The 216,382-nt window shown below is 52.3% G+C and overlaps 2 protein-coding genes and 1 long non-coding RNA gene across 3 annotated transcripts; 2 read left to right on the top strand and 1 right to left on the bottom strand.

Annotated features, from left to right (window-relative positions):
- The first annotated feature begins 16,441 nt into the window (after nt 1-16,441).
- On the top strand, nt 16,442-39,808 carry DERL1 (derlin 1). Its single transcript, XM_028533935.2, has 8 exons — nt 16,442-16,801; nt 26,847-26,958; nt 30,150-30,214; nt 31,246-31,272; nt 32,033-32,128; nt 33,511-33,563; nt 35,112-35,222; nt 38,039-39,808. The coding sequence occupies exons 1-8, from the start codon at nt 16,649-16,651 to the stop codon at nt 38,175-38,177; spliced, it is 756 nt and encodes a 251-aa protein (XP_028389736.1). The 5' UTR covers nt 16,442-16,648; the 3' UTR covers nt 38,178-39,808.
- Nucleotides 39,809-65,180: 25,372 nt separating this feature from the next.
- ZHX2 (zinc fingers and homeoboxes 2) lies at nt 65,181-198,857 on the bottom strand. Its single transcript, XM_028533953.2, has 4 exons — nt 198,338-198,857; nt 126,925-126,995; nt 75,460-78,231; nt 65,181-66,460 (listed from the first exon to the last, which is right to left on the bottom strand). Exon 3 carries the CDS (start codon nt 77,990-77,992, stop codon nt 75,464-75,466), a length of 2,529 nt encoding a protein of 842 aa, XP_028389754.1. The 5' UTR covers nt 77,993-78,231; nt 126,925-126,995; nt 198,338-198,857; the 3' UTR covers nt 65,181-66,460; nt 75,460-75,463.
- A 143-nt stretch (nt 198,858-199,000) lies between these two features.
- Nucleotides 199,001-209,076, top strand: LOC118501782. The gene is made up of 2 exons (XR_004904436.1): nt 199,001-200,138; nt 208,479-209,076. It is a non-coding gene; the product is annotated as an uncharacterized LOC118501782 (long non-coding RNA).
- The last annotated feature ends 7,306 nt before the right edge of the window (nt 209,077-216,382 follow it).

Below are 216,382 nucleotides of genomic sequence, written 5' to 3'. Positions count from 1 at the left end.
ATTCTGTAACTACCTATTTGTACTTTTTAATCCCCTCAGCTCTTCACCTGTTTCCCCATACCCCCTTCCCTCTGGCAACCATCAAAACACTCTCTGTATCCATGATTCTGTCTCTGTTCTTGTTTGCTTAGTTTGTTTTTTAGATTCATTGTTGACAGATATGTATTTGTTGCCATTTAATAGTTGATAGTTTTGATTTTTTTTCCTTAAATAAGTCCCTTTAACACTTCATATAATAATGGTTTGGTGATGATAAACTCCTTTAGTTTTTTTTTGTCTGGGAAGCTCTTTATTTGCCCTTCAATTCTAAATGATAGCTTTGCTGGGTGGAACAATCTTCCCTGTGGGCCCCTGCTTTTCATGACTAATATTTCTTGCCAATCCCTCCTAGCCTGCAAAGTTTGTTTAGAGAAATCAGCTGACAGTCTTATGGGAACTCCCAGGTAGGTAACTAACTGCTTTTCTCCTGCTGTTTCTAACATTCTCTCTTTATCTTTAACCTTTAGTATTTTAATTACAATGTGTCTTAGAATGGGCCTCTTTGTATCCATCTTATTTGGGACTCTCTGTTCTTCCTGATTTGCATGTCTATTTCCTTTGCTAAATTAGGGAAGTTTTCTTACACTGTTTTTTTTTTTAAATAAATTTCTAATTTCTTGTTCTTTTTCTTCATCTTCTACCATCTCTGTGATGTGAATGTTGGGATGCTTGAAATTGTCCCAGAGGCTGCTTATACTACCCTTATTTTGGGGGGATTCTTTTTTCTTCTTGTTGTTCTGACTGGTTGTGTTTGTTTCCTTGTGTGCCAAATCATTGCTTCTTTGATTCTTGGCTTCATCCACTCTACTGTTGTTTCTCTGTAAATTGTACTTTATTTCAACTAGTTTATCCTTCATTTCTGACTGGAGTTTTTTTATACTGTTGACATCCTCACTAAGTTCCCTGTGCATCCTTATAACCAGTGTTTTGAACTCTGCATTTGATAGGTTGCCTATCTCCATTTTGTTTAGTTCTTTTCCTGGAGTTTTGATTTGTTCTTTCATTTGGGCCATGTTTCTTTGTCTCCTCATTTTGGCAGCCTCCCTGGGTTTGTTTCTATGTATTATGTAGACCTGCTATGATGCCCTGTCTTGGTGATGTGGCCTAATGTGGTAGGTATGTCCTGTAGGGTCCAGTGGCACAGCCTCCTCTACTACCCAAGCTGGGTGCTCAAGGTGCGCCCTTCATGTGGGCTGAGTACACCCTCCTTTTGTAATTGAGCCTTGACTGCTGTTGGCAGGTTACTGGGAGGATTTACCCAGGCCAGTCAGCTGTAAGTACTGGCTGTGACCACTGACCACTAACCTCCACCCTCCGTGGAGGATCAGCTGTGCAGAGGCAGGGTGGTGGTGCTCTGATGTGGTCTGTAGTGGTCCACTAGGTGTGCAGGCTCTGGGGTTTCCCAAGTGGTACAGGCCAAGGTCAGCCTGCACCTGTGTTTTGCTGGGGGCCACCCTGCCTGAGCTATAAAACAGTGTGAGATGGCTCCTACTTGTGCTGGGTTTAGAGACTCCCAGGAGAAGCCAAGATGTGAATCTAGACTGGTTGCTGCTAGTGTTGAGCCTGTGGCCCCTTAGCAAGAGGTATAGGGTATGGGGGTTGAGGGCTCACTGAGGCTGGTTGTTGCTTATTGGAGAGGATTTAGAAAGTTGTGAAGTATGAGCCAGACCAGCCATTCATATGAAAAAGCAGCTTGGGTAGGCCCGTAAGTTGGGTGGGATGGAGTCTCGGGGGATCTCCAGGGTGGGGCAAACAGTGTTAGCCAGGTTGATGGAGTCTCGGATATGGCACCCACCTGCCTGCTCTGTGGTTCTGTGGGAGAGGTTCAGAAAAGGGACAATGCCCCACCTTTCAGTCTGGGAGAAGGCTGTCCCCCAGCTCTTGCCTTGATGCCAGACTCTTCAGTTCCTCCCTTTATGCCACAGGTGCCTTTTCAAGCTGCTACCCCAGTGCTGGAGCTCAGAGGGAGTGAGTCTGAGTAGGTGAGTCTGTGTGTGGGTCCTTTAAGAGAAACTGCTTGGGACTCCAGAAGTTTCTTTCACCGATCCAATCCCTGTTGGTTTTTGCAGCCAGAAGCTATGAGGGCTTATCTTGCTGGCACTAGAACCTTGGGACGGGTGACCTGGTGTGGGGTTGGGACTCCTCACTCCCAAGATATCCCTCCTGAATTTTTATCCACCACACTCGGACGTGGGACCAGCCTGTTCTGCTTCTCTGCCCCTCCTGCCAGTCTGGATGGATATGTTTTCCTTAATTCCGTAGTTGTCAGACTTCCATTCAACTCGATTTCTGATGGTTCTGAGTGATGGTTGTTCTATATTTTAGTTGCAATTTTGATGTGGTTGTGTGAAGATACAAGCTGTGTTTGCCTATACTGCCGTCTTGACTGGAAGTCTCGCCCTCACTCCTTTTTTGTAAGAATTCCCTAAGCACTTCAATAATGCTTACTGGGTATCAAACACCTTTCTAAGTGCTCTACCAGTATTAACTCATTTAGTTCATTTACTCTTCAGAGCAAACCGACAATGTTGGTGGTACTATCATTTCCATCCTCAGTGGTCTGTGAGGTCATGTATTGGTTTCCTGCAGCTGCAGTAATAAATCACCACAAGCCTGGTGGCTGAGAAAACAAGAAATGTATTCTCTCACAGTTCTGGAGGCCGGACTCTGAAGGTGCTGGCAGGGCCTCTTCTGCCAAAGGCTCCGGGGAAATTCCATTCCTTGCCTCTTCCAGCTTCTGATGGCTGCCGGCTTTCCTGGCCTGTGAGCACACCGCTCCGTTCTTTGCTTCCATCTTCACGTCACCTTCTTTTTTTCCTCTTCTCTCTCAAACTTCCTTTCACTTCTCTGTCTTTGTTGTTAGGGACCATCCTCATTTCAAGATCCCTAACTTAGTTACACCAGCAAATACCTTTCTTTCAAATAAAGTAACATTCATAGGTTCTGGGGATTAGGTCAGGAGGATATATTTTGGGGGCCCACCATTCAATTCGGTACAGGGAGGTACTTCTATTATCCCCATTTTGCAGACGAGGAAAATGAGCTAGTAGGGGAGCTGGGATCACGTCTTTAGTCTTTTCATTCCTGGCTCATGTGCGTTTCTACAATAGAAAGTGGCTTTTCACAAAACTCCATGATATTTGAAAAGCTCAAACTGTACCAGAAAAGCAAAACTCACACAAAATTTACAAATGCAGATTTTATAACGTTTTATGTTACCAAGGGGTAGCTCTGACAGACCCGACGACTTTCAATAATCCACTGCAGAGGAGACCACAGCCTACATTGTACTAAGTGGATTTCAGGCAGCAACGAACTGTGCGTGTGAATATAAGCATTATCATTCAGGAAACTTAGGGCGTTAAGCTTATGGGGGCACCTAACTTGAAACCTAGGTTACTTCCCACATTTCTACCTTGACACAAGTAACCAAACAATGTTGTTGTTGTTTTTTTTTTTTAAAAAAAAACAGTAATAAAGACAAATCTGCTGAATGATTTCCTTAACCACTCTGGTTTAACCTGCCTGCAGCTCAGTTTGTGCGGCTCTCACAGCCCATGTGACTGTCTTATTCAATTTCATATATTTGATAAGGAGGTTTCCACATTGCAGCTTGCCTGGACCCCCACTTCACACTTATCTTTGGATTTAATTGGGCCAAATCTCGAGGGCAGGCTGGCAACTGAAGAGACGTGTACCCCACACTGCCAACCACCTTCTCGTTATAATCTTCCAATTTATATAACTCAAACTGGTTTACCAGTTTTTTCTGAATTGTTATTCAGGTAATAACTGATGCATCCTGTGTGTGTATTTTTTTCAACTTTATTTAGGTATAATTGACACAAAATAGCTGCACATACTTAAATTGTACAACAATTTTTGACATAAACATGCCCCTGGGAAACCATCATTATAATAACAAAAATCTCCATCACCCCCAAAAGTTTCCTCCTGTATCTTTGCAATCTCTTCTTATCCCTACCCCACCCTGCCCAGAGGCAGCCACTGATCTGCTTTCTGTTTCTTAGATTAGTTAGCGTTTTCTAGAAATTTATATAGATGGGTCCTGAACTATGCACTCTTTAATTTGGTCTGGCATTTCACTCGGCATAGTTATTTTGAGAGTCACCTATGTTATTGGACATACCAGTTCATATTCTTTCTATTGCTGAGCAGTTTTCCATGGTATTGATATAGCACAATTAATTTACCCATTCATCTGCTGACGAACATGGGGACTGTTTGTAGTTTTGGGCTATTACGAAGGAAGCTGTTAGGAGCGTTCCTGTGCAAGTCCTTGTATGAACATATGTTTTCATTTCTCTCGGGTACATCCTTAGAAGTGGAACAGCTAGGGCATCTGGTAGGTGTGGATTTAACTTTGAAAGAAACTGTTGAATGTTTTCAAAGTGGGTGCGCCACTGTACATGCCACCAGCAGTCTGGGAGAGTCCCAGGTGCTCTGCAACCATGATGAGTCTCTGCACAATAACGACGGCCATTCTAGAAGAGGGGTCGTACCTCGTGGTGATGCTAAGGTGCGTTTCTAGTGACAAATCATGTTCAGCATATTTTAGGTGATTCTCTGCTTTTTGCATTTATGCTTTGTAAAATATCCAGTCAAATTTTTGGCCCAATTTTTAAGTGGGCTATTTTCTTATTATTGAATTTTGAGAGTTCTTTATATATTCTGAATACAAGCCCTTTATCATATATTATATATGCTGTGCAAATATTTTCTCCCAGTCTGTGACTCATTTCTTCATTCTCTTACCAGCATCCTTGAATGAGCAGAAGATATTAAGGTTGATGAAGAACAAGTTGTCATTGTTTCCTTTAATGGACGGTGTCTTTGGTGTCATATCTAAGTAACCTTTAGCCTAATCCAAGGTCGCAAAGATTTCCTCCTTTGTTTCTTTGTACGTGTTTCGAACACATTCACAGAGGAATGGGAAGCTGTGTGTGTCCGAGAGACATGGGGGGCTCTGCTTCGCAAAGTCCTGTCTCCTTGCCCTGTCACCCCTGAAGGGTGCCTTCCTTCTTGTGGCAACAATATACAGTCTGGAGAGCGAAGAAGCACTTCTGTTTTGTGGACTGTGTCAGAGGGAATCCAGTGGACATGTGGGTTGCTCAATATCCGTCAATACCCTTTCTGTTTGGGGAAGATCCCAAAGTATTTGGAAGGCAAAGGGTGGTTATTCTCTTTCCCAGTTCCTTGGCAACCAGTTTGATAAAGCACCTGAAAACTAGGCCAGTCCAGGGATTGGCAAGCAAATTAAACTAGTGCAATGACCAAAAACAACGAAAAAAATGTAAATATTAACTCCAATCTCTCAAAGAGCATTAAGTGGAAAGCTATTAATAACCTGTAGCAAACTTCTTTAAAAAGCCATTCCCACCTAATTCATTCAGGTTAGACTAAGTTATGTCACAATAAGTCACAACTCCCAAACCTCAACGACAGCTCCGTAAGACAACTCCTTATGGCTGGGTGTTTAGTTCATCTTAGTCTCTAGGGGACCCAGACAGATGGAGTAGCCACTATTTCAAAAGTTTCTGGTTGCTGTGCCAGGTGGACGTGGTCTTTCTGGGAAATGCTCCCAGCTCACCACTTACTGGTCATACTATTAACTCGGGGGGGGGGGGGGGGGGGCCTGACTCAGCCAAACCAATCAGAGCTCTTTCCTGGGATTTTTAAATGTGAGACCAAGGAGGGCAAATTTCTGTCCCTGTCTGGTAGCAAAGGTTGGGAACTGCGGGAAGCAGTAGCTCCAACTTAGTGCTGAGGGCTGCTCTGAGAAAGAGCAGCCGAAACTGAGAAAAGGAGGGGAAAAAAAAAGAGAATATTCCAGCAGCATTTATGTCCCTTGTTCTGATTGTCCCAGAAGCTTATCTGGCCTCCTGTCCTTCCTGTTCTCTGGTTATATGAGCTAAAGCATTGCCTTTTATTTCCAAACAGAGGGAATTGGAAGAAAGAAGGACTCGGGGAAAGCTTTAAGAGGTGGTGATACATGAGCTGAGTCTGGAAGGATAAACAGGGGTTACACATCAGAGGAAAGTTAGGGAATGGTGGGGGTTGTGAAACAGCATGGAAACTTCTAGAAACTGGTGGTGTGCCGTGTGCAGGATGCACAAGGAGTCATTATCATGTGAAGTGCTGAGTACCTAGAGAACCTCAGTGGTAACAACATTATCATTACTACACAGGTGAACAGCAAAAGAACCAGAGGAACATATTAAAAGTCAGAGTACAAAAGATCAGGTCTGCCTTTCCAAGGAGTTTGTACCTTATCCTGAAAGGTTCTAGGGAAATTCGAGGTTTCTAGACACATCCTTCTGACTACAGTAGACAGAGCTTGAGGTCTGAAGCAGAAAGAGGGTGGCAGCTGTTCCACTCGAGGCAGAAAGAGATGAAGGGTTTGGACAACCCTCCATCCACACAGGCAACTGTCAGAAGACCGGGGCATGCTGACATACCGTGTAGGAAAGCTGACACTGCCCAGGACAGAGTTCTGTTCCATCAGTGACATCAAAGTGGGTGTTGCGCTGCTGACTGATGGAACTCAAGCACCGTTTTCCATTTCCAAGGCCAGCTGGACGACTCAGCTATTTGGTCTGGTAAGCAGGGGCTAGGAGGCAGAAGCCATCACAGGTGAGCTGTGGCAGTGCACCTCCCCCACCCTTCCAATAGGGGTCAGGGCAGAAGAGGAAACTCTAAGGGATGTGATCCCAGTGGCTTAACTAAATATTCACACCTAGATGTTCTCATAACACATGCCTGGAGCCAACCATGGGTAGTGTTTCGTGTGTAATAATAATGATTTGGCACCTACAGCTGAAACGGTGCAGTGTCAAAGGAGGGGGGAAATGCGATGTTCAACCTGACAGGCAGTAAGACCGTTCCCACCTACAATCAGAAAGTGCTGACATAGGTTAGGGTTTCTAAAAGGTCTCTCCCAGACTAAAGGAAGGAGCGGATCGGAGGGTGAAGCTCTACGTGTCACGGCAGAATGGGAAGTGGCTGCGAGTTTCCAATCTTGACAGCCTTTCCACGTGGCCGGGAGAGGAGGTGGGTGTGGGACTCTTGGCTTCTACCACATCCAAAGCTGTCCTGGAGAAGCAAGGACTACCTAGCGCCACCTCTGCCTTAGCCACAATTTCGTAATATCCCATCTTATGAGTATGGCATCATGTTATAATTCCTCTATTGTAGGCAGTTGGATTTTTAAAAATGATTCGCAAACTTGATGCCTGGGAAATTAATATCTAAGTGTGCTATTGTAGGCGCTAGCTTGCTCAAGAAGTTTCTATCAGGAGAGTTAGACCTTCAAAATTATGCTCTGTAGGGAGTGCCTTTTCCCAAAGGCCTTCCTGGGCAGAGAGCTGTGGAGTCAGAGGATGCTGGGAACATGTCCCACAGGACTGAGTAATTAGCCCGATCACAGGCTCCTAATAACATATGTGGGCTGACGAGCTATCAACCAAGCAGGAAAGGATGCTGGTAAGCCATGAGCAAATGCCTCTGATCCCTGTAAGGGAGGAAGGCAGACTGATTGAGCTAAGCATTTATTGTCCACTAAAATATTCCCGGGCAGCGTGGCATCTTTCCTGCAGGGTCCGCCCAGGGCAGCGTGTGGAGAGAGGCCACTGAGCTGGGTGAGGAGGACCAGCAGGGAACCAGCACCAAATGGTCCCCTTCTCCACTGAACTTCATCACATCTCAACAGACTCTTCAGTCCCTTCTGACTTCTCTGTGGCCTTACCCAGCAGTCAAAACCATCTTTCCCAAGCATGTTATTAAAAAAAAAAAGACTTTCAAAAGCAGTTTTAGGTCCACAAACAAAATTAAGAGAAAGGCATATATATATTTCCCACCTTTCCCCTGTCTCCCGACATGCACAGCCTTCGCCATGACCAACATCCCCAGCCAGAGTGGGACCTCAGTAACAACTGATGAACCTGCATGGACATCGTTATAACCCAGAGCTGACAGCTGACGTTAGGATGCACTCTTGATGCAGGACATCCGATGGGTTTGGACAAAAGTCTAATGACATGTGTCCGTCACTATAGTATCATAGATAGGGTATTTTCACTGCTCTTTAGCTTTCTAAATACTCTGCCCTATGCTTATTCATCCCTCCCCTGCTCTCCCTTTCCCAAGTATTTTTGTCGTTTTTATTTTATAGATGGCTTTGAAGAGTACTACCAGCCACTCTCCAGATACTGTATGCACAATAGATTGTCTGTTTCACCTACAGGCCTCAGAAGTGTGTTGTCCCTGTTAGTGAACCGGGGCCCCAGAAACTTGTTCCACCTGCTGAACCCATCAGAGAACTCTGTGTGAGGAAGTAGGGGTGAGTGTGAGTGAGGGGGTGGGGTGGCTGATGGAGCCAGCACTGAGTGGCCGCCTGTGCAAGGCACGTGTGAGCTGCTTTTCACTTTGTTACTACAGGTTGTTCTTTGGTCTCATCTGCTCTTGTTTTTAATACCCTATTCTTTTTCTTTTTAGAGAGAGGTGAAGGGAAGGAGAGAGCGAGAGGGAGAGAAACATCAATGTGTGGTTGCCTCTCACGTGGCGGGCACTGGGGACCTGGCCTGCAACCCAGGCATGTGCCCTGACTGGGAATAGAACTGGCGACACTTTAGTTCACAGCCTGCATGCAATCCACTGAGCTATACCAGCCAGGGCTGTTTTTAATACTTTAGAATGCCCATTTGAACTCTGCATTAAGTTAAAATCTCTAATGTGAGTACTGTGAATGCCAAGACCCAATTTCAAATTTTCTGCCCTGTTCCCCCCATAACTACATGACATGTGTTAGATCTTGTACATTGATTAATGGTTTGGAAAAGATAGACAGTATAATGCAAAGACATGGGACCCCGAGTGCCTCAGTTCACTGGCTTTACTGCTTATTAGTACTAACACCCTGGGCAAGGTATTTAACTTCTGTGTGCCTTGATTTCTTCTTCTGTAAAATCAGTATAATAATAGTACTGACCTCATGGATTTGTAAAGAGCTTAGAATAGCACCTGGTACACAGAATTCCTCAGTGACTGCCAGCCATTTTATGGCTATTGTTTAAGCCCTTCTAAGGACAGTACCAGTGATGTGCTGGTAAATTTAACAACGGGCTCTCTGGACAAAAAAAAAAACACCCTGATTTGACAATGAGATATCCCCTTATGCCTGTGAGAATGGCCATCATCACAAAGACAAGCGATAACAAATGCTGGTGTGGATGTGCAGAAAAAGGAACCCCTGCGCACAGCTGGTGGCATTGTCAGTTGGTGCAGCCACTGCAGAAAGCAGTATGGAGTTTCCTCAAAAATTAAGAATAGAACTATGATATGATCCCATAATTCCACTTCTGGGAATACACCCAAAGGAAATTAAAACATGAACTTGAAAAGATACCTGCACCCCAGGATCACAGCAGCAGTATTTACAATAGCCAAGACGTGGAAACAATCTTTGTCCATTGATGGATGACTAGATGAGGAAGTTGGGGTCTACATATACAAGAGAACAGTATTCAGCCATTAAGAAACAAGGAAATCCCACCATTTGCTACAACATGGCTGGACCTTAAAATCATTATGCTAGGTGAAATCAATCAGGTAGAGAAAGACAAGTACTGTACGATCTCACTTATTTGTGGAATCTAAAAAGCCCCTTCAAAAACCCCCACCAAACTCACTGAAAAAGAGACCAGGTTTGTGGTTACCAGAGATGGTGGGCATGGGGGAGAAGTGGAGGAAAGTGGTCAAAAGGTACAAACTCCCAGTTACAGGATAAATAAGTACTGGGGATGTAATGTACAGCGTGATGGCATAGTTAACACTGCTGTGCAATATAGAGAAAAGCTGAGGACTTCCAGCCAAGATGGAGGCACAGGTAGACACACTGTGCCTCCTCGTACAACCAAAAGGACAACAACAAATTGAAAACTAAAAAACAACCAGAACTGACCGAAAAATCAAACTGTATGGAAGTCTGACAACCAAGAAGTTAAAGAAGAAACATTCATTCAGACCAGTAGGAGGGGCAGAGAGGGGCGGCCGGGTGGAGAGGACTCACAGCAGGGTGGCGGCTGGAGGAGCGGGCAGTCCCACATTTGAGTGCAGATAAGCCAGGAGGAACAACTAAAGAGCAAGATAGACCCAGCAACCCAGGGTTCCAGTGCAGGGAAATAAAGCCTCAAAACCTCTGAATGAAAAAAACCTGTGGGGGTTGTGGTGGCAGGGGAAACTCCTGGCCTCACAGGAGAGTTCGTTGGAGAGACCCACAGGATCCCAGAATGTACAGAAACCCACCCACCCAGGAATTGGCACCAGAAGGGCAAGTTGCTTGTCGGTAGCAGGGGAAGTGACTGAAAGCCAGTAGAAAGCTGAGGAAACAGCACTGTTCCCTCTCGGACCCCTCCCCCACATCCAGCACCACAAAGCCACAACTTGAGTTGCCCCGCCCTGGTGAATAGTTGTTTGCTTAGTTTGTTCTAGAACAAACTAAGAACTAGAACACGTAAGGCTCTGCGCCTTACTACAAACAGATGCACGGAGATAAAAAAAAATGGCCCAAATGAAAGAACAGATCAAGGCCCCAGAAAAAATACAAATAAGCAATAAAGAGGTAACCAATCAGGTGTACAGTTCAAAACACTGGTAATCAGGATGCTCACAGAAATGGTTGAGTATGGTTGCAAAATAGAGGGAGAGGTAAAGGCTATGAAAAGTGAAATAAAGGAAAATGTACAGGTAAAGAACGGTGGTGGGAAGGAAACCAGGACTCAAATCAATGGTGTGGATCAGAAGGAAGAAATAAACATTCAACCAGAACAGAATGAAGCAATAAGAATTCAAAAACAATGAGGAGAGGCTGAGGAATCTTCTGGACAACTTTAAATGTTCCAATATCCGAATCATAGGGAGAAGAGGAAGAGCAAGAAATTGAAAACTTATTTGAAAACATAATGAAGGAGAACTTCCCCAATCTGGCAAAGGAACTAGACATGCAAGTCCAGGAAGCTCAGAGAGTCCCAAAGAAGTTGGACCCAAGGAAGCACACACCAAGGTAGATCATAATTACATTACCCAAGATTAAAGGTAAGGACACAATCTTAAAAGCAGCAAGAGAAAAGGAGAGAGTTACCTACAAAGGAGTTCCCATAAGACTATCAGCTGATTTCTCAAAAGAAACCTTGCAGGCAAAAAGGGGCTGGAAAGAACTATTCAAAGTCATGAAAGGCAAGGACCTACATCCAAGACTACTCTATCCAGCAAAGCTATCATTTAGAATGGAAGGGCACATGAAGTACTTCCCAGTTAAGGTCAAGTTAAAGGAGTTCATCATCACCAAGCCCTTATTATATGACATGTTAAAGGGACTTATGTAAGAAAAACATAAAAAATATGAACAGTAAAATGACAACAAACTCACAACTATCAACCACTGAACCTAAAACAAAAACAAAAACAAAAACAAACTAAGCAAACAACTAGAACAAGAACAGAATCACAGAAATGGTGACCACATGGAGGGTTATCAGCAGGGAGTCCGGCGAGGGGGAAAGTGTGCAGGGAATAAGTAGCATAAATGGTAGGTACAAAACAGATAGGGGGAGGTTAAGAATGGTATAGGAAATGTAGAAGCCAAAGAACTTATATGTACGACCCATGGACACAAACTAAGAGGTGGAGGGGAATATGGGTGGGAGGGGGTGTGCAGGGTGGAAGGGAAAAAAGGGGGGAATGGGACAACTGTAATAGCATAATCAGTAAAACATATATTTTAAAAATAAAAAAGCTGCTAAGAGAGTTGATCCTAGGAATTCTTATCACTAGGAAGTAATTTCTTTTTATTATATCTAAATCAGATGATGGATGTTAATTCAACCTATAGTGGTAATAATCATTTCACACCCATACAGGGTGTGGCAAAAGTAAGTTTACAATTGTTCTTCTGGAAAATAATGCAATCATTAATAAATAGTAATACAAGAATAAACTGTTTTGTGTGCTCACCACTGTAACCTACTTTTGCCCCATCTGTCCATATAACTCAACCCATCGTGCTGCACAACTTACACTCACATAGTGATGCATACCAATTATTTCTCAATAAAGCTAGAGAAGTTATTTGGAAAACCTGGCAAAAGAAAAAAGACCTGGTGTGTAGCATCTGGCAATTTCTGTGGTGTAAAAACTCCTGCCGTGGCCAGTTTCAAGCTCCCGATACGATGGCATTGAATGCAGTTGTAAAGAAGTGAGTGATAGTACACCACTACACAGTACGCCCGCTGTATAGATACACTAGACAAACACAACCTCAGGACCACAGATGGGGGTAAAACGTAGCACTGTAATTAAGATATGATGTGTCTTGATTTTTTTGCTACCTTGAAAAATATCATTTATTTGAATATAAGGTTACATAATTGAATTTTTCAATTTGGCTGCGGGTCATAACTGAGTCACAACATTTCTGCAAACTTAACAGCTGGCTCTTGTGAGCTAACATGAGCCAGCTTCCACACTGCACTGCTTCTGAGTCACTGTCATCAACGCCGGCACGTGGCATTTCGGAGGAGACCACCGCATTCTTCATCTTGGTTACTTAGACTTAGGATGGCAACAAACCTTGCCCAGTGCATTTCTCCCATTTGGTTTTTCCTTTAAAATAAACTGGTAATAAGCTGTTTCCTGAGAGTGATGGGCACAGGCCTCATGCCTTTGCAATGGCTCAGGGCCCTGGTTACTGTGTCTCCCTCCACATGTGAAGGCCTTTCTGAGAGTTTTGCCTGTGCCTTAATTCTACTGTGATGTCTGCACCATGAGTGGTGATGTAGGTTCAAGGCCAACTGATGCGTCCTTTATTTAACTACAAAATTCTAACTCTGACATAAGCTTGAACAGGTTTGTTTTTTTTTTTGAAATGGAGAAGGAAGGCATTTCAGATCCTTGCAGGCCTTCCTCAAGGTCTATGTTGAATGACTATCATTTATTATTATTCTGATTATAAGTGTAAACTATGAATTGATGAATATAAATTATGAATAGCAATAATGGCTTGAATTGTTATTCTGATGATTTTGGATTTTAGATGTTAGTTTAGAAAAGTTTGATATTATTTTTTTTCCAAATACTTCCTACCTAATCTGGTCCAGCCAGTCTGGTTCGCTCATATATGAAACATGGAGTGCTTCCTGTGTGCTGGTCCTTTATGTGGGTCAGTGGGATAAAACTAGCGCCTATGAGATGCTTTGGAGTTTCTGAAGTTCATCACAGAAGCGCTGCAGAGTGGTTCAAAGATGGTCTCAGGCCAGGGAGACCTGGATTTGAATCACCACTTACAGATAATTGATCTTGGATAAATCAGTTAATCTCTGTTTCATAGTTTCCATAAAAGTAGCACCTAGTAATGGGGTTGTTAGTGTGCACGTTAAATGAGATGATGCATGAAAATCACAAGCACAGAGCTTAGCAAACAGCAGGGTCTCAATTTAAACAATCGATCAGTCCATCAACCCATCAAACAGCCTATTGTAGGCAGCAGGTAATACTACTGTCCCATTGGGATGAGTCAGCTAAGAGGTTAATGATTTGCCCACGGTCACACGATCAGCAAAGGGCAGAGGCAGGACTGACATCAAGACTGATTCCTTTACGGCGTGTAGAAGGCTGACTTTATTTCGTATACACACAAGCACGCATGCACATGCATTCACACGTATGCACAGGCACCTACCCACATCAGAATAACAAGTGGGAAACGCTTTGCATGAGTGTAGTAACCCTCTTGCTCCCCCAGCCCAGAATGCCAACATTTCTGCTGGGCCTGACAGAGACAAATTGTTGTTCTTGCCATAGTTGATCTGCAAGATGGTGCTAACAAAACTGTCTAGTAGTTAAACACAAGGATTAATTACATCTTTTCAATGTGCTTTGGATTTCCTGAAGAAACATGCCATGTACGTGGCAGGCATCCCAGCAGGGTGGCGATCCTATGTGACTGTTAACGACAGAATGGCATTGAGGCACCAGCCCCCAGTCTGTTAGCATCACTCAGCGGCTTGGTGCTAAGCTCAGCGCTAGGCAATACTGTGCTCATAATTGCTGGCCTTTCCCCAGTTTTTTAAAGTCATTTTTTAAAAGGAGAAACAATAGGGGATATACTTCAGTTATAGCAGGAAAGACATAGTTAAGGTCATCTTTCCTACTTCCCAATCTTCCTAAAGTGTATGACAATGAACCCGTTCCTTTCTGAACAAATCTTTCTACATATTTTTAAAATGAATTTTTTTGCCCTGGCTGGTGTGGCTCAGTGCACTGAGCACTGATCCGCAAATCAAAGGGTCACTGGCTTGATTCCTGGTCAGGGCACGTGCCCGGGTTGTGGGCCAGGTCCCCAGGAGGGGGCACATAAGAGACAACCACACATTGATGTTTCTCTCCCTCTCTTTTCCCCTCCCTTCTGCTCTCTTTAAAAATAAATAAATAAATATTTTTTAAAAGTTAATTTTTAAACACATAGGACATATATTTGGGGCAACATTTAAAAGGTAGAAAAGGACTTGCTATGAAACGTCTTTTTCCCACTCTGTCTCCCCAGCCTGAGTTTCCCTTCCCAGAGGTGACCGCTGTTTCAAGCAAACACTGTGTGTGTATTTGTGGATGTGTCTTCTGTGCAACACAACCGTGTAATGGCATAGTGTGCACATGCACTATCACTCTTCTACTCTTAATGCTCTATGTTATTAGAGACTGTTCCATTTTGGAGTATACAAAGTTGTTTTTTCCTAAAAAGTTTGCATAGTATTTAATTACATGGATAATTCGTAGTTTGTAACTGGTTTCTTGACAGATATTCAGCTGTTTCCAATCTTTTATCTCAAAAAATGAAGCAATGACTAGCCTTGCAATATAAAAATAAGCTAGAGTCTATCTAAAGCTTAAATTCCTAGAAATAAACTTAAATATTGCCAAACTGCTTGCCAGAAAGGCTGTACCCATTCATATTCTTATCAATAATTCATGAGAGTGCCTATTCCCCCACATCTCTGCATTTTCCCCTAGAATTTAGCCTGGTATCATTGCTTGATGTTAATTAACTCTTTTACACACACAGCCCTGCTTTGCTTTCGGCCTGTCAAAGCAAGGTTAACTTCTACCAAAAAACTCCACTGAGCCTCGTAATCCAATAACGGCCCTCTTCTCTCTTATTTGGTGAGAAGGTACAGGTCCCTCACGTGCAATCCCCTTGGCTGTAGCAAGAGAATAAATCTAAGTGGCCTACTGTGTATTCCTCATGGTCTTTATTGCATGGCTTAATCAATCTTAAACTGTAGGACCTACATATGAAAAGTTCTATTCTCTATCTTTTTTGATTCTTCCAAAAAAGAGATGGGTTCTCATCTACCTGTATTTTAAGTCCTATCTGATGAACCAGATCAGTGATTTTCAACCTTTCTCATCTCATGGCACACATAAACTAATTGTTAAAATTCTGCGGCACACCAAAAAATGTATTTTTTGTTGATGTGACAAAAAATAGGTATAATTTTGACTCATTCACACCAGACGGCTATTGTTGTGTTGGCTGTTGTCATTTTTTTTTTTCAGTTGAAAGTAGAGAAAAGAGGCCAGTGCCCCTAAATTGGTATTGCATGTTTTTAAAATTCTTGTGGCATATTGGTAGAAAGTCAAACTAGATCAATAGTCAAGATAATTTCTTCTTTCACTTCCTTCCACATTCCAGTCTAGTTGGAGTGGCTCTTTTCTCTACAAGGGTAACTCTCCAGATCTTTGCCCGCGGGGCTAGTTCATCTCCTCTGAAAAGTTCCCCAGATCATTCTCAGTTAAGGTAGCTAATCTCTCTCCACGTTCCCCCTCTGCCACCCTGTCACTTTACCCCATCATCCTACTTTATTTCCCACATTTTTCTGACTCTCTAAAATTATCTTACTCAATCGTTTATTATCTTTCTAACCTTATTAGACTGTAAGCTCCAGGAGCGAAGGTAACCACGACAGCTTTGAGAGCTGCAGCGCCTCCGGTGTCTAGAATCCCACTCGGAACCTAGTAAACCCTCAACAGACATTTGTGGAATGAATGAACAAATAATAAGGAATGATGTGCTTTATTAACCTTCTTCCCCATTAAACACTGTTCAAGTGGACCTACTTAAAGTTCCGCGAATTAGGAGGAGGGCGGTCAGCCTCACCATTGGCTGGAGTGTTAGCCGTTGCTCCTGGCAACTACTGTTGTCCACCAGCGGTGTCACCACCCCGCCTGGCCCGGCCCCTCAAAGCCCCGTCCCCGACCGTCGAACTTCCGCTCAGTTGTAAAAACAGTGCTAGCCCTTTAAGCGGCGGGACTTCTGGTCAACGTCCTCCTCCGCTGCCGGAAGAGGAAGTTTCGCCTCCGAACGCTCCCTCGCTGGTCCGAATTCGGTGGCGCCACGTCCGCCGGTCTCCGCCTTCTGCACCGCGACCTGGGCTGCTTCCGCCTCGACACCTTCCACTCACGGAGACGGCCGCGTCGTGAAGGGGCTGGGACGGGGAGTCGGGCGGCTGTGCGCATCCTGGCCAGCTAAGAGGCGAAGATGTCGGACATCGGGGACTGGTTCAGGAGTATCCCAGCCATCACGCGCTATTGGTTCGCCGCCACCGTCGCGGTGCCCTTGGTCGGTAAACTCGGTCTCATTAGCCCGGCCTACTTCGTCCTCTGGCCCGAAGCCTTTCTCTACCGATTCCAGGTACTGGCCAGCGACCGGGGGAGTAGAGACTACAGGTCCCAGGCGGGTCCGCGGCGGCGGAGCGTAGACCGGCAGGTGGCGAGCGCGCTGTGCCTCGTGGGAGTTGTAGTGCCACCGCTCCAGCGGTTTAGGGAGGGGTCCTGTGGTCCGGGGGCGGGGTGGTGGCCCAGGGGTCTGGGGCGAGGGGCTGGAAGGCTCAGGGCGTGGAGGCTTCGGTTTGGTCCAGCGAGGGGACTGATTTCGTCCTTCTCTGAAGATGGTGCTCCCCGCTCTCTGCAGTCCGAGAAGGAGGCAGTGGGAAGGGAGCTCCGTGAGAGTTGTCGGACTGTTGGACGCGGGTGGTGAGCAGCCAGGGTTTGCCTGGAGCAGGTGCCCTCTGACCTTTCTCGGCCACGTGGGTGGCCTGTGACTGTCAACTTACCCAATATCCAGCTGAGTTCCTTTTATGTTAATGAGTTTTTTTTTCCCCGCCTGTAGGAGTGATTCGAGGTCAGAGGTGCGAAGAGGGAGTTGATCTTCATTTCCATGCTTTGAAGACCTAGTATCTGGCATGTAGTGTTTGAATATGCAAAGGAAGGGGTAAAGAGTTAATTGCTCCGGAAATGGAAGGCCTTGTTATATTTCCTAAGCATCAAGGAAACAGTCCAGTGTAACATTGCTGACAGGAGAATATTAGTTTCCTGGAGGTTGTCTTCATTCACTGGATTCTGTGACTTAAGTCTTTAATAAGAGGTCAGATACTAAGATCTGATATTAATTTCAAGATGTCACGTGGCCTGTGGATAGTATTCTCTTGTGGCCCCCTCTTTACCAACTATTTGTTAATCTCCTCTGCTGGTTCCTCATCTTCGTGACCTTTAGACATTGTCATGAGCCCCAAGGACCAGCTAATGGACCTCTTCTCTACACTCCCCAAGTGTAGGTGATCTCACTTGGCTTCATGGCTTTAAGTACTTCTTATAAACCGAAGACTTTCAGATACGAATATACCTATGTGATCTGTCCCCTGATTTCCAGAGTTGTACATCCAGCCACCTATTTGAAATTGTCACTTGGGTGACAGACAGGTATCTCAAACTTAGTAACTTAGTGTGTCCCAAACCGTAAGCCCTTTCCCGCTTTGCCCTAGAAGTAAGTGGGAACACCATCATTACAGGAGCTCAGGCTGGCAGCCACGGAGTCATCCTTGATTTCCCTTTCTCCTAGGCCTGCAAACTGTCAGCAGATTCTGTTTACTTCAGATGTATTACCAGAATGCGGTCCCTTTTCATTCTCTACTGCAAGCCATTACCATCCCAGCCTGTTCCTTTCCATCTTTTCTGTAGACACCTGGAGTGATCCTTCTAAAACATAAATCAAGTCCTGTCAGTCCTCTGCCCAGAACCCTGCAGCGTCTTCTCAGCTTGATGAGTAAAATTAAGTCCTTTTAGTGGCCAGCGCTGCCCTGCTGCCTCTGACCTCATCTCTTATTGCTGTCCGTCTTGCACATTAGGCTCCATAATGGAGTCCTAGCTGATCCTCAGCAGTTACCTGCATCTCTCCCTGGAGCTCTCTGCACATGTTGTTTCTCTGCCTGAGAGAGAGAACCTCATGGCTTACCTCCTTAGTGCCTTCAGGTCTTTGCCCAGATACCACCTTATTTGGAAAGTCCTTATTGACTGCCCAGCATAAAGTAGTGCTCCTCCTTTACGTTGTCTCACTTACCCTTAAGATTTTTTGCTGCATATCACCACTTGGTATTTGTTAGTCCCCTTCTTACCAGAAAATAAGGCCTCATTAGAGCCAGAGCTTTGTCTTGCACCAGTGTCTTTGTTACCTGGAAGAGTACCTGACACAGAGCAGGCACTTGTGTGTGGGTTGAGTCATGACAGTTATTGGGCCCTGGAGGTACAGTAGTGAATAAGACAGAAGAAGTTCCGCCTCCCATGAAGAAAATGGGAGAGGCATGCGCTAGAGAATGACTTAAGGGGCGGATCATTTGTTAGAGTGCCCCAGAAGAGACTCAAGATATCTGAACTGCAGTCTGAATGATAGGGCTCAGCTTTGGGAGGATCTGGCTCTGGGGACAGTCTTCCAGGAAGGAGTAATGGGAAGCTTAGAGGCAGACAGTAGGAACCGGAAAAAGACTGGATAAGTACAGGGTCATCTGTAGGGGTGAGGATTGGAGACGAGGACCGAGACAGCCAGGGGTGAGTGCAGTACAGTGAGGGAGGAGAGGTGCGGTGGGGCTAGATCACGGGGCTGTGTGGCTTCGAAGACACCTGGAAGGCTTTGGAACCTTGGAAGAAAAGACTGATGAGATTACCTTGACTATATACTCTGTGGGACAGACTTGGTGTGTGGTGTGGGGAGAGGGAAGAATCAAGTTAGGATGTAAGAGAGACGCCGTTTGGGCCTCGGATGGCTGTGGAGATAGGAGTGGGTAGGTTTGGGCGTTGGAGTGGGCAAGACTGCCCCTGAATGGGTACGGAGGGTGCGTGGGTGCAGGGAGCAGGACTCAAAGATGACCCTGTTTTCACAGTGCGTGGTGGAGCCCTGCGCTGAGATGGGAAGTGTTTAGGGAGCCTTAGGTTTGGGGATGGGGGAAGGGATGGGTGAGAGTTATGCTCTGAATCACTTGAAAAGACTAAAACACTCCTCCCTTTGCAACTACAGGTCTGTGTGAGGTCAGATTTTCTTTCTGTATTTCAACCAAAACAATGTGTCACAACAGGTCGAACGGAGAAGGTGTGAGAATCTGGCTGTCTTCCATGAAGGCAGACGCGAAGGAGAGTTGTGAAAGTGTGAAACGTCACTCACTCACTAATTTTACTTTTCAGAAAACTAGTTTTCATTTAAAAATCTATTTATATTAATGTGTAATGGATTTATTGTTATTATCTTAAATAAAAACTTATTTTTCCCCTCAGTGGTAAAAAAGAAAGTTATGTTTTGTTTATGTAAGGTCTAGAGATGCTTTTTGGGCACTCAAGTAGAGAGAGAAGTTAGGTAGGCAGTTGGCTGTTGGAGTATGATTTGGGTTTGCAGCCAGAATTGCATACCGTTTCTACCTTAGTTGCTTTGGCAAATACTTGTTGACTGAGTGGACGTGGGGCCCTTCACGCCAGGTGGCCTGTGGGTGCTGCGAAGCTGCCAGTCATTTTGTGGGAAAACCTGGTCAAAACTGGCTCTTAGACGCTCCTTGCAAAATCTTGCTCCCTTGTCTAGTCCGTCAGTAAAATGAAACTTTTCTAACAGACCCCAGGTGTATAATGTTAAAGGTGGCGGATGGATTAGAAAGAGTCGTCATTCGTGTCATCCCTGTCATGATTCCCTCACCTTCCTCGCCTTGCTTCCCGGGGGCTTATTATCCTGAGATGGGGGCAGGCAGAAGGCAGGACAGTGCGCTGGCCGCCCAGGTGTGGAAGGCCCTATCTTTACACCTTCTCTCTGCGGCTGTGACTCCTACCCATTGTGGACAAGTTTAGCTTTCAGGTCCCGCCAGAGAGACTTGTTTGCAAATGAAGCTGCTGAAGGAAAAACTGCCTCTGAGAGGCCGAGGTGTGAGGACAAACAGCATGTGGCATGCTTCCTGCCGCAGGCTCATCCTTTCTGCAGAAGCTGGATCTTCCACAGCTGAAGCAAAGCTGGGGTGATTGACCTAGATTTGTGGATTTATGTTGCAAGTGACAAACATTTTTTCCCCTCCTCATCTGTGTGTCCTCTGAGTGCTTGTTGGTTTGGAGCTCCGAAGTTTAAAATGTCACTTCCTTCCTTTGGATAGGCGGAAACACGTGGGCGTGTCGTCCACTCTTCCTAGTCCCCCACGCTTCACCCCCTTCATCCCCGTTAGCAAACAGTTCACTGCGGGAGGTGTCTTCATATTGGTCCCTGATTACCTAGAAGAGAGGTGGCGATTCCCTGCTGCTCTAGTGGTTCCTGGGATTACGTCTCCCGTGGCTTTGTCCACAGCGGCGGCTTATCTCTTTGGACAAAATAACAGCAGCCCCTTCCATCGGAATTGTGCTTCCCCATATGTGTTACCTCCTTGCGCTCCCACGGCCGCCCTGGTGTCCGTGTTACCCCAGTTCACACACGGGTTTCTGCTTCCCTGCGTGGCAGATCTCACCTCTCATTTGACTCCTTTGCCAAATACCTACCAAAACACCTAGGCAAGCATTTAACATTGTTGAGAGTGATATCTTCCCAACCAGTAACAGGAAAATGTTTTTCCTTTTCTGTGAGTGGAAAGGCTATGGGATTTCAAGTAGTCGACTCATGGCTTTGGGGCCTGGCGTAGCTCCTCCCTGGTCGTGCACCCTTAGGCAAGCCGCTTACCCCTTCTGAGCCTCAATTTCTTAGTTACTGAGTACATGTGTATAATAAGCACCCAGATCAAGAAACAGAACATTACTTAAAAATGGGTGTAATTTACTGCCATATTAACTCTGTTCTGATGGTTCACTCTGGTGTAACTCCATTGATTTTAAGATACTGCATCGATGTAATACAGCTTCGGGCGGGGGGAGGAGCGTGGAATTGACAATCAGTAAATATATTGATAGTAAGATACATCCTGATTTTAGAAACACAAAAATGCTATGTTGAAATTGAGGAAATATATTATGTACTTTATTCTTCTATTATATAAAAAAGATAGAAAAATATTTGTAAAACCCGAGTAAATAGTCTGGTAAACAATTTATTCAGAAATAATGCCATTTTTATTTAATACCCCACAATAATTCCTGTTATTACTGCCTTCTCTCTGTGAGCAGTAAGAGTCTAATTTTTATTTGTAATTGAAGTTGAAATGTAACTGCTGGATTATTATCTTTTTTTTTCCCCCTTAAAAGTAACCTGACTTGAAATGGGAAGCTATGCACTCTCAAGTTGTTTCTTAAATTGTTTCCAAGAATAATAAGACACAGCACCAGCCAAACCTGTGATTAGGCTGGTGCTTATATTTGCCAAGCTTTTGCTTATGTTATTACACTTAACCTGTGACAGCAGGCCTTAAGAGTGCCCCGGGGAAGAGAGACATGTGCACACATAACCAAAAGGAGAAAAACTGGGTCTGTTCATTTCTCCCGCTCAGCCCCGTGAGCGGAGAAGTAACCCCAAGGTTTGGGTTAGCACCTGACTGGCATGTGTCTTGGTATGTGGGACCGCTTGCAAATCTCCCCTCAGCAGTCCTGTGTCCATGAGACGGCTCGGCTGTGGCTCATAGATAAGGTTGCCCCTTACAGCATAGCTTCGTTTTTCAACTTTCTGTTGCGTTACAGTGTACAAGCAGGAAAGCAGATGTGTTACATATTTATAGCTGGTTAAATTTTCAAGAACTGAAAATATGTATTTAACCAGCACCCAGATTAAGAAACAGAACATGACCAGCACCCCAAAATGTACTTGCTGCTGCCTTCTGGCCACCACCTCCTCCGAGGGTGACTGCTTTCTTGACTTTTAATACCATCGGTGGTTTTTGCCATTTTTTTTAACATGGGATAAGTGAAATTATACAGTATGTATTCTTTTGTGTCTACTCTGTTTTCTTCTGCAAGCTTATACCTTTGTTTTTCTTGCAGTGCGGTGGTTACAGCTTCCAGTACAGTGTTCTGTAGAAGGAAGGTAGCACACTTCCTTGTTCTGTTTCCGACCTCAGCATTTGAAATGTCCCTGATTTTATTTATTTACTTATTGAGGCAGCATTGGTTTATAACATTGTATAAGTTTCAGGTGTGCAATATTATGATTCGGCATCTGCATATAGCACAGTAACTATCCTCCTAACAGAACATTCGAGAGTTGCCCGTGTGTTTGCTTGTGGCTGGAGATCGCCGTCCCCACGTTGTTCCATTGTGGGAACAGACCGCCATTTATTTACGCATTCTACCGGCGTTGGCCCTCTTGGGTAGGTTCTGGCTTTGGCTAGAATGAATAGTGTTGCTGGGAACATTCTGGTACATGTCTTGGTAAACATAGGTATGCATTTCTGTTGAGTAGAATTGATGGCTTCTGGTAGCTCTTTCAAAGTCTTCGACTGAGATGGAGTGCCTTTCATTTGTTTTTCTTGCACACCTAGTGTGTCCCCCCCAAAAGGTCACAGTTTGCTAACATCAGCATTTGGCACACGGGTGCCCTTCTTTCTTGCTTGGTGACCCATGCAGACTTTGACTCTAAGTCAACCAATCCTTATTGTTTCAGAAAAATCTTTCTTTTTGGTAGTTAAAAAAAGAAAAACCCGCTCTAGATTCTGGATGGCATGTGTGATTATTTCAGTAGCAGATTGTTTGGGAGACTTTAGTTCAAGGATTGTTGAACTAAACATTCTCTCAGCAGAAGTTGTTGGACTAAACTAAAGAACAGTGTCTTCTGTTTTTGAAGGTCTTTGTGCCAGTGATGAACATCTGGGCTTCTTGCCCTTGTTAAGTGAGGAACTGTGGGTGGGTGACCTCAGCTGTAACGAGGGGCCAGCTTTCCTTTGTCAAAGAGCTGGGTGACTATGGTTCTGGCCTGGGGATCACCCTGGGGTTAAAACGAGATGCCCCCGGAAGCTTCCGGCTACCAGCCACGCAGACCTCTGTCTGCAAGTCCCGGGCTCTTGGTGCTGCACCTGGCTGCCTCTACAGGGATTGGTGAAGGCTTTTCCAGGGCTGAAAACATCCCTCCCCCACCCCCAGCCCTGAAAGTAAGGCCTTTCCCCCATCATAACTGTTTACATATTGATTAGAGGAAAGGAGGGTTACTCTCCATCGGGACTTCAGAAATACTGTATTACACTGTGTCCTTCTGAAGAGACAAACTCTCTCCCTGTCTTTTCAAATTACAATTTTAAACTAATACAAACATAATAACACTTTTAGATCAATGAGAGCTAGTATAACTCAAGGGTAAGCTTAATGAACAGGGAACAGAAGTGAGGTGTTTTGACAGACACTGATTTCCAAAGAACAGGTGCGCGCAGTGGCTAAAAATAGTGCCGTGTTGTCAGTGTTGGTGAAAAATGTAGTCAGAAAAAACCGAGGTTTTTTTCTTTCTAAAATTGGGCCTCTAGTAACTTACAGGACTATGGGGGTAGTTTAAAATGTGTGTTTGTAAAAACCAGGCGGGTGTGCAACTCCTAAAAGATTGTAACAGCCATACAGCCACACAAACATTTTTTCTACAAAGCACCTTTTAAATGCTCTTTCCTACTTCCAGCCTTTTACAACATCTGAGCGACAAGGACGGATGGCGGGAGTCACAGGGCAGATGGCAGTGGCGTCTTAAGGCCCCGTGGCTGCTTAGGAGCCAAGGCCAGGGCTTGCTGGCTTCTGGTCTTTGTTCGCAAGGCTTGTCGAAGGCAGGAAGACTCTGGGTTATGGAAGTGCAGCAGGACTGAAGTGTCCACTAGCTGTCATTTACCTCGTGATAGTGAGGTCGCTTGTGAGAGGCGTTGTAACAATGGGGTTTAGTACCCCATTGTCTCCAGAGTCGGGTGGAACAGAGCTCCGGCGCCGGCAGTTCCTTACCAGCCATTCCCTAACCTTTTCTCGTCCTGCTCCCCCTTCTGTAGAGTCCACCTCCTGAGTCAGTGCATGAACAGAATGGCACGCTAGTGAAAAAAAAAACAAACAACCATTAGTCAAAGTAGGGCAAATATTAGCATATTATCCCCTTTTGCAGATGGCGATTGACACTCAGCGATGAGATCTTGTAAGCTGAGACTTTAATCTAGGCCTTCTCAAATTATTTCTGGTGCTTTTTCCATTAGGCTCTACTGTTTCTATGATAAAATTGTGAATACACCAAAATGAATGCTAATTTTTTTTTTCTGGTTTAATACACAGTTCTTGCCAAGTCACTGTTTGGGCATGTGAAGTGCATTTTCCTCCACGGGGAGTTAAGCTCTGAGGGTTCTACTACTTGGAGAATTTATCTCGCCAGCTCTGTGTCTGGCCCAGCCCGTCCCATCACTGCTGTCTTCTGTTCCAGCCACACCCAGATTGTTGGCGACACCCCCCCTGCACTTACTGTGCTCTTGCCATCCTTCGGGACTTCGTACTCCTTGTCCCAGGACCACACTTCCCCGCCCTCGTGCCCACTCTCGCTTCCTTGGGCAGCCTCCCCACTGCCGAGGACTCCTTGGGCCGTGGCTGTGTCTTGTGTGCGGTGCAGTGAGACACGCAGCGCTCAGGCCGAAAGCCAGCATTATGCTGGCATTTCCAAAAGCCTGGGAAAGCCGTCCACTTCCACCACTGTTATTCACCATGTTCTGGAGGTGCTTGCCAGTGAGTTAGACAAGCATGGGATTAGGTGCACAGTTTTATTTACAGACAAGAGTTCTGTCCTTGGAAAGCCTGGACAATGATGTAGTTCCGCTCTGGTGGTGAGTGTGAGCAGGGGTAGAGAGCAGCAGCTCCGTGGTGAGCTGTAGATGCTGCGCAAGACTTCTTCCTGGCTGGTCCTGCAGCAGTATCCCGCTGATACAATAATAAAGATGCTGGTTCTGGTTCACTTGGAAAAATAAAACACTGAGACTAGCCAGGAAAATTGTGACAAATGTAGGAGAAAAACCGGAAGGGGATTATTTAATTATGTAAGTTTACCAAGTATGAAAACATCATAAGACTAGAAATTAAAATAGGTGGGTATTGGTATAGCAGTTCAGTTCTAAACAGAATGATCCAAAAATACACCTTAACATGAGAAGGAATAAATATGTGATAAAGGTACTTTTTCAAATACATGGAGAAAAGATGGGTTACTCTGTACACAGCATTGGGAAAACTGAGTGACCATCGAGAAAATAAGCTGGATCTCTTCCTTACTCCTTAGGTAAACCACGAATGTGCTAAAATGAAACTGTGAGCTCTTTTATCCATCCTCTTAGAGTGGAGAAGTATCTTGTAAGCATGATACATTTGCCAAATTAAATTAAACTGTTACATGGCAAAATATTATAAAAATATAAGCTAATGACAGTCCAGAAAATGTTTGCTACAGTGAGAAAGGGAAATTTCCATAATATATAAAAATACGCAAATCTAGCAGAAAAATGAAGAAAGGAAATAAGTTTTAAAAACATGATTGGTGAATATGAAATACACTAACTGGTGAGGGTGTTGAGAGAAGACAAGCATTAATCTACATTTTAGGAAGAAGTATAAATTGGCCGAACATTTTTGTAGTCATTTGGCAAAATCTACCAAAATTAAATGCAGATGTCTGATCTGGCAGAATGACTCAGAGGAATTTATCTTATGTGTGTATGTACAAAGAAGATGTTCAAGAGTATTCACTGTAGCATTGTAACAGTTTAAGCGAAGTTTAGATATCCACATAAGAGGAATGCTATGATGGCAATAAACATATTTTTCAAGGGACTGAAACAAATATGGAACAGTGTGTTATAAAGGAGGAAGAAAGGGGATGAATAATAGTAATACATACTATTATCTCTTGAAAGTAATACAAGAAACTGACCCGTTGTTGCTGTGACGGGAACTGGGAGACTGCGGACCAGGCGAGAGGCTTACTTTTCAGCGTAGAACTTCCTGTTATTAATTTTTTTGGGTGGAGGGCTGTATTGTAGAGTCAAGTGTCTGCATTGCCTAAAAAGCACAGTGACTGGGGGGCAGTCTTCTTTTACTTCACCTTTTGAGTATGGCATTTTTGACAAGATTTGTCACCCAAGTAGTGTTATTGTTTTTCTGAGTAGAGATAATGCTGTACTGTTGGAAATGTCTTTGCAATTTCTTTTTCACAGGCTTACCCGTGTGCTTGATCACAGTAAAGACTAACCACATACTTCTTCGGTATTGATTTTTTTTCAACTTGCTTAGAAATATCCGTCGCTTACTTTATGCTGTGGTTTTATTCCAGTTAATCTGCATACTGATGTGATTGTAACTGGTATTGAACTTCTTCCCTTCAGTTGTTTTCTTGAGTGGGATTGGTGGTGTCCCCTCAGTAGTTCTCATCATTGGAGAGAATGTTTTGCAAGAGTTAATTTTGTGTAGTTCAAAGAAAAAAAATCAAGCAGGCTTAGAGAAACTAACGGCCGTGTTTATTTTGATCTGGACAGATTTGGAGACCAGTCACTGCTGCCTTTTTCTTCCCTGTGGGTCCAGGAACGGGATTTCTTTATTTGGTCAATTTGTATTTCTTGTATCAGTATTCTACACGACTCGAAACAGGTACGTTACCCAACGTTGTTTTCAGTATTGTTTCTGTTTAATTCACTAACCCGTATGTTTACTCGGATTTTGAGAGCAGTTAGCGTGTGTAAAGAAATGGCGTTATGACAGTAAGTACTCTTCTGGGCACTTAGAATGTCTGGTTTTTAACCCTCACGGCATCAGCATGAGGTGTGAGTAGCAGTGTCCCCATTTCATAGGTAGAAAAAAACGCCAGCAAGACCAGGGGGTTACAGATCTTGCCCATGTCCTCAGTGGCTGTGCTGTTCGCCTTTCACTGAGTGTGACGACGTCTCACTCATTTCTGTCACACAGCAGTCCTTGTCCTTTGGTGCACAGTCAGGCTGAAGTGTACATGTCTCCTAGACTGGGGCTGAAAAACACTACCTTATGCCATTAAAAACCTGGACTTATTCTCTGTAATTGAGTCACTGAACATTAAAATATACTTGTATAGCCAAGGTTTAGTAATATGACAGTTTATCAGATATGACTTCCTCTATGATGTTATGGATAAGCTTTCTTATAAAAATCTCTTCTTACAAGGTTTCTTACTGATTGTTATTTATTTCCTACAGTATCTTGCTGGCTGTACTGAGTTGCTTATCCTGAAAAGCAGAAAATTGATACTGCTGTGTCAAAATGTGAACATAATGATTTTGAAAAGGCTGGTTGATTTCAGACTTTGTAAACCTGCTGGCCTTAGCTCGTGATAGAGAACTGTGAACCACCCTTAAATCTGTCAATTTGCCCATTGCAAATCAGCCTCCCAACTGCAGGGAATGAGAAGAATGGGCATTTATGTGTCAAATATAATCTTTCCTTAAATTGGCATTTGCTACTAGGTGCTTCTTTAAAAGACAGAAACCGTTCCATTAATACAAAGTGTCAGGCCGTAGACTGTTACTCCTGGGAGGGACCTAGCCCATTGTCTTAGTTTGACAGAGGAAATAGACGGAAGGAAAGTGAACTTGGCTGAGCTGAGACTCACAACAGGACTCTTAGCGCCACATCAAGGGTTCGGTCCTGAAATCCACCAGAATAGATGGTCTTCATGCTCTCTTGTCCCACTGGGACCGGTGATGATACCAACTTGCGTGGTATTCTGCCCTGTGATATAATTTGAGAATTAAGTTGTTGGAATAATGTTTTGTTTAGTTTGTTTTTTAATATTAGTAATAAACGCTAGATTAAGTGTAGATGACCCATAACGAGTTCTTAAAACTTTTATTATGGAAAAATTTGAAACATTTATAAAAATAGGTTAATTTTCTATTGAGTAAGAATCATATAACATGAAACTCCCTGTTTCAACCATTTGGGAATGTGTAATTCTGGGTATTTCTTATAAACAGAATCACAGAATCCATGGTCTTTGAAACTGGGACTGCCTGCTTTCACTCACCGTGGTGTTTTCAAGGTTCTTCTGTGTAGCGTATGTTAGCACTTCTTTCTGTGCCAAACGCGATTCCATTGTGTGGAATTACCACTTACGTTTCTCTTTGGCTCTTCATTGTTTGGCTGTTACGGGTAATGCTGCCGTGGACATTTGTAGAGGGAGGAACTTTCAAGATCTTCCCATTTCAATGAGATTTTGTAGACGAGGAGACACTGGTCTGGAGAGGTGGTGACAGGTCCCATGGCGGCGAGAGCACAGCTGGGGCTGGAGCTGTCCCCAGTCCCTGCCCCTGTCCCACCGCACGGCCTCCAGGTAGTGCCCGACAGAAGGGTCGCCACACGCACGCTCCCCTGCCTGGCCGAATTAAGTAGACAGCACTGTTGGCTTATTTACATTTTTGATTTCAGCCGAGGACTGCAATTCGAGGCCAGTTAATTTGTAAATTCCCAGTTGCAAACTTGCCAAATAATAAAGTACTGTAGTTTATGTGATTACAGTATTTTAAATATTCAATCTAAAGAATCCTTAGAAATCACAAAAGCAAAACCACATCAAAAAGAAGCAAAACTATCATTAAAATTCAGAAGCATTTGTTAGAATTCCAGCTCTGACTCATCAGAGGGTTCCCCTACCATCAAGCATCCTTCACGCTGTGGCTGACGTGTGCCTTTCGGGTAGCAGGGGAGAAGTGAGGGGAAAAGGAGAGACGTCTGCTGGAAATCTGTTTAGTTTTGTTTTTTTTTTTTAGATCGATGTTTTTGACTGCCGTTCTGACACTTGTCAGGGTTGTTTCAGTGGGAAGGGAGCGCAGGTAATGCCTGAGCCCGAGTGACCTCGCAGCCACAGGTTCCCTCTCTCGGCCTCTTCTCTAGGCGTCCAGCCCAAGGCACGAGGACTCTCCCTTAGAGGGGAGAGCTGGGCCCGTGGTGGTTTGTCTGCCTGGTGGTAAGACAGAGCCTGGCGTATAGTGCACTGAAGTGACGAGAACACTAAACCAGTTATTAGACTCACGCTGCTTTGGACAAGCCACGTGGCTGTGCTCACGTAACTTTATTTCCTCGTCTGTAACAAGGGGCCTGGTCTTTGCCGTCTTCCACCCAGATGTAGTGTGAAGGTTAAGGGTCAGAGGCTTTGGAGAGTTTTGGCTGGTCCCCCTCCCTGCCCCCGCGGTTTTTCCTTGCTGGAATGGAAGCTGCCGGCCGGTGGAGACAGAGTCTTCTCTGTCAGCTCAGTGCTGGACTAAGTGGGGGAGAATGAGAGAGAGAGGGGGAGTGTATGTGTGTGTGGGGGGGTAATAACGGGGAGGAGCTCCCAGCATCCTTCTGCTGCAGGAGCTGCAGTGGTCAGTCAGCCAGCCAGATGGGGCCCCTCCCCTGCCTGGGGGAGCTCACAGTCGAATGGAGGGAGAAGGGCTGACCTTGCAATCACAGACGTGTCACTGGGTCCTGACGAGGGCCGTGCAGGAAAGGCCGGCAGGCCGTGGTGGCATCTCAGAGCTGTGGGCCGGAGTCCTCCCTGGGGCCTCGCTCAGCTGGCGGCATCAGAGTGCTCCGCGCACTGGGGGCGGTCGGGCGGACACGGCTGGGCCCTCCTGGGCGGCTGCAGGTCAGGGCTCTGTGGAGACGCGAATTTAGATATTTTAAAAAAATTTACTCTTGTTTGAGAGGCGTGATCTCACAATATTCTCATTTGGTTTCCACTATAATTTTTTAAGTATTTCTGTACATAGAGGTGGTTCTTTTGTCCTGAAATTCTGAATTGTGACATTTATTTGGCTTATTTTTGTTCCTAGGTGCTTTCGATGGGAGGCCAGCAGACTATTTATTCATGCTCCTCTTCAACTGGATTTGCATCGTGGTATCCTTCAGTCTGTTATTTTGGGCCACCATGAAACCAGTATTTTTTTTTCCCCTAGGTTTGGGGAAACAGTATTCTGTACAGCACTTCAGATGACAGTGCTTGCTTCTTTGTTTACTACCGTTGATAACGAAGCACTCAGTTCTCTTAAACGCTGCAGTCGGTCACACGGCCCCTGAGCGGCGTGTTCTCCTGCTGTCCCCTCTGTGGGGCTTCCCCATGTTTGGTCGAGTTTTACTGCTTTCCCCCCCTCTCGTCCCCAGTCCTCTGTGGTCTCATGTGTGACAGCTTGTCAGCTGTAGCACAGACAGGTTCCAGGCCGCAGACAGCTTTTGAAATCTGTGGTCCTGAACAGAAAATGAATTTACCACCAGCATCCTTTTCCGACCTCATTGCTGTCCTGGTCTTGGGGTCCTAGGTGGGAAAGCAGTCCCTCCGTAAGTGCCTGGCCCCGGGAAAGGACAGGGCCCGTGTCTCTGCTGTGTTTCAGCCGCGGTTGTCAGCGGCCCTTCAGCGGCTGCCCCTCACAGATGGCGAGAGCCACAGAAGGGACTTGGTGGCTCAGGTCCTTGCTTCGGGGCTTAGCTCCCACTGACACACGGCCCAGAGCCAGAAAACGTGGCACTGTGGATTCCTTTCTCCTCCTTTAAGGGAAGAAAAAAAGTGTTTTGGGCTTGAGCCACACTGTGGGTCCCTGGCCCTGTAGAAGCATCATTTGTTTCGGAGGGCACGGGCATCTGCTTGCTCTGGCCGAAGGGGAGAGGCTGGGATGCAGAGGCCGGGCCAGGAGGGAGGACCCAGGTGACCGCACTGAGTAGGTGCCGAAGCAGGTGCCCTGCCCTCCCCCTGTCACCGTAGAGGCTGATGGGATAGTCACGATGAAGATTAGCAGACGCCCTTGCGCGCTGGGACGATTTAAGCACCTGGACGGTAGAACGTTCAGTGGGTTCCTTCAGAACACTGGTAGGACTCGAACTCTCACTGGGCGAGGAGTCCCTTGTTTCTGTCTGATCTTTAACTGGCAAACCCAGATCACCGGCTTGGCAATGGACATGCAGGTGAGCTGGAACTGCCCGTTTGTCCTTCCGTGTGTTTCTCATGTGTAATTAGGGGCCTTTGACGGAAGTTCAAGTTGCGTTAACTGTGGGGTTAATTATGTGGTGTTTTGAAATGATAGCATTATAGGCGTTTTATTTTGAACACCTTACGTGAGTCAGTGAAACCATTACTTTTCTTGCTCAGTTCTGGTTCCTTTATCATGTTTGCATGTTGAGAACAATGGTTGTTCAGTACTTTCTGTGCATGAATGTGGACATACAGTTTTTTTTAGATTTATTTATTTATTTATTTTTAGAGAGGGAAGGGAGGGAGAAAGAAAGAGAGAGAAACATCAATGTGCGGTTGCTGGGGGCCGTGGCCTGCAACCCAGGCATGTGCCCTGACTGGGAATCGAACCTGCGACACTTTGGTTTGCAGCCCGCACTCAATCCACTGAGCTACACCAGCCAGGGTGACATACATTTTTTAAAAATTGAGAATATACAGTAAGTAAAGCTTTATGCCTACTTTTTTCAAATAACAGAACTTGATATTCATGAATATCTAAATGGCATAATTGTGTTTTATTATAGGATTTTGTAGTATATGTACACTGATTTATTAGAAGGATCAACTTATAATTCTAGTGAGTGAGTTGAATTTCTTTTTGCTTTGAGTGGCTGTGTGAGAGGAGAGGTAAGAAAAAAGCGGTAGACTCGTACTGAGCCTCTGTGTGCGGGTCTCGGGAGCCTTGCCCTCACCTGTCGACTTCCTTTGCAGCTGCTGATGATCCCTCTGATCATGTCAGTGCTTTATGTCTGGGCCCAGCTGAACAGAGACATGATTGTGTCGTTTTGGTTCGGAACACGATTTAAGGTACTTTAACCTAGTTGGGAAAATTTTCATTTGTCTGTGGAAATGCCTCTTCAGCCCAGAGATGTACTTTCTGACTCGTCCAGAAGAGGTCAGTGCAGAGCAGTATACCAAAGGCAAGCCCCTTCTCTCCTTCTGCATTTCCTCAGCCAACCCAGAGGCCTGTGCTGAGGATCGCTGCTCACTCCCTTTGTGCCTCGGGAGGGGCCCGTGTCCCCGAGTGATCTCACGCAGGGGTGTGTATGGTGGAGAGAAGGAAGGGAAGATACTCACGGGAAACCCTCCCTTGTAAAATCCATTCTTATCACTCCCCGTTACATATTTTATACTTTAGCCAGAACATTATGTTGGGTTTTTTTTGCCTGCACTTCTTTTGTGCCTTCTCTCACAATTTCCCACCTGCAACATTTTTTTAATATTCCTCTTCATGCAAATCCTACACATTCTTAATTTGAGTTGGAACTGAACATACATGTTTCCCGAGTCACCTGTCTGGAGTTAGTCATGTCTTTCAGCCCCTGCAGTATTTTGTGTTCCTTTTGCAGTATTTCTCACATTCTGCCTTCAAGTTTTTATGTGCACACCTTTCCTTACTAGTTTGTGAAGTTCCTCGTAACTCCCTGAACTCTTCCTTCGTATGATGTCTTGAACCTGTAAGGTGCTCAGATTCAGTTCATCTGGAGAGCTGTCTTGTCTGGGAGAGAATTAGTTCAAGATATCAGTGTGTAAAGAGATAAAAATTCAAGTAATCTTGTGAAATGTATAAAAGGAGAACCTAAAAAGATGGGGTACTTTAAATTACTGGTAGCAGTGTGCTGGTTGGAGTCTTAATGTGATTCTATTATGGACCATATTTTTTTTTAATTATTTTTAATTTATTTATTTTTAGAGAGGGGAAGGGAGGGAGAAAGAGAGGGAGAGAAACACCAATGTGTGTTTGCCTCTCACATGCCCGCTACTGGGGACCTGGCCTGCAACCCAGGCTTGTACCCTGACTGGGGATTGAACCTGTGACCCTGTGGTTCACAGGCCGGCACTCAATTCACTGAGCCACACCCACTAGGTCTGGGCCAGGTTTTTAATAGCGTAGGACACTCACCTATTTTTTGGAGTTCTTTATTAATATTACTTCAGCAGGATAGGTGTTGCGTTTGAAACTGTCAGCACAGACCTCTCTGTCTCTCTGGTTCCTGATGTGTGAAGAGGTACAATTTTAGGTAGAAGTTGTAAGTACAGTAGGAATGATGCTGTGGTGATCTGAGAAACTCCTGGTGTGACTTTCCGAAGGGTTTACAAAGCCTCTGCCAGTACCTCCCTACCCCTTCCTGCCCCTCTGCAGGCACCCCCTTTGGCGCGGTGCTCACGTGTGTGTCTGTCTTTTCCAGGCCTGTTACCTGCCTTGGGTCATCCTCGGGTTCAACTATATCATCGGAGGCTCGTGAGTGACATCAGATTACTTATTTATTTTTCGAGAGGCAACAAGCATTTATTCAAGAGAAAAAAAGCTCTTTGGGAAGCACGGATTTAGGCAGAAACCCAAAGAGTGTTCCCTGTTCGATTTATTTAATTGGAAACTAATCCTTGGACTACTTCCATTCATATTTATTTTTTCTCTAATTTTTATGAAATGCTAAAGAATCTCAACATTGAGGCATCGAAACCTTATACTTGCAAAATAATTTCATTTTGTTGTAATTGATTGAATTGCAGGCTTGCAATCCATTTTAGCATTGAATGATTGTCTTTTTGTTGTTAGCTCCTTATTACAGTAGACTTCCATGTGTGTGTTTTTGAGTAAGTATTCATTTCTGGATTCCTTCCAGACGGAGCACACATAGACCTAATTTGTGTCTGAGCTGACTCCTGTAAGAACCGAGCACACAATAACTATGCTATTTAGCTTTAAGGCCTTGGAAGCTGCTCACCAGTCACAGAAATGCAGACTCCCAGATGGGAAGTAGTTTCGTAAGTGGTTGGATAGGACGGAAGTTTCGACTATCAGGGTAACATTTCTAGTCTGGAATTAGCACGAAGACGTAGGAGAACCCTGAATGCATCCAGTCAGAATTCTAAGAGGGGGTTACCAACATGCAGCTATTTTGAGAACCCCCCGTTTCTTACACTACACAATATTTTCAATGTTTAAAGGATTTTAATGGTACTAATTCTTAGCACGTCTGGTCCTGACTTCCACTGCATATTGCCAGGGAGAAGTGAATGAATCCAGCGCGCAGACTCTGTTCAGAGCAGAGCCCGTTCTGAGCTGGGCGAGGCCGCCTGCCCCCCGGGAGGGCAGCGTCTCGCATGGGTTGGTTTGTCCCTGGCAGCAGTCACGTTGCAGTGAAGACAAGAAGGAAGGACATGTAATAGGAGGAGTGGGTGCATAAAACCTTGAAATGGCCTCTGTGTGAGCCGTGGGAGAACTGAAGAAGGTCACTGCTTATTTTAGGATTACTAGGTGACCTTGAGATCACCTTTCTGAAGTGATCTCCCTCCGTGATGTCTTACCCGAGGACACAGGAGGTGGCGGGGGGGGGGGGGGGGCTCCCTGGCGCCAGGAACAGGGAGCAAGCCTTTGGGGCCCTCCGCTCCTTGCTCCCCAGCTTCTCCCTTGCTGGCCTGCATTCCCGGCCCACGTTTCGTAAATACATTATTCATGCCTGGGAGCATTCAGAAGTTTGCAGCTTCCCCAACTCTTAAGGCAGGAAGTAGCAAGAACAATATTTTGAGGTTGGGCTGGGGCTCGAAAGGCATGGCAGAGGGGCAGCCAGCTGGCCTTGAGGGGCACCGTGGTCCAGCAGGACGCTTTCCCTTCTCCCTCGGGCACATTTGCCGCTCAGGCCACAGAAGGGCGCATCGTGCAGCTGCCACCGGCCCGCAGGGGCCAGAAACAGTCCCCCAAGAAGGACCTCCTCCCCGCTCGTAGTTAACATGTGCTGCCCTCCGCTGCGTGGGTGTCTGAGAACTGACGCGGCTCTGTTTGCAGGGTGATCAACGAGCTCATCGGAAATCTGGTCGGACATCTCTATTTCTTCCTCATGTTCAGATACCCCATGGACTTGGGAGGAAGAAATTTTCTGTCCACACCTCAGTTTCTGTGAGTGTTTTTTCTCCTTCTCCCCGTGAACACTCGTGTTACCACCCGTGTCCTCGTGTATGCTGGTGAGAAACTGCACGAGGGTAGGGTTTACCTCTCTCCCCTAAGAAACGGGAGCCATCAGACAAGTCGCCCTGGCTGCAGAGTCGCAGGAAGTGGGGGACGGAAGCCCCACAGAACCTGGTCAGGGGCCCTGAGGCCCGACCCAGGCATCACAGGGAGGCGGGGGGCAGGACAGCTGTGCGCAGCCCCGTGTGCGTGGCAGTGGGCCAGGACAGCAGGGCTGTCGGAGTCACCCGAGAGTTCGGGCGAGGACAGTTAAGAGGGATGAGTTAGCTTGTTGGCCAGCCACGGAAGACACTCTTCTGTGAGAGATCAGACTGTTTGTGGGACGTTTCAGGGTTAAAGTGAGACTTGAGGTCTATGTAGTCCTCCGCTTTCGGGGTTACTCAGGTGAGGCGGCTGAGGGCGCAGCTTTGCTTCCCAGACAGACCTGGGTTGGAGTCCCGTTCCCTCATGCAGCAGGTTGGATGTCGGGAAACTCACTTACCAAAGCCTCCAGGCGTCCGTTTGTGAGTCAGTGGGTCGGGGCGGCCCCAGCTCACGGGATCGCAGGAGGTCAGGCGCACTGTTGGCGGCACAGCAGTGGGCGCTCCGCAAACACAAGCTCCTGGCCCGTCCCTGCGGTTGGGGCTGCGGGCGGGAGAGCGACGAGCCAGCAGCGATGCTGACACGCTTCAGCACGTGAGGAGTAAGTAGTGTGGCCATTCTGCCCCCAAAGCAGAAGGCTGTGTGGGAGAGGGGACCAGGGGACTCGCCGGCTGGGTGTCACAGCCCCCCCCCCGGCAGTCACACCTACTGGGCGCATATCTCCCGCTGGGGTATGCAGTAATCGTTTGCATTTAACAGCCTAAAAGCACACCATACCCTTTCACATCTCGCTTGTTTTAATGTTTTACAGTTTGTCATTCTTCCGAGCCGTCCATGAGGGCAGTGAAACTCATGTAGGCCTCCCACCCCCGAACCCTCACCCCTTTTCTAGGTTAGGGCTAGGTTTTCGAAATGATTTTATTATGAAATATAATATACATACAGAGAAATACACTGTTGATGTGGAATTTTTTCTTCCTCTAAGAGCATAAAAAGAAACCTGTTTCTCTTCTGAGTCTCGAGTTGCCTCCAGGCTAAAAAAGCAAATGACCAATCTTCTTTCTAATTGTTAAAGGACACACAGTGACAGCAGGCTTGGATTTCTGATCCAGTGCTATCGAGTCAGATGGCAGATGCACCCGTTCAAACAGAAAGAAAGCTTGGTGCTCTGGGGAGCAGCCAGCAGTGATGATACGTCAAATGGCCATATCCCGCCGTGACGGCTGGGAGGCAGTTCTCGATTGTGGGCAGCAAAGTGCGGGAGGTTCCGGTGGCAAAACCAGCAGCGCGCCGGAGCCTGCCTGCCTGCCTTGTGGGCTCTCGCTGTCGGTGGAAGCCCTTCTGTTACATTTTGCATAAAGATCAGATGACAAAATGTAGCTCCTCGCAAAAACAGTAACTGCTTTGAAATTACCATAAATTTTTGTTGATTATGTATAATTGGGTGTCTTTTTATACTAATTACTTGCATTTAATTTCGCTCTCTGTTTAATCAGTGGCGATGGCTTCCATATTGTCTCACAGGAAGAACCAAAGCAAGACAGCCCGGCGCTGCCTCTTCCAGTGTTCTGTCTGCCTGTGTCCTCCGGGGCGTGGCACACGGAACGTCACGGGTGTCTGGGAGGCAGCGCTGGGAAACACGTCTTGACTTAAGGCTGGAGCGGTGTCTGTTCGAAGGGGAAGGTGTGAATTAGCGAATTCTGAGGTGCATCACTGTTCTGCATTGTGTCTAGAAAGGCAGACGGATCCTCTGCCCTGCTCCACGCAGCTATTTTCCTGCTCGGAGGGGAGGGGCATGGAGGTGCAGGGGTGATGCGCACCAGTGCCGACGGCTGGCACTCAAGCCCCGGTCCGTTTAGAGGAGCTTTACTCAGCCTTGCCTCAGTTTCCCCCTTTGTGAAGAGGAATAAATTTAAACATAGTCTCAGTTTACTAGGAGTCCTGGGAGGGAAACAGTTGGAAAACCTGAGAAGCTGGACGTGGATTTCAGTTTTCTCAGCTGTTCCGTGACCCCTAAAGTACGAGACTGGGAGGTGGGAGACCAGCAAGCCGTCCTGGGCTTCGCCTTCCCGCCATCTGCGAGAGGGAGGGAATGAGGTCAGTCGGAGGGCAGATGGTGAACAAACTTCAGAAAATGCACCCACAACTCCAAGACGCAAACCCGCCTTCTCCAGCTGCCCAGGGCACGCTGCAGGGCCCAGATGCTTGCTTGCATGGTGGCGCCGCCATGGGGGCTCAGACACACGGGCTGCACAGTGTCCTTTGAAAGGGGCTTTTTTAGTACCCTTTGACCCATATGTAGCTATATCAAAACACCTATATATATATAGGTGTTTTCTGGTGGTCAGGCTTGTGGAATAATATTTTTCACATTCTGCATGAATTACTTTCATAATCGGAAAAAAGATTTAGAGTGTGAATTTAGCTGAAAACGTCATAAACTGGAGACACCTAAAAGGTGAGCGCTGTCCGTGGCCAGGGGGTTGAGCCAAGTGCTGAGAAGGCAGGCTGCCCCCCGCACACTGTGCCCGGCCTTCCTCGGGCCGCAGACGAATGTAACTCAGTGTGCCAGACCGGGGGCGCGGGAAAGGGGGATGTGCTCATGGTCTCGCTGTGCGGCAGTGACCTTGTTGTCCTCTCTCCCTCTGTCCCCTGCTCTGCTCCAGGTACCGCTGGCTCCCCAGCCGGAGAGGAGGGGTGTCGGGGTTCGGCGTGCCCCCTGCGAGCGTGCGGCGAGCTGCCGATCAGAACGGCGGAGGCGGCAGACACCACTGGGGACAGGGGTTTCGGCTTGGGGACCAGTGAAGGAACGGCCTCTGGCCCGCCCACCAGCCACTCTGCTCGATGAACCCCCCCCACCAGTGCCGGGTGTGCGTAACACCCGACTTCCAGCAGACGCTGGTGGACCCGACCCACACTGAATGTAGCCTTTCAGTACAAGACACCACTTTCTAATGCTGAAGGAAAATATAAGTGTTCCTCACGTTTCCCGACTCTCAGTCAAGTCCTTACTGCTACGAAGAACAAATGTCGACTGCGCGGATTTCAGAAGGGACTCTGCTTCTGGGCGTCCCCTCCCCCCTTCCCACCCGAATACTGGGTTTCGGTAGGTGGTCGTCTGCTCTCACCAGCCTGGGCCTCTAGGGTTGGGCCCCCAAGTCTTTGTCTGAGGCGCTCTTACCTCCTCCTCGCACTCACCCCTCCCTCCTACTCTCTTCCACCCTCCAGACTTGCAGCTCGAGGAGGTTGCCCGTAAACTGGTTCTGCCTGTGACAAGCTCTCGTATTTATTGACTGTTGCCAAGGCTGGGTCACAGAAAACTTGCTCAAACCTCCCTGCCCTCCGGTGGCAGAACTGTGACGGTAGGGAAGAAGACCCGGAGCAGCAGGCCAAGAGCTTTTTCTCGGCTTCTGCCACCGCTGTGACCCGGCTTCCGTTGCACCCACTTGCCACCCCTTCAGGAGTTTTTATTTACGGAAGCTCCTCCAGGCCAGCAGGGGCCGCAGACCCGTGTTGACTCGGCGAGCAGGCTGTGGCGAGGCACTTTTTGTCCCGAGTGAAGGGCTCACAACTGTAGTGGAGTTGCATCTTCCCCAGGTTTAAACTGGTGGGCATAACCCCCTTGCAGCCCGTGTGTGAGGCATACCGGCTGGGCGTGTGCCCAGAATGTAGCTGGATTGTGCTGCGCCAGAAAGTTCCAAGTCACGCTCGCCACGGCCAGAGGCTGTCTCTGCAAGGCCCCGGGCACTGGTTCCGCTTCACTCTCGTCCTGGGTGTGTGTGTAGTGGGCAGAGGGGCAGGGAGAACCTTGCACCCTATTTAAATCGTCATTTTTTGCCCCCCCTCCTTTAATGGCCAAATACTTCAGTTAATTGTGAGGAGGGTGCAGTTCCTCCGTACAAAGATCCTATTTTAAGAGCTCGTATAAGCACATCTAGGTGAGTCTCCCAGCTTTGGGTTGTAATGGCTTTAGAATCATTGTGTTTGAGAGGATCACTTTGAGTCATGAAGGTGCAGTAGACCAGCATAAATGCCCACAACTCCTTTCTCACAGGTGGGCTGTTCCCCGAGATCCAGGCTTGTTGCGGAATTACAGCCTCTCATTGGATGTTTCTATTCCGAAAGCAAACTGCTAGGGGCAGCGTTGCGAGGCTGCCGTACCTAGTCAGCTAACAAGGCTTTGAACCTTTCGGTGAAGCCCCTTTCCGGGAGCGGTGTGCACTAACAGGATCGCTGTTCTTCGCCCCGCCCCGCCCCTCGTGGTGTGTGTTGTCCCAGGGCGCGGGGGTTTGAACACAGCTCCTCCTTTTTAATAAAGTTTGTGCGTACTTCTCCGTGTTTAATTTATATGGCAAAATAGGAGGTGGGAAGACCCTGGGCCCTACCTGTCATACGTTCTGTTGCCGACCTGTGGCCACAATAAAATGTACTTGTACGTGTCCCCGTTCTGGTGCCTGTGCGCTCATTGTGCAGGGGCGGACCCTCGTCGTGGTCGTCGTGGGATCCCGCGGTGAGTGCGCTGGGGCCTCCTCCTGGCCCTCTGAGCAGCGCGACGCAGCCGCCCAAGCGCAGGGCTTTTCTGCGGGTTGTTACAGGATCCTTCAGTGCAAGGCAAATGTCCATTACACTCTTCTTCTTAAACATATTTGGGAAGCTGGTTATTTTATTAATCTTGTCTGGATTACCTGTCTCTTGGGAATAATGTTAGCTAAGCAAGCTATTTGAGATTTGATTTGGCAAGGCAGGACGTGACAGTGGATTCTCTTTATGAATAAAAAAAATCCTTATTTTGTATAGAGAAATTTTCTTTTTGTAACTAATCATTTTTATTGGTAAACATTGTAAATTAAAATGTACAACGTGACGCTTGTCTGTCAGAAGTTTCTGAATCTCTTCCCACCCTCCACCCCACCCCCGAGATGCTGTATCATCTCTGTAACCAGGTTCCCTCTGAGGTGCTGTATCGTTTCTGTAACCAGTCGTCTCTTGGGCAGCGTTCAGGAGATCCTGGCATTCGTTGCCGCTGTGGCGACAGCATTACTTCTGTTCACTGCTGGCGTGTACCTGCAGGACTCAGTGCTGGAGGCAGAGCTGCTGGGTGTTACGCTAAAGAAGCAGGGTGCTTCGGAGCCCGGGGAGGCGGCTGCGGAGAGCAGGAGCTGCAGGAGCTGCAGGGCAGGGGACGAGTTTGGAGTGGGCTGCTGCGGTGCAGGCGTGAGGCTGGCCCGAACTGGGGCAGCGGACAGGGGGCTGGGGTTAGACTGGAGAGACCTCCGTGAGAGAACTGCTGGGACTTTGTGAGGGGGAGGAGGGGCTGTGAGCAGGGGTTCCCATTGGACATCAGGACTCGATGAGATCTTCCCATAGAAACACGACCAGTTACTGCTATTTATAGGGATTGTTGGTGCAGCATATTATAAATAATTGGGTGCTGGTGGACCAGCTGGGAAACCTAGTCACTGTGTGTGTGTCTGTGGAAAAATACATCATGAACGCTAAACTTACGAATTTGAAAAAGAACTTCTAGCACACGCTCTCGTCCTGAATTGGGGGCAGCTTTGCAGAAGGCCCCGGCGGAAGCGAAACAATTCTGATTCCTGTTCACGCCGCCTCTGTCCTTCAGGCCCCTCCCGGCTTAAACAGCGTTTCATCAGGGAGAGGCCTTTACCGATGTGTGATGTGTGGGTGGGGCAGGGCGTCCCCCACATGGTCCGGTGGCACCCTGACCTCTGGTTTGTGACACTGCACCTACAGTTGTCTGTTGAGTGTGTGTCCTGTGGTCTTCCAGCACCATGAATACCATGGCAATGCCTTACCTCCTGTGGTTGTAGTCCCCGTGCATGGCACCGTGCTGCCCCAGGCAGGTGTCTGTCCCTTGCACTCGGCTGAAATGGGGACTGGGGAAGGGGCTGGGGAGGCATTTGGCCAGTTTAGGGAGAGAGCTAATAGCCTAGCCTCCCAGGATCCTTAAACGATTTTATGTTCCTTCAGGGGAATCATAGTCTCCCGAAATAAGCTACTAGAAGAGATTGGAAGTACTGGAATGGATTAAACACTGAGATACTTTAAAAAGAAAAAAGCTAAGCAGCTTCTATCTGCAGTGTATAATTGTCCGCCGCATGGGTGTGAGTGCTGGGGGTGTTTTGGGCAAAGGAGATGCTGAACAGGCTGAAGGCAGGCACGAACGTTGGGGAAGAGTAACGGAAGGAGTGAACGCAGCCTTTTCTCCCCTGGGCAGTTCCTCTGTGGCCTCTACAAGTGCATATGCATCGAGAAATGAGAAACCCTCGTCACGTCGCTGTCATCCAAGCCAGAATGCCCCACGGGGAGTGCGGAAGTGGATGTAGGTGCGAGGCTTAAGGATCACTTAGGAACTGTCTACTAAGCTTGATTTGTCGCTTGAAGCCTTAAGCTGACCCAGATGAATTTGATCCTTCTCGCTTCCCTGCCAGTGTGTTGGCCTTCTCCTGAGGGCTTGTGCTGATATGGCGCGTGTCCCTGTCAATTAAGGGCACTCACGGATAGCTTAAGGGAAACTATGGATTTCGATGGAAACTGTCCCAATAAAGGAGCAGTAAACCTGGCTCTTAGGGGTGAGATGCGTCTGCCCCCAGGGTAGGCCCCTGCCCCCTGGAGGTGCCCAGACCTCTTACGGAAGGAGAAGGACTTGAACTTTCCCGATCCCTTCCATCCATGGGGTCCTTTGATTGCTAGTACCAACAAGGATTCTGGTTAACTTCAGCCAAAGGGATTTTATTAGAAGGATACCAAACACCCCACAGATCCCGGGGGCCTGTCTGCTGAGGAGCCTCACGTGGGAAGGGTCCCCTGGATTCCAGCGGCAGCGGGAGCTGATCCTACCCTGGCTGCTGGGCTACAGCAGTCCCGCCTCCGTGCTCACGCCTTCCCCTTAGGACTCCATGCCTGGGGCTTCCTGGCCCAGCTCGGACTTGGTGCTTTACCTTGGCTACGACTTCAGGGAAAAACATTTGACTGACAGTCCCATTAAAACTACTTGTGATGGAGCCCTGGCTGGCGTAGCTCAGTGGATTGAGCTCGGACTGCGAACCAAAGCATCGTAGGTTCGATTCCCAGTCAGGGCACATGCCTGGGTTGCAGGCCATGGTTCCCAGCAACCACACACTAATGTTTCTCTCTCTCCCTCCTTTCCCTCTCTAAAAATAAATAAATAAAATCTTAAAAAAAAACTACTTGTGATGGGGGAGAAATCATTTTCCAGAAGCCAATCAAAATGCTCTTCCTCCCTAAGAAGCAGGAAGTAGATGCTGAGCACCTGTGACGTCCACCTGGCCCAGTGGCAGCGCAGGCTCATCTCTCGGGGGAGGGGGCGCCTCCTGGAGAGCCTCCGGTTTCGCCTCACTCTTGCCCAGGGTCCACACTGTTTCCTCCCGTCTCCACCCTCAAGCTCATCTGCAGAGCAGGAGAAAGCAGCAGATTCTGCTGAAGATTTGGGGGGAAGAGGGGGGAGAGGTCGGCCCGGAACAACATCACAGGGAAAGGGACTCCCCGCACTTGGAAGCAGGGGCCACATCTGTTCACCGTCCTGTCCCCAGTACCTTGCGCAGAGCTGTGCTTGCACAGATGCTCATTGAAGGAGGGAGTCCATCTCATAGCCTACATTCTCCAGTGGTCAACCGGCTTTCCCTGGCTTTCTCTCCATCTTTTCCCCACGTGGCTTTTCTGTCCCCCCGATGTCTTGGTCGTTGCAGCTGTGGCTGTAAAACACCGCACTCGGCAAAATGGAAGTCAGTCAGACCTGCCCACCTTAGAAGGGACCCTCAAAGGTAGTCACCAAACACAAAGCACGACCGGACCAGGGAAGCAGGGCAGTTCCGCTAAAAAATAAGTTTGTTTCATCGTGGTTATGTCAAGCATGATTTCAAATGCTCGATTATTACGTACTCTGCAAAATTCTGTTCTCTCTATGGTGGGTTGAATGGTGGCCCCTGAAAGGTAAGTTCATGTGCCAGTTCCCGGAATCCATGAAGGTGGCCTTGTTTGGAAAAAGGGTCTTTGCAGAAGTGACTACGTTCAGGACCTTGAGATGAGGAGACCATTCTGGATTACCTGGGTGGGCTCTAAGTCCATTGACAGGTGTCCCGTAGGGGCACACGGGGATATTTGACAGACAAGACGAGAAGACACAGATTCGGGAGAAGTGGCGATGTGAATGCGGAATCAGAGGTTGGAGCGATGTGGCCACGGACGAGGAGCCAGAGGATGCCTGATGCCAACAGGAGCCGGAAGGGGCAAGGAGTGGAACCTCCCCTCAGCCCTTTGGCGGAGGCGTGGTCTGGCTGACACCTTGATTTTGGACTTCTGGTCTCCAGAACTGAGAGAAAAAATTTCTATCGTTTTAGGCCATCAAGTTTGTGGTGGTTTCCTGAGCAGCCGTAGGAAAGTAACACACCCCCTAAAGTACTGTAATAACCTCCCCACCGTTTTCTCTTGATTTCTTAAACGCAACGAGCTCTTTCTGCTTCTCACACCCGGAACACTCTCAGCTCTATCTCTGGCCTAGTGAGGGGCATTGGTAAACCTATTTCTTCCCTTCAGGCGAGCCAATCACACTCTGCCCACAGCAGAAAGACAGGTTGAGCACCACTGACCCACCAGCTAAAATAACACAGATGTGTCTCTCCTTTAATTCCTGGAAGGGCCGACCACCAGCCTTCTCTCTGCATCCCAGTTCCCTGTCTACAGTTGGAGACCACTGTCACTGGCAACAAATGGCAAGAAATGGAGTTTAGGATCTCTTACTCATATATAAGCTCAAATATCCTCTAGGCTAGGGGATCCCTAAAGGATTATCTGGATCAGAGACTTTCAAGTGATTCTGAGGTATGGAACTCTGCTCTAATGAAATCGTGATACATAAAAGACAAGAGCGAAAGTAACCTAAAATTGGTGAGGAAGAGAGGGGCCACACCTAGGGGTGTCTTCCCCCACCACCAGTTCAGTTCCTTTTGGCCCCTATTAAAAAAAATCCCTTGAAGTTACCCTGACATGTTGTTAAAAATGATTTTTCTAAGCTGGCCTCCCTTCTGGGCTATTGCTGCAGAAGGCAGCACCTTTCCTAGTCTTTGTTGGTTTTTTAGGGGAACGATAAATCACTCTCCTCTTTTCCTCCTCAGGTTGGAACCAACTGAGAGAGAACCACAGTTATGAGATAAAAATGTTAGCTTTATCACTGAGATGGGCTGGATCGGAGGGTAGGCTGCGGGGGTGAAGTTGTGTGGCCGTCCTGATGTGGCACCCCAGAGTCTGAGGCCCCCCTGGTCACTGCACGGGGAGGCAAGGGCAGCGTGAAGTTCACAGCTATGAGCGTACCATGGGGAAGATCGAGAGGGCGGCTTCCAGGGCCCTGACTGGCTTCTCAAGGGCTGAGCTTCATTCCTTCATCTATTCACCAGGCGTATGTCTTCCCCGTGGGAGAAAAGTTAAGAGAGCTTCTAGTTTACTTTTCCTTCCTGGGAAATTCCCTCTCTTCTATGGGAAGGCAAGGGGTAAGGAAACATTTCTCCCTAAGAAGGCATTTTTCTCTAAGAGTGTTTACTTCCAGTCCCACGTTCTGCTTGGAGACCCAGGACCCAGATGGCTTCTTGTAGGAGGGCATATTGTGTATTCGTCAATAGTCAGGTTAGGCATTAGCCATAACAAACAATTCCCCCAAGCCCATTGCGTGTCGTAACAGATACAGTTCTTGTTCAAATCACAGCCCAACAGGATTGTGGGTAGGCAGGTGGGAGAGGGAGGCGAGGAGGGGGGCATGGGGATTGAGGGGGGCTCTGCTTCATGCACTTATTCAGGGACTCGGTCTCCTTTCATTCAGTGCAGCCATTTCAAACTGCACTCTGGTGGCGTGGGAAGAATGATCAGCCACTTCTTTATCTCCCAAGACCTCAGCGTCCTCCACGGAGTTCTTTGCAGGTGGTGAACAGGTTGAGGAAGAGCAAATGCAGGGTTCTGCAGGAGCCCCCAGAGGCCAGGCTGCAAGAACCTATGGCATGTCAGCCAACATCCTATTGGCTGACACTCTGTCACGTGGTCCCAACTAACCACAAGGGATGCTGAGAAACTCGGACCTGTCTTCCCGACAGCACAGCACGGGAGGAGCGTTAATTGAAGCTGAGAGGATGCAAAGCATTGTCCCAGCTTAGTGTCACATTCACCTAAGCACAACCCCGCCAACCAAAGCCGCTTTACACTTTTCCTTTCAGAAGTCCGAAGAGCAGGTCCACTGCAATGCTGCTGCTTTAAAAAAAAAATAAGTCTTACTGTATTCTGCACATTCAGAAAATCGCATGCATTCTAAGTGTACAGCTTGATGAGTTTTTATGGTGGAACACACCTCTGTAACTAGCACACTGATCAGAATACGACATCCCCAGATCCCCGGAAGCCCCCGTGAACCCTTGCCAGTCAGCAGGCCCCCCACAGGAGCCCCTGTCCTGACTCGTAACCGGGTAGATCAGTTTTGCCTGGTTTGGAATATCCTGTCAATGGAATCGCACCATATGTATGGAGCCATATGTGCCTGGCTTCTCTTATTTAACATTTCACTTGTGAGTCATTCATATTGTGCATAATTGCAGTGCTCTTGTCCTTTTTGCTGTAGCGTGTCGCACTGTACGAATACAGCACGATTTATTTGTCCACGGCACTGCGGATGGGTGGTTCGGGGTACACCGAGCAGCGCCACCGTGGTCGTTCTGGGGCACGTCTTTGGGTGAGTTTACGGACATGTGCCTGTTGGGTAGGTAGGTAAGCGGGAATTGCTGGACCACAGAGGATGTGCATTTTCAGCTGTCGGAGTCCCCTCGATCCGAGATGTTGCTGCCAAGGGCTTCAATCACCTGCGGTCAACTGTGGCCAGAAAATATTAAATGGAAATTTCCAGAAATAAAGAATTCATAAGTTAATCGCGCATCTTTCCGAGTGGGGCAATGGAATCTCTTGTCCTCCCGGTCCGTCCGCCTCCGGATCCGAATCATCCCTTTGCCCGCCGTCTCCACACTGTGTGTGCTTCCCGCCGGTAGCTGTCTTGGTTATCAACATTGTTATAATCGTTCTATTTAATTACCTGTTACTGTTATTAATCTCTTCCTGTGCTTACTGTATAAATTAAACATCATAGGGATGTATGTATAGAAAAAAGCAATAATTACAGGGTTTGGTTTCAGGCACCCACCGGGGGTCTGGGGAGGCCCCCCCCACCCCGGGTCCGGGGGGACTATTGCAGCAGTTTTTCAGTGTCTGCACCAGTGATTTGCACCCCCCTGTGGTGGGGTGCACGAGGGTGCCACCCCCTGGTTGTCCTTCCACTTCGTCCCTCACACCTGAGCTGGGAGCCCCTGACTCCCCACCCCCAGGAAAACCGCTCCCCAACCCCAGTGTTTTGAATGTCAACGTTTCTCCCCCTTCCCTTTTACTTCCTCATCTCTCATTGGGTTCCCTTCAGCCCATTGTCCCTAGGGTGCCTCCCCCACACGTGGGAACAGGTCCGGCTCCAAGAGAAGGAAGTGGACGCGGTGTGGGGGAGGGGCTGGGTAGGCAAAGAACATTTCTATGGAGATCGGGGAGGGGGAAAGCTGGGAGCAGTCACTCATTAATAATTTTTGTATGTGTCACACAGAGAAAAGCCTCAACTATCGTTAAGATGAACTGCCTGCAGGGGTGGGGGGGCTCTTTTTAATATTCCCATCCACGTGGTCTATGATGGGGGAGTCAGGTGCTAAAGTGAGGAAACAGATTCCCCCACGCCCCTTCCCCAGCCCCTTAGGGAAGGGGTGGGAGGGTGAGGGGGACACGGGGGTATGGGGCTTGCGGAAGCGGTGTTGAGCAGGGGCAGCTGGACCCTAATCGTGACCCTTGCGCTGGGGAGCTGGAGGCTCCTGCCAAAAGGTCACTAGTCACAGCTCTGACCTCACCTGTGGCCCCCCGCCCCGCCCCATGAGGAGCACTTACTTGGGTGGGAGTGGGGGGTGCTGAGGCCTGAGAGCGGCTGAGCATCAGCTCCCTGGGGAAATGCATTATCCTCCATCAACATTACCAGGCCCCACTCACACTAAGTGGCCTCTTGTGATTAGGAACGGCCCTCGAAAAGAAAAACACCGTCTTTCAGCATCTTGAGCGCGTGCGTTGGACAATGGCTTTCTTGACAGCAGTGGGGAGTCAGGAGGGGAGATTGCGGCTCAGGGCCCTGGTGCATGTGTGTGTGTGTGCACGCGCGTGTGTGTGCTTGTGTGTTGAGGGTGCAGGCCTGGCCTCAGGGCCCGAGGAACAGAAACAACTGGTGGAGTTACAGGTCTGGCCTTAAAGGCGGGAGAGAAACTCTGTCCAGGCTTTGGGGTGATTCTGATAGGGCGCCCCTCCCAGGGCAGGAACAGGGACCTCCAGGGGTGAGGAGGACAGCGGGGGGCTGGATTCCCTCCGGCACTTCAGAGGGACGCAGGCAGGACACACCCGGAGCTCCAGAACTAGGAGGAAGGCATCCGGCTCCCACCGTGGAAGAAGACTGCCGTGGGACCCCAGTCAGGGAGTGTGCTAAACCATTCCGCTCACTGCGGCAGTGTTAGCCCCGCCCCCTGCCCCGACCCCGCCCCCCAATCTCGAACTCATAATCCTCACAGTTACCTTCTGATGGCATTGCTGCCCCCATGCTGCGAATGAGGACGCTGGGGCTCCCAGGGAGCCTGGGTCACCCCTCACCGATTGGAGGCAGAGCCAAGGCCCTACCTTCTGTTCATCGTCAGCGTGGCCTGGGGAGTCCGGCAGACCTGGGCCGGGCTAACACTGCCCTTGACCAGCCCTGTGACCTCGCGCCAGTCACTAAACCTCCATGAGCTTCAGCTCCCTTAACTCCATCCAGGGAAGGGGGAAACCCGCCCACCGCATCAGGTGGGCGTGAGAACCCAGTGAGCTAATGTTTGGGAAGCAGTCGGTGTGAAGAGTGTGCACGGAGAATGTTCATTCACCTGCCGTCTTCTTTCCTGCAGGTCGGCCACCAGTCTGACCCTGGCAGCAGTCCAGTGAGGTTGGTGCCGTCCTTACAGGGGCGGCGGGACCCAGGCACTCCGCCACGTCCCGGCCGGCCGGCACAGTGCAGCAGCTGCGATGTCACTCAGGGCGCGCCTGCCCCCAGGGCGGTGTGGGTCACAAGGGACGCTGTGGGCCCAGGGAGTCGCCCTCAATTCTGCCTTTAGAAACAATTCTACTTGCTTTAAATCCCATCAGTGAACTTTTTAAAAAATCACCTTTTTTCCCTATAAAAACCCACATGGGCGCTGTTCTGCCTCTCCTGATAAGACTGTTGACCCCTGCAGTGCGCATGGAAGACGCGGGTGAGAACAAACCTAGACTAGAAACGGCCCAGTGTCCACCACCAACCAACAGCATGGGTCACCTGTGGTTCATGGAGGCCGTGGAATACTATACAGCTAGGAACAGGAACAAAGCCCTGCCATAGATAGGAACACTGGTGAATCTCAGAAACATAACGCCCAGTGAAAGACACAAGGCACAAAAAAGGTGCATATTGTCTGATTCCACTTACATAAAATTCAAGAACAGTTACAATGAATCTGTGGCACTAGAAGTCAGGTTAGTGGTCACATTTAGAGAGGGCGAAGTTCCCGAGGGCCATGGGGGTGCACCTGAGGGTGATATCCCGCTTCCTTATTCCTGTGGGCGGTGGTTCACTCGGTAAAAATGAATCGAGCTGTACCCTTGTGATGTGTACGGTTTTTGGCAGGACCTCACGCTTTAGGGTTTCTGTTTGTTTTGAGAGGTTCCTGGGGAACCGAGAGAATCATTGGAAAGGCTGGAGCAGCAGGCTCGAGGCTGAGCGCCAGGCAGTGACGTTGATAACTCTGCGCAGGATGGGCCCCACGAGGGAACGGCCACCACCGAGCATGCGCTGTAACAGTGGCACCGCCGTGGCCGCTTCTGCCCCGGGAACTTGATCTACGCCCAGACTCCGGCTCCAGGGGGCGCTCTGCCTGGGCGCCGCTGCCGCCTCCCAGAACAGGCCTGTGGCCCGGTGCCTGCGCCCTCACGTCGCCGGCCTCTGTGCCATACCTCCTGCCGGCGTCCTGGCTCTTTTCGAGTGAGTGGATACTCGTTCCCAGCTGCAAGGGATGCTGGCAAAGTGCGATCATAACTTCTATTTTGAGGTGGAAGGCAGGAACCCCTCCACTGCACGGGGACTGCCGACTGGTGTGGGGCAACCCCAAAACACAACCAGTCTCCGCGGTGCCGGTGGCTCTAACAGGGGCCTTTGGGGGCCGTCACCTTGTTCTAGCGGCCCTAAAGGTGTACAGATGTCGCCTGTTGGCGTTCAGTTCGATGCGTGCTGTTTCATATGTTTTCCTGTACCACCATGCCGGAGGAACTCTGTTTTTCCAAGTCCTTTGCCAGCCGGGTTCCAGTGCATTTTTGCCAATGAAAGGCACCTGTGTGAGCTCAGAAGGCGGGGAGAAGGTAGAGGTGGTTTTTCCTGTGCAGCGGCGTCACGGTGCCTGGGCTCGTGAGTTCGGAGCGATGCTGCGTTTCCCCGTGTGCACCTGCAGCCCTGCCCCCACGCGTCACGAGCTCTGGGTAATCGCCCGACTCCTGTTTCCCCGGTGCACGTGCACCCGTGCCCACGGGCGCCCGGGGCTCAGACACGTGTAGGAGGGCTGGGGGAGAATCGAGCCTGTGCTATCACACTGAGGAGGAGGAGGAAGATCAGGAAGCCCCCAAGGGTCCCTTGTGGAGTGGTTAATGTGCCCCTGAGGGGTCCAGGGAGCCATTGCTCACCCGGCTCTCAGGCTGACAGGGTCTGCGGGCCCCACTGGGGGACGCGGGAGGCCCAGGACGTGCACGGAAAAGCAAAGGAACTGGCCAACTGTGCCGAACTGGAGTTAGACACACCTGGGCCAATCCTCCCTCAGGCACCTCCCAGTGGGCATCTCAGGAGCCCACCTAGCCAACCTGGGCCTTGGGTTCCCTATCTGTGAAGTGGACAGAGTCATCCCTGCCCCCGAGGATGGCGGGCAAGTTAAATAGAATCGTGCATGGGAAAGCGCTTTGCAATAGAAGAGGGAGGTTTTCATGTACAGGGGGCACTCTCGTACCCAAACAAGGACCCTTCAGCTGAGGAACACGCTTGGCTTTCTCATTCTGCTGACGGTGCCTTTGGCACATCCAGGTGTGATGCTGTGCTGGGCGCTGGGGACACAGAGATGAGACAGCCTTGGACTTTAGCCCCAGCAACTGGCGACCACAGTTCAGCGTGAGCCGTGCATGGAAGGGCTGAGTTGAGGATGCTACGGGAACTCCTCTAGGCCGAGGGGCAGAATCCCAAGAAACTTCCAGAAGCAGGGATTTCTAAGCTGAGACCTGAAAGAGGCACAGGGGTTAACCAGATGAAGGGGCAGGGTTAGAGAGAGGGTCTCAGGTAGAGGGGACAGCATGTGCAAAGGTCTGGGGGCAAGGGGAATGTAGGCCAAAGGTGAGCAGTGGGGAGTGATGGGCTGGGGGGCGAGGGAGACTGATCGGGTCCTCCAAGGGGTCTGGATTTGGCCGGCACATTCTCTGCCCCAGGAGAGGCACTGCCGGCCCTGGGCCCAGCTCTAGGCTGATTTATAAGCTCCCAGTGCCAAGTGTGGCCGCATCACCTGTTTTGAAACCCGAAGCAAGGCTCTGGGGTGAACGCTCTCTGTGCCTTTGTCCAGCATTAGCCTGAGCTGAGGGGAGAGGCTGCCTCTGGGGCCCTGCGGACTCTGGCCCCCGCCCCGCCCCGCCCCCCACAGCGGGCAGGAGGAAGGTCGCAGGAATAGAAGCTGCTCCTGCCAGGGCCTTCCCCACCTCTTCTCGCCTCCCGTCCCTGCTCCCGTCAGAACTGGATACCCTCTGTCTTCTCCATGAGTCCAGCCAGGCAGCAACGGCCCCCTCCAGACAGGCAGGCTTTGTACGGAGACCAGGGCAGGCTCACGCTGCTGTCTCCATGGGACACCGAAGTTGTTTTCCCCTTGGGGAGCGCAAGTCCCGTCAGCTGTGTAAGGAGAGGCAGGTGGAAGTGAAGCAGAAGAGACAACAGCTAAGAAGAGAAAAAGCTAAGCTCGTATGGCTCACTTCTGCCAAACCCTGTCCCCTCCAACCTACGTCTCTTCTTGTAGTTTATCATTATTTGTCTCAGAATCAGCTCAGAGGGCACCTCCTCCAGGAAGCCCACCGCATCCCTGTTCTGAATGGATGTCCCTCCACCATTCTCCCAGTTCTCTGTGTACGTGTCCAGTTGCAGGTGGTGTTGACCTGGCCGCCTTCCGCATTAGACAAGCTCCTTCGGTTCAACAGAAGCGAATTGGACATGGTCCTGAGTGTGCGAGGTTCTCGGTGGGCAGCAGGTCCTGGAGCGGGCCCATGGTCTGCTGGGGGCACTGACCAGCTAAGTGGACCCTTCTTCGGGCTGCCAGCAATCACTGGGTTCTAGTTGTACTCTGCTGGTTTTTGTTTTTGTTTTTTAGGCCCTAGAGGTGGCAATAGCTTCGCACTGCTGCTAGTCTTAGGTGCCTTGCTTATTCCCGTCACCCTGTCCGCATGTCCAAGAAGTTCCCTGGATAAGGTCCCTGCAGGGGAACCACCTGTGGTGAGTCACATTTGCTTGTGGGCTCTGGACTGCTGGAGCCACACCGGGTCCGCAGCATTGCTGTCTAAGTCAGCCCTTGCCCACCTCCAACCCAGCCGCCGCCTTCCCGCCTTGCACCCTGGGAAACCGGGGCTCAGGTGAGCTCAGTGACTCGCCCAGAACCACAGAACGGGGATCTTCTGGCCTCTGAGTCTGTGTTCTCCCTCCCCGGTGACGCTCATCGGAGTGAGGTTTCCATCTCCTTCCCTGTCTCTAGTCTGAGTGGCTCCTAGACCTTTCCATCCTTCATATCTTTCCTTTCTGGCATCTTGGGACAGGATATTCGTCTGTCTAGGCTCTAACTTTTATGTCTAGAAAATGTCAATGTGTTTCCCCGGAGTCTTAAGTCATCCGTGTGGACAATAACTGGTGTGAGTCGTTAGTTTAAATCCAGCTTTCACACTTGGTCCACTCTCAGCACAGGCTGGTGGGGGGGGGGGATGGGGGATGGGGTGGGGGAGGGAGCAGCTAGGAGCTTTATTCCTGCTGCAGAGACAAGACACAGATCAGGAAAAACAACCTGTAGTCTAGCGCCACTGTCTCCAACTCAGGCCTTAATCACTCAGGTTTGGCTTTGACCTTGGAAGCCAAAAGCCTCTCCCTCATTTATCCTAAGGAAATACTCAGACACATGGGAGAAGGCTGAACAAAGATTGTAGTGGTAAAAAAAAAAGTGGAAAGAACCTGCATGTCCGTCAGCCAGGGATTGGTGAAATTAATCAGGGCCCCACACTGGAAATGACTCATTTGCCTATCCACTGAAACTGATCTGCATTCGTTGACATGGAAACAATGTCCAGAGCAAGTTGTGAAATGAAAGGAGCTGGTTATAAAACAGTGCACATGGTGGGATGCAGTTTTGTAAAAAATAATCTCGATTTCTATCGCTGAAGCTGCATATCCCACCTGGCAATCCTACAGGCTCCAACCCTGAGGCTTGTCCACTCCTCCCTGATTCCCCAAATACCTGCAAGGCCTGTCCCCCCAGCCCTCCCAGGGAGCTCCTATTCCTCCTCCAAGGTGTTCCAAATGCAACCTCTGGTCGCTTCTCCCTGGGCTCTGCCCGGAAACACTTTGCTCCCCACTGTGGTAGCTCCCTTTGGGGGCCACTGGAGTCGCTCACCTAGTTTCCTGTCTTCCTCTTTGGTGGTTGGGTTCAATGCGGGGACATCAGAGCTCGGTCGCTAGTACACGCTCTGCATGTGTTTGTTGAAATACAAGAATGAGTGAATGAACCAAGACAGGATGCTGGAGGGAAGGGTCAAGATGATTTAGTGTCTTTCACATTCATGCTTTGGCCAGGGTCCTGCTGATGCTGCATGTGATGTTAGAGGCAGGAGAAATTGGCACCAAGACCCCGAATTGCTAAGATGTGGACCACGCCTCTGTAATCCCCCATGGAAATGTTTCTCTGTTAAAAACATGTTTCTGAGCCCACACTGACACTACAGAACGCATGCAGAGTGCTAGGGGGGAGAAGGGGCAGCCCTTCCTTTCAGTAGGGTGCCAACTAACACACGTAGGAGGAAAGAGAGCTGGACAGTCGCCATTTTGCAGCCATCACGGTCTTTGCCGATTCGAGCAATAATCGTCCGTGGATGACAAAACCATCAGGGGAGGTGTGGTCGGAGAGCAGGGCAGGGAGGTTACACAGCCTGGAAGTATCTGCCAGATTACGAACTGTTTGCAGGGGGAGACCAAGTGCCTTTACCGCGGGGAAGCCTGGCAGACGCCCTCCACCAGTGATCAGCAGCAACACCACCAATGACGGGACAAGCCAGCAGCCCAGGAGTTGCGCCCGGGAGGCTGCCCCGTCGCCTGCAGTCTTCCACGCTGGATTCCCCTAGCACTCGAGAAGCGAATCACGAGGACACAACCGGACACGTGCAGCAGGGCAGTGAGCCTGCAGGCTCTTAAAGGGTGTCGGTGTTGCGAGAGACAAAGGCAGGCCGAGGCACTGGTCCAGGCTGAAAGCGAGCAAAGGAGCGAGGCCAGTAGCAGCACACTGCGGTCCAGGCTCAGGAAACGGAGCCGGCAGAAAGGGCAGTCGGGGACAGAGCAATGCGAAGGTGGAGTGGGGGTTGGGCGTGAGACGTGTCGTACTGGGGTAATGACGGCTTCCTGACTTGGGTCACTGCTCCGTGGTTACGTTAGAACACTGCCCTATGGGACGTTTGTGTTAGGAAAAATTTTAAATGTACAGAAGAATGGGGAGAATAGTATGATAAGCATGTGTATACTCGTTACTTAGGTTTAACGATGGTTAATTTGCCACCCTTTGTTTCCTGAAATAGTTTAAACATTCAAAAGGAAATTATATATACCTCATGACATTTTGCCACTTGAATATGCATGTTTACAAAAGAAGGATTTTTTTTGCATAACCCCAGTATTATTAAGTATTTAATGGTTAATAATAATTTCCTAATATTATCTAATATTGACTCACATTCACATTTTCCCATTTGCCTCTAAATGCCTCTTTAAAGTTTGTCTGTTCAAACCAGGACCCAATCAAGACTATGTATCGCCCTGGCTGGTGTGGCTCAGTGTATTGAGTGCTGGCCTTCAAATGGAAAGGTCACCGGTTCGATTCCCAGTCAGGGCACAAGCCTGGGTCGAGAGCCAGGTCCCCAGTGTAGTAGGCAACCGATTGCTGTATCTCTTGTATATTGAAGTGTCTTTCCCTCTCTTTCTCCCTCCCTTCCCCTCTCTCTAAAAATAAATAAATAAAAATATCTAAAAAAAAAGACTGTCTCATGCTTGGTTGTTATATAAGAAAAGTCTTAAATTTTTGTTTTAGCTCCTTGTTTTCTTTATCTCCTTTTACTCCGTTCCTCCCTTCTTTCCCTCCTTCCTTCCTCCTTTCTTCCCACAATATCGATCAAGGGCCTTACGATGTGGTAGGCTTCGGGGATACGAAGATGAATAAGGTAAGCTCCTTGCCTTAGGCTTCTCACAGCCTAATGAAGAAGGAGCAGCCATGTGACTAGATAATTATACAGCTGTGTGAGAGCCTGCCCAAGATAGACGCCGGCTACTCCACAACTCTTTGTAACATCCATCAAATGATGGGAATAAGAAAAGGAAAAAAAATTGATTTAGGGAGACAATTGGGAAAAAAAAAACAATTAAATAAAGGATTACAGGGATGTGGATTTCACATTCCCTTGGTCTCCTAATCCTTCATTCTTATGAGTCCACAGGAGTTGGTCATTAAAATCATTTGATGGCCCAGTTGTTTCAAGTCTATTTTTACTTCTCATCACAGCTCCTTGAAAGGCTCTATCCCACCCATGGGTTCTGTTCCCAGTCAGCCTTCCATGACCGCAACACGGAAGCCAGAGTCCTTGCAAGGAAGACAGTCCCCTCCTTGGCCTGGGCGTGGATGGATGGTCCCCACGGGTTGTCACCCTCAGGGCCCGTATCCCATGTACTGGCCCGTTGTGAGTGTGCGCGTGCCCATGTGCTCTTTTCGGCGTTGTGATGGGTCCCGAGCCACACGATGTGAGGCGTTGTGGTTTTTAAAAGCAGGGGTTTTGGTCTCAGAGAAACCTGGGTTCAAATCCTGCCTCTGACACTCGCTGGTTTGTGGCTTTGGGCAGATTCCTGAATCCAGTGTTGAAGAAATCTCCTGCAGTCCGAAGCTGACTCCTCTGATGTGGAAAATGTGCCACGTCCCTGTCCCGACACAGAGCATCAGCCACGTCACGCCCCATCACGCCCCGTGGGAGGTCCTGCCTTCTCGTGGGCCTGGCCATTCTCTCACAATACACTGAGCTGCCTCCCAAGGCAGCCGGGAGCACCACGTGAAGCTTCTGGAACACACATGGGCTGAAAAGTCCCTTACAGAGAAATTCGTCCTGCGAAGGCCAACCCAGCCCGCAGCCGGGTGCCCAGGCCAGGGCCTGCAAGGTCCGTCCACCTCTGCAGGGTGCTTGGGAGACTGCGTCCAGGCAAAGGGCAAGAGCTGCCGGTTGGGTGACCCCAAACAAAGGTCCTCTGTTTCTCTAACAAATGCCATTGAGACGGTGGCCGGGCTGAGCAGAGACCCAGAGAGACACGTTCCGGGTCTGGAGGAATATTTCTGAGCAGCCTGTGTTTTTCAGTTTTCCACGCTACCGTTTCTGCTCTTTAATTAAATGCTGTTTATGGGCACATACGCTTCAGAGCCCCTCTGGGAGCTCGCTGACAGTGTTCGCTGGGAGGCTCTCTTTCGCGCTATCCCTGCAGCTTTCTTCAGCTCGCTGCTGTCCCGAAAACTCGCCCCGCGCCTCCAGCTGCGGGGAGGGGCCTGGGGGATTTTGCAGGGCGTTGGCCCAGGCTCCTCCGATGAAAGACTCTCAGCGTTGGAAGGACAGTGGGTGGCCCTCTGGTCTAAACCTCCCCATTTTTTTGAAGGAAGAAACTGAAACTCACAGAGGGGAGGTGACTTACCCAGGGTCCTGCCACCCGTCAGGGCTAAAGCAGGGGCCAGCATTAGGGCCCCCGAGTCCTGGGGTGGCCTTGCCGTGGAGAGTCTGTGTCACTGTGGAAAGTCACTTGTCCCGTGCGGCTGGACGGTGTTTCTGTCCATTCAGGGCTCAGAAGAAATCCTGCCAGATGGAGAATGGATGAGCGAATGTGAACACAAGTGTGTCCGTGGGAAATGGGTAGGGAGTCCCAGCCTATGGAGAGCAGGATGGGGGGAGGGTGCCGGGTCTGATTTTTCAGGTTCGTTTCCCACGTGCTGAGCCAACGTGCTTGTGTGCCCTGCAGGAGCTGCGACCCTTGTGGTCCGGCCCTAGAACCAGTCGTAGAACAGAGTCCAGATAAGCCAGAACGTGATGAAAAGGGAACTTCATTTGTTCTCATCTTCCTGGAAGGACAGTGCACAGACTTGCACGTACACCCCGCAGCAGTGTGCCTCCTGGGCTCTTTTTCTCGTCATTCACTTTTTTTATCCTCACCCAAGGACATTTTTTCATTGCTTTTAGAGAGAGAGAGAGAAACATTGATGGAGAGAGAAGCATCAACGGGTTGCCTCCTGTATGCGCCAGGACTGGGGATCGAACACACGACCTAGGTATGTGCCCTGACTGGGAATTGAACCTGAAACCTTTTGGTTGTAGCATGATGTTCCGGCCAACTGAGCCACAGCGGCCAGGGCTCCCCATTCTTTAGTACATAGATCAATGTGACCTTTTCTCTTAAATGTTTCTGTTTCTCCTTCGACTCCCCTCCCGTTCTCTCTGCTGACTCCAGACTCCGCATCAGAAATGTCAAGGAATTGGTCCCTCGGGGAGGTGGGGGAGAAAGGAGAATTAGGCTGTCAGTTTGAGGCTCTCTTAGGCAGGTTGGACAAAGGGAAGACGTTAGTAAAATTTAATTGATTTTATCCCATCATGGGTATTTTCCCACCAATGATTTTTTCCAACTACCTCACTACCATCCCTAGTGTAATTACACTCCTGATATTGCTAGTGCATCAGTGCAGGCTTATTCGTGTGACACGTGGTCGCATGCGTGCTTGCCTCGTCCCAAGCCTGGGAGAGCATACAAAGGTAGAGAAGACCCGGACCCTGGCTGCAAGGAGACCACAGGCTTATACGGCAGACAGACAAAGAGACGATGGTAACACGGTGTGCCCGGAATTATGACGGAAACAGGCAGAAAGGGGTTGAGGAGCTGGAAGGGGTCAGGAGAGGATTTTTGGAGGACAGGCGTGATATTTATCTGGGACTTGTATGAGTCAGAGGAGTGTGCAATGAAGAAGAAAGAGGACATTTCGGAGGTGGCAGCAGGTGCGGAGGCACCAGCAAGAGAGAACCCGGAGAGAGGGGGTGGGGTGGGGGACGCAGGGGCTCCGAGGCTGGGACACACAGGCGGGGCAGGAGCCCACAGGGCCTCGGGGGCTTGGGTCTTGTTCTGTGGGCCGTGGGAGCCACTGACAGGCGGACGAGAGGCGGGATCAGACCTGGGTGGCAGAGAAGACACTGTAACTGCAGCCTGGGGAACCGACGGGGCAGGTGGGGCGACACTGGGCGGGAGACCAGTTAGGAGGCTGTGCAGGGCAATGACGAGAGGAGCTACGGGGTGGGGCAGGGGTCATCTGCAGAGATACTTGGACACTAGAAGTGAGAGGGCTTGGTGTTTGATTAAAACCTAGGGATGAATGATGTGTGAAAAGTGCCCCCCACTCCACCCCCCTCCAGATTTCTGGTTTGGGCAATTGGATGCTGTTACTGTCATTCACCAAGACAGGAAATGTAGGGGGGACAGGTTCTGGGGGGGAAATATAACCTTAAATTTGGGCTCTGTGTGTGTCCTTTAAATCAGATTTCCCTGTAACTCAGGATTTAACTTTTTCTACTTGGCTTCTAGTTTCTATGAGCACACTAAATATATAGTTATACTGTTTTATTGAGGTATTACTTACCTACCACACGATTCACTCATTGAAGTGTGCAGTTCAGTGGTTTCGTGTATTCTTGGAGTCGTGTGACCATCCCCACAACCCGTCCCAGAGCACTGTCACTGCCCCACAAAGAAGTGCCTGTCTCTTAGCCCTGAGCCTCAAACCTTCCCACCCCCGCCCTGCCCCCGCCACCGTCCCCCCGCCCTTGACTCTGTGGGTTTGTTAGTTCTGGACACTTCATACCAATAGAATCACAGTCAATGTATTTTAAAATATAACCGAATCTGCCTTTGCCTTTTCCTCTGTCATCAGTTCTGCAGATGTGCTTGGCAGTGGGGTGACAGGATGGGTCTGATCACGACTCTTTCATTTCCAAGTGACAGGAACACACCTCACACTAACTTGAGCAAAACGGGGATTTGCTGGCTCACGTGACTGGGAGACATGGGGTGGACCTAACTTCAGGGTTGACTGGGTCTAGACACTCAAGTGATGTCAACAGGTTTCTCCCTCTCTGTGCTCTCTCCCTCTTTGTCTCCCCCCCACCCTTCAATTTCTATATACCCCTTGGATCACTCACTGAGATCAGAGATAATGATTGGCTAGGCCCGGGTCACGTGACTGCCCGTGTCCAGAAGGGTGTGCCGGTGCCACACTGACATTCTGTAGTCAGGGAGCAGGGAAAGAGGGTCCGCAGAAGACTTACAGGAGAGGGTGTCAGTGTTGCTAAAGAGAGGGGAGAGGGACGCTGGGTGCATGAAAACAACTGATGTTCAGCACATTTTCTGACCTAGACCAGCATCGAACAAAGAGGGGATTAAACAATGAAACTCCCGTGTGATGAGCACCAGATAAAGGCTGTTGATGGAGTTGCACAAGTTCAGAGCAGCAGGGCCCCCTGTGAGCGAGCCAGCTGGGGTGTGCGTGCCTTCCTCGTGTGTGACCCCGATCTCCGCGATGGGAACCCGGTCCGAGGTGAAAGATCTTGAATGTATTTTGCTTCACTTTACATCTGTTTCATATAATCTTTTATTTGTTTTGAGAAATCCCAAACCGCGTTTTGATTTCCCATCCTACAAGCAAATACCATAATTCTTTGGCCGTTTTTCAGGTTCTTTCCAAGTAGATAATCATTTCTGTGTTGTTTGTTTTTTTCATGACTGACTTTTAATTAGGGTGACGGGCTGTTTTTCAAACTGCTGTTCAAAACCTACAGTTTCTTCTTTTGTTACACGTTGCAGATTGCGTGTTGGGTTCCTGCTGCTTCACGCCCTGACATTGTGTTAAACTCCGTCATTTCTGCTTCCCGTGCCTTCCTCTGATGCATCCACTTGGCTGAGTCCTACTCATCCTCCAAAACACAGATCGGGTTTCCTTGGGGAGGGAACAGATGCCGCCTAACTTATTTCTGTGCCCAGCCATTAGCACGGGGGAAAGGAACACGGGTGTGAGTGAGGGGATTCGCATCTCCCCAGCCTAAGGTCAGTGCATGGGTTTTGTGTCCATCAGGAGAACATTTGACTGCAAGCGTCAGACAAATCCAATGAGTTTGACAAACACAGGTGTCCTTTTCTCACATTTCAAGAGGTTTGAAAACTTTCAGATGTGGCGCAGATGAAGGGGCTGAGTGAAGCCATCAGGGATGACGTCTGAAGACCCCCAGAGCACACAAGGCAAGAAGGAGCAAGGAGAGCGGGCCCAGCTCTGTGCAGTGGTCTCCTGGGTTATGGCTCCTGAGCCGCCCCGGCTGCCCGGGAAGTCAACGTCCTCCTCTGGGGCTGGGACAGGCGCCTGGCTCTGTTTGGAAGGAAGAATGAGGGGATGGATATGAGCTGGGTGACCAATGGCACCGACCACATAATTCAGGTCATGTTCCAAGGTTAACAGATTCACCTTGGGGGAGCTCTGTGTTAAGACTCGTCCAAGCCCAGCAGGCGAAGGCCCTTTGGAGTGTTAATGTCTGCTGTGGCCGTGGCTGTGGCTGTGGTGTGCTTGGTGTGCCCTTTGGGTCCAGGGCATAGGCTGACCTGTGTGCTGGACCAGCTGCTTTCCCCGCCACCCTTACCCCAGCCGCTCAGCGTACGGGGAGGCAGATTCTGAGGGACTGGATCACCAGATCTCTCCACTCTGACTTCTGGTTGGGTTTGGCCCTTGGGAGGTGGTGACAGAAAGGCTGAGGGAGGAAGGGGACCGATGTCAGGATATCGACTCCCTGACTCCCTCCCTTCCACATTGACATGGTTTACTGAAGCCCTGTCTCTTCCTGTGGCCCAGTCTGGACATCTCTCCTCTTGCGGGCTCCGGTGGTAACTGCCCTGTTCTTCCCCCTTCACACTGTGGATTTCCCAGACTCTGTCCACACCTTGTAAACTGTTCTTTTGAATACACTGCCCCTACATCACCCAGTTCGAGTGTCCTGTCTCCTTCCTGCATGGATCCAGACGGAGGCAGTCTGTAGGGCTTTGGGCGCTTGTTCTGGGTGAAGGTGTTGGAGTTATCGATGGACACCTTTGTCTCCCTCTTCCTCAAAGTCAAGGGCCATGTGCCTCCTCCACTTGACAGGATGGCTGACTTGCAACACGCATCCTGGGATGTGATCAGAAGTCTTCTTTATTCACTTTGATCAATCAGCGCCCCCACCGCTCCCCAGGCAATGATGGCGCAGGGGGCAGCTGCTTGGGCTTGCAGGTAGCTCCAGCTGTGAGGCGCTTCGGAGGGGAGCCTCCAGGAATCAGCAGGAGGGAACGCACCGTGCTCCCGGTTCTCTCCAGAAAGCATGGCGGCAGGCCAGTGAGAACGGTCCTTTCTAGAGCTGTTGACTGGCAGGGCCTGTGCACCAGCTGGCTGGGAAGGACAAGGGCAGCCACACGGGTGCCCCACGTGCTCCCCATCCCGTTCCTGCCTCGGCCTTCCCGCCGCCCAGGGCGTTGGAGTCTACTCTCCGAAAACAGGCTCCGGGGTGTATTATTAGATCCCCACCTCCCTCCCTCTTCCTCCCACCCCCAACCCCACGGGGTGCTGGCGGAGGGGGTGGGGGAGCGGCCCTTGAATGCCTTCAGAGCAGGGTTTCTTAAACTTGAATGAAAGTGTGAATCACCGGGGGATGGTGTCAAATTGCAGGCTCTGATTCAACAGGTCGGCATGGGGGCGGAGAGTCTGCGTTTCTAACAAGCTCCCTGGTGATGCTGGCGCGGCTGGTCCGGGGAACGCCCGCTGGGTAGAAAGGGCTCAGAGATGAGCCTCCAGTTGGTAGCCACCAGCCACATGTGGCTATTTACACTTATTGTCGTTCCTTTGGTTTTTGTCTCATAATCTCATCAATCCATCAGAACTGAGTTCCCAGTGAGAGAAGCCCCATTCGAAAGGTCGATAGCTTGGGTAAAAAGAGAACTAGGTGGGTTTTCATAAAGCTGGAAAGGAGATGACAGGGTGCAGGGACTCAAAGGAGTTTGCCATCGTCGTTGTCACCACCACCACCAGGACCGTCGTCAGTCACGCCTTCCTCCTTTCCTTGCCCCTTTGCCTCTCTTCTTGAAAATTTTGTCCTCATTCTCTCTACCTACAGACTCGTCGGCAGGTGACTCCAGGCTAAAATGATCACCCTCGCTATCTAAGTGGAACAGGGAGCTCTCCCTGCCAGCGTCTGTTTCTGCACCGCGCTGCACCCGGGTCCGTGACAGGGGGCCGAGTGCCAGGGCTCGCTTGCTCTGTGGGAGGGGTTAGGACCCTGTCATGGGCAACCCCCAGAATCAGATGAGCGCAGGGGGAGACACGTGTACCCGAAAGGAAGAGGTGGTGATGCAAGGAGGAACGGGGCGGACAAAACTAGTGATGTTCCCTCCGCCCCACTGCTGTCTTCCGCCCCACTAAGAATCCCATCCAGCTGCTCCCCTTTAAGAACCTCTCTCCTGGTTTCTGCCACCCCTTGATCGTTCCCCATGGAGAAAAGATAGCTTGACATATTTTGCTAGGTGGTTGCAAGAGTACAACTGTAGCCCTGGCTGGCGTAGCTCAGTGGATTGAGTGCGGGCTGTGAACCAAAGTGTTGCAGGTTCAATTCCCAGTCAGGGCACATGCCTGGGTTGCAGGCCATGACCCCCAGCAATCGCACATTGATGTTTCTCTCTCTATCTCCCTCCCTTCCCTCTCTAAAAAAAAATAAAAATAAAAAAAAATAAAAAAATAAAACCTTTAAAAAAAAGAGTTCAACTGTCCTCCTTGTGTATTTTCACTGCGACCAGTTATGAAGGCTTCTCTTTGGTACAGAAATTAAAATCAAAAGACAGGACGATGTCCTGGCCAGGTTTCCCCTTTGCTTTCTTCAGGTGTTTGGTAGCACACCGCACACGGCCTTGCTTGAAGAGTTTATTTCAGTAGCTGGACACTACCAGGTGGGACATAGCAGGAGGGGAAGGCCGCTGCCTGCCAAGGACGAGACAACACAGGTGGGGGCAGGTCTGTGGAAGGTCCTTGCTGGCTACGCAGAGAGGAAAGGCAGGGTAGTCAGGGACCAGGAGATGAGTCAGTTTCAGCCACTTTTTGCTTTTTTTTAAATAAGAAAAGTACAGGTTAGATTTTTTTTTGGATGGTGGGGGGGCTGGGGAGAGTTTGAGGGTCAAGTAGTGACAAGGAGAGGCTGGACTGCATGTGGCAAAGTCTCCAAAGCCAGAGGCACAGGGGTTGGGCATGTCACGTCCCAGACCTGCATCCAGCTCCCTCCCGTCTGCCCACCTCTCACCAGCATCCCATCTGGGCAAGGAGGGGCACAGTCGTTGCCTGGCCAGGGGCCTGTCCCCAGTCAGAGCAGGGGGTGGGGGCAAGGACTGGGGGTGGAGCACCTCTGAGTGCTGGGCACTTTGCACTCACGACCTCAGTTACTGCTCACAGTGGACCTGTGGGGAAGGCCTGCCTGAGCAGGTCACAGATGAGGAACTAAGGCTCCGACCACGTTGAGTAAATCTTACACGATCACCCAGCTCCTCAGCCAGAGAGCTGGGACTCAAACTCAGGTTTGTCTGATTACAGAGCTGGCATTCTTCATCCATCTATCCATCACCCATCTGCCAATCCACTCACCCGTCATCCATCCATCCATCCATCCATCACTCATCTACCCACCCACCCATTCATTCAAAAAATACTTAGGGAGCATCTACCATGGGCCCAGCACTGTGCTAGGCACAGAGGATGTGGGAAAGGGAGTAAGACAGACACAGTCCTTGCTCTCATGGATCTTGCAATGTAGTGGGATGTAAAAGACAGTCAACGCATAGATATAACGTGTTGTAAAAAGCGAGATGGAGGAATATAAAGTAGGGTCAGAGGCCAGCATGCCAGGCCGGGAGGGCCCGGGCTAGGGTAAGGTGAGTGAGGCGCCTGGGATGCAGGACTGAAGGAGGTGCCCGCTCTCAGGGCCTGGCAAGTGCAGGGGTGGCACTCGCATGACCCTGGCTCCTTAAATTTTGCACCTTTAGCTGCCTTGCTGGCTTTAATCTCATCCTGGTCCTACAGATAAGAAGTCTCGGAGGGCAGGTGGCATTTGAACAGAGACACGAGGTGCTCTTGCAGTGGTCCTACAGCACGAGTGTGTTATCTGCAGGATGAGCTTTGGGGTGGGTGGGGGCACTGGGCAGAATCCACTGAACAGAAGGCATCCTTGCATCCCGAGTTTGCCATAGACGGGGGTGAGGGGGTGGGGTGGGGAATGCAGGGGACCAAGGGATGGAGAATGAGGAAGCGGTGAAGGAGGTCTGGGGGAAGACATTAGTGGGCAAGTATCTCCAAGGCAACTGGAGCCCACGGCAGCGTCAGGCAGGGGTTTGTTCTCAGCTAAGGACCAGAGCTCTCCCACGATACGGCTGCACTTGATCTCAACACTGAGGGCATCTTCCTGAGAAGCCCGGCCTCTTCTGCATCCCCGATGTTTCAGTGTCTCCTGTATTTGGGGGTAGGGGAGGGAAGAGAGGTCCTTTGTCTGAAGGGGTCCTTTTTCTTTCATATCTGAAGAATATGCTTATGCTTGCTTTCTACATGTGCTTAGTTTAAATGAACTGGCCAGAAGCCTGTAAATCCCTGGAAAAATGAAACCAGAGGTTCTCAAAGTGGGGTGCCCGTGCCAGCAGCCTCGCCCATGAACTTGTGAGCAGGGCACTTCCTTGGGCCCCACCCCGGGGTGCTGCATCGGAAATGGTAACCAGCCCCCAAGGGATGCTGGTGCCCGTGCAGGTTTGGAGGCCACTGGTCTCGATGCGTGCCACCCAGGAGCAGGGAGGGTCCCCGGGAACCCCACCTGGGCGGAGACACAAGACACGGCCTTCTTGGAGGGATGGCAGTCACCGGCCACCGGCAGCCCAGGGAGGGAAGCGAGCTGCCTGAGGTCACCTACGGAGCTGCCTGCGGAGAGCGACGGGGGTGCTAGGCATGGCCCACAGGTCCCACCCCCGCCTGGACACTCCTCTCCGCAATACTTTATAAACCTTGTTGTAAAGACCCTGGAGAAGCCGGGGCCTATCGCTTACTTCTTCGTGTCCAAGATGTATGACAGTGATGCCCACGTGGACATTCACAGTGTTTTTAAAGTCCACACCTGCGATGTCCAGCCTCCCCAAGGTGGACGATGAGAAATGTGGTCGTGATGGATTTGGAACGGGAGGTGGCTGGGTTGGAACCCTCTTGCCGTGCCTCGGGAGCGGGACAGAAATGAAGGACCAAGAGCAGAGGAAAAGGTTATAAAAATGTTTAGTCTTTGCTTTATTGAGTTACAACAAATGATCAACAAGTTAGAAAAATTGCTTCTTTCCAAACTCCCTAGCCTTTTATTTGTGCAGTGTAGTCAAATTGGGGTGGTGGGGGGGGGGCGCTGCAAACCGAGTTCATCTTGCAACATTTACACCAGATACGTCTCCTGCTTTCTCCTCTTTAAAAGTTAGGACTAACGGGAGAAAAAAGTGCACTCAGGAATCTAAAATTGGCCCAAAACAAACACACCACCAACCAAAAAAAAAAAATCAGTTCATGGTGAGGCTTCAAGCTGAAATCTTGTCAAATACCACACTGAAAAACGGCAGTTAGGGACAGAAACAAAACCCAAAGCGGTCCGTCCTCGTACCATCTGGACAGGAAGGTCCCTTTCCGTAGTAATTTCATGAAAGTAAAGCTAATGCTCACAGACGGGACAGCCCTTTCTGTGGGAACCCAAAAGGGTGCTTGAAAAGGACAGCCGCCTGCCCCCCCACCCCCCACCGGTCTCCCAGCGCTGGCTGGGCCCAAGCTCTCACTGAGAGGCCGAGCCGTGCAGAAACCTGCAAGAGGCCGTGCAGAAAGCCTTGTGCCTGGCTGCACGGGAAGTCCAAAGGCGGCTGGGGGAAGAGGAGAAAATGGATTTGATTCGGAAGATCTGCCATCTGTAAACTCCCTCCAAGTGGAGGCTGCCAGCTTCTCCCCGAGAAATCTCCTGCATTTCAAACTGCCTTTAAAAATGAATTCTCCCTACCTAAAATCCAGTAGATACAATGGCACTAATGCTAACGTTACCCCCTCCCCCAAAATTATTAAAATAAAAAGGAAAAAGAAAAGGAAGAAAGAAAAAAAGCACGCGTGATCAGCCCTCCCTCCTGGAAAAAAAACAAAAAACAAACCTTCCGATGGTAGTGTTGGAGATGGAAATTGCGCTTGATTAAAAAGGTAGCAAAATCCCCCCATGGTACAAATTGGTTCCAGTAGCGCGAGAGGCGGGGGACAGGGCAGAGGAGCAAAGTATTTACAAGGAACCGTTGAAAACGCAGTAGTAGGACTTTGGCACAACCAACAATTCCCACCCATCCTCTGGGAGGCGCCTGTGAGAGTCGCTGGGTTCCCGCCCAGGCAGGGACGGGCCAGCGGAGTAGTTCTGCTTGGAGCCTCTGGCCAGGTGGCCCCCCGCAGGCCTGGGAGGGAAGTTCTCTTCTTGCTTCAAAGATGGAGCGTCCCCTTCGGTCATCAGAGCTGTCCTGACCGACCTCCCTAGAAGATGACACAAAACCAGAGAGACAAGGCATCAGGAGGATGGCGGAAGGTGGCGGGGATGGCCTGTTCCTGGCGCTGTGTTCCAGCCTTGAGGCTGTGCACACGTGGCTTACTCTGTCTAGGGCATTGTTTCGCTTCTGTAAATTGTGGAAGATAGCATGATAGCATCCATCTCATTGAGTTGTTTTGATTAAACAAGTTCATATAGGCACCAGCATTTGGAATAGTGCCTGGTACATGGTATGATATTGATGCTTTCATTGTTTTTGTTAGATGGAGCCTTTTCCAAATATGGTAGGACATGTAATGATAACCACAACAAGGTGGGACATTTTCAGTGTATTTTTAATTTAATGTTCATGTCCAGCCCTCAGTGGCGTTGGTATTACTAATATTCCCATTTTGTAAGTGAGGAAGTGAGCACAGAGAGGCTAAAGAACTGGTCCAAGGTCACACAGTCAGTGAGCGGGCGGAGCCAGGATCCAACCCCAGGCAATCTCCGGAGCCTGTGCTCTGAATAAATGAACAGGGTTTGCCAGGAGTCAGTAAGGAGAAATGTTTCCTTATTATCTACATTGAAGTGATGAAAATAGCCCCGGGACTTTGTTATGAGTTGAATTCTCTACCCCCTAAAATGCATGTTGAAGTCGTAACCCTCAGCACCCTAGAGCCTACCTTGGCCAGCCCCACACTCAACCCGAGTCCTACACACACAGCCTCTCCTTGCACAGCCTGCCCTTGTCTTCTCTGAAGGCAGGGCTGGCAGTCCTGTGCACAGGCACACGCCCGCCTGGGTGGGTCCACGGGACACCGCCAGCCCTCTCTTGTGTCCCCAAGCAAGAGGCCTTCCCTGGCTAACAGGGTCTTTCACCGCCTCTGGAAAGGAGGCTGCTTCTGTTAGATGACCGCCCAAACAGTTCTCAGGGCCCCCCAAAATAAGGCCCAGGGCAGACAGACAGCTACTGTTCTTCCTCCCCCGCGACCGGGAAGCCGGATCCAGGGCGAGCTGTGCCCCGAGGTCAGTTAAGCTCCCCGGGCGTCACTGCTGTGATTCACACCTGAGGGGCTGCTGGGAGGATTACAGACGAGTTGTGCAAAGCGGGCAGGTGCTCCGGAAATGTTGCTTCATTTTTCCTCCAGGAGGGCCAGGTGCAAAATGAGGGCCTGGGGTGTATAGGCAAACTCCCGTGCGTGCGTGCACGGGTGAGAGTAAACACATTTTCTCCCTCTCTCATAAATGAAACTGGATGCTTTCTCTCCAAGCCATTAGCAAAAACTCTCACTTTTTAAGGTAAACCTCAACATTAAGGTGGTTCTGTCTCTGGTAATGAATATTTCTGAGCCCCTGTGTAATTCCTTAAGGAGGCGAACATGCATCAGCCTCCAACCATAAGCATTAATAAAGAAAAAGTGCTAAGCCAAGCCTTCAAAAAAAATCACAAGACTAGAGAGGTGACTTGGAGAATGGGGGACAGAGCCCCTCTTTTTTTTTTTGCTTTGCAGAGACCCCTGGTGTCTGTGGAAGCAGGCTGGCACCGCAGGGTGTGGAGCCTCCTTGGGCCTTTCCCAGGTGCGCGACTGCCACAGGGCCCAGGCAGGGGGCCGGTGGCGGGCAGTGCTCTCATGGTGAGTCGGGGAGACCCCGCTCTGCCCGGAGCAGAGGGCGAGGAGAGGAGGAGGCAGGGCTGGTTTTCCATCTGGGCCCAGTCGGAGGGCAGCCCATCCCAGCTTGCAGGCCACTTCTCCCACAAAGGCCTTGCCCAGGCTCTGTCAGTTCTCTCTGTTGAGTGTCCCTGGGCTGGGCCTTCCCCAGCACAACTGTCCTCAAACTGCCTGCTGAACCGTACATTTCACGAGGTCTGTGAGGACTCAGACACGACTGCAGTGAACTCTGTGGACCCCAGCCACCCACTCCCCGCACTGTGTCCGGCCCACTCAGGACAAGTTCACATTTTAAGCTTTTTTTTTTTTTTTAGTATCACTGAAATTTTGACTATGTGGCCTCTTGCTAATCTCCTGGGAGCGGGCCTGGAATCCTACCCCTCGGGCACAGACATTGGCCACTGCAGACTCTAAGCACCGGGTCTGAGCTTCGGGAGGAAGCTGCAAGGTCCTTGGCCCCTGTCCCGACAGGCACTGCTCAGATGTCTCCGCCACACAGATACCTGCCTCTCCCCGAACACCCCCGGCGAAGCAAACACACTGCCTCCCATGCTGTCCCTGGCCATCTCAGGGACAGTGCGGAATGTTAAAAGCACCATCTAATTCTTTAGCAAAATCTGCTTCTCTCTCACTGTATCTGGGGGGAACACGAAACTGTTAGAATCCCTTCCCCTCGTGATGGCTTTGTTTCTCTTTCTCTTTCATTTCCCCTGCAGGGATCTCCAAAGCCCTCTGCACTCGGAGAGAATAACACTGTATTCCAAGAGAAAGGGAGACAAGCGCTGTGAGAGTGATTTATTATCTTATAAAAGTCAAGTCGCCTTTCATAAGAGGGGGCAGGGTCTGATTTTAATAAGAGTTGAGATAAGGGAAATGCGGCCGCCTGGGGAGGGATGAAGCAATCTCCCGGCGAACAGGGAGAAGCCGGCACCACCCAGAACCGACCCGCACCAGGCGCGGGCCGACTCCGGCCCATCTGGCAGGAGCGCTTTCCCTGCAGCGGCTGGGGAGCCTCAGGGTTGGGGAAATCGCTGAGCCTCATCAGCCAGGTAAGTCTCCCCCAGGCTGCTCTCGGGGAGTCTCAACATAGAAGGAACCAGAGGGGCTGCTGGCCCCTCCTGCCCCCTTTCCATCACAGAGTATGAGCCAGGGCCTTCAACAGAATTCGAGCAAGCGGGGTCACACCTGAAAGTCACTAGGCAGACTCCCGAGGGGGTGACACGTGCGAGCCCGAATCCCAGCTGCACCGACTCCCAGCTCCACGAGCTCAGACGCATCACCTCGCTGTGCCTCATTCTCATCACCTGTAAACCGAAGGGAATCGTGCTGGCTTCGGGGAAGTGTGAACACCTGTGAGGTGCCCGAGCGGTGCCTGGCACGTAAGTGCTCAGCAACGTTACCCCTCGTCGCTGCTCTAGGACCCCCACCCACCTGAGAGGCCATTCAGTCTGAGCTCATACAAGTGGGGCCCCAACCCCAAAAGTCAGCTTTGAAAGGCCGGAAGTGTTTGGCCAAATTCTCGTCCACACAGAGAAGAGTGTGCAGCTTCAGAGTCGGTGTCCACTGAGCAGGTGCCGGTGCTAATGCTGGTCCCTGTGCAGGGCTTCACTTACCTTATCTCACTTAATCCCGACAACGGCAGACAGCCGTGTTAGTAAGCGTTCTGGGCTGAATTACGGCTCTCACTCCCTTGCGAAGCCCTAATCCCCAAGGACTGCATTTGGAGATGGCGCCTTTAAGGGGGTAATTAAGGTTAAATGAGGTCATTGGGTGGGGCCCTGACACAGTAGGGCTGGCGTCCTTATAAGAGGTTGTGCATGCAGAGAAAAGCCCACGTGAGGACACAGAGGAAAGGGTGCTGTCTTCAAGCTAAGGAGAGAGGTCTCACCGGCAACCAACCGTGCTGGCACCTTGACCTTGAACTTTCAGCCCCCAGAACCCTGAGAAAATACATGTCTGTTGTTTACGCCACGCAGTCTGTGGTGTTCTGTTATGGCAGTCCCCGTTGACTAATACAGCAAGTATGAAGGTTGTAGGAACTTACACAAGTATAAAATAAAATGTCTAGGCAGGTGGTGGTCTAGAATTTTCCACCCTCCACCCTCCACTGACCACTGGAGCAGAAAGGTGTAAAAGCCCGGGCATCTGCAAGATGCCTTTCCTTCTGCTCCTTCCTAGACTGTCCCACGGGACCACCTGCACAGAATCACACACAGTCTTTCCTGGTGAGTCAGAGGAGTCCCCGGAGAAAATCCGATTACATGCGAGTCCACCTGACACTCTGGCTGTTGTCCCTGCACCTCTGTGACAGTGGGAACACAGGCGAGTCAAAGCCACAAAAGTCCCCCGATGTGTTCCATTCCCTCTGGCCTCAGGGCCTTCAGAGTATGTTATTCCTGCTGCCTGGAATGTTCTGGCCCCTTCTCGCCTTCCCCAACTTCTGTGTAACCCTTTATATTTCACGTCATCCAGAACCCACTCAGAGAGGCCTTCTCTGACCCCTTCTATCAGCTTAAATTTCTTTCTTCTATATTCTGCCAGCACCACGAACCCTTCCTCCAAAACACTGGACAGCGTGGCAACGTTTGCTTTTTGTTTGATGGAAGGTTGATTAAAGCCTTGTTCCCCATTACGGAGTGGGCTCTGTGGGGGCAGGGCGTGCGGGCGCACTGCCTTCCAGAGCCGGGCACACTGGGCAGCATGCAAATACCTGCTGGGTGAGTGAGCCAAGGCACTCATCACTAACGTCACTGAACTAGCTCCTACCTCTCCTCGGGGCCTGCATCCTTCCTCTGAGAAACGAGGGGCGTAGCTTTCGAGATTCTTAAGTTGCTTCAAGCTCCCCAAAGCACAGTGAGAATTCCTGGTGTGAGAAGCTCCAGCATATTAGGTAAGTGGAAGTGACAGCAGTTAACTCTCCATTGGGCACCCGGACAGTGAGGCTGCTCTGGAGTCCCTGAAAAGCATCGCCCAGGAAATATCCAGTGACCCAGTCCCCAACAGGTGCTTCCCTCAAGCTGCCCCTACACTCAGAGAGCAAAGGGTCCCGAACTCCTCTCCTCTGACTGCTGTCATCTAATGTGGCCAATGAGTGACGGAAAAAAATGAGAAGCAAAAGGATGGAAATATCAGACCCTGCATAACCGGGAGCCAACTCTCTTTGTTAATTCTTAGGTTGGTTCCATAAGTTGTTACTGAGCATCTGCTTGGGGTTGGGCCCTGGGGATTCAGAACTTAATGGAATATGGTCCCTGCCTTCAAGGGTTGTGGGGGAGAGACAGGGAAACAGATGATTAGAATATTTTTATCCACCCACTCATGCATCCAGCCACCCATCCGCTATCCATTCATGCGTCCATCCATTCGGATCTCTGTATTCGGACCGTGGATCCGAACAGTGTGGATGCACACGTATCCTGGGTCCTGAACTGTAGCCGGGGTGCAACACTTGGCGGCCGTGAGTCTTTTGAGCCAGGTGGACTGTGGAAAATATTTTTTCCTGACATTTCACAAAACGTATCTCTTCCCCAAAGCCACCCCTGATTATCAGGAGATGAATTTGTTGGAAATCAGGAGGCGGCAACACAGTGAATGCATGGTTGTGCATTGCTCGCCACTGCCACACAGAGCTAAGAAAGGACCAAGTCCCGTTGGCTCAGCCGGGGGGTTTGGGTGGCGTCGCTATTGGAGCGTCAGTGGGCTGTGGTGGCCGGGCCAGGCGCTGGCCTGACCAACGAGAGGATGGCCTCCCGGCGCCACCGGCTGCTGGCCGAGGGACCCAGGGCAGGCATCTCTGAGCCCCCGGTTCTGTGAAATGAGCCGGGCCCACCTCCTAGGACTGCCTTGACGCTTAAATGATTTCATCAATGTGCTCAGAAGAACCCTGAGCATGCAGCGCACACAAAGGAACAGAAACCTTTAGTAGAGTTGCAGTCGAGCTGCAATATTCCATCTGGCCAAACAGCAAGGCATATGTGTCTGAAAAGGTCTTGTTCAAGTGTTCTGACTCGTGTTTTAGGAAAGGAGACGTTTATTTTTCAGCTCCTTCCCAGGATAAGTCTCTCAATGGATGGCTCAATAATCGTCTGGACCCAGAGACGGAGTCAAGGCAACCTGATTCCAGGCTTGGGAAGGATTCCTCATCTCTGTGTCTACCTTCAGGGCAGAGGGGGGCCTGGACCGAGTTGCAAAGCAAAGTGTCAGCCAGAGGAGCTGACCGGGGACACGCGTAACTCCTGCAGAGGAGACCGCCCTGGAGTCAGCTCTCGGCCGGCCGCTCGCCCAGGTTCCTAGTCTCTCGCGTGTGAGCCTCACGCAGCAGCTCTCCTGAAGTCAACCCGTGCGCTGTCTTCAGGGCCATTACATGCGTAACAACCGAACTCAATGGCAGGTTCCTAAACAAACATGTATTTACAGAAAGGCATCACTGAATACTTATACATTTCACAAGACCCACATGTTTGGTTCATACACGCTGTGAAGAAATTTGGAAAGTTTTTTTTCCCCCCGAGTTGAAAGGCCCAGGAGGCCACCACCAGGGCAGCCCCTCCCTGAACGCAATGGTACCTCCGAAACATCAGGAGGCCTGGGAGGGACAAGAGGTGTCCCAGGTGTTGAGTGGGTCCTAGCATCTTGTTCAGGAATATTCTGCAGCACACACCAGGAGCATTTATGAAAAATAAACATCAAAAATGGTTTCTGAGTGTTTCCCAGTTCTTCTCGGAGACAGCAAGTTCCTGTATCTCTGAGTTATCTAATGTTAACTCAAAAGTCATTTCCAAAAACCCTAGGTATGCCTCCATCCCCTGCCACTGCGGGGAGGGCACCCAGAAATGGGAAATACCGGTACACGTGAGAAAGGAAGAGGCAGAGATGACAGCGGGAAGCATGAGGCTCTGGGGTGGGACCAAGTTTTACCTGGCTGGGGGCATGCAGGTAAGTTCTTTGGCTTCTGACTCTCAGTTTCTGGGTTTATGAAGGTATAAGGAGCTTATCTCCCAGGCTGAGGGAATTGGACAAGACCCCCCTGTGGCCAGAGGACCTAGCTCAGCCTCTGCTACTCAGGAGGCTCTGCTCCACCCTCCTCCCTTTCTTCCCAAAGCTTCTCCCTATGGCTCCATCTTCAGCTCCCCCGGGCCTCAGGTGAGGGTCAGGCACAGTGTCAGCTGGCCCAGACGGGCATTTTCAACCCAGATGGGTGGTGGTAGCTGGGAGAGAAGGGGTGGGGACAGGTGGCTGCAAGGGCCTCTGGGGAGCTGCCACCCACAGACAACCTCCCACTTAGTGAAGGGCATTGGGAAGCCCCACCTGAGCTCACTCCGGGTTACAGGGACACTTAGCATCCTTATACTCAAGCTCAGCAAGTACGGTTAGTTCAGAATTGCTTTTGCCAGCTGTGGGACCATTGGGGTTCCTCATAGTTTGCCTTTCCTCATTATTAACTCAATCCTCACACTTGACTTTCCGTCTACGCCAAACCCCTTTCTGTTTCTCAATGGCACCATTCTTTTTCTTGTCTCTGGACCTTTGCCTTGTCTATTCCTTCCCCTTGAACCACTCTTTCCCCTGTCTGTGTACTTAGCTAACTCCATCCCATCTGCTAGCCCCTGAGTCAGATGTCCCTTCCTCCAGGAAGCCTTCCCTGACCCCCAGCCTGGGTGCCCCTCCTGGATGCTCTCACACACAGCTGTCCATGTCTCTCTCACAGCCCAGATCACCCTGGCTAGTATAAGGGGGACCGATTGCCTCTGTCCTTGGCCTGACGGGGCCCCTTGTGAACGAGGACTGTGTCATCGGCCTTCTTCGTCACGTGCTCTCCAATGCCTAGCACAGCGAGGGGCACGCAGTAGCTGCTGGGGATGCATTTGCCGAATCGGACTGAACCCTGTTGCCTAAAGCAATCACGTCGAGTTGTGTCCTATACCAGAAAAGGCCAAGGGCAGAAGACAGGGAAAGCTAGGAGCTTTCGGGCAGATTCTGATTGGACAAAAAAATACTTCTCCTTTATTTCATGAGAGAGAGAAAGGCTGGACTGGCAGGGTTTTACCAGAGAGTGGCCAGAGGGAGGACGGCACCAAGGTGGCCCGACAGAGGTGGGGAGTTGGTGCCGTTGGTGACGCCAGGAGCCTATCCCTCTCTTCCTGTCATGGCCCCACCCCTCTGGGCTGCATCCTCCCCAAAAATGCATTACTACTTCCTCCCGAAAAGTCGGAGGAGGAAGACTTGAAGTCATTCTGTGATTGGCTGCTTATTAAACTACCCTTTTCATAGCTGATGGAACTGGCTAAAACCAGGTTTCGAGAAGACTTGATTTTTTTGCCAGGCGCCTCATTTTATTACTGAATACATGAATGAGCGAGTCACACGGCCATGAACAAAGAGGCACGGTGATTTCCAGGGCCCCCTTTGGGACCCTACCCACCATCCTGGAAGCCCTTACCCTTTATGTGACTATTTAGAAGATGACACCGGGTGGTGGGGAGGGGCTTCTGCTGCCTTTTAAGTGACCCGTGGCGGAGCCAACCCAGGCAGACTGTAAATCGTGAATGTTCCTTCTAGGCCCACGTGGCCCTTGGAATATTTGAGCTTTGGCCAAGGTGGACCTTTGCCCCCTGAACCCCACCCCCAGCTCCGACTCCTTTCCGAGCTCACCACCCAGCAAGCCGCGGTGCTCAGGCCCGGATCTGCACAGGCCTCTTGGGAAGCACAAACACCAAGGGCTTGGGTGGCAAGTCCCATTATGTGGATGACATGGCCATTAGTCACCATGGTAACCTCCCTGCCCAGGGCTTTGTGGCTCCACAGGCCTCATTTACACCAGTCTCTTCCAGACCGAAGGGGTTGGGGGCCCAACCGGCACAGCGAGGAGCTCCTGCTCACCACACCTACACAAACACCGGCCTGCCTTCCAGGTTAGTAGGAACGACCCCGCATCGCCAGCCAGTAACCTTAGACACTTACTCTTCAAAAGTCCAAAAAGAAAAGAAGAGGAAAAGATAAAAAAAAAGAAAGAAAATAGAAAAGACACATCCTTTCCATCTTTTTGCTTCTTACAGCAGCGAACACAAAACAGGTGGTTACAACTGCAACCGGACTTTCGACCGAACAGGCGCCCAAGGGTGTGTCCAGGCAGGCCACCCGCCACCGTTCCGTCACCCACCCACACAGCCTTTCAAGTGCCATGAAACCTACCAGCCCCTGTTTTTCTTCCTTAAAAAAACCCCATCATCTTTGTCAGCGTCTCTGTCTTGTAAAAACTCTACTGACTCGAGCAACAGAAGGAAAGAAACCCAGCCTCCTCCCCTGGAACCCCCGGGGGAAACAGGTGCCATTACCTGCCTAGGCCCGGCCGGCCTCCGCGGGGACGCCGTCGGAGTCCGAGTCGGCCGGCTCCGTGGCGCCTTCGGGGGCAGTCTGACCCCAGCCGTCCGACCGGTCGGAGATGGCGTCCTCCTCTCCCACCGTCACCTCCACCCAGTCCACAACGCCCGACTCCTCGTTCTCGTCGCTGCCCTGGCCGTCCCGGCTGCTGCCCTCCGACCTGTCTGAGGTGGCCTCCGAGGGCTTTGCAGGCAAACCGTCTTTTGCTGGCTCGCTGCTGCCCACTTTCGCCCTGGGCACCAGCTTCTCCAAGTCCTCTTCGCGGAGCTTTTTGGGGTCCGTGTGGTACTGCGGCCCCACCTCGCTCCCGTTCTTTGGGCTCTCGGTGACGGTGACGACCACGGCTTTCGCCGCCTTCCTCGACAGGATGTCGTAGCCATGGTCCTCCGCTACCTGCTGCTGCTGGTACTGCTCCAGCCACTTCAAGGTCCCCGTTTTCAGCAAGCATCTGTTCTCCTTGAACCAACGCACAATTTCAGTCCGGACCAGGCCGGTCTTGGCTGCTAACTGGTCGTACTCCTGGGGCGTAGGCCACTGGGTTCTTGCAAACGTGCTCCTCAGGAGATGCACCTGTTCTTGACTTGTTGCGATTGCTGGTGAAGGGCTGGGCAGGGAGCTGACCAACTGGGCACCGGAGAGCTGGTCAAGGCGAGACAGAGCACCGTTGGGGGCCAGCACATCCTGGCCTTTTTTCACGGACCCCATGGAATCCAAGACCGCTTGTTCCATGCTGTCCCGAAGCTTCCGCCGCTCCGAGAACCAGGAGTCGACCTCCCTCCTGCTCAGCTTCGTCTCCACCCTTAGCCGATCGAGTTCCGCTTGCGTCGGGAAAGAGCTTTTCAAAAAGCTGTCTTCCAGGATTTTAACCTGACCCTGTGTTTTCTCTTTGTACTTCTGCGGGGCAAAGTCTGGGTAGGCGTGGTACGTGCGACCACCGTGTCGGGAGGCCGAGATGGCCAGCTGGTCTTTGGCAATGGATTCGCTGGTGATGTGGACGATGCCCCTTTGACACCGATACCGGTGGTCACTGAACCACTTCTTGATCTCGCTCCTGGCAAGGCCGGTCAACTCGATGAGCCGGTAGACCTCAGCATCATCCGGGAACTGGCTCTTGAGAAAGCTCGCCTTGAGATGGGCTATCTGCTCCTTTGACTTCTTGCGTTCGCTGGCCGGAGTCAGCACCGGGCTGGACAGCTTGGGTGGGGGCTCTGGCACCTGAGCGATGTGTGGGCGCTTGGGCTCGGGGGCAGCTTGGGGAGTCACTAAAGGTCTCTTCTGGCCGTGGTTGGTCACCCCGGCCACGGCAAGAGTGATAGGGGAGCAAGACACGGTCGCTGGCCCGCTGGTCACCTGCGTCAGCACCAGGTTGGTCTGGCCGAGGATCTGACACGGCACAGCTGTTTGCAGGATGGGCTGCGGGATCTTGGCGGGGGCCAGCTGGGTGGGCAGCACAGTGATTGTCGGGGGGACTGTCTGGATGGTGCCGTTGAACATCTTCTTCCGGGCCTCCTCCACCTCCTCCGGGGACCAGCTGATCCCGTGCTTCAAACGCTGGGTGGCGAACCAGATTCTGATGTGCTCTTCGGGGTGTTTGGAGGCGGCCGTCAGCCAGGACAGCTCCGCCTGGGTCGGGTAAGGGAACTTGTTGAAGGAGTTGATCATGGTGGCGTTCGTGTCCAGCGCGGAGTTGTATTTGGTAGTATTCAGCGGGACGGGGACCTTGGGGACAAGGTTGATATTTGGTGGGAGCTGGACAGAAGGCATGACGTGCCCCAACTCCTGCAGCAGCTCCACGCCTCCGAGTCTGGAGAGGATCTCGGCTGCGTCTGTCACCAGGCGGGCGGTCCCCTCCACGTGGTTCTCGGGGGCAGCCTCCTCGGGCTTCTTGGGCACCTTCTTGGCATCGGCTTTCGGTTTCCCTGGCCTCATGATGGGAGTCTTACTCACCGAGATCCCAGGGTCAGCGTCACTGCCTCCAGGGCCGCTGGTGGTGATGGACACGATGTGGTTGGTGGCCTCGATGGACTGTTCCAGGACAGTTTGGTTATTGCGCTTGATCAGCTTCAGCTTGAAGTTGGTCTCCCCGGGATGGAACTTGGAGTTGTGGTCGGACAGGGAGTCGTACTTTTTGGTGGTGAAGTTGCACTCGGCACACACGTAGAGGGGGTTCAGGATCACGTTGGGGTGCTGCATGTCCACGTGCTCCGTGAACTCGTTCAGGTTCTGCGTGGAGTAGGGGCAGTATTTGCACTCGTAACCGCCTTGGAGCTTTTTGGAAGGGTTCTCCCCTGTCGATTTCACCTCTATCACTTCGTTTTCTTTGGAAGCGTTTTCAGGTTCTGCTGCCCAATTACCCTTGGCCGTTTCAGGCTGGGGCGTGCCGATCCCTTTCTCTTTGGCCCTGTCTCCTTCCTCGGGCACGTCTTGTTCTAGCACTTGGGATGTCCGCACCATGCATGGGGTGGTAGACTTTCGTTTGCTCGCCATGCCGCCCGTCTGTGTGTGATGGCTTATTTTGGGGTGGGGATGGGGGCGGGGCACGTAGGGGAGAGGCCGTGAAATTTTTTGGAACAAATAAGGTCAAAGAAAGGCTCTTGGCTTTATTCCCCCTCCAGTGACTTTGGCTTCCCTTCAATGCTGAAGTCTAGTGTTTGAGTTTCCAGAATGATCTCAGCACAGAAAACTGTAACTGCTCCAACCATTAAACACGAGACGCAGCATCGTATCTGTGGGACAAGAACAAAGATGGGGTCAGTGTTTATTTACAAGGCGAAAGAAACGAGCATTTCTTTCTTAAAAAAAAAATAATTTGAGCTCTTCACATGAATTTCCTTCTTTCTTTTTTTTAAATCCTCACCTGAGGAAATATTTGGTGATTTTAGAGAAAGAAGAGGGGGATGGAGAGGGGGGAGGGGGGAGAGAGAGAGAGAGGGGGTACATTGCTCAGTTGCTTCCTGTACGCACACTGACCAGCAATTGAAACTGGAACCTAGGCATGTGCCCTGACCGGGGATCAAACCCACAACCTTTCGGTGCATGGGACGATGCTCCAAGCACCTGAACTGTCTGGCCAAGGCAACTGGCATTTCTCTCTGAGTTGCAGTCATGACCCACCACAACTGGCACCCAGAGCGTAAACACCCAGGTGGCTCCCCGTGGGCGCACATGAAAATGACAGATCACATCCTCACGTTCTTCTCTTCCCTTCCCTGGGGAGGGGAGTGGGAACGGGCCCAGAGCAAACAGAGGAGGCTGCGGCCCACTTGCTCACATGTAGAGACAAATGCCCACGGAAAAGCGACACAAGTGCTGAGGTCTCCTGGAGCGGTGGGCGGAGTGGTGGGGGGAAAGCCGCAGGTGAGAGGCGGCGGGGCTCTCAAGCAGCTCTAACCGCCGGCACATCAGAAGCAAGACACTTCCCTGGGGCCGGCCAGTGGCATGTGTATGGGCATCAGAAAGCAGGTACGAATTTTTGTCTCTTGTCATAAAATCGAAATCACTATAGGTGCTCCAGAAAATGCAGTGAAGTATAAAGAAGAAAAAAGTCACCCCAATATTATAGTTTCTTCATTTCACTTGAGAGGTTCCCCATTCCTATAAATACGGAGCAAAATAATGATATAAAAATGGCTGCATGACACGACATTGTAGAGACACACCATACAGAATGCATTTAGCCACTCAACTTTTGCTGGACATTTATTTCCAATTTTTGGCTCTTAACAAAACTGCAATCGACACTCCGAGTCCTTACTTCTATCGCTACTTTTGGACGAATGCTTAGAAACGGAAGCACCGGGTCGAAGAGGATCGCTGTGTTACGTTCTCGCGACTCAGAAGGCAGAGTCTGTGTACCAGTGGGCCTTCTCCCCGGCAGCGAGTGCGTGGCCAGCTTCCCACTCAACCTACGTGAACTGTTACCATGAAAAAGCCTTGCTGATGACGCAGGTTAACACTGTCTTCATATGCTTTTGTCCTTTTTCTTTTTTAAAGATTGTATTTTCTTGATTATGCTATTACAGTTGTCCTGATTTTTCTCCCTTTGCCCTCCTCCACTCAGCACCCCTCCACTCCCTCAGGCAATCCCCACACCCTTGTTCATGTCCATGGGTCATGCGTAGAAGTTCTCTGGCTCCTCCATCTCCTGTACTGTACTTCACACCCCCTGGCTATTCTGCAACTACCTGTTTGTACTTCTTACTCCCCTGTTTTGTCCTTTCTCTTGATTGCTATTAAGGGTGACCGGTTTTCAAAGACTTACTTTCCATTTGTATTCTCTCTTTGTGAATTGTCTGTTTATGCCATTTTTACAGTGTGAAGCTCAGTGTTTTTATTATTAATTTGTCAGGCTTCTCTCTATAGTAGGAATATCAGTACTTTATTGGTTGCAAAACTTTCCCAGTCTATCATTTTACCTTTTAGTTTTTTATATGGTGCTTTTCATGTTTTACATGTGAAATTTTAAATTTTAAGGTAGTGGATTTATCAACCTTTTATGGTTTCTTTCATCATAATTTCATATACAGAAAGTAATTCCCTGCCTTGATAGCCAAGACATTATTATTTTGTGTTTTCTTGAGAGCATTTTAGCTTTATTTTTTACATTTAACTCGTCTGGAGTTGAATTGATCTCGCATTACGCTGTAAGATATACCTGTAGCTATGTTCTTAAAAGTTACCAATGAGCCCTGGCTGGCATAGCTCAGTGGATTGAGCACGGGCTTTGAACCAAAGTGTCGCAGGTTCGATTCCCAGTCAGGGTACATGCCTGGGTTGCAGGCCATGACCCTCAGCAACCACACATTGATGTTTCTCTCCCTCTTTCTCCCTCCCTTCCCTCTCTAAAAATAAATAAATAAAATCTTTTTTAAAAAGTTACCAATGGTGCCATGAGCCTGTAGTATGCATCTTTTCTCATGAATTTTTGAAACTATCACATTACATTACATTTGTAAATATACTGGGGTGTTTCTGGGGCACTGTCCATGCTGCTGGTCTAGCTGTTGCAGCTGTTATGCTTCACGAACTTTTCGTAGATTAGAGCATGCTTTAGTCTGTAGTGGAGTGAGGTCCTTGTCACTCCTCTTTTGCAAAACAGTTCTGGACTCCTTTGATCAACTATTCACATAAATCAATTCTCATGAATCAGAACCACGTGCAAAATCAAATAGAATTTTGGTTGTGATTGCATTAAACAAGTACTAATTTGGGAGCCTGGGTACAGTTTGTTTATTAGGGGGCAGGAGAGGTTAACGGAACCCAAGCTGGGGAGCCGAGGGGCGGGGCCACACTGAGCACCCAAATGCGTGGGCTGATGCAGCGTGGGGCTTTCATTGTGTGGCTAGAGGAGGAGGGGGAAGCATTTTGAAAGAAAGCCAACTGGCATCCGGGGCAGGGGAATGGAGGAGGTGGCGTATCTCCTCCTGCTCCCTCTCTTTGCCTGGGGTTTCGGTCCCACTGGCAGGAGTGTTCAAGGCAGGAAGTGAGGACTCAGTTTCACGAGCTACTCTGGGGGACTCGGGGCCCACAGCCATCCGCTCAGGGGCTTGTGGCTGGAACAAAGCGGGGGGGAGGATATTTACTGACTTGTTTGTCTCTCCCTCTAGAACCGTGCTCCCGATACGATATGGCAGCCGCATGTGGCTCTCTAAATTTAAATTAACTTTTAAAAACCCACATTCTCAGTCATACTAGTCACATTTCAAATGCTCAAGAGCTGCATGTGGCTGGCGGCTCCGGTTTTAAATAGTGTAGGGCGTTGCTATCGAGGGGTGCTTTACTGAACGGTGCTGTTCTAGAATAGAAACTCCACAAGCCCAGAGACCTCTCTGGGTTTCCCCAGAGCCCACAACAGCACCTGGCACACAGCACGCTTTCCACGAACACCGGCTGCATAGTGCAGCGAGCCCAAGAGTGCTGCCTGGTGGAGGCAGTAGCTGTGACACAGAGGGATGAAGCACTGACACACCTCGTCTGGGTGCTCAGGGATGTGTGTGCACGTGTGCACGCATGCATGTGCATGTTTGTATGTGCTGGGTCGTGTATGAGTGGAGGAACTCTCTAAGGGGAAAGAGCCCCACAGCAGAACGGGACTAAATTTGTACCCAGTAGCCAAGAAGCTTGGGCATTTGAATTCTAGCGTTTTAAAGAGAGGGAGCAAAGGGAGACTTTTCTCCTGTAGAACAAAGACATTAATCAGGCAGAAGTGGATGCAGGGGAGAAGAGACCTTTCTTACAGAGCTCCCCTTATCTAGAATGATTTAGATCTGTAGATAAGTAAGGCTGAGAAATGAGCCAAATCGAGGTGAGACATCTTAAAAGCTTCCCAGTGTTCCCCAAACTGCGGCTCAGAATAAACAGTATCTTCTAAAATTTAATTGGCAACCGGGAATCCAAACCACAGCTGACTGAAAAGCAGGAATCACAAAGAGAGGAAAGAGACAAAGGGGGGAGGGCTCCGGAGACGCTGAGCCTTTGAAGAATCATCCCTGGGTGTCCCACTGGGGGGCTGCGAGAGCCACTGCCCTGGGGGGGACGAGTCCTGGCGGACAAGGGGCCGCCGAGAGAGCGGTGCCTGTCTTTTTGGGAGTCTGCGAGCCACCGGCGAGGTCAGGGTCAGCACCACGAGGTCCGTGCTCACCCGTGTGAAGGCTACAATGTTTCTGGCAAAGTCTGCAGGTTCAGCGTACGCTGGTCAAAGTTGGCAAAATAAAAGAAAAATGAATGGCCAGATGAATGAATGAATGAATAAAATGCATGCTAAACTCCGACGCAGCCCCTTCTGTGCCGTGTGGTGAGTGTCGCAACAGACCAGCTCTGGGCGCTGGGTCTCACCCTGGGCCAGCTTGCCAGTGGGTCTGAACTGGGCACAGGCGCATCCTGGACCAACCTGCTAGCACTCCCCTTAAAGGACTTCAGCATATGAATTTTTTGGGGGGACACAATTCAGCCCATAATGGCTGTACCACCTAAATACTCTCCGATAGCACAAACATGACTTATGCACACTGTCAACAGATACTGACTGAGCCCCTGCGAATGCTAGACACGGTTCTAGGTGCTGGGGATAAGGCGTGAACAGACAGGAATCTCTGCTCTTGCAGAGCTCAAGTTCATGAGGACGACAATCAGAAGCAGTACAGTCGGGAGACACCATGGAGAGAAATCAAGCAGGAAGAGCATATGTGGGTGTGCAGGGGGGACCTGTAACCTTCAGCATGGAGCCTGGGGACCCCCCACCCTGAGAGAAGGGGGCAGTGAGCCTTTGGATGAGCACAGACAAGGAGGGAGAGTTGATGAAACACGGAGGGGCTGGCTAACGGCTTGACAGGGAAAGAAACATCCTTCTCAGAAATAAAACGGCCGTGACGGTGCTGAACTTCACTGAAATTCTCCATACTTGGTTGACGAGTCCGCAGAACAACCATGCAAAGCCACTGTTTTAGCCTCAATTTACAGAAGAAAAGGACCCAGGCCAGGGAGGTGCCGCGCCTTGCCCAGAGTCACACAGCTAGTCTGCGGCAGAGCTGGGATTTGGACAAAGTCTGATCACACTCTCGGCACACCCCACGGCCACGGCTGGGTAAGCAGGCCTCCCACGGTGGGGCAGGATCCCACCAGGCAGAGAGAGAAAGGCAGAGAGACTCCAATCACAGTGCTCCCAGGCAGCGGAGGTAGCAAGAGCAGGAGCCATCAGAGGAATGAGGAGGCCTGGGGGTGGGGGCAGGGCGTGAGGGAGGAGCTGGGAGGAGGCTGACTCTCCGGCTGGGCCAGAACGTGAGGGGTCTGGAAAGCCACACTAAGAAGCTGGGATTTCATTCTGCCGGCAACAAAGGCCCTTCAGGCCCTGTCACGCGAGCAGCAGGGTCCCGGAGCTGGCATGGGGGAGGCGGGAAGAGAAGGCACACCAGTGAGGGAAGGAGTCCCCAAACCCGGCAGGTGAACAATCATCGCAACTAACGCCAAGTTACACAGTCAGGGCCCGGGCTGCCAGGAGACACTCTTCTCTCCAGCCTCCCAATGTGTCCTTTAAGTAGACACTGAGGGTTCTTCACGGAACACCTGGAACTTTCTCACATGCAGTTGGGCCTTCCTTCCCCACCAAGGAATGGCTGGAGGCTTTGGGTTTAAAGGTGGCCAAACCATCCTTTTTGCCATTTTCCCAAAGATGACAGCTCACATTCACTGAAGGCTTAGTACATACAAAGTACTAAGAGTTTCACTTCTCAAAAACCCTGTGCAGAGACTGGGGCTCAGAGAGGTTAACGAGCTGGGCCAAGGTCACACAGCCTGGGGCCATGCAGCTGGGCTACAAGCCTACTTGCAGACCCGTTCGTTGCCTGGGGATCTTGTTAAAACACAGGCGCTCACTCAGTAAGTCTGCGTTTCCAACAAGCTCCCAGGCGAGGACAGGACGGCACTGCAAAGGTGGAGCGTACTGGAGTCTCTCCGCGCCTCCCCAAGTAAGCGCTTCCCACGGTCACGCCCTTGGCCTTCCCCATCCCCGCCCTCATTTCCAGAGGCAGGGTGGTAGCATTTCCTGACCTTTCCCTACAAGTGGCCTGTGGCCCTCGGCAGGGGGGCAGGGGATAGGAAGCATGGGTCAGACCAGACCCTGGACACCCTTCTCATGGTGGTGGCTGAAGTGCACCCTGGCTGTCAGAGGAGGGAATGTCTTAGGGCTGGACTGCCCTAGGCAGGTATCTGGGGAATGAGACAACGGAAATTCCCCGAGGCCAGCGGGTCTTCAGCCTGGGGGGGGGCTCAGAGGTCAGAGCAGGTGGCAGACCCTAGGCCCTGGGGGCTGCTGGGGCTGCGTCTTGCCTGCCATAGGCGAGCGCAGGTGAGGTTCTTGGAAGTCACACCTTCCACAGCTTCGGGCTTTGGGGGAAGCGGGCACTTCCCATTTCAGAGCCCGTTCCGGGGCTGTCAGAGGGAATAACAGGGCTCTCCCGGCGCTTTCAAAGGAGGCATGTTGTCGAGACATCAAAGCCGAAAAGGACGCTTTTAGCTTTGCTGGGTCTTCTGACAGGGCTGTTAACAGATTCCACCTCAGTTTATCCAGGGGCGATTCTGCGTGTGTGTGTGTGTGTGTGTGTGTGTGTGTGTGTGAGACTGTTCCTTTGTGCTTTAACATCACAACGCATCACCACGCTCCCGGCCCCTAGGAAGGAATTCTGACCGCTGGGGGCTGGGCTGGAGAAAGGAACTGGATGCAGGGGTCCTGGGCTTCACTCTCAGCTCCTGGCCAGGCAGCTTTCTCTTCCTCTGTCTCTGTCCTCACCTCCGTTTTCTCATCTGTTAAATGGGAATTTCTTCTGAAAGGTCATTGGTTACCCTGAGTTAATTCCTGACTTGTACTGATTTCTCCCCAGCCTCCTTGAAATCTAAACGTGAATTTCAGGGTGGGCCTACAGTGTGTGTGGCTCCCTAGCCCCCAGATGCCACCTGGGGGGCTCAGCCACTACACCCACTCCTGAGCCCCAGCCCACACTCATGTAACCCAAACGCCACGGATCTGAATTCCTAACAAGCAGCCACGTGGTCTGGTGGCCTCGGCAAGAGGACACCACTTGGCTGCTCCTGATTCAGAAGGGGTGGGCCCAGGGCACCTCCGTGCCACAAAGATGGGAGGTATTCCCAGCTGGCATTCCACAATGACGCTGAAACTAGAAACGGCTGGTGTGGCTCAGTGGACTGAGTGCCAGCCTGAGAACTGAAGGGTCGCCGGTTCAATTCCCAGTCAGGGCACATGCCAGGGTTGCGGGCCGGGTCCCCAGTTGGGGTGGGGGGGTGTGAGGGGCAACCTATGTTTCTCTCACACATCAATGTTTCTTTCCATCTCTTTCTCCCTCCCTTCTGCTCTCTCTGAAAATAAATAAAATCTTTTAAAAAAGAAACAAGTGACGAGCTCAAGCTCCCCGTAGTCCCAAGGGCTGTGACGAGTCAGAGGATGACGCAGGAAGGGGGAGAACTGCACGAAATCCTGACGGCGGAAGAGAAGGGAGCAGGGGGCCCCAGGTGCTGGGTAATGAGCCGCCTTCAGCAGCAGCAGGGGCCGTAGCAGCGGAGCTGGTGGTCGGGGGAGGCGAGCTTTAAGAGCCCAGTTCCTGTTACCTGTGCCTGTGCTTAGCGTTTACTGCTCAGTTGCTCAGACAGACAATTAAAAAAAAAAATAAAAGCAGGGGCTTGCTGATCCGGTGATGTGGAGGCAGGAGCGTGCAGTACTAGGATGCCGTTTACATGCACAATCTTCATTATTCCCACAAGACCAACAGATGGCCCTGAGCTCCATTTCACAGGTGAGGAAACTGAGGCTTGGAGCGGCGAAGTGGGCTGCCGAGGGGGCGGGGCCCAGGGTTCCTGCCTCCGCACCACTGCCTGGTCCCTGTGACACGCAGCTGGTAATTGTTGTTAATTCCATTTCCCGACGCGGAGTCCATAAATTAGATTTCTCACAAGTTCTGAGGGGCTGCCCCCCTCTGGGAGTATTCAAAGGAGTAAGATTTTAATTGAATTATGTTGTCTTTTCTCCAAACTGCTGTTCTTCAGACGCTCTCCTATCAGGTAGAAGAAAGCTTGTGTGGTCTCCTCCAGTTGAAAGCAGTTCAGCAGCTGGAATGACATTGTCGTGGCTGCTCCATGTAGCCCACTGCATCAGTGTCACCGTGCATTCTGATGGCACAGGGCTCTGAGAGGAGGCTGGTGTCCTGGGAGTGGCAACCCGAGAGGCCACTCAGTGCTGGGGGCGGAGAACGTCGGCTCTGCCTGAGAAGGCAGACCTTCGGCCCGTGTGAACCTGGAGCCGGACTTGACTCACTTCCTCGGGCGTGATGAATTCCGAAGCCCCGTCTCTCCTGAGCCCTTCAGGAGGTGAGGACACGGCCTCCGGCGGCCTCGAGGCCCCTCAGCACTCACCATCCGTGCCCAGCTGCTCTGTGAAAGGGGCACAGGCTGCAGGCAGGCCTCCCTGGTTGGAATCCTTCTCCGGCCACGGCCAGCATGCCTGTCTCCCAGGCCCCAAGTCACAGGTGATCCGGGAGCACCCAGCGCGGCATTGCCATTCCCCACGGCCGCCTCAGTGCCTGCAGCTGTGAAATGGGGGGGGGGGGACGACTCTCCCCCTGCAGGACTGGGCTCTGTGAGCACCTTTAACACCGGTTCCCTAGGAGGATGACCTTAGTCAGTGAGCTCGTATTTGTGACGAGGAACTCGGCGAAGTGCGGTTCAGATGGACCGCTCTGCACCCTCCTCCTCCTCCTAAGTCTGCCCTCTGATCATCCCTACCTTTGCCCCCACGGCCCCTGGAGAAGCTGCTGCACATGTACATCGGCCCGTCTCACCCGAGCCACGCTGCTTTGCGATTTGTTCATTCACCTTTTGTACAGGCCCACTGAGATTTCTGTGGCACCCGAGAGCCCCGTCCTGGTGAGTGTTCTACGCCCTTTGCTCTGTGCTCGTCACCGGGAGTCTTACATTTAACACAAGAACCAAGCTCATCACCTGCCTCCCAAACTGGGCCTTTCTGTAATTTTCTTCGTTCCAAACAAAAGCACCACAGTGCACCTAGTCACTCAGGCTGAAACCCGGACCCCGCCTGCCCCTCCACTCTCCCCCCACCCCACGGAGTATGCTGCACCGGCTCCTCCTGACACTGCTCCTGTGATGTCTCATAACTCTTCATCCACTGCTCAGGGCTGAGTCCTCCACAGGGTTTCCCTCAGCAGCTGCAATTACTCCCTGCATTGTGGCTCGGCCGCTGGGCTTTGCCTGTTTGTGGGAGGCAGCGCCTGTACAGCAACCTTTCCTTCCTCCACTTATTTCTAGAGCCCGCTCTTGGCCCATGTGGACCACCCAACAGCGGGTGTGTGACTTGGTCATGACCACTCAGGACCTCATGTCCCCCACCCATCAACAGTGAGTGGAAGGCATGGACTCAAGACCCAAGGGGAGCAGTCAGAGCCACTGCCGCCCATTCTGGAGCTTCTGCTGGAACCCCTGGGAGGAAAATGTGCTCCTTTTCCAGTGGAGCTGCTGACGAGAGTGGATGTAAGTGCAGACACCCAACCAGCCCTTGTGCCACATCGAGGGAGAGCATACTCAGTAGCTGAGCTGAAAGCTGAGCTGAGAGAGGCGGAGAGTGAGTCCTGACAACATCCCACTGAACACTGCTAGGCCAATGCCCTGGCTGGCATAGCTCAGTGGATTGAGCGTGGGCTGCGAACCTAAGGGTCGCTGGTTCGATTCCTAGTGTAGGGCACATGCCTGGGTTGCGGGCCAGGTCCCCAGTAGGGGATGTGCAAGAAGCAACCACACATTGATGTTTCTCTCCCTCTCTTTCTCCCTTCCCCTCTCTAAAAAGAAATAAAATATTAAAAACAATATTTCAGTAGCCCCTCTGCCTGTGGCAGGTGGGTGAAGTTCCTCTCAGAGGCAGGCTGTCCTGGCTTGGAGTGATGGGTTTTGCTGGGTGGCTGTCTACCCCCAGTGCCATGGTGAAATCACAGTGTTTTGAGCTGAAGTGGCCCATGAGAGGCCAGTGAAGCAGAGTGGGCAAGTCCACTAGCTTTGGGATTAGAACAGAGCTTGAGGCTCCATCCAGCATCTACTGGCTGTACCACACTGGCAAGCTGCTTCGGCTCGTCTCGGTGTGGTTTCTGTACCTACAACACCAGAGGGAATGCCTACCTCCTAGGGTTATTGGAATGCTGCAAACGATGTAATGCTTGTAAAGACCCCATCAGAACACCAGGTACCTGCCAAGGCTCAACCTAGGGTGGCAGTGCTGGTGACGACGCAAGTGCAGCCTCACTCTGATGCCTTCTAAAGCAGAAGCTGGTCTTGCAGAGATTGTGACAAAGGCCACGTGAAACTGGTTCCCTGCGGGGGCTCGAGGGAGCTCAGGACTCTCGATCAGCCAGCACAGCCGGGAAATGGTCATGACGGGTGTCTGCGTGGGTTTCCAACCACAAATCTGTCACATTGTAACTAACATCTTCACTAACTCTCTTTCTCTGAGCAATAATCTTAAAAAAAAAAGCAACAAGATTAAGACATATTTTGAACCACAGTGGCTTCCTTATTTTTGCAGTTAATTATCATTTTCTCCAAGGCAAAGCATCCTTTCTTATTCTGGGTAAAAAGAATCCTGAGAGCCGTCACCACACACAGACCCCCCGCCCCCTCCCCTCTGCACACAGAAAAAAACAGGGCTGGGAGAAGAGCAAATGTGTTTCTGAAAGTGGAAAAAAAAGAAATCTTGCTGAGACAGAAAGGGAAAAAAAATGAACTCTGGTTTTCTGTGTCACATACATAAATAAATAAGGTGTTATCAGATGTTTAAGATGGGCCTACTCTGATTTACAAGCCATCAAATTCTGCTATCAAAACATTTGGAGAGGCGGCGAGACTGGAGGGATTTATCGTATCGACAAGTCCCGCGTAACCTTTCCCTTTCGTTCCCTGGGCGACGCACACAAGCTTCATCTTTCCCGAACCCGGAGCTGAGAGAGCCTTCTCTATTCCCCGGGGCCCGGCCGGCCGGTGCTGGGCCAGACGGGGCTCTGCAGCAGTCGCTGCTTCTGTGTGTCGGCTCCCGCTCTCCCTTCTGTCCCCCACCTTCCCTCCGGCCCATCCTTTGCTTTCCCAAACCCACAGCTGCCTCTTGAACCCCTTTTATCTCTGCTTCGAAGAGACTTGCCTCCACCTCAAAGCCTGGGATGAAGGCGAAGGGTTTATGTGTCCTGTCTGGTACGATGTCCTCCACGGAGCCCTTCATCCACGCCAGTTCCGTCCCAGACAAAAACACAGACGTTTAAACTGCAACCAGGGGCCGTGTGTCTCATCTCCATGCACAGGACCCGGGGGGTAGCAGGCGGGATAATGAACCGCTAGGATATCCAGGTCCTAATCTCTGGAACCTGTGTGAGTGACCTTAGGTGGCTAGAGGGAATTGGATGATGGGATTAAGGATCTTGAGATGGATTATCCAGGTGGGATGTGATATAATCACAGGTGTCCTTAAAAGCAGCAGGCAGATTACTGACTACATTCCCTGTGCTGTACTTGGCATCCCCGGGACTGTTTTGTATCTACCAATTTGCACTTCTTAATCCCTCCACCTCTTTCACCTGGTTCCCCAGCCCCTCCCCTCTGGCAACCAGCAGCCCGCTGTCTGTGTCTGTGAGTCTGCTTCAGTTTTGTTTGTTCGTTTATTCACTCTTTAGATTCCACGTGTAAGTGAAATCAGATGGTGCCGGGTGGGCACTGGAAATATCGGGGGGAACACTCTGTAAAGTGTATATGACTGTCTAACTACTACTACGCTGTACACCTGAAACTGATACAAAATCATGTGAATGTAAACTGCGATTGAAAAATGAAGTTTAAAGTTCTTTGAAACAAGAGGCAGGCGGAGGGAGATCGGGCTCCAGACGAGGAGGGGGTGATGTGGGGATGGAAGCAGAGATTGGAGTGACGTGCTCGGAAGACGGGAGAAGGCTCTGCAAACCAGGGGACACAGGGGGCTGCTGGGAGCTGCAGCAGGCCGGGAGACGGACCGTCCCCTGGGCCTTCCACGGGGACTGTGGCCACAGCGACACCCATGGCCTCCTGGGAGGCCCCCCGAGACCAGCGGGAGGAAAGATGATGCGTTGGGCCTGGTTCAGAGACGGTCCGCACGACGCACACACACGGCCCGGGGAAGTGAGCGACCGCCACGGAGTGCCGCAAGGGGCCACGGGATTCTGAGGTCTCCCTTTCCCTGTGGCCCTGAAGCCGCTGGCTTGATCGGACGGCAGAGTGACCTTTTGAAGACTCAGTGTCCGCAGCCACGGGAAACGAAAACAATTCCCATTTCCACGGAGCTGGCGAACTAGTGCCGGACATAGCCTTTATTTAAGAAACCAACCCTGGCTGGCGTAGCTCAGTGGATTGAGCACAGGCTGCGAACCAAAGCATTGCAGGTTCGATTCCCAGTCAGGGCACATGCCTGGGTTGCAGGCCACGGCCCCCAGCAACCGCACATTGATGTTTCTCTCTCTCTCTCTTTCTCCCTCCATTCCCTCTCTAAAAATAAATAAATAAAATCTAAAAAAAAGAAAAAAAAGAAATCACACAAATGACTGGCCACTGACAAACCGACAGCAGCCGGACAGCCTGACTCTGTTAGGGAAGGCACTTCTCCAGGGCAGGGGCAGGGACCGTCACCCTCAGCTCTACACTGGTGTCGGCAGGGGCGCTCTTAAATACCCCCGTGCCCAGGCCTTACCCTGTGCCGGTTAAGCCAGACTCTCTGGGGGTGGGGTCCAGGCATCGGCACTTTTTCAGCTCAATCCCAATGTGCAGCCCAGTTTGATGGGCGCTGGCCTCAGGCCAGCCACTTCCCAGGGGCCCGGGAGCACGGGTGACAGTCCATGCCACACGGGCTGAGGTGGGGGTTACGCTCATTCTGCTTCCCTGCTGGGTGGGGTCTAAATCTGGGCTGTGCTCCCACTTGAGCCATGGTCAGGAAGAACTGCTTATGCTACTTGTGTTCTCTGCTCCATCCCGCTCCCCTGTCCCAGGCCTTGCTCCTGTGTCCCCTGCCTGTACTGTCGCAAGGGCCTGCAGGCTACCTCCCATACGCGGCCACTGGGCTCTCTGGGCACCGTCCAAACGGCTGCCTTGTGTTCTGCCTGAAAGATGGACCTCGGACGGAGCACCACTCCCTGGCTAAACCCTGCCCTGGCTCCCTAGTGCTCCCCACATCTTGTCCAAATCCCTCCGTGTCATCCTCAAGCCCTGCTGATACTGTCTAAGCTTCTGACCCACCCCGAGGTGCACCGGCTGTTTCTAACCTGCCCTGCGCACTGCCCCCCCGCCCCTCTCCAGGCCTCGTCCACACAGTTCTCTGGAACGGCTCGCTCTCTCTCTCTTTAAAATCTTCCTTTTGAACTCAGCCTGTCTTCCGAAACCTGCTCAAATCCCTTCTCTCACAAGAATCTGGCCGATTCCTCTGCCGGACGGTTTGCTCCCTCCCCCACTCTCAAAGAACACACCGAGAACTTTCCACAGGACCGTCAGAGTCACCCGTCTGGGTGTCTTTAGGGTCAGGGGCTCGTTCTGGGCCAGGACCCTGTCCTCCTCACCTCTAGGTCTCCCACTGCTCTCTCTGGGCCTGCTCAGCTGGTGCTGGATGGACATGCACTCCATCCACGAACACCGATCCCACCCAGTTCTTTATCCCCCAGCCGCGCATTGCCTCAGTGTCTCGTGTACCTCGCTGCAGACAGGCCCACTGAGAACCTCAGCTGGCAATTATTTGATTTCAAGGAGGACAACAAATTAGCGCTCTCTCTAGGAGTTCCTGTAACAGCTGACAGCGCAGCAAGTTACATAGTCTCCCTTGTATCTTTCTTACTGTCAGGATGTCGCTGACTCAACTTCCAAGCAGGACCAGAGGTCTGTTAATACCCCTGTATTGTTAGCAGCAGGAGCACCCACAGCCAGAACCACTCAGAGACCCCCAGCTGCCCAGCCACTCAGGATCAACTACAGGATATGGGGCCTGGGGGCGCTTCTGCTTTCTCTGTCTGGGCCCCTGGCTGTTCATTGATTAGTTGACTGGTTCATTCATTCGTCCATCCATCCATCCATCCATCCATCCAGTAACAAATGTACCAAGGGCATATAATCGGTCCCTGGTACATTCTGGGCACTGGGAATACTGCCCTCTGGAGCTTTTACTTTGGAGGACTGGTTATGACCCCTAGAGACAGACAGAAAGAGACTGGATGTGAAAGGACATGGGGTCAGGCACTGGCCCAAGTCTGTCTTTGCTCACCACCTGTTGTGGGTTGAACTGTGTCCCCCCAAGAAGATATACTGAAGTGCTAACACCCAGCACTTCAGAATGTGAGCGTAAGTGGAAACGGGATCTTTAGCAGGTACTCGAGTTAAAATGTGGTCATTAGGGTGAGCCCTCATCCAACATGACTGATGTCCTTAGAGAAGGGGAAATCTGGACGCAGAGACAGGCACATACAGAGGGACGATGGCCTGAAGAGATACAGGGAGAGGACAGCCACCCGGCAGAGCCAAGGAGTGCCCGAGGCTCCCAGAGCCAGCAGACAGGTGTGGACAGCATCCTGAGAAGGAGCAGGGCCCTGCCCAGCAGGATTCGGGCTTCTGGCCCCCAGAACTGAGAGACCACACATTTCTGTCACTGAAGCCGTCCAGTGGGTGCTCTGTGGTGGCAGCTGGAGGAAGTGAACACACCACCCAGTGCGGGGCCCTCTCCTCTCCACAGCCCTGGCCTGGGAGGGTGGCCTGGCCGATCCTGCCCGTCCGGGAAATCTGGACTTGTCTTTCACCGGGGAAGAGCACAGTGACTTGGAACAGGAATGCCTCAGGTCAGCAGACCTGGTGTGTGAGCACGTGGTGTTGACACTCAAGGGAGACGGGCGGCTGGTTGGCTGAGGAGTCTGTCCGAGGGCGGGACGGGAGCACGTACAATTAGGGGCCATCCCGACATCCTGGCTCAATCGAACTCTTCGAGCCGCCAGCTGCTCTGAAACACATGCCGTCGGAACTCCATGTTCACCCACGGTCAGTGACGTCGGTCCTGCCACTTGGTTCTGCTCTCAGGCTCCACCGTCAGCTTTTCGGACCATCCTTTTGGGGCAAGCAGGCAGGCGGGGGCCGTGGTGTGGGGGTGGGCAGTGTGCCAGATTAAAAATGGCCACAGATTCTTTGAGTCTTGTCCCATGAAGAGGTAGGGTCCATGCCCTCATGCTCACCCCCCTTGATTAAAGCCAGGCTTCCTGGGTGACTGCTCTGACCGGCAGAATGTGGCGGAAGCGACGCTACGACAGCTCTGGGCCCAGGCCTATTGGAGTACATGCACACTCTCTCTGCTTCCCTCCCCCGGGAGCCCTGGGCCGCCAGGGGGGAAGTCTGCCCACCCAAGGCTGCCACGCTGCGAGGAAGCCCGAGCTGCCCACCCAGAGAGAGATGCTCAGCCGCCCCCCTGCTGGTCCAGTCCCATTGCTTTGAGTCACCTCCACAGGGGACCCCAGAGGATCACGGAGCAGAGGCAAGCCCTAACTGCCACACACTGTCTCAACTTCCACTCGTAGAATTGAGAATTAGAGTCAATGTCTGTTGGAAAGGCCTAAGTTCGGGTGTTGTTTTTAGGCAGTAAGCGTTAACCAGACCAAAGGCAGACCCAAGGCATCAACCGAGAGTGTGAGAAGACGCTCTACATCTGGACTTCAAGACTGACACGTAACCTTAAGCATGAGTGAAGGGTGCTGAGGTCGAGGTGGCATCCGCCCCTGATGGGGCCACCTGGCTGGTTCTGTCAGCAGGATGGCAGACATAGGCTGAACTGCCCCCTCTACAGCCCCTGATTGCCCCTGGGGCAGGTAGAAAAACACACGACCAGAGGGCAAGAGAATCTCTTTCTCCTACACAACACTACTGCTGATCGCTCCGTGCTGGCCGCCGGGCCAGGTGCCTCCCAAAACCCTGGGAGGCGGTGTTCCACACACGCAGGGACTGCAGCTCAGAGGCTGACCAATGTGCTCGAGGACCAGAGCTCGTCCAAGCAGAGCTGGGGTTCGAACCTGGGCTCCCCAGGCCTGGCTTTTGAAGGAAACCAAAGGCCTCAAAGTTGGGGTGACCCTGACACAGGAACTGGGGGGAACGGGAACAGGAGGAAGGCCTGTAAAAGGTATATATAAACTGTAGTCTAGTTATGCAAAGGTCTCCCTTGGATGGCTGCCTTGTCATCCACTTGGTCAACAGGGAAGGCTCCAGACACCGACCTGGGAATCCCACACGGCCTCGCAGAGTTCTGTGCGAGCAACCGCGACGAGCACGCTCCACGGAGCTCTGTGGGACTGACAGACGGACGGACGCCGTGTGAGCCCTGACGTCTGCTGATCCTGTAAGCGGGTATATTTAGTGGTGGAACAGTTTTCCTTCCAGTTTCGTAACACTTAAAAAAAAAATCCTGCTTGTCCTATTTTTTTCTTTTTTCCCTTTCCTTTCTTTCTTCTTTTTTTTTTTTCCATGAACTTGCAAGCGAGGTTGCATTCTTTCCATAGCAACGCACTAGGAGACTGCCTCTGCTTTGCTGGGAGAAGTCTAAGCAGGACTACCCAGGAGGAGGGAGAAGAGAATTCGGGGACCGGGGGCGGGGGAGATGCACTGACACCGCAGCACCCCGCAGGAGGGACGGAGGGTGAGGACGGGGCGGAGAACCAGCCCGAAGGCTGGGCGGGCCCTGTGGCCCCCACCTTCCCACACACTCTTTCTTCCTCACAAGGGCCCTGGGTGAACATGCTTCCCCCCATTTCCTCGAGGAGACTCTGGGTCTGAACCCACAAATCCAGTGGGTGCCGCGTCTGCTGGCACAGAGCTGGAGGCACACGGCCGCGTCACAGACTGTGTGCGGTGTGGCACGGTCTCGTGTGCCCACGTGGGGCTCGGCCACTCTGGCCTGAAGGCCAGGCAGCCAGCACCTCCTATCAAGGGTGACGAGCACTGAGCAGATCCATCCTGCCCTTGTGCTTTCCAGCGTGACCTTCCACCTCTCATTTCCATTCTCCCAGAGCGCGTGGGAGGGAGAGGGCCTGCAGCCAATAAAGAATAATCCTTTCAGAGAACGCAGGACATGGGAACATCCTCACGGAACGTTAACTAAAAGAAGGAGGTTACAACACACCATATGATTCCATTGATCTGATGTCTAGAAAGGCAGAGTTGGACAAAAACCAGTGGATTGCAGAGGCTGGGGGTGGAGGTAACAACCTTCAGAGCACAAGAGAATTTTGGGGGTGACAGAATTGTTCTACATCTTGATGTTGTTGGTGGGTATTCAACTACGTGGGTTCATCGCAAGTCACAGAGCTGGGCCTGGGGGAGGTGGCCCTACCACGGGGACGGCCAGAGCGAGCTGCCGGCCACACATGGAGGCCGAGGGGGGTGGAAGGCGAGGGTTCCCCCCTTCCCTGCCTGCTAGCACCCACCCACACCCCAGGTGGCTTAGGCTCTTTCACAGATTCTGGGGCCATCAGCTGGGCTGGGGGTGTCAGAGAGGGAGGAGTTTGCTCCCACGAGAACAGCGAGGGTTGTCGGGGGACAAAAGACCTTAGTCGGACTGCAGCTTTATTCTTGCCCTGCCCGTTCAGTCACAACTCCGTGAATGAGCCCACTCCCTCGGTCTCCAGCTCCGCTCCCGTTCTTGGATTTAGCTCCCGCTCTCCTCTCTCTCTGTGAAAACTGTGCTCAAAACACACAATTTCTTGAGGGCTGCTACCCCCAGGCAGTGTGCTCGGATCTGCTCCCGTCCTTGGGGCCCTCGGCAGGCGGTCTCCCTGCTGCCCAACTGAAGTGACCCAGGCGGGCAGGCCGCCGTTCCTGGCCTGGGAACGGCGGGATTCCTGTGTCTCAGGGTTCCCGTCTGTAAAATGGGGGTGAGCGTGGTTCTCATTCCACAGGAGTGCGAGGACTCGATGTGGTTAACAAGGGGCACCTGGAATGGGGAGGGCCTGAGTCAAGGTGAGTCAAGGTGAGTCAAGGTGAGCCAAGGTGAGTTGAGGGCCTGAGCACTCAGGCTGGACATCAGTTCTGCCGCCACAACCTGGATGAGTCCAGACGAGAGGAGCAGAGTCCTGAGGGCTCTAAAGGCGAAAGAAAGCGGGGGTGGGGGGTGGTGTAGGTCATCTCCAACAAGGGGGCCCCGAAAGCCTTCAGGGGAGAGGTGCGCTCCCCATGGGGCCTTCACGCTCTCACGTGGGGAGGAATCCCAGTGGCTTCCCTGGGTGGAGGCTGCGCTGTGACTGACAGCTCCGTCTGCTCTGGGCCAGGGCGGGGAAGTGACTCTGTGTGTGTGTGTGTGTGTGTGTGTGTGTGCGCGCGTGCGCCTCCTGGGCCCAGGTCAGGCTTGTGTTAGGATTCAGACATGTCAAGGCGCATTTGGAATTCTGGCAGGACAGACCTGCCAATAATTTTCTTAATTCTAGGGCCTACGGGGTGGACTGGGAAGTCATGTACTCAGGGGGGGCACACACCCTGCCTGCAGAACACCGTCTTGTCGCCTGGTGCCTGGCCTTCATCGGATCATCCTTTGCTCGGGTTCCAAGGATCCACGTCTAATTCCAAGAGGAGAGGACACATACCAGCTGACAGAGTTGTTGCAACAAAAATCTCTGCAAGAAGCAGAATGCTGGGGCCTTGTGGTGGAATGCGCATCTGTGTGTGTGTGCTGGGGTGCTAGAGGGTCTCCTCACTGCAGCAGGGTCCACTGTGGGCTTGACTGGCAGGGGAGGGGATGCTCTGGGGGCTCGGGGGCTCTGGCAGAGCACAGTATAGGTGCTGTGTGGTCTCAGACGGGCAAGGACAGGATGCCCACTCTGGGAAGGGCGAGTGGATTCACGGCATCTCCTTAGGGCTAAGAACACCCACGGCATTCCCTGAGCACTCCCGGAAACAGGTAGAGGCCTGGAGATGATCAGGGGCTGGAGCCCATACCACCCTGGGTGGGGACAAAGCCCTAGGCGTAGTGACCCAAAGGCGAGCCCAAGGCTGGGAGCCCTGAGCAATGCAGGTCACAGTTGTCATGCTGCACGGGAAGAGTGCTCCAAGTGCAGACACAAGGGGGTCAGCTGCCTGGTGTTGTCGGGGCAGAGGGGCTGGAAGGCTTCATGGGGACAAGAGTTGAGCAGGGGGAGCTGTGGGCGAGGGTCTGGAAGAGGAGAGCCATCCGGGACAAGAGGAGAAAGAAGCAGGAGTGGACTACAGAGGCACGAAAGGGAACATGGGGCCAGGGAATGGCGTGGATGTGGGGTGGATGGAGGTCAGGAGACGAGTGTGGGAGATGAGGTGGGGTGGGGCGGGGAGGGGGACAGGCAGACAGGGAGGAGCGGGGTTCCTGGGAGCAAGGGCTCTGCGTGGTCCAGCACCGCAGCCCCCACCTAGCACGCCGGGGAACTCCACAGGGGGCAGTTAAATGACAGGAGGGAGCGGCGGAAGGAATTGGGACTCAGGAGAGGGTTCGAGGCTTCCCTTTCTTCACTGAGAACAAGGAGCGAAGGACAGCCCTTTTGGCCTTTTAAAGGAAAGGGAGCCTGAAAAGCAAGATCATGAGCACACAGAGCCGAGAACGAAGGGTGTGCGTGAACACGTGCACACAAAAGCAGAAGCGTGCGAGGTGTGTCACCTCCTCAGCCCTGGGCCTCAAAGAAGCACCTTGAGGTTTGAAAGAAAAGAAACAGAGAGAAGAAAGGCACCCACGCCCCTCTGCGCTGGATCGGGGTGGAAGCACAAAGCAAATCACCTGAGCCCCCTCGCGCTCCCGTCCCAGCCCCCACGGCTCAAAGGGACGGGGCTGGAGGATGCACCAGCCAGGCCGCCCTGCCCAGCAGGGATGCAGCTGCGAACCAGCCTCCCTTCCTTGTTCTCGCCTTGTTGCCTGTCTGCGGAGCCTTGCTGAGAAGGAGGAAAACGGGGCCAAAGCTGAGATGAAAGAGCCTGTCATCTCATAAAAGAGCCAGGCGGTGCTCTGAAGGGCTCAGAGGAGCCAGCACCTGCCGTGTGCACTTCAAGGTTTGAAATCCACCAAGGCAGGAGACCCTCCGCCCTTCCCCACCGGTGCCCTGCCCCGGTGCGGGATGCCCCCGGGGGGCCGGAGTCTGCTGGCCCCACAGAGGGGCTGCCTGCCTGAGGAGGAGCGAGAGTTGAATCTCTGGAGAGGCCCAGAATGCCAAAACCTGTATTTAGGAGAGCGGGAGACTTAAAGATCCACCCCCCCTTTCCTTGCACAACGCAGGGTTCATTTCGCTTTCTTTGGTCTGCGGACCACTTTGTGATGATGGGGAGAAGCAGCCCCCCACCACCAGCAGACCTTTTCTTGTTGCTGTCGCAACATGAGACTCCACCGGAGCTGAGGAAACGGCGGCGAGACTGCTCTGGCCCAGACACTAATGAAGGCTTTTCTGCTTTTATTTGCTCTCCCGAGAAATTCCGCAGCCCTGCTAGAACCCAAGGCCTGGACGGGGTCCTATTAATCACTCAGATCCGGGAGAAGAAGGTTTTCTTGCAGACGAATTTCCCCCATCTCCGGGAGAGGACGTGTAAGGCCAAGAAAGCAAAAAGCGGAGAGAGAGAGAGAGAGATGGACGATGTTCCAAGTGCACTCCCCCAATGGTCAGTGCAGGGCCTCTAACACATTTCTCACCATCGATTTTCTATTTTGCACAAACAGAACCAGGAGGAGCACTTGGGGAGATCTCCAGGTCGGAGGAGAAGAGAACACGCTGTCCTTTCGGGCTGTAAGACGCCACGACGGTGGGAGAGGCCGTGGGAAGCGGAGCCGAGTGGGAAGAAAAAGCTGCAGATGAAGTTCGGGGGCATTCAGGTGATGCTCTGCCATGTTCGCAGGGTGGCGGCTCTCGGGCACCCGCTGCGCCTGCCTGCTGCCACTCTCACCCACGGGGAGAAAGCCCTGGAAGGGAAATTGGGAGACTCGAGTGCTCTGTCTGGCCCCGTTCCTAGCAGCTGTCATTGCATTGTCTCTGCGGCCTGGGGACTGGAGCGCTGAGCTCTGGGCGTGCAGCGCCAGCCCTCGAGGGCTCCAGACACGGACAGCTCTTCCGAGGAAGGTGGAGGCACGGCCTCACGCAGTCGGCAGGCGTGGGTGCAGCAGAAGGTGCGCTGCCATGGTTGTGAGGAGCCAGACGCCACGGTCTGGGCCCAGCTCTAGGTCTGGGGAAGGCAAAGGAGAAGGCAAGATGTTCCCCTCCGGGAAAAGCATAAAATATGTATCGCAGCAGGAATAATCTTAAGAGAGACGTGCCACCCCGAAGCAGTTTCTCTGGGAATAACTGAACTGCAGCCTCTGAATGTCAGGAAAATCCGAGACAGAGATGAGGAAGCTCAGATTAAAAAAAAAGCAGTAAGACAGAAAACCCCCTTTCTGGGAGCTGGCCGAAGCATCTGAATTAACCTGTAAGATGTATTAGTGAGCCATCTGCTGTGTTAAGAATCAGTTGCAAGTTTTAATTAGTTGGGGCCTTTTCTTTTCTTCGTTTTTGATAAGCGGCAAATCTTGGAAGCAGCGGAATGCCTGGTGACGGACCTGAAAGGGCAGGTCTCCGGAGCCAGGGGCAGGGCGAGCATTTTGCTCCGGCAGAAGGTTATAATGAGCTTGAAACTAGGCCAGGGCTGAGCCAGGGCCTGCAGGTGTGGCCGAGAAATAACCAGTGGGGCCCTTGGGCCTGTCAGGTGCAGGCTAATGCCATCTGTTCTGGCTGCTGCCCGCTCGGCCCCAGTCTCTCCCCACGTCACCACTTGGGGTTACGGTGACCCCGGCTTGTGGGATTCGAGCCTGCAGGACTCTTCTGTCCCGCTTGGCTCACACTGCCAACTGTGGCCAAGGCAGCCTGGCAGAGAGCTGGCTGCCAGGATCAGGCAGAGGATGAGAGCAGCAGCTCCCTGCTCCATGTGCTGGTGCTGAGCACTATGCTAGGGGCTTGGGATATGACAATGAACAACCCTTGGATCCCTGGGAAGGGGCAGATAAGAACACAGGCAGACATGAGGCAATGGATTCAGTTCTATGAATTAAGGGAGCGTAAAGAACTCTAGACAACCAGAGAATAGCATGTGTGGGGTCCATGGGGTGGAGATCAGGAAAGGCTTGCCCCAGGACTCAGCTGTGCTCCTTTAGACCACAGTTATAGGATGGGTTCACCCACTGACTTGGTAGAGCTTGCTGGGCTCTATGCACACATCGTTTTGTTCTATCAGTAATTGATAGCATCACAAAATCTCTTTGTTATAAGAGAAGCAGCTTAGGAGGTGGCTAGCTCAGGATGGAGCCCTGAGTGACTTGAAGAGCACGCCCTGTGGTCAGGGAGCAAGTCCAGGCCGGAAGGACACCACGTTCACTCCGCTGCGGATGCTGCCCCGTGCTCTCACTCAGTCCCCTGGGGCCCCTGGGGGTAGGGCTGCTCCGGACGCAAGGCCTCTGCCTCTGCTCTCCGTCACGAGGGGCAAGACGAGGAGCAAGACGAGGAGCAACACGATGGCTGGAGAACGTCCTCAACTGCTCCATTCCCAGGCGGTCAGAGGGAGCCTCACATCGCCGACAAATGGGCCAGGCTCAGCCCAGGCTGAGGCCCGTGAGGAATTCTCCCCCTCAGGACACGCCTGGCTCTGAGGCAGGCGGGCTCACAGAGGCATGGTCTTTTGGGGCCCAGGAGACGCACAGAGGGTGCAGTGGTTAGGCTGAGGGGCCGGCAGAAGTGGGTTCGAATCTGGGCTCCTGCCATGCAGACACTCGTACATGAATGTTCGTAGCAACACTTTTTGTAACAGTCACAAAGTGGAAGTGCCTGTCAACCGATGCATAGATAAACAAAATATGGTTTATCCGTACTGCAGGATCCTACTTGGCACAAGGGGAACACTGACAGGCGACCGTGTGTACGAGCCTTGACAACCTTCTGCAGAGTGACATAAGCCAGTCACGGAGGACGGCACACTGTGTGCCTTCGTTCACACGCAGCATCTGGAGGAGGCGCGTGTACAGAGACGGAAAGTAGGTGAGGGGTGGCCCCGAGCTGGGGGAGCAGGGGGTCGTAGGGGCTGGGGAGGGGACAGAAGCTGGCACAAAGTTTCTTCTGAGGTGACAGAAAAGGTCCCGAAGTCATGGTGACGGTGGCACAGCTCTGTAAACACATGGACTGTTTACTAAAAACCATGGACTGTTACACTTCAATGTGTGAATGATATGGCACATGAGAATCATTCAATAGAGCTAATATGTTCACAAAATTTGGGTTTCCATCTCTTTTTGGCTCATTCTAGACTCTAAGGTTCACAAGGGCGAGGACTCCCCCTTTGTTTCACCCACTGTTGTCTTCTGAGAACCTGGCACATAGTAGGTGCTTTCACATTTGGCAATGAATGAACATGTGGCCTTGGGCGAGCCCTGTAGACCCTCTAAGCCTCAGTTTCTACATCTGCACAATGGACACAAGGAGGCCTTCTGTAAAGGGCCACTGACACTCAGGAGACAAGGCCTGGGGGCCCTGGGCAGACTGGGGCGCACAGCAGGGCCGAGGAAAGGGTAGCCTGGATTTGTGGCTCAGTGCCACCTGCCAGGCTCTGCAAGGGGGAGACTGGCCACCTACCTGACCTCCCATCACATGTCCGTTTCTAGCACCCAGTGGCCACGCTGTCACATGCAGCTGCCTCCACGATGCCACGAGCCGGCCGTTAGGAGAGGCCCTGGGAGGGCAGGCTCACAGCTCCCCGGTGCCGAGGGCCCAGACCAGCAGGGTGCCTGTGCACACATCAGGCTGGATTTTCCATTTCTGCCTGGAGATGTGTCTGACAGCCCCTCCCAGACCATGCCTGCCGCTGGGGGTCAGGGCCGACGCCAGCTCTGAGGCCACGCTGCACGCTGGCAGTCCACACGGAAAGGGCACAGTCTTTTCAAAACAGCTGCCTGAGAGTCAAGGCTGGGACTGCTGGAGCGCATGCCGTCATCCTGTGAGTGTGAGTGTGTATGTGTGTGTTACTGTGAGGGACAGGGAGAGGTGGAGGGGGTGCTGGCCTGCTGGTCCCTGCCACTCCGTGCACACACACCGGCCTCCTCGCCCCCCACTCTTGACCTTGGCAAAGCCCCTTTCCTCCTTCGGCTCCCAGAGACCCCACCCAGCTGCCCCACAGTTGACTGGATGGGGCCCCCTGGTTTACAGATGTTTCTGACCAAGGTTCACAGCAGCCAACACATTTTATGCAGCGATCCTGGGTGCACGTAGACCTACGTATAAAAACAGAGTGGACAAAATAATACTCTCCCTCACTACGCAGGGTGTTTTGTAACACCTTCTACTGTTTTCCATTTCATTTCAAAAACACTTGCTGTCCTGGCCTACCAACAGAGACCGACCACCATGGGGCTGGGACTGTGCTCGGAGGGGTCCTGTGCCTGGGCCTCGGTGCTGTGCGGCCGCCGTCCTGAAATCCCAGATGATTTTACCTTTCAGTTCATACTTTGTGAGTGAGGTAGGATGGGACACCTGGCCCCACTCCCTGGGGTCCGAGTCACCCACTTGTAGCCCCCAACCCGTGAGGGCTGCTGTCCCCTTGCCCCCACCCTGGGGGACTGGGCTGTGGCTCAGGGAGGGTCCCGGCCATGTGGCGTGTCAGAGGTGCCCTCGAGGTCTGCCACCTCCCTCAGGAAGATCCCCATGCCCGAGGGAGCATGAGGTTAAGTGGCAAACAGAACACACTGTGATGGCAGAGAGACTGCAGAAGAAAGGAGAAAGTGTTTTCCTAACGAGGGGCCCTGCATTTTCATGCCACCCCGGGGCCCACGGATCACACAGCCGGCCCAGCCTACCGCCCCGATGCATCGTGGCCAGCGGCTCGGAAAGCACTGTGCTGGACGCCGCCCTGGCAGAACGTGGCAGCTGACCACGGCACAAGCTTTAATCAGACGGCCTGGAGTTCAGACTCCGGTTCTGCGGCAACCTGGCCGTGGGGCATCGGGCGAGTCACCTGACTGCTGTGTCCCCGTCAGCAACACCGGGGTAACACAGGGCCGACCTGCAGAGTTGGGGCGGGGACTGACTCAGATACGGCGATGGGCCAACGGCAGGGCTCTGAATGTCAGAAAGCCGTCATCATTGTTTCTAGATCCCTCCAGTCTTTGGCCTAGCTCTGATTTTCCCACTTTGAGTTCCGTCTCTCAGGAGGGGATTCCTGAGCTGGGTTTTGAGGAGTGTGCAGGAGTTTGCCTGGTGAACGAGGAAGGGAAGGAGGAGGACTAGGTGGGCAGGCAGCCGGGCAGAGGCGCAGCGGTGTGGGGTGTCCTTACAAGGGCCATGGGATCTGACCAGTTTTGAGAGTGTGCATGACTTGGGAGTGGGGGAGGTGAGCTGCTGGGGAGGGGGGCCAGGCAACCTGGACTTAACCAGCAGCCCATGAAGGCAGGCGGAGGTTCAAGCAGGTGAAAAACATGATGTTTTCAAGGATCATCCTGGCGGCAGGTGGGAGATGGACAGGAGCCGGTAAAACAGGAGGCCCTGGAAGAGTCTGGAAGGGAGACTAGGGGTCCTGCATGACAGAGTGACCGTGGAGACGGAACGCTGAGTGGATGGGTCACCCAGGAGCCTGGCATGAACACAGGGGGTGAGCATTAGTGTCACAGCCTGGGCCCTTCCGGGTTGCTGCCCCTGGCAAGTGGAGACGAGGAAGCACAGGACCGGGAGAGGCGGGAGGAGGGTTATCTGGCCTGATGCAGCCCTGGAGGCCCATGGGTCAGAGTGAGGTGCTTAGTCTATTTTTAGAAACTGCCAGGGATGCCAAGTCTTTAAGTTAACCTAAAGAGCAATGAGTATTCACAAGGTTATCCTGTTTTTTTTTTTTAAACCAAACCTAACTCCTTTTGGCCTAAATCAGATAAACTTTATTTTAGCCACAAAGCAGGTGAGTTCTAAACCCCATTGGCTCAGCTTTAGAGAACCCGGCGGAAAAAATCTTGAAATTACAGAACAAGTTAGAACTAAGCGACATCTATGGAAGACAGGAAGCCACAGAGGAAAACGGAAAAGGTGATTGATCCCCTGGCCCTGGGGGAAGGCGAGTTCCCAGCTGCCCAGAGAGTCCAGGTTGGCCTGGGAAGCTGCCCGGGTCAGACCAGCGGCCAAACATCTCCTTTGGAAGCCAACGCCAAGAACCACCTTCTTTCTGGAAGGTACAAGACTTCTCTGTGGTTTCCTGCTTCGTAGTTACCCCCTGGCCACAGCCCCAAAATTAACTTTGCAGCAGAAGTGTCTGCAGCTTGGATGCCAGGTGCACGAGGGACACAGATACTTCTTCCAGTTTCAGGTCAGATTAATGGGAGACGGTGGTCACCAGGGTCCCCCCGGCAGACAGGGCTTTACGGTTGACACGATGCTCTCACACTCATTTGCATGGTGCTCACCTGCCTTCTCATTTGTTGTTTGTGTCCGCAGCAGCCCTGCCAGACAGAGGGGGTGAGGCTTACCGTCCCAGTTTCACTCACGTCTAACCTGTGACCCTCCATGAACTAAATTATAGGGTCACAGGGCAGGTAGGTAGGTGGGTCTCCTGTCTTTTGCAGCTGTCTTCCCATTAGGTTGTTATCTCAGCGAACCCCTGAACTGTGTGGAGGTCATCCGTTTGGGAGAGGCAGTAACAGGCACTGGAGGTAGTTAACGGACCCCCACCCCCACACTTCTGGAATGCTCGTCACGTGCCTTCTGCTGGGCTCTCCGCTGGGGGCGGTACTGGGGCACTTTATACACATTTGATCTCACTAAATCCTCACAACAGCCTTACAAGGCAGGTGTCATTAGCCCTTTTCTTTCTGACATTATCATCGTTCATTTTTATTGCGGTATTTGCTTTATTTTTAAAGTTAAATTTATGGGGGTGATACTGGTTGGTATGATAAATGCTGTATCAGAGAATCGTACATTGGAAACCGAAATACTTGTATGAACCAATGTTATCATAGTCACCTCCTAGATGGGGAGGTGTCCTCCGACCTGCCTCAGTGGCTTGGGCGTCCTGATGAAGGCCAGGGCAGGGCTGACTCCGTGTTGGTCGGGCGCCTCCCAGTCTCCCAATGCTCCTGGGAAGTTTCCCATTTTGAGGAAAGAGGCCCGGAGGTGTTTAAGCAAGTTGATGATGGGCCTCTGGGATGGGGGGGTATGTCTTTAGGCTCTATGTCCCCTTTATGTTGAAAGCATTTATAATTTTTTTTAAATTTTACAAGCAACATGATGACATTTACGAAAATCTAAAGGGTACAGGGGTGTTCAAAGCGTCTCCCGCCTTTGCTTCTCTAGTTCCAGTCCTCGGGAGTCACTGCCTTCAGCAGTTGGACGCATATCCTTTCCCCTGCACAAACACACCCACACGTGGAGTTACTGTTCCCATGAAGAGATTATACCAGATGCATTATTCAGTGTCTTGAGCTTTTCGCTGAACCATGTGTCGCAGTTACCATTCCGAATCCGCGTACAAGGAGGGATCCTCACTTATCCCCTTGTACAGATGTCGCTGTCTGAATGTAGCATAAACCTTGTCTCCAGTTTCTCGTCGGCTCTGCACCAACACAACTGTACGTGTACCAGATGTGTGAGATGTAAGTGCTCGGTGACAGCTGATTCCAAGCCTTCTTACACAGCTTGATTCCACTGAGGGCTTCCATGCAAATCCTGTTGCAACTGCATGCTCATTGCAAAGAGCTGCGTTAACTCCACTTCAGTCTCCTGATTTCCAGGAAAACTGGTGATTTTCATGGCCCAGGTATGGTCACCTAACCCAAGACTGAGCTTGGCTTTAGATGGACAGTAAGTAGTATCTGCTTCAAACTTTTCCCAATTTTTCTGTCCCATTCCCTAATGGAGGCTCAGCTCGTGCAGGAAACCTAGTGGTATATAGAGTAAGGTCGTTCAGGCCGTGTTTTAGGTTTCCAGGAGAAGCCGTGGTGTTGAAGCCTGACGTAGAGAAAGGAGGAGGCAGCGCAGGCGAACACTTTGGTTCTAGCAAAAATCACTTCATTTGACTTGTCCCCACAACAAGAGGTTGAGCATGTAAACAGTAGCGTGTGTCTTCAGACCACTTCTCCACCCTGGAGGGAAACCAAGTCACCTCTCTCTCCCTCTCCCTCTCCCTCTCTGAGGATCCTTGAGACTCAGACTAGCTCCCTCTGCAAGATGGCTCAGTGTTGCTTCTCGTGGTGCTTTTCCTTCCCGATGGGCAGCGAAGGAGAAGATGGTGTTGTGTTCTCCCTCTCTTCCTGAGGTCCCGAATTCCTCCTCTGCCATTTTCTTCTTGTCTAGAGAATGTCCTTTAGCAACTCTTTAGGGGTAGGTCTGCTGGTAACAACTTCTCTTAGGTTTCATTGATCTGAGGATGTCTTCATTTCCCTTTCATTCCTAAAGGAGAGTATCTATCTTTTTTTTTTTTTTTTTGGCTGGATGTAGGATTCGGGTTGACAGTTCTTTTGGGGTCCTCGCCTGACTCCTTCTATGCCTGCCGAGGGCAAGGGCCTCACCTTACTCATTTTCTGTCCTCACCAGCTACTGCAATGCCCGGCGGACTGCAAGCCCGTGACACATGTTAGGTTCGTTGAATTCACCTGGAAGGCAGTTTATGAGCTGCCTGAGCTGTCCAGTGACATCCTGACTCCATGAAGTCCCTTAGCAGGTGGTCCAGCATAGGTTTATGCCAAGCTACTCATTCAGTTTCACGCACAACATGTCTATTAAAGGGCCAGAGAACTACGAATAGTTTCTTTTTAAAAAAAAATCCTGATCTGAGGATATGTTTATTTATTGATTTTAGAGGGAGGAAGGGGGGGAGGGGGAGAGAGAGAAAGAAAGAAGTAAAAGAGCAACATTGATTGGCTGCCTGCCCTACATGCCCGGGACCAGGGGTCGAACTTGCAGCCTTTTGGTGTATGGGATGATAATCCAACCAGCTGAGCCATCCAGTGGGGCTGAATAATTTCTTTTAAAAATATTACACTTATTGGGGTGACACTGATTCATAAAATTATATAGGTTTTGACTAATTTCTACTGAAGCACGTTTTTCACATCTGGGCACCTGAGTTTTTACATAAACTAGCTCCAGTAGTGGAAGGTGAGCAAGTCCCTTCGGACCACGTTTTCTGAATCCAGTGATGACTGCAAAGGCTCATCAGAGTATAATTAAGTGACCTGTTTGACCCAGTGGTTCTCAACGGTGGATGGTTTTGCCCCTAGGGGACACCTGGCGATGCCTGCAGACATTTTCGGGTGTCACAACAGTGGGGACACGGGTGTGCCGCCAGCACCTAGTGGGTGGAGGCCAGCGATGCTGCTGTACGTCCTACAATGTGAGGGGAACCCACCCCCACAGACAGTCAGCCAGCCCTGAATGTCGGCCGTGCCAAGGGGGAGAAATCCTGGTCAGCTGAGCGGGCCCCGCAGGGGCACGTACAAGTGGTTTTCCTGAGGAAGCGTCGCTAGGCAATTAAATTAGGTTTATGAGGTTTTACTCCCAGCGAGCAGGCACAGATCACTGGCGGGAAAACGAACGTGAGCATCCTGTGCTGGAGCAGAGCCGTGTCTGTTTGGGAGCTCGTCCCCAGACGTGGGGCTTTGAGAAGTAAGGTCTTAAGACCTAGCACCAACCCACCTGGGTGTAGCTTATTAAAAATGCAAATTCCACAGCCTTACCTGAAACCCACTGACTTAGACTCTCATGGGGAGAGCAGGAGGGAACTCCATTTGACGGCACCCCAAAGCGATTTGGAGGTACACTGGTGTTTTTTATTCCGTTATTCCAGAAGCAGGGGAGGTAAGTGTGGGGTGGGGGTGTGGGTGGGGGAGGAGCTCAGGTGGAAGGACCATGTGCGTGGCAGCGTTTAAAATGCCCACGTGCTTGTCTGCTTCCTCCAGCTTCAGCCACTTGTACCACAAATCACCGTCATGGGTTATGCCCAAGGCCCGGGGTGTCAAATGCATTTTCACCAGGGGCCACCTCAGCCTCGAGGCTGCCTTCAAAGGGCTGAGTGTAATTTCAACTCCTTAACAGTTAACGAGTAGTTACATTTACACAATCCTAAAATTATTCTGGCCCTTTGAAGGTAACCTTGAGGCTGATGTGGCCTCCGGTGACAATGCGTTTGACATTCCTACCCTAGACAAATACCACCATACTATTCTTTTCCTAATTAAAAAAAAATCATTTTGTAAATTCCAGCACAACTTCAGGCAATAATACCCATCACAGAGTTGATCAGCTAGTCATATCTTTTCCTAACACCATGAAAATAAACAGTACAGGGGGTGGGCACAAGTAGGTGAGTAATAATGATAAATACTATAATAGTAAATACATAATAATACAAGAATAAACGGGTTCACGCACTCACAACGACAAGCCTCCTTTTGCCCACCCCGTGTGTGCCCACACTGGTTCGGGCTGGCATGGGAGGTGCCGTTCACGCAGGAGGCGGCGAGTCCTGGCGGAGCGCTCACAGTCCCCCGGGAGAATGCCAGCCGCAGTGCTGCACGCGCTGTAAGGTGCACACATGCAGGGCTCATCATTTGGAAGCTCACTGCCTCCTTTTGGGGATGGATGGCAATCCCCGATGCTTCCTGGAGGAGGAAGAATAGAGCAGGGACAGGCTCATGCACCTGACCATGACAGGGTGGCCTCGTGGACGGCCACCAATGCCCCCTTAGGAGCCTTTGCCACAACCATCTTAAACCCAGCATCCGGACAAGACAAGGGATCAGTGCATTCTGAATGTCACGGCGGCACCGTAACTGGAACCCACGCGTGTGAGGAGCAGAAGTCGCTCCAACCACAGACTGTTTCCTGTGAGCACCCTCCTGCTCCCAGAGGCCCCTGGTTTTTAGGCGCGGGGCGGACAGGCAGAGAAGCACGAGACGCTGAAGGCGGCAAAAATCTCACCTCTCTGCTGGGAGTCAGAGCCATCACCACCTGCAGTTTGTTTTCCCGTCTGTGTCCTTCCCCAGAAAGCCTACCTCTGACGTCAGTCTCACCAGGACCCTGCGCCCAGCCCGCCTGGCCACAAACGCGGCGAACAAAGCAGGGGCGGGAACTGCACGTGTGCCCTGCCAGCTAACACCACCTTATTTTTGTCTTTCCCTCCAATTTGCATGCAGCTGCCTGCATAATTGCCACCTCAGGTGACACCTCTCCGTATTAGCTGTTTCCTACTTGAAACACATCGATGTTCCGGGTAAGGCAGGAGCTTGGGAAGTGGGGGGGGTGTGACTGAGGAACTGGGTGAAGAGGAGGTTCAGACAGACATTTGCAGACTCAGGCTAAACAAACGCAGTGAAAAATCCCTATGACAGCACTTCTCTTTGGGGTGAAGGTGGGGGACTCATGGGGGTGTCCCTGAGCGAGGAAACTGAAACTCAGGGGCGAGCAACGTCCCCAAGGTGACACAGCTGTGCAGTGACTGAGCACCGCGTGCATGTGGGCAGGCGCCCCCTGACTGTGCCTTCTCGGGGCTTGGTTTTTAGGAAGCTTCTCTCTCCGCGCAGGTGTAAGCCGTCCCTGTTCCGCTCTAACTGGAGGGACCATGCAAGGGCATGAGCTTCTACGGTTCCTGAGCATTTATTGAACGATGGCGACGAGCCAAGCAGATCCCACATGTTGAAGACAAAACTCCCGCTCTCCAGAGCAGAAACAGAGAAGGAGAGCAGATAAGACACCCATCAGGGAGGGGAAATGCTCTCAGTGCTAGGAGAGAGGATGGTGACAGGGTCTCTGGAGCAGTGATCGAGGGCTGTAGCTCTGGGGAGGGAGGAACAAATACTGTATGAGTACACTCAGCCCTGAGGACACTTGGAATTCCACGGAGGTGTGGATGAGCACTGGGACTCAGCCTGCGCTTTGGGCCCAGGAGGGACTCGGTACAGATCTACTGAGTGGATGCTCTGTGGCTGTGGACCGAACCCTGGACTCAGGACTTGGGTGAAATAGTGGGAGGATCCAGAGCACGCATATCGAACAAGCCTGTGCACATCCACCCCCGGCAGCTGGAAGGACGAGGCAAGGAGGGGAGCCGGTTCCTTGGAGCTGAGGCAGGAGCACCAAGGTGCGGAGGAGGGGGAGCAGACGTGGGGCTACCTGTCTGGGTGTGCATCCTCACCTGGCCCCTTTCCAGCAGAGTGACCTCGCAGGTGACTCAGCCTCTCTGCCTCTCAATTGCCTTCTCCGTGGAATTACTACGATGTGTCTGCCTCACAGGATTCTGTGAAGTTTAGGGAGTTAATACAGGTGAATGCTTAACACGGTGCTGGGCACACAGAGAGGCTACATAAGTAGCACCTGCTGTTATTTCTGTGGGTGGGACAAACTGGGATCTCCTGGCTCTGCCTGGAGTAGAAACAAAACAAGAGTACCCTTCAGTGTGAAGCTCCTGACGTGTGAGGGTAAAGAGGGAAAGAAACCTCAGAAGCAGGTGGACCAGGCTTAGTGCTGCCTCTGATGCTGGAATTTGCGCCTGCAAACTTCACTCTTTTTCATTTTGAAAATACAGAGTTGATTAGGTACCTGTTAGTGTTTAGATCTTTTTTTGAAAGTTAACAACATCATTGGTATCACAGGAACAGCGACAGTTTCCCCCTGACAGGCTATCACCACCTCCACATGCCCCTGAGGCTTTATCTACGGCTTCCTCACCCCTAATTCCCACCCCCTCCCAACCCCAGGATTACCCGAAGGGTAAGAATCCTGATCACCCGGAGGGTAAGAGTCTTGGAATGAAAAAGGCCCCGCTGGGTCATTGCCCAGCTGCGTCCCCTTGGGCAAGCCACTTCCCCTCTCTGAGGTCCGGCTTCCTCATCTGTGAGGTGGGTGTTTGGTGAAAACGGGGGCAAAGTCCAAGGAGCACCTGGAAAGGTGAGTCACATGCACGGAGACACGGAGCAAACGGCGGTGGCGTGTTTGCACGGCGCAGACGAGCCGGGAGCTCCAGCCCTCTGATTCCCCTCCGAGGTCCTGAGAGGTGTGCTTCCCTCGAGAAGGCTGAGGGCTGTCACTTCTTCCCGTTAGCCTGGGGTTCCAGGTCAAGCAAAAACTAGGTGAGGCCTCCAATAAGCCAAAAGGTGGCCTTGTAGTGACCCGGGCCACCCCATCTGCAAGGAGAACCAAGCTGTCCTTTTCACACCGGACGGCGTCACGCTGCCCCGAGTCTAGACGTGGGGCTGAGAGGGGCAGCCACACCATGGAGGAGCGGCTGAAAGAAAAGCCACACTGGTTCTTGGCCAGAGGAACAGGAAGATCACGCCCCGTCTGAGGCCACATCCTGGGACCCGGACCTGGTCTCCAGCTCCCCTGTCCCTTTAACAATCTACTTCGCTAAACGGAGATGAAATTGCTCCACTAAGTTTCCAAACACCACATTTAAAACAAAACAAAACAAACAGACAGAACAAAGACTTCCCTGTCTGAGGGATACAAATTCAAAACCAAATAGGGGGACACAGTGTTTTCCAGAAACAATTAGACTTGATTTTCAGACCGACCAATGTAATCATCAGCGAAGTCTTGGAGTCTCAAGGCTCCGTTGAGTCCTTAAGGGGAAGAACAGAGCAGTGGGGCCCATCGTACCCAGAAAAAGATCACTTAATTCTCGTGACAACCCTCTGAGGTGGGTAGGTACTATTCTTACTCCCACCAGGCAGGGGACACAACTGAGGCACAGGGTGGTCAGGAACCTGCTGAAGGTCCCCTAACTAGTAAGCGGGGAGCTGGAATCTCAGCCTTAGTCGGGACCACTGGGCTGCACCACCGCTCATGACCCAGCAGGGATTCCAGGAGGAGGAGGAGCCTGGCTTCCGTTCCACAGGCTCCTACGCCACCCCGGGGCCGATCAGGGCACCAGGGACTCAGATTAGCTCAGGACATCCTGGTTTTTAAAGCGTGTTCCCGTTTCCCGGTGGCTTGGAAGTTTATCTAACTGTACGTGTCACATTTATCCCCACTTGTAGCCATGGAAACCAAGGCTCACAGGGCTTCAGCATCTTCTCTGAGGTCACACCCATGGTCCCCTAGTTCCCAGGCTCTGCCCTCTCCTCGCTGACCTGTGACCGAGTCTGAACAAAACCGGGTGAGGGCAGCAGGGGGTGGGGGGAAGCCTTGGACATCGACAAAGCTGTCTCCGTGCCTGGTTCTGTGCTCAGACCCAGGGAGGCAGCCAGGGCAGTGGAGCAGGGGCAGCTTCCGAGCCAGACTGGTGGCTCTGTGACCTTGGCCCTGTGGCTTCCTGCCTCTGAGCCTTGGTGTCTTGGTCTATATAATGGTGTCAGCTACGGTGCCTCCCACAGGGCATGTCCTCAAGAAGTGTTTGAATGGCACCACGTTGAGTGACAATCTCAACCGAGACACAGACAGGAGATTCAGAGAGCCACTTTTCTGTCCTTTCCAGAAGATCTCAGTGTGGCCTCTGAATTCTCCTGTTGTTTTTCAATCACCAGAACTGATCCCCTCACCCCTCTCCCCACAGTGATTGCCAAAGAACTGTATTAAGTTGCAACAATGTTGCCATGTGCCCCCGTTGTGCCCTCCCTTTCTTTAAAGGGGATGCTAGTCACACAGGTGGTGGCAAATTGAAGAGCCAATAGTAATCACATCTCGGGGAGGTATGAGCACTCAAGGGCATTTGCAATTAAATTAGGGGGAGAAAAGCGGAAGAACCACCGAGCAGGAGCTACCTGCTGCAGCGGGGGCTGCTGCTCAGCCCAGGAAGAGGAGGGTGTGGCTGCTGAGGCCATCCAGCAAGGCTGCCTTTTTGCTCCCCCGGCTCCAGTGTTGCCCATGGGCTCCAGTGTTGCCCATGGACGGATGGTTGCTATCAGCCCTTTCACAGCTGGAATTCACAAACAAATCTGTACTCTCACCCTGTGGCAGTTTTCTGTTCTCTCTGTTGTTCCCTTGTCCTAACGAGTTTCGATACCCAGACTCCTGTCATGGATAAGAACCAGATGGGGTTTCACCAGCTACACTCGGGACACTATGTTACTGCCACCGGGGAAAGCAGTGAGTGATGTCCCCGATCTTCCAGGCACCCACAGTCTAGGGACCAGGCAGTTTCGATCCTGTGTGACCAGGGCTCCGGCCAGGATAAGCACAGTGAGGAAGAGCATTTGTCTTGGACCATCAGAACCATCTTTTACAACCTCCCGTCAGATCTCAGGAAGATCCCGGGGCCTCTCACCTGCCAAGCCAGACTCTTCCCAAAGAATAAGCTTTATTAAGAGTTTCAGCCGGCTCATTCTTAATTTTTCTCCCTCCGGCAATCAGGGATTCATCAGCCCGCAGTTCACGAGGAGGATTACTATTATTGATGTCGAGAGCACAGCTGGGCACACGGCGTCTTGGCTGGAGCTCCCTGCAGACGGGAGGGGGCCAGGCAAAGGGCAGGGGTGGGAGTAAGGGTTTATCCTGCCCCACCCTGGGAAGCGCCCTGGAGGAGGCAGATGCAGGAGGGAGGCAGAAACGCCCACCGGACCAGATCCAAAGCCCCCGTCTCTTCTCCCCCGACTGACTCTAGAACCTTCCTATAGCTCCTTGTTGTGCCTTTTGTTTTTTAAAGGTACAGTTTTTATTAAAAGGGATGAGCTCCTCTCCAAAAGCTCTTTGACTCCCTGCCCCCTTCTGTGGTTTCGTCTTGCATAGAATGGGCACCGACAGACCTAGAGCATGGGATTCCTGTGAGGATTTAACAAGATAGTGACCACAAACACCTGTGACACAGGGCTACGTGTCATTAGCGTTTTTCTGAGCATCAGTTCTGTTTTCTGTGCCATGCACGTAGTATCTCATTTAATCCCTACAGAAACCGTATGAAGTTTTTTTGTTCATTTACTTATTCATTCTAAAAAAACCCCCATTTATTGAGCACCGACTGTCTGCCAACAGTATGCAACATGCTGGGGCTCCAGCCATGAACAGACCAGTGCCCTGCTGACAAGGAACTCACGTTCTAGTAGCTACTGTTCCAGAATTTTACAGACCAAGACACTGAGGCTCAGAGACATGCAGCCACTTGGCCAAGGTCACGTAGCCCCCTGCCTGGCTCTACAGCCAGTCCCGGGTCCTTGGGTGGGTTTCTCTGTTAGTGGGTGACGGATGGGGCTCCAGATTCTAAGATGGATAAAAAAGCGACAGTGCAGGATTAGGAAAGTGGCTAAAGAAAAAGAAGTACCACCTCCCCTTCCATGCACGGCGTCCCCTCCTAAGGGGTGTGCATGTGCCAGGCGGGGCAGCTGGATCTTCGTTTCGTGGTTTGGTTCAGGGTGACCCGGTCGACGCCCTCGGGAAACCGGGTGCCACAGGGCGGCCTGTTCCAGCACCTTCCCAGGAGGCCAGTGGCCGCTGCTGCGCTCCTGGGCTCCGTGTGCAGCAGGTCGGACTGCAGGACTGGAGGCCGCAGGGGTTTGGGGCTGCTCGGCCACATCCAAGCACCGGATGGCTGCCGCCCGGTCCTCAGAGTCTCTTTGGAAAGGAACACCCACCCCTGAAGATGGGGGGCGCAGGCTCTCTCGCTGCCAGCTCGGAACCTTCCGCACAAGTGTGGGGGAGAGGAGCTGTCCGGGACCAACCAGGGTGGGGGGCTGGTTTCAAATGCATCTCCCAGGTTGGCCGGAGCCCAAGGGAAACACCGGCCAGCCTGGGCTGCCACCACACACCGTCCCGTGAGGAGCCCTGGTGGGCAAGCTGGCGGAGGGTGGCCATGCCCACGGGAAGAGATGCAGACACAACGTGGGGGTGCAGGGGGTGGGGGATGCTGGGACAACCTCGGCTGGCCCCGCCGCCAGCTCCAGGGAACGTGGCTCCTCGCCGTCTTCCCCCGTCTCCCTCTGACACTTCACTTTCCCCTCCATCTCTCTTTCTCCTTCATGTGTGTGTTTGTGCATTTTCACTTTCTGATGCTTTTTCCCTTTTGTTTCCCTCTACCCACGCTCACCAGTCACCCCGTCTCTCTCGTCTGTGGCACACACGTGCACTCTCACCCAGACGTGCACGACGGCAGAGCACGGCGTCGGGCACCTGGGCCCTGCAGTCGGTCAGATCTGGTCAAACGGCTCTGGTGCCCGTGAGTGCACCTCTCTGAGTCCCCATGTCCTCGCTTATAAAGTGAAGATGAAAACTGGGGCCTCCCTCCTAGGGTAGCGGTGGGGACTGAGCATGTACGGCCCGATGCGTTACCTGCTTGGACCTGAGCAGCCGCTCTTTCAGTGAGAGCTGCTCTGTCCTTCCGGTCCTGTTACGTCCTCGCCAACGACAAGGACGGCGACAACTGTTTATCCCGTGTCGGCCTCTTTGGAAGTGCTCAGTAAGTGCCACCATTAGGATAATCACAACAATTTTGTTAATTATGTTATATCGCATTATTTAACTTTAAGGAAATTCAGACTAATTTTTAGGGCAGTTTTAGGTTCACGGAAAAAATTCACAATGGGGGGGCCCCCCCCGTGAACCCTCCCTTGGGACAGCTGACGAGCTAGTACGGATACGGCCAGACCAGGCATCACCCAGAGTCAGCCGACATGACGGTGCATTCCTTGTGCCACACACGCACTGGGTTCTGACACACGTGCAATGACGTGGACCTGCATTACAGTGTCACACGGAACAGTGTCACTGCCCTACACCCCCATGTACCTACTCGCCCTCTTCATCCTCTGCCTCTGTCTCTCTTCCCAGGCCCTGGGGACCACCCATCTTTGCCTGTCTCTGTCGTGTGCCTTCAGCAGAATACGACAGGGCTGCAGCCAAACTGCATGTAAACGTCTCAGATTGGGCTCCTTCTCTTATCAATGTGCATTTAAGGTTCCCCCAAGTCTCTGCCTGGCTCGACAGCTCTTTCTTTCATGGCTGAATAACGCTCCATTGCACGGGTGCAGCACGGTTCCTTTATGCATTCACCTCTCGAAGGGCATCTTGGCTGTTTCCAATTTCTGGCACACACTGCTTAACTTTTAATGGCATTTTTGTGCATTTTTAATGAAAAAAAAATCCCCCCTGAACCGGCAGCCTTTCAGAAACGCTGATGTAAGCATGTGTGCGCACAGCTCTTTGCCGACGCCTCCCAACAGGCAAAGCGAGGAGCTCCTGGTCGGGTGCAGCCCGCGGAGGGGCCCGCCCAGCCAGGCGGCCGCTGCTCCAGCAGGTGGGGTTTTGCAACAGGCCCACGACGGGCTAGCCATGTCCCCCGATGCTGGATGCTTATGAGGTTTTAAATCAGGGATTCTCAACCTTGCCACAGCTGACGTTCTGGGCCAAGCTAACTCTTTGCTCAGGGCGGTTGTCGTGTGCAATGTCGAAGGTTTAGCCACCTGCTAAAATCCTTCCCCCACGACATGCCAGTAGCTACCCGGCCTCAAACTGTGATAAACCAAAAATGTCCCCAGACACGGCCAAAAGTTCTCTGGGGGCCCAGCCTGCCACTCACCCCTCCTGCTGTTGAGAACCACTTGTTTTAAATGTCTTGTTAACATCAATGCTGTTATGATGGGAACTTTGAAAGTCACCCCAAATTGCAACACAAAGCTGCACCGCCTAGGAGGGTTCTTGCGTTACGAGGCATCCCAGGGTCCCCCTGAACTGCACTCTTTTTGGGTGTGTTTGCAGCCAGCAAACATGCCACTGCTGTGCACTCTGACCTCTGCGTGGTTCCTCTGGAGATGACAGATTCAACATCTCAGTGACCCGAAGCTTCCAAGGACTTGCCAAATACCGCCCTGCCAGGGGAGACAGGCCTGTCCCTGGACTGTAGCCCAGTGACTCCTCATGAGTCAGAAAGGCCTCACCAGGGACAGGCAGCAATGCTCCTTCTGCTCACCCCAGTTTACCCATCAGCCACCCCCGCTGGCTCTGCCTCCAAAACCCACCCCAAATCTGGCCACTGCTCACCACTGTTCTGACCCTGGCCTAGGCTGCTGTTGCCTCGCACCTGCTTGGGTATTTGGTCTCCAGCCACCTGGTTTCTACACTATGTCAGGCCAATATTTTTTTTTAAAAAAATCTAAATCCGATCACGTCACTCCCAGCTCCAACGGCTCCTGTTTCTGTTCTGCACTTGGCAATGTTGCCACCACTCTGACGACGATGGTCCCACCCCCACCCCTGAGGAGGGGTCCTTAAGTAAGTGGACCTTTGAAGAATCAGAAGTGGGACATGGGAGGGTCCGGAAGGAGCAGGTGCCGGGCCCAGGGTAGGTGCCCCTGGACCTACAGAACTTACCGGGCCCACGGGGCCGCCGGAGCCCGCTTCCACCACCCGCTCCCGACCGCACCACTTTCTCAGTCCCCGAGTGCCCTCCGCCGGGGCCAGGCAGCGGCTATCATTACACCCTCGAGGAGGGGCTGCCGCTGCTCTGTCCCCAGCACCCCCCTGTCTAGTCCTTGGGGTCTCTGGCTTCTCCTGTGGCCGCCCAGAGGGACCAGGTTAGCACCCTGAGCATGGAGCAGAGTCAGTGCCTGGGGACTGGGACCCTGAGCGACAGGAGGGGAAAGGCCCCGACAAAGAAACCCCCGCACTCCTCCTACCCTCGCGGGTTCTCTGAGACGTGCCCGATCAGACCTGTCAGACCTGCTGTCGAGCCGGCTTTGAAAGGGCAGGTGTGCCCCCCCAACACGACTGATGCACCGGAGAGCGAGCTGGGTGTGCAGTGAACGTTGCATTTGCGCATGCCCAGTGTCCCCCGTGAGAAACAGCAGGCGAAGGCCGACGACTTTATCCAGCTGAACTGAATGGCACAGCCAGGCCCCAAATGCACACCTGCTCCCGCCTGAAATGGGGGCCGGCTACCTCAGTTTACCTGTGTTAGGAGCCATACCTGTCCACACCTGGCGTTAACAACCTTCGTCCAATTTCACCCCCTTTCACAGTAACTGCCCCCGCAAGCTGCAGTCCCTGCGGCAGCCGGCTCCTCTGGGTGCGCTACCGTATTGGTTGTAGTTCCGGCGTCCTTCTAAACCGCGCGTGAAACTATGCTCCTGCTCTCCTTGGGTTATTTTTTTTTTTTAATGTGACAGGACAAAGTGTTTGTGTGTTGTGTCCCTAAGCCTCATTTCCCTCCAAGCTCCGCGACGATCAGCGTGCAGTTTTGCAGGACGCGGTAGATCTGGGGGACACGCGGCCTTACTGCAGAGCCGACCGCATTGCACAGGGTGCAGGACTTGGAGCCCCCGGCTGGGGCTCCGCACAAAGCGCGCAGCAGCGAACGGCGCGCTCGTAGCCCTGTCTTCTCTGCCTCACTCGTCCCCCTCCGCCTTGCTGCCTCCTGGGACAGCACCTCTGCCCCTGTCCCCACCCTGTCCCCTCACAAAACAGCCTGCCTTTTCCAGGGAACCCAGATGGAGATAGGACGCCAAATGCGACACCGGAGGGTGGACCCAGGCTGGCTGGGCCTGAGCGGGAGGTCGCCGGCGGCGTGGCAAGAGCCCCGTGGAGAGAGCTGTGCCGGGAACGAGGCTGGAGAGGCGGTCACTGTTAAGATTTGGGCGGCCGGGGAAAGGAGTCTGGCCATCCACTCACTTGCAGGGAGAAGCTGTTGCACGATCCCAGTCCCTGGGAGTGATGTGATGTGATTTGGTTTGCATTTTTAAAAGCCAACGGGCGGAGGAGGAAAGGCTGAAGGGCGAGCAGGGAGGCTGTGGCGGGGAGACAGCTCGGGTCCGGGTGAACAAGGATGACCTGGGTTTGCAGGGGCAGGGGGGGTGCCCAGTGGGCCTCAGGAAGCGGCAGAGTGTCCCCTCCTCCCTGTGCATCCGGGAGGGGAGGGAAGGGAGAAGAAACTCTGGGGGACCCAAGGTCCAGTTCTGCGTGTTCCATTGTTTTGCAACTTGGGGCGGAGTCACTATTTTTTTTAGAGAGAGAAGAAGAAAGAATGTTTTAGAACATGAATGGAGATTCCTGAGGGCGGAGGCTGGGGCTGGGAGCCACAGCGGCTGCAAAGGTGCAGAGCTCCCAGCGGGCTTCGGGGCTACGCACAAACACAGGGGTGCGTGTGGGCGTGCGGGCGCCCCTGTGTGTGTTTGAAGAAGGATGCGAGGGAAGGTTACTGTTTCCATTCACTCCTTCAGGGAACAATAACCACAACACGGTGAGCTGCACTGCGATGCCTGTCTGAGCTGCACTGCGATGCCTGTCTGTCTGAAACGCGGCCAAAGAGAGGAAAGATGAATCACATGGGGAAGGCTGCTGTCCCAGGGGCAGAGGAAGACGACACGCCAGCAATCTGAGTCTGATTACAAACTGCTAAAGTCAGGATTTCCAGTTAGGGGCTAGGCTCTCACAGCCCTCTCTTTGGAGAGGGCATGGGAGCAGGGAGGGAGATTGATTTACGTTAATTAAACCCGGGGCTTAAATGAAGTGTTCGCGCATACAAACTGTATCCTTTTTGCATGGTTAATGCCAGCCTGCATTCACAGCTCTACCCGGTTTGCTGGCTGGAAGTTCTGGGGAAGTGGCAGGGCGGTTTCCTTAGATATATGAAGGCGGGTGCTTCTCTGGTCGTGAGAATTGGGGTGCGGTAGAACAGGTGACTCGGGGGAAGAGACAGAGCTCCTCCCCAAGGAGAGTCAGGCTCCCTGGAGAAGCAGCAGGGGTTTGGATCTGGAGGTCAGGGAGGCAGGCTTCTAGTCTCCACGGGCCTCTTGCCAGCAGTGGGACCTTGGGCACGTCACCGAACCCATCCGTGTTTTCATCACATGACACGCTTTTGTGGTTCCACCCCCCGGAGGCCCTGATCAAGATTTTGTCCACAAACTACATTTACCAGTCAACTTCGTTTCCGTTTAGGATTCATCAGAATAAGCGCAGTAATGGCCATAGTACTACTTATCATGTGCTTCCTAGGTCTGTTTTCGGCTCAGCAAGTTCTCCTTAACGTCTGTCGTCAGTAGCTTCTAAGGACGTGTAATGAAACCCACTTGACCACAGGCTGATTGACGTGAACAGGTGTTAAGTTCCTGCAGCATCTCATCAACGTTGTAACAAAGTGTCGCGGGAAAAGGTGCTGCATGAGGATTCTAAGCACGTGACACAGATGAACTATCGAAACCCCCAACGACCCTAAGAGGCAAACACTATTATCCCCATTTTACAGAGGACCGAAGGTTGAAGACAAAGAAACAGTTTTACCTAGTCAGTGTCACACGCGCGAGATCTCTTGCCTTCTCTTCTCTAACACAGGCACACGTGTCCCTGTCTAACCACCCTCCAGGAGGCGAAAGGCTCTGACCTCAGGGTGCCGAGAAGGCTTCACAGACACACGATGTGGGGGATGAGGGCGAAGGGGCCCGAGTACTCAAGCCTGAACCCTTTCAGCAACATCCCCGTGCCCAGCAAATGAGTGGCGGGGGCTGCCTCATTTGAATGCAAGACATCTGTTCCGATATAGGTCATGCGGTGTCTTTAAGTGTTAAACCTGAGACGATGCCCCTGCCTTCTCAGTCACGGGGCCAGTGACCTCCTCAAGCTTTCCAGAGGCCAGGAGAGGGGAAGGGACATACCCAAGGCTGCATGTCTGCAAGGGGCAGAATCGGGATTTCAACAGTCTTTAGAGTACGTGCAGCCCTGGGGCTGAGCTGGAGAGGGGTGGTGGTTGTGAGGGGTGGGGCTGCCTTGAAGGAGGTCACTGAAGCTCGCTGGGCCTCAGTCTCCTCATCTGTGAATTGGGAATAAAGCCAATCCTTATTGTGATGGGACATATCAAGTACAAAATAAACTCAAGGTATTGGGCTACTATGAAAACAAATGATGTGGAATTTAAAAAAAAACCCTTATGACAAGCCTTTCTCACGTCTGACCTACGTTTCTAGGCAGACTGCCTTTAGGGCAAGCCTTGGGTCTGCGGGGGTGGGGGGGGCGCACGGTACCCTGGAGCTCCCAGGGCTGTGCTGCCCCTGCTCTGTGGGGAAGCAGCTTGGGGCCAGCACAGCATCCAAACCCAGCACTATCAGGAGTGCGCCAGGTCCCTGTTCCTCCAGTGATGGGTTCTGCGTGTCACTGCAGACACCCTGGGTCGGGGATCCGGGTGATGCTGAAGACACAGAGGCCAACTCCAAGCCCACCTCGTGGCTCCTGGACCAGAGGAAATTATGTGACTTTTCTAAGTTTGTCTGAGAATTCCTACTCTGAGATGACTGGATGGGTTTATCCAGTGGATTTCGGGAGACATGTTACTGATTGTAGTAACAGTCCTAATACCGTAATCCTCCTTCTGTCCAAGCTCCTTGACACGTGACCTTATAGAGCCCTCCCCCTGGGGCTCTGGCCACATGACTTGCTTTGGCCAATTGGATGTCTGTTAGCAGAGGGGCTGCAAGCCAGGTCTCGGGAAAGCACTGACCCTCGCTCCTCCAGCGTGCATGAGAACATGCCTCGGCAGGACTCGGGAGGGCTGAGGGACATGCGGAGCTCTGTCACCTCACTTCTGCCATCCCAACTGAAGTCATCTTAGATCAGCCAGCAGCTGGCGGACCACAGAGATAAGGCAAGATCAGGAAGCCACTATCCTGACCCTCGGCTGACCTTAGGTTCATGCTCGAACCCAACCCAGACAGGCTGAATGCTATAGACTGTGAACTAGATACACACTTGTTAGCCAGTGAGGTGGGTGGCGGTTTGTTAGGAAGCACTGTTGTGGCAATGAATGGCTGATGCCCATATATATTAAGAAATGTAACTACACTGTGGCTTTGATTATAATTAACATTGCTACACAAGTCGAACCTTCCTTTCTCTGCCTCTTCCTTTGCTTTTGGAGGTACTGGCGCAAAATATTTTCATTCTCCGTATACACACACACTTGACACAGACATTTGCATGCCATTCCAATTAAACCCCGCGCAAGGAAATGAGAAAGTCTGAAAGCTTTGCTCTCCCCATGATGTCTCACTTATTCCAATCCACGCGTCTTAAATAAAAATCCAAGGCACATTTTCAATAAACAGGCCATATTTGTTTAAGATAAACTCCCACTCAATGCCAAGAACCTGCCTTTTGAACAGTCCACCAGACGGCGGTCCCCTTCCAAGTGTAGCTTCCCCAGACTCCTCAGGTCCTCCTACTTAGCATTGCTGCTCCGGCTTCAAATCCCGTCCTATGTCCATGGGGGGCTGAGAGCCCCTGAAGGCGCCCTCGGCCGCCTCGCCTGGACCGCTCTGCCCGGAGCCCGCCCGTGCACCCTCCCACAGCATCATCGTGTGTGTGTGTGCCCCTTGCACCTTGTGTTTGTTAGGAGGCCACCGCAGACAGACTGGATTCCGGTCCCCCTCCCTAGCCTCACGACCCTGGGCAAGGTCCCCAGTCCCTCTGGGCCCCGGTCTCCTCATCTGAGAGGTGCGGACAGTGACCGTGAGAGCCTTGCAGGGTTGCCTGTGAAGACAAAAGGAGACCGCGGAACTCCACCGCTCGGCAAAGGAAGCCCATAATAGATGTCAGCTATTGTTAAAATTGTATGCACGGTACCATGGGAACCTAGAATCTTGGATAGCAATTATTTAAGAATTACCATGTGTTCACTCTTTGGAGTATTTTAATAACTGTTTTAGTGCTGGTTTATACGTTTACTTCATTTTTTTGAACTTCTTGATAACAGTTAGGCTGGCATATAGGTAGTGTTGTTGTCTCCAATTTATTGATGAGAGAACGGAGGCACAGAGAGGTTAAGTGACTTCCCCAAGGGCACACAGCTAACAGATGACCATGGGAGCCCTCTCCCCACTCTATCAGAGTTAGCCATCCATCTCTCCCACCGGGGATCTGGACCGTAATGAATTTGTGCCTTCCCAGTGCTTAGCACGCAGTCAGACCACCACAGTGGTGGAGACTGCCACAGAACATTCTGTGCCCCGCTGGTGTTTTCTCCCTGACATCGATCCCCTTGAGGCAGGGGACTGGGTGCCCGGTCCCTGCACCTGCTTGTTCCTGATCCAGCCACGTGGGACCAGATGGCGCCTGGAAGAGGAAGTGAGCTCCTCCTCACACTGGCACACACGTGCTCCGGGCTCTCTACACGCCGCCTCACCATCCAGCTTGATTCCAGACCCCGGGAGCAAACAAGGCTTTCAGCCGCCTCGGGCGAGCAGCGGGGAAGTTAGTGGATTGGTGTATAGAGCAGCGTTTCATAATGCTATCGCGCCACCCTGCTCCTCGTGGAGCCGTGGTCGTAGTGACATTCAGCATTAAAGAAGTGACGACCCTCAACTGCAGCACGTAGCGCAGGCCCAGCGTCCGGTGGGCCCCGCCCCCCAAGAGCACGTGCACGCCCGGCGAAGGTGGCACTCAGGGCCGGGGGGGGGGGACGGACTGCGGGCTTCGTGCGGAATGTCCTTGCTGACCCTTGGTAGCGTGGCTGCTCTTCTGCTCGCCTGTCGGGAGCACAGTTTTCATTAAATATTAAGGAGCTGTTTGTTAAAATAATGTCGTCATGGTAACGGGGGGGTGGGGGAGGAATGCTGAAATAGCCTGGTGCGGCCTGAATTGCAGCATATTAATCAAGTGTTGGGTGCTATTTAATGAGCTGCCCTGTGGCATTACATTCGGGGGACCCAGGCGCAAGGGATTCGTCCCGATGTCACTGTCAAGAGTGAGGGCGCTCACAAGTTCCTGCTGTTGTGTTGGCTAAATGGACAGACGGATGGATGAATGCCGGAACCAAAATTTTAGATGGTCACGACTCAGAGCTGTTTCTGACAGCTCTTCCATTTTTTATTTTCCCTTTTATGGTGGAAAAACATTTTTTTTTTCTCCAGAGAACTGGGGAGAAAAGAGGTCAGGAAAGTAACCGGGGGGAAGACATAGCCAAAGATATCTTTGCTTAAAAGCGGAGGCAATGGCCACAGCAGGGAGGCAAAGGAGCCGAGTGTGGAGTGGGACAGCCGGGGCTCAGGGCCCAGCGCCAGCTCCTCTCACTGTGTGGTCACGCACCAGTGACCCGGTGCCCCAGCTGCTCGGGTTTCTCTTCACGTCCGAGGGCTGGGAACGGCGCACGCTTCACGGGGCTGTTTGAGGGGATTGAGGAGCTGAAGCTCTTGCCACCGTGCTTGACAGAGCAAATGCTCAGTGAGTGATGCCCAGCACCTCTACTCCTTCTGTCATGGCTGCTGCTGCCACAACTGTCGTGAGAGCCACCACTCAGGGTGGGGGGGTCCCTGCAGTGCTCTCAAGTGCTCCCCCAGAGTGGCCGACCCAGGTCTGGTGACCCCTCAGCTGGTGTTCTTCCTAAAGTTGGCCAACTTTTTCCGGAAAGGCCCAGACAGTAAATGCTCCAGGCTTGGCAAGTCATACGCACTCTCTGTCACATATTGTTCTCTATTCTTTTTTTTTAAACAACTCTTTAAAAATATGAAACCATTCTTAGTTCACAGGCTGCTCAGAGATAGGCATAATTGGCAGGTTCCTGCCATCTGTCTTATGAGGAAAGAGAAGACAAAAGAAAAGCAAAGTAAAAGGCGATGTGACATGATGTATGGGTTTTTGTCCCACTCAGAGCAGGTTGACACTACACATAAAAAAAGAAAAGCTGGGTCCAGGAATTTGTTTGACTAAAGCAATTCTGAGAAAAAGAAGAACGGGACTGGAGGTCTCACGCTTTCTAACGTCAAACTATACTACAAAGCTATGGTTATCAAAACAGCATGGTACTGGCAGAAAAACAGACACACAGGCCAGCGGGACAGAAGAGAGCTCAGAGTGAACCACACCTCCGTGGACGACTGTTTTACAGCGAAGGAGCCAAGAATGTACAATGGAGAAAGGGGAGTCTCTTCAACAAGTGTTGGGAAAACGGACAGCCATATGCAACAGAACAAACCTAGACCTCTATTTTACACCATATAATAAAATTAACTCAGGATAAATTAAAAGAAGACATGAATGTAAGACCTGAAGAAAGCAAAACACAGAAGAGCCCTGGCTGGTGGGGCTCAGCCAGCTGGAGTATGGCACTTCCTGCCACATAAAGCTGACCCAGGGCCAAGCAGCTTGACTTGTATGAACTCACCGAACCCTCACAGCCACCTGATGCGTCAGGTGTTATCACGATCCCCATTTTACAGGCAGGAGACTGACGCACAGAGTGGTCGGCAACTTGCCCAAGGCCCCACGGCCAGTGGAAGAGAGACGGGATTGGAACCTGGGCAGTTGACCTCCAGGGACCCTGCTCTTAACACAAACATCACCTCCCCAAGCTGCCTCCTCATCACTTTCCCTCTCAGCTACTGGACAGTCACTTACTGCGCACCTACTGTGTGCCAGGTCCTGTGAACCAAGGACAAAGTCTCTGTCTTCAAAGCCCAGCACCTGCTTGAAGACTCGGAAGCACCAGGGCACGACTCAAACTCACGGCTCCGCAGCCCTGCCCTCCCCTCCTGCTGTCCCCACCCACGCCCCCCCCCACTCCCCGCGCTCAGGACTCTGCAGAAAGTCCAGCCTGTGTTGACGACTGTCCAGCTCCATTCTCACCCAGGCTGTCAGTCTCTTCAAGAGAAACACCGTCTCTGGCCTCCGAGGCTGCAGGGGCCGCCTGCAGGGGCCCTTGGCAAACATTTACCGCTGACCTGACCCGGGGAAGAAGACCCAGGGACAGAGCACACAGGAAGCTGTGTGGCGGCTCATTATCCAGACCCTCCCGTTTGCCACGGGTGTCCCTCCTGTGCAATCTCCCCAGCAGGGCCTGGGGTGCAGTTCTTCTCAGGCTTGGCGGCCCCAGGTCTTGGTGACTTGTCCCACCAAAGGGCCCCACCTTCCCTGGGGAAGCCGCGCTCACTGCCCTCCCACAGCGCCCCCCACGCCTTTCTCCTGTCTGCGTGGTCTGGGCCCTGGGCCAGATCTCTCGATGGCGCGACAAGCTGGTAAATCTCTCGGGGGTCCTGGTACGAGAGAGCTTCCCAGAGGCTCTGGTCAAAACCCCCATCGTGCTTGGAGAGCCGCCCGCCCCATCACAGACACAGGTGTTTGGAATCACACCTGTGCCAGGCGCAGCTGTCAGGCGTTAGCTCAGCAACACCTGACCAGTGAATGGCACATCTTAGAAGGAACCCGAGCATCCTTCCAGCCGGCAGCCTCGGAGCGGTTACTCGCAGAACCCGCCACCCAAACCGGGTGGCGCCGAGAGCCTGTGTGCGCGAGCTCAGAAGCGTGCCTCCTTCACGCACCCTAAGCCCTCTCCCTCACCTGACCGCCCCTCGAGGTTTCTGGATTACCACGGAACAGAGTCTGTGGAAACACTGCTCTACTCAGAACCACTCCCCACCTCAACATCCCTCATCGACGCTTCTCCAGCCTGCGCTTGCATTCTGCCAGCAACAGGGAACTCACTACTCGCACTGGACACCTGTTTCACCTCTGCCTACCTCCTTTGGGGGGGGGGCGGGTTTCCTCAGGTTAAGTCAATAGCTGTTCACTGGCCTCCTGTCGGCAACAGCCTCGAAACACGCGACGGCAGCTTTCTCCCCTCTCTTCAGTCCTGTCTCCTCCAGGCCGTGGCTTACAAATTGGCATGAGCCAGGCAGTGCCCTTGCCATGCTAAGACTGTCTTCCACGCCCTGGTTAGGCATTCCCTGGAAACCAAGCACATGCCCTTTGGACGGTGGCTCTGGGCTGCCATGCTCTCAGGGCAGGCGGGACAGCCCAGCCACCTGCAGGCTCGGCGTGCCTCTGGGGAGGGGCTGGCAGGGACCCGGTCGCTGCAGAGGATGCACGCCTGGACTCTCCGCACGGCGCCGCGTCCAGGTGCCTCGGGACGGAAGCAGTCTCCGAACGGCCCCCGCCCCTCCCGTTCGTCTTTCCCTTCGTGACACCCCCCGAGGCCCCCCGGCCCGCCACGGGCACCTCACTCACCCGTCCCGTATCGCTTACATCCTGGGACTCTTTTCACACTTGGACTCCGCGGCCAGTCAGTGCGTCAAGACCTACAAAGAAGAGAAACTCAATATGAAAAGCAGGGCAGAGCCACTGGGTGTCCACTCTCCCGTCTGGCCGGACGGTGGCATTGTGGGGGGGGGGGGCGGGCAGGGCTGGGATGGAGACTGGGACCATAAAGGAAAAGGAAATGGTGAGGACGGAGCTGCTCATTAAACCGACCTCAAAAATCTCTGGGCTCTGTGGCGATTCTGGGAGAGGAAGACGACCCTCGCCCTGGGTGAGTCAGCAGCTTGTGGAGAGGCAGGCCTTTTCGCAGGCAGAGCGGAACTCCCAGCAAGGCCCGCCGGGCCGGGGGGGCTGGGAGGCTGGGGGGCCGGGGGAAGGTGTCCCGACCCCCACTGGGAGTCTCCTCCAGCTCCGTCTGCTGTCTCTCCCTAACAGTGGAGGGCCCTCTGGGGCTGCATGTGGAGGAGGGGGAGGAGGAAGCCCAGCGCACAGCCCGCGAGTCCAGAAGACACCGTGGGCCTTAAAACCCAAGTCCTGAGTGCATATTTATGTCCCAGGAGACTCCTGCCAGGCGGACCCCGTGTGCTTTGAAAATTCCCCCGGAGAGCGGCAGCCGGAGGAACAACGAGACGTGTGCCCAGCTCGGAGGATGCTTTTCCTTTGAGACGAGTCGAGGCCTGAGCCTCGGAGGTTTCCCCGAGGCAGGGGCCCGCCTGTGGCGCACGTGTGCTCACAGAGCAGGTGCTGGGGAGGGGCGGGCAGCCCGGCCCTCCTTCAGGGGAAGCTTGTTTTTTCCTGTTTCCCTGAGAATTCGGAGGTGAGCAGAGCCTTCCTGATTCGTCTGTCCGTTTGGTGGAGATGGGGAGGGGGCGGCATCACCTGAAGGGCAACGGTTCCTGTTGGCTAACCTTCCCTTCGCCAGGCGCTTCCCATCTGATCTGTATTCCTGCGGTGCAGGGGTGAACTCACACCACCCAGGAGCTTGCTGGGAAGGCAGGGACTCGGGCCCCACCTAGGCCCGCGGAACCGAAACCTGCTTTTTACAAGCTCCTCAGGTGATTCCTGGGCACATTCAAGTCTGCAAAGTGCTCGTGTGTATGCTCTTAATCACGGACGGTGGGAGGTCAGTCTCTCGTCACAGCCCATTCTCGGGGGGCCCAGGGGAGGACACGGGCGGAGAGAAGCCAGGACTTGGCCACTGTGGCTGTAGAGCTGGGCAGACGTAGAGTCGATTCAAACCCACGTCCACGGGATGCCCAAGCTGGTGCCCCTCTGACGGCACCGTCTTGGGGAAGGAGGATGAGAGGGTGGAGGGGTAGGCAGGGCTGAGCTGGGGGCAGGTGATGTGGGAAGGGCACTCAGCCAGGGACGGGAGGGGGGGATGGTGATCTCAGGTGCACTGGAGGCTGCTCAGAGAGGGGGGTGGGTTCCCCTCCTCCTTGGCTGTGGTCAAAGGCCAGCCAACCCCCTCCAGACACACATTCTGGGCCCCTTTCCTGCAGGGAAATTCAAGCTTCTGCATCGCATCCCAGGGATAAATTGACCTTGACTCCCTCAAGTTTAGCGCTCTCGCCCACTGCCCTCAGAACTAACCGCACAGCGGGAGAAGGGCCCCAGGCGGCAGGCGAACCTGGATAGTCCAGGCACTGCCATGACAACACCCTGCAAAACCCTGCAGAGTTTTTACTGTAGAAAGAACTTTTCCTCCACTAGCTAATCGGCTCCTTCAAAGAACTTGGGGAGTGTCACTAGCGCTATTTTGCCATTGAGAAAACCGAGGCACAGAGAGGTTAAGTGGTTTTCCTGTGGTCACACAGCGTTGGAGCAAGCCTGGGTGGGGGTCTGCTGACTCCAAGTCTAGAGGTGTGAACATCGCTGCCGCTGATGGGCTGATGGGGAGAGAGATCCCACCACATCGTCCGCCTACAGGCTCTTACTCTACATTCTCACTGGTGAGTTTGCAGAACTGACTCCTAGGCCAAGGGGAGAGCGGTCCTCAGCCCCCAATGGGGGGGAGTGTGACCGGCACCTTCCTCGAGCTAAACCGGCCAGTCGGCATTCCTGGTGTGTCTGTGAAACTTGGATTTGAACGTACATTGTTTGTTCGATGGCACTCGCTTCCACGAAGCAGAAGAGTGCATATAAGGTGACTAGGGGACGGATGTCAATGACATGTGGGGGTCACACTGGTCCATCGGAGATGTTCCCACCACAGTAATGTTTTGCATCACCAAGTGACAGCAGCTGGATGGAACACGCCCCAACCCAGCAAGCAACAGAGGACTCCTCGCTGTCCAGACGCCCACCGGCTCCACACCCCTCCTCGCGGCCGGTGGGGCTGCGTGCTCTGTCTCAGAAGCTCCTGTTGTTCGGTTCCCTTGATCTTCGGGCAAAGGCCACGGGCTAGCTCGTGGGTCCCTGCGCATTTTGGCAAAGCGTGCCAACTGCTTTCCCTCCAGAAAAAGTGCCTCCCCCTGCCGTGCAGCGGCCTCACCCAGCTCTCATCCCTCCCCCAAGAGCTCCTCTGGGTTTTGAAAACACAGCCCTGCAGGGACTCAGGTCCTAAATAGCTGGTTTTCTTTAAATTCAGATTTTAGCGTGTCCTTTTTACTGTGCCAATGTCACGTCTAGGGTTGGGCTTCATTAGAGCGCTGTCTGAATTGGGAGGCTCCGCTGCACCCCAATGGTCCCCAAAGGCACTGTGCTATGAGTTTTGAATTTTTCTGAATGCAAGGTTCTGTAGAAATGCATCCATCGTTCTATAGCAGAAATGCTTACATAATGGAAATATTGTTATAGGTACTAATGACTATATATAACGAATGTATAAGTTATTAAATATTGAACATGTTAATATTATTAAATATTAAATACCATATTAAATATTTGATTAACAACCATTTATTGAGTCCAGTATGTACCAGGCTCTGTGCAAAGCACCACACAGACACAAATCAATGAGCCCCAGTCCCTGCCCTCAGGAACTCACGGTATAAAAAAGGAGAAAGACAAGTAAGAGCCTGAGTGTGCGGAAGGGCGTGTTCACGAGGGGAGACAGGGCAGACGAGGGGACACAAGGAGGCAGCTAACAGGTGGCCCGTTTGTCTCGGGACCACATGCTCCCTACCCGGGGGCCTCCAAGGCCCTGTGAGGGCTGGCTCCTGCTCAGCGCCCCCTGCCCCACCTCGCCCTGCTCTCGGTTCCCCGTCTGCTGGGTTTCCCGAGCGTACTGTGCACCATGTGGTCACACGGCCATGAAGTCCCTCGCTTCAGTGCTCTGTCCTCCCTCTCCCCCGAATTCACCCTGACACTCCCCACAGGACTGAGGGAGGTAACACAGAAAGTGCTTAGTGTCGTGCAAGCAGGTGTGCTGATTACTACCATCATCGATAATACTTACTCCCCTCAGCTGCCTACCTGCTTCTCGGTGGGCACAGAGGGGCAGAGTGACTCAGCCAGGGCGGCACAGTGAGCTGTCCTCAGAGCCAGGTGGTCTCACTGAATGGTTCTGTCTCCCCATTTCCTCGAGGACCCAGCACTGCGCCACCGCCCGTGGGACCCTTGGTCCTAACCAGCTCGGAGGATGGGGGGCAGGGGGCGGGGGGGGGGGGAAGAGTACTGATTGTGGAGGTGGGACATGTGAGTGTGGTCCTGGTCCTCTCACACACTTCTCTTGTGTCCTCACAGTGATCACAGAGAGAGAGAGAGAGACAGAGACAGACAGAGAGAGACAGAGACAGAGAGAGACAGAGGCAGAGATGGACAGAGACAGAGAGAGACAGAGACAGAGACAGAGACAGAGACAGAATGCAGTCACAGAGCACAGGGGAGGGCGCGACAGGCTCTGGCTCCAGACCGGACACAGGAGAGGAAAGTCAAGTTAAAAGAAGGTGAAAAGCTAAAGCTACTTCTGGGGAGCCATCATTCTGCAAGCCAGAAGTCTAGCCTTAAAGTTGCTGTCTGCTCCTGAAAATGTCTCACCTTAGTCACCAACCACAGCCTTTCATTAAAAAAAAAAATCACTAACAAATGACTAACACAACGGCCAGGCACTGAACGGGTGCCTCACGGCTCATCTCTCTTCCCACGGCAACTCCAAGAAGCAGGCACTCCTATGCCCATTTTACAGATGCAAACCTGAGACCTGGAGCGCTCAAGTAAGTTGCCCGGCGTCGCAGGGGTAGAAAGCCCAGCCCTGGGGTTAGAACTCTGGCCTTATTGAGCATAGTCTGTCCACTCTTCCCTGACAGACTCTTTTTTAAAAATAATTTTTTTAATTTATTGACTTTACAATTGATTTTAATTTAGAAATTAAATTTATTGATTTTAAATTTATTGACTTTAGAAAGATCTAAGGGAACAGGGAGGGAGGGAGGGAGAGAGAGAGAGAGAGAGAATTTGTTGTTTCACTAATTTATGTACTTGTTGGTTGCTTCCTGTATGTGCCCTGACTGGGGATCAAACCTGCAACTTGGGTGTATTGGGATGACGCTGCAACCGAGGGACCTAGCCAGGGCCGTTTCTTAAACTTGGCTTCATGACTGAAATGGCTGGAAAACTGGGCCACCCCTCCCGCCAACCCCACCTACTCTTCCACTGAGACCCCCAAAGTGTATGGAGGAGGCTGAGTTTATAACCTCCCCAGGGTGTGTGGGGGCAGCTTGGTGTCTTGGTCGAGACCACCACATTCTGCTCTAGAATTGACCTGTATTTGTTTCCCAAAATTTCCCCCTCAAAGGTGTCCAGCACAGCCAACGCTCCAAAAAGACGTGCCCAGCAACAGCAGGGCAGTGTCCATTTTGCTCACTGCCATCTCTCCGTTCTTCCAAGCCTTCATGGGGCACCGAGACTAGGGGCCGGGTGCTGGGGAGATAAGGTTTGAGTCCCGCCCTAGCACTTGGGTCGGAGACAGAAGACTTCAATGATGTTATTGTGCTACCTCCTGGAGCCCAGGCAACGGTGGCAAGATTGCCAGGACAGGCACATGGGGAGGACAGCAGATGGGGCCTGGGTGGTGGGGACGGGCCTGAAAGGCACGCAGCAGCGAACCCAGCGAGAGCGGAAGAGCCGACGACGCCAGAGAAAGGTGCGAGTGGGACTGGTGGGAGGGGCAAGGTGGACACCGGACAGTGGGAGTGGGCCAGAGAATGGGCCGGGGCCAGACCTTCAGGGGCTCACTGGTCTTGCCAGAAACTGGTTCTTCACCTGGGAGGGGTGGGCAGTCACCCAAGAGTGGGATTCCTGGGGTCTGTAGTTCCCGGCCCAGGGTGGCCCTCAAAAGGAGTCATCAAATGGATGGTGGAATCCACCCATGACGCTGGGCTCCCCGCATTGCTCCCAGCAACCTGAGAAGCAACACCCAGGCCCCTGCCGTCTCTGCAAAGGGCAACCACAGGGCGATCTGATTTGTGTGGGGAAAAATGCTCCCCGGGCACCTGGCCTGAGCCCCCGTGGGTCCCCGGGAGCCCTGGCTCCAGCACGGCTGCTGGCAGATGTGCAGGGATGAATGCACCTTTGATTCCGGCTCGTGTTTCATTGGGAAAGACACAGCTCCCTGGAGATCGGGAATCTGTGCAAACGAGCCCTTTGCAAAAGGGCCGTAAGTGAGCTGGAAACGCGAGCCCTTGGGGCGGGCAGTGGTTTCTGTCCCTAAAACAAACAACAGCAAAGAGAGGATCACCCTGGATGAGAACCGGGCGCTTCGTAGTCCCTGAAGGGCAGGACTCAACGGCCAGTGGCAGAAGGTGGGTGAAGAGACGTGCCCTCCAAAAGGGGTGTGTCTGCCCCCCTCCCTGGTGGGCAGCTCAGTTCCTACTTCCAGGGACATTAATTTAACCCTAATGTCTTGACCCCGGGGGGCTGACAGACCCAGTTTAGAGCATGGTTTCCACCATTCAAGAGCTTCGTGTCCAGAGGCAAAGTATTTGTCTACTCTGAGCTTTAGTTTTGTCCTCCATTCGATAGGATTCGATGGGGATGAAATAATATTATAAAAGCTGGGCCCTGGCTAGTGTGGCTCAGTAGACTGAACACTAGCCTGCAAACTGAAAGGTTGTGGGTTCGACTCCCTGTTGGGGCACATGCCTGGGTTGCAGGCAGGGTCCCCAGTTGGGGGTTGTGTGAGAGGCAATGGATTTATGTTTCTCTTGTACATGGGTATTTCTCTTCCTCTCTCTCTCCTTCCCCTCCCCTCTTTCTGAAAGTAAATAAATAAAATCTTTAAAAAAATAAAAGTGGGATACTGGGGTTTGAACCTGAGTGTCTGAATATAATTGTCCCATTTCTTCGCACACATATCACCACCCCTCTCATGGCTGTTTGGCACATAGGAGGTGCTTAATAAATGCTGTTTCTGTTTCCATTCTTTCACACATCCCTGATTTCCCCACCACATTCAGCACAAACCTGGGTATACAGGAGGTGCTTAAGAATAAGCCCACATAAACCGGACCCTCCCTGTGGAGCGCAGTGGCTGGTGAATCCAGAAGGAGAAGGCAGCTGGCCGTGTGTTCTCTCTATTGCATCCTGTTTGGGACCCTTTATTAAATGTCTTGAGCATTGCTTGCCTTCAGGGTCAACATAAAATTTCCAGAGACTTCCACTTTGCACTCATAAATGATTCTCGCTAAACTCTTTTCCTCTAAAAAAAATTTTTTTAAATGTGTTTGAGGGCAGAAATGTACTGACTCATAGCTGGAAAAACTCTCTCTCCCTAACACATTCCAAATTTGTCGAGTCACATGAATTGAGTAAGAAGGCTTCATGTGGCCGCTGGTCCCAGGCTGGCGAGCAGTTACGCCAGTGACGGGGGTGCCACCCCTCCCTTCCCTGCCCCCTGCTCCGGCCGAGAGCGGCGGGGAGGCTGTGCGGTGGGCTCTGGAGCTTGAGGCAGGGTCACACTGCATGCAGGGACAGGAGAGGATGTGGCAGCTCCCTAAAGCCAAAGTTGAATTGTGCAAGGCGGTGAATCAATTTTTTAAAAATCTGCATGGAGGACCGCCCCAAACAAACAACTTCATTTATGGACTCATGTCCATCCTGGGCACTGTGTCAAGCACGCTCCATGCACTGGACTCGACGGACCGGCACAGCCACCACGTTAGGGGATTGTGATCGCCCTCATTTTACCGGTGGGGAAACCGAGGCACAGAAGTGCGAAGTGACTTGCCCAAGGGCCCACAGTGTGCAGACCGTGGAGCTGAGATTCGGCCCCGAGTTGCTTCAGAGCAGATGCTCTTGCACACCCGAGCCCTCATTCCAAAAGGAAAGGATCTTTTGCACAGAAGAACGAGAACTCCATGTATTCTGCAATTACCTCCCCAGCACCAAGAACACAAACACACCAGCTGTAGACGGGGAGGCTGGCGGCAGGCCTGAGGAAATTGGGGGTGACTGGCTACTGCCGTCCATGAGTTTGAAGCTGTGCAGAGGAGCCACGATACAGGCACAAATAATGACAATAAAAGTAAGTGGAAATGCCAACGGCGGGATTATGAAGTGGCAACGATGGGGAGGGCTTGGCAAAGTGGTGCCTATGGTGGGTGATCTGGAGGGGCTTCCTGGTGGAGGTGCCATTCACCATGGATTGGAGGATGTGTGGGATTCAGGCGAGAGGTGGCTGGAGGAGGTGGCTTAGCACCAGTGAGTATGCACAGGGGGCCAATGGCCCTGGGCGTTCCCACTGTGGTTCTGATCTGGGACCCACCCACCCAGGTGGGAACACTGTCATTGCGGTGGCTGAATCTCCATGTCTGGCAGGTAAGGAGCACAGGCAGAGGGGAAAGAGAAAAGGGGCATGCAGGGACCAGACGGTGGGGCAGAAGAGGCAGGACATGGGAGCAAGGGTGTCAGGGGGTGTGTATCTGGCCAGAGCGGAAGCCCCAGACCCACCTCCATCTGGGTTGGCTCTGAACAAGCCTGTGCTTTTGGGCCTGTTTCCCTTCCCTATAGTGAGGGACATGAAGGTAATGCCTGAACGTTCCAGCTGGGCGGAACTTGGAGAAGTCCCAGTTTATCCCGTCACTCTGTAGATGAGGGAACCAAGGGTCAGAGAAACTGTGTTTGTGCAAATCCTTGGATTTGAACTCCAGCTTGCAGGGCAAGGACTCCCAGTGGGCCCCCTCTCCCATACCAGCTGCTTTTCCCATACCCACACCTCAGGGGCACATGCTGACCTCTGTCAGGAGGCCAGGGAGCTCCAGGCATCCTGCAGGAGGGGAGACAGAGCACCCCATGCATGTCCACTGCCATCTCCGACTCTCCCAGGGTCCCCACAGGGCTCGGGCACGGGACCCGGCAGGTGCGGCTGCAGGGCCACCAGCCTGCGCCCAGCCCCCCAGCACGCCCCCTCGGAGCCGTGGCCAGCAGAGCCCTCCGCTCAGGGAGTTTCCAGGAAACTGGGACGGTGACTGCAGCCACGGCTCTCCCCGACAAGACTTGCATCTGGTTGTGACTCACACTGCTGGGCTTCCGCCCAGGGTCTTGTGTCTCGAGTGGGGAGCACATTCTCTCCAACTGACAACCTGCCTGGCCCGCGGTGACGACGGGGTCACCCAGATGGTGCCTCGGACCCCCTGACCTGCCAGTTCTCTCAGAACTGGCTGGGGCCTGGGTGGTCTTTGAAGGCTCCTCAGATACCAGGCTTTTCGACCGAATTCCCCGGCCCCCTGGAACGCTTGCCTTTGTCCCCACACACACTCCCCCTCCCTCGTCCAGCTCCAATGGGCCTTCCCGAGCCGAGTCTGCCACCCTCACTGAGCCGTGCTGCCCTGGATGCCCGGGACGCTGGGCACTGCTGGACCCTGGAGGGCTGGGCAGAGAGATCCTGCATCCCCAGAGGGTGGTGGCCCCGAGGCTGGCACCATGTGCACTGACCACACAACAGTCATGGTGATGAGCCCCAGGCGGGCCCACTGCAGGCCTTTGCATGCTCTATTCCCCCCCAGCAGACTCTGTCTCGAGTGTTGGTGCTGCCGTCAGCTTCTTGTCGAAGCCACCTCACCAGAGAGGCCTTTCCTCCGCTCGTGCCCTCCGGTTCACCACCTGTTCTATTTCCTTAAAGGAAATGAAGCCCGTGTCCCATCCTCAAAGTACTGGCTTGTTACCCGATGACTCAGTGACTTGTTTACCATCTGGCTCCTCCAGAAAGAAAGATTATGAGGGATCGGCTCCTTCCTGCTTCCCGGCACCCAGCACAGCATCCAGCACAGCACCCAGCACAGCACCCAGCACAGCACCCAGCACGAAGTACGTGCTCAATAAATGCTCCCCGAGTGCAGGAACGAGTGGGCCAGGCACTGCGGGTGTGCGTGCATCCCGCTGAACCCTCACACGAACCCTGTGCGGTTGGCGTCATTGTCCCCCTTTCCCAGCGAGGAGCTGAGGCTCAGGGAGGTGGCGCAGGTTGCCTAAGGTCCTATGGTAAGTGGCAGAGTTAGGCTCAAACTCGAATTTGCCTGGTAGGAAAATCCAAGCCTCTGACCACTGGCCCCTGCTGCTTGCCTTCAACATTTTTGGAGTCCCCATGCTAAGGACACAGGAGATACCTGTGGATGGAAGGGTCTGGAATGCCATGAGCTATGGACTGTCTGTCCCTCCAAAATTCATGCACTGAAGCCCTAACCATGGCGTGGTTGGATTTGGAGATGAGACCTGTAAGGGAGTAACTGCGGTGGAATGGGGTCAGAATGGCAGGGCCCTGGTCCCCTGGAATCAGCGTCAGTATAAGAAGAGACACCGGAGTGCATTCTTTCTCCTCCTCCCCCCTCTGTCCCCAACACACACACACATGCTGAGGAAAGGCCACGGGAGGACACGGCGAGAAGGCAGCTGCCTGCAAGTGAGGGAGAGTCCTCACCAGAGTCAGAACTGGCTGGAACCTTGATCTTGGACTTCCAGCCTCCGAAACCGTGAGAAAACAAACTTCTGTTGTTTTAGCCACCGAGTCTACGGTATGTTGTTACGGCAGCCGGAGCGCACGGATACACCACGTCTTACGGAAGCTTAATTGCCACATCTGCCAGGTAAATTCTTTCCCTCCTTCCCTTCCCCCTTCCCCTCCTTTAAGCACTAAATGTAGAGACAAACCAGGAGCTCCAAGGACTCTGATGGTGGCCCATGGGTCAAACAGCAGCCACAGAGTGGTTCTGTTGGGCTGGCATAACGCTTTTAAAAAAAAAGAGGAATCAGAATGCCCTCAGGCAGGGCACGCACTCCGCAGTTCTCTGCCTGCAGCACAGCTCCCTGCTGTCCTTGGTTCCTCGGACCACGTGAGGTGCCGGTGACGCTGCCTGGGCTGTGCAGGAGCCCTGGGGCAGAGGGGCGGCTGGGCTGGGAGCAGGGCGTGGGAGAGGCCAGATTCGAGGAAGCTGCACGGAGAAGGCGGCTTTGGCCTGGTCCAGGAAGGCTGGGTGGGGAAGCAGCAGTCAGAAGCGGAGGGAGTTAAAGGGAGCAGAGGGGAGTGGGGCAGAGCAGGTGGCGACGGGTGGCTGGGGGCACAGATGTGGAGCGAGGACATGGGCAGAGGGGCAGGGGCAGGGGGCACAGGGCTTGCACACCACGCCAAGGACCCTGGCCACTGTTGTCAGGAGTCACGACCCCGCATCCCAGAGGCTTTAACCAGGGAGGGGACCGCGGACGATCTGTGTTAACACACACAGGTGCTGGTTTCCCACTTTCTACCTGTGTGACCGTAGGCACTGTCACGTGGGCCGGCGTGGCACCAGGCCTCTCATCTGTGAAATGGGCGTCTTAGTTAACGCTGTGTATCTCAAAGGGGTACAGTGAGGGTTAGCAGGAAATGAAACGTGAAAAGCCCCCAGCACAGTTCCTGGCTCCCCAGAGGCACTCGGTCAAGGACAGCTGTCATTATGATGGGTATTCGTTACCACCCAGTGCTGGCGGCAGTGTGGGAGGTGGCTGGGGGGGATCACAGGCTGTGTCGCTAAGATTACTCCAGCGAAGCAAGAAAGACCCTGCGGGAGGACCCAGGAAACACTCGAGGAGGCAGGAGGAGGTGCACGTGGCCTTAAGATCAGCCTTCTCAACCTGTCTGTTCTCTCACCTGTAAGCTGGGGCTCTCCCTGCCCATCCACACAAGGGGTCTGGGTGAATTAAGCACAAAAAGAGATGCGAGGGGACACTGAAGTTAAGAAATACCACATGACCACACGGGTTTCGTTTTCCTTTTCCTGCGCGGAAGGGAAAGATGGTGGGGGCAAGACAGGCACCTGCAGGCTTGTATGCCTGCAAGCCATCGAGGCGTGAAAAGGGCGGGACAGCGAGATGCAAGCAAGGACGCAGTGGGAAGGAAGCCTGCGTCTTGGATCTGCCCTCCGACACCCTTGGCCCAGCCGCGCTGCATCCCCGCCCCTGACACTTTCACCTTCACACCAGTGACTCAAAACGGCTCCCAGAGTCTCAGCCTTGAAAGCGTGGACTTTTCAAGCTGGAAGGTGGGATTGAACGCACTCCCTGCCAGTTACAGGCGAAGCCGAGGGTCACAGAAGAGAGCTGGTCTTGTCCTCAGGAGACAGACGGCCTGAGTTCACAGCCGGGCTCTGCTGGTTGTTAGCTGTGTGACTCTGGCCAAGTTACTCAACATCTCTGTGTCTCTGGGACTAGCATTAACTGGGGTTGATGAGAGTGCTGACCCCCCAGAGTGGTTTGGGGAGCTAAATGAGTTAATAAGTATAAAGCATTTGGAATGTGCCTCGCACCCGAGGAGACTCGGGGAGTAGGAGTTATTATTATTATTTAAGGCGACATGATATTTTAGCAAGTAGCATTAGGAATATGCATCTTTTGACTCAGCCTCGTGCTCTTTGCATGGCCCCACACTGAGATACTGGATTCTAATCAATGCCCTGTGTTTACTGAGGGCAGAGACACGGACTGACCAGTTTGTGGAATAAAGGACACATTCGGGCAGCCTGTGCACCCCATTTCTGGAGCATCCCGGGCCTCCCGGGTCTGACGGGAACTGCACAGGGCAATGACACTTCCCAGACACCGTCCCTAGCACCTCCCGTTGCATCATCTGGGCAGTTGTGTAAGCCACTCTCAAACTTCTCAAACGTAAACAGGAAGGAGACCCAGATCACTCGGGAGCCCTCTGCGGAGATGCCTCGGGCCAGGCGACGGTCGCCCTGGCACTTTAGTGTACCCCATGTCCCCGTCCCAAGGTCTTTCACTCCTGCCTCGGGACAGATGGTGACTCAGACCGTGGTTTCGGGAGTGAGACGAGCTTCTTCAGACCCTGCCACCCACCACCTCTCACTAGCTGGGCAGCCAGGGGCCATTTATTACAGCCTCTGCGCCCCCCACAAACGAGGATGTGACAAGGCCAACCTCGTGGCCTGTTGGGAGACCTGAGGTCACGCACACGAAGCCAGAGCCCGCCCAAAGTGATTCCCTCGTCCAGGAAACGTTTACCCTGCGCCTGAGACGTGCCAGGTGCTGAGGAGCCAGCAGCAGCCACCCAACAGGGCCCCTCCCTTCGCGGAGCCGCGTGTGATGGGGAAAGCAGACGACTCCACAAGCAAACCCACACCCCACGTCCAGGAGCAACACGCCCTCGGAAGAAGAACCAGAGCACTCGGAGCTCAGGGGTGCTAGCTCAGCTACAGCCCGATGGAGGCCGGGGAAGGCCTCTCTTGGACAGGGTGTCTTGGAGGCAGAATCTGGGTGAAACGAGGGGAAAGCCCGCAAAGACAGCCAGGGGGAGTGTTCCAGGCGGAGGAAACAGTGGGTGTGAATGCCAGTGGGTGTGGGTGGTGTTCAAGGCTGAGTGGGGAGGCCAGGCGGCTGCCAGGGCAGTGATCCTATGGGGCCTTGTGGGTACCACGGGGACTCTGGCTTTTGCTCTGGGGTGGGGGAACCCATGGAGGTCTGGGGACAGGAAAGCGCCAGAACGGGGCCTGTTTGGAAACAGCAGCTACGAGGAGGGCAGAGTCGTGGGTGTGGGAGGTGTGAAGTGCAGGGAGGAGCGGCAGTGGCTACTGTGGACGGAGCGGCAGGTGAGAGCCGAGCCCAGGGCACAGCCAGTGGCTGCTGTGACAGTCCCTGAGGCAGAGGACGGGACACCGACCGGGGGGCAGCGGCAGAGGCGGCAAGCGCTGCAGCACCGCCAAAGCGGCTGCTCTAGCGTGTGCTGCCGGCACAGCTCCGGGGGTGCCATTCACGTCCAACAGAAGGGGAAGGGCGCCCCCCTGGAGGGGTATGGCCTGGCGGGCCCGGGAGGCGGTGCTCGCAGTGGGGATACATGCTGAAGCCGGGGCAGACAAGACTAAGAGACGGAGCGGGGCGTGGAAGACAACGAGGGACCAGGATCACTTAAAGGACGGAGCCGACGGAGTGACTCCTGACCCAGGTGGAGTCGAGGGTCAAGAGTTGAGAGTGGGTGTGAGATGCGGAGAGTCTGGGAAACGCCTTCCGGGAAGTCGGCTGCGCGGCTGCTGACGGTGACGGTCACGGTGAGTTTCAAGGGACAGCTTTGAGGATTACGATAACAGCCAAGGTTGCGTTACACTCGCTCTGTGCCACTCGAAGGACCTCAGACCCAGAGACTCGGGCGGTCTCCATGGTGTGGTGAGCCCCATGGCCGTCCTCCACTGACGGGCCAGCTTCGCTGGCTGAACTGTGCCCCCCTACACCAGAAGTCCATGCCCAGTTCTGCTCCCCAGAATCTGTGAGTGTGGCCTTACTGGGAAAGAGTCTTTGTGGGCGTGATTAGGGATCTCAAGAGGAGATCACTCTGGATTACCCAGATGGGTCTGACACCCAAAGGCATGTGTCCGCAGGGGAGACACCCAGGGGAGAAACACAGAGACAGAGAGAAGGTGTCGCGGAGACAGAGGCCGAGAGTGGAGGGATGCAGCTGTGAGGAATGCCCACAGCCTCTAGAAGCTGCAAGAAGCAAGGAAGGATCTTCCCGTTAGAGCCCCCAGGGGGAGCAGGGCCCTGCTGACCCTTGATTTTGGGCTTCCGGCCTCCAAAACTGTTGAGAGATTCAATCTGAATGGTTTCAAGCTGCCAAGTGTGTAGTCCTTTCTTACAGCAGCCACAGGAAACGGATACGGCCAGGAAATCCAGGAACAGAGAGGTGAGGTAACTTGCCCAAAGCCACACAGCGAGGGAGCAGCAGAGCAGGTAAAGCCTGCCTCCAGAGCGGCTCCCTAGCAGGCAGGAACTGCTAACCCCGTGTCTCCAGTGAAGAAGGGGACATGGAGATCAGGGCCACAAGGCCACGCAAGGGACACAGCAGTGAAGGGCAGCCCCAGGCTCCCTGGGAGGGAGGCCAGACGCCTCTCTCACCCTCGATCCCCACCTCTCCACTGTGGAAAACCCAGACAGGCCCCTTTGCAGTTGCTCCAGTGCTTCTTGGCAGCCACCCCAGAGACCCAGGGCTTTGCTGGGAGTTCCACCTAATCTGGTGTCCACATGCAAGTGGCCACGAAGACACCCTAGTGGGGTAATGACCTCGGCAAACAGGTTTCAGGGGCACCTCCGACTTCATAACAATTGCTCGGGAACTGCGCACGGTCTGGGCTTCCAAACCGCCTCCTCCTTTTGTGACACCGGAACTCTCTCGGCTCCCGCCATCCCAGCCATGCAGACTGAGCGAGCAGAGAGCCGGGGGCAGGGCGCTGGCCGCCCCTGAACCTCTGCCAGTGGCTAAAATTGGTCTCTGAAGAAGCAGAGATTGTCCATTTCCTCTCCCTCTGATGCCCAGGAAAATATTTTACTGGAAAAAAAAAAGAAAACTGGGAATCTGGGGAAAACATCCTGCCCGTTCCCCCAACCCCCAGCCCTGTCCAGTCTTCCTCATTGGAACAGAGAGGGACTGTGGGACTTGGGACCGAACAGGGCCTGTGAACAGAGTCCATGCCTCTTCCCGCACAAAATCACGTTCGTGGGACAGTCGATGGGGAGAGGCCAGTTAACAAGGGGGTGGGGTGGGACTTGGGGGCAGGAGAGGTGTTCTACTTATGAAGAAGAAAGTAGTTAAATTCAGGCCAGCGGAGGGAGCCGAGGGAGGAAGGCACAAGGCAGAGGGATGAGGGTTGGGGCTGCTTCAAAAAGGGACTGTCAGCCCTGGCTGGGGTAGCTCAGTGGATTGAGCGCGGGCTGCGAACCAAAGCATCACAGGTTCGATTCTCAGACAGGGCACATGCCTGGGTTGCAGGCCACGGCCCCCAGCAACTGCACATTGATGTTTCTCTCTCTCTCTCTCTCTCCCTTCCCTCTCTAAAAATAAATAAATAAAAATTAAAACAAAAAACAAAAAAACCCGGACTGTCTTTCCGAGGGGCTGCTGGCAGCCCCCCACCCCCTTACAGGCACACACGTGTACAAACACCACGCCGTGCACTGCCTCTCAGAGATCCACTCGGGCTGGGAGGTGCTGCGGTGCTCCTCACGTGCCTGCTCGCTCGCTCGCTCGTTCCTCCCCCCACACGCACTGTGCAGACCAACATCGAACACACTCACGGAGCCGATCCAGCCGGAAGCGAAGCGCTGTTTCAAGGCGGTCCCTACGGCAGACCGTGCACGTGGGTCTCCATGACGTGGCCGCCGCCCAGGCGGGCGTCAGGCCTCCTCTGAGCTGTCTTCAGTCAGGTCAGGAGGCAAACAGCGAAACTGGGCACCCTGTGGTACCGCTGCCCCTTATTCTGAGCACCTGTCCCCCACGCCTGTGTTGCCTGCCCCCACGAAGGGAAGTCACATTCCTGGTTCCGCGGATGTGACTGGTGGAGCCACCTGCAAAGGGCACAGGTGTGCCAGCACCAAGCATAAATGTGCCGTGGGCGGGGTGGGGGGTGTTCTTGGGGTCTCAGAGGGCCTGAGCCAGGTGCCACCTTTGCAATAAGGGGTGAACTTCCCGAGGGGACTGCACTGAGCACATGCCCCTTTGCCAAGGTGGGCTCTGGGGATCATGACTGCTACCATTTTTCAGCAGTCAGTCGTGTAATGGCTTGGCACCTGCGCTGGGCGTGGCCCTGGGCCAACCACGTGGGGGATGGAGAATCACAAAGTACAAGACAAGGTCTCTGTCTCCATCTACCCGACAGGGGAACATCACACGTGAGGAGTCACCTGGGACAGATGACATCACTGCCCGTTTGCGGGGCCTGGGGTGGTTCCACTGCAGAAACTCACAGGAGAAGGGCACTGGGTGGGAGGCAGAGAGGAGACGGAAGACTCAGAACCGTCCTGGATGCGGTGCTCAGCCCACCTTGGGTGGAAGGTAGACTCACACGGGAGAGGCGTGGGGGCTCCTGGCTGGGGAAGGGGTGCGAGGGTCCACATGGGGTAAGGAGAACATCACAGGGACCCGGCCCTGGGAGGAGCCCCCCGTCCCACCCAGCACCACCTTGGAACAGCGATACCCTTCGAGGAGCACCCAGGAATGTCGCAGAGCGGGCGCAACGCGGAGTCGATGCCACTGCGGAGCGTGCAGATCCCGGCCCCACTGCACCCCCGTTTCTCTGTCTAGAAACTAACAGTCAGAACAGCAGCAACCCTTCATGGGCTAAGTAAGCCCCATTTGCTTAGCTTACCTCTTTTGAATGCTATGAGTATCGTCATTCTACATGTTCTTGGCGACTGTATTCTTTGGCCTCTCAACTACAGACCCTTCTTGACTTACCCTGGGATTTGGACCCGACAAACCCATCCTCAGTTGAAAATAATCATTAAGTCGAAAATGCATCGAATACACCTAACCTACCACACACCAGAGCTTAGCCTAGCCGACCTTGAGCGCACACACATGCTCGGAGCACGTACACGAGCCTCCAGTCGGGCCAACGCATCCAAAAGCAACGTATACACTGCAGGCTGCCGGTTGTTTTCCCCTCGCGATCGCGTGGCTCGCTGCCACCGCCCCACCGCACCAGAGAGTATCGTATGCACGCCGCGCACCCGGGAAGAAATCCAGATTCCAAACGTGAAGCACGGCTTCTACCGAATGCAAATCTCTTTCTCACCGTCATAAAGCAGCAAAGTCCTAAGTGGAAACCTCATCAGTCAGGGACTGTCTACAAGAGCTAAACACAGCCTTTATCTCACCTCCGAGATTTTTCTTGAGGCTCAACTCAAATAACATATATAAAAGAGGTCTTTTAATTAAATGGCACTCCATAAAAGCTTCTTATTGCTTTGGATGTTGTTATAATTTCACCAGGCTTCGTCGACTCAGAAGCCACCACAAGGTAAAGGTTATTTAAGGCCTGAGTACAACATTAAAAAAAAAAAAAAAGAATCACTTTCAAACATTAGCAGAGGAAAGATCCCATGGAGATTGGCAAAAGAAAAAGTTACCCAGAGCCTGAAACCTTAGAAGGTAGGACATCGGGGGTTTTTGTTTGTTTCTTGTACCAGGCCCAGCGTCTGAGAAGGGGTCACTAATGGCTCGCTGGGTCCCTGGTGGCAGAAGGAGCGCAGGGCCTTGCCAGGGGCAGCATTCTTTACAGACAGGCTGCCCAGGGGCCGGCCTGGGCTCCCCAGCTCGCTGAAAGCATTTATTCAGAGCCCGGGAGCAAGTGAATGCGACCTGCTCTTTGCCATCAGAAGGCCGAGTGTTTGGAGAAACACAGTCTCCTTCCAAAAATAAATGCAAATGAGGCTTCTGATTCCCTGCCCCAGTCTCTGACTCGGGTTCCTCTGCAGACTTCCCTGCCCCCATACATGCACCCACGCACCCACCCGCCCGGAGGTTGTGAGCCATCCCTGGCTCTCCCTCCCCACCCGCCTCCACGCCCAGTCTGCCGCAGGCCACCTTCCGACCTCGGCTCGGCACCCCTCCGCTCCCTTTATCTCCACGAGCTCTGCGGTCACTCAGCTCTCACCTGAGCCTCCACAGCTGCCGCCCAGGGGGCCTCCCTGGGTGCACCTCGGCTCTTTCCCCCTCTACCAAGAGGCCTTCCGAAGAAGAGGCAGATAAGACCACAACACTCTACTGCCTCAGCCTTCAGAGGCTTCCCCCCGAACTCGGCACGACCCAGACTCCTTCTCCAAGTCCCACAGGCCTGCACGATGCGGCTCCTGCCCGTCATTCCCACTCAGCACTGGCCACCCTGCCCGAGACTCGGTTTCCTCACCTGCGGAATGGGCAGAACGGTATCTAACCTCCAGCCGGTGGGGAGGCCACCGGCAGCGGGGGCGCAGCCCAGTGCTCTGTGACCTGGAAAGGGCAGCATCGCCTAGCCTGTGTCCCATTTCTACCTGGGCCTTTGTGTTTTCGCTCTTGTTTTCATGGTTTCCAGTTCCACGTGCCGGTACCTTTTACTGCTGGCAATTTTATATGCTTCTCAGATATAAGGCTATTTACCTGCACAAGGCGGCACTGAAAACTACCATGACAACATCTCAGGGCTCCAGAGGTAACAGCCCAGCTATGGTGTGCTTAAAATGTGCACCGTGTTGGTTCTTCCCTGGGTAGACAAATCAGAGTTTTAACTATGCAGTCAGATTGCTAGAGGCCTAGTGATGTCTCATTTAAATTAGACACCAGCTAATTCCCTTATGAAAGGGATACAGGAAGAACGTGATCTTACTCTCCAACGTTTTCAAGAGCACCACATACCATCAAACCCCTACTTTGTGCCAGCCCCTGTGCGAAGCAATTTTTTTACGCTTTCCCTTTGTTAACACCCACCATAGCACTGAGAGGTATTAGTGTTGTCTCGACGAGGCAGCTGGAGTTCAGAGAGGCCAGGGAGCTCGCCCGAGGCCTCACAGCTAGTGAGAGACAGGATTCCAATCCTTGGTCCGTTTTATTAGCCCTTGTTCTCTGGTTCTGCTCTATGTGTGTTTAGGGGGGCAGGGGGACAAGGAATGTGGGTGTTCGCGGGGGGGGACTAGGGACAATGCAGGGTAGGTAGGCGAGGACACGGCCACCAGGCCTCAGACAGATAAGGGAGTTTGGGCAGTAGATTCTCCTTAACTTCAAGCCTCACCCCTTCATGTCTGCATTCTCACTTGCAAAGGTGCGTCCCGCTCACTAGGTTTCCCCACGATCAGTGAAAGACAGTGTAGTTAGTTCTCTGTTGTAAACAGCAGTCACAGCCTCTTCGCTATTTAAACCAAGAAATGTCTGTGTGCGAGTGTGTGAGAGAGAAACAGAAGCAGAAGCCCAGAGACAGACGCACGGGGAGCCGCAGCACTGAGTGACGAAGCAGGTGAAGGTGTTCAGGCTGGAGAGGGACCCGGGGAAGTTTTCCCTCTGTGTCCCCAGTCACTTCACTGACACCGACGAGACCACCACACAGAAGGACGCAGAGTGATGACAACTATGACGAAGTCCAATTCTACTTCCAGTTCTGCTCTCCTGCCCGGAACTCGCCGGGCAGCCTCATGCAAGTTACCGCCTCTCTCTGAGCCTTGGTTTTCTTGTTGGTCAAGTACAACATGGAGATTCGAGCTCTCAGGCTGAGGGCTGCTTTTATATCCGAGATCTTTGCTTTCACAGCCTCCCCGAGGATGGGGGCAGGTCAGACTGGCCACATGAACCTTGGAGAAGGGGCACAGTTCCGTGGCAGATCCTAGACTGGAGTTGCAAACTCCCAAATGCCGAGTCCATTGTCAGCTGACTCCACCAAGCTGCCTTCAAGGCTGTGGACAGAGCTTGTCCAGAACCTACGCGTGTTCATCTTCCTACAGCAGAAAGGACGACACCCTGAGGCCACTGCGTGGAGGCCTCTGGCCACTCCAAGGGGTCAGTGTCCGTTCCTTCTTTCCTCCCTGCCTTCCCCCCTCTCCTCTGCAGAGGGAAGAGAACAGGTGGAGGAAGCAGGAGATGCCGCAAGAGAGGCAGGGGTGGGTTGGAGGACTTCCCGAGGTCCCTGCCCGATGTACATTAACTGGGGAGGGACAAAGCCCACTATCACAATCATGGTGTGCGTGTGTGTGCATGTGCGCGTGTCGGTGTGCAAGGACAATTAAGAACTAAGTATGAAAAAAAAAGCCCTCACAGCCACCTGTATTTCCTCTCTAATGACTGTTTCATGTTTCTTCACCAATCAATGAGCCTCCCGTGAAACAAGAGATGAATCTTCACAAGTCAGGGGAAGGAGGCTCGTCCGTGAACATGCACCAGCTGGAAAAAGGTAAGCCAGGAATGTTCCCTGGGATCCAGCGCCAGCCATTTTTCCCTAAGGCCTGCCAGGCAAACAGAACCTCCGCCAGGCCAGAACCCAGGCGGAACCCCACCAGGCGGGGGGTTGGAAGGGGGTGGGGGAGGGGAGGGAGGCGTCAAGATCTGGCAGCGGCCCATCCTTGCTACCTACGCAGTTCAGAGCGTTGCAGATGCAACAAACAACCTGCAAAGGTAAACCTGCATTTACGCGAGGGCCCCCTCAAAGCGGGCTCAGTGGTAGCAGCGGCAGCACGGGGCTGTCCCGCGGGTGTGGGCCAAAGGCCGCTGCCCACAGGGGACAATTTGTGGGGAACTAATGAAAACCTCGTCCAACCAAAAATAGCATCCCCAACCTGCGTGCTGACCCCTCCCTGAACCTGGCTTCAAATTCCCATAACAGAGTCACTCGTGGCTGAGATAGCAAAGAGAGGCCTCACGGGGTAAAAGGGAAGAGCCAGAGCTTTGCTCTGGAAAGGTCTGATTGCACTGGTGGTTAGTGCTGTCTGGGATGATCCCTGAATCTCCTTGTTGCTTGATTTCCGAATCTTCGAACCCTAGGTAATAACACAAGGAAGTGCTGGGCCCACGTGTGTCCCAGTGAACAGAAGCCACTAGGATAATTATCTCAAAAATGTCCAAGGCCTCTGTGAAGCAGTTCCTGAGCTGGTGGGCTGCTCCAGCCCAGCCAGGGCCGGCGAGTAGATTCCCCTGCCGGCTCGCTAGGTGGGCTCTTGTAGAAGGAGCCAGGGTGGCGGTTCTCAGGGGCCGGTCCCTGCATCACCTGGGAATTCGTTGCAAATGAACTACTGAGCGGGCAGTTCTGGGGGGTGAGGCCCAGCCGTGTCGCAAGCCCCCAGAGTGACTCTAAAGTCCGAGCACAGCTGAGTGTAGGCGATAACCACCGAGTCTGGCTGATGGTCGGATCTCCCGGGAGGCCCTGGCTGGGTAGCTTAGTCGGTTAGAGCATCGTCACTGGGTCACTGAGCTACCATGTCACCCTCTCAAGGCCTCAGTTTCCTCATCTGTACCATGGGAATCAAGTCTGACCTCACAAAGCTGATCAGCGGGTCAGACAAAATCGTACAGTTGAACGTGCTTTCTAAGCCACCCACCTGCCCCACTGGTTCAAGGGCGGCAGCGGCAGGCGGAGTCGTGATCTCTGGCCCAGAGGCACAGTCTGGCTGGGGGAGAAGCGGCCAGTCGAAGCCTCCGAGAACAACGGAGAGCTCAGCTCCGCGCTCAGAGGAAGGTCGCAGCCGTGCGCCTCTGCTGGGGTCGCTCGCGGCCTGGAATGCCCCGTACCCTATCTGTTCAGGAACACCCTTGTGACTTGATTCACAGTCTGTGCCCGACCGTCCCCACGTGTGAGCTCCTTGAAGACAGGAAGTGAGGCTCGTTCGGTTTCACGGCCCCGGGACGTCTGACATCTCAGAGATGTGCTCAGGAAGTGGCTGATTCGGGTAGGGAAGCTTCCAGGCAGAAGGGCCTTGGTGACCTGGAAGGTGCTTTTGGGGTGGCAGGCTCCTCAGAGAGTCCCTGCCAGGCCCCTGGGGAGCGAGCAAGGGAGGGCAAGGGCTTCCAACCAGGCAGAGGCCGCCGTGTCTCCGTCAGCCACCCCAGCACCCGAGGGTCTCAGGTTCCTGCAGGAGTGCGGTCAGGCCAAGGCCGGAAGGGAGGAAAGCAGAACGGCAACCATCCGAGCTCCACCTGCAGCAGCACCTAAAGCTACTCCATCACAGACTCACCGAGCGGCAGGCTCGCGGTCGGTGCTCGGTGATCCCAGCAAGGGTTCCCAAGGACCTGGTTCCTTCTCCCTCTGCTTTCATCCTGTTCTGCTCTGGAGGACCAGTGGGGAGTGTGTGGAGGGAAGACCTCTATGCTTTTTCCGCCACTCCGCTCCCAGCAGCCGTGTGACCTTGACCAAGTCCCATCGGTCTTCTGGGCCTTTTCTCCCTTTGAAATGGGAACTGGGTGAATGGGGAGCTATTGGATTGTTTTCCCCTAAAGCGTCCAACCTTTTGGCATCTCTGGGCCACACTGGAAGAAGGAGAGTGCTCTTGGGCCACATGTGAAGTACACAAACACCAGCAAAAACTGACAAGCACGAAAAAGGTCCAAGCATAATTTGTGTGATATCCGTCACCTCAAATAAGCAAACAAGCCCCCACAGAATAACCCTAATTATGCAGCGGCCCTTTGGATAATCTTTTAAAATCATCGAGTAGGTCCCAAGTTTGTGATCACTAATATAGAAAATGTACATACCTAAGTAATAAGATTCTAGTAGAAAATGTAGCATTAAAACTAAGTGACGTTTTAAGTAAATTTACGATTTTGTCTTGGGCCACATTCATAGCCATCCTGGGCCACACGTGGCCCATGGGCCGTGGGTTGGACACTGCCGCCCTAAAGGACAAAGCCACTACTGGTCCAGCAAAGCGAAATGGGGCCATAGCTGGCATTACATCCTGGCCTGGCCCTTCCATAGAAAGTCCATAGAAGACTGATGTGACAACGGTGATGTTGGTGGTGATGACAAATAGGTGACTCATCTTTATTGAGTATGTCCTGGGCACCAGACACCAGACGAGCATTTTCATTAAGTTAGTTAGTCCCCCAAGGGCCCTTGAAGGCAGATGCTATCATTCCCATTCTACAGATGGGAAAACCGATGCTCAGAGCCGTTATCCTGGACTGGTGAGTAAGGGAGCCAGGATCTGAACCCAGGCCGTCAGACTCCAGAGCCCACCTTCTGCCCCAGTGCACTCTGCTGAACCTGCAAGCCCGCGTCTCCACAGGGAGGCAAAATTGGAGGGTCTAGAAAGGCCACGAGAATACTCCCTTTCTAGACCGAGGACTCAGAACTAGTCTCGGTGCGGGAGACACATCTCAGGAGCTTGGTTGAAGCAGACAGGCAGTGCAGGTGCCCCGGAGACAGCCCCAGGCCTTGGAGCCGGGCAGCCCGGGGTTTTGTTCTGGAGCCCCGCCCACCAGCCTCCCCAGCCGGGGTCAGGCAGCTGCTCCGAAGCCCGTTTTCTCAGCTACCAGGTGTGCCAGGATTCTCCTGCCCAGGTCGGCAGGGTCCCATCCCCATCAATATCCCCCCTCCTCCACAGGCCAAATTTTAAAAGATGCTGTTTCTCACGCATGAATTAGTTTCTCCACTAACAAGAGAGCGAAGCGTTTGTGTGACTGCTGGAGTTTCTGATCAAAACAAGGTAACCATTGTTATCCCATTCCAGTCCAGAGGAAAAAAAAACAAAACACCCCCTCCCATCCCCATGATATTTTTAGGCAGCCGGTGCGGCCGGCCGTATCCTGAGCACTGCACCATTTCCACTCGTTTCTGGAAATACTGACTCCCGTTACGTGGCCTTTTGGGAAAACACCGGCCTCTACAAGTCCTGAGGGCTCTTCTAGCGCCACGTCCAATGATCGGTTCCATCCACGAGCGTGCTGTGCTAACAGTGTGTGTGTGGTCGCCGTTCTCATTCGGCTCGCTCAGCGCTAGCAACCCAGAGTCAGGCAGAACCCCTCACTGTCTGCAGGAGGTCAGCCGAGGACACCCTCCGGGCAGGCCTCCGAGACTTCACACCGAGGCTGGAAGACACAGGGCGCTCGCCGGGCCCCAGGGGCTGTGCCAGCTAAAAATATAAACAGGTTCAAGGAGGGCTGAGATGAACTCAAGGAGGAGTGAATGACGGGTGAAGGGGTGAGAGCCATTCAGGGCTCGTCTTACGCGCCTGCGGTTCCCGGTGTCCTGTTAGCCGGGGAGCGCTCGGCCGGGCAGGACCTGGGCGGTCCCGCTGACAGCAAAGCTCCTGTCCCCGTGTGAGGGGACACTTGAAGAAGGGAAACAGAACAACAACAAACAACAACAACAAAAAAAACAAAGGCAGATGAAAGTTCCCTGCTTCGACGTTTGACTTCTACCATCAGAACAATACATGCATCAACTACAAGAAGTTTAGAACCAAAGGGAGACGAGTAATCATCTCTGACCTGTGTCTCAGGATGAACGGTGTTAACATTTTTTTTTGTCGTCGTCCCCTCCCTTATCTGGGGTTTTGTTTTCTGTGGCTTCAGTTACCTGCAGCCCAACATTATTTAACGGAAAACTCCAGAAAGAAACAGCTGATAAGCTGTAAAGTGCGTGCTACACCAAGGAGTGATGAAATCTTGTGGGGCATGTACATACAGGAACAGACATAGTTTACAGTATTGGGTTTAGTGTTATTGGGGTTGGAGGCACCCATCGGGGGTCTTGCAACGCATCCTCCATGGGTGAGGGGAGACTTCTCTATTTCCATCTGCATGTGTGTGTGTTTAAAAAAATAAAAACTGTGTATACGGTATGTATCCTGCATTTTCGTTGAACATTGAACACTTTTGAGAAGTCACATTACTGCCCTGGCTGGAGTGGGTCGGTGGATTGTGTGCTGGCCTGTGTACCAAAGGGTTGCCGGTTTGATTCCCAGTCAGGGCACATGCCTGGACTGAGGGCCAGGTCCCCAGTAGGGGGCATGCAAGAGGCAACCACACACTGATCTTTCCCTCTCTCTCTTTCTCCTTCCCTTCCCTTCTCTCTAGCAATAAATAAATAAAATCTTTAAAAAAACCCTCATATTACTAAATAGACTTGCTGTATGTTTTAAGGGCTTCTACCGTTTACTTATTTAACCTTTAATTTATTTAATTGTGGAACTGTTTTACCTTTCAGCTCTTGTTGAACAGCCGTATAAACAAAGCTGGGATAGATCTGCCCGATTATTTCTTTTCAGTGAAATAACAATAACTCTCAAAAACCTCTGAGTACAACATTTAGTAAGTTTCTCTCATGTGGACAAAGGGCATGGGAGGGGCCGGCCGGCCCACGAGGAATGCCCCCCAGGGTGCTCACCTGCTAGGATGCTATTTTACAGGCTCTGAGGCCCCGCCAACCTGTGCTTTCCCCTTGGTTTTCTCCCCCACCCCAACCCCATCCCACAGTTCTTTATTTGTGCTGAAGACTTCCTTTGGTCTCTGCACACTGAGCACTTGGAGACAGGTAGCCACTGAGCTGACGCACACCAGGGCCTGGCCCTTAAGTAGAAAAGCAAATCTCTCTGTTAACAAACCCCAAACCCTGGGCTCCTCCCCCAGGCAGGTGGCCCCGGCTTCCCTTTTACCTGAGTGAGCTGGCAGGGAGCTGGCTGGGCTGGGGACCAGTAACCTGAGAAGGAAAGGGTCTGTCTGAAATGGCATCATCCTCCCCGCATTTCATTTTTACCCAACAGGAGGAAGTCAGTTCCCTTCTTCTCAGCCTTAACTCTGCTAAAAGCCATTAAGCACCGCCAGAGACAGGAGACAGTTATCTGTTGGCAAGTGTGAAAGCTGCATTCTGTACCTCCAGCAGGGAGAGAAATTAAGCTGTTTACTTGGTGGCCACCCCAAGGGACTGAAATAAATCTCCAGTGTGACGGCATTTCTGAAATGCATCTTTTTCACTAATTTTTTTTTAAAAAATTAAGGTAACACTGGTTAATCCCATTCTATAAGCAGTCAAGAAGAAACTCAATGAGATACAAGAAAACTCAGAAGGGCAGGCATTCAACAAGCTCGGGAATCAACTGAATGAACGGAAGGAACACTTTCCCAAGGAGACTGAAACCAGAAAAGAACCAAACAGACAGTCTGGGGCCGACGAACTCCGTCAATGAGATACAGCATGCATTAGGAAGCACGAGAAACAAAGCAGATCATATGAAGGAGAGGATTCGTGAGCTTGAAGATAGAAATCTAGAAATGACTCAGGTGGAAGTGTAAAGGGAACTAAGATTTTTTAAAAATGAAAGAACTCCATGAGAACTATGTGACTCCATTAGAAAGGGCAACACAAGAATTATGCATCTTTCGGCGGGGAGGGGCAGAGAGAGAGCAAGCCTAGTCAATGAAATGCATTATTTAAATCTCAGATTCTCATCCTCTCTTCCCCACCTGTAAACCCACTAGAGACCTGCAAAACTGAGTTAGCTGAATCACACCCTGACCAGCTCTGACCACCACATACATATGGGGTGACCAGTGACCTCACTATGCTGGTTCTTGTTTTGGAAAGGAGGATGGGCGTCTGAAGGGTGCTGGGGTTGTCGTCAGTCTGGCTTACTTAATGCCTAAGGACCAGAGAGAGCTCTGGTACCAGTGAGTGTCGCTGGGCTGTTGGGTTGTGATTAAAAGGGATCAAGTCCCTCACGTGGCGTACCCAGATGCTCCCTGTCCAGGGAGACAGACTCACCCCCGTGGCCGGGTTCCCTTTGCAACCCGCCCACGCCACTCCCTCCGCCAGTCTGGGGCCACCGCTGCTTCAAAACGCCCCTCCAAACGTCCCTTTTCTACGCAGAAAACCTGCCCAAATGGAGTCCACCTGGGGTTATTTATTTTGCATCCTCTGGGCACTCTTAAAATTCAGACCCCTTCAACTCCCGGAGGTATTGATTTGCAATTATTCTTACACGGCTTTGCCTGTACGTTTGGTCTCCACGCCTAAGTTCCTTCACACTCGCAGGTGAAACCAATCTTTTATGTTTGGTCCCTGGAATAGGTGGAATGTTTGTGTCTCCCCCCAAGTTTATATGTTAAATGCTGACGCCCAATGTGCTGGTATTAGGAGACGGGAGCCTTTGGGAGGTGAGTAGGTCATGAGGGCGGAGCCCTTATGGACGGGATTACTGTTCTTGCAAAAGAGACCCCAGAGAGCTCCCTCGCCCCTTCCGGGCGTGGGGACGCAGCGAGAGGGTGGCCGTCTCGGAGGAGGAAGCAGATTCTCACCGGGCACTGAATCTGCCAGCCCTTCCATCTTGGACTTCCGGCCCCCAGAACCTGGAGAAATGAAGTTCTGTTGTTTATAAGCCACCCAGTCTGTGACGTGTTTGCCGGGGTAGCCCAGACAGACTGGAAGTCCCCAGTAAGGCTCAAGCAGAGAAACTTCCTTGCCCAGCTCCTAGGATGTGGGAGGGAGTCCGTCATACGGTTCTTATCCTCATTTCCTATCTAATGTATATGAATGTGCATATGTGCAGATCCTTAGAGAATGTAAGCGCATTAAATAGATTTTGAAAAAGAAAAACTGCTGCAGTCCCTTACCCAACTCTAACCAGTCGTAAGTTCTTGAAACTCTGTGATGAAAATGAAAGGTAACGGGCCTTGTTTATATGCAAATTTTGTAGATTAAAACAAATCATTTTGGATTTGTCGACTGGAAGTGAAAATGTGTCTTTAAATGCCCTCGGTTGTACAGGGTAGCTGTGATTAAGAGGATGCACTCCGTCTGCGTTGAAACCTGGCTTAGCCACCTACCGGCTCTGTGACTCTGGGCATGCTCCTGAACTTGGCTGACTCTGGGCATTTTTGGAGTCCTTAAAAATGGTTGTTCTACTGCACATACACTCTGCCTACTGCTGTTTTACTTACTGTCCCAGGCATGCATCTACCCTTACTGCACAGATCTCATGACCACCGTTAGAGTATTTGTTTAATATTCTATTCAATCGCTGGCTCGGAGTAAAGTAAATGTTTTCTAACTTTTTGCTGAAATGCAGTGTTTTAATGACTGTTAAAAAGGATCAATACCCTCGATTTATAGGATAAAAGAATCATTTGCCATCTCTTGGAGACTCTGTGTAAAATGAAAGGCCACCCACAAGACCCTGCTAGAGCCCCCCCTGTATGCGGTCTGTGTCCCCAAAGAGAAGAAAGTGTCACCAGAAGCCCATTCACCGGTATGAGCCATCCGTCCCCGGGAGCCCATCCACCGGCAAGAGCCATCCATCCTATGACCGGGAGGGGGTGTGTCTGAGATGGAACAGACCGCTCACCCCTGCACAGCAGCCCCTTTCTTTTATCCTGCAGGGCACCCCAGCCCATGTCCCCTGGGGCTCCTTCAGGACGCTGTCTGCCATCCCTGTCCCCGCAGTTCTCTCCCTCGAGCACTAGGCTCTCCAGGCAAACAAGCTGTGTTACGGGATGGCACCTTCTGAGATTGCTGTAGCCCGACCTCGATGGATATATGCCAGGGTCATGTTTGCCCGTCTTCCTAGGTTTTGGTTTCTCTTCTGATCCGGCCTCTCACCTAATGAGCCAGGCTGAGCTGGTGTGAGGGCACACTGTCCCTTACAGTTGCTCCTGAGGGGGGTGTGTGTGAGCATGTGTGTGGGTACATGTGTGTGCATGTGTGTGCATGTATGTGTGCATGCATTCCTCTTCTGAGCACCAGGTCTGTGCTCTGGCCCTTAGGTCATAGGTGCGCTGCCCACAGACATCAATGTCCTGTTCACAGAGGTCCCTTGTCCCATGCACACTGCGTCTCACTCTGCTCTCTTCACTGGAACCTTCCTTGTGCCCCCAGCACTGTTCTGTGTTCTGTGTCTTTTCTCCCAGGGCCTGTTGGCCGGATCCTACCATGTGTTGGCCATTTACTCAGAGACTTTCTCTCTCCTTTCTAAAGATTCAGATCCTGAAGTCAGACCTGGGTGACCTTGGGCCAGCTACTTAATCTTTTGAACCTCAGTTTTCTCACCTGTAAAATGGGGCTGTGTCAGTACCAGCTTGCTTCACAGGGTTGCTGTGAGGACTGAATGAGGTAATAGAGGCACAGCACTTGGCCGTGCTTGGTACAGAGAAAGCACGCCAGCGTTAGCAGTCATTACCATTGTCATCAGCATCATTAATTACAATTAATAACAACCCTGTATTATTCTAAATAGACTGAAGTTCCCCGCGCTCCCCCCCCACCCGCCCCCGGCATGTCATTTTCTAAATTCCTCCAGCTCAGATTCCCTAATCTTCCCCAGGAAACCTTATCCAACCCCACGCCCTTATCTTTTGGTTAATTTTTCTTTTCTGTGGACTCATAAAAGATAAGAAATCCGAACTTCTCTCACAGAAGAGTAAAAATGACGTGCGACCCTGGGCAAATAGCAGTCTTCCTGGGTTCCACCTCCCTCACCAGAAAAATGCAGAGGTTGGTCCGACAGCCGTTCCCTAAGCATGTTCTGGAAGCTTCCACCGCACTTGCCCCCGACCTATGGCCCCCTTGGCCAGAGCAGTGTCACAAGCGACCAACTTAGCACCCAACCCCCAACCTCCGCCTCCGTCAGCTGGTTGTCAAGATCTGGATCCTGTCTACACTGCCTGGCGCCTCCGCAGGCTGCGAGAGGGCTGACCCGGGTCCCCTCGGAAAGAGAGGTTTCGAATTGGCATAAATCTCAGCTCTGTAAGGAAGGAAACTGAACTGCCAGCTCTGCTCAGAAACTAGGACAAGGTTCTCTTTAGCAAGTCTCTAGGTGCTGTTCAGGCAGTCGCTGGGTATCAGGAGCCTTAAAACACGCCCCGCCTGGTACAATGTCTTCTGATTCAGCTGGCTGCCAGGCCCGGGGCACTCCAGGCAGGGATGGCGAGTTTCAAAACCACACAATTACTGGTAGTTTGGAAAACCCTTTTGAAATACCCGTGCCAATCATTTAATTCATTTTCCAAGTCCTTTTTAATGCAAAATATGCTAATATGTTGTTGGAGTGCCCAGCAGAGAAACCTGCTAGAAACCAGGGCCTCTCTCGCTTGGAGGTTAAGTGCAGGGCTGGTGGGAATGGGGCGCCCCGAGAATAATGGCCCATTTTCCCTCCAGGGAAGAAAAGCGAGCTGATGCCACTGGGCTCAAGTGCTTCTTTGTGCTCCCTTCAGCTGCAGGAGGGGTGAGCACCCTCACAGCCTCTTCTCCACTCAGAGCCCTGCACCTCCTGAGTGAGATGCGTCCTTGACGTGGGTCACCGCCTCTCTGGGAGTGGGGGGAAGTAAAGGAGGGAATACAGAAAGGGCGACGGAGAAATCTGTGGCTTGGAGGGATAAATGGAGTGAGCCCGGGAGAGTGCAGGGTGGCCTGGACCCACGGCACAGCCCCGTGGGATCCCGTTTCTCTTAACAGCATGAGGAAGAGAGATAAGTTACAGACCAGGGGTCTCTCTGAGCCGGTTTAGGGAATAAAGCCTCCTTCCCAAGTATCACACCCATTCTTCCCAAAACCACAGGCTCCCTGCACCCTGCTTTGTGACTGATTCCGAGACGTCCTAAAAGCTGCAGTGCCTGCATATCTAGCGAGCACGCACGATTACAGAAGACTGTGCAGATCCAGCGCCGTGCGGTCCCGGGGCGGAGCACACAGGAGCACAACACGTGGATGCAGGCTTTCGTGGCCATCCGTCACTGAGGACCTACTCTCTTCCGGGGACCACGTGGGCTGGACTGTGTGGGGAGAAGCACACATCTCGGCACACACACAGCGAGGCACATGCGCCCACCGACCAGAGCGAGACGGCCAGATGGCACCCTACCTGGCCTTGGGCCCGGGGCTTCAAACAGGTGGTGGCCAAGACCGCGTTTGGTCTCCAGACTCATTTCCTTTGACCCGTACAGTGCTTTACACATTTTGGAAATATCTCCTACACACAAGGTTTCCTACCTTTCTTGAAAAAATGAAAAGGGGCTTTCTTGCCTCACTGAATCCACATTCCTTCGTGGGAACAGCTGGCCTGACCTCCGTGACAGGTGTCCCTTGTGGATCGGGCAAAGGCTCCCTAATTTGCCGACGTCGCCACGACTCCCTGCTACTTACCCCTGGATAGCAGCCTCCTTCACTCCTTTCACTTGCCCCATCTCTCCAAGCATTTGGATCTGGAAGTCTAACTCAGGACAGGCCCCTCTGTAGATGCGAGCTCTGAGCCCTAGAGAGGTTAAGAGATAGTAGACAAGAACAGACTTGAACCCAGGTCTCTGCTGGATAGCTGGGTCTGTGCTGTTTTTGCTGTATCACACGTGTGTCATGAAGGGTACCGGACGCATTACATACAAGAGGACTGTTATAACTACCTGATGGATGACTATGCAAATGAATGAACGGATGGACCAGCCCAGGCTGAGGATGCTGGAGGGTGCGACGGAGCCACGGTGGGCAGGAGGGCAGGTGGGAGCTTTGCAAAGGGGGCAGAGAGCTCAGGAAAGGAATAAGAGGTTCTTGGTTGACTAGAAGAGCTGAAAATCTATTTATCCAGTTTTGTTTATTTATGACTTCTAAAATGTATTTTTACTGTAAAATAGGACACAGATGCAGAAAAGCACATAACACACAAACATACAATTTGTTTTCAACCATCTACAATTTTTTTTTGTTCCTGTTTTCTTTGCAAAGCCATCAAGCTGCTCCCGAATCAGTACTTTCCATGATTTTTCCATCTGCACTCACTGCAGAGCAAGAAACCAACCCACCTCTTCCAGCCTGAGATAGTGCAGCGGACGCATTAGGGGGTGGGTGGCAGGGAGACCTGACTTGGGTGCATGAGGAAGGCAGCTGACCCTCTGGGGACCTCAGATGGGGCGGCTGGGCCACGTCACCTCTGAGATGCCCACATCCACCGTCCCAGGCATCTGGGAGGCTCAGAAGGACTGGGAGAGCAGAAGGAACCTGCTAGGATGTCCCTGAGAGGAAGGTCAGTGATGTAATCCCTTACTGGCTCAGTCCAGAAGCCACACTGTCATCGTGGCTATGTTAGAACCAGAAACCAGGTGGCAGCATGACCACAGAGCCTTCCAGGTAGCAGGATATTGATGAAAGGGAGCTTAGAAATCATGGACTCCCCAAACTCCGAGTTGACAACTGAGTACGTGGGAGTGTGGATGAGGAATGCGACTTGCTCAGGGCCTGATCCTGAGCTTTCTCTTTGGACTTTATTCCAAGCAGGGCCTCCTGCAAGGACCAGAGGCTTGGGGGGTGTAAATAGAGAGGCTTTTTGGGCCAAGCCTCTCATGGATGAAAGGGCATACGCTAAAATTTTTGACATCCTGTCCATGCAAAACACAACTGTGTGCGGCAGCCTGAAGTTGAGACTGTAACCTCTGTAGAATACCTGAATGAATGTACTTTGATTACAAACCTTGTGATAAGCTAGTGTACAATACCACACGAGTCTATTGCCTAGTATTTGGATGTCAAAAGAGTAATCTTGGTGATTTAAATATTTTACAGATCCACTAGTTTTATAATCGGTTTTTATATTTTTTCATGGTTTAATACGCCAGGAGACTAAAAATAGACGAGCGGCCAAGGCCTGTCTCTCTTGACCTCTGTGAGGCCTAATCACACAGCGCCGCTCAGGCGCCGAAGCCGGACTGTCCTTGCTGCTGATCGGGAGCGGGGAGAGGTGTCAGCCGAGGCAACCAGCACTCCCTGCGTGCTCACTAAGTGCCGGCAATGTCTGAGCACAGAGACGACCAGACCTCGCTGGGGTGGACGTCACGGCCTGGCCAGGCAGCCGGACCCCGAATGCACTGAGAGGTGCAGGAAGTGCTGGGGCACCTGCGGGGAGAATGTGCGTTGGCCGGATCAGTACCCAGGGGCAGACGCCGTGCTGGGGGGTGTGGCAGACAGAATAGCACCCCCTCCAAAAAGGACCAGGCCCTAATCCCCACCACCTGTGAAGTCCTTGCCCAGCAAAAGGACTTCCCACACGTGATTAAGATAAGGCTGCTGAGATGAGATTAGCCTGGCTTATCTGGACGAGCCGGGGGTAATCGCAGGTCCTTAGAAGGGAAAAAGGGAGACAGGAGGGTCCGAGTGACGCAAGGTTCGGTGGGACACTGATGGCTTTGCAGATGGAGGAGGGAACCACGAGCTGAGGAACCTGGGCAGCTTCTAGAAGCTGGAAAGGGCCCGGCAGCAGATCCTCCGCTGGGCTCCAGGAGGAACGGCCCAGCAGACACTTTGATTTATCCCAGGAAGACCCGGTTCAGGCTTCTGACTTCCAGAACTGTCAGACAACAAATGTGTGTGGTGCAAACCACTAAATCTCTGGGCTTTCGTTACAGCAGCAACAGGAAACGAATCCAGGAGGAAACCCAGGGGACCCGTCCTCAGCTGGTACCAACCGAACCTCCATTTCTCCTTCTGAACAAGAAGAGCCCAGGGCCAGGCGGTCTCTAATGTTCCTTTCAGTTCTGACACTTTGAACTTCTATGCAAGAGGGGAGTAGCCACTGTACGACAATGGTTAGCAATTGACTGTGCGGAGTCGACAGAAAACAGCATGTCCCAGAGCTGTGTTTGGTAAAATTTAATTTCAATGGGCTGTGGATGTGGGTTGGTCAGAAAAGAGGCCTGTTGATGCAGCAAATCATTACGGAGCACTTATTAGGAGCAGTTCTAGGTTCTGGGAGAGACAGTGGCAAACAGGTCAGTAATACCAATCCTGCTCTGGTAGAACTCAGATTAGAGGAGTGAGCTATGGACCCCGAGAAGGACTGCATCTCTCAAACAGGACTCCTCATGTCTGACAGAGCCCACACTCATCATCAGGTCCCAGCAGCCCCTGTTTACTTGGGCCTCCCAAGCACACTGCGTATCAGGGAAAACCTGCGGACTGAACTGCCAAGCCTGCTGCATTGTGTTCCGCCTTCTGAGCCGCACCTTATAAACAAGCTCCTGGAATCCTATGTTGACCAATGAACTGATACCTGCCCCATCTAATCATATCTGTGCAGCTGTATCCTCATTTGCATCTTTACCAACCAATCAGAGTGGCTCCACAATACCCAATCCCGGTGCACACAGCTAGTGAGAACTCGAGTTCCAATCCTCAGTCTGTTTTCGACCAATCAAATGTGAAAATTTGGCTTCCTCATTTGTGTAAAAACAGACCAATCAGGCACTAGGGCAAGCACTTTCTCTAAATTAAATGGGCCTTCCTTTTGTCTCAGAGGAGTGCACTGTTGGTGGAAGCTGCATTTCCCTGGTTTGCAAAGTGTTTACCTAAATAAAGTTCCTCCTCCTCCCGCATCCCAAAAGACCTTGTGGCAGTGATCTTTTGTTGATGGAGGCAATGCAGAGGGAGCTGATGAACAAGCCAGTGTCCACTGGTCACTGGTACTAGGAAGAAAATAAAACCTGGTGATGAGACAGAGGAGGAGGGGGAGGCCAGCAACTCTAAGTAGGGTGGCCAGGCCGGCCTCCCCAGGTCAACTTTGACCTGGGCCTATACATGGAGAGGTGAGCTGAGCATTTCAGGAAGAGGGGGTGGGGAGTAGGAAGCAGTACTGAGCTAAAGAAAACGAAATAGAATTATATATGGAGGAGTCCTGAGGGCTTGAATATATTAATCGGTTCATGTGCTCATTCGACACATTATTTTACTGGGCCAGGCAGCGTTCTAGGCAGGAGGAAAACACTGCCGAACGAAACAGACGAGGTCACGAGAGCGTGACACGTTGTTGGTGTGGGACAGACAGGCAGGAGGATATGCGCATGACAATCGGAGTGTGAGCGTGCTCTGGAGGACGGACCGGGCAAGGGGGCAGAGGTCTGCGAAGACCCCTCAGAGGTGCCGACATCTGAGCGGCAACCTCACGTGCAGGATGAGTCAGCGCACCATGCAGCCGTCCCCAGACGAAGGGGGCAGCGGCACCCCTGTGTCAGAGAGCACGGTTCGGGACTGCTGCTTCCCGGAACACACCTCGAGGAACACTGGCACGGAGAAAGTCAAAGCACAAGTAAAGCTGGTGTTATTGCACTCCTGCGGGACCCCGGTGGGCGTGGCACAGCAGAGACAGTGAACCTCCTGGATGTAAAGTGCGACATTTTATGCAGAAGCCCCCCCTGCCAATGCATGTCAGAAAATGGGAGTGGCCAGGAGGGCCCTGCTTGACTGCAGAACTAGTGAGGCCCTGCCCCCGATGCAGCCTTGGTTTGGCTATACTCATAGCGCTGGAGAGAGCTCTGAACCTGAACCCATGATCCACGATTGGATGGGCTGGCCTCTGCGGGCTTTTCCCAGGGCCCAGAGAACGCAGTGTAGGAACAGAACCCTCTCCCAGGAAGCTGTGCTGCGAGGAGCACATGTTTGTTTTTCAAGTGTGTCTGGGAGACAACAGGCTATGCCCGCAGTCCCGGGATTTCTACCGGTCCTCCTGCAGCCTTGACACAGGAATAAATTCTACCGCCCAGGAACAAGGCCTGGGGCCCAATTCAGGGCACGCCCTGGGCTCACAGGAAGCACGTACCCTCGGAGGGAGAGAGAGAGGGACTAACATTCTCTCCAAGGAGCCGCAGGGAGTTTCTCTGAGAGCGAACCCCGCTGTCCCTGCAGTGTCCTTTCCTGTCTAGCGGAGGCCGCCTGGACTTTCTCACAGCTCACATCAGACGAGCCTATTATGTATTCAAGTCCTGCTGCAGCGAGCCTTCCAGCGCCGCGTCCTGCCTGGGCTCCGGCAGAAACGTCTCTCCTGGGAGCAGGCTCTGCTCACGCTAAGCTGGCTCCAGGTCTGCCCGAGAGCCCGCAGAGCGGGCCTGCCCTGACAGGTGGCGATGCCCTTCACCTTCCCCGTCCCCTAGGTGAGGCGTCGACACAGAGACAGATGGGGGCAGGCTTCCCGTGAGAGGTGCCATCCTTCCCGAGCCTCCACTCCCCAGGAGCGGTGAGATGAGCACGGGACCGAGAACACGTGTGGTCCCCCCACTGCATGGAGGCTCTCCCCGCCCCTCCGCACCTTCTCGTCACCTGCTGTCCTTTTCATCTCAGCCCAGTGTCACTTCCTGTGGGAAGCTGTCTTGACCGCACCCAACCCCACTGTGTGGGTTCTTATGGCACAAGGTGCCTCTTTTATGAGCACCTGAGATGCTTCAGGTCCCAGGTCTACCAGGGACGGTCCCTTGAACAAATCCCAGCACCTCCCTGGGACGGAGGAAGGGGCTTGGTTCTCTATGGTTCTCCCAGTCTTAACCCTCGGGGATTTCCCTTATTGAAATGGGGGCCATTATCCCAGAAGCTACCCAAGCAGAGGCCTTGACCTGGAGGAGTGACCTTGGGAAAACCCCATTACCCATATTTTGCCAGTATAATTCACACCCACATTTTGTGCGCATTATACAGGGGGTTATTACACCCGTTACTATACCCATGGTATGTAATCATCATACCCATGTATGATGTGCATCCTTATCTTTCCCTCAAAAATCTGGGCAAAAAAGTGCACATTATACATGGCAAAATACGGTCCCTCTCTTTCATCTACATAGCACTAAAATGACAGAGCATGCTGCAATACTGGTTTCCAAACTGTTGAAGACATGAAATCCACTTTTAAAAAAGGCAACCTAATACCTAAAACAGGGGAGAGTGCAGCTTTGTTGGAAACAGGGTTTGGAAGGCTCTTTTCATTTTGAGGCCCCTCCCTGCTCAGCCCCCGAGGCCCGGGTTTAAAGGCGCTGCCTCGGATCACCCCAGCCCTAACCCTGAGTCAGGCTCCGGCGTCTGCCCACTCCCTCCACGGGTCTGCTGGGTGTCTGAATTCTGTGGGGTCCAGAGATCTTTTGAGGAGTGTCCAAAAGATACAGAGATTTGCCTGCTGCTCCTTAATTTTTTTTGCATGCTTGATTTCAAATGTTGCTCCAAAAGACACAAGAAATGAGCATTACAAAGGCAGGAGAGGAGAAAGCAATTGGTTAACCCACTTCCAAATCACTGCTGTGGACACAGGCATGTTAAAACAAAGGATGCAAGCAAGCAACTACTGCCAGCCCCCGTGTGCATGCTCACAGAGGAGGCACTGACCCCCACCTGAGGGTCCGGCCCTCCACATGCTCCTGGGTACCTCTGCCCCACCATGGCACCCAGCAGGGCTCCTCCAGCTCCCCCTAGGGAGCTCCTAAGAGGGAGGGCTGGGCAACAATCAGAGGACCTGGCTGCTGGTCCCTAGGACCACCCAGAGGAGCCAAGGACACAGACGAGGACTTCAGGCCCCTGCAGAACCAGCTCACCCCTCCTCCAGAATTCGCTGGAACATCTCCAGGCGCCAGTGTTACCTAGTTGTGAACGGCAGGTGAGCAAAACGTGCAAAGATCTGCAGAGAAGGGGTGCCTGTACCTCCTCTGTGTCAGGGAGACAAAACCCACTAGAATCCCCTGGGAGAGGCCCAGGGGTGGGCCTTGGTGGGCCCGTGGCCGCAGGCTTTGATTTGGAAGTTGGAATGGCTGACCTTTGGGAACCAGAGAGAAGACACTGAGATTCTGAGGCACTTGATTATTGTTATTATTTTTTAATGGCTCTAAAGCTCCTCTAAACACATCTCCTGGAGTGAGGGCTTTCTGTAGTTTTCCCTCGATGCTTCTCTGGCTCATAAAAATGCGTGAAATCAGTCGTCGCTCTGCAACTGCGACTGAGCCCCACTCTCAGCCCCGCCGTCTGGTGACGGTTCTCTTTATCGAGGCCCAGACAGCAGCCGAATCTACTGCACCACCCGGCGTCTGCCCCTCGTCCCCACGTCCCAGCCCCTTGTCCCGTTCTGTCCTGTTGAATTTAAACTGTCAACCCTCCGGCGATAGACACAGCGAGCTAGAAGGAGAGGGAGGCGGTGCTATTTATAATTCGGCGTTGTTCACCCTCAGAACACGGCCATCTTTTCCAGGCCACCTGCCAGAGACGCGTTCTCCGGGCTTCGTATAGGGGCCTCCCCACAGGCCCTTGTCCCTTTGGCTTCACCTCTGCAGGGACCGAGGTCCTCCACGGCCTGCGAGGAGGCCAAAGGCAGACTGGCAGCCTGGCATCGTCCCCCTGCGGGGTGATCTGAGCCCGGGGAGAAAGTGAGGAACCCTGGGGTACTGGCCCGACAGAGCTTGGAGAGGGGCCGGCTTTCCTCTTAGGGCCTGAAAAAGAATGGCGAGGAGAAAAACGTATCCTTGCACTGAAACATTAGGTCACCCCTTCTTTTGCCAAGTGGTTTTCAATTGTTTCCATCGCGATGTGACTGAGGTCCATGGCGGCCTCGCCAGCCCCCGAGGGCTCTGAAAACTGGATTTATGGACACTGTCGGGTGGGCAGATGGGAGGGGGAGCCCAGGAGGGCAGGCCAGCCAAGGCGAGGGCGCGGGGCTGGGCCAGGCAGGTATTCTCTGCAGACTCTCGGCTTTGATTAGCACAGATTACGGACACAGGAAGAGAAAGGGGCCTGGCCTCTCATGGGCATTTGGACATGAACACGAGCTGGAAGCCAAGCTTAGAGGCAGGAGGAAGGGCCTGGCCCACTGAGCTGCCACTCCGGGCTCTTCTAGTCTTTGTCCTTTCTACACTGACGCCTGTGGGGCCAGGATGAGGCTGCAAAGGGTGGGGGTGGGGGACGTGGGGGCCCCATTGGAACTGGAGACCTAGAAACCCTCCTCCAAGTTCATGTGGGCAATTTCATTTTAATTTCTTGGACAGTGTCTCCGAACGGTCTGCCATGGACACAGCTGTGTCAAATCATGTTCAAGTCCTTCCTCTAAACAGCCTTCTGTGGCCATTTGGATATCTCTTTCTTAGGGCGCAGAGCATCTGGTACTACTATGGATTGTTGTTAAGATTAATAATAATAGTCTGGCTTTACTGAGTGCTTACTTGATGCCAACCACTTCGCATATAGCAAGCACCTTTTTTAATCCTCCAAATGGCCCTGAGAGATGGACGGTATTTTGTAAGTGAGGAGACAGACGCTAAGGGGTTACGCAGCACGCCTACACTGGGGTCCTGCAGGCACGCAGTGGGACCCAGGTCTGCCCGGCTCCTCACTCCCAGCCCCTCTGCTGTAAGTACTGGGGCCTACCACTCACTCCTGCAGTCTTCTTGGTTACTTTTTACCCTTGCGGGTGGAGGCCATGTCTTAAACATCTCGCTCTTTCTTTTCTTCTTCCCTGAGCATCTACAGCAAACCAGACCCACAGAAAACCTTTGCTCAGGTTGTGGTCCTTCAGCCAAGGGCATCTTCCACCGCAAGCTCTCTTCAGCCCAGGACCGATTTCTGATTCTCTTTTGAGTCCACAGCCTCTGTCTCCCTCCCGGGAACGGCCACGGTCCTGTCTCTAAGGAGGTCCCAGCCATCCTTGGATTACTTGCCTGCCTAAGACAGATATGGGACTGGCACTTCAGCGGGGGTTTGGGTGGGGGGAGCAGCAGCAGGAGTTGATCAATTCCTAAGCAACGAAGATCCTGTTTTCATGCAAACGTCCTCAGCATTAAAACAAAAACAAATTCCTCCCAGGGAGCACCCTGGGTGCCAAGACACATTTTTAAGCGCGGTTTTGCGCCTGCGTGAGAGACTCACGGGGACAGGAGGGGAGGTGCGTGCCAAGTGCTGGCTCATATGCTCTCACTCAAACCTCGCAGCCGCCCCCCCGCCAGCCAGCACAGGCGGAGCCCGATGTGACTGATAAGGAAACAGGCGGAGAGGAATGAGGGATGGGGTCCAGGGTCAATCAGCTGGCAAATGGCAGCCAGGGGATGTGACCGGGTCAGACTGAAGCGGTGTTGTTTCCGACACGGCACAGGTAAGTCCACGGTGGCTGCATTCACCTTCCAGAGATATGGGAGTGTGACTGTAAACATTTCAGATCACTACAGGCCAACCTGCTCCTTTTCTTAGTGTGCACTGCCCGTCACTAAACAAGAAGAAAGACGGATGGTGCCTGGGTAACAGTTCCCGCCTTACCAAAACACCAGTCCTGGGTGGGAGTCTGGATGCAGTGTTAGACTTGAGTCTGTGGCACCTACAAAGTGCTCAGGAGTGCTCCTGACGAAGTGGCTGTAGCTATGGTCGCAGCCTTCCTGCCTCCGCGGCTAACAGCCAATGAAGACAGGGCGACCGTGAGAGATCTTATGAGGCAATGCAGCACCCTTAGGTACAATGGCAACAAATGCCCTAAGTTCTGAAGAGGGGAGGACCCCTGAGGTCTTCCGGGAGGACAGAGAGATTTCAGTTCAACTCAGGGGTCTCATATCAGCACCTTTGGCCTGATCCTAAGGGGCTGGGGTCCACCAACACCAGCACTACGGAGCATCGCCAGGGTCACTGGGTCTGCCCAACCGTTATCGGAAGTGTCCGCAGGGCACCTAACCTGCCGCTGGCTCCAGCAACTTTGTCCTTTAGGATCACAAAGGCAACACACATAGGGGCTGGCCATAGGATTCACTTTGGCAAATGACCAGCAACACCAGGACTGTGGAATTTTCGTGCTGCAAGGCCCTCTGGTACCACCCCCTGACTGCTGATACCATGCCCAAGGCTCCTGGTTCAGCCACCACTCCAACTCCAACTTCTTTCCTCTTGCTCTCTGCAACGCCCTGTCTCACACTGAGGTACTCACTGGCTTCAGCACATGCTCAGAAACACCCTGTGTACCTGGGCCCGGGAAGTACAGAGCCTAACAACTGCATGCAGCCCTCTCAATTCAACCCGAGAGCGATTCCAGAGTGGGGAGAAGCTCCCCATGCACCTCCTAGTGCCTAGGCAAAGGTCTAGTGCTGAGGAGAGTGAGTAGGCAAATATGGCAGGAAAAACGGGCCCATAAAGGGGCTTTGTGGAAATTAAGAGTGACAAGAATCAGCTAAATAAAGCGGAAAGCACATGGACTTTGTGTACAAAAGACCTGGGCTGGGATCCAACCCTGCCACTGTGTCAGAGATTGAGAGAGTCCTCAGTACCCATGTTCCCCTCTTCCTTGCAGGCATGCAGCTGGACTACATTTCCCAGCCTCCCTTGCAGCTCAGAGTAGTACTATGACTGGGGTCTGGCCAGTAGAATGAGACCAGATGCGATGGGGGCCAATTCCAGGTCTGGCCCCTAAATACTCCCACCTTTGGTTCTCTCTGTTTCTCCACCTACCAACTGAACGGAGAGACCTCCCATTCTGGACCAGATGGAGACAGAGCTGCAGAAAGGAAGGGGCCTGGGTCCCCGAATCACTGCATGGAAGACTGCCTGCCAAACACACGCACTGAACCGTGTGAGCAGGAAATACACTCCCAGGGTGTTAAGCTATTAAAGTGTTACAGCTGTTAGCCCAAAGTGACTAGCATAGCCTCTTACCAGCTGAGTGCCTTTGGGAAAGTTTCTTAACTTGCTTGAGCTTCAGTTTCCTCGTCTGTAAAACGAGGATTTAGAAAAAATCCTTCTGGAGAATGACTGGGCTAACCTTTGTAAAAGTCCTGCAACCAAGGCTGCATTACGGCTTTCCTGAGCCCCAGACCCTTTGTCTCCGCGGGTCCCTTTGGCATTTAAAAAGAAAATCCCCAAACACATAAAAATTAAAAATTAAATTTTAAAATTACAATCAGGATAAAGGTGAACACAATCTAGGTTGACTTTGTTATGTGTATAAGTATTTATTATTTTTATATTTTATTGTCTACTCACTATCATTACATTCATTTTTTTTTCTTCTGAATTTAAGAGAAATGAAAATGACACATTTTCTGGGGCCCTGAGTCACGGGCCCCTTAGGCACTGGGCCTGCTGGAGAAGCTGTTCTTATTTACTGCTCAGTGCCTGGCCCACGACTCAGGCAATAGATGGTAACTATTATGGAGATTTAAAAAAATAACAAGAAGACAGAGGTGCAAAACAGCAACAAATGATTAGGAAGCCCCTCTCCTGTACTCCTCTTCCTCACTCTCATACATCCATTGTACCATCTGTATTGGATATCTGTATTTTCCCATGAAGAAAAGTGAGGCTAGTGTCGCAGTTCGATTCCCAGTCAGGCCACATATCTGGGTTGCAGGCCACAGCCCCCAGCAACAGCACATTGATGTTTCTCTCTCTTTGTCTCTTTCTCCCTCCCTTCCCTCTCTAAAAATAAGTAAATAAAATCTTAAAAAAAGAAGAAAAGTGAGGCTCACAGAGACTAAATATTATGCTCAAGAAGGGCAGGGGCATCCACCCGTCGGCAACTGCATGGTGCCTTAGAGCAGGCGCAATGCTGTTTCGTCACCCTGAATTGTACAACCCTACAAGGAGCGAGCATTTCCTATTTATCCCCATTTTATGTTGGAAGAAGGAAACTGATACTAAGGACAAGCGGCTGAGCTCAGAACTGAAACCACTTCTGGTGCCAGATCCAATGCTCACTCCAGTACCTTGCCTTTCTCTCTGTCAACAGCTGTGTCATGAGAACCGGTAAGCGCAGAGCCTGAGGCGGGTGCCAGACACCCCGACACCTCTTCTCGCAGAGCCGAGGAAAGCCTGCTCAGGGCAGGAAGGCAAGCCCATCAGGCCCGATTATGCCTTCTCCTCCTCCACCCAAATGTACCCTTCAGAAGGTCTAATTATAGTGACTTCTACTTTCTTGTAAATAATCACATCTGTCATAACTGATTTCGCTGATCCAGGCTCCACGTTGGCAGCCTCGGCGGCCTGAGCCAATGTGTCAATTATGCCGAGTCGTCTGTAAGCAAGAGTTGCGTGAAATGGAAGAGAGAAAAAGATTCGCCGCAGGCAATATAGATGGTGGGGACCAATGTGTGCTTTTTCACAACAGTAGTATCAACACAAACTCCTAAACGTGGCCAGTGGGTGTCAATCCTTCAGCAACCCAACTGAGCAAAACAGACACCAGCCAGGCAGAAGATCCCAGGGAATAAAAGTAATCATTTCAGACCCAATCAGTGCAGACCCAATTCTAGAAACTTAATATCTTTGGAGTCTAAGTAGATATGCCCAGGAATTTGCCACGGCTCTGGACGATTATTTTCAGGAAGAGAGACAGAAGGAAGTGCCCCTGTGATTCAAGATGATCACCTTCAGGGCTCTCCATATCTTGAACGTGGCTGTTCCCCCAGCAGAGAGGAGCCGCTGGGACTCTGGATGTGGCCGTGGGTACGAGTCTGCTCTCCACCCCACTCATCCGCAGTGTGAATAAACAAACCCCGGAACCTCCCCGAATGCGTCTCAGCTTTCTCGTCTATAAGGTGTTGACAACCTAAAACCCCCGTGAAACTGATAACATAATGACTGTGTGTGACAGCTTGTTGGAAAGTGTAAGTACTGCATAAACACTAATCACCATTATCACCGGCAGATCAGCATATACTGGGTCCTGTTTCCCATCCGCGGGGCTGGCTTCTTTCTCTCCTCCAATTAATGCGAGGTAGGAACTCTCATGCTTTGTAGTCTGCGAGGGGAGGAGAGACGGCATCTACCTGGGACCTCCTTCCTAGGGAGGGGTTTGACAGTCGTCTTGTCAAACTCCGAGAGCCCCTGTGTCTGATGGCAGCTGTGAGAGAGGAGCACCTTCCAGATAAGAGCCAGGGAAATGAAAGACAGCTCTCATCCGCTCCCCAGCTGCCCACAGGGAACGGCACGTGCTTTTGGTGACCCAAATCCCCCGGCTGGCGTCACCTTCCTTGGGTCTGGCCCATCTGTGCGCGTGTGGAGCGGTGACAAACACAGACTCTCTGAGGCCTAATGGCCTGGGCTCAGCTCCTTGCTTACGGTGTGACCTTGGGCAAGTCATCTTTCTGTGCTGAAGTTTCCTCGTCTATAAAATGGGGTCATAACAGGACCTATCCCTTAGGTGGTGGTGAGGAACCTATCGACAGCTTACGACAGGGCCGGGCACAGGGGCAGCAATCAGCATGAGCCAGAATTTACTGTGACTGCTGCAATGTCCACATTACACGCCAGTGGCCTTCCTCCCTTAAGCCAGCATTTATTAACATGCCTGTCTAACACGTGAACCATCTTCAGATTTTCCACATTAAACCTCTTACCAAGAAGGACATTCTATAGTCCACACAGAAGGTCTAGCAGCAAAGTAGTCTTAAAAGCTCCATGATCCGTAGCCGAATCTTCAAGAACGTCCCAGAATCACCTCCTTCAGGGACGTTCATTTTGGGGGAGAGAGATGGGGGGAGAGTTCTGGACTGAGACTCAGAGAACCCACGCCCTTGCCTAGCGCCCTTTTCCCCACGGTGTGGCCTTGGCCCGTCACTCTGCGCCTCTGGGTCTTTTCTCAGTTGTAACATAAAGGGTGGGTGGGGGGGGGACTTGGGCTATAAACCTCAGTACATCCATCTGTAAAACAGGAAAATAAGAACTGTCGGCTTTGTGTCTCTACCTGAAATGCTCTTTCAGGTTCTGACAGCCCCGTGGCTCACTCCCCCACTTCCTTCACGTCTTGGACTACTATTTTTTCCCCATAGCAATGATCATTTTATCGCAAAGTACACTATTTGCTTACTTATGATTATTGCTTATTGTCTGTCTCTCCCAGGCCAAGAATGAAAGTCCCACCAAGGTGCAAATCTCTTTCTGTTTTGCTCCCCAAGAGCCTGGAAGACCACCTGGCATGTAATAGGTGATCAACAGCGATCTGACGATTCACTGAATGAATGAGTGAATGACCGCGTGAACAACACTTGGATACTAAGAAGGTACTCACTGAATTTTCGGCAGCTTTCCTAAATGTGAAGGGGGATTCTCAATCCTTTCCAGTCTTCGTTCCATGAGGAAAGACCCTCACCTAGACCCCTGGACCTGGTACCATCCTCCTGTGAGTGGACTAAAGCACCTGGTTGGTAGGTGACCGTCACTGGTCCATTTCTCAGCTTGAAGTTAATCTGCAAACATCACAGATGGGTCTCTCTGTCTGCTTTGCCTCCCCTGATGAGAGAGCAGCAGTGACCCTGAGTGACAGTGTATGGCCGGCAGACTGGCTGTTCCCTCGCTGGGTTCTCTGCAGTGTGGAGTGCAGGGCAGGGAATGTCAGACAGACCTCCAGCCAGTGGACGGACGTAAGCCACACCCTCACATCTGGTTCTGTCAGGAACAAAGTGGGTATTTTGATCCTCGCCTTGTGCCTGTCTTTATTAGTCCTGAACCTGCTCTGGTAAGAGGGTTGTGCCATCAACTAGCTCCTCAAACTCCCTCACCAAACATGCCCAGTGTTCACAAGTGAAGTCTTCCATTCCCTGGTTCCAGACTGTCTGCCATCTTGATCATTCTCCTTTGGCGCATCGGTTTGGGGCTGCCCCACTTTAGACACAGCTCTGAACTGAGCACGATTCTGCAGAGAGGTTTGTGGCCCAGAGGAGAGGGGCTGTCGCCAGCTCACTCGCTCCCGACACCGCTCTGCACCGATGCTGTTAACAATGTCCCTGCGCCTCTCCTCCCACCGCCGGTGCTTCCTGGACCTGCAGTCCTCAGGGCCGTTCCCACCCGGGATCTGTGATGCCCCAGGGCCTGCCTCCTGCCCTGTGGGGCTCGATGCTGTTCTTCGAGTCGGTAGATTAGGCTCCTTCTCCTCGCCCACTGAGCCCTTCCAGGAGGCTGCCTCTAGCATCCAACAGATTCCTGATTGCTCCCAGCTTCATGTTACCTCTGACCGCAGTGACACGCCAGTGACAGCTGACCGACTGCTTGCAAGGTCTCTGGCACAGGGCCCAGGCTTCTCCTGACGTCACCCCGTGTAATCCTCAACATAAGCCGATGAGGCAAGTGTCCCGTTCCCCCATTTAACAGATGAGGAAACGGAAGTTTTTAGAAGCCCAGGGTCTTCACGCATCATTGTCGCTCTGAAGTAGCAGTGTGCGTTCCAAAGCCTGCATACCAGATGGCGCTAGGGCCGGCATCTCGATCTCCATCTTGAGCCACCAATCCAATGTGGACAGAGGGTGGGAGGGGGAGCCCAGAATGGGGGCCCACCCCCAGGACCTCGGTCCAGGTGATTGCGTTCATATCTGTCAGCACCCTTTGGTGCGGCCATTTAAGCCAAAAACTTTTCCAATGGTATCAACCCACATTTCTCCGTCCTGTCCCCAAGGAGCCCATGCGTGGTGCTCTCATGCCTTGATGAGAACCAGAGATGCCTGGCTTGTGGCTTTCCCCTCATCTCCCAGCTCAAAGGCCATTTAGAAAAAAATGAAAATCTGGCTCGACCCGATCTTGCTGAGCCCATAGCAGATTCTGATGACTACATGCTCCCCACCCTAGGCCCTGACGACGGAGCCCAGGGAATCAAGAGGTCGAAGTCAGCACAGACGGACACTAGCTGAGCCTGAGCACAAGGTGAGACCTGTAGTGAGCCTTGTCTACCTTCTCCAGCAAGGCGGTGACAGGGAGGCGAGAACGGCTTAGGATACAGACGCACAGATGATTCATTTGTCAGGCCTTCCTGTTCCCCTGGCGCGCGGTGTGTCTGGAGCGTGAGGCTGCTCAGCTGAAACAGTGACCCCTGACTCCCCTCCCGAGGCATCCAGGAGACAGTGACGGCAGGGCGTCAGGTGCGCGGAGATGAAAAGCCTGCATCTGTGGAGCTCTTCCTATTCGCCAAGCCCCGTGCACAGTGCTGGGTTTACACGCTTGCTTAAACTGCTCCAAGGAAGTGCGTGCTCGTGTCAAGAAATCAAATACAATGGAAGCTTATAACGAAAACCACCAGCTTCTAACAAAAACTAGATCCTCCCGCCCCCATACTCCCCAAAGGCTTTATCCATTTCTGCCTCTATTTCTAGTTCTTTGGGTAGCGACTTCCCTAAGGATAGAATTTCTCTTAACCTTGACAGAGACAGGATGACGTGGATAGAATTCCTTTCTCCACAGATGATGGAAAGGTGGCAGGGCATGGCCTCAGGTCTGACGGCTGGGAAGGGGCGGGGCCGGGATTCAAACTCACATCTGCCTGACTCCAGGTCCTGCTCTTAAACTTTACGCTTCACGGCTGACACGTCTGGACTCTCGTAAAGGACGCGCCTTGGGTCACACGGGGCACAAAGGCCCACGACGGCTTCTGAGGTCACCTGTTGTCTACAGCCACCCCCACTGACTGCATGACCTCTTGGGATGACACAAGAGTGAGCCTTCTTTTCTCCGGGGAGGTCTGTCTTCAACTCCTCTGTCTGGTCTCTCTGGTGTTTTTCTTCCTCCAGTCACTTCAGACGCCCTTTGTAGTGCAGCACGTGACTTCAGAGGGCGAGTCTCCCAGGCCCTCGTCTTTCTCTCCGTGAGCCTAACAGCTCGCTGTCTCTCATCCTGGGAGACAGCAGGAAGGGTATGCATCACCTCTCTGTTAGGAGGTGGCAAAAAAGAGCAGTCCCTTCCAGATTCCAGTTTTATTAAAAAAAGGGGTTTTCTTTTGCTCCGTGGCTATCTTTATTGCTTGAGAAATGTAACAGCATCGACAGTATTTGTTAATAACATAGCTACTGGTTGGGAGCTGCACCCACACTCCAGGTTCGAATCTTGGTAAGGGCACTCACTAGCTTTGGTAACCTGGAAGTTACTCCCCTCTCAGTAACTAACTCCCAGCTGTAAACCTGGAAGGGGTGTGGTGAGAATTACAGATTATGAACAATGAATCACGTGAGTTACCAGCCGGGCTTTGAACCCTCCTGACCAAAGCCAGCATCCTGGAGAGGCTACTGTTAGTCCTCAGCACTTATTACTGTCCGGTGTCCTGCAGTTCACTGGCGTTGCCCACACGCAACATACGTGGTCCTCACAGGTAAAAGGGATAAGGGCAGGAGTGATCATTCGCCCCTGAAAAGTATCTAAAAGTATAACCATTAGCCCCATTTTATAGATGGGTAAGTAAACCAAACCAAAGTTAAGGAACCCGCCCAGGGCACCAGGACGGTTCAGGGTCAGAAGCCGTCGCTAAGACCCATTGGAACTCCCGCTAACGAGGCTGGGCACCTCTCTGAGCCCTGTCTATAAAGCAGGAGGGCTGCAGCGGAGGCCTCAGCCCCACCACTCTCTAACAGGGGGGCAGTACGTGCTCAGGTGAGGGGAGGCATCCAGAGTCAGACTCTGGACTTGAGTTAGGGGCCTTCCACTCACACCTGGGCGGCCTTGGCCAATTCATCTCCTTGTGCCTCAGTTTCCTCATCTGAAGAAGAGGGCTAATCACAGAGCCCACCCTGGAAGGTGGCTCTGGGAACCGAATGAGGAAACCCACGCAGTCTCTCAGGACAAGGCGTGGCACGTGACGACACACGGGGAGTGTCGGCTGTTAGCACTGAGCCCTGGGTGAGCAGCCTGGCCTCCCGCGCCCTAGTCAGCCCTGCCTGCCAGAGCTCTCTCCTGACTTGCGGAACCCGCTGGGCAAGGCATCCCCTCTGGTCTCCACTTGGGTGGTCTCAGGCAGAAGCATTTAAAGGTTCGACCTAAATTCAAAGGCAACTTCCAAGCACCGAACATTTCAATCTAAACGGAAAACCCGGTTTTTCTATCCCCGCCCATAACATTGATGGTGGTGTTTTGCTTTCCTGCCCATACAGCCTGGAAATCCTGAATAAATGTCAAAAAGAATTCACCGCGTCAACAAATACATAACAGTATTAAAACTCTTAGCGGCGAACCATTTCCTATATTACCAGAAGCTTAAAGGGATAATCTTTTCAATTACATTATTCAATAAATATGCTATTTAGGGCTTAAGTGATGTTGCTATAATTTGTACTTAGTCGGTCAGTGTTCCTTCATTCAGTTGGAAAATATCTGAGCCCGCATGGCTCTGGGCTTTGCTAACCAACCGACAAGAACAGTAATAGTAGCAGCAGCAGCAACAGTAATAGCTCCTGCTTACCAAACACCTGTTGGGTCGGACTGCCTCCCTCTGCCCTGCCCGTCCTCTCTCCGCCCTTCTCCATCCGCTCTGTGACCCCGTGGCCTGCTCCACTGGGCATCCTCAGCCCTGAGCTGCCTCCGGGTAGGTGGGTTCTACCAGGGCGAGGAACCAGCACGAGATCAGAGGGTCAAAGGAGAAAATGCATCTTTCTGTGCCTCAGCTTTCCCACCTGCCGAATGGGGCCAAAAGTGATACTTGCCCCATAGAAGAGCTCACGTGTCCAGAGCACTGCCTGGCTGCTAGAATGACACAGTCAAGGCTAGTTCTTACTCCTTATTGTCACGTGGGACAGCCACTCTGCAGCAGCTACACCTCTCCTGAGTTCCACTGGCCACCCTGCTGTCGCTACTCGGGCTTAGGGGAGGTTGGGCCTTCGGCTGGGGCTATGCTGGGGCTTCCCCATTCCTTGGTGGCTCTGCTTGCTGCTGCCGACCTTCTGTGCACAGGGCGCGCATTGACCGCCCTCCCTGCTTGTTTCCCAGTGGGGCTCTCAGACGCCTGTACGTCCTGTGTTCGAGGCGGTTTTTAGGAGTTTTCTCTAATTCTTACAATACTCCTGGAAGGGAGGTGTTTTGTACCCATGTCTGCAGATAGGAAAACCGAGGCTGAAAGTCCAACCCAAGCCCCACGATTAGGAAGTAGTTAAGCTGGATTTCAGATTCAGGCCGTGCACACCCAGGCCTAGCTTTAATGCCCAGTGAAAATGACACGTGCACCCTCGACTTCCCTGAAGCTGACAGAGAAGGGGTGGGGACCGCCTTGTGTGATGGATGGCTCATCTGACAGAATAAGAACAGCGAACCTGACCAAAGCCAAGGGCCCCCGGGGTTGGGGTGTCTGTCAGAGACGGCTTCCTGGAGGAGCAGAGGTTAACCTGACTCATGAAAGATGGGGAGTTATTCTCAGGACAAGGCGGAGGGCCTGGTGAGTGTGGAGGTCCCGAGGGAGAAGAGAAAGAGAGAAGGCGCTTTTTCAGCAGCTGCAAGCAGTTTAGAACCCCTACAGCAGGGAATTTGAGGGGGCGGCAATAACCGGACAGGGGTGGGGTCTTGCTGACGAAGAGCTGGGAATGCTGAGCTGAGGAGCTGACATTGCGATGTCACTGTTTTGGGGGTGGTGCTCACACACAAGGCATGCTCCGGCCACCAGTCCGTGACAGCCGGCTCCTTCAGGACAGCATGTCTATTTCAAACTTCCAAACTGAGCCTGGGGCTGTGCAGACAACAAGTACTCAATTAATGACACGGACACCTCAAAAAAAGATCTACAGTTGAGAGGTGCTGCTCTGAGTCTGAGCAGGTGCTGCCCATGCCCCGCCCAGGTCCCCCTGTCCTCTTCGCTTCGGTGCACGACACCCCACTTCTGACCGCCCACACCTGCGTTTCCTCACTTGTGGGCCCTCGCTGGCTTCGGGGCCCACGCTGCTTCCTGAGGGGTGGCCCTGAAGTGCAGGGGGCGTGCAGCCCCTTGGGGAGCAGCCCACGGCAGTGAGTGTTGGGAGCTGGTGAGTAAGCACCTGTCTCCACCCTCGGGTGCGATGAGGCTGAGGGGCACGTGGTCTCCCTGGCCCAGAGGTGCCCAGAGGTGCCCAGAGGTGCCCAGGGAGATGAAGCTCCGGTGGCCCACTGTGCTAACTCGCTTGAAAATGCTCCACGTCCTGTCAGCTTCTCATCCAAGGCTCGCTTCCTGGCTCCCCCACCAGAGCTTCCTTCACTTCCCTGGACTTGAACCTTGGTCTCGGGGTCTCCTTCTGCGGAACCGAAACTACGACCGTCCAATTCATGGTTTCATAGATCGAAAGAGCATAGCACGGGGCGGGGGGGAGGTTTCATGGGTAATAACCTTCCGGGGCAGGAAACACCCCGAGCGTGCAGCCCATTAGTGGGGGAAGTGGGATCTAACCCGTGAGCTGCCCGCCCGAGGGCACCAAGCAGCCGCCCTGCCCACTGGGGGATCCAGTCCAGACTCAGCTCTGGACGCAGCTTCGTGAGCTGGAAAGAATGTGGACTTTCGAGGCAGGCCGGTCTGGGTTTGGATCCAGGCTAGACCCCAGGCGGGCAGGTGGCCTCCTAGCACCTGTTTGCTCAGCCGATGTGACGATGTTCAAGCATGAAAACGTACATAAAATACCTCCCTAAGAGACTCAAGGTTCCTTCCTAGTGTCTCTTTAGAAACTGCTTATTCTATATTCTAACGGCTTTCTATACACCTTTCGCTCTAGCAACCGATCTCATTCGGTGGGCAACCCTGTGTATTTGCATATTTGCCTCCCAGGAGACTGGGGGTCAAGTCTGACTGAACTTTGCATCTCCAGCATGTCACCACACCTGGCAGGAAGCGAGCACTTAATGAATGTTTGTTGAATGAAAGAATCCCTAAAAAAAATCTCCCGGTGATAATGGGCTCTCTGGAGCATTCGTTCATTCACTGAATGTCAGCACTGAGGCCTACGACACACCAGGTGCTGTTCTGTGTACCAACAACCCCACCACGGCCGAGGCCACCACGGTGCTCCCTCAGGTGGTGGCTTACCCTCCAGGGTGGAGAACAGTGATCCTCAACCCAGGCTGCCCAGCAGGCGGTCCTGGGGGGCTTTACAGAGTGCCCAGACTCCAGAGACTCTAATTGAATTAATGGGGTGGGAGCGGGCTTTTCTTTTTAAAGCTCCTCAAACGAATCTAAGGTGCTGCTAGGGCTGAGTATGGGTGGGATCGAGAGGAGAAAAAAGAGAATTTCAGAGTGAAGAGGGCTGTGAAGAAAATAAAACAATGTCATTTAGTGGGTGGCTCTCGATGGAGGGGGAGGGAGAGATGGGACAGTCTGCCCCCCAGGAGACCTTGGGTGACATCTGGAGACATTTTCGGTTGTTTGTCGTGAGCGGGGGGAAGGTATTGCTGGCATCTGGTGGGTGGAGGCCAGCGGGGCTGCTGTGCAGCGACAAAGCACAGGACAAGCACCCCATGACAAAGAATGACCTGACCCCAGATGTCAATAGAGCCTAGACGGAGGAATCCTGGTCTAGAGGGATGCAGAGGGCAGGGACCGCTTCAGGCAGGGCCTCCAGGGCGAGGTGACGGGGTCGCTGAGACGTGCGTTCCAGCACAGGTCTCTGGAGGAGGCGACCAGGAGCACTGACTGTGACGGGCGGGGTGGGGCCTGCAGCCTCACAGACAAGGATGCCAGACGGTTAAACCGTCAAGTGTGGCTCACACCACCCACTCACCTACGGGGCTTGCCCCCCTGCTCCCGGTGCCATTCTGGGGTTGTTCCCTGCAGCAGGGTCGGGGGAGGAGGGGGAAGTCCAGCTGCCTCCACTTTTAAGTCCCCACACTCCAGAGCCCCCACCCCCTTCCCGGGCTCAGAACTGGACGGGCGGAAACACGGAGTGTTACTCCAGGCTGACCACTCCGATGTCCCCCACACCACCTGCAGGCTCACCTCCTCCTCGTCTCCCAAAGAGTCTTCCACGGCCACCCCCGGTCCCCCCAAAGCTCTAGCTGAGAGGGCCGGAGGGAGGTTTCTTTGGAGATGTCCTGCCAGCTTCCCCAGCCCTGGCAGAAGTGGTTTCCCCAGAGAAACAGGGCTCCATAAATAAACACAGCATTCCGTGGGAGGAGGGGTGTGAGGGCGGCCCAGCCAGCCCTGTCCCCGGCCTGGACATGGCCCATGAGCTTTCCCAGCCAGGGCTGGGACCGAGGACCTGCCAGCCTCCTGGGCCCACCGAGCTGCCCCCTCTCCTTCCCTTTCTCCACGCTTCCCAGGAAAGCAGCTGCGGACCCGCTGCCTTGGGAGCCTGGACGAGCGGGAGCTGCCCGGAGCGGCCTGCTTGCTCAACACCACGTGGGCTCTCCAAGGAAGCTTCACGACAGCTGGCAGTCAGCGTAGAGTCGAGTGTTTTTTTTTCTGTACAAGGCTTCCAGAAAGTTCTGAGTCAACAGGCTGCTCCGAGGGAGCCGGGGCAGCAGCAGGCCTCGGAGAGGCAGCCCCACCTGCAGGGGCCCCCGCCGACCCAGACCCGGCAGAGCCAACCCACCCTGAGTGGAAAAGTGGCTCCGAGGCTGTGAGGCCACCTACACCTCACTGCTGGGGAAACTGAGGCCCAAGAGGGGATGAATGACCCAATCACAGCCAGCAAGCTGTGGGCGGCCGAGCGGGGTGGCCCTCCTGACTGCCCCCACCCGTGTGTGGGATTTCTTTCAGGCCATGGATGTGTTCCAGAACAATGGGAAAGTTCCGTGTCCACTCGTCCAAACAGGAAGGCCGAGAGGGCCCCGACACTGGCCGCCGCCCTCCTCCCAGTGCGCGTTCGGGGGCGAGGGGGCACGCCCACGCCCCTCTGCTCCCTTAGCCCAGATTTCTCTTCTGAAACTGAAGCCGGCCCCTGGCCTTGCCAGAGTCCCCCCCAAAATGAGCCGCGTGTCCATATCCTGTCCATGAGGAAAGCTGTCAGGTCCCTACTTATGAAACCCCATTTCACAAAAATGGGCATGGGGGGAAGTTCGCAGGGATGCATTTACTGAATTATTTTCTTAAAAAATGATTATTTGCCCAATATGCCCTGAAAATTTTATGACACATATCCACGATGAAAGTAGGTGATTAGCCATCAATAGGTTCCCTTTCTGCAAACCTAGGACTAGCAAATTTTCATGGGTTGTTATTTCAGACAAACGCTCCACCCACTATAGTCTTTATTCACTGAGAGCTTCGATTTACGGAGCTGAATACCTAAAACCTGGGACTTCTAAAACAAACTATCAACCTCAATGTACACCCTCTGGGTAAAGCGGCCCATAAATACCTGTGCAGTGCCACACACACGACGCAGAACTATTATCTCTCAGAGCCGTGCCGTGTTTCGGCTGCATGTGTGTGTGTGCACCCGCACCTGTCTACACACGGTATAATTCCAGTTGTAGGGTTTTTGTTTTGTTTTTATAAGTCTCTCAGGCAAGCCTCCCACGTGGCTTTGGGAGAGGAAAGAAAACATGTTCTTTGTTCTTTAGCTCCTGCAGCTTAATATGATTCTCATCCCCCCTCCCCCCTTCCCCTGGGAAAAGACTGGGCTCTTAAGTGACCGCTGGCTATTTTCACGACTAACCCAGGCACTCGCTGTTAACCTGCCTTTAGGGTTACCAACAACACGTGGTGCAAGGACGTCTCATCGGCTGCCAGAGCAAATGCCCACTGTGCCAGCTCTCCGGCAGCTTGTGTCCCGGATGAGTGTCACTGTGGGCCCACTGGTGCTGCCTGCCTCAGAAATCCCACACACACGGGGGAGTGTCTACTCTATACCAGGCATGGCCATTGCAGCTACATGGTTCAGGACACAACAACTCCCCCTTCCTACCCCTTATATCTGCAGAAGTAAAGGGTTGCAGGCATGGTACTGGCTCCCTTTGAGGGTGCCTAGCAGAGAAGAAAAGGGAAGGGCCACCAGGCTCCTGGCTACGACGACTACGTGAGCCCAGGACGGGGAGAGAAGGCAGGATGGGGTGGACCTGGGATGAAAGAGATATATAGTGGGGACTGGTGTCTTCTGGTACCAAGGTCATCTGAACCGCAAGACAGACAGGCTCTGGCTGTACTAGGTGAGCTGGGGTGGGGGCCGAGAGATGTTCTTTCGAAAGTAAATTCAGACGCCTGCAAAGCAAAGGTGTAGGGCTGGTGGGAGGCTGGTGGGAAGGACTCTTTCAGAATCTCGGGAGAAGGACGTTGCCTACATTTCAGGTCACCTAGATGGGAGCTTCTCACAGTCAGAAAGACTGGGTGAGCCCTGGGCACGCCCTCACTGGACCCCAGGATCACCAAGCCCTCTACTCTGTGGAGATAATCAAGTCACTCTACTCCTTTCTGGGGACCAAACTCTACGGTTTAAACCATGAGCAGAAAGAATGTGAAGTTCACCAAAACAATATTTAACAGACACACTTCCCCAGGTTTGTGTCTCCCCCGCCTGAAATGATTAGCTACATCGGAGAACTAACTTCACATGCAGTTCTAATCCTGGAAAACTGAAAAAATAAGCAAACAGTGAAGCAGGAGGACAAGCGTGGGGGTCTAGCCCAGGCTCCAGTGCTAGCGCCCTGACCTGGCGCGTGGCCCTCACCTGCTCTGAGCTGGAAGGAGGAGCGGCTTGTGCTGTAGCCATCCCCCCCAGACCCGGGGCCAGGTGGGAGATGAGGCTGCTTGCCCCTCCTGCTCTGGCTACCTTAGGGTGGCAAAAAGGCGTATTATCAAAAGTATAAAGGGCAAGGAGGAGTAAAGGCACTGTATCCTTAAATCCTGCATGTACTTAAGGACACATTCATATCACGGATAACATCTGTTTCGTATCATGGATAACATCTGTTGCTCTGGAGCAAGCGAGCTTTGCGATGGAAGCCCTTGAAGTAGCAGAGGGCACTGGACATTGCGCAACCTGGAGGGAGCCTCCATCTTCTCTCCTGCGAAACCTCCGAGGGCTGGACGGGGCGATCTCAAGGTTGGCCTGAACACTAGCTGACCGACTGTCTGAGACAAGAACCAGTGAAAGGTCGGTAACCACCAAACGACAGGCTGCTCAGTCACGGGATGGAGTTGTGGAAGAGGGTCCTGGCTTCCGGAGCATAGCCCGGATGCCTCGTGCCGTGTTTCTGAAGCCGAATTTCAAATATGTGATCATTCTCGGGCAGCCGAGAGCAACGTTCTTGCGTTAGCTCTCAAGGCAACTTTTTAAAATCTAGAAAGTGCCACAGAAAAATAAACAAGTCTAGAGTGAAAGTGGCATCTCCTTCGCCACCGTAGGATCTCTTGTGTTTAGCATGGTGCCTGCTGCAGAGCAGGTGCTCCATGATTTCCTGTACGAATGAACAGTGTCCAGCACCTGTCACGCCTCTGACACCTCCAAGTGTATAGAGACAGCCCAATACACAGAAAGCATCTGACTGCTCACCTGAATAGCACTGGCTTTTAATCCCTGGCCTTTTCCACAGCCACGAACACACTCCCAGCCACCCACGGTGAGTGCTGGGTTGAGAATCAGCCAGATCCGCCTGTGAAGCCAAGTTCTGCCCCCCCCCTCCCACTATGTTTTCCTCCCCTCTCTGAGTCCCGGTTTCCTCGTCTATTAACCACAAATAATCAGGCCTCTCTTAGGAGAGAAGCGACAGTAAGGACCTCCTGGGGGACTGGGTAGAGCATATAAGTGAGTCCCTCCAGTGCTGAGAATCTGCCTGGCTCTTTGCACGCACGTGGTGAGTGCAGCTAGAGGCACTCGTTGTGCTCAGCATCATTAGTGCTTGGCAGCAGTTAGGGGCTCGTTAAATGTTAATTTTCTTGCTGCCAGACTAGATGCTCCGCGTAAAACCAAGTCGCGATGGTGTTCCGCAGCATCTGAGAAAGGTGACATGCGGCAATAAAAACCCACTTTCCACGTCTGGGGGTGTTCCAGATCATCAGCACCTCTCCTCCACACGCCACTGGGCGGGACAGTTGAGTGCCGCTCATACATCTTATTCGGTGCCTCTTCCAGAGGGTCCTCAGAGCCACAGATGGCGCTGGGTTAAGTTCAGGTCTGGGCTTTGTCACCGATACTTGTTACTCATGGACACTCGGCGAGGCCGACGGGAGCAACTCCCTGCCGGAGCAGCACGGCCTGTCCAGGGCCTCACGGGATAGAGAGAGAGACAGGGACAACGGGCCAGGCACGCACGTGCTTCCCCGCCTTTCCCGGGCTCCTCGCAGGAAGACAGGGTTGTGTGTGCAGAAGTGACACCTTTAAAGAGTGCATTCGTGACCCTTCAGTCTTCCTTTCCCCTGCTCTAGCAGCCAGAAATTGTTTCAAAGGCCATGGCTACCAAAGGCAGGCCTCCTGGATCCTTAAGTCGCAGCCTGGGCGAAGGCTAGCCTGAAGAGCTGTTGTCCCTCAGGGCACTTTGTGAGGATGAGAAATAAACCTCGCTTTGGTAAATCACTAGGATACTGGGGTTCGCTTGTCACTGCATCATAGCTTAGCCTGACCTGACCACTCATATACCTTATTTAGTGCCTGTTCCAGAGGGTTCTTGTGCATTTGTCACGGAATGGCCAGTTATTCTCTATTACTTCTCACACACACACACACACACACACACACACTCCATTGAAATCTCAAGGAGACTGTTTTCCCTACCACACAAGATGGCCCAGCCCTAGCCAGCGTGGCTCCGTGGGCTGGGCATCAGTCTGTGAGCATCCCACACACTGAAAAGTCATCAGCGTGATTCCCAGGTAGGGCACGCGCCTGGGTTGTGGGTTTGGTCCCGGTCGGAGCTCACATGGAAGGTGACCAGATGACGTTTCTCTCTCACGTCACTGTTTCTCCCCCTCTTTCTCCCTCCCACCCCCTCTCAAAAAAAAAAATGGCCCGGAAAGATGATTAAGATTTAGTAAATCTGGCCATCTCTCTTGTGACATGTATTTTTTTTTCTCCTTTTCTCCCAGGGGGGAGGGGGAGATGCGTGACAAACCTGCAAGAGGACAAAACGGCATGAGAAACTTCATGCGTGCCCAGAGACACCTCCTAAGGTGTTTCTCTCTAAGGGAAAGGGAAAAGATGCTCCTGCCACTAACTCTAGTCATGTGGCCTTGCACTTGCAAAACCTTGAACTCCGGAGGGCAATGCTGAGCCAGTGTCTCGGTGCCCCACTGACTTAGGAACTTGACACAGACTCTTGGTGTCCTTTCCCTAGCACTCCAGCACCCAGTGTGGCACGTTCCAGGGCACTGGGCCACGCAGACCTGGCGTTCAACCCTAGCCCGGCCGTCCACTGTGTAACTCAGGCAAGCTGATGGCCTGAGGCCTTCATGTCCTCATATAGAAAACGGGTACAGAAATCTCTCCCAAGCCGGGCGGTTGGGAGAATGAAACAAAACACAACAAGGTAGAGCGTGCAACCTGCTTGTTCAGTGGCCGGCATACAGCAGGCGTTCAGTCCGTTCGTGTCCTTCCTCCCTACCAACTTCAGGGTTCGGTCTAAAGTTCAGGCACAGTCAAAAGTTAGTTTAACATTGGAGGGAGTGGTGAGACCCTGCAAAACACCCGTGATACCGCTCCAGGGGCCGAACAGGAAGGGGAAGTCAAAGGGTAAAGCCAAGGCGGAGGGAGGCAGTGGACCCAGGTTGTACACAGAGGCCAGAGGTCCAGACGATGCAGCAGAGCTGGGCCAGGGAGGCACTCAGTTTGGTGGCTTGGCTAAGAGACTCTGAACCTGGAACAAAGCCAGCCTGGGACCGGAAGTTTCCTTGGCTGCTTCCTGTTACACAAGGGTCCGGTGACTTTTCTCTCAGGTGGCAGCAAGGGCCTGCCACAAGGGGCAGCAGTGGGCAGCAACCCTTACTTCCCTAACTTGTGCTGCTGACCTGGGGCACAGGCTCCGGTGAATGTTCTCATCATTCCTGTAACCAGCCAATCACTTGAGAGACGTTCGTTTCCAGCCCTTGCAGTGGGCCGGCCCTGTGCTGGTGCTGGGAGCATGGAGACAATAAGAGGACAGGCTCTCTTGGGAGGTGGGGGTGTGTGGCACATAGTGTTTCAGGGACGCAGATGTGCAAACAGATGAAAGTGCACGTCCTGAGTTTCTAAGGGCTTATTTCCAGGGCACACCAGCCTCTCAGAGGAGAGGGCGTGTGTCTCTGCAGCAGGAATGAGGAGGTTTGCTCCGTCTGGGAGAGGAGACTTCCCAGAGGGAGGGGCCGACGGCTGGAAAGGAATGGAAGGGAGAGAGGATGGCAGTGGGGCGCGGGAATCCATCCCGTGCGGCCAGAGCGTGGGAATGTGGTGGAGGGGGAAGCGGTCACAGCGCAGCGTGTCTGGTGGCGGAGGCTGGCTCTTGAAGAGCCGCCATGCCGGGGTGAGGGTTTCGGCCCCGATCCCATGGGTTGGGAGTCGCTAAGTGGCAGCCCTCAGAATGGATGGGAGAGCCCATTTATAAACAATAATTGACTTGGGATGCCTTTAGACTGGGCATGGGCTTTTGCCCAGCACTCCCTACCATCCTGCACCTGACCGCTCACTCTTCTGAGCTACATGAAAAGCCCCTTTGGATTTATGCCTTCTGGGCAACCTGGGACCGGGGCGGGGGGGGGGGGGTTTAGGAGAGCGAGGAAACATGGTCAGACTGGGTGTTCTAGGCACACGCGTCAGCGGAGCTGCAGCAGGGAAAGAACGGTGACAGATGCCACAACATGCATTCCTTCTGACAAGACTTCCTCCTTTCCTCGTGCTGAAAGGAAAGGTGCAAAAAAAAAAAATCAGCTCTGGGAGAATGTTCGCTTTCGGGTAGCTGGGCCCAGCATGACTTCCCCCTCCTAGTCCAACACACAGAGATTCTCTCCTTTGTTCAATTCTGCTTATCAATTAAAAAGCATTTATTGAGCAACCACTTGGCCCGAGCTAGGTGTTCAGCCGGCAGAGGGTGGGGGTGGAGATGTGGGGACCAAAGCGTAAAGCCCCCGTTTCCGCAAGCCTGAGATCGCATCATGGCACCGATACACACTCGAGACCCCCGCTGGGCAGTATGCAGAGCAGGCTTCCAGGACACGCGGTGACCCTGCGGCACAGACGGCCTGTGTCTGGGTGTGCCAGCAGGCGAGTGCCGGGCATGGCACACGCTCAGGGCTGGGTGGCACCAGCCGGAGGGTCCTAACACCTGTGGTCCTGTGGTGCTGCGAGCAAGCCGCCTTCCCCTACAGCAGGACCCCCGGGCTTCTGCGATGAAGCAATGTGCCGAATCCATGTGGTCTTTGGCTGGACTGAGCAAGAAAGCGCCATGATTTCTACCTTTTTTCGGGAGCTGACACATATCTTCCATATCCAGAAGCCTCGAAGTTGATTCCTCAAATCTGCCAGGGTCAATCAGTGCACCCTCCCGACCCTGAAAGGCCTGCGGGTGGGCCTGATTCCAACCAAAGGCTCTGACAAGGCCCCTTCTTCCAGCTGAGGGAAACCAGGTGACTGGCCGCTTCAACACGGAGGACCCAAAGCTGCCCTTCCCTGGCTCACCTGGACCCCCAGCGCCTAAATCCCTCAGGTACGACGTTCTCACACCTAGGAACTGACTGCACTCTGGCTCTGGAACCAACACAGCTGAAGTGAAGCCGGTGCTGGACTCTGAGGACGCCCCGTCACTCCCCAAACGGGTTCGGTGTGTGTGGAGACAGCCTGGGGGCCAGTTTCCTTTGTCCCAGTCCTCCTCCTGGTCACTGGGAGGCGGCTCCTTCCGTGGGGTGGGGGATGAGGCTCCTGGTCAAAGATGTCCCTCAAACCAGTGACTCAGAGGAAGCCTCTCAACTGAAATATGTTAATGATGACACAAGAGTGGCAGTGTTTCCAGGGCACTGCCTAGGTGTCAGGAGCTGTGCTAAGTCCTTCACAGGTATTGTCCCCTGTGCTGTGCACAGCCAGTCACCCTAGCAGCAGGCACTCTGCCTGCACAAGTCCAGCCAGGTGGCTTGTGTGGAGGTGTGCCTCTAGGGCAGGGGCAGTGGCTTGGTTGCCTTTGTGTCCTTTCCTCCCCGCCCCCCCACCCCCCAACACAGAGCACAGTGCTTTACAGATTAGGAGCAGGACGATGACAGGTCCAGGACAAGAGCAAGGCAAGCACATGAAATTTAAGGGGGCACTCCCGCCTGGGTGCTGACTCTGTGCTGCATGGGGGCCTGAGAGTGAATGCCACCTTCAGTTTTGCACACTGGGGGCCACTGTTTGCTTCACCCTAGTCTGGGCCCTGGGTCAGACAGGGGTGTGGGGGGATCCTGCTCCTGTTTTTCAGTCCTGTGACAGACCTTCCCCACGCTGTGCCTCAGTTTCCTCACCCGTAAAACTGGGCTTGTGACAAGAAGGAGGGTCGGCGGGAATGGGGAAAAGTCTGAGTCCTCACCCTGCTGGTGCCACAGCTTTGGAGAAGAGTTTGGCGGTTCCCCAAAAAGCCACACGGAGTCACACAGAGTGACCCAGAAATTCCACTCCTAATATCTTCCCAAGAGAAACGAAAACACACATCCACACCGAGACTGTACACAAGTGTTCACCGCGGCTTATTGTAACAGCCAAAACGTGGAAACGTGCCAACTGTCTCCCGGTAAATCGATAAACAAAACGTGTCCCACCCTCAAATTCTCACACTGAAGCCCCAACTCCAGTAGCTCAGAATGTGGCTGTATTTGGAAATAAGTTAAAATAAAGCCATTGGGTGGGCCCTAAACCAACCTGACCGGTGTCTTTACAACAGGAGGAAACTGGGACAAAGGCACCAGGGATGGGTGTACGCAGAGAAAGGACCACGCGAGGACACAGAGAGCCTGGCCGTCTGTGAGCCACGGAGAGAGGCCACACCCCACATCAAACCTGCTGAAACCTCGATCTTGGGCTTCCGGTGTCCAGAACCTCGAGAAAATGAGCGCCTGTTGTTTAAGACACGCAGCCTCTGATGTGTTGTTATAGCTGCCCGAGCAGGCCAACGACTGTGGGATACCCACACAATGAAAAATTATTTAGCCATAAAAATAGTGCAATGTGGATTCACGATGCAAGACAGATGAACGTATGCTCGGTGAAAGGGGCCAGACACGAAAGGCCAGCACAGTAGAAGCAAACCTACACAGAGAGAAAGTAGACCGGTGGTTGCCCAGGGCTGCAGGGCAGGGGCTGAGCGGAGGGGTGGAGAGTGACTCCTAATCACGGGCCCAGATCTGGGGATGATGGAAATGTTCCAAAACTAGATTGTGGCGATAGGCGCACAACTCTGAAAACATACTAAAACTTGACGAATGGTTCACTTGAAATGGGTGAATTTTAAGGTACGTAAATGACACCTTGAGCTGTTTCTTTTTTTTAAAAAATGGGGCCATTGCTCATAGTATGCGAGTGTTGCCTGGCACACGGGTTGTGCCCGACACGTCATAGTTGGTGTTTCTTACTGTGCACAAATAAATATCTGCTGCTCAATTCAAAGTCGCCTGAAGTGCCTCAAAGTTCCTGTATTTTTAGGGGAACTCTGGGGAAACTAACCCTGGCAGTCACTGGTAATTTTGTGTCCCCGAGTGACCTGTCCCCGACCACACAGGACCCCCCATCAGCTGCCTCTGGCCGCAGCCTGCCTGGCGTGGATCAAACCGCTGCAGTCTCGGATTCCACTGCCACGGGTTGGAGTTCTGGCTCTGCCCCCTTCCCGCGGTCTGCTCAGCAGGGCTGCTGCACAATGACCTGGGCCGTGGTGTGAGGGGCGTGGGGCCCGCACACAGTTGGCCTTCATGAAGAATGGGAAAGAAAACCTGCGTGTGAGAAAGGCCAGTGTCGGGCCCTGAAGGCACGCCCATTCTTACTGTTATCCTCAGTTCTGGCAGGTGGCTCTGCCCCCAGTTCTCATGGGTCAAGGGGCAGCCACAGCCCCCTTAAGGGAGCCCCAGGGGCTTGGACAGCAGGAGAGGCAAATGTAGTATAAGACTTCGTCCAGAAACCTTGGACGAAGGACTTCCCTACTTTGTGCTTCTTCACCTGTTGAATGGGAATAGGCATCCCCACGTCTGTCAGGGGCGGCCAAGCTGACCCATACAGAAGCACTCAGCTTTGTGCCTACAAGGTCGCTGAGAACTAGCTATGATGACGGTTGTTGTTGCTGCTAAGTGCCAAGTGACGGTGACCTCCCTGAGGGCAGGGCCGTTGGTTTCTTCCTCTGGCAGGTGCTCAGGGACTGGAAAGAGGAAGAGCAGGGGGAAGGGAAGGCACTGAGGCGGCGCTGGCCGGCCAGGGAAGGCCCCAGGAGGCAGAAGGAACTGAAGCTAGCCTGCACAGGACAGGAAACACAATCCTCTGCCACATGCTCCTGTAACCTGGGGTGAATCCCCTTACCTCTCCGGGCCCCGGCGTCCCCAGACTGGGCCGGGTGACCACTAAAGTTTCTTCCAGCGAGAACATTCCCGGATCCTATTAATGTGCCACGTGGCTATCATTCTCCTTCCCCCTACTGTCCCTCCCCGGGGAGCTCAGAAGACACTGGACTTTGTACCAGGAGACCCACAACCCCACTTCTAGAAATGCTGAAGTCAGGCCGTGCCCACGCTCAGCCCTCAGTCTTTGGAATGTCTGCCACTAACCCGGGGACGGGTCCCAAACCGTCTCCACTGTGGTTCTGTGCGCCCCAGAGCCCTTGCTTTCGGGAACAATGCGAATCCTCCAGCTGTCCCGAGCTGCGTGGCTCTGGGAGAAGCCGCTGTGTGCTCAGGATCCATTTTGTAACACAAAGCTCCCGGGAAGAGAGTCCTGGGCCTTTCTCCCAGCGACAAAACCCTGGCACTCTCTGTCAGCGGAGGTGGGGAGAGGGCCTGTGCTCTCTCCCTCCTGCCCGCAGCCGCCACCAGCCCTTCCCCCAGATCTCTTGGCCCAGGGGCAGTCTCTTTTCCCAGCCTCTAGCTGTTGGTCCGTGTCCCTGCACTCCACTGTGCCACAAAAAAAGCAAACCCCCCCCCCCCCCACCCGTCCCTGCTAGTGCTGACATCCTGGCCTCTCCCTGCTCCCTCTGGGCCACCGCCCACCATCAACAGCTTGGCCATGACATCCAGCTCTGCCCAGGCTGTGGGCAAATATCTTAAAGGAGCTGTTTCCAAAAAGATAAGGGTGCAGTGCGAATGCAAATCATTTCTAGATGTCCTCCTCCACAGGCCAGGGAGACCGCGTGGGGACTCCGGGCACACCCAGGGGCCGGGGGGGAGCCTGAGATGGCTTTGTCCTTACCGCAGTTCAGCTCAGTCTTACATTTGAAGAACAGCAGGAAAGTAATATCAGCTGAAAAGGGTTTTCTGTGTGCTATTTAACTAAATGGCTCTACAGCTGGAGAGGGCCATAGGCAGGCGTGTTATGATTCACGGGCTCCCAATTACAATGATCCTCTGTTATTGTATAAAAACAGCAGCCATTCTCCACCCTTCCAAAGCCTGCTCCCTGCATCCCCTTCCCCCATGGGCGGGCAGGGCTGCCGAGCATCCTGCAAGTTGCACCCGGCTGCTCCCCTGTCTCCAACTTTGCGGCATCCAGCCCACTGGGATTCCTTCTCTGCAGAGCCAAGGAGGGGAGGGTGCAGAGGGTGCAGTGCCCCCTGGAGAGCGCTCTGTTGGAGGCTCGGATAAAGGCGCTGGAACTGTCTTTGGGGCGGGGGCAGGGTGCTAAGGATGACAGGTGCAGATCTGGAATTCTCTCCTGTTTGGACTAAATTCACACACGGGCACGTGCACGCACATACCCCCACGCCTCCTTCGCAGAAAAGCAGTCAGGCTGCCCAGAGGCACGTCCTCCCCATGCTCCCTTCCGGCCGGGGTGGGGCTGGCCTCCGGAAGACTTCAGAAAGGCCTAATGCCGACTAAGAGCTTTGGAATCAGGGTGATCCCGGTTTGAATGCTGGCTCGGCTGCCTTTGCTCGGCGACCTTGAGGACCTACCTGACCTCTCTGAGCTCTGCCTTCCTGTCTTTGAAATGGGGCTGTGTCCCTGCACTGCGTGCACTCCTCACGGTCGGGCTGATGACACAGTGAGACTGTTTGGCCGAGTGCCTGGTACGTACAGACCTCTCCCTGCCTCCCCCTGCCCCTCCCCCCTTAGGTTTTGTTTTTTTTTCCATTTCAGTTACTTGTGGTCAACTGTGGTCTGAAGATATTAAAAAGACAATCCCAGAAATAAACTATTTATAAGTTTCAAATCGTGTCCTGCTTTGCACAGAGGTTTAAATCTCATGCTGTCCAGCTCCGTCCTGCCCTGCATGGGAATCCCCCACTTGTCCAGTGAATTCGTGCTGTCCATGCTCCCCCCCCTTTACTGAGTTATCAGACTGGCCGTCCTGGTCTCCAGTGCTCGTGTTCGAGTCACCCTTGTTTGACTTAATAATGCCATCACATTCACATCACATGTGTTACAGCATATCTGCGATAGCTGTTCTATTTTGTTATGAATTATTGTTGGTCTTTTGCTGTGTCTGATTTATCAATCAGGCTTTCTCATAGGCACGCACATACAGGAAAAAGCAGGATGTACAGGGTTCTGTGCTAGCCGTGGTTCCAGGCACCCACGGGGGGTCTTGGAACGTATTCCCCACAGATTAGGGGAGACTGCTGTGGTAGGCACTCAGCTTTTGGGAGCTGTTGCTGTTCTCAAGATGATGAGCACTGTGTGTCTGGGGTGTGTCTAGGTGTGTAGGGAGCTTTGCATTTATCCCCCCTCACCAGCCAGAGTGGACAAGGCTTGGGGTGTCAAGAGGGCCATGAGGGGCACCAATGTCAGCCCTGCTGAGAAGTGCTTCTTTGGACTCTTTCTGCAACGCTGATTTAACCGACACGTTTGCACAACCCGTGCATGCATGCTTGCTGCCTCCTCCTTAATTTAGACTTCTGGTCCCTCCTCAGTTCTCTCTGCAGATGTTTCTGAGCCCAGCAGCTGCAGCTGCAGGCGCCCAATCAGGCCAAGGAGAACCTGCAGCCCAGGAATTCCACTCACCTCTTCCCCGCCCCTCAGGGCCGCAGGCTCCTGCTCTCTCCCGGTTTGCCCTGGACCCCCAACCGGGAGGATTCTCTCTGTCCCAGAGAAGGAACTGCCTCCATTTGGCCACTCTCGGAGGCCCCAGGGACACATGAATCCACTCCCCACAGTGAACTTGACAGCAAATGGTTCCCAGACTTTTGCTGGTTCCCCCCTGCAAGGTAAACCCCACATGGCTTTCAACCCAGGAATGCACGTCCCACTTTCCCATCCAAAACCAAGCCTCTGCACCCAAGTGAGTGCCTGGGTCACACTCCTGAATATCGACCCCCGACGGATCAATAGCACAAGCTTTTCATTTCCTGCGGATTCTAGCTGTTAAACACTATCGCAGAGAAACACGGTGTAGTAAGATTTAATCTCCAGTAAGTGTTTATGGTAACAGCGGGCTGGAGGCAGAGCAGAGAGAGGGAGAAGTTGTGTGAACTGTGGCTTTTAACGGGTGGGTTACCCACCAGGGCGTAAAGACAGGCGTCAGCCAGACCCGGGCCCTGGTCTCCTCCGCTCGCTTCTCAAGTTCGGGTGGAAACTGACGCGCTGCCGCCAGGACTGCTCTTCTCCCCGGGGCCTGCTACACACACGTGCACACACACACTCACACTACTGCCAGTCAACCCCTCTGAAACGCACGACTACACACGTAAGAACAGGAAACAGACTGTGGGTGGATGTTCTTAAAAGCACAACCCGTTTGAAGCAGGGTGAAGGCCTTCGAGGAGGGTGGGGGAAGGGAATCGGGAGGCGGTCTCCTTGTTCAGTTAAAAATGAAACTACCCTGTCCACACGAAGAACAATGCCCACTTTATTGTCTACCACGGGTGCACGCCACAGCCAAACGCCCTCTCGGAACCGCGCGGATCTGGCCGCGACACAGCACACTGCAGCGCCCGCACGCACGCTGCACCGGGGTCTCCCTGTCACGGTCCCGGAGAGCGCGCGTGTGCGCGGGGAGTGCGGAGGAGAATGGCAATGAGATGGGGACAGTCTGGGTCTCGGCGTCTGTGATACAGTCCATGCGCGTTAACGACAACGAAGTCACGTCCTAGAGGTGACGGCAGTGACCACGATGGCGGCTGTGGGGGTGGCGGCGGTAACAGGTAAGGTTTGTGGAGCACAGTCTGTGAGTTGGGTGTTTGTGGAGCCCTTTTCTGCATTTTTTCTTGAGCTTCACAACAACCCCGCAGGCAGCTAGCCCCTCGCGTGATGTCCATTTTTGAGAGACCAGGACACTGAGGTTTAGAGAGGTAAGTATCAGCCCAGGAAAGCCATAAAGCTGATAAATGGAGCAGGGAATCGGGGATGTGGGTCCCTGCTGGAGGAATCCAGCGTGGGAAACCCCGCGGCAGTGCCTCTGAAGGCCTCTGATGTCATCCCCTGCACCTACAGCAAAGGTGAAGGGTCATGACCGAAGTGGTTCGGCCATGAGTGGTGGAGCTGCAGGTAAGGCCCAGGAGCCTGGGGTGGAGGGATCAGGAGAAAGGCAAGCGTAGTGTTTGGGGAGTAACTGGTACCCCCTTCTACCGGTTTCAGTCCCACTTATTACAAAAGGAGAGCTAGTCACCCCCTGGTAACTGAGGACCAACAACGGGTTAATTTTGGATTCTTATTGATAGGACCTAAGAGAACACCTTCCCCCATCCCTCACTTTCTTATTGTATGCTGGTTTCTTTTTGCCCTCAGGGAAAACTGGTGCCCCAGTCTGCCACTTTCCAGAACTCATTTTATTTCAAGTAAGAACCAAACCAATTTGTTCACACAAGGCAGCGTGCTGTCAGTCTGCCCTTGCTATAACATGTCACCTTCCCTCCTCAGCAACCTGCCATGGCTCCCCAGTGCCCCCGAATCTGATGTCATTTCTTTGACAACTTCCCCGAGCCCTTTCTCCACCTCACAGGATACACACAGCAGTTCCCACGATGCGGTTTTCATTTTGAATACCTTCCTTTCTCTTCTTATCTTGGGCTGCACACACTTCATCTGCCAACTCAACAGCTGTTCCTTCACTATTTGTTCACAGCAGCAAAGTGCCTAACTAAAAATAATCAATGTCCCCTCCCTGGTCGGCTTGGGAGGCAATGAGCTGAGCTGTGGTCAATGAGCTGAGGACAGAAATCCCTCAGAAACGCGTTCCTTCCTAGAGGGAACAGTGAAGCCATGCCAGGTAAACACTCTTTGTGCCTCCCTCATCCTACTTTCTCTTTCCTGGAATGCAGATGTGCGGCCTGGAGATGCAGCAGCCACCTTCCCACCAGGAGACCATAGACCTGGGGCCGATGGTCCATACCCTAAGGATGGCGGAGGAGAAAGGCAGAGTCTAGGTTCCCACTGGTACAGCGCAGGCATTGTCCCACACGCCCTTCTGGTCTGACACAAATGAGCCCCCACCTGGCGAAGTCACCGGTATCAGGGTTTCTCTTGCTAGCAGCTGAATGCAGTGATGTCTGATACAGCTCCAGACTTTATTCCTCCTCATTCGTGGGTCAGTTTGGATGCTACCCACCCTAGGATACCACCCTCCACGGCTCTTTCCCTCAGAGACGAACAATCGCGCCCTTTACTGTGCTCCCCCGCAGTCGCTTTTCTCAGCTGCAGCACCTGCCTAACCCTGCTCCATGCAGCCTAATGCGTGTCTGTCTCCCTGCCAGTCTGCTGGAGTTCCTGAAGGGAAAGGGGGCCCCCGTCTCACCAGCACTCCCATAGTGTCTGGAGCCGCGCTCTGCGCTGGAGCGTGGAGCACTCTGCTTCCTAGCTGTTTGGTCTCGGGCCCTAGGTTAGAGACCCTCTCTGTGTCTGGGCCTCCTCATCTACGGAAAGGACACAATGAGCGTACTTAGCTCACAGAATTGTCGCCTAGATGAAAGAGTTTCGTCATCCTTAGACTGGCTCCTGGCATACAGAAGTGCTTGAGGACTGCAGGCTCTCACTAATGTGATGGAGATTGTAGCTGCTGAAGGGACAAAGGAATCAACACTTAGTTGCTAACTACATGAAGAAAGGAAGGAATTGCAGGAAGATCCCTGTGAGTTCAGACCACAGGGCAGAGGTCACTGCCCTCTCTCTCCTGCCTGTGCCTAACCCTCTCCTTTTCATTCCGGCTAGGTCTTCCCATATCCAGGGAGCTGCTGTAATGGAGGGTTTAACGCTAAAAAGCAAGGCCAGGCTTCGAGCACTGACTTCGCTTTTTGCTGTGCAGCGCCGGGCAACTTTCTTCACCTCTTTGAGCCTCCATTTCTCCAGCGGTAAAGTGAGGACAACGGTACTAATCTCGCAGGGTTATGGTGAGAAAGGGATGACAAAGCATGCAAAATACATAGCGTTGTGCCTGGCGTGCTGAACCTGTAAGTGCTGGCAACTGTCATCAAACACTGTCATAGTTTTTCTTGTCAAATGTGCGGCATCCCACCGAACCACGTGGCCCTGACGTGAATGAGACACTTGGGGTAGAGTCACCTTTCAGCCCTATGGGGCCTGTCAAGATAGACTGCATTTGTGTCAGGGAGCATACCCTTCTTGAGTGCCACCAAACAGCTACATCATTTTAGTCTTTTCCTTTACGTGGGTGTTACTTAACATACAGCAGGTGCTTGAATGATGTCATTTCATTGTAACATTGGTGAGGGGAAAAGAAAAATCGATTCCCAGCCCGGGCCACAGTCTGTGTGGAGTCTGCATGCTCTCCCCATGTCTGTTGGGGTTTCTCCCACACCCCAAAGACGAGCATGTGAGCTGAATTGGTGGGTCCACTTTGTACCAGTCTGAGGGAGTGCAGGGGGACCCCAGGACGAAGGGATGACTTCGAGCCTTGTGCCCTGAGCTGCCGGGACAGGCTACGGCCCCCCCCCCCCCCCCCCCGTGACTCTGAACTGGAATAAGTGAGTTGAAAAACAATGATCTTACTTATTTTTTATTAGTCTTCCTTAAAGGAACGTAAAGCTCCCACTTATTTCACTGTTTAATGCTAGAAGTGTTTGGGGGCCTTTATTTAGAAATCTGGTGAGGTTTTTGTGATTAGCAATAGGCTGTCGGCACTTAACTCTTGCTTATGTCAATTAGCCCAGGGTCAAATTGGTTTCCTTATGAGTCGTTTCAATTAAAGTTCACAGTTTCCGAACTGCTGACAAGGTCAAGGGAAAACTCACTGTGTGTGATTTACCTTAAAACCTCGGCCGCCGAATTTTCCCCTTAAGAGCAAGCTGTTAACTTCACGTGGATCCTTAGTTGACATCGAACTTGGCCATAAGATACCGTGCCCAAGAGAACAATCCAGGAGCAGAGCTTTTAAACAGCCACGGTATTCCCACAGTTCACGGGTCTAGTTATTGTCAGTGACACATTTCAATCTTGCTTGTAGAATTTGCCCCTTTTGGCCTTAAAAGAAGACGTGTCTACCGCGCTATAGAACTTTCCCTTTAAACTTAAATCAAGCTTTTATGTTAGACCCGTTCACGCACTTGACAGCTCCATTAATTTATTTTCACTATAAAACATGCCATTTTACAAGCTATTTATTCCACTTGGTTGTCATCCAAATGCTTTTTGACATTACTGCCCTGGGACTGAACTGTTTAAACTCAGAGCCCTCGCAGATAGAAAGTCAGTCACTGTTTGAAACCTTGAAGAGCTCTCAGGACCTCGCCCCCGTCGCTTCAACAGGCATTAACGTCTGCTCTCTATAAAGCCGTGAGAGTGTAGGTGTGTGTCTACCTGTGTGTGTTTTCAGAGGGTAATTGTGGGCGGTCTGAGTGAACCAAGGGGTGAAGGAGAGGGACTGTTGCCCCCCAAATCCTGCCCAACAGGGCCTGACTCAGACCTGGGAGATGCTAACTTGGGTAGAGAAGGGGATCAGAGAGGAGGTGGGGGAAGAACTCTCAGGCCTGAAAAGACTTAGTTGTCCTGGGGCCCAAACTCAGCAGCGACTCTTTCAAATGGGAGGGGTCCAGAGAAAGTCACGATTTCCTTCCCTCCCTCCCTCCCTCCTCCACACCTCCGGACAAACAAAAGGCCAGCGTGAAACAGCTGAAGGCAGAGACCCCCACTGGCTTGGCAGCCCATCCATCAGGTGGAAGCCTGAGCAAATCACAACTTGGCTTCCCCCAACTTTTCTCCCCAGACTAACAAACCACCCTCCTCGCTCCTCCTCTGCCTCCAAGCACTGCACAACTACGAGGCCAAGGAAACCGTTCTATGATGCTCGCTGGTTTCCAACTTTCCGCTCATCTCCGTCTCCGCAGCCTCCTGCACAGCGGCTGGGGAAAGGGCAAGTTTGCAAAGGCGAGTCTATCAAGTCCTGGGGAAGCCACAAAGAAGCTGCCACACCAACAAAGATTAACCTCTCGTGGGGCAGACGCAGAGCGCCAGCTGCCGTTCCGGGGACGAACGTGGGCTGGGGCTGGCAGAGGCGAGCTGCGGGCGTGGGTCAGCCTGCGGCGGACGGTCAGGCTGGGAACCCCGCGGTCCCCCACAGCCTCTACCCACGCGGGTGCCCCAGCACCTGAGCGGGGCGTGGGGACAGCGCCGCGCTCTGGCCCTGCCCGCGGCAGGTAGCTCCGGCGCCCGCCCGCGCCGCGCGCCCGCAGCTTGCAGCCACCAGGAGAGACGAGAGAAGAGGAGAGGCAGCCTCAACCCACGGCGTCATGCTTCCTGCCACCACATTACGGCGAATCGTCACCAGGCGAGGGGAGAAGAGGGGAGAGCGGGGGGAGGGAGGGGAGCGACACACGCAGCCCCCCGCCTGCCCAAACCCGCCGAGACGGGGCCACGTCCCGCTGGAGTCCCCGCGGGACCTGCCCCGTTTGCACAAAGCGCCGCGGCTGGGCCAAGAAGGGAGGGAGCCGGCCACGAAATAAATAAATAAAAACAGAGTCGGGTCTACGTAACGCCCTGTCGAAAGCGGACGCCATATTTTTTTGTGGCTTATGTCGACATAGGGAAACGTAGACATGTTTTTCCTCCTCCTCCTCCTCTCGGGCTGGCTCCCATTTATCCAAACTTGTAATCAAAACTCTTTAAAAAAATCTCTCCCCCACCCCGGATCTTCTGATTTCCTCCCACCCGCAAAAAGAGCCCGCACCCCCCCTTCCCGCACCCCCCCTTCCGATCACAGACCCGGCCAAGTCCCATTAACAACACATTTTCGGGAGCCGCGGCGGCGACGGTGGCGGTGGGAAAGTTGGGCTGGAGTGGCCGACGCCGGGCGTGCGGGGCTCGGGGCTGGCGGCGCGGGGCGGGGGCTGCAGGGCGCCGAGGCGAAGTTTCTTACCTGCGCCGGGGTTGGGAACGCGGGGACCCGGGCTGGGAACGCGGAGACGCGGCACGGGCGTTCCAAAATGGAACTCTGCTGGCTGCCCCCACCCACTCCCCACTCTCCACCGGGCGCCCGGCGCGGGCTCCGTGGGAAAGAGGGGGAAAGCCAGCCCGCCGGACAGACAGACAGAAAAAGCCCTCGTACGGAGAACAGTGGTCAAAATTTTAAAAAGAAAAAAAAAAAAAAGAAGGCAAAAAAAAAAGGGGAAAAAAATGTCTCGATCAGTGGGGAATCTACGCCAAAACCCACATGATCTGTAACGTCAGCATGCGTATTTGCATACGATACCACCACCCGAGCTGCCACCCGGGCTCGGGTTCCGCAGAAAGTTACAAAGTGAAATTCAGCCCCCTCCCGAGACGCCGGCGAAATGTCATTTTCAGGCGGAAGCTGGGGTCTGGGGGACGCTAGACCTAAAGGCGCTGGTTCCTAGCCAAGGTGGGGGGCGGGGGGCAGTAAATTAACTTAAAAGTCCGAGCCCAGTAACGGAGTCGATGGAATTTCTGCGAGGGGAGGAGGGGGAGGTGCGAGCGAGATCATTGAATATTAAGCAGGACCTGGCGCAGCGGCCGAACCCTCTCGGTGCAATACCCATTTTCTTTATGAAAAGTTCAAGGTGTCACTGATGAGCTCGACAAACTGTTGATCCTGACCACGTGGAGTGGCGGACCGAGGGACCGCGGGGCGCGGCCGCTCGCCCTGCGCTGCGGCACTCGGAGATCCCGGGACCCCGCGCCTCTTCCGCAGCGCTAGGGGCAGCGCGCGGGTGGGGCCGCGGAGCGCGGAGGGCACTGCCTGCGCCTTCTCTCGTCTTTGGGCTCGGGGAAATAATAACAACCACTAAAAAAAAAAAATGTTTTTAAAGCGAGAAACATTTTCCTCCTGGAATAGCAATGAGAGGGCTTGGGGTAAGGAGGCTAAGAAAAAAAAAAAAAAAAAGCTCCCAGTTATATAACGACTTAAAATTAGGTGACTTTTGCTGGGGAGATTCCGAGATTTCCTCTTGCGCTAGGTCGGAGGTTGGTAAAAGATTCTCAAACTTTTTTCCATAAGAGCCAATAAACAAACAGGCGCCCCGGGTGCTGACTTCAACTCTTGGAGGGCTGGCGTTTGCTGGGATTCTGACTCTGAGAAATGCACACCCCTGCGGCGCTGGCGGTGAAGTCCCTCGGAAACGAGGCGGTTCCCTTTCAGACTTAGGACTCCTCCGGCTTTCCCGGCGGGAGAACATCTCTTACCGTCGCCGCCCCCTGGCTCCTCTCGGGCATTTTAGAGCACTGCCGGGCTGGGATCAAGCTGCCCATCGCCCGCGGCCTCGGGAACTTGAATTTGCATTTTGGGCGCGGCGCTCCTGCCACAGTGCTGGGTTAAGGACCTCTAAGGGATTCGGGATCCCGGGGACGCTTTCGGATTGAATCTTGCGGGGCAACCTGTCGGCGCTGCCCGGATGGACCGGTTTTCCCTCCGTGGGCATCTCGATGCTTCGGCACCTCCCGGGCGAGAGCTGAGAGCGAGCTCGCAGTCGCCAAGCCTAGGGCGAGGGGAGACTGGCCGGGGTCTGCTTTTGACGCTCGGAGCGCAGAGAGAAAACAAAAGAAACCTGGAACCCGGAGGCTTTGCGGCGTCTCTGCTTGCCCGCCCTGAGGAGGAGCCGGCGCGGAGCGTCGGAGCTTCTTGGCCAGCCTCTGCTCCGGGGAATTAGAACGAACTCTAGCGGCGGTTTGCGACTCAGCTCTGGGCGCGAGGGCAGCAACAGGTGGCTGTGTGTGGCGGAGTGGTGGGAGGCGAGGACCGCGACTGGGGTGGGGACAGCTGGCTTTGGGAGCTGACTGCGTGGCCAGCGCGCTGGGTTACTTTTTGGCTTTTTTTATTTTCGTTTCCTAGGATGAAAGAAGAAAGTAGCTAAAAGGTTTTTGTTTTTGTTTTTCCCTCTAGGATCTCCCCTAGGGCCCATTTTCTCGAACATAACCCCTTGGGTCCCCAGGAGATTTTTACAATCAAAATACAATTGGCTCATATGCAAAACTATCTTATTGGCCTGCACCTGCTTGCTCAGTTGTTGCTGATGCAGAATCTGTCCCCCTCCCCCCCACAACGCATAAAGCAAGGACCTGGACTCGCAGGGGGTCTCTTGCGTGGCACTAGCATACCTGAGGCGAACGCCCAGGTTTAAAGGATCCTGGTGAGCACTTCCTCGATGACTGTATTCCAGATGGCTTCGCTTCACATCTTTCTTAAACGTATTTGATACCGCTTGTTTACGAGCCTCATCTACGTGCCATCAACATCAGAATTGAGCGATGCTGGCTCCCTCCTCCCCCTTCCTTCAAGGGCCTGCCAGGAGAGTAAAAGGAAAAAAAAAGATTGCCCCCATCTTTAATTTTTTTTTATTTTATTTTGCTCACTCTTGAAGTGTTCCATGTCTCACTCTTACCCTTTTACTTTCGATCCAGCTCATTGCACCAGTTTCCTGGTCCTTTTAAAATAAGTGTAGTTCTCAGTTTATGTCCATGGAAACGCTGGTCCCTCCAGGAAGCGATTCCCATTTTGAGGCCGCATCCCCTTTTGTGGTCAGTCACTTAGGAGGGTGTCCTGTAAGCCAAGGTTCCTTCACCCCACCCCATGAGCGCCTGCTTCTGGCTGGATAAGAGATTGATACATAGGGTGGGAAGGGTCCGGGTGCAGCGAAGCAGGCTAACCCCTCTGGATTTTCTCCAGGCTTCCCATGTCTTCTGGGTATCTGGATCTCATGGACGTCGTCGGGGTTTCTGATGGGCAGCGGTGTCATTAAATTGGTCAAAGTTTATATGGACTGAACTTTCATCATATAAACAAGCAGCAGGATGTAAAAGGAGGGTGACTTTTATGTGAAGTGCCTTGATTCCAGTTTGCTTCTTGTGTAGGCGGAGTAGGCAGGCCCTTCTTATCTGATATGATTCAAGAGCTTTGGAATCAATCATTATAAGAGTAATGTTTATGGAGTGCTTTCTATGCATGTGCTGGTTGCTACTTAATCTTTTCAACAGTCCTATGAGTCAGTGATTCTTAAAGGGTGTTTATGGTTTGTTTTTGGTCTCAGGTCTCCTTTAAGCTCTAATGTTATTGAGGACCCCAAATAACTTTTGTTTCTGTGAGAGAAATATGTAGATATATGTATATAAGAAATATAAATATGTACTAATTAGCTATATTAGATATTAAATTGGAGAAAAACTGAAACATAGGAATTTACAAACACATGTTCCATTCGCCATTAGAACAGTGGCACCACCATTACACGCCACGTGGCCTGTGGGAAACGGTCGTGTAGTCGCGAGAGGATGAGAGTGGAAAGGCCGGTAACATTGTAGCACCCTGATGAAAATAGTTTTGTTTCTGTTTTTGACATTCAGGACTCACTGGAAGAGTCTTGGGGCTTTCCAGGGTGCCAGGTCACATTTTGAAAAACCAGTCTCTATATCTGCTATATTATTAGACCCATTCTGCAGGCAAGGGAACCAAGGCTCAGAGAAACATAGTCACGTGCTCAAGGCAAGTGGAGGAAACCCGGTCCACTGGAGCCCAGGGTCGGAGTTCTTACTGATTGTGAATTCCACCTTTTGCTGACAACCCGAGCTCTGGCCTAGAGCAGCCTCAGGTGCTTCCTGAGACTATTTTCATTAACAGTGATCATGTTTCGAGGCTCTACCAGGTACTGGGCACAGTGCCAGCCCCTCAGATGTGCTACCTGGTGAAATCCTTGAACTGCTTACCCTCTGGCCTTGTTTCTACCCATTTTCCAGATGACTGCAGTTCATTGATGTGAAGAAACTTCTCCGAAGTCACTCAGCCAAAAACTAGTAGAACCTGGTTTCAAATCTTTGTTTGGTGACTTCAGAACCAGCAAAGGCCAAGAGTCCATTACGGTGCTTTACAGAGGCCTGGGAAGGAGAGAGCAGCTTCTGTGTATAATTTGGTGAGAATGGGGCCTAGCTAGGAAGTCTTGAAAAGCTAGAAATGGCAGGAGCAGAAGAAATGAAAACAAAAACAGAAGCAGCATCACCATGGAGGAGCCCCTCGTGTAGTGGCTGTAAACTGAAAGCAGTCATGGCAGGCACAGCACCGATTTGGAAGTGACATTCAAATTGCAGGGTCCCCCCTTCCACCTGTCCGATACTGGCACGTGCATCCTAGCTAAGAACTTTTTAAATGAATGAAAAAAAAAAAAAAGAAGAAGAAGAGAAACCACAACATACAGAGAAACAATCAAGAAAAGGAAACCAGTTACCAGCAGTCCAACCAGCTACTGGTGATAATTTTGGTATATATCCTCCCACGTGTTCATTTATTTAATTTTCCCATCACAAGGCTCAAGAGAAGTGACAACTATTAAATAATCGATTTGCAAACTGTGGCATGGACCAGACACTGCCAATAACAAGGTGAGACAGAGTGTGACCTTTGGGCACACTCAGATGTCTGTACCAAATACCCACGAGTGGGAGGGTTAGAAGGAAACACGCTAGACATGCTGTTTCCTTCCAGGTCTGTGCCTCCCCGCCCTGTGGTCTGATATAAATGTCTCACGCCTTGAGATGAAGTCCCTTGGCATTGGTAGGGGCAGAGCTAGGACTTGATGCTTTTAAATTTATAGCAGGAGCTTGACTTAGCAGCAGCTGGAAGTGACTTGGAGTGCAGAACTGAACATTTACAGAATGGGGAAAGCTCAGAGTTTAGTACTTATTTGATTTCCTGCTCTTGTCTGACCCTTGCATCATCCCTGAAAGGGAAACAAAGTGGGTACTATCATTCCCCTTGTACAAAGGAGGTGTGTGAAGCTTGTAAAGGTTCTAGTAAGAACTTCAGTTTCACAGGCTACATTCGGATCCCACGTCTTGTAACGTCAAGGCCAGTGCTATTTTTATGCCCATTTTTCACCACTTGCTATTATACCAAAAGGGGACGGAACATGCTCACTCTTACACACTGAACCTCCTTTTTACAGAACCCTGGAGAATGATCGTCCAACAAAGTCTTTTTTACAATCGTAAACTGTAAACATATCTTAATGTATTTGCTTGTCTCCCCACTGTTATACAAGGTTCCTGCGGGCAGGCACTTTGTGTGGTTTACTGCTCTACGCCCAGGCTGAAACCTGCCTGGTGGGTCACAGGTGCACACTAAGTGATTGCTGAATGAATGAGACTGAGTGAATGAATGAAGTGCCTTTCTTGTTAGGGCTCTTCCAGTAAGAGGGCGGTAATGCTGTTCAAGTGTATATACATCTTCTATTTCCCTAGAACAATTTTAGCTTACAGCCACATTTCCCGGGGTCAAGGATTTTGTATTTAAGGAACAAGGACTCATGTTTGGTGAGGAAATGTGCAGGCAGTCAGCCTTGCCTGCATTCCCAGCATGAGAAGCAAGAGCATTACGTTGGTCCTTAGGCACCTGTTACTCCAAGTAGCTCATTTACAGACGGGGAAACTGAGGTTCTCAGTGTGTGGCAGTGCCAACACTCCAACCCGAGTCTCCCAACATCTGGCTTAGATGAATTCCCCTGCAGATTTGCTTATCAATGACAAAGACTCAAGCCTGTCGGAGAGAAACAGAGAGTGCCTTCAATCATTGCACGGAAGACCTGAGAAGGGTCTGTCCAGCCAAGTATTGTGAGAAAGGGACAGGATGCTCCTGTTACAAAGGTGTGATGGGAGATGAATGGCAAGACATGGTCATATGGACCCACAAATCTGCCTTTAAAGCAGGATGATAATGTCTGTTGGCTCCCTTCAGAAGATTTTGTGAGCCCTAATATGCACATAAGGAATGTGCCTCCTTATTCTTTATAATGAGCTTATATATATGAGGTCTATCCAGAAGGTATCCAGCCATGTAATATGAAAAATAGAATCATTTATTGAAGAAGATACAAGATACAAGAAACATTGTACATAGGACAATGACACCTCAGTCCCCTTCATATTAGGCACCCTGGGACCTCACACAGTTTTCCCAGTCACCATCAGCTGCCCCATTGTATTTTCCTAAATCTCAGCAACAGTCTGAAATCTCTTCTCTTTCAAGGGTGATTTTAGTTTTGGGAAAAGCCAGAAGTCGCAGGGCACCAAATCTGGGCTGTCGTGGGGCTGAGTCACCTGAGAGATTTGGTGTTTCGCCAAAAAACTCTGCAGGAGACATGATGTGTGAGTGGGTGCGTTGTTGTAATAAAGCTGCCAATCAGCAGTTTCCCATGGCTGCGGCCTTCTGGATCATCTGAATAGTTTCCAGGGAGGAATGTTCGAGCTTGACACAAAATCTGATGCAGATTCATTGCTGTGCTCACTCGGGCATTTTGAATGTGACGGCCACACAGTACACATGCTCACTCGATAGCTTCTACCACCCCCACTGACTAGTGCAGTGAAGTCATCATTGTTCACACATGTGCGTTCCAGGCCACTCTCCTTGGCTGCCAGGTTACCTCAACGTCATGCAAACTGTTCTTATCATATTAACAATGACTGGACTTTTCCCAGATAGACCTCGTATGTGCCATGATGTATACATTAATCCAGTTAGTCATTCGGAAGCTGTAGCAGAGAGGCACTGGAGTTTGAATTCCAGCTCTTTTTTTTTTTTTTAAGATTTTATTTAATTATTTTTAGAGAGGGAAGGGAAAGAGAGAGAGAGAGAAACATCAATGTGTGGTTGCTGGGGGTTATGGCCTGCAACCCAGGCATGTACCCTGGCTGGGAATCGAACCTGGGACACTTTGGTTCCCAGCCCACGCTCAATCCACTGAGCTACGCCAGCCAGGGCATCCAGCTCTTGCACTCACTTCACTTCTCCAAACTCGACTGTCCTGATCTCTGAATACTAAATGGGTGTAACGTAATACCTGTCTCCCAGGGATGTTGAGTTGATTCATGTAAAGCCCTGAGCTTTGTTCTTGACCCACTGGGAGTGCTCAGTAAATGCCACCTACTATTATCACTTATTATGTGAAAATGATACATATTCATGTTGACAATTCTAAAAATTTATATACGTAAAATATATTGCCCTGGCTGGTGTAACTCAGTGGATTGAGCACGGGCTGCGAACCAAAGTGTTGCAGGTTCGATTCCCAGTCAGGGTACATGCCTGGGTTGCAGGCCATGACCCCCAGCAACTGGACATTGATGTTTCTCTCTCTCTCTTTCTCCCTCCCTTCCCTCTCTAAAAATAAAAGTAAATAAAATATTTAAATAAATATATATATATCTATTGAGGGAATACATAAGCAAAAATAAAATATATAAGATAGGTAGAAAGCACTCAGTTTTACTCACCCCCCCCAAAAAAAATCACTGTGAATGTTCTGCTGTACATGTAAGTGTGTCCATATTAAATTAAAACAATTGTCCACTTTTTCCCACACATTGTTCTAGGGCCCGGGACACAGAGCTTATGTCCGATCTAGATAATAAGTAAACACACACACAGATTGTGCTCTGTCATTTCCCTGTTTCCAATCTTTCGTCACTTCCCGTTTCTTTAGGGTGGCACGGGTCGTTTTGCACAAACAGGTTCCAGCCAACTCCTCCAGCCTCTTCTGACCTTGTCCTCTGTATTCCAGTAGCCCTGCATTACCTGTCACTCCCTCAATTTGCTATGGTCCTTGTTTGTAAACGATGTACCCTGTACATCCCTCCTTCCTCTGTGCTTCAGGACTCGGATCAAATGCCCTTTCCTCTGGGGAGCCTCCCTCCGCTCTTTCCAAGAGAGTTAATCCCTCCTCCTCTGAAGTCCTACAGAGTATTGCTCGATCCCTGAATGAGCAGTTACTGCCCTGCAATCCAGTCACTCCCTTCGATTTCTCGCATCCACTTGACTGAAGGTCTTTGTTGATGGGTATCTTGCTTGTCATCTCTGTGTCCCCATTCCTCCCCTAATATGAATATGGGGTAGGGAGAATTCTAAGGTGGCCCCCAAGATTCCAGCACCTGGTTATTCAAACACTGTCTGAGGTACTGCTGTAAAAGTATTTTGCCCATGTAAAGTCTCAAATCAGCGGATCTTAAAATCTGGAGATCATGAAGATTATCTAGATATGCCTGATCTCATTGTATAAGCCCTTGATAAGTAGGAAAATGTCTTTGGATGGTTGAAAAAGGAGTCAGAGACATTTAGAAAGTGAGAAAGATTTTGCCCTGGCTGGCATAGGTCAGTGGATTGAGTGAGGGCTGTGAACCAAAGTGTTGCAGGTTCGATTCCCAGTCAGGGCACATGCCTGGGTTGCAGGCCATGACCCCCAGCAACCGCACATTGAAGTTTCTCTCTCTCTTTCTCTCTCCTGTCCCTCTCTAAAAATAAATAAATAAATAAATAAATAAATAAATAAATAAATAAAAATCTTAAAAAAAAAAGAAGGTGAGAAAGATTGTACACAAAGGAGGTTCTCTGTTGCTGAGATGGAGGGTTCACGTGGCCGGGACCTGAGAGCCGGCTCTAGAAGCTGAGAGCAGTTCCTGGTGGACGGACAGTTGACAAGACAGCGGGGACCACTGCTGTACAACCATAAGGAACTGAATCCTGCCAGTAACCACAGAGCTCGGAGGAATACCCTGCCACCCAGACCTGGACAGCACTCCCGGCTGACAGCTTGATTTCGCCCAGTGAGCAGAAAATCCAGTTGCACCATGCCCAGACTTCCAGTCTACAAACTGTGCAGTAAGGAACTGGTGTTGTGTTATGATGCTCAGTTTATGGTAATTTCTTACACAGCTGTAGAAGGCTGACAAAATATAGATGGTGAGTCAATGTTTGCTAAAGGAATGGATGAAAGAATGGAAACATGCATAATTCGGTAGTTATAAATGATAATTGAGGGGAATGCCTTTCATAGTTTCCATGAAAAGGTGTTTTCTGGAAAGATGCTTCTGCCTCTCTCTGCCTCTGGAAATGTTTGGCTCGACTGCATCCTCCCCCTTGGGGGCACTTCTCCTAGGATTCCAACTGCCCTTTGTTCTGGTCTTTGCACCCCAACTACCACTGCCTTCACTTGAGCATGTCAGCCTCATTCCAGGCTCAGGCTGCTGTAGCCTGCTCTGGCTGTCATAACAAAATACCACAGACTGGATGTCTTAAACAACAGACATTTATTTCTTACAGTGCTAGGGGCTTGGAGATCCAAAATCAAGGTGCTAGCAAGGTAGGGCATATTCTAAAAACTCTTCCTTTGGCTCGTAGACACTGTGTGCATACCTGACCTCTTCTTTGTGTACACATGGTTTGGGGAGCATCATCTCGTCCTCTTTCTCTACAAGGGCACTAATTGCGTCCTGAGGGACCTACCCTGATGACTATATCTAAACCTAATTACTTCTGAAAGGCCCTATCACCAAATATTATCACATTGGGGGTTAGGGGTTTAACATGTGAGTTTGGGGGGACATGTTCAGTCCATAACACAGACCTACGACCCCTCCTTCAGGCTGACTTCTACCATCTTTGGGCCCATAGGTACTTTTTATTTGCCTACTTGCTCTCAGCCCAGGTGGAGAAAATGGGAACTGTTTATTGAGGGCTGGGTGGTGGTCCCTTGGAGGCTCCAACGAAACACAGGCTTTCATGAGATTTGTACCTGCTGTGGCAAGCGGACACGGCAATAGTAACCATTTCAGTGAGTGAGCGTGGGACTGCCCTGAGTGCCAAGCGTGGTACTGTCGGCAGAATAGTTGCTCCCCCCCCAAAGCTGTCCACATCCTAATCCTCAGAAAGTGTGTGCGTGCTGACTAACATGGCAAAGAGATTTTGTGACATGAAAGAGGATCTTGAGATGCGGAGATTATCTGGAATATCTGAGTGGAGCTAATGCAGTCGCAAGGGTCTTTATAAAAGGGACGCAAAGGGTCAGAGTCAGAGAAGGAGATGTGACAAGCAAGAGGTCGGAGCGATGTGGCCACAAGCCAAGGGACACAGGCAGCCGCTGGAAAAAGTCAAGAAGGTGGATTCTGTCCCGGAGCCCCCACATGGAACGCAGCCCTGCTAACACCTCAATTTCAGCTCTCTGAGCTCCCTTGCAGACTTCTGACCTACAGACGTAAGATAATACACTTTGTATTAAGTGTTACAGCAGCCACAGGAAATGAACACAGATGGTGTGGGTGTGCCGCGCTGGATGCAAGAGGTCTTGCAGGTGGGGCTGAAGGATGTCTCAGCAGCAGCTGCTGTGAACCCATGACTGAGGGATGATGGGATCATGGATCCTCAGAAGAGGGCAGTGTGGACAGATGACCCTGAAGATAAGAGGGTGCTTCTCCCTTTCTCTCCCTCCTACATGGATATCAGGCTCTATACACATCGTTCAAAACCTGGGCCAGCCCTCCAGGAAGAGGAGCAAGGGATGGGAGACCAATTGCCTGAGATTATTGCTACCGCATGGGCTGAATGGGAGGGAGCTCACAGTACAGACGGAGCTGCATCACAGAAATGGAAGAAAGTTGTCAGTCTTTCACACCTGAGTTGAGGTTTCTGATTTATAACCAACACGCTCTTTGCAGAACGATACTTCCCAGGGTGGCGTGTGTGGCTACGCAGTGGTCGTGTGGACGCACAGACACCAGGACCCAGATTGGTCTGTGGTCTTTCAAGATCGATTGAAGGTGGAAAATTAGAATATCGTGTTGTTTTTTAAAATTATAACATATTTTGAATTACTTTAAGATTCCCCCGAAGTTGCAAAAATAATATAAAAAGATCACGTGTGCCCTTCCCCCCACCTTCCTCCAGGGAGAATAGCTTACATAACCCTAGAACATTTTTTTTTAAATGAGGAAGTTCACGTTGGTACAACGTTAGTTAGTTAGTACAAAGCCTCATTAGGATTTCACCAGGTTAAATTAAACAAGTTTGTTTTTAGTTCTATGAAGCTGAAGTTTTTTTTAATGATGTAGTTACTTTATAAAATGAAGATTCTTATTCTGAGATCATTGTAGATTCACACACAGAAGTTCCCCCAGCTTTCCCCTTTACATCCTGACTCTGGCCTCCTCCCCCTCACCCCTTCCTAACCCCCATCAACCATTCACCTGTCCCCAGTTCCTACGGTTTTGCATTTCAAGAATCTTATATAACCAGAATCCTGCACTACGTGACGTTTTAGGCTCGGTGTTCTCCACTCAGAAAGATCCTCTGGAGACTCACCCAGGTGGCTGCTCCTGTCAAAAGTTTGTTTTTGTTCCCGAGTGGTGTCCCTCCATGTGGATGTGCTCGCCTGTTCCATCATTTCCCTGGTGAAGGGCATCTGGGTCTTCCCCGGTTTCCGGCTGTTGTGAGCAAAGATGTTGGTGTACAGGTCTAGGTGTGAACCTAAGACTTTTCTGTAACTGGGATAAATGCCCAGGAGTGTGCTCACTGGGTCATAGGATCAGTGCCTTTTTAGTTTTGTTAAGAAACTGCCAAACTGTTTTTCTTGAGTGGCTGTGTAATGCTCCATTTCCACCAGCAATGTTATGAGTGATCCAGTTTTTCTGCGTCCTCATAGGCATTGGGTGTATAAATATTTTTTATTTTAGCACGATGCGTGTGTAGTGTGTCTCCTGGTGGCTTTCATTTGCATTTCCCTGATGGCTAATGATGTTCAACATCTTTTGATGTGCTTATTGGCCATCTGTAGCGCCTCCTCGGTGAACTGTCTCGTCATGTCTCTTGCCCGTTTTCTAATTGGATTGTTTGCTTTTATACTGTGGAGTTTTGAGAGGTCTGTCTGTATTCTAGGTGGCAGTCCTTTGTTGGATATCCGGTTTGCAAACACAGGGTCTGGCAGGAGTAACACCTGAGTGTTACTCCTTGAGTGTGGTTGGTAGGCTAATAACATGGGTGCAATACTCTGTAGTTTTAATTTGAACATCTCACCTAAAATGTGATGTGGTGCGCTTGAGTGTGATATTATTATGTTACAGAATTACATGCTTATGATTTTGTAATAAAAGATTTTGGAATAAGAAAGGGGCGTTATTTGTGCTCGACCCTGTATTTTCTCCCACTGTGTAGCGTACTTTTTCATACTTTTGACATAGTCTTTCACAGAGTGAAATTTTTAACTTGAATGAAATTCAGGATGTAATTTTAGTGTTTAGTTTTCACAGGTTTTGAGATTTTGCTGTAACTGATTTCTAGGTGCATTCAACTATGGTTAGAGAATACACTGCATGTAAGTTCCATTCCTTTAAATTTGTCGAAGTTTGTTTCACGCCCTGGATATGGTCTGAGTATATGTTTTATGGACATTTGGAACGCATGTGTATTCTGTTGTTATTGGGTGAAGTGCTCTATAAATACTTATTTGATCCTGTTGACTGATGGTGTCGTTGAGTTTTATATCCTTGCTGATTTTTTTATCCAGTTTTTTTTTTAATCAGTTGTTGAGAGAAAGCTATTGGAATCTTCAACTGTGTGTATTTGTCTAGTATCCCTTCCACTCTATTAGTTTTTGCTTTAAAGATTTTGTAGCTCTGTTGTTTGGTGCATACACAATCACCCTGTTTGGGGTTCACTCAGCTCCTTGAATCTATATTTTATATTCGCTGCAAAACTTGAGATGGTCATTCTTTCTCTGGTAAGCTTTCATCCTTGTCATCTTTCTCCTGTCCTGTAGGGACCCCAATGACACAAACGTTTGATCTTTATCATGGCCCCATAGTAGTTCCCTGAGGCCCTGTTTTTCTTTGGGCGGGTGTCTGTTTCTTCTGTTGTTCAGATTGGATGATTTCTATCATTTTGTACTTGAATTCACTTTGGTGAGGCTTTCTATTTATTCATTTGTTTGAAGCATGTTCATATCTGCTTATTGAAATATTTTTATCCTGGCTGCATTAAAATCTGCACTGGATAATTCTAATGTAATTGATTTGATTATTGATTGTCGTTTTTTCATTCAGTTCTAGATCTTCCTGGTTCTTAGTATGATGAGTCATTTCTGATGGAAACATGGACATTTTTCATGTCATGAGACCCTGGATCTTATGTCCATCTTCTGTTTTAGCTGGCTTTCTCTGACACAGGGGAGGAAAGAGGATCTGCCTTGTCCCTCACTGCTGGATGGGGGAAGAAGTCCAGGTTCCCCACTTGGCTTTTCTCGGTATCCAAGATGGGGGGCTCCTCTTTACTGCTGGGTAGAGGTAGGCATCCCAGCTCCCCATGTATTCCCCGTGACACCATGATGGGGATGACCTTGTGACCAAGGCACCGTGTCAAAAGCCTTGAGTCTCCACTAGGATGCCACCCTCCAGGGAAAGGAGGCGCCTTATTGTCCAGTAAAGGTGGACATCCAGGCTCCCACATGGTCTCCATTGAGACCGGTGGTGATGAGGGTCCTGGCTCCTTCCTTGGTCTTCTCTGACAGCACCCTGGTGGGCATGCTGGGGGACTGACTCATCACAGCTTCACCAAGGTGGAAGTCCGGGCTTCTCACCTTTAGGCCTTTGCTGGTACAGGTGGGGCTGGACCACAGGTTATTCCCATCCCCCATCACTGTTTGGCTGGAGTAGATAGTTGCGGTCTAAACCTTTGGTATCTTGCTAGTGGGCTGCTCCTTTCCTCATCTTCTGGGGAGAGAGAGCAGGCTTTGGTAGCATTTTGTTGGGGCTTTTTTGTTTTTATCCATACCTGTTGCTGTTTGCAGGTTGCTAGTTTCTTCAGCTCCAAAGTCTTGGGCGTAGGAAGCAACAGAAAACCCAGGGGAATCCCTGCTACCTCGTTCCTCCGATCCCGAGTTCCCGCACCGGGCTGCCTTCTTCTCACAATCTTTCAGAGCCTTTCTATGTCTGTTTTACTTAGATTGTGCAGAGGTTTTTGTTGCACCTAGCAGAAGAAACAGAGAACAGTGTGTCTACTCCGTCTTCTCCAAAGCAGAAGTCTTAAATGGTGGAATTTTCTAGAGGTTTATTGTGAGGACTTCCCTCCTGGAGGACAGTGATTATCCTTCTATCGCCCTTATACAGGACTCTGGGCTGGCTGTTCTCAGGGAGGAACTAGGTGCCGGGGGACATCCTGGCTGGAAGACCTGCCTTTGATGTACTCGGAATCTTTAAAAGGTCGTGACTCATTTCCTTTTTAGAGAAACCGAGGAGATGTCTCCATCTGCCCTCGTGGACGCAGCTTGCTTCCAGGCTCGAACCCCAGTCCTGTCATGACAGTGTGAAGCTTCGAGCGTGGTCGCCGTGACAACGGCACTGAGGAAAGGGCCGGGAGAAGCATCCCACTGTGTGTCCTTGGGCAGTTCATGTCAGCTCTCTGGGCCTCCATTTCTCCATTGCAAATGCGGGAGCAGTGGGCCTGGAACACATTGGTTTCCAGCTTCTACCAATCATAGAGCACTGGCTTGAGTTTCCTATGGCAGAAGCTCCTGCTTTTTAATTTGCTTCTCCATGATCGACTCACAGGAAACTTCATGTTGCTTCAGGATGCGTGCCCCTCAGCAGGAGGGTGGCCGTGCTGGCCAGGTGCACCCACAACCAGGTGTCCTCAGAGGTCTCAACCTTCGCCTGAAGGGGACGGTCACTTGGGCTCATAAATTCAAGGTGCTCGCTACCTATGCTCTAACGGAGAATCTAACAAAACGTGTCCTCCTGGCCAGGTGCCCGTCGCAAGGATGCTCCAAGCACAGACACCCCAAGCTCTGCAATGTGGTGGTATCGCCCCCTCCTCAGACTGTGGACAGCACACACGTCGTTGGTTCATTTGAAATTTTCTAACCATGCCCTTCCTTTCTCCTTCCAGGTCTAGGGCACTTAATTAAAAACACACAACCCTCCCTTATTCCCACACGTTTTGGAGCAGACATTTAACATCATAGCCTCCCCTTGAACATCCTGTCTGCTCCCCCTCCCCTACGACAGAATGCTGCCTGCCTACATAGCTCCTCGTTAAGTGCAAGTGAGTGGAGACTCATCTCCTTCGGATACTTCTGCGAACTCCGTGACACTCACGATGGCCCGCGCTGTAAACCAGCCAGCCCCTCTTTGACTCCCTCCTGGTACCTGACTCTGGGAAGTGCCTGGGGAGGTGACTGTCCCCTTGGAGGGCCGGACTTCCCACTGACAGCCGGATGGCTCCCTGGAGGGCTGGGAAGGCACAACCCAGCTGGGACCAAGTGTGGGGCTCTGGTTCCTCCCTCGAACTCATCTACTCTGTGTCTAAAATGCACAATTATAACTCTGGATGGTGCCAGCTGGATACTAGACTTACCGGAGCGATCCCTTTGTGAAGTATATAAATGTCTAATCACTCTGTTGTGCCCCTGAAGCCAATATAATATTGTATGTCCACTGTAATTGAAACAAATTTAAAAAAGTAAGCATCTACTCAGGTCTGGAAATAAAATCATGGTTAGTTTAAGTTGCAAATAATAACAATTAAGGATTGAGGCAAAGTTGTTATAAAATATCTTTTTATGTTTTGCTCTGTTGTTTTAAAATGTAATGTTCCTTTGTGATACCTTCCTAGTTTGATTTCAAAAATATTATACATAATTTTCACAAAATAAAAATAAAAAGGAAGGTCCTAACATGACGAGGGGCATCTCTGTCTTTTCCGGTCACTGCCGCGTCCTTGGAAGTGTGCCTGGCTCTGGCATACAGACTCTTGGCAAATATTTGTTGAGTGAATAAACTCTGTAGTTATCCTCTTTGAACTCTAAATTCTACGAGGCAGGGACCATTTCTGTCTTATTCCATCTGTAAGTCTTCATATTGGGCATATAGTAGGTAATCAATACATATCTACTGAACTGAGTTGTCCCTAGGATGTTGCTAATTGATTCCTCAAAGGCGTCAATGTGGCCAAGAAGTTAGCAGCAGGGCTTTGGAGCCAGGCAGTCCCGAGTGTGAATGCCGACTCGGACGCTTTCTCTCTGAGGGTCTGTGGCAAGAGCTTCAACTCTACGGCTCTCTCTTTCCCTTGAGAAAGAGAAGGAAGCCAGTACCCACCAAGGCACTTCAACCACAGGTCGCTGAGGGGGTTAAATGGAAGGCACACAGATGGCACCAGATAAACGGTAGCTACAGTTACTGTTGTTGTTGACATTACGTCTGACTTGTGGTTCGGAATGCCGGTAGTCACGCCCATGCCGCTCGGTGGGGCTTTAAGTGGATGCATCTGAGAGAGCTGGACAGGGTCTGAGCCGTGTGTCTCGGCCGTGGGCCCCCATCTAGAGCCCACAGGGGTGGATCTGGGTGCTGTGAGAGTTACCTGCAGGCTGTAAAAAGAACCTGGGGAACCCTAACTCGGCCTTGATGAGACTGCATTGTGCGTGTGTGTGGGGGGCATTGCTCGATCAAATGATGGATTGATCATTACATAGTAAATGCTGCCTTGTAGACGGAATATTTCAATCTCTGAGAGTTGTGAAGGGAAATAACCAGAGGGACCTACGTGTTGTTCTAAATGACCCAGGTCTTCACTGAGGGCTAGATGGAGAGTGAAGCGTGGTGGCTGAGTTCAGGAGTTCTGGACCCAGATCTCCCGGAACGGGACCCTGAGTCCTCCACCTCCCTCCACCTCCAAGTTGGGCTGCTGCGGGCAGGGTCTGTGCCTCTTTGTTCTCATCTATAAAATAGAGATAGTAGCTACCATGCAATTTTGATTGTGAAGATTGAGTGCAGCAATTCACATAAAGAGCTCCCAGCAATACCTAGGGCATCGTGCAAGCCTAAGGCAGGTTACCTACCATGACTGGCTGATCCTGGTTGCTTTACCCTGTTCACGGGTGTTATTCTCCAGCCAGCGCTCTTGCCCCCCCTCCATGCCATCACCTTCTCCAGACTTGACCTAGTTGTGGGGCACAGGTGCACACCCGATACTCGCCTGGGGCCTGCCACGACAGCATTAGGGGAGGATGACCTCAGCCCCAGGAATACTTCCCAGTGACCGCTGGCTTCTATTTATATACCCAGCGCTGGGCTAGCTCCGAGAATGCCAGCATGACTGAGACGCCATTAGGACGTCCGTCACTTGGAGTCTAAAATCACCCTCCGCTGTTACCATAAAGTGTTCCAAAATGACAGAATGTTAGAGCTGATGTCCAAACCACGAGAGCCTCTTACCTCTGAGGGACAGAATTAGTCACAACCGTGTTCAATGTAGAAAATACTGGAAATGCCCAACGTCGGTAAGCTCTTCCTAGCTGTCAAAAGCACAGCTACAGAATCACTCTGCCAGCTCTCTCCTTCTCACCCTTTTCACTGTTACCTGTCTCTTTTTAAAATGTATTGATTTTTAGAGAGAGAGAGAGAGGAAGGGAGAGTGGGGGGGGAGAGAGAGAGAAAGAGAGAGAGAGAAAACATCAGTTGTTGTTCCACTCATTTGTGCCACCCATTTGTGCATTCATTGGTTGAATCTTGTATGTGCCCTGACCGGGAATCAAACCCGCAGCCTTGGGGTCTTGGCAGGACGCTCTGACCAACTGAGCTACCCAGCCAGGGCCTCACTGTTGTTATGTTTTACCCTGAGTCCACAAAAGCCTTCTCACTGGTCTTCCTTCTTGTATCTTTAGGAGCCCCAAGTCCCTTTTCTGTTGCAAAACTTTTCTGTGAAGGGCCAGATAGGAAATATCTTTGGCTTTGCACGCTATAGGTCTCTGTTTCACCCGCTGACTTACACTGTTGCAGCACAGAAACAGTCATAGACCATACATAAATGAATGGGAGTGGCTGTCTCAATGAAACTTTATTTATGGGAGCTGGAAATTAAATTGCATGCAGTTTTCATGTGTCACGAAATATGCAGGGGAACCCCCCAAAACACGGAATTTATTTATAAAAAAATTGTGTAGTTTTTCTTACACGTTTAAACTTCAGACAGCTTCAAAGCACTTTCCGTTTGATGCAATACACCCATCAAGACATTTTTCCCACTGCTCGAAACCGTTTCTGAACTCATCGATTTCGATGCCTTTTAGTGCTTCTGCTGTTGTTTGTTTCACCTCTTCCACATTGGCAAAATGTTTCCTTTTGACGACTTTTTTCAACCAGGGAAACA

The sequence above is a fragment of the Phyllostomus discolor genome, chromosome 7 (genome assembly GCF_004126475.2).
Source record: "Phyllostomus discolor isolate MPI-MPIP mPhyDis1 chromosome 7, mPhyDis1.pri.v3, whole genome shotgun sequence".
In the NCBI taxonomy this organism is placed as follows: Eukaryota; Metazoa; Chordata; class Mammalia; order Chiroptera; family Phyllostomidae; genus Phyllostomus; species Phyllostomus discolor.
Note: the sequence above shows the minus strand (reverse complement) of the source record. Positions and strands in the feature narration are given on the sequence as shown.

Bases quoted from the DNA above. Each gene is read 5' to 3' on its own strand.
- DERL1 (XM_028533935.2), top strand. From the start codon at position 16,649: ATGTCGGACATCGGGGACTGGTTCAGGAGTATCCCAGCCATCACGCGC. The intron at 30,215-31,245 runs GTATCCTTCAGT...TGGCAAACCCAG, and splicing joins TCAACTGGATTTGCATCGTG to ATCACCGGCTTGGCAATGGA. The intron at 32,129-33,510 runs GTACTTTAACCT...TGTCTTTTCCAG, and splicing joins GGTTCGGAACACGATTTAAG to GCCTGTTACCTGCCTTGGGT.
- ZHX2 (XM_028533953.2), bottom strand. From the start codon at position 77,992: ATGGCGAGCAAACGAAAGTCTACCACCCCATGCATGGTGCGGACATCC.